The sequence below is a fragment of the Falco cherrug genome, chromosome Z (assembly GCF_023634085.1).
Source record: "Falco cherrug isolate bFalChe1 chromosome Z, bFalChe1.pri, whole genome shotgun sequence".
NCBI lineage: Eukaryota > Metazoa > Chordata > Aves > Falconiformes > Falconidae > Falco > Falco cherrug.
In genome coordinates, this window is record NC_073720.1 from 37,129,859 (window position 1) to 37,396,855 (window position 266,997).

Genomic DNA, 266,997 nt, shown 5'->3' on the forward strand with positions numbered 1-266,997 from the left:
AGTGACAGAAATAATTTCTAAGCATGTGAGTCAACTCCCCAGAGTCAGGATTGCAAAATTAAAATTGTGTAACAGAGATCTTGATAATGGAAATGAACACAAAACCAAGTGAAATCCCTTTGGCATTACTTAATTTTCATGGGGGATTAAAAGAAGTGATTGATTTCTACTGGATAGCCTGACCCTGAAAACTTTAACTGTTTCGTAAAACAGATGTGATTGAAGTCACTCATCTCTTATAAACTTACTAAAATATGTGGAGCTTCCTTTACTGTGACCTCGGTGGGAGACAGCATTGGAGTAACAAGATGATTTAATTGCTTCACTGGGCCTGACTCTGCAAGCATTGTATTCCTTCTTCTGCGGTGAACAAGGATAGCAGGATTGAGCCCCTGCTGCAAAGGCAGTGTGCAGCATTTTGTACAGTCCCACAGGGAAGCTCAAGAGTATGAGCAAACTCCCCCTGACTTACTCACAGCTTCACTAAGGCAAAACCAGATCCTGCTTTATTGTACATATATTTGACAGTATTTTACATTATACCTTAAACAGAGACATGAAATGGACTCTTTACTTTAAAATTAATGATCCCCTTATTTAGAAACCCCATACTAGTCTTCTGGGTTTTTTATGGCTTCTTGCATTAAGACAACTATGTGACATAAAATAAAAGTAAAAAAAAATAGTAAAGTGCAAGGTCTTTAAAAACGCATACAAATTTCATTGTTTGGATTGGTTTTGTGTTTGATGAGCGGTGAATTTACAATAAATCCACATGAATGTACAGTTCATTTACCAATCTAGAATTACATTATTTCTTACTCAGTCTTGTCCTGGGTCACTTATGGCTCATGTAAGAACGATGTAGCCAGTTGTGCGTCTGGTCTACCCATGCTCCGAGTGGTTACATGGCTTCTAGGCTGGGGTTGACCTGCATCTGGCTGGCTCTGAGCATGGGCTCATCACCATGCTAATGTGGATTACATGGCTTCTGGAGAAGACATGGCTTACGTCCAGCCAGGCAGGAGCATGGGTAGGGGAACACACAAACTAGCTGCACTCACCCAGGCAAACAAGTCCTGAGATACCATACACTGACAACTAGCAACACACAGCAGATCTACAGGATGACTTCTCTGGACTACGGGGCTGTGATCCACATATGATTTCTGTATCAGATGGGTGCACTGAACTGCATAACTTCAATCTGGAAATTACTCTCCCCAGTCCCAACGGAAATGATGGATATCTCAATACTGATACTCTTGTAACTGACGGCAACAGATCCAAGAAGGATCATTTTAACATTGACCAGGAGTGAAACCTGCATCTGTTGGAGGGCTGGAGCAGGACTCTTCTTTGTTGAGTGCAAACTATCGCATTTGCTAATCTCAAAATCACTTTCTGCAGATATATTTCCAGATGCAAGTTCTTGCATCAAACTTTCCAGGACAGCAGGAAAACAAGAATCACCTGCTCAAAGTAACTAACCATGCCTATCTCTCTGTTAGTTGTGTCATTGGTATTTACAAGAGGTAAAATGGTTTCCAAGATTACAAGTGAGTGCAATTTTTCTCCTTGTACATAGCTACCAGGAAATTATATTTGTTACACAAGTGCTTTCTGTGAAATATGAGATCCTAAGATAAAAATCTGTGTCTTGCCCAAGTTAATGGCAGAAGTCTTCTGGATTTCAGTGGGGTAGTTTTTGGAGAAGGGATTATTTCTTTGTTAGAAATTAAATAAAGCCATCTGATACAGACTCATATTTGACTCAGAACATAAGATATATGGACCACAAGAACCTATTTTAAGGAATTACTGCTGAAAGAAGAATAATTAAAAACCATTGTATATCCCCTTTTTCGCAAAATATGTAATGAAGTAAAAGACAACCAGAGAAATAATCCCTTAAAAACCATCTAAACATTAAGAATATTTCTAAGCATCTATTTTTTACAGTACTTGGATTAATGACATGTTCAAACTACTGCTTTGTGGACCTTAAATCCACACACAACAGTACCATGAGTGACAATGACGATAAACTACCTCAGAGTAGTATATGTGGAAATTACATGGTAAATTCGTTGCCATTACAAACATCAAATGACATCTAGATAAGCTTCTTTGTCACCCACTGTGCCTTATACTCCATGAAGGTTATGCAGCCATATCAATTGAATAAATAAGCAGAAACATACAGACACAGAGAGCCTGTCTGCACTACAAGAAAGCACTAGCTTTCAGTAAAATAGTTGAGAGTTTTGCTGAAAGATCTTTCCATGTCTACATGTAGCTCTTGAGGAGATCACCCTCATATCACAGTTTTTATCATGCTCTTACACCATTTACCCTACAGATTTGACCATGATGGCTTCTGAGAGAAGCCAGATTTTTTTTTTTCCTGCCCCAGACTGATAGGCCCTATTCCTTTCTTTAATTCCAATGAAGTTAGTGCAGAAAATTTGGAAAATTTGTAAAGCAGGTTATAATCTGACCCACAATCCTGCTCAAGTGCTACTGGAAATCCCTTCCAAAAATAATGTCCAACATTGCTTCTGTTCAGTTGGCTATTTAACCTGAAGTTGTATTCTTACCTTAGTGTGTTGCCAACCTGATGTTGTCCTGAAAGCACTAAGCTAGAACGGGATCTTGATTAAAAAAAAAATAAAAAATGTATTAATTATTAATTTATGTTTCATAAGGACTATCCAGAAAGCAGCATCAAATGAATAAATGAGCACAGGCATACTGGCAGGTAGAAGAGGCTTTAACAACAACCAGCTTGCTACAGAATTTGGGCAGTTTGTGGGACGAGAACCCTAGTGAAGTCACTCAGAACTTTGAACAAAACAGAACTTTATTTTGATTTCTAGGTGTACAATGTTGAGAAATGTTCATGGATCCCACAGTGAAACAATTATGAACAATGAGAAACACTTCATGCTGGGAAGTTTGCTGCCACTGTAAAACAGGAGTGTCGCAGCAAGTGGTGTGTGTTTTCAGCTGTGCTGAGCCTGGACCACGCATGGACATTCAGTCACTCGGTTGCAGCAGCTCCTGTTTGTTCTCTCAGCACTTCAGTTTAAGATTTTGAAACTCCTGCATGGGATAAGGGGCCACGCTTCCGCCTCCATCCCATTCCTCTCTTTTATATACCAGCAAAGCTGTTGCCTGTTAATCAAAGCGCACATCACGTGCAAGTATCCTGAAACAGGCTACTCCAGTAGTTATGTAGAAAGCTACCTTGGTAAGTATAACTAGCTTTCATAGTCAGCCTCTGCAGAAAGTGCCACTCAGCTGAAATCTCTCCTATTACCTCTGGAGGTGAGCTGCCACTGACAACACAGTTATTCATCCATTTGAATAATGATCTGCCCAGCACATGCAAGGCAGTGGGAGCTGTGAGGTTTCTCATTCCTGAGGGGAAAAAATTACTTTTAATACCTTCCAAGATAAATATGTTGACAGAGGCAAGCAGACATAGGAAAGTAATGAGTCAGATATATTTTAAGATCGCATACAGATGCCTTTACAGGATACTAGGTTTTAACTCTACACATAAAATTCCTCCTTCAAGCAATTGATGCCAGCTTTGCACTGAAGTATTTCCAGTGTGTAGGGCTTTTGATCAGTTACTCCCTTCCCCCTACCTGCCCTCACTGGGGCAGCAGTCTCTGCTGCTGCTGCCCTCACTTTACAGACTGTACCGGAACGCTCTTACAGCTCTCAAGATCAGGCAGGGCTTTTTCCTTTCCAGTGTGGGAGTTACACCATACTGGCCATGAAGTCATCAAAAAAAGAAAAATAAAAATGAGTAACATACTGAACAGAAATAAGACTCTTGCTTTTTGTTGGTTTCTTGATTTGAAATGTCAGACCAGTGAATATGGGCATCTTTGCGTATTTTAAGTGCCCATATACACAGACCTATCATGATCCCGCACAAGCTCCTTTAGATATCTGTGTCTTATTCTGCTAACTTGGGAAACGATTGCCTGTTTTGAGCACGGTCATCAGAAATAAAAGCATTTGGTGACTCCTCTGGGACACATTATACCGTGGAGTCAGCTCTGTATTTTGGGACACCTGTTCCATTTGAGCTCAGAATTTGGGTTATACATTTGCTTTTGCAGGATTGCTCTTCTTCTCAGTAGAGGGCATTGTAGGTATGTATATACCTATCCTTCCATTGTGTACACCCCGTAGAAACAAACGTTAAGAGGTGGGCAGCACTATCAGGTAGGTATTCTGGAACAATGAAGGATCTTAAACACACAGACAAATTTTTGCTCACAATGAGAGAAGCTCACACTAAAAAGCACTAAGAAGCAAGAGGTGTTGCAAATGTATGGTCAAGATAAAATATTCATTCTGAATGTAGCTAGGACTTAATACCTTAGGACAAGACATGAGTAGCAGACATTGTAATTCCTAGTTTTCATGCTTTTGTGCATTAGTAACTCACTCTTTTTCTTCATTATATGAATAATATTAACGTTTTAGTAATTTTTTAATATGTACTTTTAAATGTTTTCTCTGCCATTGTTTTCTGTCAAGTCCTTACTCTCTAATCAGATACTGTTACATACAAACACATATAACAGGAAAACAGTAAAGGACAAAGGGGATAAGTGAGAAGCAAACAGCATGGAACACAAGAAAACAGACAAGACAAGATGTGCTGAGCCTTCTGTTGCACAGCTGTGAGCATGACATTGCCATTGTGAGCATAATATAAATACAAAACAATGCTGAAACAGGTCACAGAAATGCGCTGAAATTTCATGAACTCTAACTGCACAAGAGACTCAAACAAACAAACCACAATTATCTGAAAAAATTTAACACCCATTCCAGTTCTTCCACTTATTTTTTTTAATCATCCAAACTACAGGAAAGAAGAACACTTCGTTGCTTTCTTTCTCCCTCCATATTTTTTTGAGGATTTCAGTAAAAGAACATAGTGTTTTCACTCTTTCCTGGGCTTCTTTAGACATTCACACTTCCAGCAATACTGAAAAATTTTCATGTAGGTTTCTTGCAGCTCCACTATATTTAAATTGTTAGTTTCTCCTACCTAGTTTCAAGATTTATAAGAGCAAATATGAACTGCCCCAGCTTTGTACGTCAGCTGGGGATGTCTTCCAGCAATAGCTATATGTAGTTGTGAAGGTCCTTACACTGCAAGTAATAGTGAAAGATAGCCTGTAAAACATATATCCACTTCAACAATTAGGCTGTCACTTTACAACTACTGTTTTTCTGTATGAAATACTATGCATGAGCAAATTAGCCTTTTTCTTCTGACATGAAAAGGCAAACTCATAATGATAACAACATCTGAAAGCCATTGGTACTGTTGTTAGTATTGCTGCATTAGAAAAAATGTTGTGTTCACATAGTAGTTGCGTGATCTCTCTGCATGCTGTGTTGCTATTTGAGAAGAAAAGAGTATCCCCATTCTGGTCTTTGCATGTGAATGCAATGAAAATCTGCACCAGTCACGAAATGGCCAGCCAGTGTGGCCCCTTCAGTGCCAGACCAGGGTTTCTGGAATCTGAAGAGTTTTGCAAGATGTAATAAACCACTATTAACATCCTGCCAATTGCCTTTACAGACCTGTGATGCAGAGGATCAGAAGACTGATGAAGTCCCTGGCTTTGCTGAAATCACATCATATAAAGATCACATCATATATGAAGAGATATGCAAGGTCTTCCCTGTCTGTGACTCATGCACTCAGTGTATGCTTTCCACTCAGGAGTTTCAGTAGATCATCAGAAAAATCCCATACCACGGTGTGTGTGGGGTGATGCCTCCACAAAGTCAGTATTAGCATTTCTCTTAAAAGATGAGAGCTTTAAAAAATAAGCATATTGTGTGTCTGTGTATACTATGACAGAGAAAGAGAGGTCTGGGTATGTACCATAGGCATAGGAGAAGCAGTAGCTTTCACTGTTGCCGTGCGTATGCAGCATCTCCAGTACTGAGCAGCGAGCATGTTCTGCAGCAGATAAAGAAAACCTCAGCACATCTGGACTCCACCTTCATGTGTGTCTGCACTGTCCAGCAGCAGTCATTCTTCACCTTGAGATCCACCCTTTGTATCCTTTTCTTACTTTCTTTTAAAATTGAGGGAGAGGAAATTCACAAATCCATGTTTTCATAGAAGTTTTCCATTGTGGTTTTTTGCTGTTTCATTTTGAGATAAGTTTATTTTTGAATAAATATATTGGGGATTTTTTTTTTTTTTCTCTCAAGAAACAGCACTTTTCTCTAGATGGAGACAGGACACTGGATCACTTTGTCCTCTAGGAGGACACTGACAATCAGGAACACAAAATAAAGTCCAAACATGAGAAAGCCCAGAATTTTATTCATTCTCCACTTGCAGAAAGCAATGGAGAGGATGACGAACAGCAGCATGATGAAGAGGAGGACAATTGCACAGAACAGACCATTGCTGCTGACTGGCACTGGGATAAAGCTGTTAATCACTGCATACAGGAGCCACGGAAGAGGAAGGCTGTTAAGAAACAGAAAAAAAAAAAAAAAGAATTGGGAACATTGCAGAAGTACAGAAAGGGGCACTACAAAGTTTCTGGAAGCACTTCAAAATACAACCAGAGGCTTCCAGCATAAAGTGAGGCAGGAAGAGTTTCCACTCTTCCAATATATACATCGATCTAATTTGTCAGCTTGCTTGGGGTTCTTGGGGATTTAGGCTCCTGACTCTTCCACCAGTTACATTTCCCTTGGCTGACAAATACCTGGTATCCTGTCTGTGAGCACTTTCATTTGTTTATGGATTTCAGACCATCACTGGAAGAACCTACTTCCATTCTCTTGCCAAGAGCTGGTATGACAGGGGAGTAGGTCACATAAAAACATGTCCTTGCCATAAAGAACTATCACTGTGCAAGGCACTGCCCCGCAAATTTGGTCCTTAAAAGACTTGATCCGTATTTACTGTATAAACCTGTGTTAAAATATGAACTTCAACTGAACTCCAGCTTAATTTCTATTTATGTATTTGTATTTCACAGAATGAGACAACAACCTCTGGAAGATGTCAAGGAAATAAGTATTTAAGCCATTGATCAGAGTTCAGCAGGCTTAGAAAGCATGAAGAGAGTTGTCAGAAGCTCAAAACGTTCAAACTTCGAATAAGCAGCTGAAGAAAGAATAATTTATTACAGCCTCAGTACTAACTGCACCAGCCTACAGCTCAACTGTGCCATTTCTGTTGTAAACATACCAGGTCTAGCAGACTGGTATAGGACAAAACATTTCCATTGGCAGGAAGACTGAACATGTTAAGAATAGCAAGAAAAGTAAGAAAGCATTGCAAAAAGGAGATGTTTTGTAATGCACCCTACGTGCTTTAAGTTGAAGCACATGGTAGCGAACAATGTTTTCATGTATTTTACAGGTCTGCTGCTTATAGATGTTATTTCAAACTCTTCATGCTTCTGGATTAATAGGAAAAAGTGGCCCAGTTTTTCTGCTGTGTCTAAAGTACTGCCATTGGCTAAGAGATGGAGTAAAAAAGCCATTTATTATCCACTCTAACGTCAGGATCCCTTTTTGTACCTATGCAGTTGCTGATATATTTTCAGCAGTAAAAAACAGGATCTGTTGTGGGCTGTTTGGGACTATGACTAGACCTGTTCTTCTGTGTATGTGATAGCAAGTAACACCAAAGATGGAGAAACGGAGAGTATGGACATGATTCTTACTGCCTTTGTCCTGTGTTGAAGATGGAAATGTAGGAATAAAGACAGAGCTTGGTGGTATATTTCCTGCACATTTTTGAAACACAGAGGCATAGACTACAATATTTCTGGACATGATCTACTTTGGTCTCAAAAGGTCAAAAAGGAATTTGAATTCCAACCACGTGCCATGCATCATTATCCTAGAGCTGCCATGAAGCAGTGAAGTGTAAATAGCACATCTCTACAGTCTTATTTCGCTTCACATTGTAAGAGCTATAAAAAGGATCCTTTGTGTTAACAGAGAATTGGTTTGTAATTTGGGAATTCCCAGGTATATAAAAAAGTCGCATGTCAACAACAGCCTAAATGAGCAATACAAGACAATGACATTCTGTTTTTATTACAGCAAACACATTGAATACTGAAGAGGCAATGGATTGTTCCCGATCATCTTTTATAAAGAATGCTATAGTATAAGCACAATGAGTGGTAACATAAGCAAACAACAGCAACCTGACAAAATCATAAAAACCTTCAGACATTCTGTCTTGGAACAATGTTCTTGCATACTTTTTAAGTGCAATTCATTCGCCTAGGCAGCTCTGCAATGTATCAAAGGAGAATTACGCATAAATTTTTAATAATTCTGTCATAGGAATGTCTGTAAACTTAGGAGCACTTGACGTAGTAATATCCATTGCCTATTGGCATCATTCTCCTTTTTAAGTATCAATGGCAGAAAATTGCTGTAGACAACACCAGCAAAAACGCAGCAACATGCTAAGAGCAAAAGACTTGTTAATAGACAATTTTCTTGCTGTAGGACTTACCCCACTGTGATGTCAAATATGTTGCTTCCAACAGAACTGGATACAGCCATGTCCCCCAGCCCTTTGCGTGCTACAATAACACTGGTAATAAGGTCAGGAATGGATGTGCCAGCAGCTAGAATAGTCAATCCCATGATTTCTTCACTAATACCAATGGTCTCTCCAACCTAAAAGGGTTTAAGTAGAAACAGAAAAGAAGTCCCGTGGTGAAGAAATGCTTCCTGCTGTAAACCTGGTTAACCAGGGATCTTATCCTGGAGCTTGCTGACTAGCTTGGAGAACAAAGTCAAGACGGGAGAATTATTTGTTTTCATGATTTCCATGTTTCAGGAGAAAGGTAAGATTGTCAAATAGAACCAACAGGCATTGAAAAATGGTTGCTGATGGCTCTGATGTTACCAGAATGATCAAGTCCTGTGGTCAGGACAATGACAGTCTCTGAACTACTTTCTGTTTAGTGAGTAGTGATTTACTTCATCCATTGTTGCAGCTCCTAAAATAAAGCACCATTCAGCATGACACAGAAGATGGACTCCAATTCTAAATGATCTGTCACAGTGCAAACCAAAAATGTAGGGCTTGTATATTTTACCAGTATGACCTCCTTACCTGATGTGCCCACCAGACCATTAAGTAAGAAAAAAATGCAATCCAGCTGATTGAGCCAAAAAATGTGATAGGAAAAAATTTTCTTGAGCTCTGAAACAGAAACAAAGAGAAACAGTGAACACCTAAATTGAAGGCTGATAAACTGTACTCTCATTTGCTTCTCATTTTTTCTGATTACCTCTTCTGACCAACCATTTAGATGATTATCAGATGATCAACATAAATGTCAGGAACGGTAAGGAACTGACTCCTTAACACGTTCTTAACATAAGAACATAAGGAACTCCTATGCCTCATTCTTCCAACTGCTTCAGTTGTAAAATAACACCTCCTAACAACCTGCATGACAAACAGCAAATTTTGTCATTTGTATCATATTCTATTATGCTGCAGTTTGCACATGTGTTTAGCTGAATGGTGGCTTGACTTCTAAACTTATTAATAACTTCATGCCTGTTCAGAAAGAATGTTTTCAAATTGCTAAAACATATACCCATAGCTTTCATTCATACATCAGTAACTTTGTGTAATACTTTTCACAGTCAGTATAACAAAGGCTGACATACGACAGAGCTAGAAAACTACACATCTAAAATTTGTTAGGGCATTTACTTTTCTTGGGAAAACAACTTTGTTTCTCAATTAGAACAGAAGATACAATAAACACATTTGCCATGCTTTGTTTTTTAGGCTAGTTTATTATAAAACCATGTAAAACACACTTTGAGGCCCTTCAATTAATTAAAAACCTGTATAACACCAAAGTAACTTCATTTTCACATCTCTCTTACTAATGTCAAACTCCGAATAGACAGCATTCTTGCAGCCAATGAATGGGTTATATTCAGATTAATGACTTATTTTGGTTTCTGTTCTTTCCAGTCTTTTGCATCATCCATATTTCCTATTGGCCAGCGAGACCTACGTAACCAAAAGACATCAAGTTAACTACTCAAGGAAGGAAACATGACTGTAGTATTGTACCAGGCAATCACTGTTTAAATCAAATTAGTGTTTAAAACGAAATTTGCACTGTGAATGAATGCTACCAGTCTTGAATGAAACCACAGCCTTTATGAGCATCAACCTTCCGAACACAGATTCTCACTCCAGATGACTTCTGATGTGCCACTAGCACGCTCCTACAAATTTTCATGAATAAAGAGTAGGACTGCTTGTGGAAGTAATCATATCTCTTCGAATACTTGTTCCAGCTGCTGCTCAATCCTGCAGTACATTTTTCTGTTAAGCCCTCACTAAATCCACTTTCACACTTTGCTCTGCAAGGGTGTCCAGAATTTTTGGGCAGCACACCTTGCCTGTACCCCTCTCCACTGCAGGACAGGCCCCTGCTGCACCAGGAGACTCATTGGCCTGTGGGTCATTCCTAGGTGTTTTGGGAGCAGACCAGACTGCAGAGCTTTCCCTGAACATGTCATAGAGAAAATACAATTTGGATTCTGCCAATTCAGCTCAAGCCTCGATAAAGCCCTCTTTTTTAGGGAGCTTACAGGGCTGCACAGCCAGCTTTTCTTGTATAACAGGCACAAGAGGCATTTATATGGGACAGCCTTATGTTTAGGGATTGATCAGCATGGGTGGCTGTGGACTAAGAAGTGCTCATTAGGTGGACTAAGGGCTGGCCATCAGAGCTGGTCATGTGGAAATAAAACTCTTTTGTCAGCTGAACCAGAAAAGAGCGAGGCTGGTCTGCAGCTCATTGAAATCATGTAGCCTCTTTCTGCTGATGTAAATGGAATGAGATCTGATCATTACCGATGGGGAAAAAGGTAAAGTCAGCAATGGCAATTGTGCACACTCATCTAAAGGATGGGACAATTAGAAGGTCCATATTGGCTTTAGGAGCAGGTGCAGCTGTAGGCTGTGCTACAGAACACTTACACACTCCCTGTGAGCACTCTGCATAATGCTAAATGCCCTCCTGAAAACAGCTTGTAAATGTTGACTAACACGACCTATACAACTCTACAATTGAACATACATAGGAACAGGCATTAAAGACGGTACAGATTTAACAACACTCCCCAATCCCCTCTTTAAATATAGGCATGAATCGCCTCAATGACACCTGGAAACATCCCTTTCACATTAATACCATTACTGTTAACAAGCCCTGTTTCTAGAACTGCCCAGGGTACTTTAGGTGATCTGCTTCTTAAATCTTTACAGAGCAAACGGAGTTACTTTTTCAAAAGAGAGTTCTACTTTTTTATCAAATTAGAAAATCTGATAATAAGTTTCCAATGTTTAAACCTACTCAGATGGACTTTTTAATTTTAGAATCAAAACTTTACGTGCAATGGGGGACAGAAGACCTTAGGTTGAAAAGGAACACAATTTGAAAGGAACACAAAGATGGCTGTTAAAATAGTGCTCTGACACCAGTGGGATCAGAACTGAGCCCAGAAGGGCTAAATGAATCTAACCATCAACTTCCTTTAATTAAATTAAACAGATAGCACTTCTTCTTCAGTATTCTCAGTAGCCAGGTCTTTCAACTTTTAATATTTTTTGTCTTCCTTGTAAAAACTGGGATTTTCTGGCAACACATATGGTGAATGGGATGATGAAGCAATAAGCTTGTTGCAGCTGGTCACAAAAACTACACAGAGCACCTTGTAGCAATGCAATTTGAGTAATCACTATGCAACACTCAAGATGTAGGCATACATTTGCTTATGCAAAACTAATACAGCAAGAGCTGCACCAGATAGTAATAGCTCTCTGTCAGTGCAATTATATGTACAAAATGTTTCTTGCAAAATAACAAGACATTGCCTATTTGAGTCAGACGCCCCCAGAATTCAGATGGCTAAGAATTATGTCAGTAACTTTGCAACTTGTGTATTCCTTGTCTGTCTTAGCCAATCCTTTCCCAGTAAAATCAATTGATAAGCAGCAGTTCAAGAGTAAGACTACTTTTTTTCCCCCCCCCCAAAAGGAGAACATTTAAACTTAAAAAGGACAGAATTTAAAGCTTGTACATATTACAGGCAATGAAATCAAGAATGGACTCCATAGATGCTGCTATATAATTTGCACATAGATGACATTTTAAAAAAGCAGTAATGAGAGTGCTGATTCTTTTTCAGATGCTGGATTTTATTTCCAGATTATAATAATACTCATGCTTATTTTGTAACTAATTACAGCATTCTTTTGAGATTTATCTCATTGCAACTCCCTAGCTCTTGGAAATATAGAGAGCTGCCAGTTCCAAGCATCTTCCTAGAAGAATTAGTCAGAGACAGCAGACAGCAATACTTCTCTCCACCTTTTCTGGTAGCTGTTGTGACCGTTGCCTTGTAAAGACGGAGAGCTAAGTTTATTACCAATTGTTGTAATTGGTAATAATTGTTGTGGTCATGGTAACAGACAATTGAGAAAAGTCATGGCTCATACAGTTCACATGCTGTTTTCTTTCAACAAAAGAGGAAGAATTTTGTAATTTCACTGTAGATCGGTTGGGTTGGTACTGTTCCTGTCTATCAGCAATCTTAAGGACATTTTTCTTGGTACACTTCTGTATTGATTTCATGCCAGTGTCTGAAAAACAGGACTTTAAGTGGCAAGAATGACCCAGGTATGAAGGTTTTTATTGTCTAAGAGCCTGATGCTGATGGATAGTGAGTACTAAATAATTTGCAAAGTAACTAGCTTAATTTTAGCCTGTATCATTACCAACATATTTACTTTACACTTAACCTGAATGAATCATATGTTTATCTTGTATATAAATTTATCTGCATTGCAAGCTTTGATTTTCCTTTCATACTTGACAGTGCTTAAATCTGATTACTCAGAACCTGCTCCTGTAACTGGATCTGTGCAGGAACATCCTGTCCTTGTCCCCTTGGTAACAGTGCATCTCTGTATGGCAACAAGAGTTCATGTAAGTTGTACCTCTTAATTGGTAATGGGAATTTGCAGAGAAACAACGAACTGCCCCATATGGGTCCAGTGACAGCAGGACTGGAGCCCTGAGAGCCATTTTTCTGGCCTGTAACACAGAGGGATGGACAGTACAGTACGGCTATAACAAAAGATGGTGTTCAATATCTGCCACTGACCCGCTGGGCCACCTTGGTCACGTCATTTTCCTTTCAGTCAGTCAATATCCCTTACTGCAGGAGCTGGACAGTTACATTTGTGGCCTTTACGGACACACTGGGGAAATAAGCTATTGGTACAGGAACAATACCCATTACTGTTCAAAACATCTGAACAAAAAGTCAGGTACAAAATTCCCCAAGGGCACACATACCTCTGGTGTACTGCCAGCAACGTTATTGATGTTACAGTAAGGATTTTAATATATACTGGCTTAATGTAAGCATGTATTATTAAGGCACTAAACACACATTAGAACATGTCAGCTATTGAATCAGCTGAAAGTTAGTTGGAGTAATGCATAATCTACCCTAAGTATATAAAAATCTGCATGTATGTACATCAGAGCATAAGACAGCAAGGATTTTTCTAACTTTATAAGCAGAGACCTTGGATATGAAATTTTTTTTCTAGGGCTTCTGAGTTTCATGTGGCTAAATATAGCTTGGTATAGTACAAATAAATGCAGTCAAACTGTCTTCATTATGTGGAGATAAAATATATTTCAGAAAAGAGACTCTAGGAGGAAAGCTGAACTAATTTTTGAAAAGTGGACACACAGAGGATGTCAAAGGCTCCATATGGTCTCTCAAACCAATAGCTAGCACACAAGTATTCATTTTATATACCCACATTCTGATCTGAGCATCCTGATGAAGAATTTGGGTTGCTGGCTAAAATTACCATACTTGCAAATCAAGCCCCTCATGACAGGCTTACCTACAAAAACTATTTAAGTATTATTTTAAGTTTGTTTTAATTTTTGCCTCACAGATTTAATGGAAAACTGTTTTCTGATGGACATGCTGAGCTGTGATATTGGGGTTTGGTTTTGTTAGGAAGGGACTATCAGGGATGGCACACAGACAAAAGCGAGGCAGTATTAGAGACAAACACACTAATAAAGAGTCCTTGCAAAGTAGACAGTTTATGCAGTCATCTGGTTAATTCTTTGACAGCAATGTTCAAGGTAAGCAGCTTGTCATAGTGACACAGCCTGGTACCTACTTTGTTATTACTACATGCAATTACAAACTACATTTCTTTTACTGCTGTATAAAAGCTACTCCTTTCAGCCAATGACTTTTTAAAACTCTGTTGCCTGTTGACATATCTGGCATATACAACTGTGCTTATCTTTTGGGTTACCACAGGGTATTTTAACTGCACGTTGTCAGTATGTCAGTTCTGTTGTGAACAATACTAGTGTTAATAACCATGCACATCACACAGTTGCATGCAACTTCTTGAGACACTTGCTTTCCAAACCCATTATTTTAACAACCCTTCTCATTTGTATAGTACAGAATACTGGATAAGGCTAGATGTCTGTTGATGTTAACTTCAGATTTCCAAAATTCAAAATAACGTACATACTTATTTCTTAGCAGTACTTGCTCATTCTGGGTCAAAAAATCAAAAAAATGACAGGGATAACTTTGAATGATAAAAGGAGGGTATAAATACAGAAATAAACAATCTTGAAATTCATGTAGTATGCTCTCTGTGTTAACAAACAAGTGTTTATCAGAGTTATCTGAAAAGTTAAAGTTTAAAGACTGGAAGGGAAAACATCAGTTTATATCCTTTGAAAGACAATTATCTAAAAAGAAATCAAGAGGTCTTATTTTAGCTTGTTTCTTGCTCCGAATTGCAGTTTTCCAATGCGTGGGATGGGAAAGTTTTTCAGTGTGTGTGAGGAGGAAAAAAGAATTCAGGATGTTGATTTATAACATTATAAGCTGTACATCCCTCTCACAGCAGTTTTAAATCTATTTTTGATCCAGAACAGAAAAGAGATTCAAACACTACTAAAGGATCTTTTCAGCTCTTGACTTTTTTTCTTTTACTTTCCATGAGCCTCCCCAGTCAGGTCTATTTTTATATGTGAATATGAAAGTGGTAAGATTTGATAACTTGTCACAGTAAGTCATTTGTATTAATAGCCTTACATCAAGCTGTGTTTGGGATGAAACTAGCAAGTATTTCACACATGGAAGGACTTAGGGATCTTGTTCTAATATGAAAATCAAAAGATGACAACTAGAAGACAAAGGTCTAGTAGAACATGCATTTAAGAGAAATGTGTATCATTACTTTTGAAACACAGAGAAAATTTAGACAGTCTAAAATCTTTCCAGTTGTACTCTTTAGGGCACTACAGATGAACAGACTTCCTCAGCACTTATGTGATATTCAGTGGAGATCTAGACATGCAGATGTGAAGGCCCCAAAGAAGTTCTAAAATCTTCCACTTTATGTTGTAAAATATTAGTGAATACAAATGGCAATCTTAACAGAGCTATTACCAACCAGTTGCCCATAAGCACCCATTCGAAGATTTGAAGACTGGTGCTGTGACCTTTTCTTCAAGAAGAAACTATTAAAGAAAATCATTAGCTCCATTTTTACATAAATCCACTACAGTACCCTTTTTGGCATTTAACTACAGAGCCACCCTGTTGTGCAAAACAAACTGACTTACAACAACAGTTACTTACAGGTTTTCTGACATCCGGGAGGGAAGCCCACAGTGGAAAAACAATGGGTAACACAAGAAGGTAGGTGAGCTGCTTGCGTGGGGTGTCAGGCCAGGCCAGGCTGAGAGGCTGGTCCTCATCCTCTTCGTTCTGTAAGAAAAGCCGCAGTAAGGAGGATATTGAAGTGGATGAATGAGGTTAGGGATTCTTCAAAGAGAAGTCCTGAGGACTGTGCTGTATTTTACTGAGAACCCATGGCGGATGAAAACACTGCATTAACACCACACCTACCTAGCAACATCAGCTAGGACAGAGCAAAAAGATTCTGGCCAGACTGAAGAATCCCTGCAGCACAGGCTGCCTGAGGGCATCCATTTGAGGCTATGCTGTCAGTGATGCTGGTGCCCAGGGAGCACGGAGCAGTTTGGTGCCTTCTACCTGGAGGGGAATCTTGTGCCTCAGGTACATCTTGGGATGTGGGCTAGTCCAGTCAAGGATAAAAAGTGGTGTGGACTGCACCAGGCCTGGCCACATAGATAAAGACAGGGAGAGAGACAAAGATAGAGATCGGGGCAGGGGACAGAGAGATGGAGACAGAGAGAGGTGTGTGTGCGTGTGTGTGAACACACACACAAACATATATGTGCATATAAATAGAAATATCTGTATGTGCATATGTATACATATATCTAACTTTTTAAGCTTTTCTGAGTAACGTAACAAGTTACAATTTAAGATATATCTATATATACACATGTATATACACATGTGTATGTATATGTATATATATATGTACATGTACATGTATATGTATTTTCTTGTTCAGAGGACCATAGGGTAATTTAGGCTTGCAGGGTCCTGGGGAGCTCCACTGCCCAGCCAGAGGGAGTCAGACCAGGCTGCTCAGGGCTCTGACACTCAAACTGAGAAACCCCCAAGGATGGAGATGGCGCAGCCTTCCTGGGTGCCGGCTCCACCACTGGGCTGTCCCCGTGGAGAAAAGGCTTCCCCTTATCTCCAGCCTGAACTTCTTGTGTTTAGATCAGCCACAACGCAGCAGTCTTCTTAACAACTTGGTGCTAAAACTAAAGACATTCTTCTCCTGTTTGTGTAGCTGATTTTCATATCTATCTCTAGTCTCCTTTTTATGAGTATGCTGTGCGCCTGTCACCTCTACTTCAGAGTAGGGGTATGGGGACCTTCTCCAGCGACAGAAAACCTTTTGGCTGCCACAACACTTCTCTTCCGTTAGACTGCTCCTGCTAACGAAATGGAGCCCTCTCAGACTGCTACAGAAAGAAAGTGAGCATGATTCAGCCTTTTGGCTGTATGTATTAAAGTAACTTTTACACTTTTAATATAGGTAGGCAATGTCTCCAGAATTCCACATGGATCTAACTTGATATATCACAGAATAAGGCAATGGAAAAAATGGCCCGAATGGTTCTTTCACACAGATGGGTGTAATGCCTGTTAAGCTTGTGGAAAGTTTCCTAGGGAGTTCAGTGAAAGCTAAAGAAGTCCAAAAAAGAGTCCCTGGTGAAAACTCTGTTTGTTTGAGAGCATGAGTGGTATACAACTACTTCCTCACATAGTGTTCTTGTTTTCTTCTTTTGCAAAAAGATAGCAATTGAGAATTCAGTCCTCTCTGCAGTGTGCAAGTTACTCTTCTCATAAATTTACAATGCAGGTTTCTTGTCAGTTATTTCCCTGTCTTAAGATGGCTTACATAAACCTTATATCAATGCTGTAAGAAGCAGTCATTTGAACGGCCACGTCAGTTATTTTTTTCTAAGCATAAGAGTTATTGGTGAAATGTCACCATATGTTGGTATTGTTCATAACATTTGCTACTTACTGCTAATTTTGATTGAAGAGCCATTATGAACTCCTGAATTGTTCAACTACTCAGCTAGCTGAACTGATAGTACCTACAGAGGCAAGCTCAACTCTTAGCTCAGGCTCTTTCATCATGTCTGTATTACCTGACACTGGTGGACTGGAAGAAAATCACTATTTAACTCCTGACACATTGACAAGCTGCAGCTACTTTTACAGTTATGTGTTGATGTCAGCAGAAGACAGCATTTTGTTAACCCCTACCTACACTTTATGAAACTCCCACCTTGCATGATGGTAACTGTGCATTACTGTGAGATGGCAGTAAAGTGAACAGGTATAAAGTGAATAGGTATAATCATTAAAATATTTTTTAAAAATACATAGGCACAATTTGACACAGTCCACACAGTACTTAAGAAGCTGCTGAGCAGCTTAGAAGGCTAGTTTTTGCCTTTAGCTTTCAGCTCTTTACCAAAGCGGGCAGATGATCTGTACTTCACTGCTGCAGTCTACCGAAGCCTGACTTCTGGGTGACTGGTCTGGTGCTGGAGTGTGTGGGGCTACTTCCTAAACACCAAATCCATTCCTTTTCCATTCTGGTAGATAGTGTTGGGATGGGGAAATCAATCAGAGACGGATGCTCAGCTGTGAAATACGACGACTGAGGTAAAATTTGAGTGCAAAGGGACCAACTGAAGGGTTGCCTAGGTAACTCTTTCTGAGTGGCCTGTGTATAATACAAGCAGTGGACTCAGCTGGAATAAAGCTCCATAAATGACTGCTTCATAAACAGCACTGAAGGACAAAGTACTTCCTCAATTGCCGTCTTTAGAAATTAGCCATGATTAAAAACTGTACTTAATCACAACAAAGGCTTTATGTTAGTTTGAGCTTGCACGAGTCTGCAAAATGTACAGAAATCAATACCTAAGCTGGTTCATGCAGTACTATACTAGTACAGACGGTACATCAGCACTGGGCCTCATTCTGGTCTCATGTCTATGTCAAACAGCACTGGGCTAGCATGAGCCCACAAGCAACATAACTGGCTATAGCAAAGGACCACAAAGAATTACATATGGAGACTGCCAGATGTCTCCTGAGAAACCTTGATCTATCTGTTTGAGATATTTTCACCTTCAGGTTGTGCTGCTTTATCCATTTCCCCCAGGACAACTAACCCCGAAACATAAGGCCAGACTTGAGCTCACAGTGCTTTTTCTTGCTAGTGTAACTCCAGGATGCCTTACAGATGCTACAGTCTGGATCACCATTTCCTATTTCATAAATCAGAATCAGCATATGATTTTCAAATGCTGACCTTCTAAAAATCAGTGGAAATAAGGAAGTTCAATGTATTTGTAAATCTAGCTTCCATGAATTTCAAAGGAATTTTGAACTATACACTGAGGTTGAAGATAGGAAAGGGAAATAATTTTGGCAGCTATAAAACCACGCAAATGTGACTGTCATGCTCCAGACTAAGCATCAGTGATATAAAATAACTCAGCACAGATTTGTGGCAGAGATTGCACACACTGTCTATGGCCCCAGCCTATCTACAATGTACATACTGAATACACATTCTCACTCTTTGTAGAAACTAATACTAAAACAAGAGTTTTGTCTGTATAATGAAAACTCAGCACTTGCAATGTTCAGTATGGTTCTCTTCTGCAATGCTGAGAAAAAAACATAATGATAACATGATATATACATTGGAATTCAGTTGCCTAAACACACGTATGGTGGTGCCATTTTTGAAGCCTTCTGGTATCTCACTTGACCTCCACATGCCCCATAAGAAGTGGGAATATTCTGCTAGTTTATGACATACCTGCTATCATGATGTAAAAATCTCCATTTCTCTAGGCCAACTCAGGTGGTACCACCTACCCATCTATATGCAAATGAGTCCTACTTCAAAACTCACTCCCTGTTATGACTCTGTAGCTCATTAGCTTTAAAGATACTGGAGTGAACACATGGGAAAGCTGGATTAGTTGACATTATGAACTCCAATGATAATACAGTATCTACACAAAGTTTCATTAAATTCACACAAATTTAACTGCTGTCACAAAAGCACAGGTCATATTATAGTAAATACATAAATATAAAGTAAAACCTGAAGCTGTACAGACAATCACAGTTCTCCTACATTTCCAAATTAATTTTGGTGACTTGCCTGAAAGGATTGTCCAGAATACTAATGAACATAAAACTGAACAGTTTACTTATATTAATACAAATAGCGTTAATACCAAGTGTTCTACGTAGTCATTAAACACATCGGTACCATCCCTGGCAGAAATGACTGCCATCAGTATCGCTTTCTCTTAACTAGCATGAACATCTGAAGACCTTTTCCCAGGCTTCATTTAAAGGTTGATATCTGGTAGGCAATAAGTGTATTGGGGGAGGTAGAAGAAGATAAAGTAGTGTAAAATCTCTGCAGTTTTTTATAATATGCTAAGATTGACTGGACTAAAGAAGATAGAAACAGCCATATTAGAGAGTCAGACCAAAGGCCCATTTACACCATACCTTGCTCCTGGCAATGATCAGATAGGGGCACTCAGGGAATAAGCATTGGAATGGGGCATATTTTTTCATCATTCCACAAATAGAATTCATAGAAATTTTAGGTTGGAAAAGACTCTTACGATCATGAAGTCCAGTTGTAAACCTAACACTGCCAAGTCGCCCTAAACCATGTCCCTAAGTGCCACATCTGCATGCCTTTAAAGACCTTCAGGGATGGTCACTCAGCCACCTCCCTGGGCAGCCTGTTCCAATGCTTGACAGCCCTTTCAGTGGAGAATTTTTTCCTAACATCCATTCTAAACCTCCCGTGGCACAACTTGAGGCCGTTTCCTCTTGTCCAATCACTTGTTACTTGGGAGAAGAGATGGACACTCATTCTACAGGCCTACAACCTCCTTTCAGGTAGCTGCAGGGTGCGATAAGGTTTCCCCTCAGCCTCCTTTTCTCCAGGCTAAACAATCCCAGCTCCTTCAGCCACTCCTCATAAGACCTGCTCTCCAGACCCTTCACCAGCTTTGTTGCCCTTCTCTGGCCACGCTCCAGCACCTCCATGGCCCTCTTGCAGTGAGGGGCCCAAACCTGAACACAGCGTTCGAGGTGCGGCCTCACCAGTGCCCAGGACAGGGGGACCACCGCTGCCCTGGTCCTGCTGGCCACACTGTGTCTGGTACCAGCCAGGGTGCTGCTGGCCGCCTTGGCCACCTGGGCACACTGCTGGCTCACGCTCAGCCGGCTGTGGACCAGCACCCCCAGGCCCTTTCCCACCAGGCCCTTTCCAGCCGCTCTGCCCCAGCCTGTAGCGCCGTGTGGGGCTGCTGTGACCCAAGGGCAGGACCCGGCACTGAGCCCTGCTGAACCTCACAGGAATGGCCTCGGCCCATCGCTCCAGCCTGCCCAGGTCCCTCTGCACAGCCTGCCTGCCCTAAGGACAGCAACACTCCCCCCAGCCTGGTGTCACCTGCAAACTTACTGAGGGTGCACTCAGTCCCCTTGTCCAGACTGTTGATAAAGACATTAAACAGAACCGGCCCCAATACTAAGCCCTGAGGAACTCCACTTGTGACTGGCCACCAACAGCATTTAACTCCACTCACCACAACCCTTTCAGCCCAGCCATCCGGTCAGTTTTCCACTCGGTGAACAGCACAGCCATCCAAGCCATGAGAAGCCAGTTTCTCTATGACAATGTTGTGGGAAATGGTGTCAAAGGCTTTACTGAAGTCTCGGCAGACCACGTCCACAGCCCTTCCCTCATCCACTAAGCACGTCATCTTGTCATAGAAGGAGAGCAGGTTAGTCAAGCAGGACCATGCTGACTCAGCCAGACCACCTGGCTGTCCTGTATGCGCCACGTGACAGCACTCAGGATGATCTGCTCCATAACCTTCCCCGGCACCAGTGCCAGGCTGACAGGCCTGTAGCTCCCCAGATCCTCCTTGCAGCCCGTCTTGTAGATGGGCATCAGACTGGCTAACCTCCAGTCAACTGGGACCTCCCCAGTTAGCCAGGACTGCTGATAAGTGATTGCAAGTGGCTTGGTGAACACTTCTGCCAGCTCCCTCAGTACCCTTGAGTGGATCCTTGTGTGTGTCTGAGTGGTGTAGCCTGCAGGTTGTTAACCGTTTCCCCTTGGATTATGGGGCTTCGTTCAGCTCCCCATCCCGGTCTTCCAGGTCAGGGGGCTGGGTAGCCTGAGAACAACGGGTCTTACTGAGACAAAGAAGGCATTAAGTACACCAAACTTTTTTCCTCATCCTTTATCATTATGTTTCCCCCCACATCCAATAAAGGATGGAGATTCTCCTTAGCCCTCTTTTTGTTGTAAATGTATTTATAGTAAGGGGTTTTTTTTGTCTTTTGCTGCGGTGGCCACATTAAGTTCTAGTTGGCTTTGGGCCTTCAATGTCCTCCCTGTACAACCTCACAACATCCTTGTAGCTTTCCTGACTTGCCTGCCCCTTCTTCCAATGTTCATAAATTAGTTTTTTCCTGAGTTCCAGCCAAAACTCTCTGTTCATTTAGATCTGTCTTCTTCCCTGCTGGCCCACCTTTTAGCACATGGGGACAGCCCACTCCTGCATCTTTAAGACTTCCTTCTTGAAGAATGTCCATCCATCCTGGACATCTTGGCTATTCAGGACTGTCTCCCAAGGGACTACATCAACCAGGCTCCTAAACAGGCCAAAGTTGGCCCTCCAGAAGTCTGAGGTAACAGTTCTGTTGACCCCCTCCTTACTTCTCCAAGAATCGAAAACTTACCATTTCATGATCTCTGTGCCCAAAATGGCCTCCAACCACCACGCCACCCACAACTCCTTCTCTGTTTGCAAACAACAGATCCAGCAGGGCACCTTGCCTAGTTGGCTCCCTCACCAGCTGCGTCAGGAACTCCAGGAACCTCCTAGACTGTTTCCTCTTTGCTACATTGTATTTCCAGCTGACATCTGGTAAATCAAAGTCCCCCATGAGCACTCAATTTAGTGATTGCGAGACTTGTCCTAGCTGCTTATGGAATATTTAATCTGTCCCTTCATCCTGGTTGGATTGTCAATAGCAGACTCCCATCATGGTACCTGCCTTCATGGCCTTCCCCCTGATCCTTACCCATAAACACTCGACCCTTTTATCATTTTTGTCAACCTCCAGACAGTTAAAACACTCCTAACATATGGGGCTATCCACCACCTCTCCTTCCTTCTGAAGAGTTTGTAGGCATGGATTGCAGCACTCCGGTTGTGTGAGTTGTCCCACCATATTTCTGATATTACAACTATATCATAATTTTCCAGCTGCCCATTGGCTTCCAGCTCCTCCTTTGGCTGCCCATGCTGTGTGCATTGGTGTAGATGAACTTCAGTTGGGCTGTTGATCCTGCCACCTTTTTTTTGGGGATGCCCTAATTCCTATGTGACTGTTCTCAGGTGCTTCCGTGGTTTCCAACACATCAACAACCCTTATGTCTTTGCTGCTGTTTGGATCTCCATCCCCTACATACAATGAGATGGCTAAGGTGCTGTGTGCATTAGCACAGGGACATTTCAAATGTGCTCTAGTGTACTCGGAGCATCATGGGGCACACTGTTCCTCAAACATGGGTGTGCCACCTTCAGGCTTATCTCTAGCGAGCCTGGTTTTATCCCTTTCCCTCTTCAAAACTAGTTTAAAGCTCTTTCAATGAGCCCTGCTAACTTGCTGTGCAAAGATCCTCTTCCCTCTTTGAGACAGGTGTACCCCATCTCTCACCAGCAAGACTGCTGTTATGTAGATCAAACCCATGATCAATAAACCCCAAAGTCTGCCAGTGACACAGTCTCAGAGCTGGTTATTGATTTGCTGGGTCTTCCTGTTTCTTCCTTCGTCATTCGCTACAATTGGAAGGATAGAGGAGAACACTACTTGTGCTTCTAATCCCCTAACTAGTCATTAAAGGTTTAGACATAAGCTGCATTAGGTCTTCATATATAATAGTCATTAATGTGTTTCTATGAAACTCTCATTAGCTGTGATAATTATTTCTACTCTTTATTTATTGTATCCTTATTTTTCTTGCTTGTGTTTGGGACTGTCTTTTTTGTGACATATACATTTGCAGTGCTGAATATCATATGTATACTCATGCCTAGATGGGATGGATGTGGTACCCTAGTGCACATTAATCAATAATGATAACTGAATTAATTATCCAATAGGAAAATGCTCACTTTGCATATTCTACCAGGGTTAATGAGATACCTTTTTTTACACTACAAAAAATATAGTTATGATGCCCTATTTTCAAGCAATGAGATTAGAAGTATGGTTTTGCTCTGTGTTCTCTTTTACACATCTGTAACATTCTTTTCTTTTACACCACTCTATGTATACTCATAACCCTATTCTTTCCTATTTTTGCTACTTCAATTCTTCTATGTAACTCATTACAAATAATGAAAAAGGTACCAAATCTGTGGATGATTGATCTTTCACCAGTTCTTCATCCAAGAATGTCTATCTAATACTTGTCTGTAATTCCACAGAAGTCTCTTATTGGTTTGCTCTGGACTGGTCTGACAACTTTTCACAATTTCCCAAGAAAATTTTTGCAAGCAGAGGCAATGATGATATATATCATTATATAAACAATACAAACATATGGTGACACTTAATCAATAAGTATTTTGTTTATAAACAACAATTTATGGCAAACTCCATCTGCCAAAGTCACTGCTTCTAGCAAACATCAGAAAATCATTGTCTCCATGGATGCTTATGCTCACACTATCTTAGGAATAACAGTTGTTTTTCTGGCACAACATCAAACTGCATTTTTATACTTTTTTTCCTGACAGTAGAACAAAATGGAAAATAATTACAATGAACAAATTGAAACTTATCTAAAATACTGAATCTGTCACTATTTACCAACTAGTCTGTATTGTATAATAACTATAGCATATGAATTACAAATATTATACTCCGAGAGTTATTCTGTTAGCCCAACTAAGCTGAAAAGCTGAGCTATAAATTCTCATACTTGTACATCATGTGCATTTTGACTTGTGGTATCATTAATCAGTACAGAATTATCATTAGGACTCCACAAGAAAGGAAACTGCAGACAGGAGCTATTTGCAGTTCAACTTATGCTAAAGTATAGATATTGTACCACTTATAAAAAGGCAATTTCTTTCTTTGCCTGCTAGTGCTGCAAAAGTCTGCTGAGGTTTTTTTTTTTTTTTCTTGGAAATGAAGAGCTCTGTACAACCCAACTTCTCAAAATAAGTGATTCAAGAAAAAAATATGGTGTCTTAAAATGTTACCTGTCTCAGAGGCAAGTACTGATTTTCAGAATTGAAACTGATTTTCTCCTTCAGAATAGCAAATCTCACATTAATTTATTTCACCAGAAAGGAAGAGGACAATGTCAGTTGGAGCCCTACTGTGAACTGCCTCATGTCTCTCCTTTCTGTTTCTTGTCTGTAACTTGAATCACTCATTTATGTTCTCCTACCTCTCATTTAGAAAAATAATATCTGAAAGAAGGTGAGATGCTAAGTCAGTACAGTAGTATGCAATTTCTATGGGGTAACTAAGACAGAAAACAACATCTTTCCTCATGAATTCTTGAGTAAAATTCAAGCAGGGAGTAAAATTAAATCCCTGCACTTTCAGAATACAGTCTGTATACATGGATGCTCTTCTCAGGGCAGCTAATTTGTATGAATCCTCTCTGCACTGTGAACTCACTGAGAAGAGCTACCTTTTCAGTGGAGCCTATGGGGAGAAGCAAGGCTCAGGTAGGTATTCACTCCAGACTGCTACTGCTGCTTGCATTCTCTTAGGCTCTTGCACAAATGAAAGCACTGCTCCTGGAGCTTACATGCAGTTTTTTATGTCCATGTTACTGTCAGCACACTTTGGGGAATCTGAACACAAATACTCAGAATGTAATAGTGAAAACTGCAGTCAGACCACCAGGAGAAGTAACAGCTACAGTGCGATGGAGATAGATCTGAAGAATAAGCCATTGTCTTCACACTGCTTTTCACTGTCCTAGTTTTCAAGTCAGTCAGACTGGTATACAGCAGACAAAAGTGTGGAATAGGCAACTGACTAGTCTTGGGAAAATAAAGATCAATCCCTTTTGATGGCACCGCAATTCCATCAAGTTACGAAGAGCTACACCAGCAAATAAGATGCAGGCATTTACTTCAGACTGAGTGTAGCAACTGAAAAAAAACGTTTGGGCTTTGGAGAATCTATTTTTAATGATCAATGAAACAAATACCAGAGATGCTGGAATATATCATGGCCTTACAACAAAGGCAGCTCTCATGTTCTCTACACTCTCTCTAGGACACAGAAATGTTTAATATAGCCCAGAATCATTGGCTGAGACAGAGAACACAATGAAATTCTTACTGAAATTCATATATGCTAATTTGATGTAAATGGAGTGTGTACTCCAGGGCAGCTGAGATCTGTACCTACGAGGGGCTCTGTCCTGAAACACAGCCCACCATGCTGAGCTCTTTGGTGGGGAGGGCAAAACATGCTTTATCACAGTGCTGCTCAGGCAGGCGGGCTAGGTCCAATGAAAACAATAGAGTATTTGCAGCATCTTCCTATGACATGCAAGTTGCCTTGTGTTTTCATGGAAAAGTTATCTCTGACATGGTTGGCATGTAAACATTTTCCAGTGGAGTTTCCATGGAAACAGGTAAAAGTGTGCGCATGTGTATGTGTGCGTGCGTGTATATGCGTGTGTGTGTGTGTGTGTGTGTAGGCGGGAGGAAAAGGTGTTATCTTCAGATTGGAAACTATTTTTAGGAAAGCCACAGGTTAAAACGACTACGACTGAACACACTTAATCAAATGCTTGTTAAGAAGGTGGGGGGGGGAAGGGAGACAATTGGACTTCTCAGAAGGATCATGTCTCTGAAGGGCACCCTGTAAAACATTTAATGAGATAGTCAGTGTCCTTTTAGTCTTCTTTCATTTTCAGATACATGCTCAGTACCACTTTATGAAGCTTTATATAACAGTCTTCTCCTTTGTGGCAACCTGCTAAAGGTTGAGACAGAATGCTGTAAGCAGAGCAAAATCCCTGAGGAAGATGCAATATCCAGCAGGAGGGAAGGCAATTTCTGCCTGCAAATGAAGCAGGAACGTTGTACAGACCGTATGGTGGGAGGAGGTATTGTTCCCTGCTGTGCTGGTTAGGGGCTGGGAAGACCGCAGCCATCTGTCCTTCTCAGCTGAGGGTCCCTGTTTTATCAAAGTGTAGGACATCTGCTGCTGCTTACAGTGGCAGTGGGATTATGTGAGTCTTACTGTCTGGGACAAATAACTGGGTTGATGAGGACATTTTCTGGAAAGCCTTTTTGAATTTCAGCAGCATCAGGACATACTATCTTGTTGCTCAAGGGCTTGGGCTAGCAAAAGGACAGCAGAGTTCCCTCGAGGAGAGTGGACTGACAAGAATGGAGTTAAAGGCCTGTGAAAAAGGGAAAAACAAGACAAAGGAGTTTGGAAAAGACAAAGGAAGACAAAGGGGGGGGGGGGGGGGCGGGGGTGAGTGGGGGCTGTGGGGAAGGAAAGAAAAGTGAAATTCAGCCAGTTCATGAAACCTTGTGAAAGTTATTAACTGACAGTGTCTGTGACACTGTCTTGTGTAGTGTTTCAGCCCTGTGTAATTGAAAAAGGAACGGAGGAAAGAATAAGAGTCTGGAAAGCAAATAAAGATGACCAAAAAACCCCTAAAGAAACCAGAAGACGTATAAAGAAAACTAAAACACGGGCATTTGGAGTGTTATGCTTTCTTAAAAAGAACTTTAATTTACAAATATATGAAAATCAAAATACAACACAAAAGCCATCTTTTTCCCCCTTTCTTGCAGTCTTAGTCTGACGCCTGCCTTTCACAAGGGTCCTTTGCTCAACAGCATACTTTTAAAAGAACAGGGGTTTTATAAGTAAGATGGATTTATTTGCATATTCTCTTTGTTCTAGTGGAACATACAATTTTTAATGTACTTACTTTCAGACAATTTTAACTCCAGTACAGAACATCATATTACTGAAGTGCTTGCATCTAGGGATTTAGACCCAGACACCATTATCTGAACCAGTGAAAAGTAAGAAAAAACCGACAAATATGACTATGCTTGTTTTGCAAGAAGGAAAAGCATGAAGACCACAGTGGAACTTGGCAATGGAGAAGAAAGAATTAGAGCCTTATGCACATCTCCTGCATCCTCATTGCAAACACATTTTAGGAATACTTGATGATCTGCTATGTAATTACACCCATTTCTGAGCCCACAGTTTTCAGGACAACATTTGTTTCCCCAAAGGTGTATTTGAAGCTTGGTTCCTCAAGATGGACAGTGTCTCTAATTTTCTCAGTTCTAAATGATCATCATTGGGACATGGAGGCACTAAAGATAAGTTTTCTTAAAAGATTTTCTAAACAGCATTTATGGATCACAAAAACGTATCTCTGGACACAGACAAGTGGAAAATTGGAGAGAAGCAATTTTATACTCTATTTCCAAATTCCGACACTACAGCATTTCCTTTTGCATCAGAGTAAGGAAAAATCATCAAACATTCAAGCTTCCAGATTGAATTCTACCCAAGGAACAGAAGCAAATGATATCCTCAGTGTAAAATGGAGAATACTTGTTCACAAAAAGATCAAAATTCAAGAGTATTTGTAGGTCACGACTGAGCTGTAAAGGGTTTGTTCTTGTTGCTCAGCTTTAATGAGTTTTTGAAAGAGGAGAAACTGTTGATGAGGACTGGCTGCATACTATTCTGTGCCTTCAGTATTACTTCCCTGAACAGAGCTGCTTTTAGAACTGATACCGTTGTCTGTGAAGATACACTATTTTCTAAGGGTACGTAGCATCTGCATAAAGTTTGGAAGAGCTTGGGAGAACAATGACAGATTTCCCTTCCTCAGTTTCTAATCTTTGTCGAAGAAAAAGGTCATGTGAATGCATGTGTGACTTGTCACCCACACTTTATAAATCAGGAGTAATTCTATTAGTGTCAATATACAAAGCAGAAGGAAGCTGAATAGCCCAGTGTTAGTTTCAGAGTGATGCAACAGCTTGGAAGGGTGTATCAGGAAGCTGTGCACAAAAACCTAGGCAATACATTGAGGAAGGTTCCCTGTAGTACAGAGTAGGCACAGGACCTCATAGTGAAGTAGGGTCCCAAGTATCACAGAGACCTATTTATTTTTCATATGGATGAGTAGACTACTTTTATTACATCTTTTCAAAAATTCCAATATATACCTCTAAATTACAAAATAGGTTCCAGCATACCAATAACTGAAGGAGCCTGAGATAGCAGCAGATGTCAGGCTATCACTGGAAGAAGATAAAATTAGAAAGACCATTGGGGAGGATCCCAGCATGGGCAATCTCAAAATGTTATTAGGGGATTGCTATTTTTTATTGTGACAGCAGAAACCTGAAGTTCCTTCAGATTGATGGAAATAGTTCTGCAGAATCACTCCTCCACCAGTTACAAACCTCCCTGCTTGCTCTGTCTTGTCATTTGGATAAGGGTAAATAATGTATCCCACCTCTGGTACAGCACAATGGTTTTTCAGAGTGTGCTAATACTTGCTGAAATTAACATAGAAGTTCCACGCCCTCACTGAAAGTTTAAAATGTCTAAAGGGAGATGAGAGGAAGACATTGCTGAGTAATGTACTCTTGCAGTAATTTTCCCTTCTTACCCTGCAGTTGCTTGAAATTGAAACCATTGTCTTGAATGATGAGGCTGCTTGACCTTGTAGATTTGTGAACAAGCTCAGAAACTGCTTCATTACAATGCAAAATGATAGCATATGGACATTGCTGTGAGATGTGATTGCTTGAGATTGCTTTTCCTTCATTGTTTTCACTGAACATTCTCAGTGGAAAAAGTCTTACAATGCAGGAGCAGTTCCCCTCTTAAGCTACTGAACTCTAATGGAGTCTATTAGAGTTTTCATACATCCCACAGACTCATTTACATACATCTTAACAAGTTACACCAGGCTAAGTCATGCCTTAGTGACCTTTGAGAACAGAAGTCTAAAAGCCACTGTGCTTTGGATTTTGGTTGCTTTTCTGTTTTTAGGGTTTTTTTTTTAAGGTTAAAAAATAGTCTAAAGACATATTTTACTGCAGTGGTGAGATCGGACTCTCAGAACAGGATCCGAAAATTGATCTTTCCTTACCTTAAAATGTTAAGTGTTGAAGTGTGGTGCTGAGATTTTTTATTACATAAATTTTACTCATCTCCTTTATGTAAGAGTAATGCTTTGTTGGGCTGACAAGGATCTTTAAGTAGCATGTCAGTCTGAACAACTTAGATTAACAGAAAAGGTAATTTAATGTTCTACTATGCTCTCCTTTCCATGAGGACTCATTATCATTACTGGTCATTTAGGATATCAAAACCCACCCGTCTCTTTAAGATCCTTCATTCTGATTCTCAATTTCTATTCCTAGAGACCAAAATTATCTTCTAACAGTGAAGAATTAAAGCTATCTGACAATATTTGGTGCACCAGCACACCAACTGGCCACAATCATCTTGTCATTTTTCCACCTTCATCTGTGTAAAGCAAACAGAATCTTTTCCCAAATACTCACCCTACTATACATCTCAGTGGTTTTTTTCAGTTTTACAGAAAAAATTTATAACCTCTCCCTGTTATAAGTATGTTTCAGTATAAATTATGCTCTTTGTGAGGGATTATTGTGTTTAGGAAGCAGCCAACAGACATAAACACACTCGATAACTTGCACACCACTTCTGTGGCTTGCAGAACCTTTCAAGGAAAGAATTTCACCTACTGTGATATTGCTCATGTCATGAAGAAGGCATGATGATCTCTGACTTGGACTAACAATTTTGTTAAATGATAAATAAGCAAAAGCAAATAAAATATCAAAACCTAAACCTGGGACAACTCAAAACATGGCCATTGTCTTTTTCACATGCTTTTTCTGTATGTAAATGGAATGCAGCTCATCCCATTTTTAATGAAGGGAAGCTCATGTTATGGTATAGACCACTGCTCAGCCATCTTTTGCAGTACCTTTCTTGTCTCACTGTAGCCTAATGAGAAGACTAGTAAACTGCATAAACAAAGCCATCATAAAAGCTTCTGTGTCAAGGGTTATTTTTAAGAAGACTTTCTCTCTCCATGCAGGTTTTGCTGTTGCAGTCTAAACCAGCAGTGTCGAAGTTTAGCAAAATCTATTCACCAGCATTTTTCTACTTGTTTGCCTGCTTGGGATGCAGGTGGTAGTGATGAAATAAATTAAATATTAAAAGACAGTTAAAAAGGGCCTGGCAGGGCCAAAATTGGCAGTAAGCTATTCTTGAGAATTACAGCTTATTAAAAAAACCCAACAAACTAACTCAACTGTATAGCTATTTCAGTAGCCATTGTGCAAGTTAAGTTACACAGTTACTTATTATCTACAAAAGGTGTATGTTAAAGTAAATACATTAAAGTGTTTAATTACTTCTTTTTCAAATTTTAACCATATGCAATAAAAGTCATAGAAACACTAGTATACTACATCTCATTCAGCTTAATTTGTTATTTGTCTCAAGGTAATAGAAAGCAGGATGGAGAAAAAGTTTGCGCACTGCTCTTCTTTTATAAGTACTTTTTAATTATCCCATGAAGCAAAACATGACAGGTTACCCTCTTAAGAGGACAGCTTTTGTTCAGTGTGATGACAAGCAGACAAGCAATTTCCATTAGCTATATTTACGGCTGCGAACATCTTATCTGATTACACAATAATACATTCCCTAAAAGAATACATTCCAGACTCCTACCTTACCTTACACTGAAGGGCAGAGAGGCACAAGAGAAGAGCTTTTATATAAGGCAAATCATACACTGGGTTCAGTTGTAAATGAAGACTAAATATATCATAGACAGTTCACATTAACAGTTTCTTGCTATTAAGATGTGTACTTCCAGTTAAATGCACAATCAAGCATCCAATATATTTACTAGCATTAAAAGAAAAAGAAGAATAAAAAATAAATTAACCTCTTCTTCAACGTTATGGGCGATTCCATTCTGTACTGGTCCTGAATCACTCGGTGGTGTTACTGCAACTTCCACTTTTGCACTTTTTTCTGTGGCATCATCCATAAACAAGAGTGAGAAAATAACAGAATAGAACATTAAGTAACAAATCTATTAGTGAAACTGCTGTTATATATTGAGTCTGAGAAAACCATCAAATACTGAAAGTGGATGAACATCTGCCTTTAAAACAGAGAGACAAAAATTCTGCCTTCTATTTGGCCAGTACACATTTTGAATAACATTCTTCTAAGTGGTGAGCTTGCATCTGAAGAAACTGTTCTACTGGTGCTCATGACCTAGAAAAAATTACATTGTTTGCAGTATTCAGTGCTCTTTGTTTATGCTCAGCTCACTCAGCCTAACACTTCAGGTAAAAAATGACATACAGCATTGTCCTCAGACATTAAACATTGCAGTTTGTTGCATTTACAGGTGAGGGGATATATTCAACAAGATACAACTTTCATAACAGAGTAACCCCTGCAATTAGTAAAGTAACTTTCAAGCTGTAACCATGCTCTTTCTCATCCAAAAAAATGTGGGAAAAGAGTAGATGGGTGGTCTACTAAGATCCAATGATAGAGGATGATTTTTAAAACAGTATCCTGTAGTCCTTATGCTGAACTTTTACAGGAATTAAAAGGGATGAAACTGGGCCTTTGATTTCTGATGCCAAATTTACTCAAATTTATTCTTACTTTGACTACCTTGGAATTATCTAAACAGTAATTGCCACTTTAAGTATGTACTAGATAAAAATGTAAATGGCTAAACTTCCCTTGGACAATATAAAGTTAAGGGGAATAGTAACATGAAATGTCTAAGTCAAGTTCAACATGTCTTATGGTATGCTCTTGTGCACAGACGGAAATACAGCTGCCTAGTTACATTACCACTATCCTGAGATTCTTTTAAATTAAAAATCCGAGATCACAGCCACAGCAGAGGTGCCAGACTATCTGTAATTATTTCAGCGCCTGTGTGTTGTCTCTTAACCTTACAGCCAGCATTATGCTTTATTAACACTGTCCCATCCAACTGCTTGATTCTGGTAGCGAACAGAATCTAAACATAGCACAAGGTCAGAAAAAGTGTCAGATAATAAAATGATTCAGCTTTTATCAGCCACATCTGCATTTGGTTTTCTAATGCACAGAACATGCCAAGGTAAAGTAGAGAAAACAGGACATTGTACAGATTTTATTTTAGTATAGGAACTTTTGAACTGAAACACAAATTCTTACCCTTAATGGAAAAGAATAGTAAGCTAATTTTGCACAATTAGCACAGATGGGCCTAAATGACTCCCAGTGAGTAGCAGATAGACAAATCAAATTTTATATATGACAGTTGTTTCTCTTGGTGACAAGGGTGTTTCCACATAAAAGACACATTGTCCTACAGCAGCTCAATAAATTCATTTAATTTCCACATATAAACTGTGAGTAAATTCTGTCTTTCTATTTCTGGCATTTCAACACATACAAAAAATCAGCAACACTTTTTTTCTTTTCAACCCTGCTGGGAGGCTTTCTAGATGCCTTAACTGACTTTCTGCTTGCACTTAACTCCTGTCCTGTCCGTAAGTTTCATACTTTTTTGTATAGGGAGCAAAAATATTTTTACTGAGATAGCAGTAAAATTAAGTAGAAGGAGAAATTAATCTCTAAGCATTTTCAAGCAAAATTAAACAGCTAAAAAGACCCTCAGGAACAGGTGATAAATCTGTGCTGCTGCACTCACCATGATTAGCAGCTCCATTCTGCCTTTCACTGTCTTCCACCTGGCACTTCTTTTTGGCAATCTTATGCAGAATTGAGGCCCTTTCCTTGAACTTTCCTAAAAGAAAGCATTTTCATTATTAAAATGCAGACATTTTGAGACACAAAGTGTATTTGCCATAGCTTAGGCTCCATGAATCACTGCCGATAATCCATTTCCATCCATCCTCAAACAGCAAACATGTTAGTAAACGCTACCTGACATTCTCATACACACTTTTTATTCTTTAGTGGAAACAAAAATGTAATTTTTCTATTCTGAGAGCTTAGCAACAAATTGAACAAGAAACTGAAAACAAAAGCTATTATTTTTCTTCAGAAGCAGTCAGTAAAGTTCCACCTATAAGAGCGCTAGTGTAAGATTTCAGCCTAAAGAGAAGATGAACACATAAATAAAGCTATTATAAATAAACACAGTTTCAGATCTCAATTAGTAGTACAGTAAAACAGAATTTCAGATGAATCCATTTATTGAATCATGGTGACTGTGGTCACCTTTGTCACTTTGCACTCAGCTATGTGCCTGTGACTTCTGCAGATACTTCAGAAGGGGAAGAAGAAATGTCCTGAATATACAGTTCTTGTATCAGCTTCTCAAAGGTAAATTTTTTTCTCGTGCCCTGTGTTTTTTGCTTCCCATGATGTCAACCATGCAGTTCATTATCTAGACTGTCTCCAGGGCAACTCATCCTGTCTTAAGAGAGGTCCCAGGTCCTGTCACTCTTTATTGACCACTAAGTCCAAATGACACTTTCAAACTAGGTAATGTCAAAGATGGCAAATATTAAGTCAAATTCATTTAGTCCTTTCCCTACATTGGTTGATCTTTCTGTGTAAGGACTCTTTGGACAGCTCATGTCATGTAGAAAGATGACATATCTGCCTTTCTTTATTGTTATCTGCATTGTTATTGCTCTTTAGGTTTTCTTAAATCTTTTTAAAAATTATAACTGGTGGCTATAGCACAGTACACTTCTAATTAAGAACACTTTTACTATACAGGGCCCATAATTGTTTCAATACTTCATCTCCGGTTAAAAAAAACCAAAAAACAACAACAACAAAAACAAACATTGAAAACTTGTTGGTGTCCCTGTAGCAAAAACAGCGCAGGCTTTAAGACTAAAAGATATATAAATGGAATCACACAGCTGATTAACAGTGGAAAGTAAGAATGAGATGTCATGAATGAACTCAGTTGGATACAGTCACCGTTTCTAAGCTAAAATAAAAGACACATAAGAATAAATCATCAGTCAATAAAGAAATCCTCTCTTCCCTTCTCACAAATGGAAGATTCAAACCCCTGTACCAACACTTTTATATGTGAAGAAGCATATGCACAGTCCACAGGGAGTAGCAGCTATCATTTGCTGGGAAGAGGAATTTGTCAACAGCAAATCATATGGAAAGTAATAAAAATATCACAAAGATTTAATAAACTGTACTGACCTTTCAGCAATCCCTATCTTTTCACAAACACATTATGCTCCAAAAAAATAATTAGCCATTCACAATGGCAAAGATTATCTTTTTTGGTACATGGCACCTAGAATAAGATTGCCTGCAGAAGAGTATCTAAGCCTAGAAAACAGTCATAAATAGCAAGCCATCTCATTATTTCAATGCACAGGGTCAGTGGCAGAGGTTTTAGTTAGATGGGGAAGAAGAAACAGAGTTAAAGAAAAAGAAAAGCGAGAGAGAAAGGGAATTGCTTGGGATATCAGATTAGAGAAAGAAAAAACAAAGTAAAAAATGCAAAACATATTTCTAAATATTTTAAGCTGAAAGACTGAGTCAAGTCTGTTCCTAACTTTTGAAACACTAGAGGCATTTAAAAAGTGCTCATCCAGAAGCATGGCTAGATACAAAAAGATGCCTGCATAATTTTCATACAACAGGTACGTCAGTTTGCTAAGGGATCGCTTTAGGTTTCAGACTCCAACTCATGCTTCACGTTTCAGAATTTGGTTTGTGATATCCCAAATACTCGATCGCACTTTTTGCAAGTGATGCATATGATGTAACTGAGACATTTTCTGAGAATTATCTGTGGAACCATCCATGTCTTCACCTACTCCAGGATGGTGCAGGACTTTTTAATTTAAGGTTCCATTTTAAAAGTTTAATTGAAGTCATACAGAATTCTATAACAGTATTTTGTTTAAGACTGTTTTACATTGTTCAGGTTTCTTTTAATAGAGAAACTTGTGCCATTACTGAACTGAAAAGCCATGAGATTCACACTGCTTTAGATTAGCTTAACTGAGGTTATCTTAATTTTTTTTTTACATTTCCAAAAGCCTCCTGCCATCTTTAGAAGGGGCTTTACGTTGACTTTTAACATTGTAACTTACATTACTTCATTCAGGAGACTGCTTCAGAGTTATGAGTCACTATCATGGAAATTAACCTCAACATTTAAAACAGAAACTGTATTTTGTTTTCTTTTTATTTCTCAGTACATGCACGGTTCAGTTTACATTGTTTTACATCATTACTTTCCAGTTGGTTACACTCAGTTACAACTGGTGTGAGTAAACTACGAAAAGACATTAATACCAATTATCAATGCATGAAACTGAGGAAAGCAGTAGTACTAGTCTGCCTGAAGGCAGTGAGATGTAAAAAGGCAGCAGAACCTCCCTCCCCTTCCCTGAGATTTTCCTCCTCCAAACCAAACCAAAACTTGTTCCATGAAGGGGAAGCACAGAGCCACCAGGAAAAAGGATCAGCTCAGGATATTCCTGTCATCCAAATATACAGAAAGCCCAGAGTTTTCATCTTAGGCACAGATGTCCTCTCATGCTTTTTTTTCTCACCTTTAGGCGGCGTTACTAAAATAATTCATAGGAATTTTATGATGCTGATCTTATTTCTAGGAGAAGGTAGGAGCTTATGTTTCCTCTTTTAACAGTTCTATGTACTATGGATTTGACTACCTAAGAGTAATTTTCATGCCATCTGGTACCAACAGAGTTTAGGTGAATGAAAATGCTTGATTTCAAGGACCCAAAATAGGATAGTTTGTTTTAGAAAATTCTTAATTAATCTAGATTCACTGAAATCAGGCAGATTTTGCAGCTCATTTTAGTTTACAAAGGATGGGATACAGGAACAGGAGATCAAGACCAGGTGATTAGCAAAGAAGGTAGCTTAAAACTTATTTGATTTTATTTGGATATATGCAAACAAATTGGTATTGTATAACACAGATATGCCTTGATCTAACTCCATGAGTTAAAGACTTCAGCTGGCATCAGTTGGCAGAGATTATCCTGATCAAGGATATATTAAAAAAACAGTCCTTAAACTAAATCTAAACTGCAGAGTACAGATCCCCTGGGTCAGAAAAGCCTTTGATTTGATAGGAATAGAGTTTATCTTCAGGAATTCGCTCATTTAAAAAAATTCAAGACTCCGCCGTTTGTCTAGTTTTCAGTCTGTGATAAATGCAAACTACTACATTTATACAGCTACAGCCAAGCTTTCAAGAAGATACCAAATCTGTGACTGCTGAGCAGTCTGAACTATGCCTACCAGTCCTGCTCGTGGCCATTTGTGGAAGTCAGCTAGTGGGTCACAACTAAACAATTCCAGTAATCCACTTCACGTACTTTCTCCTTTAACTTTAAATTCCCACAGAAGTATCAAATAAAAATACATGCAGTTTTGTCATGTTGTAGGCTGTTGGTGGAGGTTACTTGACAGCACAAGATTACTGTGAAGGTCTCTTCCCATCTGGTAGGGTATATTTTCTCCCCTAGTTGGGCCTGATCAAGCTGCAGTTAGTTTAAAGTCACTTTTAGATCAAATAGGAGCAAACAAACAATAGAGATCAGTTTCTAAGACCTGGAGCACAATGGCTCTCTGGCCATGAGGCTATATCTGTTTGTGTATTGAGCCTAACCGTTACTTTCTGTTTCTTATTGTTCTGATGTAGCAGCAAGAACAGATGCGCTTGTGCTTCTCCAGTGGAAGACTGAAAGATTTGCTATCTCTGTCCACAGGTTTGAGGACCTGGAGATAAGGATGTATATTAGAAAAAATTCCATGGATTTGTAACTGGGTTTACACGTTCCTGTGACTAACTTTCTGTACAAAATGTATAAAAAGCTCAGTCAAAAAAGAGGAAAGAGGAAAATGGATAATGCAAATAAGTGTGATGCACAGTGATAGAGATTGCACTTTTGAAAATCCAAAAAGTAAGTTTGATGATGATGACCGTTGTATTTCAGAAGGTAAGCTGTATCATAGACTCTTGTCAGTGTTAATGCTCCTTAAGGACAAAGAGCTTCCCTTCTTATTTTTGCTACTGCAAGATTTTCGCTACTGCTACAGTGTGGTTCTGGATTATTTATTCATGAGGAGTGCTTTCTGGAATGACACTGAACATTAACCGCATTACTTCAGCACAGGCACAGTATTAATATATACACATATTCTATGTATCATACTGGCATGGGTGCTTTCCTACCACAAGTTACATTTAACCGTCAATAGAGTATTTATAAATATCAGAAGGCTACCAATGTAGTGAATACTTCAGCATAAAAAATAAAAACCTTCACACACGCAACTCGGAGGCTACAATGAGAAATTACCTTTGTGTCTTGATTGTAATGAATACTGTGATGAGCCACACCACAAAAGCTTTAGCTCTAATAACTGTACCTGAATGTCCTGGGTTAATAACTCATTTCAGGTGCTTGACAGATGTATTTAAATAACATAGACACCACTGTTTGCCTGGTAAAATCTCCTCTCAGATATCATTTCTTATATCAGTGCCACTCCTATGAATCAGATGGTGAATATGGGCAACAGAGTGGTGCAGAAGGCTGCCCTATGAGCTCATGCCTGCTACAGAAGAAAACAGCATCTTCCAACATCAGGCACAAGCTGGAAGGAATCACCTCCTGCAGCCAGCCCCAGAACAGCACAGTTATATTTGAGTACCAACAACAGGTACAGAAAATGGGAAATAATGTTATCACCTTTTTTTTCCCCCGCTGGAGAAATGATCATGAGTAAGTCATAAAATTAAGGTTTTCTTAAAACCTTTTTTACTTCAAGATTAACCTAAACTAGAAAGTAACTGTGTTTTTTAAAACAAACAAACAAACAGAGAATTAAGGTATTTGCCTTATATTCCCAACATTGAAAATAAAGTAAGAATAGGCAGCTAACTTTTCTAATGGCCTCAAGCTTATTCCCATCCTCAAACACGCCAATGATTATTAAACTGAACATTCAAAGACAATCTGTCTGGCACTATATTCAGAGAGCTGGACAACAGGCCTTGATCCCACAGACAATCAGTTCTCAGTTCAATGAAACTTCCAAGTTACAGAAATGCTGACCACACTAGGACCAAAAGCTTGTGCTAGAAATTTACTATACAGTTAACTGCTTTCCTGAATTAGTATAATGAACTGCAACACTTTTGCATCAGCAGAAAAATTTCCCAAGATTTCACTGAGCCCTGATTCAGCCCCTAATTGCTTCCTTCTTGTATTGCTAGAATCAGGATTTTAAATTGCGTAAGTCTTGCATTGCAATTAAGCATACAATTAATACTCCAGGAATAGTCATGCCTAGTTCTTAAAGTTTATTCATTATATTTAAATAGTGACGGAAGTCACTTAATAATTGTTCTCAAACTGAATGATTTCAACATCAATAAATTAATTCATCTTCTTGAATGCATTGTAAAACATGGCATAAAATAAGCATCTGCAATCTATGTTATACTGTGCTGTATAATCTCTGAGTGTTGTTTTGCAAGTATGTTCTTTAACAAAAGCATTCCATTGTATTTCCTTATCTGAAATAGCAAAACTGAAACGCTGAAAACAAAAACCTCAAAAAAGAGCCATAACTGATTGCGCCATCAATGAAGACATGCAAGAAGGAGTTATTAAAAAATGGAGAAACTGAAAATAGGACTAAAAAAAATGAAGGAAAAAGTAAACACATAAAAGGCGCTTAAGAGGCTTCAAAAAAAGCTGATACAAACAATTCTAAAATATTTCTTACCTTCTTCAGTCATTGTGTCATAATATTTTAGGTTTCCATATGATCCAAGCTCTACAACATCACAGTAAAAGACACAAAGATAAGGAAGCAGCAGACATTCAAGAAATGTACATGTTTTTGCATGTGCTTCATAAACTCGAATAGTGGCTATGCAAAATTTCTGCAGGACAGTGAGCCACGGACTACAGAAATGGCAGTGCCTTCCCCCCTGGAAATTTCACAAGTCACTGGCTTTAGGTAAGCAACTTGGTAAAGTGAGATGTAGGTGAAGCACTGAAATCTAAAATTCAGCTTTTTCAAGGTGATTGACAATTTGGTGCCTCTACATTTGGGAAAACATCATAAACTGTGACAGTACCTAATCAGCAGCACCTTTGGAAACTAAGCTCTTTTAACATTCCCCAGGTCAGACATTCATATACTTGGCATCCAGCTTAAACAAAATAACCCTCAAAACACATAATCCAAAGAACTGTTCATACCGCTGTCGCACAAACATTGTTTTGATACCTGTGCTGATGTTGACTTGCTTTAGAGGGGTTACTTAATTTAACCACTCTCTTGTCACTTGTGAAGTCAGAAAAAAAGTATTTACTCAATTCATCAGGTAGTATGATGCCTAACTTAGTTAAATCATTTAAATAGATCTGAATATATTGCATTACTATATTCTAACAGGGCAGAGAAAAGAACAGAATGTAGAGATCTAGATCTTTAGGGCTACTTTATTTTTCTATGTGACACAATCTTGCACGAAATCATTTTTTTCTCCAGCGGTTGCTTTACACTTAATTTCTTAAAGCACTTTTTTCTTAAAGTTTGGCATATATGTAAATATACATATATATAAAACCACAATAATTAATGTAGCTCTGCAAAACAGGACAGATTAAAATTACGCACAAGAAGGAATTTGTAAATGATTTGTCTGAGGAATTTGTGGATGATTTCACTCATTATTTTTATATAAATTTTTACAACTGAGCTTCTGAGCATCCAACCTTTGACAGAGTGTAATCATTAAAAAATGGGTACTTAACAGTTTGGTAGTGCTGTTTTCTTTGAAAATATTCTCTCTTCATGTTTATGAAACAGCTTAAGCAATTAAAAGTATAAATGCTGCCCAATTATTTTGGTTTTAGCTAATATACCTCATCATCTTTCAATATTTTTCCACATAGGTGGATTTCAATAGAGGTATGGCTATTAGTTTTTAACTGTAAAATACTGAGATGATATGTAAAACTGATACTTTGAAATATCCTTTAAAAAAACCCCTATTTGCAGGTACCTGAATCTGCCAAATGAACATTGCTTACATCATTTGCAGAGACAGAGAACACTTTATGCCATGGAACTAGAAAATACAGTATATTATCACTGTTTATTTTTTTAAATAATTATGAATGGATTGTAGTGATTTTTTTCATAGACATACTTTATCAAAACAAATCACAAGTACTAACATACTCTTGCTTGTACAATGCAGTGTCTTACTTGCACATAACTACGCCCAACAGAATATGACATTACTGTATTTCTTAAAGCAAAGAAAGGCATCATTTAAAGACAGAATTTATTATATTGTTTTATAATTATATAGAATGCATATACTGTTTTGTAAAAATGTACTTAGTGTTGCAACTTAATCTTTGTAGCTGCTTGCACATAAAAGAAGCTGCTGTCCTACCATCTTGATTTTAGTCCTAAAGATTTGAATTCCTTACCTGGGAAGAGGTCCCAATAACTTCAGTATAGACTTCCCTGCATACAGCATTTGGGACCATATATGCTGTTTAATTAGAGCTCATATCTGCTGACTCTATGGCCAGCAACTTTGATTAAATTTATTCTCACTGATCTCTTCCTTGATGCGTCTGGGGTCTGCTTTGCTGGAACCTGGGATGAGGCATCCTCTGGAGGATGAGGACAGGAATGGAAGACGGAAGCCAAAAGTTGTTCAAGAGTAATCATAGAAATGGAAGTACATGCAGGAGACAACACTGCCCAAGGGGCTGCGCAAACTCATGTAGAAAAAAGAGTGATGATGGGGGTGCAGAAGGACAAAGTTGAGAAGAAAAAGTTTGTACCATAGCAACAAACTTAAGAATTGACAGAACAATGGTATGAGGTCTCTGACTTAATGGATGAAGCAGAATTGTTTCCAGAGGAAGCCAACAACAATGGTTAATTATGCTGTATCTTCAGAAGAAATAAAAGTGGCAGCAGAAAGGTAAGGCACTTGACACACTGACAATCCGGCTTAGACCTGTTTGCTTCCCATCTGAAGTGAGAGGTACAAGACAAGTAAGAAAGAAAAAAGGACACTGATTATACAGAGACTTAAAAGAAACAAGGAGATGCCTACAGGCGCATGATGCTGATGATAATCATGTTCTGGGTGCTTCAGCAATTCAACACGCCAAGGATTAAACTAGGTTAATTCTTGCAGTTAGCAAAATTACTTCCAGGAAAACACTAATCTTGCTGGTGAGATTACGTTCCTGAATGCCTTTATAGTCCTATAACCAGAGCAGAATATTTTATACAATCACCAGCTCACTGATTGCAAGGTACAACAATGGTGGCAGAAAACATCAGCTGCATGTATTCACTGGATTATTTTATGGATTTTAAGATTAGTTGGGTCAGTTCTGCTCAGCAATAAAAAACGTCTGCCTCTATACAATTTGCCTCCAATATATCACACTAGCTTCTGCTGTGAAATTTGGACTAAATCTGCTCTTTGATATTTATTTTTTAATTTTCTTGTTATGATTCTGTTCAATAAGACTCCAAATAAACTCAACCTCAATTGAGGCACTTTTTGAAAAAATATTGTATTGAAGAAAGTTCTCAGCTTTAAAGTTATTCTGAATGGAAACAGAAATACAGTATAAAGGCGACTTGAAAAAATACCCCAAAATCTAACAATATTAAAATTTGATAATTCCAGTTTCACGAACATGCCATGTGGTTCCCACAGGGAGGGACAGACTGGCTGACAGCCAGTACCTGCATCCCTGCTGGTCGCATGAAACAAAGAGAATGCAGAGATGCAGCTTAACAGCTGATCCTCGACAGTGACAGCCATTGAATTAATTTGTTGCTTTCTGCGTATTTTTATACCAGAGAACAGAGGGTTCCTGGTAATCCTGGCTGACATTCCTGAAGGATTACAACATTTTCCTTATTACCTGTTGTTCTCTACTGTGTCTGTAGGTGCTACACCATATAAAAGTAAACAGAAAGAACAATGTTGTTAGTCAACAGCACTAAATTATTTGAAATTTCAAATTCAAGACAGCCAGCATGGCTTCAACATGGGCAAGTCTTGCCTGACCTAGTGGCTTTCTGTGATGGGGTGACTACATCAGCGAACAAGAGAAGAGCTATGGATGTCATCTATCTGGGCTTCTGTAAGGCCACTGACATAGTCCCCCACAACATCCTTCTCTTTAAATTGGAGACATATGGATGTGATGGACAGACTATTTGGTGGATGAGGAATCGATTGGATGGTTGCATCCAGAGGGTAGTGGTCAACAGCTCAACATCCAGTGGAGATCAGTGACAAGTGGTGTCCCTCAGGTATCCACACTGAGACCAGTACTGTTTAATATCTTCATCAATGAAATAGAAAGTGGGATCAAGTGTACCCTCAGGAATTTTGCAGATGGCACCAAGCTGAGTGGGGCAGTGGACACGCCTGAGGGACAGGACACCATGCAAAGGGACCTGGACAGCCTGAGAAGTGGGCCCATGGGAACCTTATGAGGTTCAACAAGGCCAAGGGCAAGGTCCTGCATCTGGGTCCGGACAAACCCCAGTATCAATACAGGCTGGGGGATGAAGGGATTGAGAGCAGTGCTGTGGATGAAAAGCTGGACATGAGCTGGCAATGTGTGCTTGCAGCCCAGAAAGCTAACCGTATCCTTGGCTACACAAAAGATGCATGGCCAGCAGGGCAAAGGAGGTAATTTTTCCCCTCTACTCTGCTCTGGTGAGACCCACCTGGAGTACTGCGTCCAGTTTTGGAGTCCTCAGCACAGGAATGACATGGACCTGTTGGAGTGGGTTCAGAGGAGGGCCACAAAAATGATCAGAGGGCTGGAACACTTCCATGAAGACAGGCTGAGAGAGTTGGGGTTGTTCAGCCTGGAGAAGAGAAGGCTCCGGGGAGACCTTATTGCAGCCTTTCAATACTTAAAGGAGGACTACAAGAAAGATGGGGACAAATTTTTTAGCAGGGCCTGTTGTAACAGGACAAGGGTTAATAGTTTTAAACTAAAAGAAGGTAGGTTTAGACAAGATATAAAGAAGAAATTTTTTATGATGAGGGTGGTGAGGTGCTGAAACAGGTTGCCCAGAGAGGTGGTAGATGCCCCATCCCTGGAAACATTCAAGGTCAGCTGGATGGTACTCTGAGCAACCTGATACAGTTGAAGATGTCCCCTCACATTGTGCGTGTGGGTTGGGCTAGATGACCTCTGAGTGTCCTTTCCAACCCAAACTATTCTATGATTCCATGAAATAATATACCTAATCACTCAGTTAATTTTCAATGTTCTCCCACCAAGTATTGTAGGTACAGTTTATGGTAAAACACCCATTTTCTGCCTCTTTAGTGTAGTGCCCCAGGCTGCCACAGAAGAAAAGCACAGCCACTGTTCCTCTTTGCTCTCCTGCTATGAAGATCTCAGATACAGAATGCAAATGTCCCTAGTTATGCCAGAAATGAGCCCAGCTCAGAGTTTCTCAAAAAGCTCGTAATACATACATATTCTAGAGATAGCAACCTGCATTGCTAAAGGTATGTACCACTTCATGAAAAATGTGACTCAGATTCTCAAACAAAAGTAATGTGTTTACAGGTTTCTTCGACAAGCATAGGACTTTTACCTCACATAAAAAACATATTTGTATGAAAGTTCATGTCACACTTCTCCAAGGTAATTAAGCAGTTTCAAAGTTGACATATATTTCATTCAAAACAGAACAAAGAGATATTGAAGGCAATCCCTGAATTTTTAGTGTAATTCCGCCATTGCATTCACTTGACCTTCCCTGTGTTTGACTTCCACAGTCATGAAGGCATAATCCTTTATCAGCATCAGTGGAAGCTAGACTTACAAGGGAATTGTGACGCATTCTGGAACAAGCATATGGAAAGCATATATTTTTCCTGAGTGTTCATACCCATAAATTCAACCTACCAAAAGGATGAATATGTAAGACATAAGGGAGAAATGAAACGAGAGAGTAAGGGCTCAAAACTTATAATAAAATTGAGAATGCATGCTATATTATAATAAAATTGAGCACGCAGCTCAGAACTGCAATGTAAAAGCAGGCAAATAAATACTAAAAAGATTGTAAACATGAAGCCTAACTGAGACTGGAGACAGAAGAGAATTTTTGTACAACAGGTTGGACACGTAATTCTGAAACTCAGCAAGTTCTTGACAGTCAGAGACATTACTTTGGTAATCCACTCTTCCCCTTCATGTCTTTCTGATACGACTCTGATTTGCACTTATTGTTGTCTTCATGCTTGACAGAATCTCCTTTTTTTTTCATTTGCATTTTTTAAAAAGAAGGCTGAGGAGTTAGGCCAGAAGATTTAGAGGACTCAGTATTATAACAGCAAGGAGAACTAGGTTGTCTTTCCTTGATCTTCACTGTCATTTCTTCTAGCTGTCATGGTCTTGGGAAATTCAACTAGATGATCAGAAGCTCATCAATAAAATAAAAAAAAGAAGGCCACTTCAAAAGTCTTGCTAGGTAAGCTCTGGTGCTGGCTATTTAACCTAAATTGGACTCAAAGCTTGATTTGGTTTCATCAGTGTTACTAGATTAGGAACAAAGAACTCTCAGTGCTAAAAACTTGTGAAATATCTAGTGGAGGTTAGTATTACAGGTGTAAAATGACAGTGCTAACCTCTAGCAGATCTTTAATAAAAGAGAATGCCTTTGTACATAGACTACTTGAGGCAAAACACAAAAAATCCCACCAACTGAAGGGTATCAGGCATTACAAATTTTAAAAAGGACAAATTCTTTCGAAATCTTTTTCTTTCTGTGAATCTCATCTCAATTTGACTCCCATCTTTTATGAACTCCATAAACCTCTTAACTTTCTTACAGAGCACTTATACTCCATCTGGGATAGACTGACTGCTGTGGGAGTTATGTATTATCACTGCAAAATGCAGAGGAGAGAAAACAAATGTTTCAAGAAGCAAAAGACTTCTACTACTACCTCCATATAATCCAAACTATGCAAGTTATAATTAAATGTTGTAGCCTACATTTTTACTTGTGGACATTCAAGCTGCCAGTTCTTGCAAAATGAAGTCTTTGCCACTGAGCTGGTGCAATGGAAAACACAGAGAACTCTTTTTGATCTGAGCAATACTGTAAATAATAACAGTTGCATGCATTTTAGAACTACATCTTTTTGGATTATGCTGCTACCAGTGCTGCTTTATTAACACTCCTAAGCAAATAAAGAAAAATCATATAAATCAAAAGTTTTGGGTACTTGACCAGCAGGCAGCACATTGGGATCAACTAAATTATGTAATACTTTGTGCATCTGAGCTCTAAAAACATGTGGTCACCTTTCATCTTGTCTTTAAACTGCAAGCCTTCTAATCCCGTTCTCTCTCCTCATGTGTCCTTACTCTGGTTTTTAGCGTAGGTGGTTTTGTCTTGATAATAATCTCATTAAAGCTGACTGCTTTTATTATAGTTTACTGTGATTTTATCAAATTGGAGTACAAATAGAAATACAATTTTAAATTTATACAATCATATCAAGAGAGTTCTTGTCAGCTCAGGATAATAACAACACCCAAAAGCAAGACCTGCCTATTACTTTGCTCTTAGCACAGCATTTAAAATGAAGATTGAAAAGCCACTGTTCTTGTAGCTCACACTGTCTAGCAAATCTGACTGTGGTGACCAAAGGGAATTTGTCAGAGTATTCACAGGTTTTTAACTGATATGGGTTAAAGACCAAATATTTATAAGGAGGTGATCAATGGCATGTTATTAACATATATATGCAACAAAGAAGAAAGTAATCTGAACTACTATTTTATGTCAGACACTGGTTTTGATATTTTTAGGTGTTTTTGGTTTTGTTTTTAATTTAAGAAAAGCATGAAGTTACTTGTTCCTAAGGTTTCCTTCTTTTTCCATCTTCTTTCCCTCATAAGTTACCTTCGTGCCATCTGCCACCAAACTCTCGAAGACAGGTGCCATACATTCTCTAGAACATAGTAATACCCAACAACAACTGATAAATATTAGAATTGACCTTGCCTGGATCAATCACAATTTCGACTTTGAAGGAGGTATTTGTCTCTGAAGAATTTTCAAATATTCATGAAAATGGGAATTCCAAGATGTAGAAGTGAAAACCCATCCTACTGATGATATTGGGAGATCTACCACTGATTTTGATGGGGTCAGGATTTCACTGAGTGTCTGTCTGGCCAGGCACTGTGGGTACTGGACACATAAAACTCCAACTGCAATAAATTCCAGCTGTTCTGGTTTTCAGCATGTCCAAGGAGAGCAATGCAAGGGGAGCACATGTTCCTCTCACTTTCCAGTCATAAAACCCAACCAACCTGTGGAGGCTGAAGTCATCAGCCAAGTGTAAACTGTACTAAAGGAAATCTTCTACTTTCAGCTTCAATAGAAAGTCCCTCCTAGCTACTATTATTCCCTGACCTGTACAGTTTTATATATTATTCATGTTTTCTGTTGCTTGTATTTTTAACATGGAAATTCAGAGTTAGGAAGAAACTTAAAAGAAGTTAAAGCCATTAAGCATGGAAATGCATAGTCAGGACAGCTGTACCCTGCTCTGGGATCACGCTTATATTTAAATACTCATGTCTTCCTTGCACAATCTGTAGGGAATCCCAAGAAGAATATGCTGTCTGAAAAACAGGGCATCTGGAAAATATCATGGAGATGAGAGAAGAATTTTGCCTGTAGCGAGCAGCTTGAGTAGATACTAATTGAAAGAATAAACCACAACATGCAGAAATAAATTGTTGTGAAAACTGATGCCTACCACAAAACAGACAAAAGGATTAAATTTCAGGTTTTTTTAAAAAAATTAAAGGCAACAGAAACCTTCCATTATTTAAAATTTGCTACCTACAAAGAGCAATACTGATTTTAAAGAGAGATCTGTTCTTCAATTCTGAAGTAGCTAGAAATTCTCTCAGTGAAACTAGCGAGGAGTGCTGCCTTATCTCTGCATTTTGAGACCATATGTAGTTAAGCAGACCTGACATTTACTGCTGCAGAGTCTGAGAGCATCACCACAAAGAGCTACATTTTGCCATTGAACTGCCCACTCTGAGAGAAACGTGTTAGGGTTTCTCTGCACCCCAAGTTATGTATAACAAAAACACACCAAAATTTTGATACATCACTAATTACAGACACGTTCTGTGGATAGGATAAAAGCTGCAAGCTCACCCTACATTCATGGAAGTGCAGCCATTGTCTTTAGAAAAAGCAAGACCAACATCCTCAAAATATGACAAGAATGAAGTGGTCCCTGCATGTATGCTAAACAAACCCACTCAGAAAATAATTTAGGCTTCAAAAGTGTGCAAGAAGAAGGATGCTGAGTTCCGCTGCAAGGCCACAGGTATGACTAAAGGACACTCAAGAATGCCAAAGGATCTAGAGCAGAGATAGTTAATAACATTTATAATTATTTTTATTAGTTTTGTCTAGATTTGCATATTTCCTCATGTTAGATAAAATTCTGTTGTGCTTATAAGCCACTGAAGGATTATTTCTTTCATCTCTGGCATGGTCCTGCGAAGTGCACTGAAGCATCCACACCCTGGGAATGAGTGAAGTGGAAGCACTCAGATTACTTCAGCAATGCAGGAGCTGAGCATTACCCATGAGTTGGTGTAAGCTGAGGTGCCTGGCCTTACTTCTCCGAGGACGTAACAAATAAACAGCTTCAGTCAAAAAAAGCTCACAATGGGAGTGAGCACAGACATGATGGTGCAGCTTACCTAGGCCAAGGGAAGAACAAGAGCATAAGGGTTTTGCAAAATGAGACCAAAGCTAGGACCCTGCCGGCTGACCAGGCAGGGAAAGGTTACCTAACCGTTGTCTTTGGGGTAAGCTGGCATTTTTTGTGACATCTCAGAAACAAACACGAGCAGCAAGAGCACATTAAGCAAAAGTTTGAGGTGAACAGAAAAGCTGTGAAATTGTTAAGATCAGTATCTAGGAGCAGAACAGGATATACTTATAAGTAATTCACTCCTATGTCAAAAACTTTTGAGGATCACATATTTCTTACATTTTCTTAGGAAGCATGAATGCAGGTTCCTGTTTTTTCTTTGTCAGAGCAGACAGTGACAGTACCGTATTTTTCTGTGTTCAGTGAAGGAAGTGACAGCATTGTGAACTCAGTTTTATGTAACAGAAGGTTACTTCTCTCACCAGTAACATGCACCATATTTATATTTTAAAAAAGTAAAGCATGTAAGACAAACTTCTGCAGAAGTATATCCTGTATTTTTCCACTTTGGAAACAGAACTAAAGATGGGAAGAGGAGAGAATTGCCAAAGATACCTACTTCTGACTGGAGACTGAGCCATGGCAGAGATTTATATCACACTCATTTTCATGCAGAGGATGCCATTAGTATATGAGTTATATCCTTGTCACATGGGAGCCAGGGAGTCAGCACCTAGCTAAATCCTCCCTTTCGGAAGATGTTTTGTTGGCCTGTGGCAGCTTATCAGCAGACAGAAAAGGGGTGGCATGATAAGGAAAAGATCTCATTCTTCCTGCACCATGCTAAAGCTGTGCAAGAAAAGCAAGGTACCCTCAAGTTGCACTGGTGCTCTGAATCCTCACTTCACCACTTTTATCTTCCCTTTACAACAGAGTACCAGTAGGAGCCTGCAGAGAGGAAAACCTCCCTCCACAATCCTGAAGGAATTACTCTTCAAAGCAGCCTGCAGCTTGCAGGGAGAAGGTAGGCTTATTATTCATGGCAAGATACTTGCCATTATTTTCCTTTCCCAGCTCCGACTGAAGAACAACAACTCTCTTCTACTAAAAAATGTAAAGGATCTTTGCAAATCCTACACTTTCATAACCCAGGAATGTTCATCTCAAAACAAGGACAATGTTGTTGGAGGTACAGGACTCAGAAGGAAAAAAAACCCGACAAATAATCAATGATTGCTAAGATTTACATTCAGGTTGCTTGCATTTTGGACTGGGGCCTGACCAACACAGTAGGTGTGCTAATGTCATCCTTATTCATATGGGTAATGCTGTTATAAACAGTCCAGATCACTACTCGGTGACTAAGGGATTGGCAGACCAGCACTTAAGCAGATGCAAATATGGCACAGGATTTCCTGGAGATTAATGACTGGCTGGGAGTTGATGACAGCCTGATGCACAGGCAGACATTAATCTTAATCCTCAGAAAATGATCTGTACCAAGGTCATTATTTCTGTAATAAGATAATAACAAACAAAAACCTAAGTAAGATATTTGTATTTTTAATGAACGATGGGGTTTCAACTGCAATGTAAATTTCATGTCCCATTAACGGATACCTCACACATTCAGCTGTTAAGAGTGGCTGAACTTTTTGATCTTCTTAGAAGCTTTAGGCTGAGACAAAGATTTTGAAGAGGAGAAGCCTCCCGTGTCTGAGACTGTTAAATCCACAGCATGGCCACACACCTGCCTGAATGCAAAGTGCCAAATGTCCAGCAATTCCCACTGACCTCAGATGTTACTCATCTGTCAGAGGTGGGCTGAACACTTTGCAAGCCCACTGATTTCAGAGTTTACAAGCTGGATTTCACAAGACAGGCACAGGCCATGGCAGAACCACTTTTGTTGGAAAGGGAAAAGGAAGGACAGGTTCACAAGTGTGTAATTGCATATCAGGATTGCTCTGTTTATCTACATTTTGTGGAAAGTAAAAACTTCTTCAGGTCATTTCTCTCTCATTTCATATTTTTCTACTTAGAATCAAGTGCATTTTTAAGAGGCTCTCAATTAAAGTAGAGGTTGGTTCTGACTTCACAAATGAATTATTCAAGAGTAAATATGATGAGCTGGATTTCTATAAATACACTGCATGTTAATGTAACAATAACACTGTATAGGTCAAGCTGACCTTTAATAGTCACACAGCCTGTTTATGCATTCTATACTGCTTATGCTATCATGGCTTAGGTGGAACTTCTTTTCTGTCAGCCTCTCAAAGCCCACACAAGTCCAAAGGACACAGTAGTGCGCATTTTCATACCCCCATTTTGCCCTGCAATTATTCAAGAGAATTTAACCATGAACTTTGTCATTGTAAAGTGAAAGAAAAGCTGCATCTTCCAGTAGCAGTGCAACGATTACAAATTTTACTTCAAATGGCAACATTTGGTCGGGAAGCTGTGAAGAGCCAAGCACAGAGCTCCCAGACCTTGTGAGCACCTTTCCAGAGACCGAAAACCCAGTTCACTAGGCTGTGCCAGCTGCAGAACTGCTGGGGTCTGCTTGGGAAGCACTTTGACTGATGGACCCAGCAGTCCAGAAGGACAGCAAGCACTGAGGGAGCCATCTTACATGAAGATGCTGAAAGAAAGAGGGCACAGATGAATGAGGTGCAGTACAAGGAAAGGCAAAGGAAGTAAATAGTAGCAAAATGGGGAAAGAGGAAATGTGAGGGGAATGTGAGAGTATGCCCAAGTGCGGGGGGGGCAGAGTACCTGTGCAGGTGTCAGCTTTAATACACGCCTTTTGAACTCTTTTCCTTTGTGAATGGCACTTTGTAATGTTCTCATACACTGCTCTTTTGCTGCAAATACAACAAATACAGCTAATGATGCCGTGTTTCTGACCTACTGATCTAAGTCATCAGCTGGCTGTAATATTGAGGGTATCTAAGCTGACTAAAACGGGACAGAAAAATGCTCAGAACCTCTTTCTGCTGTTTCTTTGAGTCTGATCTACACTTGCATTAAATGATTTGGAAGAAATCCTTGGCCTCACAGGTCATGCACCAGGTCCATAATCTTCCATTACATGAGTGCAAGGGAGCTAACTCCCTATGCTTACACAAAACTCAAAACTAACAAGAATGACTTGTTTATTTCTTTATTATGTCTGGGTTTTTTTTGTAGTAGGAAAGGGCATGTGGAGAAAGCCATGTGGGCCAGAGAAGGCACCAGGTAATCCTTTACATTTCTACATTCACACAAATGATGGGTTTATAGAGCAAAGGATTGCACTTCTCAGATGCTTCTGACAAACACTACCCCTTCTTTGAACGCTTAACAATGAAATGCTCTCAGCTTAAAAAATTACTTAGCTAGCATGGTACAGGTCTGTGAAAGTACACATGATGCACCAGTTGACGGATGTTCGTTATAAACAGGAAGATTAAAACAAAAGAATGTGGTAAAGGTTTGGTAGGCAAAATTCATACAGAGCCAAAAGCCAAATAGATAATCAATACTGTATACAGCAGGTATCCCTATCTGTTATCACACCTATTTCTGAATTGAATGTAAGATTCAAGTACAATGCCATCCAAATTTATTAACTAGTATTACCTACCTTGGCTAGCCACAGTGTTTACATCAAACTAAAACAGCTTTTCTTTTGTGGAGGTTTGCAGAATTATATGAATACAGGATAACGAATACATACATTTAAAACCTCAAAATCTCAGGAAACAATATCAGTGTTCAGTGGAGACACTTAATACTCCCTGTGTCTGCCTTCCAAACTGCCTGCAGCACAAAAGATCTTGCAAGCTACGTCTGCCTACAAATGAGGTGGTGCCTCAGAAAAGGTTAATGACCATAATGTGTGACAGAAAAGTGGGTGGATTTTTTTCACATTTCTCCTACACATCTGGACTTATTTCTAAAAATCTAAAACCAGAGTTCCACATGCAAATATATGTATTGAATTGCACTCCTATATTGACATTTTCATGCTCTCACTAATTAAAATCTGAATTTTATAAAGGCAGTGGAAATTTGAAATCTTGGCTCCTTTGATATTAACACCAACTTAGATGTCTGCATGTATATCCGCTATTTTCCAGTGTCTTTTTGGCCACTTTTCAAGAAAGTTGTGCATTAAAAAACAGTATTTACTGCAAATGTAGGTAGATTTTTTTTTTATTCTCCTTTGTAAATCTTAACTCAGTGCGTCAGTTTTAATGAAATGTACAGGTGGTTACTGCTTTGCACTTATTTAAAGGTCACAATAATTTTATATTCCATTTTTTGAAGAATATTAATTCCAGGACAAATATAAGAGTCTGGAGAGGAAAAAATCCCAAACAAACAGTAAAGTATTATGAGTCAGAAACCTTGAAGAAAATTTTACTGGAGTAATTTATGTAAGATTTATCCATTGCAACCATCTCTATCAATCCACATTGATCTCAAGTGTTTTACTGCATAATGAAGAACAGTACTGAGTTACCTGATAAACTTCATTATAATAGCTAATTTTCAAAAGTGCTAGGCTTCTGTGTCTCCCAAGATGGATTTCATATTTCAAAACTATTTTTTCCTGTGCTGTAATGAATGGGGAAGCCTATGGATCACACTGCATGGCACAAGCTTGCTACAGGGCAAAAGTAGTGAGGAAAGGTCTGAACACTGAACAAGCCGTATCTAGGAAAGAAGTGAAATAAGCTTCAGCAATGGAAAAATACCCGAGAGATGACTGTATTTCTGAATCTTTGTTAAGTCCAAATTGAACTCCAGTGAACATTTCTAGTTTTCCTGTGGTCTTCAATCTGTCATAAAAGTTCTGTCTCTGCTAATAAGCTCTTCCCAACCTGCTTCTGTTCTTTCTTGTTTTTAAAAAAACATTTGATGAAGTCTATTTACTCCTTCAAATGATTGTTATTTTTGTTTGTGTTAGCACTATTTGAGACAACACAGATGCACTCACAGCCCAGGAGCTTTGCTTTAAGGGACAATATTTGTGCAAAGAATTGTAACAAAAAAATCACAATTTTTCATTAAAAAGTGAAAAATTGAGACTGGAAATCTTTTCTTCTAGCAGAGTGAAAAGCTTGGCTGCTGGGCAGGTAAAGATGAGACTTACTGGGTGCAGTAGTTAGAAAGCCTGCATACCTGCCATAGTGATGCGAACTAAGGAAGCCAAACATATAACTGCAATAAATTTATTATGTCCTTTTTCAGCATTGAATGGGAATGGATTGGGCATGGTCTGTTGATGACTCCACTCTTAACACACAACAGACTTTGGCAGTGAATAGTGCAGCATTAACCGAAGAGAGAAGTGATGTGAATCATGATGAGAGTAGAAATAGCAGTTTGGAGATTCCAAGGGATAAAATTGCCTGTGGGTTGACAAAATGAGTATCAGCTTCAGCTTTTGAAGAGGGAAATGGAAAACCAGATTTGCCTTGTCCAAGAGATACAAAGCAATTTACAAAGCTGTACACAATGTAATGAGAAACATAAAGGAACTTAAATGCAAGGAAGTGCTACATATACTTTTTGACCACTGAAGTTTGGAAGGTCCCACTGTCAGTAATACTTTAGGTCTCTAGTTCCTTGCAATTCCTTCACAAGTGCTATTTTTCAAGACATTTATTACTACAGCAAGAAAAGTCCTACAGACATACATTCACCAAATAAACACCTGGCCTGGAATTTTTTTGGAAGTCTACCAGAAGCTGAGATTCAAATCACCCCACAACTGCAAAGCAACCAGGGTTTTCCTGCCAAATTCTCAGACCAAAGCAATCATGGTCTTCCTGCTAACCTCTCAAAGGAAAAAATAATTATACCACACTTGGATAAAACAAACTGTTATCATGCATGTAATACAGAGGGATGTTTGTTGCATTTTTTCTAATATCAGTGTTAAACCACCCAAAGTCATACCAGCAGTCTCATTCTTTTCCATATTCCATATGACAAATTATCCACCATTTTGGATTTTTCTTCTGATGTACTGAAAGCAAAACCAGGAAAGAAAACAAACAAAAAATGTTTACAAAAGTACAAAAGGGTAGAGTTTTTGTAACTTTTAAATTGTTGCTGAAGCCAGAGGCGAAGTGATGATATGCATCATCCAAGTGATCAGTTTTAGTTAGCACCGCAATGAACATATTTCCTAAGTTGCAAGCCTTGGTCTGAGTATGTATACCATGCTATAAAAGTGCAAAACTCTCTCAGAAAATTCAGACACATTCAGAAAAGACTGGTGAAAGCAATAGAAATGCAAAAAATAGGTTTCATGGGGAGAAAGGAAAAGGAAAATATTAATTTCCTTTTATAACAGAAAACCAAACAAATTAATTAGTAATACTACCTTCAGCAAGTGGGTCAAGTGTGTGAATCATGAGCTGGAAGATGCTGTTCCTCATTAAACTGTTGTGGAGAGATGCAGAGCTTCCTCCCCGCTGAAGCCGTGGTTTGGTCTAGGTGGAAAAATAAGGGAAAGAATTTAGTTCTTTTTTGTCATTTGTGTGGAGACAGGTCTGAAACACTATGAATTAATCTCACATCTCACTACACAGTGAAACATTTCCAACCATCACATATAGCAGATTATGTTAAACTATATGCTGTATTAAACACTGCCATATATTTAGACAATTTCTCTGGAGGGGATGGACCATCAGATTAGTCATTAGTCTCCCAGGGGTCATGAAAAGAGCACAGAAAAAAAGGAATCTTTCTCTGTGAAAACTCTTAAAATGTTACGAACAAAAAAACTTCATACTTGCATCAGGAGCAATTCATATTTTTTTTCTTTGGAGAACCTTGTGGTTGCATCCCTGAAGTAAGTTCTAATTTTTATTGCCCTGGTACATTGCAAACATGCATATTATAAAAATTACGGAGAAAAAAAAGCAGAGAGTACCCTGGTTTAATGGTAAGATTCTAAAGCTCAGTCAGAGTGAAACACACTCCTTGCTTTGGTTCAATCCATTAAGTATAGATTGCAAGAATAGACTGTGAGTGTGATAAGGCGCTGCAGACACCTACAGCAATGGCGCTTACATACAAACATCTTTCAATGTGCTTTTAAGAAATCTAAAGGAATTTAAAAGATACTATGAGGTTCTTTCCCCCATGCCATTGTCTAGTACAATCATCAATGCATTTAATATATCCCATAGAGTGAGACTGCTTTGTGGATGGCTCTCTGCTTGTTTCGATAAAAAGGATAATCAGAGCCAACAGACTGCTGACTAATAAGACCCTGAAATCCAATTACAGGGAAAAAACAACCCTGAAGAAAATAGTATTTTGAAATAATACATGGTACATGGATTAATCTCTGGTGTCATATAAATATTAAATGAAAAATTATAGAAACTGAACAAGAAAATTAATTCACCATTTTACCTTTGGAAATAAATTATTTAAATTCTATAGCAGCATAGGAGAGGAAAAGAAATCCCAGAATTTAGAAAAATGCTGATGTGTACCAAACCAAAGTAAGGCTTGTCTCACCACCCTCCTGAGAAATAAATGCTCAGACACATACTAATTGCTGCCTACCGTCAGTGTTTGGTCATCCTTGTCGCCAGCATTAGATGACTGCGTGAATGGGAAACAGAACAAAAAGAAGAGTCAGATGAAGCATGCATAGAATGGAAAGGCAGTAGAACATCACAGATGTCTGATCCTACATATGCTGTTGTGATAGCTTTTTGAACCACTTGAATTGAAGATCCTAGTGATCAAATAAATTAGGAGTAAATTCACACTGTGATGTTGCAAGAGTCTTTCATTCTTGTCAGTTTCTTGGACAGGAACTGTTGTCATTTCAGGGCCTAGAACACAGCAGCTGAGCTGCAGATCACAGTGTTCACTTCACACAAATTATGCTGGGAGGCAAACTCCCTGTGTCAACCAGTTTGAGAGAGTGAGGACTGAAAACCTAAAAGCAGTACGATCCTCAGGATTGACCAACTGTTCAATGAAAAGCCTAAAAAGGAGTAACATTACTTTTGTATTTTGCAGGAAGGGACTAGGCAAGGCAATGAAGAGGATGTGTTTCAGTTTAACCACTGAATGCATGCGAACGGCCATTTAGCCCAAACAGGCAGCTCTAGTTAAGGGCAGGTACCATGGCACATACTGCTCTGCCGTGAAGGAAAATGAGACTCCAAATTGATTTTAAAGGCAATTAACGATTTCAGGTAAGTGACATATCCTGGAGATGATCTGTGATTCCTGTGTCTTATCCCTAGTACAACAGCACCAGAACACATCACCACGAGACACTTTTGAGGCAGAACAGAATTTACACTGAAAACAAGCAAATGCAAAAATTTTATCCATTTTGTAGTCCTGAGTTTTACTTGTTTATTTAATAAGACTTAATGGGAACAAAAATGAACCCAGAACTTTTGGAATGGAATATGTTTCCATGACATCTTGAAAGTTGTGTGATGCAGTAGTGCTATTTTTCTAGTCATTCTGCTTATCCTGATGAAGGAAAATTAACACCACAATACACAAAATACGAAACTCCAGTCATCAGATATGAAGTAAAATAGGACACAGTGCAGACTCCAGCTGCCTCAGAGCCATTCTTATTTGATCACAAACCCTTCCCCACAAGCTGGCATATAAATACTTCCTCCATCTCAAAGCTCTTATTTGGTGCATTTCATAGAAAACTATGTCACAGCTGTTCTAAGGAACAACCTCCCCAGTGCAGTGAAACCCAGTTTTTGGACACATACCAATACCAACTCTCAGGACATGGCTTTTGAGTTAGTGAATTGACCTTGAAGGTTAAGTGGAAGGCAAGGAGTTATGAGCTAACACTGATTACAGAGCAGATCCTTTCTGTTCCATAGTAAGTGAAAGAACATCCAGAACTGAAGTCTTTGTCAAAAATGTACATGCACGTGCATGCACACACACATCCACACATCCAGCTGTGAATTCTAACCTGAAGATGAGACAGAGGCAAAGAAAAGATCTTTGTTCTGATAAAGGAATGATCTGTCACCTCTGAAATTAGACTGCTCTCATGTGAGAAGTGATTAGCAAAAAAAAGTTTTACGCCTTTATTGAAGACAACCATAATGGAAAGAACTTTTAATGCAGCAGAAAGAAAAGGAAAGAAAAAAAAATATACAAAATCTGTGTTCTAAATTTACATGAAAACAGTGGATGCATCTTATAAAATGTTTGCATAATGTGTATAATATAGATATATATAGTATACACATACACGACCTTTCAGATACAAATCCACACACACACACTTGCAAGTCCATGATTTATTCACGGATACTTTGAGGGACCTTCACAGGAGGGAAAATTTACCTTACAGCAAAATTTGCAACGAAGCAAAAAGCTCAAGCCAGGAAATGTTCTTGTCTCCAAGAAGTGATTTAGGACAGTCAAGTCCTAAAGATCAGTGGTTATAGTTACAGTAGTAAAGCTTGTGAGATGTGGATGAGTGTTCAGAATTGGAACTTTAATAAAAGTTTAAAAAATTATTATTTTGGGACTTTGAACTTTTGAAGATAGGATATTTGTTTCTTAATTTTAATACTGAAAGACATGAGAATATATAATTGATAAATCTGAGTAATTTGTCATTTCAACCTGGCAAAGGGCTAAAGGATGTCACTCTTCATAGGGCCAAGAGGAGCTGAGAGCATTCAGCATGCCTCAAAAAAACTGAGCAGGCTCTAGGCTTAATATGAGGGCATTCCTAACAAAAGAAGTAGTTCATACTTGAAATACTGTCATTTACTTGAAATGGAATGGGATGAAGCTGCATGAATATATAAAAACAACTAGATGTAATTTGTATCATATAATTTAATTTGTAGAAGATAATTATGTTATAAAGAGAAAGAATAATGAAATACATTTTGGATATACGTTAAGGAAATAAAAGTGAAAACTACATCTGAAATAATTTCATTCTTCATCAGTACAGAATGGGATGTAAGACCATGAAACAGATTTTTCTAATTGTTTTTTCCACACATGATTAGCAATGCAATTGTTTCTCAGCTTAACTTGCCAGTCCAGTTACATCCTAGAAGAAATGTTCAAGACTGGAATATGGATGGAGTTCTAATGCAGAAATCCCTCCACAGTTTTAAAAACGGGAATGCAAACAAAGGTTTGACATTTTGTTGATACTAAATACTTATAATGCCTGGATTATCTCCTGGATTAACAATAATATCACTTTAAAACAGTCTTTTAAACTATGGCAGTGAAAAATTCAGTTGTGGTGCTGCTGTTTACATTGTGTATTTGATGTCATTTTGTTCTCATTAGGATGGGAAATTAAACTATTTTCCTATTTTTTACAGTGAGTTTTGCATTAACACGTTCATTGCTATATAATTTGGGTATCACACACTGCATGGCAAAGTATTTGAAAGTATCACTTTCCCTTGTAGAAGCATTTAGTATTCAGACATTTTATACAACCTTTTAATTTAAAAGAACACTTGAAAACTGGTCCAAGGTTAAAATGGTTGTGTTTCTTTGCACCAGGAGTGAATATTGTATTTTTGGACATAGCCAACAGTGATTTCTTTAAAGAAAAGACACATTTTCTGTAAAGGTAAGTTTGCTTTTAAATCACGGAAACCATTGCATACTAGCTCCCTCAGGATCAGAAAGAGATGGAAGTTCTTATGTCATCTGTGCATTACGTATATTTCTGAAGGAATTAGTACCAAAAAATTAGCTTTTGAAATTACATGTTAAAATTTCTTTAAATCCATGAGTTTATTATAGTTCTGCAAAATGAAAATAATGCATTCTAGTATACTCTTTTATTCAAAAGTATCTGGGGCACAATCCCTTATTACATTTTTATCAGAGTTACAAAAAGATTAATCATGAGACATTTCACTAATTTTTATAGAAAATTCACCAAAATATTTGTAGGTTCCCCTGTATGCCATGGCAGTACACAAGAGTTTGTCCATCCTCCTGTCTCTGTTGGTGATCATGTATTCAAGATTGCTCCACCTGTGCTAAAAGTCGTAAAACAATTTTATTTCAGGAATAATTAAAAAAAAAGTCTACTTGCTATGAAGAAATGGTCTATGGTATGCTTTTCACACATCTCTTTTCCTTAGTGACATAAGTGCGTCAGCAATTAAGCCTGACATCTTCCTTGCCTTGTCTGGGAATGCGTGTTCTTGAGAAACAGGGTCCTGAAGCAACTCATGCAGGAGTTGATGCCTCACTAACTACATGGCAAATTTCCTCATGCCTTTTTTTAAAAATAAAGTGCATCATGACAGTCAAAGGAGGAGAAGAACCTGTAAAAAGCTCTAAGTATTTCATACAGAATATCCTTGTTAAATAAAAGATGGTTCGTAATTGAATTATCTATTAGATCGTGTATTCCAAAACCAGAATCAGAGAGCTGATGGCCTGCAGCTCTAGAAGTTGCTGCTCTAGTTGAAGTTTCCATGTTACAGGTTCAAGTGCCTGAAACAACTAGCAAACTGGACTGCCCACCCCCTTCTCCTAATGTGAGGAAAGCAGGCTGTCAAATAACAGCAGGGGAAAATGTAACTGGATTTCAACACCCTTTCTACAGTATGGGTTCACATCTCTTTCCTGCTTGCTAAATCTTTTTGAACTATAATAACAAAAAAGCTATTTTTTTAAAAATCAGCTTTTACTGGAATAAAGAAAGTTCATTATGTTTGCTGGCTGGCAGTGCGATGCTGAATGCAGTAATTGTAGAATATGAGCCCTGACAGGGTTTTGATAAATTGACTCAAGATGTTTTATTATAGTGAAGGACTTCAGCTACTCTCTCTTTTTTTCTGTTTTCAAAAGTGGCATCTGGACTCTGCAATTTTATACCTGTCAGTGAGTCACTACTTGTCAGTCCTGAGGCAAATTACAGGTGATAGTTTTCTTGGTGCACAGGGTTCTCTAATCTTTGCAAGACACGCTGAAGGTCTGTGTGTTTTTTGTTCGGATGAACTGCAGAAAAACAGTATGCATTTCAGAGGCAGCCACTGAAGTCAATCTAGTTAACTTAAAAGGGTCTAGATAATTTCTAAAAATCAGTATCCTCAGGAGTGCTAGTAATGTACTTGGAATAGAACTGAATAAACGAAATAAAAACTAAAAAATAATGATAAAACTAAAAAAATATATTAAACTAAATAAACTGAATTTATTTGAAATGGTAAATTAGGTTAACGCATAACTAAAATCCAAAGCAGCAAACTCAGCTAGACAGATTTCAGAAATAAACCTAATGAGCTCAGTTGAAGAAACAAAAAAATGAAGTAAAGTATTACTTTATCTGGTTCTCTTAATATGTACATCTTTGGATTTTACCAAATCATAATCCCTTAGACCTCCTTTCTGTGAACATCCTGAAACAATCCCATGTCATAACCTTTGCCTACTCGATGGTTAGGCTTTATATGGTTGGCAGGAATCTGAAAAGTGCAAGCTCCAGCGGTCTCAATATACTTAAACTAAAATTCTTCTAGATATCCATGGAAATAAAAGTTGACCATCACCACATAGTCCACAGAAGCTCTGTCAGATGGGGTCAGTACAGCTTACTAACTAAAGGTGATGCATGCCATCACGCCACTCTCTACATATTCATTATGTAGAAAGGCTGCAGGTAGCTGTAGGGGAGTATTTCTGTATTTAAGCTTACATATGGTAAAGGATTTTAACTTACATATTACTGCTTAGTAGAACATTACTGTGAGCTAACACTGAGTACAGAACCTTGGACCTTACTTAAAAAAGAGAAGGAAAATCTTTATAAGCACACTGTAGAAACACTAACTAAAAATCCCTTTCTCCTTGCCTGCCTTCTTCCTTCCTTTCATCTTTCTCTTTCCTAGAAGTAAAGTAAAACAGGGAGCTCTACCTAAAGAAGCAGATTTCTGTATTGTTGAACAAAATCAATATGATTCACAAGAACCATATCCAAAATTAAATCGAGGTTGTAATCTTGCTTTACTCATCGAAACAAAGAATTTACTAGATTAGAGCTTGAACTTTCAAAGACATAGAGCTGGACCATCAAATTGGACTATATGGCTGCATTTACAACTGCTTATTTACAGGCGCCTACCTAGTGTGAAATTTGTAGCCCTAGGCCAAAAGGAATGGCTTTGTTCATTCAGATCAGTTGTCTCTCTTATGTCACTCTGTTCATGCAATTAGCCAATGTGCATACACACAGTGAATTCTCATAAATGTTCAAAAGAGATGCATCTCAGCTGACTCCAGCAATGGCAAATGGATGTTTTAAGGTTATCAGCTGTTAAATTACATGCTAATGTTAGGTCAACTGATTTAATTCCAGATTTTTATGCATACTGTTATATGAAACAGGACCCCTCCAGTTAGCCTGTAGGCCCAATCATGATACTTAGTTATTCAACATGTGTAAGAAAGTCAGTCTGCCCCGCATCTTTACCTTCTCTGAACTTGCTTAAAGTCAGGTATCTTTGGCTTAGATGGCAATGTAATAGCTCAAGCTTAAAGACTTGATGAGTTTTTAATCACCTTAGTGTCAGAAATAATTATGGAGTTTTAAGTTGTCCTCTTATCCTTATTTCAAGACTTGCCAATGAAGTCATCTTTTGCTATTTTTTAAATTACAAAAATTAGCACCACAGCTCTGTACGTCTGTAACTTTCCAGGGGACAAAAGAACCTTTAAAAAACCACAAACTCAAAAACTAAAGCTAGGTACTTATTGAGGTCATTAGATACTTGTGCACACAAAGCATTAGTTCACAAGTGACAGTTTAAGTACTTCAGTATGGATTTCTGTGGCTAGCTTTAAAATACCTGGATTAAAGTGTTTAATGTCCTGCTACTTCATCAATAATATTACATGAGAATACATTAGTAAGTGTTGCAAGATTAAGTTATCAAAAATTTTTAAATGTCTGAATTAAAATCATCCATGAAACAAGCTCCAAAATCTGGGCAGGTGACTGGGAAGGTTTTCAGCTGAACTCCAACTGTACCATAGAGACTACTGGCAGAAGATGCCTTCTCTTAATTTCTTACAACTCAATCAGACATGGATGGCTTAGTAAGAAGACAGGAAAAAAAAAGATTTCCTAGGACTTCTGCTTACCTAAATACACAAAGGATCTGCTACAGATTATGGAGGTTTTAGAGTCTGCCTTAAAAGAAGACTGTAATTCCCAGAGAGGAAAGCGTTTGACAAATCTTATGTTTGCTGATGCTATGCTGACTTGCAACGAATAAATCTCATTGCAGTAAGTTGGCTGTACATTGCAGAGGATTCATCACAAGGGCAAAAAGGCTGCAGTTTCACTGACTTTCTGCCTCCAGCACCCTGGAGATCCTGAAGAACATGGGCAGCTCCAGCTGCAGAGAAAACCCAGCCTGCATAGCCTGTAGGGAGGAAATGCTGAATCAGTGCATCCTCAGCTGCCCCGTCACGTCCCCTTTCCACCAAGCTCTGCTCACTTCTCTGTCTTATTTCACTGCTGCCTTTCCCCTTCAGCTGACTTTTTGTCCCCAGGAGCAATGCTGACTTTTTTCAGCTGGCACAAACTCACACCCCATTTAGCTCTCAGGATAGCAGCCACAAGAAGAATGCAATCAAATGGGAGAGGGGCATATAAAATACTGAATGATATGGACAAAGCTAGCTGACCATTGCTAACAGTTGATGTTTCCCACATTGTCAGAAGGGGACAGAGAACAGAAGGCAGAACGTTGGCCCGTAAATAAGACAAAGGGAAAACCCTGGCATGCTGTATTTATCTTGTGGGACTACCTTTTCCATGAAACAGTAATAACATTTAAAGTGATTTACTTCACGGATTTTAAAAAAAGAGGGAGCAGGGAGAAGGGAAAGCATCACCAAAACAGGACGATGCTTAAGGTACAAATGTTTAAATAACTGTGCTTCAAAACATAAAATCCTCATTCACTGGGAGGACATTGCCAGCTCTAGGTGGCAGGACTCTGGGTGTCAGTTTTACAGCAGTCCAACAGGCAGAATCTAGCAACTGGCTTCCATTCCTCCATTTCCCTTTCTGTAAACTAGGAATAAAGACACTGTAAACCTTGTTCTGATGAAGAGGGCTGATTGCTTTAGGGGCAGGTTACTGGATACAACTGCGTTCTCTTCAGCAATTAACTGTGCTTTTCAGGTTTTGCATCTTCTACTGAGCACAACATGCATGTTCATTGCAATAAACTACAAAGCTGGACTTTTCTGAGAGCAGCACCTCCAACAGCTATAGGTAAAGGAACGAAGTGTACCTCTTGCAATGTTCTGTTAGGGAACAAACATCAAAGATTTTCTTTTTCTTGACTATTTATGTCTCTAACAGGTCTGAGACTACAGGATCGTAAGTTTATATGAGAATCAATGCAATGAAAGCACACGAAACACTCCTACTTTTTACATCCAGTAGGATATTAGACTGATTCTTCAGCACTATGAAAGGAAAACCAATGAAAATATGTTGCTTTTATTTTTTATTCACCCATTCACTGGATTATATTACACTTCCTCATTTTTATAATGGGAAACTAGACATTAAGTCTGAGGCAAAGAAAAATATTACTAAAAGCAAACACCTTAATTTTGCATATTTGACTCAACAGTATTTCAGGCTCATTGTCTTTAGAACTGACATTGAATACTATCTGCATCCATATTCATCCTTCAGATAACCATTTTTAGCTATTTTCACCACAGCCTCCTAGCTGTTTCTGATCACCTAAAACATGCAAATGCCATCTAAGGGTTTTTCTTGTACCTGGCAAGGGTGTAAGAAACGTTAGGGAGAAAAACTGTTAAGAAACAGAAAAGAAATTTTACATAACAACCTGCAGATAAGGCTCCAGCACTGTACTGCCAGTGAGCCTGACAGAGCTGTGGACAGAAAAGTCTGAAATTTCCAAACCTGTAACTATAAAGCAAAACACATTATTTTCTCCACATTAGTTGAACTAAAACAGGACCACATCAGATTCTGTCTTACTCTGATGCCTGCTGCCTTTTAACTATTTTTCTACAATGTTCTGCTTTGCATTAAGATGAAAGAGAAGATATGTGGCTCTGAAATCAAGAGTATGCTGGGATTCTGGAGACCACTAGGCACGTGATCTGTGCCAGGTTACTTTTAACTCCTTTGGAGGCAAGAAATGACACTGAGGCAGAAAGACCTCAACGGCAGGCACTGTTTCTAAATGCAGAGTTACAACATTAAGAACTTAAATCAGACCTACCTTATTTTGGCTCAGTGCTTGGACACATCTTTAAGAGAATTATGTCCTACACATTATATGCTCACCTTCCTGCATCAGTCTGCTGTTTCACACTACCTTTCATACTATTGATTTGCCTCTGCAGCTATGAACCAGGTAGCTGCAGGTAACCCATTGCCACATGTAAGGCAGAAGCAGTGGCTCTGTTCCTCTCCTTTGCAAAGCCCAGTCCTTCTAGAACAGCTTCCTAATACTAAGGTAAACCTACATCTCCAAGGAGAATTCCCACTGTGATCAAAAAGAATAAGGCACCAGGGAAACAGATGCTTTGGAGTTAGCGAGGACTAAATCATGAAAGGGCATAGTAGGAGATCATAGCTACAAGAAAGCATGGCAGAGCTCATGGTGAAGTAGTGAGGGTGGCAGCCTAACAAGCTAGCAGCCCTAGCTCAGGCTCATAGTTGCCTTCTACCTCTCTTTCCCATTTACAGCCTAGGACAAAAGCATGCCTATATCTCCAACCTGCCAGGTGAGCTTCACTGCAAATCATGAGATTTCTCAGAGACTTTTGCTGAGATACGTTATTTTGGACACCACCCAAATTAACAATATGCAAGGCCTCTCAATTAGAAACTCACAGTAACTCCATCCATCTTTTATACAATCCCAGTCTGCTACAAAAAAACCTTGAGTTGGGTTTCTGTAAGCATTTCAGGAATCAAAAGCAGGAGACCATGCCATTATCCCCAGCTATAAGCCTCCTTTTAGCCAACATTTGCTCTCTAAATGCTGTCTGCCTCTGCCTTTTTCTCTGATTATTTTTCTCCATGCTTCTTTCATGCCTTAGACTTCCCTGCTGCCTTTTCCCCCTCCTATTTCTTCAGCAGGCACATCACACAATGCCCATGGAAACCCAGTCCACCATGAACACCTCTGTTCCAGGGACTGGCACGCTTCTTTTTCTGAGATGGATGCTCCTACTGTTTCAGCTATCTGCTTTCATTAAGTGCAATCATAACTATCTGCATTTACCAAGGAGAGGGCTGTTACACCCCACTGGTTTCAATACTGTGTGCTCAACTAAGCGTTCTTCAGTGTAAAATGTACAAGAAATGGAAAGATAGCGGAAGACTTTTAACAAAAACCTATACCCTTGCAGTAAGTGAAGTCACTTTGACAGAGGGGATATGAATAGAAGGCTTCGACTTAAGCCCAGCCCTCATAATGAAATACACTGGGTGCTGAATTCCATTAAAGCAAACAAGAACAACTCCTGAGCCTCAGTATAAATACTTGCTGATTATTTAATAGCCAAACGCCAGTTCCTGTGGCTACATTCCAGGTTGGCATGTTTTGGCTTTAATGCCATCCCAGTAACAAATTCCTGTTTTCAGTTAGTGCACACACTGCCAGAACTACAAAAATCTGGTGTGTCAAAGAGGGAAAAACCTAGTTCCCTAGGATAAACCTTTAATACAACCAAATTAGTCATATAAAGAAAATTGTAAGGTAAGGTAAGGTAAGCCAGAAATCATTATGCACTTTGCAGTCTTAAGCTGCCTGGAATTAATCCATAAACTAGATTTTGGTTCTACAGAAAATTCCCATTGCTATGAATCTACACATTTCTGTTTCAGCATGACTCTGCAATCATTTTGCAAGCATGTAAAAACTTCAGTAAACAATTCACATATGATTCTTTTCAAAATATTCACTTGAACTTCAGGAAACTGCAGTCTCTATCAAGCTAAATTGACAAAAAACATGGTTCTCTCATGTAGGAGTTTATGAGGCTCGAGTCAGGACTTTATGAATTTAAGCCACTTTTTATCATATTGTGTTCTATGCATGGTCTTTTCTCTTAACTAGCTTTTGTGCTTACAATGCTGACCAAGAGAGTCAGGGAGAACCAATGTATTTGATTCTTGAAATGTCATCTTTACACTTGTAAAACACTGTGGGGCCAAAATAAGAAGAAACACAGATTAAAACTCCCTTAGTCTGTCTGCCTCATGTTTGCTTAACTGGAGATTTTACAACTGTAGATATCTCTGTGCATATACATTTTCAATATGCTTCATAAACAGTATTCCTGCAGTCTGTCTGTGGATGTCTACAGCAATACTTGAAGAGTGTTTTTTTCCCCCTCTTAATTCAAAACTGTGCTTATTGAATGGGAAAGAATCATTAGGACTGTTATTGTCCACTCCTCTTAACTGTGTCTCATTTCTAAACCGAACTCCCTTACATACAGAGAAATCTCCTCTCAAACCGTTCACGCTTTTCAACATTCCAGTTAAATTTCAATTATCAAAATATTTTCATTCTGGTTCATAGAGATTTAGCAACTACATGACAAAAATTAATGTCAGGTAAAATCATGATCCTAATAGAAAGAAATAACAAGTACAGGGGACACTGGTCTGGAAAACCTCCAACAGATCAAAGAAACAGAAAAAAAAAAAAAGGCCTAAAATCTGATTTCACACCACTGTGAATTAATTCCATGGGATTAGCATAAAACTACATAAATTGAGAGCAGGATCTGGTCGAGCATGCAGGAACAGAAGTGATACTTACTCCACAGCACATTGAAGCAAGGTGTCAGTATCATAATTTGTTGCATGTAAAGCAAAATACAGTGAAAATAAATGATTAATTTTGCAATATGAATGTTTTCTACCCTCAGAGGCTTACTGGCTAATACATCCTATGACATTTGCAGCTGTAAGAATCACGATCATATGCTACTGAATAAAAAGTCCCTCTCTCTGGATGTTACCACCTACTTATTAAGCTGTGGTTTGATGTGAGTTCATCGGCAGGTGCTCCTACTCACACCTTTGCCCAGACCTTGCCCAACAGGGGCTTTTCCAGTCACACAGCCAGGCTCTTCCTCCACCTTGCAGATGGTCAGGACTTTGCCAGCTCAGCCTGGAGACTTACCCAGCACACAGCCAGATGCAAACGTGTTGAGAACTTGGTGGAGTTTAAAGTCACATAATCCCTGCAACATACTGCAACACTGCAGTGACCAAAGCTGAGAAGGCTGGGGGCTCTAGTTCAGGTTGCTTACTCTGATGAGCAAGATCACACTGGGCCGGGGATCCACAGAGTTCAACTGCTCCAACAGTATCAATTGCCAGAATATTTTTGGAAAAAGTATTTAAGTAACTTCATGACCCACCTATGACAGTCAGCTCTCACAGCAGTAGCCTTTAAAAAAAACAAAACACCACCACAAAACCCCATGCTTAAAATTGTTTTCTTAATGCTATGGTAAAATATGGTGAGTTGTGCCACTGTTTCTTCCAGCTAAAAGACTGCCTGCCCACTCGCCTTAGCATCCATCACCCAGAGCAGCTTTATACAACACCAGAGCAGTCACGCTACGGCTCAGCCACCCTCCACAGCCCTCACTGCTTTCACTCCTGGCCTCCACTGCATTCAGTCACGGGCAAGCAAGGACAAGATTATAAGCTAGTCACCAAGCTCATTAAAGGATGGCAAAGCAGTAACAATAACAGGATGCAAACTTTTTCATGTCTCATTTCTAGCTGAAAGCTCATGCAGGTTGGGAATAAAGAGGAGCTGCTTCTGGATTAATAGTGCCGTCTGTGAAACAAGGACTGCAGAATCAACCTGGGGGACAGCAGATATTGGTGTACTAACAGGATCTATTGCAACATGGCCAATGCCGAGCAATCTTCTGAGCACAGCTGGACAAAAGCAAAGTAGAGATTTGCATGGGGACAAACTGGTCATTTCACCAAAGTCCTTGGACCTAAAAGCCAGCACAAGTTGGAGAAACTGCTCTTCAGACTCCTACCATCCTCTGGAAGAGCTACATATATACATTCCTCTGACGGAAGTAACTTAGTTAACATGACTGTACTAGCCTTATTTGCAATTGCATTAATACAGAAAAGGCTCATCCTTTGGTTTAGACCACAGAGAATGAAGAGGTATCTCGGATGAAAATCAGTCATGCGATACAAAACTAAAAAAAGAATGCTGCCAAAATACATAAAGAACACATTTTCGTGAGCTTGAAAAAAAGTTTTCTACCCAAAGAAGCAGGGGTGCTTTTCTCTTATCTATCCTTTTGTTAAATAAGGACATACACTGACAGCCTAAAAATTCTGTCTTACAAAGCCTTTCTCTTTTGCCCAAGAAGCAGCCACAGACGCAGGGGGCAGACTGAATTCTAACCATTGATTTCTGGGGCAGGGGGAGGTGCTGATTTTGTTGTTACTTAGCTCTCGGAAGCATGGGACAGAAACCTTCCAGAGAAATGCAGACTCCTGTGTAAATCTTTCCAACCATGACTTGACACGGAAAATTAATCCTGAGATACAAGACTACATCTTTCTGTATAGAAATCACAGTGACAACGAAACATTTGTGGAGCAAGTTAACTATGACTCCCTGGACCATGAAAGAATACCTAGCAAAGGGACTTTTATATGTCTCTGATGAAAGTACAATGAAAAAACTTGTAATAGAAAGACACAGCATCTCTTATACCTAAAGACAAATAAATCAAAACAACAAACTGTAAGTAGCAATGTTCCAAACAAACAAAACCCAATCATTGAATCACAATTTCTGCAAAAAGTCAGGTTGCACATTGAGTTGTGAAAGTCTGATGTGGCAATTTGGATTCAACTTCCGTAAAATTTATTTAGAAAGACAAATTTATTCACTGTCATCACTGCATTATGAATTTCCTATAATAATACTCTGCTTGCTACTGAACTGAAACAGAGTGATTTAAAGCTTTTGCAGCAAATCTTTCAATTCTCATGTAATTATTCCGACTGGGAATTAAAGCACTATTTTGTTTAATTATTTCAGGCCTTTCATCTCTTGTAATATGAACTCCTATATAGAAATGAGGATTAGAATCACCTCTGCACTTTTTTTTTGTCATTTAGGACCTCAGAGTTTATTGTGACGTGTGTATGCCTGACTTCTTTAGAAAAAATACATTAAATTTTTCCTAATTTATTTTCTCCATTCTTTCATTAGTTGAAGAGAAATCTGGCTCTGTGATCTAAATTCTATGAGTTGCTTTTTGCTGACAACAAAAACTGTTTCATCTGCTAGGTCACTTCCCTCCTCTAAATCTGCCTAATTTATCACTTATGCAAACTAATGTCTAGTGTCTAATACCTACAAATTTTTCTGATTTCAGGAGGAAACGAAACCATGAAGATGAATCTCAGTTTCATTTATAAAATTATATTTTTTGCTGCTTTATCCTTGTGAAGACAACCTTGTAAACATAAATTGGCATAAACCACTTACTGGGATTTAAACAAGTTAAAGCAAGCAAGTTTCATTTCTGCATTAAAAGGTTGAGAGTGGGGGTGTGGTCATATGCAAGAGCTAGTCTAGCACATGGTGAGAAGCAAACCTTCTTCTTATACATCATATACCATATTTTTGCATTTATATTCCCCAAGGTATCAGAAAAAAATTTCAGCAATGACTGCACCAAGATCAAGGGTTTCTTAAAAAAGCCACAGGTAGAAAGTATTGGCTTCTTAATAGCTGCTGTTTCTTACATTATTCTTAGAGAAACTTCAGCTGTGAGTAGTAGGTGACTCACTCTTGCAAATGAACAAAATTGAACATTTTCTATGACTTTTTAAAACCCTTTAAAGATAACAATTTTAGGATGTTAAACAGAAATCATCCCATTCCACACACTTAATGAAGAAGGTTTCAGAATCTTCTGCAAAAAAGGTTTAATTGAGGATTCTGTCTCGTTCTAGTCTGGTTTTCATACTGATATTCTTAGAATAAGGATTGTGGGGTTTTTTTCCTCAACACTTTCTGAATTAGTCTTGCTGTCTCTGGTTTTTTTCCTTCTTTTTTTCTTCCTTTTTTTTCTCTTTTTTTCCCCCTCCCCTGTTGCTAAGGTCTATACCACTAACATTTAGCATCTTGTCTTGCATTTTTCTTTCAAACTGCCAGTTTTTCTTTAAGGTCTATCAATGACCTCAAGACTAAAAGTTACATATGACCTTTGCTGTGGTCAGAAATATCTGGAAGAACCAGAGTGGAAAATGCCATGCAGTGCAAATCTCACTTCTTTGCAAGAGACTGACAGGACTATTGAAGAAAATGCTGACAGGGGTGAATTCATCTGCTGCAGATTAAATAGGCTCAGTTTTGAGTAAGTGTCATTGAGAGATGCAATTATCACTACTGCCTGTTCATTCCAAATGTACACATTTATGCTACTTGAGCCAGAAAATCTCAGTGGTAGTTCATCATTATCTCTTCCCTGAACTACACCACTGAAGGCAAGTAACATCTGGAGGAAAAGCCTGTTGAAATATCCAAATAACAGACAGTTGTCAGTGTTAAAAAAAACCAATGTGGCCCATCAACAAGAGAGCCCTGGACACTAGGAATCAGGCTGTGCATAGTTTTCGTAAGTAACTCTTCATTACACCTTTTCAAATAACTCCGCAGATGTTTTCAGGGCTACAACTGTATTAGTTCCAGACAGAAATGTAGTCATATGGCAAAACTCCCATCAACATCAATTTTGGACCATGGATGACAGCATGAAGACAAACTAAGTGTCAGCTTAATGGTCAAGGAGACTTGGTCTAATATGAAAAGATCAACGTCACATGACAAAACAAAAAGCAAGGCTAGAAAATCTTGCAATACCAAAAGGTCAGGCAGCCGGCAGGTTTAGGGGATAGAAGCAGTGTAACTTAATCCCTGAGAAAGCTATGGCAAACTAGGGGAGATTTATCTTTTGAGTAGATTCCTGCCTGCCTGTGAGGGGCTGGTTTTCTAAATTCAAAAGCAGCTGAATAGACTTTGTAGCCTGACACTCCAACAGCAGAAGTAACTCCTGCATGGTGCCTGCTTTAGGTGGGAACGCCTATTTATCATCAATACAGTTTTTGAATAAATATGGTTTCAAATAACATCTACCAAACAAAATCCATTTGGGTTTTGGTTAGCATGAATGCAAATGGGTTAAAAATCCTTGGGAAGGGATGAAGTGGAGTGGAACATGATAGCTTTACAAAGTAACTGGCTCCCCTTGGGAATTTCTTGCATTTACTTGGCCTCTACAGTATTTTTGCAAGCACAGGCTAGTGGTCATGCAGAACCTTAAAGATCAATGGCGCTAAATTAGGCAACTCACTGAGGGGCTCATGCAAGTAAGAGTTTTTGGGACTGAGCTCATAATTTCTAAGAACAAATACATTAGGATTTTGTAAGCTCAAAAAGACTTGTGAGAGTAATAATCCATAAAGCCTATTAAGCTATTAAGGTAACCAAATAAAGCATCAGCATTTTGATTTGTCTCCAAACTAAATGCTCAGCATGAAGCCTTCTTAGTGACATAAAGAAGGCTGAAGAAATCATTCTCCATAAGGCAATTTTCTGTTTCAGCTTTATTAAAACAATATAAATCACAGAAACTTCTTCTACTTCAGCAACACCTGGTACCGGTGTTATGCTATCAATATTTGAAAATGTCTTCTCTGTTCAAAGGAGTTTTCATTCCTGAAAATAAAGGATAAAATACATGGGTTCCTCTAGCCTGTTTTTATTTTCACAGGTTTGCACTGTTTCACCGGCTGCAAAATCCATCAGCCACACCACTCAGTGGCCATCTCTGCTCCACTTACTACTTGTTACTACTGCTGGACACTACTGGCTGGATGTTCTCCACAAGCACTTGTTACTCTGTCATTCTTTCCACTTTCATTCAGAACCTGCTCAAAGACAAATGTATGTGCTGATCATAGCAGGCAAGTTCATGACCTAACAAAACTAAATTAGATGGAAAGTTTTAGCTAATATTCTTTGGAGGTTGCCATTTTGCATGCCAGCTATTTTGCTTCTAACTCGGTGAAGTGGTAAGGTCCTTAGACTAGCTTACAACATATTTCTTAATTTTTTGTCTTGGGTGTCATGTGCTAACATTACAAGCAATAATCCTAGCCTTTCTGCCATAAGCAAATAGATGCATATTTGCTACCCTCAGCAGCAGTCTTGTTATTATACATTGTAAAACAGGCTTTCATCCTTCAGAATGAAAACGGTTTACAGTCTTGGTTTTATAATTGTGGAATTGTATTCTCAGGCATAAGATTTAATACACATATCCTGAAATATTCATAATCAAATGACAGGAAAAATGGTAATGCATTCATCACACTCTGCAACAGTGTTCACCAATTCATCCAGTATTAGTTGCAGAAATATGCTTGGCATTTCTAATCTCCAAAACTTTACAATTTCGCAGTAAATGAAGAAATCTACATTTCTTGAAATGCCACAGAAATGCCATTCTTTTGTCTTTTTAGTGAATGTGGTGGAATTGAAGCCATTCAATAAGATAATGTACTGCTGCTCACTTAATAGCAAAGTCTCCATATTGCCAAACTATATATTTACATTTTCATTAATTTTAACATTCCTTCTTTTTTAATCCCTGGAAAGTTTTGCTTCCAAGACTATGTGCAAGTATAATCCAAAAAATAAAGATTAGAAAGGCTTTACAGATAAGCCAACTGAACAATACTGATTATGATAGGGAATAAAAAGATGACTCTGTTTCCATGGTGAAATGTAACTACTATATTAGACACTGGCACTGCAGCAATAAACAGAACCTGCCGCAAAGACATCTTCTGCCTGAGTCCAACAACACGCCAGAGCTGATCTTCTTAAGTAATGCCGATTTTATTATTTTTCCCCTACTTTTTTCATGTCAGGTGGTATTTATTTACCACATACTATGACAAATGAAAATATGTGTGAGAAAGTCCTGGATGACAAAAACTGGTGGTTCATAAAATTTATTTGGAGGATGAACTGAGAGGACATAAATATTGCCTTCATCATGTTTATCATTTTTACTCTCACCAAAGAGTGTTCAGTCATTCAAGTAGTGAGCCCACAGAATGAGTGGGCATGGTGAGCTAGGATTTCCAGTGAAAGCACTTGTTAATGGTACATTAGATGATTTTTACATTTTTCCTCCACTACAGTCCGATACAGGTACCCCAACTTTAGTCTCAATGACACAAAATTAATAAAAATACTTGTACAGTGTAAGCTAAAATAAAGTATCCTTGTCCCGACACTGGGCCATTGCTTTGTTCAGTCAGATGGCTTGCAGAAGGAAAGACTGTAACATTGAAATTCCAGTAATTTCATTTATTCTAAGCCTCATGTACATAACTGTAATGACTGTATATTTATTTTAAAAAAGCATTTCTCAAAAAGTGGACTGAAAACCACTAGGCCTGTTCCTGAAGCATTAAAACTAAACTTCTGATTTTAATGCCTGGAAGTCCCTCTGTCCATCAAATCACTTTATTTACCACTGAAGTATCTCTGGCTGAAAAGCAGCTACAGTTCACTGTAAAATGTTAGAATAATTTGAGACTGGGAGAGGCCAAGAAATCACTTGAGAAAACTGGATTTGCTCTATATTGGATATTTATTGAACACTGTGATCTTTTTCATCATTTTTACTCAAATTGCCACACACTGCTGTAGCACCTGGCCACACGGCTCCTGTGTCCCACATGCATTTCACACATCTGTCAAGTGGCTTGTGAAGTACTCAGCATCTGTTTTACAGTATTCCTCATCCAGAATCTTTTTCTGGATAACATGTTACAGCAGCTGCTCCTTCTACTGTTTTATTATTAGAAGACATTATGTATAAATCACAGAAAGGCTAACAAATCTCAACAGAGATCCAACATTTCCATGCTGTGATTAAAGAGGTTTCTTTCCTCGCTGTGTACTGCTCCTCATAGCATCCCTTGTACAGTTCCACACGGCAGGAGTCCCATCATTCCTAGGGACTTCACATTGTTCTCTCCTGTCCCACATCTTAATATGATGAAAGCTTGTAGAAACCAGCAGATTAGACTAACATATCAGAAATTTTGCTTGGGTACTTGTACTGCAGTTGACTATAAACCACTGAAATGAGAACACAGGCAGTTGCCTGTGGATTACCCTGGGATTTGGGGCAAACACTGACCTGCCACTTCTCCCACACAGATAATAAGCACCAAAGTGGAATAGCAGGGTTAGTGGGGAAGACTGCAAGATGTCCCAACAGTCCCTTGAAGGATCCATAGAAACACTGATGAAAATCCACTTCCACCTGTATCTGGAGTTTGCCATGTCTGACAAGTTAGATAAGTAAGTTCAAAGTGTTTTTGCATAAATATATTTGCTTCAAATTGAGTAAAATTAGTAGCAGACTAAATTGCATTTAAATATAAGATCATTAGGCTATCCAAATCACTCCTGCCAGAGGTGCTTTACAGTCAGCTTACATCAGCTGTGCTGTCCCCTATGCAAACGGAAAGGCTAAGTAGGATCTGGCATTTGACCTGACAAATTTGTGACATCTCGTTCCTCTCTGTGAGCTGTTGGGACATAGCTGGGACATAACTTTCCCTGGCAGGAGAGAGAGAGAGAAAGACCTTGCTTGCATTTCTTCTATAGGAAAAACCACTTCATTCATTACTGGACACTTCCTGCTTGCACTGATGTGGCTCTCTGGGTACTCCAGCATTTTTCTCGTAAAAGGCTCAGAACTCTTCCACATACTTTTAAAAGATGTAAATCTATCCCCCCACTGTGTAAGAGTATCTATTTCTTACAGCCCTGTGGATCTAGATTCCTGCTCTGCTGGAAGTTAAAGGAGCCTAATCATAGCTCCACAAAAGAAAGGTCTCTTCCCCTCAATACATCCACATTTTTCTTTAAACAATATTAATTCCCAAGTTTACTCTAGATGTCAGAAAGGTGGGCACCAGAGGAATGCCACCTCGGTAAAACAGCTCCAGATTTCCCATGTCATAGTTACAGAACCTGGCTCAGTACACTACATTTTATTAATATTTTCTTTCATGAGGGGTTACTAACCTGCCAATCTATATATTTCAGTCAGAGCTGTTTCTGAGTGAAGGCTGAGTCCCAGATTTATCACCTAGGGGAATGCCCAGATAAAGCTCTAAAGAGGCTGCAAGAAGTAGCGCTTCACACCAGTGCTTTGTAAGATACAAATAGCTCTAGAGGATTTGACACAATCTTTGAAAGTTTTAGCATTTGCTGGTTTGGACAGGTAAGTGGTCTTGGTTATGCACAATAAGGCAGAGTTAGAAAGAAATGTGAGCCCTAATATGGAAGGAGTCAACTTCTTGAGCTAGATTTAGGCCCAGTTTTCCTGTTTCCAGACAGAAAATGGAACTGCATTTTTTATACTGCTGCTGAATTCTTGGTTTAAGTGCTGGTACAGACCTGCATGGCACCAACTACTGCTGCTGAATCCCATACATCCTGTTGCTTCTCAACCTCTACGACCAGAGGCAGGGACAGGACTTCTCTTACAGGGCTGAGGGCAGGGAATGGTCCTATCAAGCTACTTGAAAGCTCCCATGTTTCAGTTTGGAAGTACCTAAGCAGATACCTATGTAGAACTTGTATAAGTTTATTTAATTATATAAAATACAAAAGGAAAGATGCCAATGATGAGCATTATTAGGTGTAGCAATGTTTATATTCCTGTAAGGCAGAAACTGATGTAAACTCTTCCTTATTTGCCAACGAATGGCAGGTTTAAATATGCTTTCAAGCCACTGGTTCTAGTCCTGCAAGTAGACCTAAAGTAGGAGGACCTCAGCTTTATCTCCAGCTTTATTGTTTAGTAAGACAAGTAAGACTTGGATGACTGGCAGTCCTCGCAGAGGTGGAGGAGGAAAGAGTACTAAGACGCTTATAAGCACTTTGTGATATACCTAGCAAAAGATGGTAGAACATTAGGTTTGAGATACTACTGGAAATGTGCGTTGAAGCTAAATACTTCGTACTTGCGTACTCCTTCCCCTCTTTGCAGGCTCTGCAGCCATGCAGAATTCCTACATTTCCCCAGATGTCAAAAACTGCAGCGTCTATTCTGGAATAGAAAATCTGATTAAGTGTACCTTTGATCCCATTAAAATGTGTGCTCAAGAACCTTTGTGAAGCAGGTCCTTAGTTAATATTGTGGCTTTTTGATTAGTCACAGAAAATATGAAAACAGAGAGAGCAATCTGCCAAGACATAAATTTACCTTTTCTGTGATGATCTCCTTTCTAGAAGAAGTTGCACCATCACTATACATTTAGGACAAACTACAGAGTTTTGTATTCCTACAAATAAGCACTACTTACTCACACCAAACACTCAAAAGATTAAGACTTGGTTCCCCCTTTGATATATTGTATTGCTGTTTGTTTCCCCATCTGCAAAATCAAGGTAATACGGATTTTTGTGAAATGCTTTGCAAGTCACACATGGAAAATTCAATGATTGAGCTAAATATCTGGTTCAATCATCCACTACCTTCACTATTCCTTTGTCAATTGATACTTCTATTTCAATCTGCTTCTAGTTAAATCCCATGCATCTTGGGCAATGTTTTTTGTCAGTGATGAAAACAAACATTTGAAGAGACTCTTTCTGGCTGATGCTCAGTGCTTTTTGTTGTTGAAATCCATATATAAATTCAAATGAGATTCAAAGTACATCTCAGTCTAACCCTGAATCCTACATAACAGAAATATTTACTTCTGATTTTATGGAATTTACAAAAAAACCCATCCTTTCAACACTGTACTGGAAGTCTGCCTAGCAAAAAGCATGTACAAACATGTTAACCTGTTGTAAGCAGGGTCCAAACTGATGTAGGCAGAATGATCAGCACAGTGGTGAAATCCACAAGTAAAATTTTCCTTTCATATTTTCTAGGGTTCTGCTGCTACGGCCAATAAATTTTCCAGTTATTTCTCTAGGAGGCAGGAATCTTACGAGCAGAGCAAAAGGGAAGCCTGCTGAAGAGCTGGAGCTGAAAGCTCCTGAAAGCTGAAACCTCCCGAAAGCTGAAACCACCTGAAAGATCTTCTCTGGTGTACTTACTTCCACTGATCTAGATGGGTGCTTGTGTCACCAAGGCTCTGTCAGTCACCCAGGCCAGGCACTTTATGCTGTTTCCATGCGAGCCCTCAGCTCCTACACTTTCTTATTCCATCCTCAGCCAGAACACTGTTGTTTGGACAATGGCAAAATCTAACAAGAAATGAGCAAGCCCTTCCAGTCAAAATGAAGGCATGAACTTGTTTTCTCTGGAATCAAGGGTAAAATAGCTATGGATGGCAACACAGACACACCGCTAGAGCTGATACTGCTCTGCAACCTTTTGAGAATCCTGCAGAAGAGCCAGATCCTGTCCTTTGGGTGAGCACTTGCTGCTGCTGCTTCTGAAGTCTTGGAATGAGACAAAAACAAATTTCAAATTAAATCTTGCTGACGTAGCTACAAGGAGTTCTGACATTTAATAGCCTAAGAAGGCCAATGTAGCATTTTTGATGTTTTGTAAATCTCCGATTTAGTAGAAGTCACATATCAGTTCCTTTAGAAGTACCAGTCTCTGTAGCTTATGCAGTTAATGATAATCAAGGAAATGAAACCACAGTAAATATTCTGGTTTAACTCAGCTACCAGTTTTCACTGTGGCAATCATTTAAACTGCATGACATCATCAGTTCTAAAAAAGCACTGCTTTAAGGTGTCTCTAGTCATTACAACAGCATTATCAACACATAAGCGCTTCTGGTATGGACCTGTCCTTTCAAAGAGGTTCCAGGCATTATGAGATATGAGGGAGGGATGTTGACATTGCATTAACCTTGGCATGAATAGCTTACATTTTCTTAGCTGCTGTACACATGGGGCCGGACTGTCAGAATAGCAGGTTCTATCAATCTCAGTTTAATATCTGTTCTGTTCTTGCTTTAGCTAAATCTTCCTCCTAGATCTGATGTTGCTGTTTCAGCATTTTTAATGTTTACTGTTCAATGACTAGCTGCATGTGCATTGTCACAGCTGCTCCATGCTCTGCAGAAAATGGCTGTACTTATTGGTGCATATTGGTGTACTTATATAGCGCATCTTCCAGTTGATCAAGTGGTTCTTGGCTTTATTTTACTGATTTCAAGTCAAGGACGCTCAAAATGCAGTGCAAGGAAAAAGGAAGCCTTAATGTACACATTCTATGAATTTTCTTTTTGCTATAAAACCTACAGAGAAAGATCTGTTCAAAAGGGTTATAATCTTGTCATTTTTATATAGCCTTCCCATCCACTGTTTTTCTCCTTGATTCCAGTCCCTGTTGGTTGTATTATAATTGATGTAATGTTTTCTATGCATCAATTACAAGGAATGGATGGTCGTTAATTTTTGTTTTGGTTTGTTTTGATTGAGTACGTATTTTTGGCATTCACTAGAAACAGTGTAAGGCAGACTGATTTTCAGATTTTTTTCACCTGTTCTTGATCACCTTGTGATTTGTTGGACTTCATGAATAATGCTGAGGCTTAAATACCATGTCTGGCAATATCAATTACTTAACTGAAGAGTTCTTCGTACTAACAAGGCACTGGAAATCAGTCCATGTTCTTCTCTGCATGTGTCACAATATGGCTCTTCCTGTGCAGATAAGGCAGCCAGGCTGACAACACTGACTGCAGTCTGTTCTTCTTTGATGAAAACAGCACAGCTATTCCCCATCATACATGAAAAGGTCAAAGAAAGTGACTGAATTTTGCCTTAAAAGAAACATGCTCAGGCATTAGTATTTTTCACTTGGATTGTTTTGTGACTTAATGAAAAAAGGAGTGAGTGAGTTAACAGATTAGTTCAGCTTTTTTCTTTTTCTTTTTCTTTATTTTTTACCATTTGTAAAGCTTTCAAAGCATTTCATAGGACTGAATTTACAACCTTAGAATAAGTACCTGTTGATTGAGAAATAGACAGGAACAACAGGCTATGAGAAAAAAACAGAAAAGAAAAAAAGTCTACCATTCTGTGCACGCCATCTACCTTTAGACACCAGGGCAGAAAACTGCAAATCACAGTATATTATACCTATTCCACTTCCTAAGTGTTTTCACTCCCTTTAGTACTGGTGAAGCCAAACATGATGGCTAATCAAATCTATGAACTCAGTATTCTTGTTTTATTAAAACATTGTTCAAATTTAACAAAATGCCAATGGAATTCTTTAGTGTGATTTCTGATGAGTTTTTGGTCCATGGATGAACTTCATTGCTTTTGCCAGCTTGCTGTTAAAACAAGGATATCCATCTGCTTTCAGAAGTCACTTACTGTAATTGTACTGTGAAAATCATCAAAATTACATTGCTAAATAATAGCTTGTGTATTTTGGATAGGTCTCTACAATTACATCCATATAGAGAAAGGTGTTTTATAAAGACATTCCATTATCTCCATAACGTGGAACTGGTCAAAACCTAGAGAGTCACAGTTCAGTAAGTAATAACATAACTGTTCCATAGATTCTTCTATCAGCAAGGAGCTTATCAGTAAGAAATGATGGAAAAGGAGAAAGGTCATAATCTGTCACAGGGTGATGATGAGCCATGCACATGTTTTCACTGTGGAAAAGCTAAATGCTAGGATCTGTCAAGAAAAGTATTTCCAGTAAAGACTGGCAGCTCTTCAAAAAGGCACTGTCAAAAGCTCAGGTATAAGACAGGGACCAGCTCTAGTCATATGCCAAGAGAAAATATGGCTTCTGACTAGGGCAGGTGCTGCTTGGAAGGACACAGAGGTGAACAGAAGACATGAGGAGACCTCAGAGCTTCAATCTTCTATATAAGAAAAATCGCAGAATGGGAACACAAAGGCATTTTAAAAATTTATCAGTGGGACAAAGACAAAACCAAAGGATATAAACTGGCCATGGAAACAATTAGCCTAGAAATGAGATGGGTTTCCCTATGTGGGAATGGTGAAATTCTGAGCACCAGCATTTTTATCTGCCTTTGTGTTGGGGTTTTTACAAGTGTATACAAAGGACAGCATAACATAATTGCTTCTGATTGCAAGCAACAGGACACAAAAGTCCATCTCAGTGTTACGTTGTCAGGTTTTGTAGTGAGTACTTGCAGCATGTCCTGATGAAAATCTAAGAGGGAATTCTATTTCTACTAGGTTTTATCAAAAGAGCATTCGATCCAATTGGTGATTATGTGCACATAACCAAATTCTTCTTCATTACAAAACGGAAACTGCTGATATTCGTAGCAGCAAATTCAACACACACACGCACACCCCTCACCCCCAAAATACTCCACTTTAGAATGAAGCAGAATTTGTTTGTTTGTTTGTTTGTTTTATTTAGGCATTTGATTTTAATACGCAAAACCTCCTGTTTTTTCTGAATTGCCTTCTAGCCAACATGATTCACAGGTGATTCATCACTTCAACAATTGTTGACAGACTTCTGCATAGTCAGTGTAGGATGGGATCTCATCATCTTCCACATAGTAACTGGGGAACAGAAGACTGGCAAAGTGGAGTAAATGGTTTCCCAGGAAGGAACTCCGGGCAGAAAGGATACTTAAGAAAGCTTTACAGTCATCTATGAAAATAATGCTCAGCTACAGAAAATAAGCAAATTTTTGCACCTCTTTGATGTGTATGTGTCACTTCCAAAAATCTGCTTATTTTCAGGATGGAAAAGCAAGAAGGATCATATAATTGCTTTCTCTGTGTACACTAAATTAAAATTTCAGAACAAACATCTCTGCCCTGAAGCAGGTTTTGAGTATAGTCAGAACTACTACAAGTGAACCAGAACTGCATGTGGAATGACAGAGTTAATTCAAGCTTATATGTTATTTCATGGCTATATAAAATTTTTGTTCATTCTGCTAGTAACTAGATGTGATATTTTGTGCTTAAGCCACAGAAGATAGCAACTAACTTCAAGGATTCAGCAGGGCACTATATTTATATAACTGCCTTTTATATCCTCCTATCCTGGCAATTGTAAAAGGCCATCTTTATTGTGCTATAATAGCACTTAATATTAAGGGCAGTATATATATTGCTAGATGCAACAGCATTATTTCCCTTGGAAATCATGTAGTTAACTAAGTCTAGTATGTAAATGTAATAGTATATTTAATCTATCCTATTTATATTTATTTAACCTATGCCCATTAAAATACTTTGCCATATTAATAAAATATTACCAAATAACATGAAAAATTAAAGGAGAAATCTGACTTACTTGAAAAATTATACTTTGAAAACATAGTACTGAATTACTGTGTTCACATAATAAACCCGCTCAGCACACTTAGTGAAATAATTGCACATGGCAGAACTAAAAATTGTATGATGGAAAGCCTGAATAAATATTACTGTAATGCTTCTGTTTAAAGCTTGGCTATTTAATTTGGGTTTTATAAAGGAGTTTAGTTCCTGTAATACTTTATAAGAATGCAGCTATTAATTTGGATGTAATATGATATGAAATAATGACCTTAAAATACAAATAAAACCAAAATATGTTCCTCAAACAGAAGGAGAGGCCACTTCCTTGAATACCCATATTTGCACATGAGAATATTTAGGTAACTCTTCTAAAAGCTGAAAATTTTTCAACCTCTTACTCTTCCCTTGCCCTAACACATGCATATGCTCACACGCACATACACACGCTGCTTGTCCATGGTTTTGCAAAGAGATAGCAAAGCAAAAACAAACTCACAAACCATAAACCCCCATTTAGTTCTAATGACTTAATTTTTTCTAATGTTATTAATTCAAAACTTCAAAACCAGTAATGCTAAAGCATGCAAGGACCTCCTTATGCTTAACTAAATATAAGGTACTTAGATTAAGTCAGAGTGACATTGAGAAAATGTACCTTAAAACAGTACTAAAAGATAGAGACATCATCATTTCTGTAATTCCCCCTTCGTTAATAACCCCACTCCCCACCCCACCCCCAACCTAGATTTCCTATTTCAAAGTGAGTATTCAACACACCGTTCTGAGTCACATCACTGGGATCAGGCAAGCATGAAGCTGTGGAAACCAGATACCATTATAAACTTCAAACATAGCTTGGGTTCCTTAAAGAGTCTGGGTGGCTGAAGACACCTTAAACCCATTGTACCTTGGCATTATGCCTTGTGTAGCAGATATCTTAAACTCCTCCACAGCCATTTATGCAGCGTAATCCAAGGGTGCTCACGATTCAAGAGTAATCACAATGAAGGCCAGGAAACTGACTTAGAAACCTTCCTATCTCCCCAAAAAACCTCATTCCATTTCCCCTCAAACTTCTGGTAAGGCAGAAGTTTAAACTTTTGAAGTGGCATTTATGAAAGTTCAAGCAGATGTAGCTCTGGGAAGAACTGCACGTGTGACATGAAATTGCAGAAGAGAACACTCCTTCCTCCACTGGCCAAATGTTCTTCTCTCCTGTTTTCCACAGTCCACTTTTTCAGAGGCCTTGACTCTCAGACAAAAAAACCAAACAAACAAAAAAAAAAAAGGGCAAAAAAAAGCACACAGTTTTTATCAAGAAAAACTAAGACTAAAATATTCCTTTTTTTTTTTTTCTTTTCCTCCTCCCCACGTGCCAGAAGGGAGCAAAAGTTCAACCCCTGCAGCTCAGAGATTAGGTGTTGCAAGGCTTCACTGTGTAGCAGTGTCTACCCCTTTTCTTCCAATTCTTCTGGTTTGTTTTTTGAAGAAGGAGGTTAGTTGCTAGAAAAAAAGCTTTTTTTTGATGATGGAATCTAGTCATTTGTTCACAGCATTCCTATGGAGTTATTTCAATGTATAATTCATTTCTTTTTAATCTTTGACTGAAAATTGCTTTAAGCAAGAATAGCAGCTAAATCCCTGCTTAAAATTTACATTTATAGTTTTGGGAAAAAAGCATTGCCAATTTACTTCTTTCACTACTTCTGCCTTTAGATTCTTTTGCCAGCAATAGCACTGCAATGTGACAATGTGACACTGTGGCACGACAACTTAAATATCTGGCTAAGCCAGAGACATGATGTCCCTCCCTTTCACCTTTCAAAATGCCAAAAAAAAAATGTATCAAAGCTATTAGAGAGTTGGGAAAGAAGCTAGAACAGCTCGTAGCAGTGAACAAGTTCTGTCTCTAGAGCGAGGGGAAGGAAGGAATTAAATCCCCAAGGGAGAAATCATGGCCCATGAACATTTCTTTACACAAATAATGATTTAGAATTTCTGTCTATTGTTCTTTTTCAGGGACTGGAGAAAGAGATCCTGATTTCATATTTCATGACTTTCACAATGGGCTTCAGATACAACTATATTAGCCATTGTGCAACGGCTTTCTGATCGTGCCTGCTCTGCTTCCTTCCTATAGGACCTTCCATGGGATCAGGCAAAGAGACATTTTGGTGACTCAGTCCCATCTGTAGCAACCTACTAATATTGTTATTCCACCACTAGAATGTTGCATCACTGGTACAAATTGTTCATTAGTGTTATTTCACAAAAGGGATACAAAATGCACTAATGAAAACCACTGCATATTGATGCGTCTGAATACAAGAAAGCACAAATTGAGTTAAAATATGATCATTTCCAGCACTACCTGACACTGCACAGACCTAGCTTAGTCAGATAGGAAATCATTTCCACTCCTGTGGTTGTAACATGAAGGGCATCATATTCTTCCGCAAAGCCTAAGGCTTCAAGTAATCCTCAGCATGAATGCCTGGGTGCTAAAAAAGACATGCAAAGTGAGCAGAAAAGGGAGAGACCCTTTCATGTGGATACTCAAAAATTATTTCAGTTGTTGGCAAAAGTGGCATTTCACATTTTTACAAGAAAAAGTGAAACAGAGCATCAGCAGAGCTGTTAATGGGGAGCTCTGTAGTGAATAGGAGCTCACTATGCCCACCACAGAGAACGCAGGCACAAGGGGCTGCACTGCTAGGCAATCCTGTTCCTGTGGGATAGTACCACTTCATTTGCCCAGGGGGCCTCTGCAGCTGCAGAGAATTTTTTGTTTGATAGTACTGATATGTAAGTTAAAAGAACTGTCAGAGGACTAAACCACTTCAAAATGTACTTTGCTCATTTCACAATTGCAGCAGAATGTTAAATTACTCATAACATCGCACAATGCACTAACTGTATGCAACACATGTAAAAAGTACTGGTTTAGGAATTCTGGCTAGAGCAACCTGCTGTTAAGTCTTTCCTGAGAAGCAGGGAGACACAGCCAATTTTTTTGTGGATTAGCAATATGTGGATTATTGTGGGTATGCTGTGTTGTCATTTTTAAGTCATCAATTCAAATTCTTTTTAAACTAATCCCCTTGGTAAGGAGGTCCCAAAGAACATTTAATTTAAAAAGTCATAAATTAATCTTCAAAAATTAAATAGCTTACACAATTTGAGCAGCTGACTCATTTAGAATCAGTTTCTCATAATGGCATTAGAATATTTAATTAAGAATATTGTTTATAAAAGAAATTAAACCTTAATCAGCAGTATTGTTGCATCCTATTGTCTAATAGAACAGACTGTAATTTTATTAATAGAAGAATGTTTTATGGCAAGTGTTTCAATAGCAGGACCAAATTCATTACTTGCATAAATCTGCTAGAGACAGTGAACATAAATTGGAAGATCACACGAAGCATTCTGTGTCTTATTATGGCAAAATAATTTTACCTTGAATAAATCATTTTACTTAACACCTACAACATTCTATAGGTAAAAAGTGAGTATGCACACAGTAACATTAGATAACTGACAACTTTTCCCTTGCAATTTTGAGTTCACGAATTACAAGTGACAACTTAAAGATCAAGGAAATAAAATAAACATCATAGAATTAGATAAATCATAACAATAAATGCAATACAAACATAGCTTTTTCCCATCTTACAAATGAGTTCTACTTACAATTTGGACATACAGAAATTACTTATAAATACATATATACTGGTAATTGTTGTTGGAATTCAGAAAATACTCAGTTAAAAACATCAACACAAGTGAGCCAAGAACTCCTGGAGTTAAACATGTCATCCTGTTCCTTTCTTGGAACAGGAGAGTATTAATTTAAACGAACCTGCACAGAACTAATTTGCCAGCAGCTGTGTAGCAGAAAATGACCTTGTGAACTACTTGAGGCCTGATTTAACCATCCTATTTGAAATTAATGAGGAACCAAAAAAAATTCTGTTCATTTGGCTTCTCTTCTGCAGGCTTATCAGTCACCAAAAGTAATGTCACTCGCAGTAACCTCTGTTTCTACAGCTTCCCTTACCAACATGTCAACAGTTCTTGCTTAGCGGGACACTGATTGCATAGGAAAGGAGCTGCATTCCAATATACACGGAGCAAAAACACAGCAGGGGCTCTGTAGACTTGGGGACAGCTCCAAGAAAAGTGTTCAGGCCAGCGACCACATTTTAGGTACATGAACCTGGAACCAAATTCCCAAGTGAGGCCCACAGGCTTCCCATTCAGTGCATGAAACAAATGCCTCAAAATGGGGTCCCGCTCAGCCCAGGACCCTGAGCAGGGAACCTCCTGAGACAGAGAGCAGGACATGGTGAGGCTGGGGACACAGGCAGAGGAAGGTTTTGGAACCTCACCTCAGGTGGCAAGAAGGTGCACCTTTTTGCTTATGTGCTCCAGCTCATGGCTATCTCCTGAATGTCACAAATTGCTCTGAGAGCTGGGCAGGGATTGCTTCTGCCTGCTGAAAGGCCACTTCTATTGCTGCTGCCCATGTTTCAGTGCAGAAGTGCCCACACTGCGGTGAAGCCAGCCACATTAGAACTTAAAGGCACCACACAGCCACACTGCTGCTGCTGTAGAGGTCCCCAGGAAGAATATGTGTGCAGCCCCTGGACCTTGTGTTCACCTCACTCATTTTCCCCCTCCTCTGCCTCTGCCTCTCCCTTGCCCAGGAACAGAGCAATCCAGGTCCATGAATATGAAGAATTCAAAATTTGTTGAAATATTCTTCACAGATAAGCATTAAGACATCTGTCATGCTGGAGCCCTCCCTAGCAGGCGGGGGCTCCTGGCTACAAGCGTGTGTCACACTCCCCCATGCTTCATCCCTGGATTGGTAAATCGATGGCAGACCATCCCCCTGGGATGCATCTGCCTGGCCCCAAGTGTTTGAGCCCACAGCCCGCTTGTTAAAATCCTCTCCTTGGAGCCAAGAGAGACTGCGCTGATCTCCTGCAGGCCAAACTGAAGTTAGATCTCCCACTTACTTGTTATGAACGCTGAATTTCAACAGTGTTACAGAGCCACTTGGGCCGGAAGGAGCCTGGGGAGGTTTCTCGGTGAAGCCCATGCTCGAAGAAAGCACAACACTGAGTTCAGCCCCAGGTGCTCAGGCTGTGTCCAGTCAGATCTTAAAAACGTGTGAGAAGCCCAGCCCAGCCCTCTTGGGTGTGCATCAGCTGACCATTAGAAGTCTTCCATAAGGAGATGCCTCAGGCACTATGTCAGAGGATGGCTGAATTTCTGCACTGTGTCTACACTGATCTACAAGCTAGCTGCTCATCTATGGAACACTACCGACAGAGAAGAGTTACATAAGTTGTGCAGATCCACAGTTCATTAACACTGGTGTTAGGTCCTTCCAAGATTAGCAAACATTTTCAAAATCTTCAAAATGCTACACTTTTAGAACCTAATCCCCATGTGATGGGATGCAGCCATTTCTACCTGAACAACTCTCCTAACAACAGACACTTGAATTCAGAAATTCACTCTTGGCTAACATCACTTACCTAAGAATCACCAATGATATTAACGTTTTCAGAAAAATCAACTCACAAATACAAAGGAATCATAGTGCTGTTATTGGCTTATCTGATGGCTAAAATCAGCACAGTAACCACATGAGATGACAGATACTGTAATGCAGCAATGTAATAATTACAAATTTAATTGTTTCTGTTGAGAGGCTCGGTAGTTACTCAAGAGTTGTTACACTTTGTCAAAGATACACCCTTGCCAGTTAACACTGCTGTCAAATACAGACTTTATTCAAAAACCAAGTAACCACTCCTCATGGTGGCAACAATTCCATTCCAAGCTAAATATACACAATGCTGCCCATGTTCAGATACCAGGAACTCTGGCTGCAGGCTGTGTAACCGAGCTCCGCTAAACAGAACGGGGTATAACAGAGTTTATATTAACAGTGCTGCCAAATGCTAAGTCTGTGTAAGGCGAAGAGTGGTTCCTAAAGTAGGAAAACAGTAAAATGATACTACGTCAAGTATTTCTGCTTCCTGCTGGATGCCTGGAAGATACGGCGTTTCTACAGGAAGACATGGGCGTGTCTGTCACAAGACAGCTTTGCTTTTGATCACCAGGACCCACTGACCTGCTCAGAACTGAATGTTCTGTGAAATATGATTTTCTCTCCCTTCACAGTGCTGAACTGTTTTATTAAGCAGCAGGTACCTGACAGATATGTGGGTACCTGCTGGTTAACAAAACAGTTCAGCTCTGAATTTCTAGCTGTCATGTAGATACTCACTTGAAGTAATTACTAGGATTTCTAAGGTTTCAATATCACAGAGAAAACATTATCTTTGGTGGCTACCTTCCTTAAAATTATTTGGCCATTATTCACCATTGTTTCACATATTTTTGCAGAGAATAAGATGATGTAGGTTCTGAGGAGTGATTAAAACATCGGGGCTGGGCTGCGTCCTCAGACTTTGAGCAATGGCACTATGGAAGAACCACACACTACTCAGCAAAACTTGATCATAAAAGTACCTTTGACTCAGAAATAGGTTTACTCCGTTTCTTTCTTGCTCCATAATCTGTTAGGTTTGCTCCCACAGCAATTTGCAGACTGTTCACGTGAGGTCAGAGGTTTCAGCTCCCTTGTCTAACTTTGCTTCTCTAAACACACAGCCTTAGTGACCTGCTTTTCAGAAGAACTTCTGCAAACATTAACCATTCATGCTTCCACACACTAATCAGCATTCCAGGAAATCTTTTATTTTGTTAATATGTAAAGGAAGTCCTGCTTCATTTATCATCGTGTTTACTAGGGAATGTGACTCTGAGGAAGTGCATGGGCTCCATGCCCTGGCTGTTCATTCACTCTTGATTTGATGACTCAAATACCTTCTCCATAGAAAATTGTTTTCTTGTGCCAGGAGAGGAGGATTCCTTATGGACTTTTAAAATAAAAGTTGTCTTCACTGTTATATTTCTCTTCATGCTGTTCCCGAGCTACCACACACAAGTCTTAATAGCCTCCTGTAAGAACCTAAAAAGATTAAAGTCTAGGAGGGACTGTGATAGGGTCACAAATGGAAGATTTTGTACTATTGCTCTGAATGTCTTTGTTTTCTTATCACTTTTGCATATGTGGAGGATGCATATGTGGAGGATGGCAGATCACTCTCTGCCTGTGAGGACACAAAGGTTATCTTCTACCCAGAGAACCATCAAATAGCCAGCTGGATTTGTAAGAATCTTCTTCCCAGGTATTTTGAGTGCTTCCATGAAAGAAGAAATAAATACATGACTCAGCAAAACTTAGGCCTTGTCCAAGAACGGATTTTCCCCAGACATTTTCAGTCAGGTATCACATAGTCTTAGCTCACCATTACCATCATCCATTGCCTTTATCTTAGACACAAAGACAAAACGCCAAAGTATCCTCACATGCACACTGCTTTTGGGAGGGCTTCTACAGCAAGAAGCCTCTTTACAGCAAGTTGTAATGAGTGACTTTACACTGCTTATCAGCATGCATCAACCTCCCTTTGGCTGTACAAGCCACCAGAGTAGAAGGAACTGGTCTTACAAACAAGTATGCCTAGTTGTAAAGTGCTCCTGCTTCACAGCCCATATTATGACAGTGCATGGTAGAACAGATACGTTTCTGCTCCTGTTGTTGAATAACACCACCACACAGCCCTATTCAGTCCCACCATAATTTATGCAGAGTGCCTAGTTAATTGTGATTCAGTGAGGACTCCTACATACATCTCCTTGCAAGAAAAATTTAAATGTTACCACATCTGAACTTAGACAAGTACTTTAAAATTGCCCCTTGACTATTGAATGCAAAGAACACTGCAATGCCACAGCAGCTCCTGTAGATAACTGAAACCACTACAGTGCACTGAATATTTGTGTGACAGACATTACCAAACCACAGCTTTCACTGCCCTCTGCACCATGTCCTAGCGGTGAGGGAGTGTGCTGTGATTCCCATGGAAGTTTAAGCGTTGGTGTATCTTAAGAGGATTCATTATAAATACTTCTATGTTTAGCACATGAGCACAAAGCTATGAGTAGAAAAACCAGAAATAAGTACACTGTTGTGTGTGTCTATTTCAATCAAGCCCACAGCAGCCACTGCCAGTTCCTGCCTATTCCTATGCAACTCATTAAAATATGCGATTAACCCTTTTGCTTGACAGCTGCCATTCATCCTGTTTAACTCTTTGGTAAACTAGATCTATTTTTTTTAAGATTTAGGGCATTTTTCTAACATTGGAGCATGGTAGATAGAAAATGGCAATGCTACAATGCCTGCCAGCTGATTTTTCTACTCCCTCTCCCTATTCTTGATCATTTACAGTGCATTTGGCAGTCACTCATTAAAATTAAATTGGTTTAATCCTTCCTACTCCTCCTGATGTGGTAACGTGCTTTCTGCTGGGGAAGGAAGGGGGTGGTAATCGAAATCCTTGTGACTCTGTGCTTTGGATTCTGAAGGTATTCACCAGTTTCTTGCAATAACTGAAATTCAGCCTGATTTAAGGCTTCATGGCAATGCCCTCCTAATACCTGCTACGGATTAGGCAAGAAACCATGTCCTACCTACCCATCATTGTTGCCAGCTAAAGGCTCCCAGAGGTCAATCCCATATTAGTAACCTTGATCAGTCTTCTGAGGACTGTTCGTGCTGCTGTATGTAAGGAGTCTTGCTGGGATAGTGAACAAACCGGACCACAGAATGGTGGGTTGCAGGACCCCAGTGCACCTCACCTCATGTCTCACATACCTGCCCAGCTACTTGTCTCTTAAAAAAGATCTTCACATTTAGGGACTGTCAGACATGGTCCAGTAACTGGAAGGAAAGCAGCTGATGCTAGGGCTGTTTGTTTAGTTGATTATTTTGGTTTAGCCACCAAATCTAATGAAACAAAACAAAACAAAACAAGGTTTTCCTAGCAAATTTGCTGTGAAATTAGCCGTATATTGACTAAAACCCCATTCCTTACAGTGAGTAAAGAATTAAAAAAAAATATAAATTGTTCAGGTGCCTGAGATGGGGTGCATCTGTCTAAATATATCTGTCAGCCTCTCATTGAGTTCTATAGTTTCCCCCTCCACATAATAGAGAAAAAAAAAACATTTCCTTGGTGCAGTGCAGGAATTTTTGTCTTAGGACATCCACTGTAGATGCATCTACTTCTCTTTGTGAGCTACAGACCACAATGCTCATACTGGAGGAGTCTTATGCCAGACAAATCTCACCTTGCTTGATGTTCAAGCAAGCAGATCTGACCTTCTATGCATTTTTATTGCCCTCCAGACTGAAAATGCTGCTGTAACTGTAGGCAAATATAAGGGTGCCTTCTTTTCATCCTAAGAGAAAAAACGTCAAAAATCAGGCACACAGGATAAATGTGTTAAGGAAGAAACAGCTGGTAAAATCAAGGTGATAATAAACTTATTTTCATTTAACGAGAAAAAAAATACCAGTTGCTCAGAAACAGGCTCTATTAGTAGTTATTTAAGCAAAAAATGGGAGAGACAAATGAATTTGAATGCTGTTGAGAGTTTCTTGGAAGTCCAAGTTCTTGATGAGATGTATGGTAAATAGACTCATTCAGTTACTCCTAGTTAATACTTCAGAGATTGCTCACAGAGAAGGTGTGTGGCTTCCACAGTGACAAGTTAGTGTTGCCAGCTCATAATGGCAATCTAAAGCAATTAAACAACTCAGTTTTATCTTCTTTATGTTGTGCCTGAACAAAAGTTTGGCAGAGATTGGTATGTTTCTCAATATGACTTTAAAATTGTTTAAAGTAATTCCTAGAATGTAGTTAAAGAATTGTTTCAACTGTACCAAGGGGCAGGTACCAAGGTACAATTCTACAAGCCAAGTATTAAATTTGTTTTGGGTGTAAATATTCTTCAGATGGCTCATAGTTATCATTAAAACTCTATTTCCTTATGCCTCTTATGTGCTTTGATTTTTCACACAAGAGGATTCATAGGGATCAAGCAGCAATAAAATTGTATGCCAAAACTGCATGCAAAAAAGCAAGTTGTTACCAGAAAACGTGCCTGGGTATAGCTGCCTGTTTCTACTGGCAGATCACAAAGCTCCTACTGTGATGGACAATGCACCTACCCTGCTAAATATTGGCTACCAAAAGTTCTCAAAAACTTTCCCATTGTGTCAACAGTCTTTAAAAACTGAGTCTACAATTAAGAAAGCAAATTTCAGGTATGTTGATGCTAGGCTGCTTGGTTTTACATATAATCACACATAAAAAAAAAAGTAGGTTTTGTCCCCATTAACCTTTCTTCTTCGTGACCTCAAGAATACATGACCAGGCTCACGCACCAACAGAAATCAGAGAGATGACAGGATTTCTGTAATGTACACCAACCCTGCAGAACTTGGCATTAGAGGTGGTTTAGGACACCTTGCTTTCTGTTCTCCTGTACTGAATCTTTTCTGGCAGCTCTGCACTGCTCAGCGTTTTCTACAGCAAGAGGAAGCCATGGGGATGTCTCATGCAAGACAGCTAGACTGATTAAGGAATGGGTTCAAGCTATTAAAAACTGGCATATCTCAAGTGTTTTCAAAAACATCTTTTACTTTGTAGCACTGTAAGAAAAGTGGCCCCATTGCCCACTCATTCTTATTCCATCTACACCAGAAGGCCACATTACTCCTTTGACTTATGGCATGCTCTTCATGGACATCTGTCCTGGTTTCAGATGGGATAGAGTTAATTTTCTTCTCAGTAGCTGGTGCTGTGCTGTGTTTGGGATTTGGTGTGAGAACAATGTTCATGGCACATGGATGTTTTTAGTTGTTACTGGGTAATGTTTGTAGTAAGTCAACAACTTTTCAGTTTCTTAGGCCCTGCCAGCTGGAGGGCTGGAGGGGTATGGGACATTGGGAGGGGGCACAGCCAGGACAGCTGACCCCAAAGGGCCAAAGGGATATTCCATACCATATGACATCATGCTGAATATATAAACTGGGGGAAGAAGGAGGAAGGGGGGGACATTATGGCATTTGTCTTCCCGAGTAGCCGTTATGCGTGATTGAGCCCAGTTCCTCTGGATCTCCAGAGGCTGAGCACCTGCCTGACCACGTAGTGAATGAATTCCTTGCTTTGCTTTGCTTGCATGCACAGCTTTTGCCTTCCTTATTAAATTGGTCTTATCTCAACCCCTGAATTTTACATTCCTTTCTGATCCTCCTCCCCATCCCTCTGGGTAACAGGGGAGTGAGTGAGCCATTGCATGGTGCTTGGTTGCCAGCTAGGGTTAAACCACAACAACATCAGCTAATGAGTTCTTTTATCTCCTCTCCATATGCCCATTTTTTTTGTGTCTTCTCTAAAGTATCTTAAATAGGCAGCAGGGAGTCCAGAAAATCAATGTTAAAGCAACTCTCCCTATCACTCCCTCAAATCTAGTGCTGTGCAGAGCAAGGTTTCCCTTTCTGCACAGAATTTTGCCTGATGCCCAATTAGCTACCTTGATGCCAGGACTATGTATGTGACTCAGCTTAATTTAATTTCTTTCTGCCTTTTCATTTAATGTATGAAACAAATATGAGCGGGGTCTGTATAAAATTATTGGCTATCTGAGACAACCCACAGAAAATTAATAATCAGATACGAAAATAACAACCTAAAATATTGCCAGTTTTCAGTCTCAGGAAAGAAGCTGAATTCCTGAATTTGCCTATAGGAAAGAAAAATAGTTGCCTGTTTACCATTCCAGGTGTTCAGGGTAGTAAGCAGACCAAAGCATGTCCCAGGAGGACAGCCTGAGAGCCGGAGCTGGTCAGTCCAGAGGAGAACAGGCTCAGTGAGAGCTTATGCATGTGTGTAAATACCTGACAGGAGGGTGTAAAGGGGCCAGACACTTCTCAGTGGTCCAGAGAAAGGACAGAAAGCAATGGCATAGACAGAAATATGAAAAAAATTTTATTAAGCAGTGGAAGAAAATATTTCTTTACTGTGAGGGTTGTCAAACAGGTTTCCTGGGGGCAGCATGGAGTCTCCCTCCTTGGAGATATCCAAATTCGACCAGGTATGGCCCTGATTAACCTGTGGTAGCTGAGCCTGCCTGACAATCTCCAGAGGTCAGCCCTGATGTGATGCTAAATGCAGAACCTCATTAGCAATACTTTAATGAAAGCTGTTTATTTCAATGAGCTTGCTTACATTCTCTGTGCTCAGAGGAACAACATATACAATCAAGTTCCTTCAATAAAAAAGAAAGCTAAAAACTGAAATGATAATCGTCTTGTCATTCAAGCTCACAAAATACAACACAGGCGTCTGACTTCCGGAATTTAAGATCCTGAATTGCAAAATACATTTGTTGGTGTGTGCCTTGCAGTATTCCTTTTTACTACTGCCAGAAACTAAAATCATAGCATTTGTGAGTATAGTCTGACTGTTAAAGGTACTCATTTATTTGTATATTTATGTTTGCATCTGCAACTTCGGTGACTTACTGAAAATCATCCCACATACATCTGGGCCTTTATGTCAGCTTATTAGTTGTATGTGATGTACACGATGACTGATCTGTGCTGGGATTTATTACCTTCTGGCCTAAAGACTGGATAACTATCTACATCAGGGGTCCTCAATCTTTTTAACCAGGGGGCCGGCGCACGGATGCAGTGGCAGGCAGCCATCTGCGGCTGCTTGGTTTCCTCCCCCAACCCCCGGCAGCCGGGGGGGGGGGGGTGTCTGTAAATACCGGGGGCCGGATTGAGGAGCCTGGGGGGCCGTATCTGGCCCGTGTGCCATAGTTTGAGGACCCCTGATCTACATAGTCAGAAGGTTTTTTCTTATTACAAGTCACTATAATTACTAGGAAGGAAATGTGATACCATATTTTACTGTAACTACAGTGCACCTGAACTCATTTTCTGTTACTTAGGTCTCAAACAAAAACTATTGCATCTGCTTCCCCCCACCCTCCTAAAACCAAGGCGTAGAAAATGGGAATTTTATTTAGAAAATATTGTTTAAGATGATCTTTCATTATCTCAGCTGTTGTTGAGCCAGGCACATTATCAGGTTTCTTGTCTTCCCTGAGTAGGGCCAGGCGAGACACAAAGACAGATTTCCAAGCCATTCACCTGCAAAGCTAGGAGCCTGTATCTATATTTCACGGCTGCTCTTTTCAGCTGAGAAGTTGAACAGGATCTTAAACCCCATTAGCTAAGGATCAAGCAAGTGACTGTGTGCCATGGCGTGCAGCAGTGTGGAGAATCTGCTGCTCCCACAAGAGATCAAGCCCTATGACAAACGTCATGATGAAACAGCTCTAATCAACAACAGCAAGGCTGGCCTGTTACAAGAAGTGTCATTCCACTTGGTGCAGAAACAGTGGTTTAGTACTAATCTGATTTCATCATCAAACAGCCTGGGTATCACAGTTCTCAGCTGCATATGCCTATCAGGATATGTAAAAATTGTTCTGTTTTTTCCAGTATCAGTATCACCAGAGAAACAAACACCCTCCAGTGTTTTACACCCATGCTGAAACAGCACATCCTCAGCTATCTCCTGTGTGCTGACACAATATCCTCTCTTGGTAACTGTGAACTCTGAGGGAGTTTGAGACTAAAAAGTTAAGTTTAAAAGCTTTTTGTGTTCGTAAGTGAAATGCCTTACACTGAATCACACGTTCTCACTCCACAATCTGAAAGGAGGTCACCAGATGGCACTATTACACATTGTCTTTTTGATTTCAGTCTCAATACACACAAAAAGTTTTTAATTGTGGAGAACTGTAGTACTGTTACTGTTGCACTGTATTTATTTGGGGGCAAGTGTGATGAGCAGCATCTCTCTTTTAATCTCTGAAACCTTAACAAACGCTTCCAGAGGTGTCCTCTGAGAACCAGATGCTCTTTCACAGATTTAAATACTGGCATAAAAAAGGAAAGGGGCTGTTCTGTTATTTATGACTCTCTCTGCTCAAGGACTAGCATGTATCTCTGTAATGGGAACACTTCACAGCAGGAATGCACACACATTTGGCTATGCTGACTTCTCCTTTTTGGTAAGCAGAAACCCTCTGCTGCCATTATACAGAGACTAAATGCCCTAGGCATACTGTAAATACGTACTTTTGTCAGTTGTGCCAGCATAACCAAGCTGCATCTTGGACCCAATTAAAATGCATCTGCACACCTATTAGCAAAACACTGAATGTATGACAGTGAAAGCTGACATTTGAACCTCTCTCTTGATTGTCCTCAGCTCTTCTTTTAACAACATGAGCAGAAATACTAACCCTAAGACTCCTAACTGACATGACAGTTAAAAATGGCCTGAGAAACTCTTGATACGTGTATTTTATCATATCAAACCATTGCTCATTTCTATGGCTACTACGTTATGGTCCACTCATATGTGAGTCATGACTAACTCCACAGCATGTTAGAGGAGTAATTTAGTGAATTACTAATGTGATTCTAGTGAATTTAGAGAATCTAGTGAATACACTAGTAATTTAGTGAATTACTAATGTGAACCATTACTAGTGAATTTAGAGAACAGAGATTTAGACTTGGTAATGCTTAAAAGTTGCAGAGTTCTTTTAGCTTGGTTCAGATATAGTTTTGTCAAAACCTTATCTAAGCTCCATATCATTTTTTCCTGACTCATAGGACAAAGAAATAGACTCTCTAAGTTATTATTTTGCTTTCCACATATCCCCTTATACACATTTTTTTGGTGAACTATATCTCACACTCCAACAAACTCAGTAACTGGTGAAACAATGAAAAAATATCAGGCCATGAACTTTGAAGCATGTGATGGGAAATAGCCAACTGTCACAAAAACTCCTGAATCACACGTGGTTGACTGGATCTGCCTCTGACAAAACATAGTCACTCCTCCTATATCTTGACTGGGGTTTATGTGATAGCAGCATTAATAAAAGAAGTTTACATCATGACAAGTATATCATTGGTATACATGCTGCATTGGAGACACTAGCAACCTTCGTAAAGAAAAAGATTGGAAAACATCAGAAGCATGACTGTTTCTGCTGATAAGAAGCCTACTTCTTCAGAATTGCATCTGATCTTGCCTTCTAATCCCAGTTAAACTTCTCCTAAGTTACAGTTTGGAGGGTTCATGCTGGACATAAAATACCCAAGTGAAACTAACCAAAACTAACAGGCCCAGGGGAGCACTACACACAGTTCAATCATATAAAAAACATTTTTCCTCTATTTCTTTTTTAAGCTTTTACACATTTTATGAGGAATAAATTCACCCACTAGACATACAACTTTGTCTACAGTAGCACCATATTTTGGAAGTACATTGAACAAAGCAGCAGAACTTTTCACACGAAATGGTGCTGCATTTTACCAAAAGTAAAATTCATGGACACAGATCTTCTGTATATATTTCTGCTCTTAGAAATTAGCAGTTCTGCTTGACACTGAGCTTTATGTTCATCTCATGTAGCTTCATGAACTTAAGTAAGTTTCTTACAATTAGGAGCACAGCACATACTCTATGGTGATCTGTTTTTCTCAAGCCTGGAAGAACTAGATTTTCAACAAATTCTCCTTGCTAGAGGAGTTAATACTGGGCAGTGGCGCTTCCTTCCAATAAAAAAGGTCAGCTGGGTACAGGATGGCACCAAGAGTCAGAAAATCCTTCTCTTTTCCATAGCATTTGCTGCCAAGCAGCATCTTAATGGTCATCACTTTCTGCACGGAGTATCTGCAATTACATGAAGTTCTTCTAACACTCTGAATCTGTCCAAAACCCATTAAAACCAACCATGGTGATATCCATCTACTGCAAAAAGAAAGCCAGTTCCATGCGGCAGGTCAGCTCTCTGCAATGGACAATCCCTGGCTGACATTTGGAGCTGAAAGAACAGATTCTTCTGTTCTGGATGTCAGGAAGCACTTTGCTATGTGGTCTTTCACAGACTGCCAGAAAGCATTTCTTGGCCCGCTGGGAGACAGTGATGCAGCCGCCTCATCCCCTGACAGCACGTGGCAAACCTGACATGTCAGAACAAAAATGTCAATGTATTAGGAAAACAGGCAAGACATGGCTCCTTGTCCCAGACCTGCTGGTTTTCCTTACTCTCACACTAAAGAGGCTTAGTGAACAAATTGCAACCAGTGTTGGCCCTAGAAGAGGTCAGGGAGCACTGGCTGAGGCTTGGCATGGGCCAGTCCTCTGCCCCTCATCTCCTACACTAGGAAGAATATACTTGTGTCTGCAGGGTGTCCAGCAAAGGAAGGATTGTAAATTTCAGGTTTTCCATAGCAAATGGGCAGTGCTATGCATGGTACAAAACCTGTGGTTCATATGAAGTAACACATGCATGAGAATGAGGTATGACATCAAATCCTTAATGTAGCGGGAGGAATTTTTCCTTTTAAAACACATCTGTTCCTCATTACCGATTTCCTATCCTTATGCCTTACTCTTTTATCCTTACGCTTATACAAGATGACACTATAATCACTGCTTTGACGATTTACTGATGATATCAAACAAGGGGGGTGGTCAGAAGACACTGCAACAGGAATAAACAGACAGTGCTCTACATTTCATGAGTGAAATGCCACTGTCTTCTTGCTACACAGAGATGTTGTAGCGCAATTTTAATGGGGTGACGTTGAAAAACATCCAGGTTTTCTTTGATGAAATAATAAGGCAGGCACATGATTTTCCAAGTCTGAGGGAATCTGAGACATAGTGAAAGAAATTATTTGCCCAAAGTCAACAAGAAGTCTCAATGAGCCACGGCTGCAACCCAATTTTCTTTTGTTCAGGGACTGTGTGCACACATGCTTCCTCATGGCAGGCTCTTTTCCCTCACTATATTGTAAAATATTTGAAAACAACAATTAGCACATAATTGTGAAGAACAAACTTCCAAAGGCAGTGAAAAGCAGATGGAGCAAGAACAATGTAATGTGAATTTTCATAATTAACCACTCATTTTTCCTTTGGAACTGGAGTTGCAGAATCCTAACAACAGTTTCCTCATTATTTTAGGAGCTGTATATAATTTAATTTATTCATTGTAAATGCTCAGTCACCCACATTGAAGGGTAACGAAAATTAAATTAATTAAAGAATTAGTTAATTATTTAACCAGTATGTATTTTGCTGAAAGTTAAACTGTATCTCCTTTTACATAAAAAAAATAAAAATAAAAATCCAGAAAAATCTGCTATGAATCATGTATGTTAACAGTCTCTGTGGCTGTAGTGCCAGTGGCTTCTCTATAAATAACAGTAAGACTCACTTTATAGCTTATTTGCCTCTTTGGAAGCACATGTCCTGTCTACACACTGACCTGAATACCAAGGGAGAAAATGAAATGTTCACAGACGATTAATACCTAAGTAAGTATTTTATTTTTCTTAGTGGCAAAGAAAAACAGTAATGTTGAATCACCCCTATTTCAAAGCTGACCCTGTGCAAAATGACATCAGGTTGTCACCCTTACCACAACCCGATGCAATTTCAGGTGTTAGAAAAGGCACCACCATGATAACGTATTCAGGCTATTGCAATAAAAGCACAGCAGATGGCTCTTCAGATTTTACCAACCTACTGCTGTAGGTGACGGCCCAGATTAATTTTGCCCAATTTCAGGTCAGGAAAAGATTAATCCTTGTAATAAAGATCCAAGTCACACTATTGGTGGGGTATTAGTCGATAGCTGGCTGAGTATGAGCCAGCAGTATGACCAGGTGACCAAGAAGGCCAAGAGCATCCTTGCTTGAAATAGTGTGGCCAGCAGGACTGGGGAAGTGATTGTGCCCCTGTGTTTCTATAAATACATTACCAACAAAAAGCAGAAGGAAGGCTAAGGGCAATCTCTGTCCTTTATTGCATGCGAGCGGTAAAACAGTGACAAAGGATGAGGAAAGACTGAGGCCTTCTTGCCTCACTCTTTAATAGTAAGACCCGTTGTTCTCAGGCTACCCAGCCCCCTGACCTGGAAGACCGGGATGGGGAGCTGAACGAAGCCCCATAATCCAAGGGGAAACGGTTAACAACCTGCAGGCTACACCACTCAGACACACACAAGGATCCACTCAAGGGTACTGAGGGAGCTGGCAGAAGTGTTCACCAAGCCACTTGCAATCACTTATCAGCAGTCCTGGCTAACTGGGGAGGTCCCAGTTGACTGGAGGTTAGCCAGTCTGATGCCCATCTACAAGACGGGCTGCAAGGAGGATCTGGGGAGCTACAGGCCTGTCAGCCTGGCACTGGTGCCGGGGAAGGTTATGGAGCAGATCATCCTGAGTGCCGTCACATGGCGCATACAGGACAGCCAGGTGGTCTGGCTGAGTCAGCATGGTCCTGCTTGACTAACCTGCTCTCCTTCTATGACAAGATGACCTGCTTAGTGGATGAGGGAAGGGCTGTGGACGTGGTCTGCCGAGACTTCAGTAAAGCCTTTGACACCATTTCCCACAACATTGTCATAGAGAAACTGGCTTCTCATGGCTTGGATGGCTGTGCTGTTCACCGAGTGGAAAACTGACCGGATGGCTGGGCTGAAAGGGTTGTGGTGAGTGGAGTTAAATGCTGTTGGTGGCCAGTCACAAGTGGAGTTCCTCAGGGCTTAGTATTGGGGCTGGTTCTGTTTAATGTCTTTATCAACAGTCTGGACAAGGGGACTGAGTGCACCCTCAGTAAGTTTGCAGGTGACACCAGGCTGGGGGGAGTGTTGCTGTCCTTAGGGCAGGCAGGCTGTGCAGAGGGACCTGGGCAGGCTGGACCGACGGGCCGAGGCCATTCCTGTGAGGTTCAACAGGGCTCAGTGCCGGGTCCTGCCCTTGGGTCACAGCAGCCCCACACGGCTCTACAGGCTGGGGCAGAGCGGCTGGAAAGGGCCTGGTGGGAAAGGGCCTGGGGGTGCTGGTCCACAGCCGGCTGAGCGTGAGCCAGCAGTGTGCCCAGGTGGCCAAGGCGGCCAGCAGCACCCTGGCTGGTACCAGACACAGTGTGGCCAGCAGGACCAGGGCAGCGGTGGTCCCCCTGTCCTGGGCACTGGTGGGGCCGCACCTCGAACGCTGTGTTCAGGTTTGGGCCCCTCACTGCAAGAGGGCCATGGAGGTGCTGGAGCGTGGCCAGAGAAGGGCAACGGAGCTGTGCAAGGGTCTAGAGAACAAGTCTTATGAGGAGCAGCTGAGGGAACCGGGGCTGTTTAGCCTGGAGAAGAGGAGGCTCAGGGGAGACCTTATCACACCCTGCAGCTACCTGAAAGGAGGTTGTAGGCCTGTAGAATGAGTGTCCATCTCTTCTCCCAAGTAACAAGTGATTGGACAAGAGGAAACAGCCTCAAGCTGTGCCACGGGATGTTTAGAATGGATGTTAGGAAAAAATTCTCCATTGAAAGGGTTGTCAAGCATTGGAACAGGCTGCCCAGGGAGGTGGTTGAGTTACCATCCCTGGAGGTATTTGAAAGATACGTGGACATGGCACTTAGGGACTTGCTTTAGTGGTGAACTTGGCCGTGCTAGGTTAATGGTTGAACTTTATGACCTTAAAGGTATTTTCCAACCTAAATGATTATATGATTCTACAAAAATGCCTATTTCTTTCTACTGATCACAGAAGTAACCTGAAGTGCTATATTCAATAGGTCAGGGACCACTGCTAAACACATGATTCTCGGGCCAAGAGTTTGACTCTACAATTATCTGTCTTGAACTTCTCAATGGCAATTCTGAATGCAGATCAACAAATATGAAAATTAGTTAGTCTGCCTTTTTATTTTTGCATACTATTTTTCCAAAGGAAGACCAGTTTATTTACAGCCACTGTATCACTCACAAAAATGTGCCTGTATGTGTACCAATTAAATAACTGTAGTGCAGTAGCTTTTCCTGTGTTTCAGAAAGTAATTTACCAACTTTACTCATATCCAGTATTCCCTTTAAAGAGATGGACCCCTAAAAATGATGAAAGCAGCAGTGATTTCTAGGGATGAAGTGTCTCAGAAAAGACTATTATGGGCACACCATATAGTAATTGCTTTGAAATTTATTGATAATCCAAAACCTACCCATATGACAGGACAGATCAGGCTGTGAAACAACGACTGGCCTTTTCCAATTTAAGACCAAGGGCACAGAATGCTGATAAAGCCTGTTTTGCTTGCTCTGAGTCCAAAAGAAATTGCTTTGTTTGTTTGCTAGTGGTGATTTAATATGGAAGGAGAGCAGCTCAGAGGCTTGGAATTGTACAGAGGCACAGAGAAATCAGCAAGATCATAATTCTCAATGCCCTGACTTGTGAGCCTAATTTCACTTTCATCAAAATCAACAGCAAAACTTGCCATCAACTTCAAATACCTTATATTCAGTGTTCTCCTTTCCATCACAAAACCAAAAAAAAACCCCCAAAAAAGAAACAAAAAAAAATATTTTTGGAATCATAAATATCTACACCTTCAGGTTTGTTCAAGTCCAATTTCATTTTTCCCCCCTACTATTTCTCCTAATATTTTTAAGGACGGACAACAATGTTAATGATGGGAAGAATTCTTAAGCAGGAAATATACTAACATTTAAAACTTTGGCAAAAAATGGATGCTAATAAGATTATGCTTGTTAAATGCCTCAAAGTTAACATGCCACTAAATAAAAGTCTCTTATATGGTATCTGGTTTGCCAGTTTCCACCAAGCCTCACCACTGCTTTATCTACGACTTTTCTCTCAGATGCCACATGTCCTGCCTTGCCTCAAGACCCCTCTGCTGTTGCTATGCTGACAATTGTTTTTCTTGCACACAATAATCCAACCAAGCAAGCAGAAATAAACCTTCCTATAGCACAATGTACAACAATCTACAAGGCTTGAAAGCCATAGGTTTCTAAGAAGATTAAATGAAAGAGAAAAGCACGTCTTGACCCTTAAATCCAAAACCAAGGCACGACTTTACAGTTCAGTTCATGCCTGTTAGTCAGCCTAGTGCTCTTAAGACGACAGTCTGCATTTCTTTATGCATGTCCATGTGTGAGATTATGAATCAACATTTATTTCCCACAGCCCTTACTGTGAAAGAAGAGGTTGCACGCGTTTTGGATACTAAATATATAGGCTATATTTTACATTCTAAATACCCCTTCCACAATTACGCACAAGCAACAAAGGACAATGGAAGTTAACCAAATAATTAGTAATTTCAATACTAATGTATTTTAAATACTGATTTTCAATATTTATATTTGCACATATTTACTAATATATTTGCAAATGTATGTGCTAACATATTTGCAAATACTTACGGAATGTGTCTGGCCACTTTGCTTAAGATGACTTATGCTTTCTGGGTAGATACTTTAAGTGATGAAAGCAATAGTTGAAATTCACATCCCAACTTACTGCACAGTTTCTTGCTTACATAACAAATTTTTAGTTACTGTCATTCCAGCTGTTGGCCTTTGAATAAGAAATCGCCTTTCCGCTGCATGAAATGTCATGTAGTAAAGAATAGTGCCCTGGGCCATTCCCATGATAGAAACAAGTCCCAATTACCTCACTGGAAAGCAAGAAATCATGCCCCTCCAGTGATGCAGGCCTCCTGTTTCTATCCCTGTATAGGCACAGGATAGCAGGAATTACTAGTATGACACATTACGGTATAATAAAATATGTCAATATCTCAGTACGTCATGTCCTTGGCCTGAGGCAGGAGTGATTTGTTGCTTGGAAGGCATCCAAATTTAAGGAGAAAACAGACATATTTCTCTGAAAAGCTAATCTGGAGAAGAACTATGAGAAATGGGTTGCTCAGAATTTTTAAATATGTGAATAGATCTTATAGAAATGGGTTACAAGGCAGAGGACAGGTGAAATGATGTAGGAAGCATGCAAGTTACTATCCTATGCATCTGCACTGTATATCATTGACCTTTTATATGGACTACATGGCATCTTTCACTCATGATGAGTGCATGCATGCATGCGTATAAACAGGTATGTCTATACACACACAGAGAAATGGTAAATGGGTCCAGTACAGACTGAAAACAAGACAATTAAAAGTTTAGAAAATTACTTCATTATAATGTGTATAGTAGGATTCCGAGTGGCAGCAAGTAGTGATTTTATCTCAGAAACTCAGAAAAACCAATGCCAATATTCCTCCAAAATTTAGTCCATGGTCATTCTCTGACTATATTTTAGAGGAATGTTGCCACTGGTTTTGAGTGAGAGGAGACTCAGGTACTGCCTATGACTTCTGTGAAGAAATCAGCATTGCTGTGCCTGCTTGAAAGACACATAAGAGTCAAAAAATCACTCTGAACTGGAAAACTTGACTGTTTTTCATGGTTTTCAGTATAGAGGAAATAATGATCACTTCTTAATCCAAACTCTGCAGAGTATTTCATAATTATTTGTCACAGCAGCATTTAAAAATCCAGCCAAGATAAAGCCTTCAAATAGGATATGTCTCTGCCCAGAAACATTCTAAATAAAACCAAACTGTAGTAAGTAAACACAACAAATATTAAGAGTAAGGCAGAAAAATAGGAATATTTAAATAGCAATAAAATATAGAAACAAAAAATAGCTGCTAGACAACAATGAAGCTTTTAAATTACTTCAGATGACTGCTTTAGAAGTATGTAAATAACTTAACAATAAAAACTATTTTTAACTGCTCCTCGATAGAGCAATTTCTGGAGTTCCAAGACCTGGGGTTTTTTTCCCCACTAAAACAAATGATTGCCATAAATTTTAGCTGAACGATAATTTGGCAATTGTGTCTGTTAGCAATAAAAGGGATTTAATTAGCAATTTCATAAAAGCTTGCATCACAAATCAAACAACAGAATTAGTATCTGATTAATCCCCAAAGAGGTGCTCATCCTCTAGCGTTACAAACCCTGCAAACTTCAGCCTTGTCCCTTAGGCAAAAATCTATGTAACGCAAAAATCAAATGAAGCCCTGAAGGTCACCAGCCACAGTAACAGCAGACATGGCTTTTCCTTAGTGCTCTATATCTGCTAGAGCTGTTTTACAGAAATGTGAGAAGGTGAAAAGTTTACACTAGCTGGTTATGCAATAAATGTCACTGGTATTACCACTGACTTTAGACTAGACTCCTGGCAGTAAGCAGTTAAGAGGTGATAAAGCAGGATTAATTCCTGAGGAAAATTTATGATTAATTTGTTGGTGTAGTACACAGTACAAATTCCCTGCTATCTCTGTTCTTCCTCAAACAAGAAATTATTTTGCACCAATTTATTCATCCCTCAAGTGCAGCACTTCATAGTGGTGTTAATATCATTGCACACATACCTTTAAGCCTATTCTCACACACTCACCTTGAAAGAAGTCATCAAAGATCATTACTATTTAAGGCTGTTCATGTAAATGAATACAACTTCAATGATACAGAAGGCAGTGGAATAGCAACGTAATAGTGCAAAACACAGTAACTGAGCAGTAACTAGTCTTTCAACTGCCTTGATGAAATTGTATCTGACAGGGACAGTAAAATTACGCAAAGCGTGCCACTAAGGTAAAGCAGTAGTTATACCACCAGATAAAGCTGCTTTGGAGGCAACGTGAGCCCTGACCCCTCCAGCTGCAGAAACAGTACAAAATCAACACTTAGAACTCTCATTGCCCTCCCAAGCCATGAGACTCAATTCCTCTGCCAGCAAGGCAATGGCTGTTTCTCCAAGACTGCATTTTTTTCATTTCCTCTTTTCAGATAGGAACACACTTAAGCCAACAAACCACCAGTGACAGCAAATAGCAACTCTATTTCCTCAGTGTTAAAGGTACTGCCTGCAAAATAAAGAAATACATGGTAATGTACTACAGTATGTTTTCTGTCGGATGTAACAGCTTTGCTAAAAGTACGCCCTAAGGCTACTCTAACTTTGGATTTGCAGTTTGCCTGCAAGTGACCTGTGCTAAGAATACAATTGCAAGAATTTCACATGCATAAATTTACAACAAAACCAAACTAAACCCAAACAATCTGATCTTCCTGTTTTCCCAAAAAGCAAAATAGAGCACTAACACTACTCTTTTGACTTAGGTCCTGTTATACAAAAGATGCTGCCTTCTCCTAGATGCATCATTGACTAATACTCACAAATATCTATTGCTGGATCATATGAGAAATAAACTATTTATTTAAATTACCTCCTGGACATCTACTTGTAATAAATAATCAGCAGCTCAGTGACAGCTTGGATGATGAGGAAAAGACTGATGGTATGCTAACTATATAGAAGGGTAAGCATGTATCAATGTGCATAAAATTATATACATGATGAATCATACTCCTTTTACTAGGTACTTTGAACAGCATTTATCTTTTTCCACCACGAGCTACTGAGAAGAGGAACTGTGATTTCATACAACTATCTAAGCACCTAGTGTGACAAGAGACTGGATTATCATCTTGGTACTTTGGTATGAAAATTAATAATAGTTAACATTTGTGCCTGTGTTAGAACAATATGGACACAAGAGTGTTCTGTAAGAAGGAGTTCTTATTGACAGCCCAAATTTCCAGAATTTCGAAATGCACAGCTATGTATTACTAAGGCATTTGGATTGTGCTGATAAAGGAAGATAGTTATTTTCAAGAGAAGTACTTAAAGAGGGTTTATGGATTAAAATCACGAAACCAGTCACCTTTTTTTTTCTAAACCACCTGTATCTCACCTTAGATGCAGAACAAATGATCTGTGCCTAATAAACTCATCACAATTATCTGATTTCGTTCTATCTTGTCATTGTAGGTTCTAAAAAAGTTGCCAGTGCCAAGAAAGAATTTCAATCTCTGGTTTGTGCCAATAGAACTCTTACTGCTGCACAGATTAATGGAAGCAGCCATTAAGTTAAACAACAAAAAGTGATACTTAAATAAGAGCTGGCTGAAATACAATGGAATATGGCTAATACAGGTTAAGGTAAAGGAAGCACCATGCTTTATTCTACAGAATTAGTAACACAACACTAGTCATTTGCAGGTTAGGGAAAACATTGTAGACGACTGGAGAGAAATTAAGAAGCCTTATTCTGTAATAATAAAATAATAATAATAAAATAAACTTATATTAAAGTTTATTTTATAAATAGCAAAAAAGGTCATTAAATAGATAAGAGATGTCAAACAATTGTTCTAGGTATTACGGCTGTTAACTTATACTCATCTCTAATACATCTTCCCATCTGTCCTACACTTCATGTATAAAACACTTAATACTCATTCATCTTTAAAAAAGGTATTTTGAAGTATAAAACTTCCAGAGTTGCTTTGTCATCCTGACCATTACACTTTTCCACTTCTACCTCACTTTTTCTATAGGACTTTCTTCAGTATGGGCATACTATACATTATGCAGTAACAAAACCAAATTTATTATAATCTTGTTCTACAGTTACAAAAGCAAAATGCCCGAATTCTGAGAAACGATTTCAGAAAGAGAAAGGACCCAAAAGGGGCTGCTTTCTCACCTCTGCAGTTGGCAGTGGAAAACTTGACTCCTGCTAGTATAACCAACAAAACCCCAGACCATTAACAGGACAGAAACACTTCATCAAAACTAATTTTCTTGCTTGTGACCCTGGTGGTGTAGTGCTGGCCGCCTAGGGAGCGTCACCACTCAGAAAGGCCAAGGCCACCCTAAAGTCAGCAGTGCCCAAAACATTACTGCACTGTGGCACCTCAGCTCTGCAACAGGCACTACTGCCCTAGGGCTGTTTCTACCACCCACATCCCACACTTCAGAAAAGATAGGTACCTACACCTTACTTTAAAAATACAGTGTGGAAGGCTCACTATTGCCTTTTCAAACAATGTCAGAAAAAGTAGGGGAGTCAGTTGTGCCTTACCACCCAAAACTTTTACATGATGAGTAAAAGTCCACATAAAGTGAGCACTGAATGTGAGACAGCTGTATATAATTGTGTAAAAGTTGAGCACTCTCATCACCAGAATCTGAAGAGCTTGTAAAAGCCACTGGATTTTGTTAAATATTAGTCTGAGAGGTAAATCTTGAGAACTAGCTTGGGGAAAAAAGTAGAGGAACGTGGGTTAGATGGAAAGCAGTACCCTGCTGCTCCACCTGGGTCTGGTATTTCTGTGCAAGCCTGGAAGCAAAACTATGGCATCTGAAGATCTCTGTTTAAAAGTCAAGCTGCCTCAGAGTTTAAGTACCCTCAAGCAGGCAGATATTTTGAGTCTGGTATACTGATCTGGGGATTGAAATTCCACCTGCAGTCTCCTGTAGCTCCCACATTCTGTCGAGGGTCTGGACCAAAGTACTCAAGACTGAGAGGAAAGAATGAAAAACTTTTATGAAGTCCTCAGACCTTGGGATTGCATAATCCTCTCTTTGTACACCTTCTAGCACAACAAATTTATTCATGTCTGGAGTTCTTCTGAAATACAGCATGGTGAACATTTGCCAACACAGCTGGTTTTGTGCAGCCTCTAAAAAGTATAATCTGACTTCTTTTTCATTACATATGTTTTCTATTTTTAAACATATTGATGGATATGTTGTCCCTTTGCTGATAATTAAAGGTAGCACAGTTTTAGCCGCCTTCTTCCCAGCACAATTAGCAAGGGTTGCCTAATGAATCTTAGTGGATAGCCATGATTTAAGAGTATTTAATTTACACTGTATTTCCATGCCGTCACTTTTGGTTTATTACTGTGTACACACACGCAAAACCAAGAGACTCAGTGGTGAAAATCACCATAATCATTGCTTTGTAGTCAATAAATTACTGACAGGCACTGAAACAAATTAAGAATAGTATCCATTTCACTGCACTAAGAATTGCATATACAAAGTATCAGCCTTCGGGTATGTCAGCAATAGCCCTAAACTGAAACAACAATGCTTGATACTCAAGGTGAATTAACTAGAAGTTACCACTACTGGAGTAACATTAACACAGAAGCAACCTGAAAGTTTTTGAGATAATAAAAGCAGGTGAGTCGTAACACAAACCCAGGTTTTTATCAAAACAAAACATGGTACAAGGACAGTGATGATGCTCATGTTCCAAACTTACTTAAAACACAATCATCTTGAGTATGTTGATATGCAAGATCCAGATATGCACAGCTCTACATTCACTTCACACACACCACAGCTGTGAAAAGTCTGCAGAATAAGGCACCAATCTCCCTATGCACTATGAAACACTGCTTAAGTATCTTGTGTTGACAGTGAGAGAAAGGGTATTCTATAGATAAAGTTGCAGTTACTACATCTGTGAATTCAACATGAAGCAGCCCTGAAAAAGAATCATTCAGGTGTTCACACCAACTACAAACTCAGACCTTTTGCAGATTCATTTTTCCTGTATGCGTGCAGGTTGTGTTTTTCCTTAAACACACACATGTTAGATCACACAGTATAACAGCAACTGTGTGCGTGCGTGCAGTCTTAATACAGCCACCAAGAAGAGAAGTTCCTAAAAATACTGTTAACAGCCTTTCCACTAGAATGCAAATACTGCCATTAAATACAACATGGCAACACTTGGAATCAGTATAGAGCTTAAAATATCACACACAAGCTATTCAAGTTTCTTAACACAACAAAATTTGCAATAAAATAATGTCAAGCTATGTCTTGTTGGTAAAAATAGCTCATTTTCCAAATGCAGTTCTCTGTAAATGTAGAAAAACTGTAACTGTCTTGTATATACCATAAGCTATTTATCTAAAATGGTACTGTTACTGAAACAGATGTCATTGCACAATATCCCCTGTGCCACCCACATTCTGTTCTCCCAGTTGCCAAACAGAACTGTTTTGAGTTATTTACTGAGCGATCAGATTCTGCAATGATCTCCATGGTACGTTAAAGAAAAAAAAGTACTTAAAAATTTAAATGTAATTTCACAAGACGTTTCATCATGATGTAATACATTCAACATGCCTTCACCAGTACAGACTGTGAAGAAAAGACTAAAAACTTAGCAGAAGGTCAAGTCAGTCTTATTTCTAAGAACTTTGTACATAATTTTTTTTGCATTTTCCTCTTCCTGCCCATTATACTCAACTTCAAGCTTCTGCTTTTAAACATCTTCATTCAACCAAGGAAGATGTAGAATTAGTATCAAAGTTTCTTTCCCAGTCCTAAAAAAAATCTGTTCTTTGTAGGATAACTACATAAAACCTAACAATCATGCCACAGAATGTTAGGCTGGAAGGGACTTTCGGACGCATCTGGTGGTGGGATCACACTACCTACAGTAACGTCCATTCAAGACAGCCCATAGGGCTGGCTCAGTGTCACTTGTCAGTGACCCATCTTGGTCTGCATATGCCATATGCCACCATACATTGTAGAACTTAGCCATCTGTTTTTTATTCTGTCTTTTCATGATGTCTTGCTTTTTCATCTTTCCTCCCTTTTTCCATCATTGTCACAGTGATGTCTGGAATTTATCAGTATCAGATCACAGTCAGGCTTCCTTGATGGTGAGACAGGGCATGAGACTATCCACAGCTGAAACAGGACCTTGCCAACACACCCTGTGAACTCTAAAGGCAAAAAACTTGTAGTCTGTTCTCATTCGTGTCACAAAACTGTCACCAAAATTCAAGTTATCAGATTTGCTCAGCCTGTACCCTTTAAGAACCCAGACTGTATTTGTTTGAAAGCTTATGAAGGAAAATGGTGGGCACAATGAAATTTGTATCGAGAATTCTGTCTGCATTCACATTTGTACAAGTAACTGACACCCTAAAGAAAATAAGATCAGAAAATGTAGTTAAGTTTGAATATTCAGTTTTCTAGTCCAATGAAGTGCTTTCATTCTTAAAAACGGGTAAGAGAGGAAGATCCAAAAGACATCTAGAGATATGTATGCATTCTAGCAACCCAGTGTATACAACTAGAGCGAATGACAGCTAAGCAGAAAAATAATTTCTTATCGAATAACTTTTTCTCATGGGAAATACTGTTCCTCTTGAGAATGCAGAACTTCCTTCAACCTTTCAAGATGACTGCTAATAAAAGTAGTGAAATTAACATTAAAATACATTTTAGTATCTTAAGAGGTTTTTAATCTGATTAGATTTTTACTCTTTGATACTTGTTTGCTAATAAGCCACCTAACCCTTCAACTATCCAGCTTTATGATGCCTTATTTAGACCTCTCCACTTTGTTGAGCTGCTTTCAGATTACTCACGAAGTCTTAAAGATAAATACAGCAGGCATGTTTTTCTAGCAGAACACTTGCCAGTTTGGCAACAGCAGAATCAACAGATAGGCAGAAGGAGTATCAGTTAGAGGGAAGAAAATAATTTTCTACACACTTCTGAAAAAGGTCTTTCAAGACACTCTTATCACACCAGCTCCAGAGAGCTGCCTAGCAGTTCTCTGCCTTGGGGTGGGGGTGGGGGAGGAGCGGGAAGAGGGGAAAAATTTCCATTAGCAACAACTGAGATCACAAATTCTGCATTTGATATACTAATTCGATTATACACAATTTTATTTTGCATTGACATAGCACGATCTTGATGACTAGAAGCAATCTAGGCTGACAGCTAACATTGTAGAAATTAGGCACACTTTGGCACCAAAAGCCATTACTATCGCTTCTGCAATAGTTATAATCCCCACCGGTCAGGAAATAAGCACCCATGTGCACTGGATTCACTACTAGGCACCGGATCTCACACTACAAAAACATTTCATCCTTCACTTTAGGCAATAACTTTCAAGCTGAAAATCCTATTTCCATCAGGCTTGGGACTACATGTCATGGGGGGGGGAAGGGGCAGTTGGGTTTTTGTTTGTTTGTTTTAGGGTTTCTGTTTGATTGTTGGGTTTTTTGTTATTTAAGAAGCAACAAAAACAATTATTTAACACCAGTCAGTAAATTAACACAACTTCAGCGAGATTCTTTCCAAAGAACATAATCTGTGACATTCCTACTATCAGAAAATCAGTTAATTCATCCTGCTAAATGATTGTTCAACTGAACAGTAAAGTATTTATTATGAATTATAAGTTCAAAGTGTTACCTGATTATTCAAAAACAGTTTTTCACAGCATTGGCTTATCGAAGAAATACATGGTCTGATACCTTCAGAAGTTATTTTCTCCAGGAAGCAGAAAATACATATTAGCTAAACTGCAACAAAATTAGAGTATCTCTTTCATCCCCCTCTACCCCCCAATAATTTACAAATTCATTATTTTATAATTTTAATTAACTTCAAGTTAATTCAGGAAAAATATATTCATGCAACATATGATACACAGCTTGTGTTTTTAGGAAAAGTAGCCAGTTTTCTGATTTTTAAATCCCTGTCTGAATTCTGCACATCTATAGTATGAATAAACTTGAAGGAAAAGTAATTAATACATCAAACAATAAATGAGTGTTCCTAAAGGTGTCTTTTAAAACTCAAGTCAATTTAGAGAACTTTAAACATTTACTATGTTCAATATGACTCACAAATAATTTATTCTTCTATCCAGTTGAAAATAATTGAGCACTTACCCTGGTTGTGTGTGTGTATATATATATATATATATACATACTCTACTTTACCCTACAGCCTGGACAACCCAAGGCAGTTGCTTTTCACATTGACCATTGTTTAAGACCAGTTATAGATTCAGATCTTCAAATCCAGTTTATGAATAGATGAAGGTGCATTAAATGATTGTTTCATATACCATAGTCTCTTCCTATCACTACACACATTTAGCACAAACTGTCAATTACAATGCACTGTGAAATATTCCTTTATTTAGAGACCAACTAACGTAGTTAAAAAAGCCCTTAATTCACTAGTGCAACTAGTTTGTTAGCATTGACCTTCTCTTCATTCACTTGCCAAAATCCCAATTATGCATTTTGAGAAAGATGAAGATGAGCATGCAGATTTTGGACAAGGGATAGAACAAAAAGGAAAATACAAAAGAGTGAGTAAGCGCATAGGTGTTAAGCTTGGCCAGAAAAGTAAAAAAACCTGAGAATTTTCTGGTTTTATTTTTGGTGGACTTTTTTGTGATTTGTTCTAAAACTGAAAACACATGTCCACACTGTTAAAGTATCAATCTCTCTCTTCAGTTAGGCATCAGTTCTCTGTAAATCCCAGGCAAGTAGCCCCTCTCTATAGTTACATGTGCTGCGTCTCTCTATCCTCCTGTTTATATGCCTGCACACTTAGAACAGTGGATTGTGTCTCTTCTGAACTACTCCTACAGGGCTATTAAATGAAAGAAACAAAACAGTGAATACTTCCCTCGTACTCTGAATAATTACTGGATAATAAAAACTTTTCTGATGAATAACCCTATTGTCGTATAAAGCCAGAAATTTCAATTTCAGTATTAAACATCCAATTAATACACTGCTACATACACAAGTCTTTATGGGTTCAGCTTTGTAAGTCCCTTAAATATAGCCTGCTTTAGTAAGAGAGCCGTTTAAAAGTTGGTAGTAACTGCTGAAGACCCACCAAGCCCTATGTGCAGAAACTCGCCTTCTCTACTTATGGCCAGGTATTAGGCCAAAAGTTGGGTTGCTTAGTTGCAAATACTGTGAATGGGAAACCATCCTGCTTAAACAGAGGACCTCTGCTTTTTCCTATTGTGGTCATTGTTTCTCTACAGATTTCTCTTATGCAACTGCCACTAATTGCAACTGGAAGTTAATACTGTATATCAGCATCAGTAGATGAAAAACATGTATAAAAATACCTTCGTATACTGTTCTGAGTGGTTTGCTCTTTTGAGGAAGAAAGTGCACTAAAAGTCTTTAAAAAGCCAAATGTTGTTACAAGATCCTCCCCAGATATTGTTACTGCTTAATCCAAAAACTTATGGAAAAAACAGCAGCTATATCTCAGGCCTCATTAATGTGCCAAAATGCTGAGTAAAGGTTTCTATCTTTTTGCTGGCATTTTTCCTTGCTTCCTGTGTGATTAGGATCATTCTGGAGTTAAAAGCTATTGATTTACAAGAATGCTACCTCATGTTTTATATTTTCGATCCTACCAGACTGATTAAACAAAAAGACGTTTTAGCAAAACATGGAACTTTTTTTATATTGCTTACTGTACTACACTAGGATCCTTATGATATAGGAGGGCTCAGCACTTACAAGGAGATTATTACACATACACTAATTAAAAATTGACCAACCTTTCCTTCAGCGTCTGCTGTTGTTACCTTCTCAACCTTGTTTCTGTTCAAAAATTTCTTCACCCATTCTTCTACTTGAACATTGAACTTCATGAAAGTCACATAGCAAAAATACGCTGTCAGGAGTACTAAGCTTTCCCACCACATGATGAAGTTATCCAGAAAAAAGATGATTAGCAAGATCAAATCAACAATGTAAAAGGACACATCTCGAAAAAGTGGCCACCAAGTAAGGTTCAAAATCTCTCTAGAAAATAAAGCACACATTCCAATAACAAACAGGATATTGAACACGGCAGATCCCACTATTGTACCAATGCCAACATTGCTGTGGGATATAAACACTCCTATTAAAGATGTGAAGAGTTCTGGGGCTGACCCACCAGCAGCCATGAAGGTTGCCCCTGCCACATCATCAGATATGGCCAGTTTTTCAGTGATGACAGTCAAGGAAGGAACAAAGAACTCATCGCAGACTATGGCTAAGGCTATAAACATGTAAATCATTCCAATTATATGGAGGATCACGGCTCCCTTTCTTCTTTCCTCAAGAGAGAAAAGGTCCTCTGGGTACTCTCCCTTGACATGATCATCTGTTGCATTTTTGTGCTCAGCTTCGTATTTCATAGTATGTGGGTCTGGAGTGCCGTCTTCATTCTGTTCCGTGAAATCCAACAGAGTTCTTTGGTGCCCATGCACCAGCTTTTGGCTACCTAGGCTGCTGGCCAATGCCACGCTATGTGGTTCCATCTTGAAAAAGGCACTAACTGAAAGAGAGAAAGTACTAATGGCCACTACACTGACAAGAAGCCCTATAATTCGTATCAGTCTCATTTTTTTCCTAACATTCTGGTGCCGTCTGCAACCGAAGAGTGATTCCTCCAAACACCACTCTTCCAAGACACTAGCAACAGTTTTTTTCTGAAGAGCCATTTTGTGTTCTGTGTGAGATGCTGAGGGACTCAGATGGATTGTTCCTTCATACTTTTCTCCAGCTTTGAAGATAGAAGTGCTTTAAGAGTTTTCCCAGAATCAAGTACTTTTATTCTTCATAGTAAGTATTTTCTTCATTCATCTTAAAAGGACAAACAGGTATGATTAATATTAGTGAAACAGCCTGTGATTAGAACCTTCTAAATAGCATTTTACAGAACAAGTTAAATCTAGAATTTAAATCAGAATATTACCAACTCTAACACAAAACCCTGTCACATCCCATCAGCCACAGCAATGACATGTTTGTTTCAGCAGTAACCCTGCAGATAATAGTCTACCAATACTCAGATTATTTTACGCCTCTCACATGTCTCTGACCCACTGCTCTCCTCAGTTGCTGACATAAAGTCCCAGTGGAAGGTAAAAACTGTCCCCAAGTGTTGTGTGAAAATGAAGAAACTACTATTTCAATGGATACACCAAAGATCGTTACTATTACCTTCTGTAATTACTTTCCACCACGGTCATGTAATTTTCAAATCCCAAATGCAGGGGCAATAATATATGAAAAAGCAATCAAAGTGCTAACAAGAGTCTCATCAGACCTTTAGGCAGCTGAGGCAGTATTAATTGAAACATTACACACGCACAGAGCAACAGCCATTGATATGTACGTAAAACAATACACTGTTGGAACAGAATCGAAATGAAGATCTAACACATCCACAGTTTCTTTACCTCCTCTGCAAAATTGACTCAAGTTTACACAGAGAACTCAGTGTGCTTCTGATTAGACCTAGGACATCAGCTTGGACTAGCTAGGACAAAATTCTAATTTGCTTCAGGCTTTGTTTTGGTTTATGTCATGTATTCAGTTATAAATGTAGGAAGTTACTAAGAATACCTATGTGTTGCGTATCTTTTAAAAGTGCTCCTTTTACAGACCCTTAAGAAAACAGTTTAAATTTACACACAAGTTGGTTATGAAACAAATGAAACATTGGGAAATTAAGCTATGTGAGAAGAACTATGCATGTATGCCAGAGCTGAGCACATTAGATCAACAGCACTTCTAAAACAAGAAAAAAGCCCGCTATGTAATAACAGGTGCTTTGGTTACTGAATTTGAAGAATATAAGTGATATAGAAATTAGTTACATATGCACTGTGGATAATGTTTCATGTCATATGACACAAAATACAGGACACTTTTAAAGTAAAATTGATTATTAGTCCTTACTATTACAGTCAAAAAATACTTAGTTTGTAGTAATAGCTGAGTACCAAACAATCCATTTACCAGCAGAATACTGATTGTATACATAACTATATTCTTAAATAGAGAATTGCAACTATTACATGCAGTTATTTACATAAAAGTTATTGTCATGTGCAGTTTCTCCTGATTTTTGCCAACAGCTTCTGTACTAAGAAGCTGTCACAGAGACATACTCCCTCTGCAAGATGCAGCACCACAGTGGAGGTATTTTATTTTCTACCTTACAGTCACTGCTCACCGGACTGCCATAAACACATCAAGCAGGAAAGATACCGGAAAGGCACGGTGCGGAACTAGAGGCGGATGGGCCGGTCACCCCGAAACCGTTACAAATCACGGGAACGGCACGAGCGCCCGGGCCGCCCTCTGCCCCGAAACTCCCGCAGCAGCGCCGGGCCAGACCGCTGCCGCCCGCCGCGCCGCACGGCGCCGCGCCGCACGGCGCCGCACCGCCTCCCCTGCCCGCCCGCCGCGGACCCCGTCCCCCGGCGGAGCGGAGCGGGGCGGGGCGGGGCGCGGCGCAGCCCCGGCACCCCGTCCTCTCCACCCCCCCCGCGGAGGTGCGGCGGCGCCTCGCCTAACTCAGCCCAACGTCGCACCGCTCCGCTCCGCACCCCTCCGCACCGCACCAACTTTTTTCCTCTCTGCAGCGGGAGCGGGTCCAGCCCCTGAGGGTCCCCCATCCCCAACCGCGGACAGCCGCGGAGCGACCGCGGCCGGCTCGGCGCACGGGGCACCCCTTCGCAGCCGGGTGCCACGCACGGGGGCGGGCACTCGGGGAAGGGGGACTCCGCACCGCCGCCGCCTCCCAACCCCCGCCCGCGAAAACCGGCGACGCTCACCCGGAGGCGCGTTGCGCTGCGCGCCGGACCGCGAGCGCTCGGCACGGGCACGGGCGAGGGAATGGGGACGGGAGGGGCGGCCACCGCCACGGCCCCACGCCGCGCCGCCTGCCGTGGGCGGTGGCACCCGCCCCGTCCCGCCCCTCGCAGGCGGGGCAGGCAGCGGCGCGGCCCCGCGCAGGGCGCCGCGGGGTCACCGCGCTCCCGCCGGCCGCTCGGTGCGCGGCAGGGCGAGGGGCCGGGAGGGTGCTGGGGCTGTGTCCCCTCTCTCCGGGGTTAGCTGGTGCAGATCCATCGAGGTAAAATTCTGACAAAGGTGGTAAGTCTCGAGGAGGGGGGTAGCCTTAAGAAGGAGAGGTCTTCTGGTCAAAATTTCCTTTATTCCGAATGTTTACCGAAGGGGAACTGGGAAATGAAGGAAAAGGATGTCACATTTTGGTTTTGATTTTGAGGAAGTCAGCGTGTCCACTCTAAAGTTATTAACCACCATGAATTTACCCATGAAGAGAAATTTCTTCAAACCACCTTTCTAAGTTGCCACAGAAAACAGTAAGGATGTGCTGAACACCCCAGGAAACAGGAAGTTCTTAGCCAGAACTGCCCCTTTTTGCTTTGGTCTCCATCTTTCAACATAAATATTTTCCCAATAAATTGTGCTTCATTAAGAAATTGCTTCATGGTTCAAATGCAACTGTTACAATGCAGCTCTTCCATAGCTAATTCTTCGTGCTACGTTCTGTAGATCCATCAGGTCAGCACTAGCAGGTGCCGATCTTTTGAAATGCCACTTACACTCCTACTCTGTGCCATTCGTTGTTAGAAAAACTCACGTGCCAATCTGTGGATAGACTGAAGTAATCTACCGTAGGTGGGCCAGCACCCCAGGAAGGCCCTCACTGGGTCTGGGCAGCTGGGGAAGACCTCCAAGTGGAAATCCCTGAAAAATGCAGAGCTCAGGTGAGAGCAGGGAGATTCAGATGAAATGGATGGGACAGTGCTTGAGATCTGGGAAGAATCTGGTAAAAAACTCACTAGCACTATTTCTTCTTTCAGTGTGTCCTGGTTTCGGCATTCACATTCCAAAAAAGTTTACTGCAAATGGTGAACTCTCAGTTTCTTTGGGCTAAAGAATAACTTCGGTTTTTATACCTTCTACTTTGTTTTGAACTGTTAGTGCTTGATGAAGAACACAAAAATGCAAAGTTTTTTATTAAGTGATAAACATGGACCTTGTAAGTATCTTCAAAATTATAATCAGGATATGACATGAAAAATAAGGATAGCCTGGGTAGGCCTGGGTTGCATAGTCTATTTGCATCTTCACGCCAGCTGTTTGCAGCATCTGGGCCATTTGAGTTGCCTCAGTGTTGATTTGAAACCCCTAAGTTCTTCTAAAGAGTTATAAAATGGCAAAACCAGATACACCGAAACACAATAGGTATCTTAAGAGACTATGTGGACATGCAAGGGATGCAAAAGGTTCAGAAGCTGTTTCCAAAATTTCAGCAGTTTCCAGTGAGAGCCATGGTTGCGTCAGACACACAAAGTGCCCTTCAAAGCCAGAGTTTGCACAGGTGGTTTACATTTATTTCACATTATACATTGAGAGGTTCTCGTTAGTGTCTGGCAGCTGATAGAGGGTGCCTGTTGATTACCCAGATTTGTATTGTTTAGGCTCAGGATGATGCAAAGAGGTGTGGAGATTGTTTTAACAATCTTTCTAGAGCCGCCACTTAGAAAAGAATTAGTTAAAATGCAGATTTACTGTCTGTATCTGTGCATGCAAGACAGATGAAAGTGGCTACATCTCAAATATCCTACCTGTGCCTGCTGTGCAGTGATTAAAGGTAAGTGGGCTTATGTGATTTCTTGTGCCTTGCAGTCTGTGAGAAGTCGCCACTTGAGAAAGATACCTAAAAGATGCTTTCAGAGCTTCACAGTTGGCCAGAGGCAGGCAGGGAGGTGTGTGTAGTACCCCACCTTCTATCAATTTTTGAAAGACAAGTGTAAGCAGGTGATTTTTGCGAATGACCACAGGGAGAAAATGTAAAAAGTTCCCTATAATTATTTTATAATATCCCCCTATAATTACATTATCTAATAACCAAATGTCTATGTATCTCAATGATAATATCCGTTTCTCTGTACCTGAAATTATTTTTCTCCCAACTATAAGCATGTATTGCAAGTCGAGGACAATAAAACCTGTAACAAGAATGATGTGGCTCACAAATGGGTATCTCTACAATAACAAGCATTTTGAATCAGCCAACTTGTTCTCACGTACATGCTGCCTAAAATGATGACAGAAACAAAAAAACCTTGGTTAAATTTGTATAAGGAGGATAACTAGTGATAAAATAAATTTCATATTCTTCTCACAAAATTAAACGTCAGAGCATATCCTGGTTAAATACAGAATAATTAGATTATTTGAACAGCCTTCGGCTTAGATCTGGTTCTATGTTTCTGTTCTTAAGTGGGGAGAGAAGAGGGCCGCTAAGTACTTGGATATTTGTACATACAGCTAGGTTTTCATTTCTATATATGCTTAATGTGTACTTTTTAATAGCTTATATGTAGTTTACTGCACTGTGTGTTATGAGCCCTCTGAAATTATAAGCCACTCTTCTTGACCACCTCCTATTTTCAGGAAGCTCCATGAAGTAGAACTTTTTTTTTTTTTTTTTTTTTAACCAGTATTTACATTTGGCTCTTTTTCTGCTCTAAACCGACTTGGTAAAAACAAGCATAGAAGCGTCTTTTGTGAAGGAGAGGGAAAGAGAAGGGAGCCAAATGAAAAATCCTGCACAACATCTCTAAGCACCACAGCAGTACCTTATAAAGCTTGAAGATACAGTTGATGAGGAGGTTACCATGACTACAGAGGCGGCATATTTGAATGGAAATTGATGTTAAGCTTTTAAATGCTAATTGCAGCTGGGAAGAGGTGACATCTGAAGTATCAAAATTATTTCAACACTTTGCAGTGTATAACAAGTGAAAGACTGTGAAAGAGTCTTTCTATGACAACATAGAGTTAGATTAATACACGGTGGTTTTGGATGGGATGGAGTAAATTTTCTTCATAGTAGCTAGTATAGGAGTATATTGTGGATTTCTGCTAGAGACAGTGTTGGTAACGCAGAGATGTTTCAGCTATTGCTGAGCAGGGCTTACCCTGACCCCAGGCCCTTTCTGGTCCTCACCCCACCCCACTGATGAGCAGGCGGGGGGTGCACGAGAAATTGGGAGGGGACACAGCCAGGACAGCTGGCCCCAGCTGACCAGAGGGATATTCCAGACCATATTATCTCATACTCAGCATATAAAGCTGGGGGAAGAATAAGGAAGGGGGCAATTTTTAGAGTGATGGCATTTTGTCTTCTCAAGTAACCATTACGAGTGATGGAGCCCGGCTTCCCTGGGGATGGCTGAGCACCTGCCTGCCCATGGGAAGTGGTGAGTGAATTCCTTGCTTTGCTTTGCTTGTGTGCACAGCTTTTGCTTTACTTGTTAAACTGGCTTTATCTCACCCATCAGTTTTCTCACTTTTACTTACTCTTCCAATCCTCTCCCCCATCCCACTGCGGGAGAGTGATAGAGTGTCTGTGTGGTCCTTAGTTGCTGGCTAGGGTTAAATAATGACAGTCCTCTTTGGTGCCCAACGTGGAGCTTGAAGGGTTCGAGATAACAACAGGTTTGATTGAAATGTGCTAGACTGAATTTATAGTTGTTAGTGCTGTTTAGCTATTGATGGGCAGGCTCCTGTGCTTGCCATGGGGCTTGCTTGCCCCACTCTATATTAAGTGCTTGAGTGGCTTCTTTTACTTTTGCTGTTTGCTGTACTGCTGCATCACTTATCATCTCACTGTGCTGTGCCTGGGATCATTTTGATAACAGCAATGGCGATGCACCTGAGCTGGCAGATGGCCAGGGCATCACAGCTGCTTCTGTGCTGCTGTACTGGACAGGCTGGAACCCCATTGTGAACTCAAGTCAAAGGGATTGTGACCTGTAGATGAGTCCACATGGGAACAGGACACCCCAGAGTGTCTGTGTTAGTGGTTATGTCCATGCCGCAGCAGGTATACCTCTGAAGGAATTGTGGTCCCAGGAAGTTTGTTGAAGGTACACCTTAGAGCATCAGTGGCTGTAAGTAAGTCCATGCTGCAGCAGTACACCTTGAGGCGATCCATGGCAATGCATGAAGTTGTTCTGCAGCACCTCAAAGCGCGTGGCCATGAACAGGCCCATGAGAAAGCAGGTATACCCCTGAAGAGACTGCAGCCAGGGGTAAGGCCATGTTGGAGCAGGTTCACTCCTGGAGGGACTGTGGCTGTAGGTAAGGACCCTTTGCTTCTTCTTCCCCCAGCTTTATATGCTGATCATAACTTCATATGGTGTGAAGTATCCCTCTGGTCAGTTTGGGCCAGCTGTCCCGGCTGTGTTCCCTCTCACCTCCTTGTGTACCCCCAGCCTGCTCACTGGTGGGATGGGGTGAGGAGCAGAAAAAGCTTTTATTTGGGAAATAAAAGGTGAACATATACACAATGTTAGAGTCCTCACTAGAGTCAAAACTGTAAGTGAAAATGGAATATAGACCAGTATCACTGTGTAACTACTGCTATGCCACCAACATAAAATTAGACTTAGGGCTTTAGCTGCAAAAGATGCAAAAGGTGAGCTTTACCTTCAACTGTAAGCATTGGCTTACTATTTAGCCTCAGAGATCATCTGTTTTTTCCTGTTTCATTTGCAGTGGGTTAAATTCTACTTGCTGACACATGCCTTTTAAAGCAGTCTTGATACCATTACCATATGCCATGACCAGTTGAGGTGCAAATTTACATTTTTTAACATACGATTGATTTGAAAAGCTTTGTGAGTTTTTGAGGGGTTTTGTTTTTTAATATGTAAGATGAGAAATGTAGATGCTTGATCTGTGTTCTGTGTGGTTACAACGAGCACTGTAAACACCTTTATTAAGGAGGCTAAAGCTAACTGCTTTTCTGATTCCAGTTTCTACTAGTGAACACAGTGATAGGAAGCTATAAATTCAGTCTATTTGTAAAAGACAAAAGCTTTTTTAGCCATGTTTGTAGAGCACTAAATAACATGTTTTTCTAATGTAATGCCTAAAATACTAGTTAGACATATGGCACCTGTAAATGTTGTCACCAAAGCATACCAGTCTATTTAAAGGACAGCTTCCTTCAATGAAAGTACACCTCTTCTTTATCTAGGCTTGAGAGGTCCAAGTCAGAGTAAAGCCACCACAGCCTAACAGCTAGTGATAAAACAGAAGAAAATACTATATAGGATATCATTACTGAAATCCACTTAAAATTCTGGGTATATTATATCCAGCTGTTTATTTTTACTTACAGGGTAATAGCACTTTCCAAAAAACAGCAGGATGGAGCAACATGACTTTCTCTGTCCTATGCCTTTCTCTTTCAGACATGATAATTTCTTCCTCTGCACTCCTTGTACCTAAGTGCTGTCATGTAACTGCAGTGAGCTGCCCTGAAGTCAACGGGAGTGCTTATTTTGCTGTGATCTGTGGGCTTATTTGTAAGAACACTTGCAAGCTGGCAAGTCAGCAGCCTTAGGAACAATTGCTGGTTTGGTAGATGAGCTTCAACACCCTTGCCAATTTCCCAGCAGTTTCATATATCAAGTTGCTTGGAGCCTCAGCTTGAAACCCTCTGCTCCCTGTGACTGGCAACACTTAGGAGTGTGTCAGGGATGGAGGTCAAACTTGGTGTTAGCTGCAACTCAGATTTCTTACACATTGTCCAGGCAGAGCTGGAGCAAAATGTCTCCCACAGACCATACTCCTCTCACAAATTAAAGTGTCTTTATTACTATACCACCACACAGTAATTACCTTTTTCTTCATTTTTTTCTATCCTTATGTTCAGCCTTCTCATATTCCTTGCACCTGATGAATTGCAAGATACTTGTCTTTGTCTCTGCAGTAATCTAGTTTTCAAGTAATCCCCACCCTCGTTGAATCTTTCAGGGAGGTAATGTAAATTAAAAACTGTCCTCAGTGAGATGTGAAATGGTGAGAATTTCTGAAATAAGAGTTACAATCTGTTGATTAAGTAACTACGCACAGAGCTGGTGTGCAGACAAGGCAGAATGAAAGAAAGAAAGATGACAAAAACAGTTTAGGACTGAAGTAAATGCTAACCCGATGTCATTTCCAGTTAAAGGAAAGTCATGGAGTCATTTCCCTTTTACATTGCTAGGTCCTTCTGTGCATAGTACCAATTAGCATTGCTCAGTTAAAAAGTCCTGCACACGTGCACTGTAAGTGCTTATACTATAGATTAGACATGCCCAGGTCAACAGATCAGAGACCCCATGTGTCAGCAGTTTCAAAATTTTCAGTGGTTGCAATAGAAACAAAAATCTTCAAAGAATAGCTGACATATTGGACTTCGTATTTGGTAGTGGTCATGGCACTGAGTCATGCTATATTGAATTTTAGAGTAAGATCAAAAGAGTGGTTTAAAGCAGCACCACAAAATTACTCCAATCAACTGAAAAAAACCCAGACCTTTCAAACTAAGAGAATATGGAGCCAGAACATAAAAGGAAAGTTGGATCTGAAATAAATAGATGTTTTGAGAAGCTTTCAAAAGACAAGATACCCAGTTTTTTTCAAATGGAAGACACTCTATCACAAAATAAATAATTAAAGTATATGTAATCTTCCTGCATTCGTTAAGAGATTTTTACAGAAATTCATCCCAAAGCCTAGCCAAATTTCCCAAGCTTACAAATTGTCATTCTGTAGGATAAGCCTGATCACAGAAGAAGTGAAACAATCTTTTTGGTGTACAGCGGTAGCCCATTCTTAAGGATCGGACAAATGAAACAGACCAACATAGCAGTTCAAGAGAAGCTGCAAAGAATGATTTTATACCATTGGGATTTAAGAGAAAATACAATAATGGCATCTGAAATTAACTGTATCAGGTAGTTGGGTTTTTTTAAATCCAACTTGATTATGATGCAGTTTAATGCACAGGCAAAAATAAGAATAAACAAATGAGACATAATTTGGAAGGTGGCTTAAATATTCAAAAAGCTGAAATGCATCACCCATTAGACGTTCTAAAGGTCACTGTAACATGTTCATTACATTAAGAACAATTTAAGAAGACAGATTAAATTACTTGATCTGTTTGGGGTTTTTTTTTCCAGATATATGACCCGTAATGCTGAGAACCTCTGCTCTGTGTCAGATCTAAAAGATGTTGACTTTTGCAGCTGTCTCCAGCTTGGACCACCAGCATCAGTTCCTGCAGAATCTGAACATTTCCCTCCAAATACCAAATGGCCAGTGCCACCTTGAATACAATCACCACTGGTCAGTATTTGATGCTGATAGTGCTGGAAAGCTGCTGCTCAAACTTGCTTTTCCATTGCTTTCAGACAGATTTGGACTGTCTGATTGACTGTTACTGACTTGTGACAGCTGGCTTTATCTCTTTGTGTTTAAGAGGCATGAAATTACATATAAATAATATTGTAAACTTCTTAGTGTGTGACAAATTGTATTCCATTTAGCTCTATTTTAATGCCAAGAATGAGTAACACTCTTCACTGGTTTCTGCAATCACTGGAAAAGAGTAGATCTAACAGTAAGTGGTATGCACCATGCCCCAGGTCAGAGAAGATTTAATATGTACACACAGAGTTAAAATTAATACTATACTATAAAGATGGTATAAAATACAGGTTGGCTTCTATTTAAACTTAGTACTCAAGATTTGTATTTTTCAGCACCAGCAAGAGGAATAAAACTAAAGACACTCTTGTGGTTTATGAAGACTTTATCACATACGTCCATGATCACTTCTGCACATGGAAGTCCATTTCATAAGAAACAGGTATGACATCAGTCATTATCAGGTATTGACTATGCAGTATTTCTTTTGGTGAATGAATAGTTTTAAAGTTGATAGTGGACTATAACAACCTTAGGTCCATCATTTTAGCTAAACTTGAAAAAAGTCTGAGGAGATGAAGGTGGGACTGATCAGTGCTATCACGGGAACTAAGGTTCAAGCCAGGATTACACCGCAGTGGGAGAAAGGAGAGTGCCTTTACAGACCTTTTGGCAGTGGTGATGTTGCAGCTGATGCTTCTAGGTCAGGCTCTCAACAAAGTAAGAGAAAAGTGATTCACAAAACTAGCAGACAACATTTTGCACGCAAGCTCTGGTTCAGGTTTGAAATAGCAGCTTTTCTTAATATGGTCTGTATAAAGAGTTTGAGTCACAAATGCTCAGGGTTAAGAGCATCTGCTTGCTTGCATCAGGACATAGAAGTCTGCCTCTGCAGACTGCCTGTGGGGCAACAAGGCAGGCAAGAAAGGGAAGCGGTGCCTTCTGGTACTCTCCACCTGCCCGAGGGTCCCTCTAACATGTCCAGGTAACGAGGGTCCATGCAACTTGTTGCTCTCCCTGAACATGCAGAGCAAATGATTGCCAACCCTTTGCGGGTCTGCAGATGGTTCCAGTCATCTTGCTGTCATAGAGCAAGAGAAGAACCTAAAATTTGACAGAACTTCTTCAGATCTACCACGGCATGTTTTAAGATGAAAGCTGTATCTATTTCCTGAAGCTTTCTTGCACACAATTTTGGCATTTCTTTAGGAAAAAGGGGTTGGGAATCAGTGTGGTGATACACAGATATTTAAGAACAGTGTTACTGATTGTCATGCCTCTACTGGGCAGATGTCAAGCAGGCCAGCCTATGACAGTATGGTTTTTTTTCCAGCAATTAGTTTATTGTCAGATCTTGGAAGAACCGTGAATGAACAGAATACCACATTAAGTGGCAGTTTTGCATGATTTGGGGAAAAGAGTGGCTGCGTGCCAAGATTTCGTGTGCCTCAGCTCAAGTGAAAGACTGAAAATCCCTCTGGGCAGAAGAAAGGCAAATTGCAAATCTACTTTTTTTGGACAAATTCCTTCCTTTTGTCCTTTAAGGGGACATCCTCATTCATTCACGTGTGGCAAGAACCTGTAGGGTCAAGCAGTTCAACACTGGCATTCAGGCATAAAGCACTGGGTCTGTCATTACTTGTAGCTGCCCAGCATGTGGATAAGAGATATGTATGGCCTTTGCTAGCATGAGCATTGAGGCTTCATGGTTTGCATAAAAAATTACTTCTCCAAACCTTATCTTTTGCATACAGGCTGCTTGTTGTGTTCTACCAATGTGCAATGTACAGACGCACCAATGCAAAAAGGTTTGGTACTGGCAGAAGCATTGTTTAGCAAAGGCTGTACCTTACTACAGGAACATTTTGGGGAGGAATGCTAGGTGTGAGACCTAAGCTCGTGCTGGAGACATGCAGTGCTGAAAGTCACTTGGGTCACTGGTCACTGCAGGAGTTTATACAGTAAATAAAGAATTAAAGAGGTTTAGGTGCCTTCAGGATGAATCCGGCTCCATTTGTGTGGGCTTGCTGGCAAAACTTAAAAGCCAAATCTACTTTGGCAATTTTTTTACCTCTGTGAGTGATTTCTACCACCTCATAGAGGACTCAGGAGATATGTTCTGTTTTATTTCATCTGTGCCCTAGCTAGTCCAATAGTTCAAACTGGATGAATCGGTCATGGGATTTACCTAAATTGTCAAGGTTTTGTGGGGTGTCTGAAATCCTGCCAACCTAGTTGTAACTCATTTTTATCCCAGCTTGATGTTTTATTGTTAAACTGCTGATCAATACATTTTAAAACCCAAAGTTAAATATGTAGACATGTTACACTCTTTGTCATGGAGGCATGCTATACTTATCTTTAAAGTTCATTTCCCAAAACTTTATAACAGAAATCAATGTTTTATCTTAATAAATCAACACACTTCAGTGCCAAACAGTCTCTCTCTGCTCTCCAACAAAATTACATTTCACATAAATAAGCACAGCACATGTGCCATGAGTCTCAGAGGGGAGTAAAAGCAAGTAAAAGCAAGGAGAGAGATAACGACCAGGGTGCTTCCCCTTTCACAGCAGTGCCACATGCGTAGAATGAAATGGAGACTGAAGCAGGAAATGCCCCATAGAAACTGCAGCTGAGCTGCCAGGAGGTCTTGCACAGCTCATCTTGGGACAGCCTTGTCAGACAGAGCTTCTGGGGCAGTCATGAGGATCCACAGGAGGCCGAGCACCCCCAGCTTGGTGCAGCCCACAGGTGCATGCCCTGCAGCAGGGAGGCAGGAGGCAGAGAGGACCCCTGCTCCCCAGTTGCTCCTTGCCGGTGTGGAGGAGCTGCCTGGCCCATGGGTGTTGCATGGCATGTTGGAGGCCCCCTTATGTGGATGGACATGGCTCTCATGACCTGTCCTGCTGCTATGAAGTCCTGGAGGTGGGGCTGCATGTTTTCGAACACCAGTGATGACAGATTGTTCCAGGCCCCAAAGCTCTGGAAGAACACTTGCTTTTCTAAGCAATAGTTCAACCGTTACAGTGGACGTCCGTGGGATTTCCTAATTTCTTTAAAGCTTCAGCTCCCAACATCATACCTGTTTTTCCAAAGCATATTGCTACTAAAACATTTTATAGCATGCACTGTCAAATGCATATAGTCAGTTAACTAATTAAGCTTTCTAAACCTTTTCATTTGATCTCTAAGTATCTCATTCAGTTGCTGGCACTTTCAGGAGGTGAGCTACATTGATAGGGGTGTTGCTGAATTTGGGGTTTCCCATGGGCAATATCTTCATGTCTCTCCCATCTCTTCATGTCTCCTTTCCCTCTTCCTTCTGAAAGCAAGGGTATCAGCTATTCTATTGATCAGTCTGTGAAGCTCCTATGGTTTCCAACCACTAATTTCCATCATAAATATATAAACATGTGACAGCTCCTGTAACTCCAAATACAGGAGTTTTGTTTTTTCTTGGGTGCAGCTTTGTCCATTTTTCATAATGCTGTGAATTCCCACTTTCAAACTGCTGCCACCAAGTAACTCTGTAGTGGCAAACCATGATTTAGTGATGCTATCTTACCATTTGACAGTCCACACTATCTTCAAAGTCTGACATCAAATGCCATTTTAGGTGGCTGCTTTATTATTTTTTATTTCATTTTCCACTAACCTGTTGAATTATTTTCAGCGGGGTCTGACAATTACAAAATCTACCTTCTGTGGCAGTTACCTAAGCTGGTGACTATTATACAACATCCTGCTGTCAGGCATCATCAGTTGTATAGTATCTGGCAAGAAAGGCTTTGATAAACAATCATGTATAGTCTGTTATCTGTTTTCTAGCAAAGCAGTATTTGAGATGTTAAAATAATAGTGCAATTCCCAGTCAATAGAACACAAATTCTGTAAAGAGGCCAATTTTTTTCTGATCAATTTAAACATTTTTGGTGTTGGCTTAGCCTGTGCCTTTGACACAGAGGACAAATTTTAATGTTTTTGTTGAAAATGGCGTAGTTGGATGAGACCTTTCACTTTAGTAATAGTCGTGCGACATCAGCTGTGTTTCGAGTCTTGCTTTTACAGAATAGAGGTTTCTTTCTGTGAATATGAAAAGAAAAAAAGACTGTATTTGCTAACTTAAAAGAGCAGAAAGTTTATTTTTTCCTCCTAGCCAACAAAACTGCATTGCTTTACATAGCACACAGGAAGGAATCAAGAAAGGGAAATGACACCTAGGAAATAATTTCAGAGACAATGTTTAACACAGAATGCATCTTCAGCTCCTGATTATGAAGGTGATTACTGCTTTGGCCCTCTTAAAAATATTTCCCCTACATGTGTATGATGTTCCAGTGCTCATGTGCTTTTCTAGCTTCATGATTAAGAAAGCAAACTTTTGCCTATATGAGCATCACGGACAACAGGATGGTGAGTGGGTATTCCTACCATTCACATAGTCATATACATTTAAAGGGAAAAACCAGAAAGAATATTTGTCAAGAATTCCATGAGACTTGTGGCATGAATTGGATACTATGAAATTTTAGCCACAAAATTACCTTGACAAGTTACAGCTCCATTTTCAGCCATGAGGATAGATCAAGAACCAATCATTCTAAGCAACTTAGGCTGCAGAATGATGTATTATTACATTAAACTACCGTCAGGCAGAAAATGGAATATGTTAGCTATGTAGCCTGCAAATCATGTTTTACAAAATGAGCATAGCAGGTCACCAAGACATTGTAAGGTTTGCTACTCAGTAACTATACTTTCCATTATCACACTAATTGCAGTAGTTGTATGATGCAATCTAATGGAGTAAGTGAGTATTTCTGAGTGGTAGAAATTCTTTTATATAATGACATGGTGAATAAAGTAGCTTTGCACATTCTTATGACCTTTCAAAACCAGTGAAAAATAAATGTAAACATCTACATTGTTTACCATGCCAAAATTTCCAAGTAGTTACAAGTGACACAGGCAATCTTCAAGGAAAAGCTTTACATGCACTATAGCCAGAAAAAAATCAATTAACTGTTCTTTCTGATAGGGTGGGAATGCAAGGTAACTTCTCAGAGAGTGATGGGAAATTATTATAATGTGCTGATGAGTGCAATTATGTGGCTTTTTTATCTCACACAGTTGTATACTCTAAGGTTATCAATGACAAACTTGCTGATAAAATTGAAAATCTTAAATTTTATGGACTGATACTGATATCCTCACTGTCGTGGTTTAACCCTAGCTGGCAACCAAGCCCCACACAGCTACTGGTCCCCTCCCCTCACAGTGGGGTAGGGGAGAGAATCAGAAAGGTGAAAGTGAGAAAACTCTTGGGTTGAGGTAAGACAGTTTAATAGGGAAAGCAAAAGTTGCACATGTAAGCAAAGAAAAATAAGGAATTAATTCACCACTTCCCATGGGCAGGCAGGTGTTCAGCCATCTCCAGGAAAGCTGGGCTCCATCACGTGTAATGGTTACTTGGGAAGACAAATGCCATAATGCCAAATGTCCCCCCTTCCTCCTCCTTCCTCCATCTTTATATGCTGAGTATGACATAATACGATATGGAATATCCCCTTGCCCAGTTGGGGTCAGCTGTCCTGGCTGTGTCCCCTCCCAGTGTCCCATGCCCTTCCAGCCCTCTCACTGGAAACCGAAAAGTCCTTGACTTAGTACAAACATCACCCAGCAACAACTAAAAACATCCGTGTGCCATCAACATTGTTCTCACACCAAATCCCAAACACAGCACTGCACCAGCTATTAAGAAAATTGTCTCCATCCCAGCTGAAACCTGGACACTCACACATGCTTATTTGGTGAGATACCTCATACTTTCAACGGATGCATTGTCTCAAGTAAAAAGCATATAGGAGCTCATCCAATATGGTTTAGAAAATGTAATTGGACATATCAGTGGCAACTTTTTTTAAGAACTCAATCAACTCTTTAACATGCACTTTTGTCTTTTAAGAGGGTTTTCTTTCACTCCGATACCCAAACAGGACCAAGACAAGCCTTAACTGCTAGAGAAGGTAAGGCTCTAACCTTGGTTATTGAATGATTCTCAGACTGCTGTTAGGAAGTAACATCACCCAAAAGGTACCCCCCTGTATCAGTGGAGTGAAATGGCCAAGGATCATGACAAAGCTGAGAGGTCCTGAAATTTACTTGCAGCATAACAAGGTATCATTGCTAGCACGGGCAGTAATGCAACCCAGGAAAGATCCTAAGTTTTCTTCTCAGTTGTAGTTCTGCACTTCGGTAGAGTTATTCCAGGTTCATACTGAGCTGGTCAGATTGACTTTGTTAATTTTAGCCACAGCATGACCCCACCTAGAGCAGACTGAAACCCAGGACAGCAGCCAAGCAGCCTCTCTGTGCAAAAATAGCACTTTCAGAACTCTCTCCCTGTAAAGCTTTTCTCTGCATGCTATCAGTGATATTTTAAATCATCCTCATCATTGACAATTTACCATTTTTGCATTTCATAGAGTCTTGATAATGAGAACACAATGACCAAATAATTTTGTTCTTTCTACTTCCACTTTTAGGCTCACATCACAATCTTATACTTCAACATAAAAATACTATGTCAAGATTGAAAATACTACAGAAGAATGGCTTTACTGAAAATGCTAGAGAAAAAACCCACAGAAGAGTACTATTAGTTTAATGTGGTTTTTAGCAATCTTTGTGCTTGGCTTCATTACAAATCAATATTTGAGATATATCACTTGGGTCATGTAGACATTCTTGTTTCTGTGATATCTATAATGTAGACACGGAACCATGGTAAACTGAAAACATCTTAGTTCTGAGTAATTAGCAGTCACATGTGTTTAAAGAAGTGAAAACATTTTAAAAGAAGCCTTGGTAATAAAACAGGTGAAGTTTTAAACACTTCATAACATGTACATCTTGACAGCTTCCAGTTATTTAAGTTCACTTTAGTTTTATTGCTGTCATAACCTGAAAATACATAGAGATGAAAGAGAAAAACTCCACCCATTCTATATCTGTATTAATGTATTCCATATGTAGATTAACAACTTAGATCTGTCTTTGGGAAATAATATGCTCAGAGTTTGGTTTCAAAACTGTCACAGGGACATTAAAAAAAAAAAATTGGCAAAAGCCTTATGTATATAGACATATAGGACCCACGGCCACTGCAAGACACTGTTTCCACCTAGTGATTTTTGCAAAAGTACAGTAGAAGAGTTCATCTGCAGAGGTTATTCTCCAATCAGATGAGCTCTAATCCCATTTTAATCTCAGTGGGCTATATTAAACAAGAGCAGAAGGTCCTGATTTTAGGACAGATTAGCCTTGACCTCAGAGAGATCAGACTTACTAAGTAGCCAGGTGTACATAAATTGCCACCAGCCAGGGCTTGTAATGACGCATGGTGGGTAGCAATATAGGAACAAAGTAAAACTTCCTTGTTCTACAAAGCAAGAGAGAAGAGTACAACAATCACTGCAGTGCTAAATTGTACCAAAGTGTACACAGTTTACAGTAAGATCCCCTCTGTCTATGAAATATTTTACTGCTCCTTAAGGAAGAAAAAAGAAAGGTTGAGGAAAAAACTTTTGTTGTGAGCTAAAGAACTAAGTGTTTAAAGTTTGTGAAAACTTTACAATGCAATCAGTAAAGAACACAAACTACGTAAGAGATAATACTTTTTAGAAAGTCCCTAAACTGACCATGGTATTCAGCAGAAAGGCTCCCCAGCAGCCACTTATCATCTGGTTATCATTTATATCTTTACTGCTGCAAAACCTGCTACATATGACCACCGATAATGTCCAGGATTACATAGCCCAATACCCTGTGATATCACTAAATTTTGCATATAGGAGTATATTAAAGGCTTCAGAAAAAGTCTGCTCACAGGAGTTCTACGAGATTTTACTTGTTTGGAAAACTTTAGGTACTCTGTCACACAAAGACACCGTGTTTTCATTTCAATTAGTTTGTGCAACTGATCTTTGTTTTGTTCCATTTGCATCCAAGTTTTAAACTCTTCTGTTGTTCAAAATTTGCTATGAAAACTTATGTGATATTAAGGTTATATTAGGCAGTGGTCATGTTATGGTAAATCCAGTTTCAAAGGACCAGTTCAAAACCTCATGCATGTAAAGCAGAGAACTGAATTGGTCTTAAATTTCTCTGCCCGTTCAAAACTTTTCTAAGTTTGTTTTTTTTTTGAGGGAGCTCAACAGATTTTATTCTAGATCAAGTATTATCTGTCTTCCTGCAGACATTGTAAAGTTGACATAAACACAGTATCATGTATGCTGGCTATTCAATGGAAACATGAATCACACATCCCTCTGGTCCAGCTCAGCTTCCCTCTGCCAGATGATCTGCTACTGTGCGAATGTGGCCTTAATCATCATATGAACAGAGTGTAGTGGTTGGACCTCAATTTTCCTTTTTTTTTAAATACAGGTACTACTGATACTATTTTCTAGTTGCATGGTACCAACCTCAAAAAGCTTATTTTGTAAACAAATAATGCATACCTTCAAAAAGGTATTTAATTATTAAACACTCTGTATTTAGCCCTAATCTTGCTACTTGGTCTAGAATTTCCCTTCCCAAATCCTCATTTGTCTTCTCTGTTTCCATCTTCAACATCATAATTTTTGTTAAAAAATTAAGTAAAGACACTCATTTAATTTTTGAACATATATAAGTTCACCTTAATCTTTACTTCAGCCTTGCAAAGAGCTGTCTCATCTCTTTGTTGCTGTTATTTTATTTCTGTGTGTAGCACTAGTGACTTCAAACTTTAATTTCCTTTAAAACTTCAAACTTACATTGAATTTTGATGATAATTTTATTCCTAACTGCACAGGCATAACTTCCTTGGCTGGCAGATAGTTCCCTTCCCTTTTCCATTTTCCCTTTTGTGTTCTCTGTTACTCTTAAAGACTTTTCCGTGTGTTTATCTTTTCAGTAAGGTCCTGAACCCTTTCCTACAAGCTTAGGCATAAGAAAATGTAAAGTTTGCCCTGTGTTCAGGTCCTTCAGAGCTGCTGATTTCATAGTTTAGTCCCTTTCATTTGTTCTACTGAGGATATCTCTGCACGTGGACATGCAAATTAATTAGCCAGTGTTTACAGCGATTACAGCTTTGAGAGACGTATTACTACTGAAAAAGCAACACAGAGACAGACAAAGGTGACTAAACTGACTGGAAGAAAAATTAACTTTGATATCTGTGAACCAGAATACAGTTTCCCATTTTTCCTATCAGCCTAGTATGTTAAAAGAATTTTCTCAGCCTCCTGTTTCTGAAGACACTCACCCAAGACAGATAGCACTTTATTGTCTCATCTACCTGTCTGCTCACATGCTTGTCTGACCTCTTATTCAACAGACTGTCGCCATACTGCCTTGCGATTCTGTCGGTGGTCTAGTGTTTAACTGCTAGCACTGTCCCAGCCTCGGCGTGTGTGCTCTGGAGTGGTGGGCTACAAGCTGCAACTAATGATGATAACCCAAAGCTTCTGGTACTTCTCTGAGCCTTTCAGAAGCTCAGAGCTTGTAACGGGTTTCTTGTTACCCCAGATGCCCTCTTTAGAATGACATTTCATCATTGGTGTCTGTGTTTTCTCATGCTGAGGGGTGCCTTGGGTACTCAGCCTTGTCCTGCCTCCAGTCCCCCCCGTCCGGGCCGTGCAGCACAGCCCCTTGCCTTGCAGGCAGTGACTCCGTTGCAGTTGGGAACGGCTCTGCTGACTATGTCTGTCAGCGGTGCAATGGGCAGTGTGGGCTTTGCAGGCTGGCATCCTCTGGGTCAGCGAGTGCAGGGTAAAGATGAGGAGGAAAAGGAGCATCGCACAGAGAGACGTTTCTCTTCCCTCTGGAGTGTTTCAGAAATGCAAAAAACAACCAGTAAAGCTCCTACTAGTGGTTGGATTCTTACTACTGCCTGTGACGGTAGGCTCTCATTGTTTTTCTGATACTATTGTGACAATGATTGTCAAGTTAATAAGATAAATATTAAAAAGGAACAAGGAATTCAAGACAGAAACAGAAACCTGACCCAAATGTAGTTTTTTACTTTTTAAATGTTTTAATAGGACTCTGGTCCATACTAGGATATTTCTTTTACTGTTGTTGTTGGCTCTTTCCTTCTAAGCTCCAAACACAAAGGAAGAAAGCTGCATCTTCCCAGTTCCAAAACATGAATAGACTGCTTTACAATCTACATGTGCTACTGCTCCACTGCATTCTGATCAGTGGCTGGAGTCCGTCTGCAACCAGACATGAGCAGCAGAAATGTCTCTAGCGAACCTCTTATTTTTAAATAGCACTATAAATAAACACTGAAATCTGGTTTCTTGCCAGGTTGATTCAGAAGACAGTAGAAGAGTTACAGTAGGTTTAATCAGGAATTCAGCTATAGAAAGGGGTCAGAACAAAGATTCAGATTCAGAGAACAGCAATGGCAGTCACAGAGGTTTTGTGCAGGTTTTGTGTAGGAAACTTCTAACCAGTACCTGGGACATGTTTGGGTCATGTTTTCGCCTGTCACACATAGGCATCACATAAATTGTATATATATACACACACACACATATAAAAAGAAAGTACTATTTTACTGCAGATTATTTTCTGAAAACACGAAGTGTTTTTCTAAATCAGGCCACCACAAGTAGCTGGGTTACATTAATTGTCCATGCTGGTACTCTTCACCCATTGCAGAGGTGAGGGAGGTTTCTTCCACAGGGCTGGCATGCTTTGCTGTAGGTTTTCTGCTGATAAACAGCTTGTAGTTATTGCAGCTCAGTGTGTGAATAGGAATTTCTTTAGCTACTCTATTCAGAGATAAACCTGTTCCCACTGGCATCTCTGGGAATGGCATTTTCCCCATCTCCTCCCAATATCAAGCAGAATTCTCAGGAGAGGACTCCCAGTTCTTTGTCCATCTGTTCAAAGCTTCGTAAAGCAACTAGAAAAAACATGTCTGTCCCCACTACTAGCCATGAGGTATCAGCAACTGCTCTGTGAAGTGTGCACTGTGAAGTACTCACTGAAATGCTCCTTGCACTGGAGGTGCTTTTGCGTGCTTATCCTTCTGTCTGCAAAGCATCAGATTTTCGTTCATTTGTGAGTGCAGGAAGCTCTGTGGGCAGCAGTACAGAACTGGTTCTCCTGAAGAGCATTTAAATGTAGGAGCTGTGGCTCACCACTCCCGCACACTGGAGAGGGTTGTAAGCTGCCTGCCAGAGTGGAAATAGGAATGTAACTACGGGAATAGGGATCTGTAAGTACGTATGTCTGGTTTTTAGGCTTTCTTATTTGCAAAAGGGAAAAATGACTCCACAACCTGCAGGAGACTTGCAGCCACAATGCTTTTGAAGGCTTTCCTGTGCCTGCTGGCATCCTTTGCCTAAAGGCTGTTTTACTTAAGCTTGATGCAGGATCTAGGATTTGTACCTTCTGAGAAATTTTTGAGAATTGCAGAGAAAACTGTCACCTTATTTTCTGTGTCTTTTACAAAGGAGCCCGTCAGTGCTCTCCTGCATGGAACCTGTCCCTGGATGAACTGTGCGGAAGACAGACAAACACTTTCCCCTCTGTTGGGAAGAGGAGCCTTACATAACTCCTCCTCACTGCTTGCACAGATGCATTCAAAAAGCCCTGTATAATTCATTCATCCTCTCATATACATGGCTCAGCACTGACATGACACAGCATTTTTGCAAGTGATGTGGAAGTTACAGTGGATTAATTTTCTTGGTGGTCAGGCTGGATTTTGAGCTGTCAGCCACCTTTACCCGGTTTCAGATCAGCACAGTGAACAGTGGTGTGAAGTAGTTATGCTTTTTAAGGTCTACTCCACTGTTTCATTGCTCTTTTTACTGCTGTTAGCTGAATGTTAGTTACTTGGAAAGGTGTTCACTGCATGCCTTTGAGTTGCTTTTAAAACAGGCTAATTCTTGGTGTTTCAGTCTTTACCATTTACTGCCTAGTGGAGGTACCTGTCCCCATGGCCCACTGCTTCCTGCCATTCTCCTTGGAGCTACTTGGGCCCTTCAAGGAATCATAGAGCGGGCAGAGTGTGCAGGAGGGAGAGCAGAGCAAATGCCAGGCTGTAGTTGCTGTGGCATCTACACATCTGTGCCAGCTGTGCCACATGTGCTAGGGAATGGCTAACGCTGCGAGGCACAGGTTTTTGTCTTGTCTTCCCTTCTCTTCACCCAGTATGCCTTAAGATCACTAGATCACGAATACCGCTAGTGATAGGGTATGCAGAGATGGTTTTGCAGTTTGTGTAGCTGAACATTTACTAAATGTTTTGCTGATCACTAGCAGCAGGTTTATGGTACCACATATTTTAGCTCCTGGGTTCTCACTGAATGCATCTTGCACTGCTGTAGCTTTACTGCTTTCCAAGTGAGACAGGTACTTCTGTGAACAGCAGTCACGCCTTGGATCTGCACTGCGGACATACCTCTACTGTGAGAAGCACTAGAGTTATTAGCATTTCCATGCACTGCATGAATTAACATTACATTCTAGAAGAGCCTCTTAGGATAAAGAGAGCGAGCTTATAAAAAGGAAATTGACTTTCATGGCATTTGCCATCCTTATAATGATTCTTCCCATATTCAGAACTGGATCCTCATAAGATGAAAAACCTTTTATTTTTTAAATAACAACATATCTGTCTTCCACATACAAAAAAAGAGAGAGAAAATACTTCCTCCTTTTTCTAAAATATATCTTGTTCTTTTATACATGCAAGTCATTTTCATAACCGCTTTTTCTGTTGGTTAATGGCCTGGTACATACTATGTTCAATAATTTAAGACTGAGCTAAAAATTGGGTTGATCTACTTTCTTGGAATATCCTCTGGGAGTATGCAGAAGAGAACTGGAGAAGCAATTATTTCATGCCACAGCTGTATATTTAACTGCTTGCTTTCTCGCTCCAGTGGCATCTTGCTTTCTCACAGATGAGGTAATGGAGGAAATTGGGACTCTTAAGTGCATCAATGAGTCCTGGGAGGTGATTAGCACAGCATCCTGGAACTTACCTGCTTCACGCCAGGCAGTTCTTTGTGTGGACCATTTCTGAGGAAAGTGCTCAGCCTTCAACACACACCATCAGTTTACTCGGGTCTTGATTCAAAAGTTAACTAATTAATCAGTTGATGATGGCCCTGTCTATACATCCTCTTTTGACTCAGTGTGCATGAAGGTGAATCAGGCTCATTTTTATTCTGAGGGAAGAGGCTGCTGCAGTATTTGCCTCGTTTCTGCAGCACATCTGTGCAGGCTGGATAGCACAACATTGTCACAAGAGGCTGCTTCCAACTGAACAGTTCTCTCTTACACTCCATATCTCATCTACGGAACCAATAAATGACTCACATAATTTTTTGCCTCCTTAGCACCAGTTTTTAAATCCAGCCTGCTATGGTCTGGGTCGGTGGAAATGACGGAGGAAAGCACCCTTAGCAGCACAAACAAGGTGCATGATGCAGGATGCAAAAGACAAAGGAGATCAAAAAGACTCTTGGTCTAGCCTGATGTGTTCCCTGTTTATGGAAGAACATCCTGCTTCCTTGTCAAGGCCTGGGCTGGTACTTCAGCCACTCACCTCTGAACACCAGGACAAGAGAAAACTAAGCGCTGCTTTCTGACACAGCCACGCAAAGTTGCACGAGGATCTTTAATCAGTAGTTGAGTCAGTTACTGAAAGCAAAATTGTGGGGCAATTGTGGCCCATGACAGATGACACCGAGGTTCTGACTCCTGCAGGACCTATATATTAAGTGTAGAATGAACTCGTCAGTGCCATCTCAAGGATGGCAGCTCAGCTCTCTTGAAGCCTCTACAGCTAACAGTACATACATACACAACATTTTTATAAGGCAGGCAGCCTTGTGCTGTGCAGGAAATAGGTAGAACAGATGCACTGCCGGTGGATGACCTTTGGCAAGGTGACCACTGTACATGGTTTCAAGGTAGAAACCCAAAATACACAAAGGCCTTCCAAAACGCTAAGGTTAAAGAAATGCAGAAAAATGCAGAGACTTTTTTGTACGTTTTCTCCCCAAGTGACTCAGAAAGTCCTTGTAGAAATCCAGGTAGGTAAAATATTTGCAGGTGGAAGGTTGATGTTTACAGCCTGTGCCTTTTCAAAGTTTGCCGGTAGAGTACTGCCAGGAAAAACATTTTGCAGTGCTAAGCAGCTGAACTCAGAAGGCCTAGTTCTCTTCCACTAGTAGGTAAAGTGTTGCTTTAAATTTTGCCAATTACTTTTTTATGATCATTGTTAATAAGTAATACTGCAAAGACATGATTGCAGGTGGCACACACCGCATCTAAGCTTTTAAACTATTATGAATGCTACAGAGACTCCGTCTCCTGTATCTTGTTCAGCACCTTAGGTTTGCCAGATGAAGCATCCTTCTATTTTATCTCAGTCTTGTGCTCCTCTTTCAAGCTTCAGAAACCTTACAAAGTACTCTTGCATTTCACCAATGGCAATAAATGCAAAAAAAAGTTGTTCACAGAATACAGTGAGATTAATAATCACACAAATTTGCCAGAGAGGCAACTTAGAAGTCTCCAAAGATGGGCCAAAGTACATTTCTCCATGATACAGAAAACAACCACCACAGCATGAAAAATCAGTTTCATTGAGCCCAGCAGATGAAGGGGGCTGCTGAAGGAACGAATGGTCAGCTCACAGCAGCATTTTCGCAGTGTGGTCTCCCAGACTGCAACGTTTTCATGCTCAAAGACTTAACCAGAGGTGCTTTTTCCCTGCTTCCCATTTAAGGGCCTCACTGGGTTTTTCTTCCATGAACTTGTGCAGTCTCCCCTTAGCTGCATTAAAAAATGTCCCATGGCTGTGAGCTCCATAATGTTATCCATAAGGCAGGTGAAAAACCTGCTGAGTGAGGTTTCTGCCTCCTTTTCCATGGCTTCTTTTGACAGACAAGAAGTAGATACCTGCTTTCACATCACCCACAAGGATCCAGGCTCTGTCATAGTGTCCCCACTCATCTCTTTTTCAGGCTGAAGCACAGGATATGCTCTAGCCCTTCAACAGCCTAGCAGAAGGAAAGTTCCTTCTTGAAAATGCTAGACAAAGTTGTCCTCAGTATTTCCTCAGTCTTGTTTCAAAAGGACAACCTCCAGAAGGCAGTTTCTTTCCTCTAAAGCCTTAGCTAAAGTGTGCCAGATGGGATTGTACTTCCCGAGGTGTTAACAAGGACATGGCTTGTCCTCTCCAACAGCACAGGCCCTACTGCTTTCAGATGGCAATGATTCAGTCTGTGCTATTGATCTGGAAGTGTCAGTTACAACACGGGGACAAGCTGTTTTATCCCAGGGATATAAATAACAATCTGAGCATACAGGGAAGAGAGTGCCTTTAGTCTAGAACCAGCCTCTTCTTTGCAAGCTTAATCTTTAACATCTGGTCCAGCTTACAGGGACCTGCAGTGTGTCCTGAAAATTACATATTGCTCCTTTTCATGTTCTTCTTCAGTCTCCCAATACTTAGCTGTTGTAGGGTTCAGCTTTGACCTTGTACTCTCACTCGAGGTGATGATCAGCCTTGCACCAATGTAGCGGTTAGAAAACATGGACCTTGGTTAACCTACAGTACTAAGTTACCTTGAGTAAAAGCAGAACAAATCTGGCCTCTGGGCTGAACTGAACTCATAAATGTTGTCATTTTAAAGTGCTTCTTTGTCAAATAAATTAACAACTACAAGCAGGAAACAAACCAGGCTGCTAACAAAAACTGCCATCAGCATTCAGCTACCCTGCATCTTGGGAGAGGGAATAAACTGGGGCCTTGTGGAAGTCTACAGCTAAAACGGTAAAATTTCAGGCACAAAATCCATAGTATACCCAAACCCTTAAGTAAAAGTACTTTGTGTCTCATAAGCAAATAAAGCTGTAACATAAATACTGACCACACATTGGTGCTTTCTTGCTGGGTCTTCTTTCATGCTGCATGCTTCTATCATTATTTCTTTGGACAAATGGTAACTTTCAGAGAGAGAGGCAGTATTGCTGTTGGTCTGCTTCTTTTTGGCTTGGTGTATTTGCACAGGGATGTGTGTTTATTATACGCATGGTATTCATACTCTAGTACCTACTGAACAGCCCGTTTCTTGGCATAGTGCAAAAGCTTACATTCCCAGGGATATCTGAAGTATCCAGGATGATGAAAATTTGGGAAACAGGTGAGGAAGGAGACAGTAAAAGTATGGTTTACAAATCTTTAAAACTTAAGGTTTTGGTTGGTATTGCTGAGAAATTCCCATTGTGTCAAAAGTACATGTTAAATCATCTCTTTCCACGGTCTGAGCTGTATCTAGATGATTCTCCATCTAACATTCTCAAACCTGTTAATATGTCCATTTTCAGGCCTGAAAGCTCTAAAGAAGTAGACTAAAACTACATTTGAATAATTTATTATGTATCCCACTGTCCTGGTTTTGGCTGGAATAGAGTTAAATTTTCTCCTCTGTAGCTGGTACAACGCTGTGGTTTGGATTTAGTATGAGAATAATGTTGCTAACACCCTGATGTTTTCAGTTATTGCTCAGTAGTGCTTACTCTACATCAAGAACTTTTCAGTCTCCCATGCTCTGCCCGTGAGCAGGTGTACAAGAGACTGGGAGGGGACACAGCCAGGACAGCTGACCCCAACTAGCCAAAGGGATATTCTGTACAATAGAATGTCATGTTCAGTATATAAACTCGGGGTGGTGTGTGTGTGTTTGCCCAAGGCTGCTGATTGCTTCTGGGGGACTGGCTGGGCATTGGTCAGCGGGTGGCAAGCAGCTGTATTGCACATCACTTTCTTTTTTTCCCCTTTTAGATTTTATTCTTCTCTTCCTCTTTCTCCTTCTCATTACAATTGTTATTATTATCATTATTATTATATTTTATTTTAATGTCATTATAATTTTTTTTGTTCTGATCTCAGCCCACAAATTTTACCTTTTTCCCTGAATCCCCTCCTCATCCCTCAGGTGGGGTGGGGGCAGTGGGCGAGCAGCTGCGTGGTACTTCATTGCCAGCTGGGGTTAAACCATGACACCCACAATATACTTCAACTATTAAGAGACGGCAGCCAGTATAGCAGCACTTCAAACGCTGCAGCATTTCTGCACATGAACAGCCTGCCTGGGCACGTCCGTCTCCTTTGATGGCAGGGTGGCAGCACGTGTAGCCCTTGGCACCACCAAAGGGCTGTTTCCTGCCACGTGTACCCACCGCATGGCTGCTTTGAGGCAGAGCATGGGGATGAAGGCCGTGCCAAGCTGGAAATCCCTTCTGCACCCACAGTTTTCTAGCAACACTTTGTTGAAGAAGGCGGCACCAAGTCTGGGTGCGTCCAGAAAGTACCCGCCACGGGTGTTTCGCTGGGTACGGAGCGGACGGCAGTTGTAGGCACGAAGGTCCTTTCGTCGGCAGGGGATAAGCAGATGAAGGGTGCCACCGCCAGCCGGCCCGCCGCACCGGCCCGCCCGTGCTCTCCGCGGCCGCACGGGTTCCCCCCGACAGGCGCCCGCTCCCCGCGCCAGGGCGGCCGCGGCCGGATCCGCGGCGCGTTACCGCCATCCGGTGGCCGGCCCGGGGAGAGCGCCGACTCGGCGGCGTGGGGTGACCCTCCCCCTGGAGCCCGGGGCCCCTCCCGCCTACCCCCGGGGGCACGCCCACCCACCCGCGGGATCCCGCCCACCCACCCGCGGGGCCCCGCCCACCCACCCGCGGGGTCCCGCCGACCCCGCCGGCGGTACGCGCGGCTGGCGTTGGTGTTAACGGGGCCGACACGCTGCACTCAAGAGAAGGGGGTTCCTGTTAACAGTGAGTTTCCCCTTTGCCTTCCCCGTGTGCAGCAGCTGGTGATGCAAGTTTTGGTTGTTACGTTTTTTTAATGTACTTATTCCTAGAAAATAAAACCGGCCTTTGGAACTGCACGTTGTGAGTTGGGCTGGAGACAGATTTCTGAAATTTTCAGTGACTCAGCACTGAGTTCTACCACCACGTGTTCATTCTCTAGCTTCTTGGGCTAAGCTGTAGAAACGGGAAGCTACAACATCCCCACCTGGAAGCCATGTGTACTGAATGCAAACACAGCACTGTATTTTCTCAGTGGTTGCAATCCTTCTCTGGTGGTCAAGGCACTCACAACAGCTAGGTTGTTGCTCATTTGCCCTAGTAAACGGGGAAAATCAGTCGTGAGCTTGGGGCATCATGCGCACAGCTCCCACCATATTAAGTCTGCACAAAACTGCTGCCCCTTCACTTAAACGCCTCTGCTCTGAAAGCAAGAGGTGTATGACCTTGCAGTAGGCTGCACCAAAGGCATTGCACTGGTCTCTGTGTAAAGCCGGTAGCCACAGTAATAAAAATTATATATTAGCCAAATTTCTCCTGGCTTCTTAAGAAGAAGCTAACAGGCATCCAACTGGACAGATGTTCTAGTAACATATGGAGACCATAAGGAAATAAGAATGGTCATATCATATCAGATCAAAGGTCTGTCTGGTTTAGCAATTCTTCCCAAGTGTAATCACTAGCAGATGCCTCAGGAAGACTATAACAAAGCAAGCATGTGCTGCTACTTTTCCGGATTGCTCACTCGCACTCCACAGATTTGGGGCTTACTGATCTCTGAACTTGGTGGGGTGTGTTGGCATTTTGTAGCCCTCTACTTCAGCTTCTCTTCCCTGTCAGGAGTAAACTTTTAATGTCCATTGCCATCTGAGACAAGGAGTACTAGTTTGATTGTATCCTGTTTGCTTTGAAGTCTTTCGTTCCTGTTTAATGCTCCCTCTGCTGCATTATAAGAGACATTTAACAAGCTCCTTCTCCAGCCACAGAGGATGTTATAGATTTCTTTTATACTTTTCCTTCCCCTCGTGAATCACCTAAACAAAGAGTTTTCCACATACGGAAACCATCATACCTAAGGATCACTCTTGCTACGCTTTGTTTTACTTTTTCTAGCTCTCCTGTACCCTTCCTTGAGCTGGGGCTCAGAAATTTCATTAGGATTGTGGCTGAATGAATGAAATGCATGGAAAAAAACATGGAATCTATTCCTTTATGGAGGGATGTGCTGGGCTAAAAACAAAAAAAAAGCATCATGTGTGGGGCAAAATACAATGCTCCAGATACTAAACCACAGCCTAAGGAGAGTTAAAATGCGGGAGGTGCAGAAGTGGTTTAAAGCCTCCAGTTCACAAGCAAGTATAAGAGAAACACAGAATGCAGGTGGGCTTATTACAATGATTTCTATGCTGAAATATGAAGATAAAACACAGACAAAAACCATTTTCTGGGATTCTGTCTTTATGTCTCAAGCCTGCACTGTGGCACCACTTCAGGTTGTAGCAGGTTAGCACACCTACAGAGCTACTTCATACACACAGGTCCACCACATTTGACAGAAGATTGTTACACACAGTTGAACACACAGGAGCTACAGCTGACTCCAAATCTTCTTTCTTGTCATGTCATATTTTTGGCTTTAAATGGAACACCAGGGTTCTGAGATAAGTTTTTCTGTGCACAAATTGAAACCATTTCCCTGTAAGTGCTGGTTTCCAAAGATGTCTTTTTGTTTTCTTAGCAAGTACCAAGGAACCTAGCAATATCACACTTTGATGATTGAAATTACTGGGGTAGTTTCACTTACATTTATTTATTTGCTTCCTTTTATTTAATAAAGGAAAGGTCAGCTAAAACAGCAATACTCTGTTCTGACAAAGCAGGCCTCTGCCATCAAGGGAAAAAAGTAATTCTCTTGGACTGTAACTCGAGAGAGGCACCTTGTACATCTTAATTTTAGTTTCAGGAACCTGCATAATATTGCCAACACATAAGTGCTGTACTACATAATTAGGCCTTTTAGATGGCATGTGCCATCCATGCCCTATTGCCAGTCGTAAGGGACGGACCTCATTTTTACAGTCACATGTGCAAATTTGGGGACTTTAAGGAAGGCTGTTATAAAAACATCCAAATATCAAGACTCCCCCTCTTCTCCTCCTGCTTGAGAAACATTTGATACTAGAAAATACTAGCTTCCTTCCTTAAATCCTATTGAACTGCTCCCTGCAGGATTATGCAAAACATTCCACCAAGAGCTGCCACTCAGAAAGGAATTATTTGAGCTCAGAGAGTTAATAAGGGGATGTATTTGAAATAAGACATTAAAGGCTTGAAGGAATAGGTATGACTCCTAACTATGGGATTTAAGGCAATGTGGAACAAACCAGGCACTTAACATCACTGGAAAAACTGATAAAAACTAGGCAACAGATAAAAACATCAGACAAGAAACATGGCACCTTCCAGAAAAAAAACCCACCTATTTCATAGAAGTAGATTGGAGAGATGAGCTAGACAACAAAATGATCTTAATATCATGTGCAAGGTCAAAACTAGCTCACATCTAATATCCAGGGTCATAATTTCAACTACCAGAAATTTCACAATGAGGATAATAAATTCTTGGTATTACCATCTTCCAAAAGAGTAATTGTAATTTAAAACTAAAAAAATAGGGGTAGAGGAGTGGGAAGAAAGATGTTTTTCTCTGCCAAACAAATACAGTATCAAAAAGAACAGAGGTATGAATGGAAAAGTGGTATTCCTGGGTATCTTTGGCTCAGTCTTTTCACTACATTTCCCTGAATGAAATAAATTTTTTTGAAAGAGACCATGCTGCCAAAGAGCGGTGATCTGTAGTGCAGCCAAGGGAGCACAGGCAGAGAACAGAAGGCGCTCACTTAGGGGGGGAACCAGGAGATGATAACTCCTGGAGATGATTTGTAACATTTGTGATCAGCTGCTGGGCTGGGAATGAAAAGATTCATTTTGCAAGCTCTGCAGCTGCAGGGAAGTATTAAGGAGTTGAAACTGATCTCTTCTGAAATTATACATTAATCTCTTACATCCAGGATCAGACTTCCTAACTCCAAAATACATTTTTCTTAGTCACATGTAAACGCAGGAGAATTAGTAAAGTAAAAATGATGTGATGCTTACAGAACAATAAAAAGCACATAGGCAATTCAAGCCTGCAAGGTGTGAGAGGTCTGGCTCCCAGCCATTACCTATGCAAATTTATTCAATCCAATTGATAAGTTAAATGTATTTAAGGTAATATCACTTACATGCTTAAATCAGTAACTCTGTTAAACAGTGATTTTCAAGGAATGCAACATGTTATACTGAAACGGGACCACTCTGTGAAGGTACTCTCAGTACAGGCAAGGCATTTATTTCAGTTTTTTTGATTCATAATGAACGGTGTTTAGAGGCTTATTTCTCAAGCTCTGGATAAAAGGAATGTCAAAATGAGTCCAGGTATCAGTGCAATTGTGCTATGTGCCTTTCCTGCTCCATCCCTTATCTGGTGTTTAGAGAAGACTCGACACGTTTGAGGGGGCAGGAGGAAGGAGGAGGAAGAGCATTTATGTCGTCTGAGAGTCTACAGCCAAACAAATGTACACCCTGGCTGGTTTAAAAGGTAATTTAGTTTGGAGCTTTTCACTCAGCACCTGCCAAAACATAAACCAGAATAAGACATTAAAGAAAGTTCATTACGAGCACTTCAAAACTCTCCTCCTTCTCTGTGCTGTCTTCCTCTAGGACTTTTTGTATAATAAATGTCCTTATCTTTGTCTTTGAGGAGCTCCTGAAATGTTTTGCTTGTCTGAGACACAAACAAAATCTCCAGGGGTCTGTGAATGGCAGGCTGATCTTTCAGAATTGCTAGCTGGGGGAGGAGAAATGAACTCCACTGTAAACCAAGGACTCACTGTGACAGATTTGTTAATGCTGTTGCTTCTCTGAGACTGAAGCTAACAGACAGTACACATCTGTAGCGACTACTGGGGGGCAGGTGAACCCTGGTGCTCAGTACCACCAACTGGTCTGGAATTAGGTAGACTTTTACAGAGTTCCACTCCCAGTGCAAGACATTTATCAGCCTTGATGTTGATAGCAAGAGTCATATTCAAGACAAAAGGCACGTATTGAGTGTTATTCATGTTACTCAGTGCACCCTACCAGGAGGCACTGCAGCACCGAAGAGACACAAGAAGTGATACAGGAGTCCCACATTGCTGTTACTGGCTCTGCAAGACAGTTGCCACCCGAGCAGGCTATTCTGGATGAAAGGAGAAAGCAGGATAAGAATCTGAGCTGTTAATGCCAGCTCAGATGCCCCCACGCTGTGTTTGCTGCGTGAGAGCTGAGCAAGGCAGAGGTATCTGCCTCAGACACACCTGTCACCAGAATAGCTGGGTGCTGGGACCCGGAGCTGCCCTTAGCACAGCTGTGCCATCTCCTCTGTGAAGCCTGGGAGATGCAGGCACACTGATTACAGCGTGCTGGCTTCAGAAAGCCTCGTAAAGCAGGTCTGCGCTGCCCAGAGGTATGCAGACCAGGCTAGACTGAAGTGCAAAGGTTAACGGTTTTGCTGATTAGAGCAGCTGTAATCGAGTTAAAGGCCATACTTGTTATTCACTTAAGGCTGTGCTTGACTTAAATCGCCTGCTAGTCAGTGTGTGGCTCTCTCCCCTTATCTCCACCGGAAGAAGGGTAAAAAGCTCCTGTTACCTTACCAGCACTTCTGAGTATCTTCCTGTTGTGAGCCATCCAAGCGTCACAAGGCCACCAGACCCGTCTGTCAGAGCACCTTCAGATAAGTCTTTTCAGATGTCTGCAGGGAAAGTGTTAAGGATAACACAAACATGCACAAAATGGGCTTTCACAGAAGATGTGTGATCCAGCAGCAGGAGCAGTCAGGGTGGCTGGAGGAGGGGGCTGTTACAATCTCTAACGTGCAATGGCTTCTCCAAGGAAGAGGAAAAAGCTGCAGGCAGCCATGCAGTTCCCTGATGCAGTCACACCTATGAACCCAAAACTAAGAGTTTGTTTCTTATATGAAAGTTACAGAAGAGGGAGGTGGTAACACACTGCACCCATTGTGCTTGCTGCTGTCAGCTCCTGAATATCTCACTGTTTACACAACTAGGACCAAAACACCAGATTTTCTTTATTGCTGGTATAATTGGTAATAATGCTTTTAATTTTGAACTTTTTTAAAATGAAAAATCACTAAAGTTTCTTTAAAATGAAAAATCACTAAATTTTCTTAAAAATTGCCCATTTTGCTATCAGCTGGATTTTGGCAGTAGTTGAAAAAACCATATTTTTAAAGTAGCATTTTAAAAATGGGGATTTCACCACTTTCTCACATATCAGTTTTCATTCTGTGTGTGACTATATTTTATACATAAAGAGAGAGAATTAAGCTTTAACTATACTTAAGCACAGACATCCCTGAAGATACTGAAAGACAGGATCTTACTCTCTCCCATCGGTTTTAAAATGTTCTAAACCCAGAGATTTAAGGCAGGTTTTGGACTTAAATGAAAACGGACACAGACATTTATATACATACACACAGGTACAGAAATACATGTACACGTATCTCTGCCCACAAATACATAATACAGGTTAATAAGGTATTAAAATATGTATATTTCACATTGCTTGAAAACTATTGCCATGATAATAATAATTCAGCAGCTCCACTCGAAACTTCTCGCCTTCATCCTTCATGATTTGATATGACAGTTCAAACCTTTGCATGATTTCAGTGGTACAATTTTTTTTTTTGTTGTTCTGCTTTTATACACTTTTTAATCATTGTTCTCTTTCAAATTTTGCTTTGGCATCAAGGCACTCATGATCTAACCAGCTTTCTATTGTGCTAGCAAACAAATTCTTAAATGACATTTTTTCCCCTAATTTATGAATAGTCTATTCCTGGCTAATTTATCTCCATCCTTTTGCCAATTGTCTGGAACACCCAACATGTACTTCACTACGCCTGTCTATGTTGTCTTTTGTTCTCAGCAGTACTGATTTCCTGAATGAAAGCTGAAACGGACTGAGAGTTGCTCCTTCAAGATGCCAGGTGATGACAGCTCTGGAGGATGTACATGAATCCCTGGGAAAGGGAAGACGGAAGCCATCAGGTAACATTTTAACTTGTGGTTCTGAAAAGGTAGTGGCATGTGTAGGGCTCCATCTATTTCAAACGTTTTAGAAAACCTCCACAGCAGATCTTACCTTCCAAAGGACTTTTTTGGTGATCTGCGCATTACTACTGCCTACAATGGTTTTATGATACAGCTTATTTCTTCAAGAGCACTGTAGCAAGCAGCCTACACTGCCAGTAGTGTTATTATTTAAGTAGATCATCAGCAAAGTAGTGACTGTCTAATCAGTGAGTTCAAAGCCCTCCTTTATATGTATGCTGATCCCTTATGTTATCTTCTTGCAAAGCCCAGCAATGCAAAGGGAAACTAGCTCCAGGTTTTATGGTGGTCCTGGTCATTCTAAGAGTCATTTCCTTCTCTTTCAGGGACATGAAGAGGCATATATTATGTGGGCAGAAGATTCTGTGTTCTGGTCAATAACATAGGCCAAAGAGGTCAATGGCATTCAGGCAAGCCTGCCTGAAAGCCCCTATAAATTTTCAAAGGTGGGTGAGGAAGATTTAGAGACTGGATGTGTTCTGCCCATGCAGGAGGAAAGATAAAATGCCACTCTGTAAAGGGGAACATAAAAACCTTAAGAGGCTATACAGTCTCCTTAATGGGGGAAGAATTTTGCCCACCCAGGTTTTATTTTACTGCAGGGACACATCAAAAGGGCACTTGAAATTGATGCTTAGAGAAAACTGATCCACCAAGGCAACAGCTAAAGCTTTCTTTCCGCCTTCTCTTCTGCCCCCATTCCTCTTTTGTCACCACCTATTTTGATGCAACACCTTCAGAAGAGGCAGCTGGTCACTGACACAGTGATGAACACCCCCACCATCCTTCCTTTCCAGATGTTTCTTGCTTCCTGCTTCCAAGTCAAAGTTGGCACAGGCCCAAAGAAATACACATATTTTCACTCTGCTTAGGAATAAAAGTACTATTTTATAAGCTATGAATCCAGCTTATGTTATTCCCTATGTTTTATAAAAACTATTCTTGTCAGTAAACTCTCTGGGACTCTTCTACAGTTGTATAGTAAGGGTGGCCATGAAACATCTTATCTAACTCAGCTGGTTATACAAGGAATAAAATATCCCTCTCTTTTTTCCTACATATGGAATAACAGTGGGTATTTAAAATCAATTCAAATATATGTATGTAATTATATATATGCTGAAATAGTGCAATGAAAACAGAAATCTTTTGCATGCAAGGAAACTGAAAGCTCCTTTTTTACTTTACTGTGCTTTGGAGCATGCCCAATCCATTTTCACCCACATATCCTGAAGTATTAGCCACTGCAATAGTTTTGTTGCCATTTTTCACAGTGAAACTGTGAGTCTGAGAGAGAGAATTAGGAGATGTTGCAAAACTGAATCAAGCAAAACACAGAACAGGAAATCGCACTCAGGTTTTTGGGTTCCCAAACAGTTTAATCCCACTAGACTTTGTCCCATATTTTGATAATTTTGATTTTCCTGTGTTACCTGTGATCTCTTTAAAAAGTATTTATGTCGCTGCCAGCTCATAAGCCAGTCCTGCAATCTTGTGCAAAAGCCCCTTTATAATCAATTACAGTCAAAGAAGCATCCAACAAATCCTAGGAACTGCTCAGTATCTTTTCTAAGATCCAGCTTACAAGAAAATGCATGGCATTGATCTGTATTTTCTGTGGCTTTTTAGGGAGCTGATAAGTGTAAAATTTCCATCAGTAGCAGCAATAACAGGAACATGTTCCTACAAGGGAGCATCCAAGCCGTTTTATACTTGCTAAACCTATTGACTTGTCATTTTTTCTTTGCTTCTTTTATTTATTCCTCAACACATACAAGGACCAATGCTTGTTGCTTCCTGATCAGCCACAATATTTTGAAATGTTTGGCATTGCTCTCTGACAAGATAAGGCATGGGCTGCAGAGATGCAGCAAGAGTGAGGGAATGATGAATGAGACAGGGAAAACCACAGAATGACAGATGGAACATTTGGTGCACACTTTAAAAAATCCATAGTTTCCAGGACCTTGCTGGGAGACAGAGCTGAGGAGTTTCTGAGCAGAAGGGAAGGGCCTGTGCACATGGCACTCATCTACTGTAAGTTAAGACAGTTCTCACAGACTTTTTGTTGGGGAAAATGAGGACTATTTGGAGGTGGTCAGTGTTTATTTTTCCCATGGTTCTGTGGCTGTGCACAGGGTGAGACTATTTGGATACCACTGGCTCCCAGTACATCTTTGAGCCTACTTTTGGAGCATTGATGGACAGAAGCTATGTCACAACTGAAAGCATTTGCTATCTTATCAAACTTTGTCATTTTAAATGGAGAGAAAAGTAGCAATGCAGAAAAAAGAAGGCCTCTTTTTCTTGCCCTGGGGAATGATGGCTGCGGTACATGCTACGCATACATCTGGCCAAAGTAAACTACCCAGAGGGTCACTTTCTATTGGCAGACCATTATGTGTTTGGGATGTTAGCCGAGGGTTAAGCCAAGAGATAAAAAAAGGAGTAGAGAATCAAGATAAAACAAGGAGTAGAGAATCAGGGTCAGAGGGAAGAGTAGGGTAAGAAAGAGACATAGGATTTTCACATTTGTTTTATCTTGTAAATAAACTGTTTTAGGATGATAATGTCCTATACACAAATACATGTGTCATAGGTAAAATACAGACAGAGTGGCACAGGGTATCTTGGTTCAGTTTCCCCTGAGCTTTTGAATATTATTTACAGTTGTGAATTTGAGATAAATATTTAAGATGTAAACCCCCACACACATTTTGGAGAAAGGGAGACATACAGCTGGATGCCCTTTCTCCCAGCTGCTTTTCTTTGACTTAGGGAATCAGAATACCACCAGAGAAACATTTTGTTCAGTAGAGTATGCATTTGGCAGAAACAAGCAAGAGGGACAGTAAATTGCAAAGCAAGGTCAGAACAATTTTGCTTCCAATTTTTTTTTGTTTTGTAAAAAGAAAGAAGGAAACATTTTTCTTCAAAAAAATACAGACAGCAAGGCACAGCAGTATTTCTGTGGGGGTGAGCTGTCAGAAAACAAGAATGATCCATTCATATTGCTCTTTGAAGAGCTGAAATATTTGTATGCATTTAAATTAAAGGGATTATGCACTTGGAGGATTCTTAGTTCTCTGTCTTCAGGACACTCACACTTTTCTTCTGTTCCTTCCAATTGGTAGGTAATAGTAACCTAGCTTCCCTAGGTGGGATGAACTCAACCAAACATGCATGGCATACATCTCCACTTGAAACAGTTCAGGCTTCCTGGTTTGAAAAGACAGACAGAAAGACAGACTGAAAGAAACACTCTTGCAGGCAACATAGTATTTTATTATTTATTATTTTGCATTAACTATTCTGATAGGTTATAAATGGTGCCTTACTGGCATCTGTTTCTCTCAAGTCTATGAAGTCAGTATGGGGTGACATACCAGAAAGCAGGTATCCAAGGCTGGATAAGATGGATCTGAGCTCTCTGGAATGAAATTTGTTCTCTCCACTCTCGGATCCTTCCTTGTACAGTGCCAAGGTGGCCTGAAGAAATTTTAGAGAGGGTTGGCTACCATAGCATGACTGGATAATTTCTATTGTCCAAGCTTCATGAATGTTAAGTTCTACTGGGGTCCTATCACCTGTTTATAAATTTTCACATCTAATGGACTGTGCTTCTGTAAAGAGAGTAGGAGCTTAGGTTAGGAGAATCTGCCATGTTGGTGAGTCATTTTAGCTTGTAGAATCCCTCACACAGAATCTACTTGCTAATCTAAAATATATCTAAATTCGAAAATTAACCAAAATTCTAGAATGAATCTGAATTAATCCCATTAACAACTTCTGGTGATCCATCCAGCCTACTTGTAAAAAAAATGTTTTGTCACAACTCCTGAACTCAAAATTATTTCTGAACCTACTTCAAATAATCTGCACATTGAATAATTAAATGCAAAAAGGTCTTTTTACTTCAACACGCATCTTTCCAATTTTGCTGCATAACAAGCTGAAAAACACAGTTTTCCAGAACACAGCACAATTATGGCAAGATTTGAGGCTTGTTATTTGGGACATCTTTTCAGGAAATGTCTTCTGAGCACTAGAGAAATCATCAGAAGTGAACAGTTCACCCATGCTCTGGGAAACATGACAGTAAGGTGTGTAACCAGACAGAATTCAGTTCATTGATCTCCTGTAGCATACACAGATTAAAGTGTCCCACATTGCTTTTTTGTTTGTTTGTTTCTCTTTCACTATAACTCAGGATAACATTAATTTCAAATCAGCATTTCAAATTTGGGGACAGAAACAACTAAGTATAATTTCCTATGCAAGCCTGGAAGCAAGGTGAAAAGCAGTCAACAACGTCAAAGTCTGTCTGTATCCACCTGTGACTGTGTCCCAAGAGCTCTAAAGAGCATGGGCATTATTCCACAACTAGTGAATCCGTCACTGGTGGATTTTTTTCAGCCTGAACAATACTAACATCAGGATTCATGGCTACAAACATAAGGGACACCATAAAAATCCCACAGTTCTACACAGTCCTGAACTGACTTGAGCAATGCTTGCTCAGGCACCTCATGCTGCATCACACGATCTGAATGCTCCTGTCTTTGATAAATCATCTCCTGAAGCTGGTGGCTGAGATTGTTTTCATGTAACAATGCTGGCTCTGAATACTGCAAGCATGGTTATTAGAAATGATGTTAAGCAATGCCATAGCTTTGTTTTTTACAAAGTATTTTGCATTCTCTGCTAGGAAAAACCCATGAGGCTACATTTCTGAACACTTCAGTATGATGACTATATGTGCACCGTACAACCATTCACTTACATGTGACAGCTGAAAACCGCATAAAGTCTAACACAGGTGATTTTCTGCCAAAATACATCCAAGCAAATACTTGTCTCTTCTGGAATTTTTAACAGATGAGCAACTCCAGCCAGGGTGACGTAACAGTTGAGCAAATATAAACAAAATGTGGGGACCTGAGAAAACGATTCATGATTTTGAACAGAAAACAGCAAAAAGCAATACCTTACCCAGCTGTGCTCCAGGATGCACTAGCAGGGCTCAATTCCAGATCCCCACTTGCCCAGCTGATTTCAACAATGGTTTGGTTTGGTGTGGCACAGCAACAAAACAAAGCCCAATATAAGCCCTTCTCTATCAAGACAGTAGGTGTTAGAGATCTCAAAAATCCATGTACTCTGACTGTAAACAATGCAAGCACACATGCAAAACAAACTAGCAATGGCATACTGCACAGAGATAACTGTATCACTAATCTCAGTCCCATTCCCAGTGGAAAAATGTTTGTCACAAAAAAACCTCACTACAATTCTTACTAAATGGTGCCTTTGTTGCTTGTTTCTGGAGATTGAACAAACCCCACATGGACGTTGATACTTTCCCCAGACCAGCACTGAAGTGTAAAACCTTCCACTGAAGTGGAAACTGTTCTCCTGTACCTTGAATTTGGACTTTGCTTTTGTCCCACAACCCATTGTGGGTTGCGTTTTCTTTCAAAAATTAGCTACGCAAAGCTACTCTTTTCAGTGACCTCAGCACGTGATTATGTATATGCAGAATCAGAAATGCAGGAGACAAGGTTCCCACCGTTTCCAGGCTCTTCGTTGCGTCCTGTTGTGTAAAAAGCCAAGCAAATGTTGCCTCCTTTTCACCAGCAGAGGACGGTGCCTCCTCTACTTAAAGACTCACTGCCGTGGCAATCACTAAGGTTTCCCTTGCAAGCCAGAGATACGTGCGCTGCGTTCTAGAGGCTGAGGGAAAAGAAACAGCAAGATTATCTCGTATCGCTTCTGCTGCATTCAGTCATACACAATGTGGATGTCAGACAGCTGCTGGATTGCCCATCGCCTCAATCCCTGGAGCCCCCAAAACTCCCACAGCTGTGGGATGATGCGGTGACACAGGGATCTTGGCCCATAAAATCACTTACTTAATTGCTTTCTTTTTAGAGGATTTTATTTATTGGAGAGTTTTCCTTTGTGAATTTAGTGCGTGAAGGGATACTAGGCAGCATGGAGGCTAACATCTCTAAAGAGCAGTGACATGAAGTCTGTGCTGTAGGGTCCAGTTCTGAGGAAGCACTTGCATGGACTACCACGTGAGCTGCGACCTCAACAGCGGTAGGAGCAATCGTGTCCCATGAATAGTTATTGGGCAGTTTTTTATTTTGTACATATTATACATCACTTTGTCCAGCCATTTTGCACTCAGATGATCATTCTCAGATTGTCATAGCTATATGGCTCATCTTTATGTATTTGACATGCCTCTTGGCACACATGTGTGACCAACGTGCTGTTATTGTTGCCTGGGAGCTGACTCAGGCTGAACTAAAAGTAGGATTCACCTTACATTAGCTGTTAAAAAATTAGGGTTGTCATACTTCAGTGAAAGCAATGCCAGTATTTTCAGGTGTCAATTCATCCTAATGATAGGAAGCATTTGTTCTGTAGAAGTAATTCCCCTCTGAAGCTTCTTCTCACCCTCTTTGCATTGAAAACCAAGCCAAGAGAGCTCACTCAGACCAGACATTTCCCTTTGAAACACATAAAATATGCAGCATTAATCCTACCATAATTGCCTTGTCCAGCATCTCAGAGGAAGCTGATCATGCCACAGTCAGCCTGAGGTTTCTTGAGTCCCAGCCCAGAGGCATATCCACTGAGCTATCCCAAACATTGCCTTAGTAATTGCCTGATACATACAAGTTGCCTCAGACAATCAAGCCAAATGATATAGTATGGGAATATATTACAAATCATGTGCAAGGAAAGCTGCTGAGGTAGATGCATTTAAATAAAATTTACAAACTCGGAGCTCCTTGGTATTCTTTCTTTCCTCATTAGTGCTGTTGAAGGTACTAAGACTTGTTTCTGAATAAAGGATGTAGATTGTGCCTTTAGAATAGCATGACATAAAAATCACATTTCCTTCCCATTTCCACTGTACATACTTTCAGTGTGTTTGTAAAAGCTACTGAATTTATAGGCCCAGAGTTTCACTTTACCTATGCATCAAATAGAAACCAAAATGCTTCCACAGTTTTAGTTCACTTCATTGCTAGTCTGGGGAGAACATCAAAGTCCATTCAGGGTCTCCAGTTTCCTGAAACTAGCAACAAAGGTGCCAGTTAGTGAGACTTGTAGTGTTTTTTTTGTGACAAACATATTTTTCCACTGGGAATGAGACTGACACCAAACAGCTTGTGTGTGGGGAATTTTGGAGGCATCAAAACACAGCAACTTTTCCGAGTGGTTTTGAACATAGAAATAAGAAGATGGATGGCGCTATTGCCAATCTCCTTAGCTTGCAATTTCTTTCTAAAACACATGTCATCACAATACCCCATCACAATTTGTTGTGGGGTTTTTATTTTCATACTATAATTGCCAAAATACAGATCTGTCAAATGCTGACAACTAGCACTGCAATTGCTAAACATGGAAACTATTTTAATGAGCACAGTCTAAATAACATTAAGTTAGGCAGTGACCAATTTCTTCCCAAAACTGTGTTGTTGCAGATGGTTTGGTGGGTGAGTACAAGCAGAATCCTTTCTATGAGGTGTCTAACACCCTCACTGTAAAACCATAACAGGACATGCTGGAATCCCTCCTTTCTTTGTAATAAAACCAAATTAAACCAGCCATGGCTAGATTATAAGGGCGAGCAATCATAATGAAAACTCAGGAAAACCGAAGGATGGTGGCGAGAACAAGTAGAAGTCCAGACACTCACACCCACCCACCCATAGAACTACAGCACTTCACAGACAGCAATGTGAGAGATGTGGCACCTTGCCAGTCACTGTTGTTCAAAATTGGGATGGAGACACTTCGGTATTTCTCACACTGGAAGTTTTCAAATAAATTTGTAAATTAAAAAAAAAACTTTCCAGCCCTGACTCAGATGTCTGTGATTGGCGAGCTGTATTTGTGAAACACAGTTTTCCTACTTAAATTCATTAGCCTTGCTGAGGGAGGAACAGTGTAAACTGTGTTCAGCTTGACTAGTACAGACCAACTAAACCAGGGGTCCTCAAACTTTTTAACCAGGGGGCCGGCGCGTGGATGCAGTGGCAGGCAGCCATCTGCGGCTGCTTGGTTTCCCCCCCCAACCCCCGGCAGGGGGGGGGCAGGGGGGGTCTGTAAATACCGGGGGGCAGATTGAGGACCCTGGGGGCCGTATCCGGCCCGTGGGCTGTGGTTTGAGGACCCCTGAACTAGAGGGTCAAGAGGACATTTATAGCATTGATTAAAACCCCAAAGATACCACCTCGTCTTTAAAACTAATGGAAAGACTACCTTTGGGTAGTAGAAAATTAGGCCACCTAAGAAATTCTGCCACTTCAGGCTTCTTAGCAGTACAGGAAAGATTGAAATTCAAAAACAGAAAGCCTGGGGCATTCCTGCCATGGGAACAGGAAGGTAAGTGTAGGTGAAAGGAGGAGGAGAGACAGAAGAGCTTTGGAGGCTGGGATGAGTGTCCTGATGCTTGGGGAAGACTAATCCTGTGAGACAGGGACAGCTATGCATCAAACAGTTTCTTGCTATGGACAGCATCTATATTACTGTCCTGTCCTGAGGGATGAACATTACCTGAGGCAGATCTAGAAGTATACATCATACTTACAATCCCTATAAAATTTTGTTACAGCTCTGTTTCGATGAGTCTAGACCATCTGGCATTAACTGGGATGTCTGGCCACCTTGTGAAAAACACAACTCATGAACCTGTTTACACATCAGAAGTGCTTCCAAGCCTGGTGAGTAGCAGCAGGTTTTCCTGTTAACCTGGACAAACAGAGATGCCCTTTGGTGAGTTTATTTGTGTTTTCTTAAAATTCCAATGACATTTGTTAACTGGACCTTTTCTGTTCCAGGACTCTCTCGTCTCAGGTTCCCTCACCTACAGTTTCCTAACAGGACGAGTACAGCAGTCATGCAGATATTCAAAAGGCAACATGAAAAGGTAAGGGCTGGCTATGAAATACTCAGAAATAAATGAACATTGAGCTTTGCTAGCCTGATTCAGCAAGGCATTTATATTCATATTCTGTGCAGGGAAGTTGCATACTTGTAAGGACACCTATCCTTGTACAATATTATTAAGTGCTTTCTAATTTCCTTAATAATTTCCTTCCTTACCAAAAGAAAAAAAACTTTGTCCAAAGTTGTATTTGGTTTTGAATACATTGCATAATTTCCTCTTTGCCAACAAAAATTCTTGTTGAAAATTAAATTTCTGAGGAAGGTTGGCATCAGCAAACAGATGATAACTTAGATTAAAAAAAAAAAAAGAAAAAAAAAAGGATGTAACAATTCAAATTGTTTTCAGAATTTTCAAGGAGTGAGGATGAAGTTGTCTCTTCTCAATTGGAAGGAGTCAGTAGGGACAACATGCTAAATTGATGAAAAGTCATTTGAGAAATACAAATTAGCACAACCTGAAACAAAACTTGTAAAATAGCAAGGATATATGTCTATAATTTGTCTGTAGGGGAAGTTTTTCACTCAATGAGACATTCAACTCTGAATTTTCCCAGATAATCAGACACTAGAAATGTTAATCTACAGAAGCCAAAATTCTAAGGTTCTTTGTGCTTTTACCAAGATTATCTTTCTGACAAAATCTAGCAAGGAGCACTGGTCAGCATATTGACCCAACAGTAATGTCACCAGAAAGGATGCTGAGAGTGGAACAAGAGTCTCAAAATTATATAGACTATCCCTTAATGCACAATCTCATAATAATTTTATTTTGCTACAGGCCAGCACTTTCCTGATATCCAGGTGCACAAGTAAAGCATTTGTCTGTGGGGTGCTTGCCAGCCAGCTGGCTTACCTGATGTGATCTGGCCTGCCCTCCACACCTGGGAAGTGCTGGTGGGATACACATTGACGGAGCTGGGGAGGAAGCAAGCTGTCTCCGACTGAGCTTTCTAAACAGACCAGTTCCTATACTCAGAGATGGCCCTCTTTTCCCCCAGGCCATTTCTTCTCCACTCCATGTTCTGCAACATGATTGTACTCAGCCTGACACAAAAAGCCTGTGAGTTGCTTTGCTGTTTACCTAATAATCTGTGTGGAGAACACTTTTCTTTCAAACCCTGCAGGCACATTGCTTGATGCCAACAGTTTAAGAAAATTGGTCTGATTATTCCGGCTGGTAATTGTACTTGAGGATAGATGAGTTTGCTTTGTCTAATTTTGAAAAGCTTATTACAAATCAGGATTTGAAAGATGGACTTAGGTTCAAAAATTTTGAGTTTGTATGCTTGGGATTAATTGCACTAAAATGGGATAGAGAGAGGGAAGAAAAGTTAACGTGCAACGGAACAGGCAGGGTGAAAAATACAGAAAGGTACTGTGAAAGCTGGAAGAAAGATGAAGAGAGGGTCAGATTTTAATGTTGAACATGGATGCCAGGGAGGGATTTTCATTCAATAGTAAGTGGATGAAACCCAGATCTAAGCAGCACTGTTGTTACTACTACCACCAATATGCTTCCCTGCCCTGAGTCAAACATTAGGTCTGTTGATACAAAGTTCAGTGGAAGAGAATGGGAGGGAAAAGGGGGGGGGGGGGGGGGGGGGCGGGGCAGAGAAGGGGAATGCAAAGTCTCTGTTGTAGGGCATGCTTTACAAACTTACTTGTATCTAAGCTGACCACTGTAGTCCTAAGCGAAGACAAACCATACTGACAATTTGCAGCCCCTGAGCCCGCACCTGTCAAGCTAAGTCTGCTCCTGAAGTACTCCATAAAAGAGCTTATACCAGCTACTGGCAACCCCTGCTCCCACCAAACGAACCTCTCCTCCCGCTCCTGCGCTCAGAGGCTCGGTCTGTACTCTGAGCCTCCACGCTGCATTGCTTCATCGCACACCAACAGCCCCTCAGTCCTCTGGCATTCACCCCTTACTTCTACAACAAAATACCTTGCTCTTTGTTACCTTTTTTGTGTTGCAGCGTATGTTGTTCATGAAACATAGTTTACAGTGGTAAGTATCAATGAAACCATGTTTAGAATTTTGTACACAATCTGGGTCTGCTGAGGGGAACTCGCACTGGAAAAGGTTCAGAGGGCTCTAACAGAGCTAGACAAGAATATCAGAGCAAGGCTGGGAGGGATGTAGATAGCCTATACATAATCTGAGGGAGAGCAGAAGAGTTATTTCTAGTGAATAACTCCAGCTCAGGGAAAAAAGATGATATGAGCTAGTCATTTCCCACGTGTCATCTAGGTATTAGAATAGTCCTAATAATCAGAGTAACAAGCCTCTGGGAACAGCCTACCCATTAGAGCTGTGGAGACCAAAACCTAACAAATCTACATCTGAAGCTTGATAAATTTATGCAAAAGAGAGAAATAAGAAACAACAGTTACAGAGAAATTGCTTCATCATAGCAAACTTTATGTTGGTGTGATCTTCAAAATTTAAAAGTGATGCTTTTTGCATTTTCTTCCACAAGACTTACAAATGACAAAACATTTGCAAATAATTTTCAAAATTTATCAGTAGATTTCTTAAATATCTATATAATAGACTACATTTTTTCAGCATAGTTCTTTTATTTTCATGAATCTCATGTAGGATGACATGATCTTGTGTATGCATTAAAGCAAGCTTATTTTTGCAACCAACAATGCACTCTTATGCAAACTTTCCAGTTTGCCAGATGAGACTTTCCATAAAATCACTTTATTGCCCTCAGTAATTGCACAAGATGTAAATTAATTGCTAATACAGTCCTGTCTGAGGTTTTTCATAATTTTATGCAAGACTCTTAGACACATTTTACATACTGGTGAAACACTGGCTTTTTTTCCACCGTACTCTCTGAAACTTCCCTAATGACTGAAAATGCATTGCATCATCAGTGGATTAGACAGCTCCTCAGCAACATTGCTTCGAACCTCACGGGAGTAAACCAGTTAACTCCTGCACACATAAAGAAGTTGCTGTTGAATATCCTCTTGGATTAGTGCTGGAAATGGAAAGATTTTATTGTCACTTGAAGAAGCAAGTAAATAATCCAGCTGGATTCCAAATGCAGAACCCAGAATTCCACATGGATTGAAACCTGAGTGTCTCAGCCGACCCATCCTGTGAGTCTGCCATTACACTCATAGCTATGACAAACAATAGACCAGAAAATCCTGATATTCTTAAATGAATACCCAACACATCCCAGGCGTTAGGGTTTGCCAGAAGTTCAGGAAGAGATATTGAACCCAGTGTATTTCCACTACTCCCTGTGCTTGCAGGCATATTTCTTCTTGACATCACAACTGTTGGGAAGTGCTTTAAAATAAATCAGTAATTAGAAAGGAAAGGAGAGGTGTATTCACCATTAAAGGGCTATTTGTTTACTGATGGGAGTGGAGTTCTGTTAGTGTCCTCCTTTTACACTATCCTGAAACCTATACATGCCACTTTCTGTCTTTGATGAGGTTCACCGGACAGCAGCTCCCGGAAAAGTTTTCCTTTTTCTAATTTAATTACTTTTCCCTGTTTCCCTTTTTGTCTTTGTAGTTGATTTAGTGCCATGCAGTGTCCCAGATGGTCAGTCTGGGAAGCAGACATGGACATTTTCAAAGAGACTATGTTGATTCCCTTTGGACCCAGAACGACCTCCTCCTCCCACCACCCCCATCACCACTCATTCACAGATTTTAATCCCCAGTAAACATGGTATGTAAATATGGGAAGAAAAGTGGGCCACAACTTGAAACCAACTAAGGGGACAGGGAACCATGGCTGGCATTGGCAGAGTATCATTTAGCAGAGGCTGGTGCCATTGTTTGCAGCATGGATAAAACCAGCTGGCCATGTTATGCTTGACTGAGAACTAGACAATGGAAGGGAGGATCACATGTGAATAGGAAGTGATATGAGAGGAGATGAAGAAAGAAAGCTGACATGCTCAAGACAAGGTCTGAGAAAGAGAAAAGTGATGAAAACCTTCCTGGATATTTTAATCCGTGCCAATAACAGCAAAATTCACTACCTTTTTCTGCCCTTGCACAAAATACAGACACAAAAGAAGTGTTTTGGTATAAACTTCCTGCAGAGGAAATACAGGTGCTGTATACTGTGAAGTATTAACCTGCTTGACTGTGCACAACTCTGTCTTATGGATGTTTTTTTAAAAAACAGATATACACCAGTGGGAAGTTTACCTGCATGATTTTGTCACTCTTCTGCCTTCATAACTTCAGTATGACATCAATTAGTAGGTATCTGCATTTAATTTACACTCCTGAAGCTGAGAAAAATGAAAGGTAGGGAGAATTGAGCTCAAAACCAGTTATTTTGCAGCAATATCAAAACTGAAGTGTTGTTAGTTCTGGAAGTGTAATTAATTTTCCATAACTTCTAGTCGCTTCTTCCCACCACTGAACAAAAGCAAAATAGTGTACTAAGTGAAATTCTTTGATCGCTTATGTAAGACAATTACTAAATCACTGCACCTGAGGGCTGGAATTACAGGAATAGGAAATGCTGCTACACAAGTAGAGATAGGATTGTTTTTTCTAGTATCATATTGAAAAGTTTTATGCTGTGCTTTTAGTTATAAGTAGGAGATTTTCACTGTATAGGTAGTGCCAAACAATAATTTCTTCTCATTAGCTACCTGTCAGTATTTAGTTTCTCTACTCTTTGCATGTGTGTGTGTAATCACAAAAGAAAATAGTGAAAACCAAAAAGAGCAACATGTATTCCTTTGTTTCAGGAATGCAGCATTTTTACAGCACCCTGTTCCAAACTAAAACAGGCAACACAATGGTAAGTGTTTAGGAAAAACGGAATGCACCAAAAATATTTGATGAGAAAGTAGGGTTTAGTACCAAGAAATCTCCTAAAAGTTTGATCTACAAATCAATGTTTTGTTGCTGTGAAGTATGGTTTTTCAACCAGATTTCCTTAGAAAACGTGGTTACGTACAGTTGTTTTCTCCTTCTTATAAGTCCATTTGCAAATGTGATAGAGGGGTACTGGGCTCAAGAGTAGGAAGTATGTACAAATACCATGAAGATCAGCAGCTGGTAAAATGAGAAAGAATCTATTAAATGGCTCTGCTGAAGGGGGAAAGACTGCAGTGTTGTTGCACTGGCCCAGCCTGCCATTGCACTTACGCAGCATTGAACACAGAGGATGCGGCCGAAGGAACCGGACGTAGTGGGAGAAGCAGGACCTGTAAGGTCAAAGGAAACCTTCAGAAGAACTAGACTTACTGTGGTGAGGGTGGTGTAGGGTGGTAGGATATAAATCTGTTGAAAATCAGGGTTCATTAATCCCAGCATTTACAGAACAATTCTTTGATTAGCACAGTTTTGCCCGGACAATCTCTACTGAGAATTCAGTTATACTAGAAAAATGATGATTTACTGTGCAACCGTCAGCCTTTTTTCTTTTTCAGATACACTGTATCAGTCTAGGCTCTTTCCTATTGATAACAGGATATTTCTACATGGAGGATGACAGTCAAATAGTGTTGCTGTACATGCAGAAAACCCTTAAGGAATTTCCTGCAGTCAGTGAGATATATATTGCTCTAATACATACCACAATACTTTACTATGCCTCAATGCGATTTAGTATTGTCCTTAGAAAAGGCATATGGCAAATTTTCTGGTCTGGTAAACCCCCTTGAAATTCAAGCACATGTGCTTTTTCTTTAGTGTGTCACCCTGTTTGAATATTCGGGACTACAATGGCTCCACCAGCTTCTGCGCACAGCAGATGTTAGGCACATACCATGCATATGTGTCAACTGTATGGAGATACCAGTCAACCCTATTTCAGCTTCTTCCTCCTCAGATATCAAATGTGCCTCTTCCAAATTCAGTGATCTCATCTGAAAAGTTCTAAAAAAAATTGCAGACCTTTAAGGTGCATAGTGGAAACAAACACTCAAGCAACATAACTGTCTTCTACAAACCCTGGGTAAGTAGGACCAGAGAAAAGGCCTCTGCCTGGGTGCAGCAGAAGCAGAGGCAACCACTAGTAAAGCGCTTCTGTTTTCTGGTGGAGGGTCCAGTCTGCACAAACTTGAAAATGTTGCTGCAGCAATTGCAGAGGAGTCAGTTAGAAGCACAAAAACCCTAGTACCCTTCTTTAGTAGGCTCCATGGTGGAGCTGGGGATCCTCTTTTTCTCTCCATAACTCTTGGCCTTCTGGTGCTCTTGCTGCTTTTTCCACAATCCAATGACAGTTTGTTTTCATTTGAATTTCAAGTTCCCCTTCAGTTCTTGTTCAATGCCCTGCAGCAATTGGTAATGGGCTTTTAATTGCTCATTTGGTGAATGAGGAGTAAGGGAGTGACTGAAGAAGGCTTTGATGATACTTAAAAGGCCTTGAGTTTTCTCTAAGATGAGCCCAAGCTGAATTCCTAGAGTGATTCTTCAGCTCCTGAACTCTGGCAAGGTTTCAAAACTTTGACCATCTTTCCTAATCCTCATTTTCAGAAAGCTCTGATTGTCATTGCAGGCAAAAATTACAACCCCACCTTCCCTGCACTCCAAACTCCAGATCATACTAGGCATGGAGCTGGTGTGGGCCACATTTTACTCAAGACTGGTAGCTGGGATGGAGAAAAGAGTGGTATAAAGAAGGATGTAATGGTAGTATCTACCATGAACCTTCCTGAGAACAGCTTTTTGCAGGACTCAGGATAATCTTTTTAATGCCAGTAAGATTCTGTGGTAAAATATGGGGGAAAAGGGAATGAAATAACCATCTTGTTGTGTGATTCTCAGGCCAAATGTATTTGGATTTTACTGAGACATCCAAAGACATTTAAATAGACACTTGGCAGAGCAACTCAAGGCATTTAGTTACCCAGAAGTTCATTCAAAGATGAAATTTGAGTATCTTAATAAAGTCTGACATTTTCTGTATTTTAAAGGAAAAGGAGGTAAGACACTGCTTGGACTAGATCATGAAACACAGCAGAAACTTTTTTTTCCTATCAGGACTTTGCAGCTGTGGCTGTATTTAAACAAAATCATCACCGGAATATTTGAAGGTAAGAGACCATTTCCTCTGCTACTAGGACTTAAGCATTTTTGCCAGAGTTGTCTGAATTCAGCCATTGGTGGTACTTCATCTTAATGTCCAGAAATCTCTCCTGAGGTTAGGTGCTTAAGCAGAGTCACAGCAAACTCCACACCAGCCTGTATTGTGCAAGGGAACTGGAGAGGCTGCAGCTCAGATACAAGGAATTTGGTCTGTGAGTCCCACTGAAATCCAAAGCTGGGCTCTAATGACACTTTCTGCATGTAAGTAAGGTTTTGACCAAGCAGACAGCAGGTGTAGAGCTCTCACCAAATTCCTGGTTACTTGACCATCCTTCTCTGGAACTCAGAGCATACAGTTAGCTGGGACATCACCTCTGTTCACCACTTCCAGGTCACAGCTACTGACAGCCTTGCACCTGAGGAAAGCCATGAAACAGTTAATGTCAGTAAAGTGGCCAGGACCAGAAACAGTTCTCCAATGAGTCAAGTTGCCTTGGTTTTCTGGTCTAAGTTTGAACCTCTGCAACCCTAATTTCCCATTGAAACAATGTTTAGCAAAGGCTTACATTTCCATGCAACTGTGAAATACACATCTGGTTTCCAAAGCAGCAGATAATCATTAGGGGAAGCTGATCTGAATGCAAAATTAAGTGATGTTTTCTAATTGCCCGCAGACCTCTTCCTAACTTTCAAAGGCACTGAAGAGATAGACATTAAGCTTACACGGAGTGGCAGTTTCTGTTTCCCTTGAACTTACTGGAAAAATCCCACCAGCCTCAATGGGTGCAGGCTAACACATGGCATTTTTACACTCCATCTCTGTCCAGCTTTTGGGTCAATGTTGACAGCACATGATACCTTACCTAGCTGCGGCTTTTTGGGGACAATATTCCACTGATCTGCTTAGCTGGTAGCCCCAAACTGGCGTGGATTAGGTTATTTTTAAACTACCTAACCATGGACCATCTTTCTTGGTGTCTTGAAAATTACACAGCAAAATATATCATGCAAGACCAGTTGTTATAAGTCAGATTATACAGACTATTTTATAAACACAGGATTAAAAACATTTGTGCTTCATTTAAAATATAATTTATACCCATTTCCTCATTTCCACTCTTAATTTTCAGGCAGAAGGAACGCCCCCCCCAAGCCCCTCAAATCTTTTTTGCAGTTACTTTGCAACTGTGAATTCATATTTCATGTTCTTGATATTTGCTAATGGCAAGCTGAAAACATTTGCTTTTAAATAGTGATTGACTACCATTTTTGTTTAACAGTAATGGCACTGCTCTTCTGTGACCTCAGAAATTACATTTGTAACACTCAGCCAGCCACGTAATCTACCACCAGCAACAGAGAGATTCAATTAACTTGCAACAGGGAGTCCAGTGTGGTTAGAAGTGGTCCTTCACAACAGCTGAAGGTAAAAAGATAAATAACAATAAAAAAAGAAATAAGGGCAAAAATGCCCCATCCCTTATCCCAAATAAAGCCACCCTCACCATCTTTAGTTGTTCAGCCACCCTTACATACATATCACTGATCACTACAGATCCAGAGATTTTAGGAAACACTCTAGCATGGGGATATTGGTAACCTAAAAACGAGCCCATATCAGTTTGCAATTTTCGTGTGAAATGCCATGATGGAGCTTTGATCTGTTGAGTGGCTGTCTGTGGTCTTCTTAGGGATGATTTCTTAATCTATTAAAAACTCAGGCAAGAGAATTGGTTGGTACTTACATTCTTAGGCTATTGGTGTATATTTTGAGGGCAGCCCAGAGAATTATGTTAGCTCTGGGAGCTGCATAGTAAAGATTTAATATATAGGAACTAACCCACAGTGTCTAACACTTTATAATAAATACTGAAGAGAAGAAAACTCACGGTAAACAATGTATTTTATTTTACTGGCAGCAAGCTTCAAAAGGCTAAATCTACTGGTAGTTGTATATGAGAGGGATGTGGCCTAAATAGGTTTGTATGTCTGGGCAATTCCTCCTAACAGGAAGGTTCTTAGCTGTCATTGCATCCAACGTGTAATGTTAAACGAGCAGTAATATTGACTGACCCATTTATGCTCCACAAAAGCTTTCAAACTAAGGAAGAGTGAACATGAATTCCTGCAGAAGCTTCACCCTGGCTGGTGGAGCTCACTTACAAGATGGTTTCCTGAGACTTTTCCAAATAGGAGCAAAACTTTGTCCTACCTTGGCAAGCAGAGGATCTATCAGTATGCAGCTGTCCCTAACAGACCTCTTTGTCAATCCAGTTACACTGGCAGACATCTCCATGGTACAAGCCTGATGTTCCAAGACTGGTGCCAGGATATCTTTATGTCCCGTACTTGACAAGAGGAAATAAAAATCTCTAAGCATGTTTCTGGCATGCTTGTCTTCTCTTGTTTATGCCATCTGAGTCAAAGGGGTTTCTCCTTCAAAGGTTTAATCCTGAAGACATTAATCATGTATAGCTCCACAGATTGAGTAAAGCTCACAGGAGTCAGAGATAAGGCACTCCCAGCTAGAGCCTCTCAACTCCAGAATGATAAATAGCAGTGAATAAAACTGAGCCAAAGCAGACCATGTACAGGGAATATGGCTGTTTCCACATTTTTGCAGAACTATACTTCTATCTAAAGGCTGTGATTTAAAAGGAAGAAAGAGGAGGGAGACAATCTGAGCTGCCGTCAGCTAGTTTCAGAAGCAATGAAAATGAGTGAGAAGTCTGTCTGAGTACAGCCTTCTGTCTGGCCCTCAGGTATTGCAATGTGTCGTGGTTCAACCCTGGCCAGCAGCCAAGCACCACGGGCCCCTTGCTCACTCCCCCTCACCCAGAGGGATGGGGAGGAGAATCAGAAAGGAATGTAAAAGTCAAGGGTTGAGATAAGAACAATTTAATAGGGAAAGCAAAAGCTGTGCATGCAAGTTTAGCAAAGCAAAGCAAAGCAAAGCAAGGTATTCATTCACCACTCCCCATGGGCAGGCAGGTGCTCAGCCATCCCCAGGAGAGCCGGGCTCCATCACACATAACAGTTACTCGGGAAGACAAACGCCATAATGTCGAATGTCCCCCCCTTCCTCCTTCTTCCCCTAGTTTATATACTCAGCATGATGTCATATGGTATGGAATACCTCTTTGGCCAGTTGGGGTCATCTGTCCTGGCTGTGCCCCCTCCCTATGTCCCGTACCCCTCCAGCCCTCTGGCTGGCAGGGCCCAAGAAACCTAAAAGTCCTCAACTTGGCATAAACATTACCAAGCCAAAACACAGCACTGTACTAGCTACTAAGAAGAAAACTAATTCTATCCCAGCTGAAACCAGGACACAATGGCAGAGGTGGCCCAGCAGTACAATTACGCGGGGTCATGAAGGGAAAGAATTGGTGCTGGAAAGGAATCTTCTTCATAACTTTGACCTGAGGCTTAGTGTTTAAGTCAGGAACAACCCAGCTCTCAAGTTTACCCTTGCTTGGATTGTCATACATCCTGTTGTCCTCTACCTCCATGCTTGAATTCATTATAAGCTATTCTTGTCATGATGACACCTGCACAATCCTCACCTCTTTTCCATTTTACATTCCTTCTTCAGTCTCCTCTGCCTCAGTTTCTTCTTTAGCTCTATCAGTCTGTGGAAGTGTATGTCACTTACCCTCACATGGCTTGCAAAGCAATCTCCTGTAATTGTATCATCTCTCTAGAGACTTGGGTTGATAGGGCTGTGATTCTATATCAGTTGTCATATTCTGCTTTGTGATTTTCTGTAAGGAGCTTATCTGAGTCAACTGCAAACTAAATCTCTTTAATTTAGCTCACAATTAGTGTAGTTGTAGTGCTAAACAATAAAGCATTCACAGCACATTTTTTCTGGATGTGTTTTATTAGGACCACATTTATTTCTTATTTCTCATTTTAAACATAATACAGAGGACTACAGAACCTGTTCACTTGCCTAGATACTATTTTTGATTGCAGGTGGCAGTGGCTATCTTGGAGGCAGACAAATCATTTTGGAGCATAACCTGTTCACAGGTAACATTTTCTCCTAAAATTTGTCCAGTGAAAGAAGAGGGATTTCTCTCTCTCAACACTATATACGTGCATGCATTTCCTATCTTCTGAAACTAGAGACTTTCTCATTGGCGACTGAAACCTCTAACCTTTCTGGGATCTACTGAATTGCCCACTCTTAGTGATATCTTGCTGCAGTAACACAAGCTAATCATATCTTATCACTGGGGGTGGAAAAAAGCCCTTTTTTATCAGCACAGACATTGCACAGATACCTGCCCCTTTCACAAGCACAGAAAAAGAAACAGAAGACATTTTACACTCTGGTTTGTTTCTGATACTGTCTTGTACACATACAAGCATAACAGGAATACTGTAACAGTCTAATAACACCCAGAAACTTTTATACAGATGCAGTCAGTTCATTGACTATGGTGAAAATGTATTTGCTTTTAATTAAAATCAGTGGCAATTTGTCACCATTGAACAAGAGCACTGAATGTTTTTTCTTGAGACAGAATGTCCCACAAAGATGAGTTATTTTGTGTCTGTAAACCCTGGAGAAAGACTTCCAGATAAAGCTTAAATCAACTGCTTGTTTTAAGCAGGCCCTATGGGGAGATGTAATAAAATGTGCTTGCCCCATCATCCATGCAATGTAAAAGTGATGGAAATTTGTGGGGTTTGAATCAGTCATCAGGCAGTGCCTGCTTCATTCTCTAAATGGAACAATAAGGTTTACATTGACATAGAAAAATAAACATTGCTGCAGTGTTGATGCTATCTGTCAGAGACAAACTCCATTCTCCAGTACAATCCTGCCCTTTCTGATGAAACAAGCTAGAGCTGCATCTATTGTACATTTATTTTCACCCCTTGCCTGCTATGACTTGTCCAAAAGCTCTGGAAAACAATGGGAAGATTTTCCATCAATTTTCATCTGGCTAGCGATCAGACCGGCAGTGTTCAACATGTGCCACACCGAAGCACACACTGGAGTGGCTCTGTCCAAAGTGAACAGAGCTGTACCAGGAATCCACATGTTTAGTCTACTTATGACACAGGGGATATGGTAACTTTCACTGACAAGAGATGCACCACATCATCTCTCTTTGCTTCAGTTTTCTTTGTTCAGTGGTGATTGCTGTCTTTTGTGGTGACATACTTTGTCATATATGGGTAGAAAAATCTGTTTGGACAGGAACTATAACCAACATTAGCATAATGAATTCATGCAGAGAGTTTGCTGCAGTTAAGGAATTGCTCATATGCTATCACATTCAGTGCCTGTGCTGGGTGAAGTGGGAATGGCCTGCCATTAACAGAGAGGGCATGTGCTGAGGAACCCTATCAAATATAGGCCTAGGGAATATCCATCTGTGAACTGGTTCTATGGGAACCAGCTGCATCACTGGAGGCAACACTGCATGGGAATATCAGAGCTGGCCTGTGCCTCCACCAGTGTGGATTTGGGGACAGAAGAGCCCTAAAGTTATCTGTGCTCCCAACTCTGCCTCACCCTGCTTTTGGATAATCTGCTTAATGAAAGACTAGGTAAGGACAAGTCTTCACAAAACGTTGTGGAAAGATGGGATGTAGAAGGCCAGCCCTAGATTATCACAGCTGTAAAGCTGCACTGAAGTCCAGAGGCTTTGATTACCTTGTTATGAGGGAAGTGTTTGTACATTATTATATACTTATTGTAGTTGCCTTAACGAGTTTCGAAGAAGCATGAGCAAGACTATCAAGAGGAAGAGCAGGGCCAGTGTAGCTAGAACCAAGGTTCATAGCTATAAATGGAATCATAGGAAGGTGAGAAGATCAGGACACTAGTGGGTACAAAAATATAACCTAGACCAATGCCTTGACATACTCTTCATACATCTCCTACTCTTTTTTTGGTACCTAAGGCCTTTGTACCTCCCCTTGCTTCCATGCCCTCATGCATCTCCTCACCAACAGCCATTTTTGCATCACCTTTGACTGCAGCTGCCCTGAAGTGCTCCCCTTAGGCAAGGCAGTGATCACGGAGATGGCAAAAGGAGTACAATCTGCCAGAGGATGATTTTTGCAGCACTAGGAGATTTCTGGAGCAAAAAGGCAGAGTAACAGCAGTTGTCTGGCCCTAGACTGCTAGAGCTGTCCATGAACAAGCAATCCTGTGGTCAAAAACTGGGGGAGCTGCCTTGGGAGGTCTGTCATGATCTGTGCTTTGTACTGCTTAGGCACAGGTCCAGATCTGGTCTAGTAGCCTCCTAAGAGGTCAATACAAACTATTTCTTTTAGGACTGACATACTTAATTTGTCAATATATTTTTAAAAACACTCAGTTTCATTTTCTACTTGAAAAGCTGGTTTCCCTGTTACCTTAATTTCTGCCAATGACAACTTAACAGAAACTCTAGGCTGAGAAATAACTGCAAAGTATATGCTGGAGACTCTTGGCAAGGTCTTCCTCTGACTGAAGTCAGTGGTGAACAGCTCCAGTACAGTCACTGCTCTGGTGATGGGAACAGATGTTCTATGTTGTAGTGGGTTTGCATGGCAAGGTTTTGGTGGCAGAGGGGCTACAGGGGTGGCTTCAATGAGAAGCTGCTAGAAGCTTCACACACATCTGATGGAGCCAGTGCCAGCCAGCTCCAGGATGCTGCTGGCTAAGGCCAAGACCATCAACAATGATGACAGCGCCTCTGTGATAACATATTTAAGAAGGAGGGGCGGGGGAAATATCTGTGCAACAGCAGCTGAGTGAGGTTATGTGAGGCAACAACTCTGCAGACACCCAGGTCAGTGCAGAAGGAGGGGCAGGAGGTACTCTGGGCACTGGAGCAGAGATTCCTCTGCAGCCTGTGGTGAAGCCCACGGTGAGGCAGGCTGTGCCCCTGCAGTCCATGGAGGTCCATGGTGGAGCAAATATCCACTTGCAGCCCATGGAAGATCCTGCACTGGAGCAAGTGGATGCCCAAAGGAGGCTGTGACATGTGGGAAGCCTGTGCTGGAGCAGGTTTGCTGGCAGGATTTTTGACCCCTTGGATGCTGGAGCAGCCTGTTCCTGAAGGACTGCACCACATGAAAGGGACCCACACTGGAGTGGTTCATGAAGAACCATCTCATGTGAGAGGGAGCCCACGCTGGGGCAGGGAAAGAGTGTCAGGAGGAAGGAGCAGCAGACACAATGTGTGATGAACTGACTGTAACCCCCATTCCCCACCCCCCTGTACCACTTGGTGGGAGGAGGCAGAGAAATCAGGAGACATGTTTAGCCTGGGAAGACGGGCTGGGTGAGGGGAAGGTGTTTTTTTAAGTTTTGATTTCAGTTCTTATTATCATCCTCTGATTTGAATGGTAAGAAATTAAACTCATTTCCCCAAGTCAAATGTGTTTTAACTATGGTGGTAATTGCTGGATTATCTTCCTGTCCTAATCTTGACCCATAAGCCCTTTGTTATATTTTTTCTCCCCATGTCTGGTTGAAGAGGGGAGTGATAGAGTGTCTCTGGTGGGCACCTGGCATGCAGCCAAGGTCAAACCACCACATATGCTCCCTCTTGATTGCATCAAAACAAGGACTGAGTTCAATGCTTGTCTGAGCTATCATAGGTGCAAGTAAGAAGGTTCTTTACAGAAAACACTAAGAGAAAACAGTATTGTAGGAGATATTACAACAGCAACCACCATAAAAATTGGATGAGAGCAGCTTCTCACAGCAGAGAAAACCCTCTTAAGCAGGGGGAATACCCACCAGACGGAGCAAAGTCAATTGACTGCCATTTATACATGATGCAGGCCCAAATGCCACAGTGTAGCTGATTCTCAAACTGTGAGAAGGAAGACACACTAATGTAAGGCAGAGATCAAGGGCTTAGAAATCAATCCATTTGGTAACTTTGGTGGTGCCACAGGAAAAAAAAGTCCAATACAGCATCACTGGATAGCACAGACAAAAGCATTAAGCATAACTATGTCTGTTTTTAGTTTTCCCCCCTTGTCCCTTTCTTGGAGTTCTATTACCTCTCTAGAGGATGTCTCTATGGGAACAGAAGGGGTTAAATGAAGATAGGGTGGGCTGGTCGTAAGTAATAATAATCACAAAGGATAAAAATTAGCAGCCTTTTTTATTTCAGTCTTTGTGAAAGGTTACTCTTCAGACATTGTGTCTGTCACTTAGGAAAGGACAGAACTAGGCTATTCTTGTTCACTTCATTTAAAATCATTAGAAGGATTATATAGAGTACAGACTTCCAAAACCAGAAACACCAAGACAAAACATTTGGTAGAATCTGGAAATAATATAACTACAAACAATGCTAAACCACAAAGCACCACAGATGATTGTACACAGATAAAAAAAGAGACAGATATATTTTACGGTTAGATTCAAATGAGGCATAGAGATTACATCAATAGACAACTTGCATGACAAATTGAAAAATACTTGAAGGTAATATAATTCAAGTGACAGGATTACCATGGGTTATTTAGTATTGCACCTCTGCTTGGTTTTATGTTTTTTATTAATTTTTAAAATCGCTTTTCTGTTTCTATTTGCATTGATTTATCATAATGATTAAGGTAAATGCTGGAGAAATGATTCATTTCTTGAATTACTATTGTCCCTCAGTAATAATGACCAAAGGATTCATTGTGTTGTCCACCCATTGGATGAGTTAGTTTTACAGAGAAAGAAACTGAGGCTAAGGTAAACCAAATTACTTGCCCATAACTCTGCTGGGCAAAAAAATCAGGAAATTTGTTCTACAGAGGGCTGCAACCCCTGGCAACGATGCCAAAGTTGAACCTATACATTCTGAGGGAGCCATTGGGGATGACAATTATTTCAGGGGGTTTTATTTACCTCCCTAAACTGCTATTATCATCTCTTCTGTTTATCAGAAAAGCAGATACATGTCGCACTTGTACTTCATACAAAGCTGAATGGAGGACAAAGGCTACATACATTTGTCTAAGTCACTGAGGACAGCAGGAGAGAAGCAGAAAGCACAGAAGCAGAAACTGAAAAAGCGAAGTTAGAATGTCAGGGATAGTGTATGAACACACCAGTGAACGCTCTCTGTTTTCTTTATGATGTAAGTTTGCCTCATGTTTCCCACCATTAGCATAGATGTTCTACGCAAGAACAAACAGCAGCAAACGGGCAGGCCGCTTTAGTTCCAGCAAATAGCATTGCTAACATAGCACAATGTTACCCTGTTGGTGCTTGCAATCCAGTTATTGATTAAGGGTCTCAATGGTACTTGCTGTAACAGGCACTGGGTGTTTCCTTGCAACCTTGGCAAACCTCACTGTGCAATTAGCACTGCTTGCTTTTACTGCCAGTTTTTAAACATTCCCATCTGAAATACATCTCAGACTGCTCCAACACACGAAGTAGACACTTTTTTTGCAGCAGTTCAGGCCATGTGCCAATAGGATTCACTTCTAATGACTTGGGAATACGGACCCTGTTAACAGTAAGAGTTGAAATACCACACCTTGTATTTCACCCTTCACTAATGAATTCAGGCATCTGCAGAAAAGCCTCATATTTAGCTCTTGATTTTAACTACCTGCAGGAGGAGAACAACCAAGTCTGAACTATTCTACACTCTTAAAAAGCTGGAGTAGTAGGGAGAGTCTCTAAAGACACTGCCATCCTACAACATGCTGGTCACCCAGGCGCCTTTATTGGATGATGTCATTAAAAAGGTGTTTGTTAAAATACATCACCACATTCAAATTTCATCATTGTCCTGGACAGCCTAGGGACAGACTTTAGAGCAACTCATGGAGCAGAGAGTATTGATCAGTGATATTTTTGCACCCATGTAAATCAGCAATACTCATACTGATTTTACTAAGTTACTCAGCTGCCACTATCACAGTTACACAGAGCAAGCTGTGATCCAGTCTGTCTTTTCTACAATGGCTAAATTGGACAGTGATGCAAATTTCTTTCCATGGTATTTATTTTATTTATCAAAAGCATTTCAATGCAGGGATTCACAGAGTACAATACTTTCCTGTTCAAGATTTCCACTAAAACACTGGTCTAAGTCATGGTGAGCTGTTCACAGAAGTATAATACGTGGTTTTCAATGAAAAACGTGTATTGGAAACCAGAAAAACACAGGTCTGGCAGCAGCCCAGTGGTTTAAAACACTTTGAAACAGCTGTTCTAGAGACACAAAGTCTATGGTCTCAAGTCTGAACAAAGCTGTTAGCATATTGTGTTTCACTCTCAGGAAAAGATAGCACTGCCATTACCAAAGATATGTGGAAATAGACAAGAATCTGTATGAAAAACTTGTCGCTATTTCCATTGCAGCTATTTCTTCATTGTCTGATGATAGAAATCAAGTTGTCAGTCTTCTTTTAAGAGCACAGTTTTCTATGCTCTCAGGCCCTCAGCAGCGCACCTGGTGGGCTACAGCTGAGGAGTGGCTGTCAAGTTTTCTGATATTACTGAACCCAAGCACCCTGCAAGAAAGAAAACTGGTGTTGCAGGCTCTAGCTCTCTGATTACCTCTGTAGGCTGCTGGGGACCCCAGGAAAATTGGAACAGCAAATCATCAAGGAATATTGCTCTTCTGAAGGGGAAAGAATTTTCTTCAAGAACATCCTCTAGATGGGAAAGATTCACATATCTGGATTTTCACCCAACAAACTCAGAATACAATGTAAAAGAAGGAATAAACAAGGTGAGGAAAATGAAGAATATCCTCATTCCTTGGAAGGTTGCCTCCATGGCCTGATTTTCTGTCACAACTTTTTGGTAGAATCAGAGCAGTAATTTTCAATCCCTTGTTGGCTTTGCACATCTAACAATTTTCTGGGGAACTTTGTGGACTCTGCAAACTTGATTTTACTTCATATTCTTTAGTTTCCTTTTTTACCCTTTGTGTATCTTGCAACAGGGGAAAAAAAAGGAAAAGAGGGGAGGGTGCTAAGCAATTCTGAAAATCTGTCAATTTTTGTTTTGGCATGTCTGAGTCTTTGTAGCAGTTCTGCATATGACATTATCATTGGGAACATTAATTTATAGAATCTTCTAGTTGATAGAATTTTGCTGTAGTCTTTGGAGAAGAGAAGCTGGTGAAGGATCTAGATAACAAGTCTTAAGAGGAGCAGTTGAGAGAACTGGGGTTGTTTAGCTTGAAGGAAAGGAGGCTCAGGGGAGACCTTATCACACCCTGCAACTACCTGAAAGGAAGTTGTAGGGAGGTGGGTGTTGGTCTCATCTCCCAAGTAACAAGTGATGGTACGAGAGGAAACAGCCTCAAGTTGTGCCAGGGGAGGTTTAGATTGAGTGCTAGAAACATTTCTCCACTGGAAGGGTTGTCAGGCATTGGAACAGGCTGCCCAGGGAAGTGGTTGAGTGACCATCCCTGGAGGTATTTAGAAGACATATAGATTGTGGCACTTAGGAACATGGTTTAGTGGTGGACTTGGCAGTGTTAGGTTAACAGGTGGACTTGATGATCTTAAGGGTCTTTTCCAACCTAAATAATCCTATATTTCTATGTTAAGAAGCATCTCTACCTGCAAAGCACATACTTCATTAAACACAGTTTTACCGCATTCTACTCTGTACTTCAATTGGGAAGTTCTAGCCACTGTGCCACCTGTGTGCCATTTTCTGTAACATGGCACACTGCATGGCAGCACACAACTGGTCATTGCCTCGTATGGTAAGAGGAGGTTGCTGACTGGCTGTGCTACCACAACTTGCTCCTGCACTGGGGCCAAGTACAAGTAGTGGGACTAGGATAAAATCTCTCCAGGTGATGACTGGCTCTTTTCCAGACACTTTGCTCTGCTTGACTGGCAGAACACAATAGAAAACTTGGCTTTGCATAAAACAAGGTAAATAGAAACAGAAAAAATTTTGAGAACAATGTGGTTGAAGTAAAAATCTGTGAATAAATGTAGCCTTTGGACTGCATTAACTGCTGGACACTGGGCAGAAGTTTGAGGACATGGATTGTTTTTCATTTCTGATTGTGGGAGGAAGCTTGCCCTTATTGTCTCACCTCTTACACAGCAAGAGTAGAAAGAAACATACACCTTTTTTGACTGCAGTGAATTAGCATCTCTGAAGTGAAACCTGATTTGTGTATTGAACAAAGCAAATGAACGTGTAAGCAATCCTTCATTCTTTCCTCCAGGATCAGTAGGAAATAAACTGAACAGTTTCAGTTTCAGGGGGAAAAAATCTATGTCTTAAACAAACAATTTAAACCACTGAAATCTAGAAGAATCGTGTGTGAGAGAAGATAAAGCAAACTAGTATTTTTTATCTTCCTGTTTTTAGCACCTATAGAAGTGCTAAAACTAGTGAATGTTGATAGAAGTGTTTGTTTAATGAAAAACTGAGAGTAAAATAACTGTTTAGTTTTATAGAGTTCCCTTTGCAATTTCTCAGCCCATGTTATTTCAAGTTATCAGTCCAAGCATTAGCTGGATTAGCTGGAAAAAAACCCCAAACCCCTGAACCAAAAATGAAGAGTGGAAAAATGGGTAATGCTTAAAGGAAGACTGAAAGGTAAATGGTCTGCTGGTTAGGTGAGACTGGAGGAAGAATAAGATGAGCCCACTTCCCCCCACATTGCTCACATGGTTCCAAAAGGTGGGAATTGGCCTTCCTGCACTTGGCCATGGGACTGCAGCTCACCCAAACTGAAGCCAAGGTTGACCTCCTCACAGTTGTTTTGCAGGTAGGCACAGGCTCAGCTGCTTCTGAGATACACAATGTACAAACACCATGAGTGAAGGCAGGAAAGCAAACTTAAATGGTGGTTTTGAATGATTAAATTGCTTTTTGATTGATTGTTTTTCCTGGAAAAAATATTTTTTCCTTTTTTTCTTTTAATCTCCTCACATTCAGAATCCTTTAATGGGCTGATGTTTTTATAGAAAATGTTGGATGGGACTAGTCAAAATATGCTTACATGCACCTCTGCAAGAAGTTCTCCTATACTTTGCATGCTACAAAATGAAACAAAAATTGTTCGGCTAAAACCCAAAAAGACAGTTCTTCCTGCACTCATCTTGTCTGTGGCTAGACACCAGAAAACCAGTCCTTTCTGCACTTGCTGTCCTTTTCCTGCCTAGTTCTCAAGTGATAAAGAGATTAGTACTATTTTTAAAGGGCAATTGATCACACCTCTGGAGAATATCCTGGATCAAGGTGTAAGTATGAGTTGTGCATTAAAACATCCCTTTGAGATTGCTAAGAGTTTTTTTCCCCCTCCTACATGGGAAAAGAGATATAAAGGGTTGGAGAAGAAGGGTGAAGAGTTAGAGAAGAGAGCACTAGCTCTGCTTTCCTATGTACCTGTAAAAAACAGGTATTAGTGCTGAAGTAACTGAAGTTAAACCACTCTGTAAAATAATTGCACCTGACATCTGTACTCAGTTTTCAGCAGTTTCTGAGGATGTACAGGCTGTGCAGTACAAACCTCAACAAATACACTTGGAGATCAATTTGGTGTGCACAGACGTGGGCATTTTCCATCCAGTGCAGATTGTCTGAGAATAACACAGCAATCAAACTGAAAACCAACATTAACAGTTGTACATGGCCTTCTCCCAAGCTCTTTGAGCCCATTTCTGTGTATTTCAGACATCAGGTTCAGGTATCGAAAAATAAAAGCTGTTGCTTACATTCACCATTATTATGGAAAGCTGGATTTTAAAAAAAGGAACAATAGAGTTCAAAAGAGTGAATAAGTGTTCATCCCCACCTCTTCCTTTTACCATCATCACTTAGGCATGTATCAAACATGCAGTACATATATGGAGACAGTTTTGAAGGTGGTCAGTAAATTTTCAACTTCTGTTTAAAGCTGTAAGGTAGCCTGCAAACCTTCCACATTTTCCTCCAACCTGAAATGTTAGCAATCAATTACTGTCCTAGAAGCCATAGAGCAGACCCACAGGAGCCAGATGATGGTATACAATCCATCACATATCCGTATAGCCAAAGTAGAAGGAAAAGAGACAAAAAGAACTGGACTACAGTTTTAAAACCTATCAATGTTTCATTTTTTTCTTTTGACTTAAAAACCAGCCATGATAGTACATCATTTCTTTCCTGCAATGGTGTTCTACCAACTTCTATTAAAATGTTGAAACTTAAGAATACCTCTTAGTTGTTTCAACAATATGTCTGGCCTAGTGCAGGAAAGCAAGTAACATAGAAAAAGCTTGAGGAGCTGCATTTCCTTTTTTCTATAAATCTAATTAAATGCATGAAATTGGGAGATGTGAAGTGCTCTTCTCAGTACTTTTTATATTTAGCAATAACTATACCTAATTACAGTGTGCCAAGGCTGGAACAGTACTGTGGCAGATGTTACAGAAACCAAGAGAAAAAAGACTTGATTTTACAGTCATTGTAGCTTTTCTGACTTCAGCACTGTTATTCCTGGCATCCTCCAAAGACAGCAAGAGAATAATCACATGCAGAGTGTTTCAGCTTTTTTACCAGTAAAATAACAAGAGGCTAGAAGAGTGTTTTTTCTGACTAGCAGCAAAAACCCCAGATCTTTTCAAAATATGTAAGATACTTCAATTTTCTTAGCTATGCATGTCTTCTCAATATCAATATTAAATACTTGCTTGTGCCCCTGGGTTCACCTCAAATATGGGGAAATGCCACACATGGAAGAACTAGTGCGTACTATTGAATGCACTGAGAGAAATCTTAACTACAAGCTCTTCTCAGACACAGAAAATACATTCCTGTGGTCTTGAAAGAGCAGCCTCTGAAGCTGATATGAGCTTGCAGAGAAGATGTATGTCTAGCACAGTACTGTGTCAGCATGAGTACTTGGGCAGCTGGTATCCTGCGTGCTATAGCAGGGTGGTTTTGTGTTGTTCCAACAAATGTGCTCTTTTCAGGTTTTGAACACATATGCAGGGTGTCCCAACGCGTGTGGTATGAATATGCCCAGAATTTGTTGTGCATGTGTGATGGTATGAACTTGCATGTATGTAAATGTGCATTCATTCACATAGACTTCACTAGGATACTTCTTGTCTGTAATATAAAGTGTATCCGTTTGTTTTTTTCCTAAAATTTCCTAAAATGGACTGTGAACCTCCCAGGAAAAAGATTATGGAAAACTTTCGCAGGTAAGAGTTTGCACTCTTAAAGTACCAAGAGCTTCACATATAGAAGCACTGCTGAAGGAAAAAAAATAAAATCTGCTATAACTGGCTGTATGACAAGTTGTAGTGCCACACTCAGTTTGGACAGCTTTGCTTTCTGCTCTGTTCCATTTTTTCCGTATGACTGCATACAGAAGACTAGAAAACCAATGCAAATGCAATTAAATCCCTGAATAATATGTCTCAGTGATTTACTTTTCCATCAGAGTGAGTCTCAGTACCTATCTCACATATGTCATATTTTGAGGCCCTGAGTTCATCCAGCTTCAAGTCTCCTAGGGGACGCTTCCCTAAGAAGGTTCTCCCTGCAAAGAGAGCATTACATAAAATATTCCCATACTGCAAAACAATTGAGGACATCAGGTACGCCTGTCCAAAGGAATGATGGAACCATCTCACCAGGCCTGTGCAGCTCAGCCTCTAAGTAAAAGCCACAGTGAGCTCTTATCACTGTGAGATCACACTGCATTGCACCTCAAAGGTACAAGGACAACCATGACCAAAAATAAGGGCACCAAACCATAAATTTATGCAAAATTCTGCTTGTGTGCAGCACTCTGCTCTCACCTGATCTGTGTGATATTTATGAAACATTGGAGCACCTCCTCAGTACCTGTTAGAGGCAGAGACAACGAGTGGAAGGTAAGGAGCAGGGACTAGCCTGCATGCTGTGACATCCAGCCCCTTCCTCCCTCACGTCACTGAAACAGGACATGGGTGTGACAGCTCATCTTGGCTATCTGCTGTAACTGTCTTGGTTGATAAATATGCATAGGGCAGAAATCCTTCTGCAAATTAACACTTTACACCCAGGAGACTAGGAGAAGAAGGAAAAATGACACCTTAGCACAGGCAGTCCTGACGATGACTGCTTTGCTTTTTGAGACTCTCATTCATGGTGCTAGCAGGTGAGCAGGTAAGGCAAGCTGCAGTGTCTCTCAGGCTGCTGTTCCCAGCTGGGTGGAACTGCAGATGAAGGTTAGAGAAGAAGAAAATGGGCCATGTATCCTTGAAGAAAAGGGAAATAAAAAAACCTGTGTACAGTGAGAAATAAAGTATTAATCACAGTTGGAAATAATGTGTTGTCCTGAGGGAAAAAAAGAAGAAAAGAAAAAACAAGGGGGGGGGATATGTTTTGAACTTCACCCAACCAAATATTAAAGAAACAAGATAATTTAAGATTAAATGATTTATAGGCTTCTAGCAGTTCCCATTGCTATTTCCCTTGAATCTCTCAGCTCTGGGGTTTTCTTGGAGTTGCAGGTGCTGACAGCTCTAAGAAAGGCTACCTGCTTTCCAGTGTGTCTATGTAAGAAAGGCTTTTTCTATAGAGTGAATGAGGAGTTTTGTAAGACAAGAAAGAAGGAGTACATAAAAGGAGAAAAAGAGCAAATCAAGATGTTTGCTTGAAGTGCATGCATATTTCTTCTGATGTATTCAACTGCTAAACAGCTGACAGACTTGCTGTGACACTTGACCTTCCAACTATTCTTCACTCTACAATCCTATTCTTCAGAAAAGCACGGTTTGAAGGAATTCCGTCAACCTATGTACATTTTCCTTTCTTCTCAGAGAAAGAGGTATTGTTGGTGCCCGTTGTGATATTTCAAAAACATTAGCTCTTAGCTTTTGAACAAATATTTTTGAGAGTGCCAGAGGTTCTAACTCCACAAAGGGAGATTAAATGAAATTTAGAAAAGGTTTTGTGCTCTGTCAAGAACACACACACACATCTTACAGAAATACATACCACAGGACAAAAAAAAAGCTGAAGATAAAAAGGAATGTTGTATTCAAATCAGAAATAAACCTTAACTATAGAACAAGAAACCCTGTTGAATTTATTCCAACCAGGCTGAGTCTAGTATAACAATACAACCTAAGTTTCAGGGAAGTACATCTCTGGTTAGTATAAGATGTCAGAATGCAGGATATCAGCCTACAGCTGAGTGATACAGGATGCAACAGAGGAGAAACATAAATCTTAGAGGTGTAGTAGCTGAAAGGACACAACCATTTTTCTACATACCTCAGACCTGGACTTGACCCCAAGAAAGAGTATCCCACCAAACCAATAATTAACAAAGAGGAGCAGCGCTGAGAACAAAGACCGTACTTTCTTCCAAACATCATAATAGTAATTAACTACAGATAGCATAGGGAGACTTGCAGAAATTATTTACAAATGCCATCCCCATATTGAAGACCCAGGCTCACACCACATGGGTGGCTTACATTTCTGAAGTCAATAGGAGTGCTCACATGGTGCATCATAACATAAGGGAGGCAAGGTTTGCAGGGAGAGATACCGTTTTTCTTTAGCTAGCCGATGAATATGATGTTCCAAGTTTTGCCTGCACATGCCCTTGCAAATAGGCATTTGCAAGACAAGATTCTAACAACACATCAGGTAACTTCAAAAGTATTAAAAGATATTGGTAATAATGGGACTAAGAATTCAAAATGTCTATCTGTGAGTTTAAGAATGACATTAGTTAGGGAACATATGAACTGAAGAAAAACAAGATAAAGAGAGACAAGTCTGTAATGTAACTGCAAAGGCATATTAAGATGCAGTGGCAAGTGGCAAGATCCAGATGGCAAGTACATAGAAAGAACACTAGAAGGGAGAAGATTGCTATCTGAATGGGACAACTGGCGATGACATTCCCCAAGAGGCAGACTTTCAGGCCACTGAAACGTTAGTGTTTCACTCTGGTTTACCTGTGTGAATACTGCTAAACTGAAGGATTTCTAAGTTAAGCTAGTTCCACAGAGCAGCTCTATGGTAGGTGTGGACAGAGTTTTCCCTTCTAAATCACTTTGGAAATTTAAGAACCATAGATCCCTTCTATGCCAGCAGCTGTAGACATCTGAATTCTTTCTTTGATGAGCAGGTTTCTTGGAGAAATAGAGTAGAACGTTTTTGGATCCAAACACAGTATATGAGAACAAAAGGATGAATAGGATGCAAATTTGGTTCTTTCTCTTGAGTAATATGAGGTTACACTGATTCAATTTTGAGCTGCCTTATCTTGGTTCATCTGAGTATACTATGAAGAAAGGGATCATATTTACATGCCAGAAATAGTAGAATGATTTTTCTTCTTTTCTTTTGGCAACCAGTCCCTAACTCAGTGATCTCACAAAATAAGTTTTGAGTGTTTTTGAAAATGATCTAATTGAATTAACTTTGGCCTAGCATCCCATGTAACATACTGGAAGAGACCAATATGATTGCAAAAAAACTCCAGATGGATAGAACAGTGAAAAAGGAGCTACAAATTTTAGTGGGGAAAGAGAACATTTATGTGTGGGACCCATTTAATACAAACCTTTCAGTTTATTCACCACAGTGAGAATTAAATGTTTTCATGACAAGCAACGTGGAAATATTCAGCACAGTAGCAATGCACAGATAAAACAGATTTGACAGACAAAGACATGACTAAATCTGACTACTTATTTTGGAGATCAGCTGACTACAACAATTCAGTCTGTACATGCATGCTGATGCTGTACTAATACCTAACTTTATTCTTAATAATGTTCTAGAAAAACACTCACACTGTGCCTTTAAAGGGTGCCTTCTCTGCTCCACAGAAATAACCTCTCCAGAAGGCTCTGAACCCAGAGGCTTTTCACCACCCTCACAGAAGTTTTATTTTATATAATTGAAAAAACATTCCTGTCAAATAATATGCATATATTTTTATCTGTATCCATAGGCAGACTGACATGATGTCCAACTCATACACCTTTCTTGCTTTTTTCCAGGGGAACTGGCGTCAGCTGCTTAAAAACTACAATATAAAACTAATAGTTAATTGGGAATGCTAACTTAGACAAAGAATTAAGGAGACAGGCAGATAAGAAATCACAGAACTTCCATAAAACATCACAGAAACACACAGAGGCATACAATGTAATTATCATATTGTACGATCTTTGATGTGGAGACTTTATGTTTTACCCTACTCCTTCAACGGAAAAAAAATGTGCATCTTGTTACTACTTTTATAAAAAATACTTCTTCTGGTGCCAGATAATAACAGCACTTCAGGCGACCACGCCTGACCAGAAATTGGTTTACAACCTCCTGTGCTTGATTTTTGTGACCTTTGACTTGCCAGCTTTTCTTTTGTTTAAGCTGACCTCTGCAATGGAAGGTACCTTCCACCCTGAAAGGACAAGCTAAAGGGGCGTGCAGCCATCTAGGCTCTATCCCAGTCATTTTGTCCTGAAAGAATCCATGCCACTGAAGGGTTGCTGCTCCCTCAACAGTCAGCTGCATTATGTTTCCAGTGAGTCATGATTTAAGCTGCACATGCAACAGTCCTGGCCAGGGTAGGTGGGATATTCCAGTTCAGTATTTTCTCAAAGAATGTCCCAAATGCTATTGAATGCAGAGCAGTACTGCATTATTAACAAGTCGTCTTCTTAACAGCAGGTGAGTGTTGCAGCTACTGCAGCTGCTCAGTACAGCACACAAAACCACAACGGTTGTGGCAATTAACACTGACTACTCAGTCCCTATGGTTTAATCAGTAATGAGAATAAACCTCAGTGATAGCCATGCTGTAGCCTTAGTGATCTAAAGAAACATGGAAAACAAGTTTTTTAGGTAAGTATTTTGTTACATTAACTAGTGTCACTGAAAAAAAGTCCTCCAGCTTGTGGACCTCAAAATCATCCTTCAGATGGTGGGTTTAAAACTGCTTACATTTTTGTCTAATAACCATGGATGTTATTCATTCTAATAAAACACATCCCCACCACCCAAAAAGTTTGTCTTGTAAAAAGGTTTTTTGCATTATTCTGGCTCATGAAGCTCCCTTGATTTGTCCAAGCACTCTCAACACCACAAAGATCACTGGAATCCCTTTGGACTTTCTGCTAAAATAACATACTCTGTCATAGTGAGGCGTGGCTTACAGACAAAAAGTAGCATCTTTTATTGGACTGACCGATGCAGCTGAGGAAGAATACCAACTACAGAGAAGTTATTTGGCATGTTCTACATCAGATACAACATGATCCTTCTACTTAGGAAAAGGATTCTGAATGCCATTATAATCAACCATAAGCAGTGTCACTTTTATTCATCTATCAACATCCCTCAGTAGTGCTTGGACTGACTACATCAACATGTCATTGTTGCTTTGGTACTTACTCTCAAAGGGAATTTTGTATGGATTCCTCATTTCCATACTATTGCACTGGCACATAATGTGTGTTTTATTTATATTCACCCTCAAACTTTTTTTCTGAACATTTCACAAGCATTTACCTTACTGCACTCCAAAGAATCACGAAAGTAGCTTTAGTGTTCCCCTAATCACAGAAGTAAAGAGAGAGGGATTCAGTAATACGCCTCAAGTCACAACCTAAACCCATGACAGAGCTGAAAACAAAACCTATATTCTCCTGGCTGGCTCTCCAAGTCCCTACAGACATGTCATTAAGGCTGCTTTGCAACCAAAGGTAAGATTGCAGCAGAAACAGAAACACACAAATTCGCTTTAGTATGGTTAAGTTAACCAGTTAAGTCTGGTTTAAGTCTGGTTTAAGTTTAGTCTGCTTAAATCTAGGAACTCCATCATGAACTTTAGCAAAGGCAGTGCATGTCAGCTATAGACTATGAGTGGTTATTTATATTGCTAGCTTGCACTGATGTCTCTGGTGCAGTACAATCCATGCTGCTTACAGAAAAACAAGCAGAAACTGTCTTTCTGGCTGCGGCTATACACAGCTGCAGTCCACTCCTACGTTTGATGTGCACCTTACAAATAGAGCTTGAGCTAATCTGTCTACCCCAAGATTAATACTTATTTTCCATCCACCTCTCATAGAGAATGAATCTATAAAGCAGATTTTTCAAACGTTTGGTTTTTCAAGCACACTGTTCCTGTCACATCTTAAGCAGCATTACAGCAACTACCTAGTTAATGATGGGTGAGCTGTGAATGGCTGTTGTTCAGTATCAGAGGGACTCTGTGGCAAATCCACAGTTAACAACTATCTGTCACATGGGCTGAGAATGAATGAATTGCTTTGCAATTTCTCTTGGTACCATTGCATGTAAAAGCAGTTGTAAAAGACACAACTGCCTGGAAGGACCATCAGCCAGGGAAGTCCTTTATGGGGAAAGCCCTGGACAAGAAAGAAAGTCACACTCAGTAGTCGTAACAAGAAAAGAACCAGACTGACCAGAACTGAATGTACTGGGCTTGCTCACCGCTTTGCCAGTGTTCATTTGCATTTTCTCAACAAGTTTTCTCTGGAGCTGCAACTGAGTGCTGGATCCAGGAATACATCCCAGGCAAGACACTGCAGGCTTCTTTCTGTCAGCCTTGAAAGCACCACTGACAAGATAATTCAGGCTTCAGCACATATTCTTCTGTTGCCTTGCACTTCACTCCTCATCAGGAAGCATAATCCAGAAAAGGGGATGGGTGTTGGTGATATTTTCCTTTTGCATATTCATCCATCTACAACACTGGATGATTTTGCCTTTGAACTTACTCCTGGCATGCCAAAAAATTTGTTAGACGTTCAGGTGATTTAGTCTTTCCTCTGGAGACCCTGAGTGCAGCTCCTAATTGGAATAGAAATATTTGACATCTGTCACTTCTCAAGTGCTCCCGGTACATAGAGATGGGGAAGCAAAGAAGAAAGAAAGGAAGAAGATTGTGGTGGTGGCAGGAGGAAGCTGGGATCAACAGTCAAATTCCTTTTCATTTTATCCCCCAGGTCATCTTGTACATTTTTATCTGGTCTGGCAGTGTAAAGGGTGGGAGTCACCGTTAGTGTGTAGAGTCTAAAGGAAAATTTGAAGTCAGATGAGGCTTGCTAATATTAGTGAAACTTTGGCTAAGCAATTTGAGCACGGGGGAAAATGTCCTAAAAAGCAGTTTCTTCCTGATTTCATGACTTTCAACCAATGGGACCATTAACACTGTACCCACCACTTCCTTCATGTAGTACCCTTAGCAACAAACTAGGCAGGCCCAGAAACATGGTATGTCTGTTTGGAATGGTGGCTAATGACTCACAAGCAAAAGAGGACTCTATAGAGGGAGTAAGCCAGAGGCTGCCACCAAATAGTTACTCCAATTTACTCACACTTAAGAATTTCAGTTGGGAGACATAAAGCATAAATCAGACCCTTCTGGAAATGACAGCAGAAGGAACAGGGTGAAAACTTAGTTTCTTACCAGCAGACTTTGCTCTAGTCTGCATTTGATATTATTCCTTCTTTAGTGTAGGATTATAGATGCACTAACAGCAAAATTGTGATTCAGTCAAGTCTCCCAATATCTAGGATTCATTTTAAGTGTAATTTGGGAATATGTTGATGGCTTTATGATAGCATGGTATCCATTCAAATTATTATTAAACTCATACCTGCAGAGACTTGTGAAGAAAGAAGAGTAATTTTCTGCAAAAGATGTTGCTTGTGATTGTTCCTTTACCAATTTTTCATTTAGAAGCATCTTGCTGTGCACTAAGGTATCAAATAAATCAGAGCTCACTAATGTGTACTCTATTGAGAACTGAACATTGAGTAGTTCAGTAGCTTACATTGTGTCCCCTTTGACTGAGAAGGATTTTAGTCACACATCGTAAGGGTGGTTGTATTCCTTAAGGATAGTGACAGTATTCGAATACTTGCTGTAATGCAGAAGTAATTTTCTTTGTTTCTCAGTTACCTGTTAACCCTGTTACAATGAATCTCCATTCTTTTTTTTCTTGATAATGAGCAAAAGCATCCAATCATCTTTCTGGCAGAAATGGTGGTACAATGGGAAGGAAAACCTCAGCTTTATTAAAATCTCAGGGTCATATAAAAGCAACTCCCATGGTGTATTTGCTCCCAAATTGCACCATGCTGGAGGACCTCAGGTTCAACCATAGCAATTCCCCATTGCACCACAGAGGATTTTTACAGTGTGTTTTTTTTCTGTTCACCAGTGTGGTGGTTTGACCCTGGCTGCATGCCAGGTGCCCACCAGAGACACTGTCACTCCCCTCTTCAACCAGATAGGGCAGGGAAAGGCTCGTGGGTCAAGATAAGGACAGGGAGATTGGTCAGCGTTTACCATCATGGGCAAAAAATGGACTTAGGGAAATCAGTTTAATTTCTTACCATTCAAATTGGAGTACAATAATAAGAATTAAAATCAAAACTTAAAAAAACACCTTCCCCTCACCCAGCCCATCTTCCCAGACTTAACATCATGCCTGATTTCTCTGCTTCCTCCCGAAGTAGTACAGGGGGATGGGGAATGGGGGTTACAGTCAGTTCATCACACATTGTGTCCGCTGCTCCTTCCTCCTGACACTCTTCCCCTGCCCCAGTGCGGGATCCCTCCCACAGGAGATGGTTCTTCATGAACTTCTCCAACATGTGTCTTTCCCATGGGCTGCAGTTCTTCACAGACTGCTCCAGCATGAGTCCCTTCCATAGGGTTCAGTCCTTCAGGAACAGGCTGTTCCAGCATGGGTCCCCTATGGGTCCACAAGTCCTGCCAGCAAACCTGCTCCAGCACAGGCTTCCCACATGTCACAGCCTCCTTTGGGCATCCACTTGCTCCAGTGTGGGTTCTTCCATGGGCTGCAAGTGGATATTTGCTCCACCATGGACCTCCGTGTGCAGCAGGGGGACAGCCTGCCTCACCACAGGCTGCAGGGGAATCTCTGCTCCAGAACCTGGAGCACCTCCTCCACTTCCTTCTGCACTGACCTGGGTGTCTGCAGAGTTGCTGCTCTCACATATTCTCACTCCTTTCTTACAATGCAATTTGTTGCGCAGTTCTTCCCCACCCCCCCGCACCCACCCCACCCCGCTTCTTAAATATGTTATCACAGAGGTGCTACGACCGTCACTGATGGCCTTGGCCAGCAGCAGGTCCATTTTGGATCTGGCTGGCACTGGTTCCATTGGACATGCAGGAAGCTTCTAGCAGCTTCTCACAGAAGCCACTCCTGTTCCACTCCTGCTACCAAAACCTTGCCATATAAACCCACTACAATAGCCAGTGGAAAGGATGTGAGATCAGGTTTCAGTGGTTGTTGTCATCTCCTAGACACTGCTAGCAGATGTGCTGGGGATGTGTGGTGAGCATTCATGAGGCTGGTGCTTACATCCAGATGCCTGAGATCTTTGAGCGAGAGCTTCATCCACATGGCTCCCTTTGGTTAAGGGGAAAATGTGCTATGTGTGTTGTTCTTTCAACAGAGGTTTTTTTTGAATCTCTGGAATCATGATCTTTTGGAGGAATGGGTAAGAAAAGCAATTTCTGCCTGGAAGCAGGTCTTTAGCCGTCAGCCCTTCTTTTCACCTGTACATCCCCAAGAGAGTGGAAGGGCAAGAGCATAGGAGCAGGCTGCATAAGCCTCAGAGCTGCATTCAGTAGGCTTGTGCCAGTCCCTGGCATGGAGCATCATGCCTAGCACTGCCTGCTTCTCCATCACCTTCTCATGCTACCACCTTTCTGCCTATCTCAATCCAGTCTTTAAGTCTGATATGCTCTTCCTGAGACAAAGCAGAAGGTCCTTCACCCTCATGCCCAAGATTTGGAACCAAAATCATCTGCCCACACAGCCTGGAAGTCAGCTGAACTGACAACATGTGTTGTGACTGCTTGTTACTGTTAGCATTCGTCTTCCTCACCTCTGTCTTCATATCCCTCCTTTGAATGCAGACCCCTTGGGGAACTTGCAGCTTGCCCATCCAGTGTGAAATGTTTTGCTCGCTACACAGCATCAAGAACAGAATGTGTAAGTAGGCTGAGGGAGAGCATGGACTTATCACGTTATCCTATTTTTCCATGTTTATTTTTATTTTGTTTGTATTTATTTATTATTTATCTTCACTGAATCCCAGACTGAGATCCAGCAAACATCCTTGGGCACCTTCCAGCTTCACTTCTTCAAGCAGGTCTCTTGTACTGAACATCAGGGATTTTTTGAACGTTTCTTCCCCTACATAGGCCACAGACAGACTAGGTGAGGCACATGGGGACCAAAACTCTCTCTTCCAATATTCCTGGTAACAGATCTGAGTTAATTCCGAACAGTAGCTCATCTTTGTGTTACTATTTTTAAGGTCCCTCCCTTCATATGGAACTGTGAATACAGTTGTAGCACTTTCCAGTGCAGGCTGCCTCACTGGCAAATGAGAATGGTCTTGCTACTTCTACATAAATGGATTTAATTACATTATTATAATCTGTTATTAGTAAAAGGCCTCAGCAGAAAAGCCTGACACTTCCTTAAGCTTCAGTCCAACAGCAAAGCTGCTTTTCTAAGCCTACATTGCAGAGGATAGGAATTTCACATGTCTAGACTGTGCTGTGCAAGAATTTCACAAGTGGAGAGTGCCATAATTCAAATACCCATCAACAGTGTAATAAAGTAGATTTGAAGTATGGTTTTGACCAAGTAACATTATACAGTATTTTTTTCCAACAATTGAGACGGGAAAGGCAATCACTTTCCCACTGAAACTGATCACAGAGAAAACACTTACATGTTAATAGCACAATTTTGTCAGGAATGCATCACTAATATTGTCACCCATGCTGTGTGTTCAACAAAATCACACCATGAAGGCTCTTGGTAGGAGCTATGCTGCAGGAAGTACCATCTTCACTAGCAAAAGTATATATACAATCTGAGTTCTATATATGATTTTAAACAATTGGGAAAGTTTGTGAAAACTCAGGTGCCTCAGCCATTCAACATTATATTTAGACATCAAAAAATGTGACCTGACTTCTAAAGGTGCTGAGCAAAGCACCTCCAACTGCAGTCAATTAGTGGCATATGTAATTTAAAAGTGTATCCTGACTACACAGAAACAAAAATGCAGTTGGTCATGTTATGAGCTAGCACATAAGCTTTATGCCAGTTGAGAGTCCACCCTGATATTTCAAGCGATTTTGCTGTAACTATGTCTGGTTTTAGGTGGATCTCAAGGCCCACTTGCATTTTTGCATGCCCTCTTTCAAGCACAGGATAAGCCCATCATCCAAAGGAGCTTCTTGTCCATTTTACAGCCATGGTTTCGTTTTTAGGCAGTTTAAATGTTTCAGGCCTATAGCACCCCTGAATATGAACCGGTAGTACAGTTTTCACGCCCGTAGTGTAAGCATCGTCATTCAGTAAGCTGAAAATATTAAGAAGAAAAAGAAAGGATTTTTGTGTGATCTAAAAGCACCATGGCATGCACTGAACCTGCACTGGGTATTCCAGAAACACAGGCAAACAGGACCCTTAAAAGAAATGACTTCACCAGTCATCAGAAAAACAGGAACATCACAGATATCTTCCTAAAACAAATCTCTGTGTGTGTGCGCTTTTGCTGTTTATCTGCAGAACAGAGACATGGATAAACCTCAGAAATGTTATTTCAGTAGCAACCTTTGGAAAACAGTTTCTAAAAATAAAACTAAACATAAAATTCTGAAAATACTTTCAAATGTGGATAGTCAAGGTGGAAAAAAATCTACTTCTTTTTTTCCCCCACAAGAAAAAACCCTTTACTAACAAGTTAAGTTTTGCAGCTCACAGCTTCTCCTGTATTTCAGTCCTTTTCAGCTGAGTGAACAAGTTAGAAGAGAAAGGAGCTATTTCACTTACACTGCTCCTGTATCCTCATGTAGACATCCACCTATACCACTTCAAGCAAAGACAATATAGAGAACGTCCATTTACGCTGCAGATTTTCTTAGCTGAAAGCTCCTAGCAGTTTTTCTCTTGTAGCATTCTAATAAAAAATAGGAAGGAAAGGGCATTATCTATCTCATAACACCATCTCTTCTTCAAATTCCAAACATAAACCATGTCTGGCTTCTATTACTTCTTGTTCCTTTGCATTCTTTATAGATGTTGCATCTCTAGAAATACTCCTTTCAAAATATTCACTCTGTTTTGATTTTTTTTCCAGAAATGAGTTTTTAATTTTAATCTCATTTTTCCTGGAGTTTAAAGGGAAGTATCAAAGATGACCTAGCATAATGACTGGGTGTTTTGTAAACATACACACAGAGAGGAGGAAGTGTTGGCAAATAACAATGCAGGCTGGAACACAAATAAAAGTAGTCTCAAAACTAGTATAAATATATAGTTACCAGCTTCAAAGAAAAGCAATCAGGTTTAAAATCAAATACTGTTTGATTTTTAAATCAAAATTTAAATCAAATACTGTTAAAATGTTATAAGTTTTTTTATAATACTGTCCTCAGACTGACATGCTCCATATGTACAGCAGAAGTGTATTTCCAAACATTTCCAGTCATATTAAACAACCTGAGTCCAAAAGTAAGGAGAAAGTTGAAGGAAATGAGATTACTGGAAATGGTCATGATGACGATCAGAAACTGGACTATGGTAAAAGACAAGGACTGTTTTAAGAAGAGTAGCTCCCATGCAGATAATCAAGACAGAATTAAGTGGGGAAAAAAATAACATATTAAGAATGGTTTAGATCAGGTATCCTCAAACTTTTTAACCAGGGGGCCGGCGCACGGATGCAGTGGCAGGCAGCCATCTGCGGCTGCTTGGTTTCCCCCCCCAACCCCCGTGTGTGTGTGTGTGTGTGTCTGTAAATACCGGGGGGCCGTATCTGGCCCGCGGGCCATAGCTTGAGGAGCCCTGGTTTAGAGGATGACAATTTTTTTTCTGTGTAAGTCACCAAGTTTCAAAAGCTATTTTTCTTAATTGACCCAAAAGTAAAATCTTTCAAATGCTTTTGTGAAATACAGCCATAAAGAAAGCTGCATTGTCAGTTATAAACCACCAGATGTTTGATTCAGGTCCCTCTGCCTTTTCACTCTCATAAGAAAGAACCAATAAGACCAGCACCTTGAAACTCCTACTGTTGAACATTTGACCGTAAATGATGGGTGTAGATGTTCATGCTTTAAAACAATTAGATTACTAGAAAAACAGTAATATGCTGTCAAGAATACAGTCTGCAACCCATTTACAGAAAGAAAGTGAAGAACAGAGAAGGCAAATGGCTGCTCAGTATCACAGAGAAAGTCTTTTGAACCCAAATCTCCAAACAATACAGTGATTCAATTATAATAACAAACATATTCCCATTGTCCCCAAAACTGATGAAGGTGCTGGAAGAGCACATCATTTTTCTTAAAAGCTGCTGACTAATGTAAGAATTATCACTTTCTGTTAAAGTGTTTCAGATCTGTCCCTAAGAAACATATTATTTATGCTCCGCAAGAGAATTTATTGTTAACCACAGGGTCAGCAGCAAAATGGCGCACCATCAAAATACCTCTGTGAGTGTGAAGAAAGATTTCACCACATATATTTCTGGAGGGTACAAGGACATAAAGGTAGAACTTGACCTCAGCAGTGGTAATATATGGGAAGCTTGAAAAACGAGTGCTTTCTCACCAGGCTGTCTAATGACAGATACCTTGCTGAGACAGTGTGATCTTACAGTATGCTGGCTTCTTAAGAAGAGAACTACAAAGCGTCCCAGATACAGATACCTTTAACTCATCACCTGCTTGACTCTTGAGGTAAAGTCTAGTAAGATTTTTTCTAAGAAGAGTAAGCAGGAACTTTTTCAGCCAGCTAACCAGGGATGATAAATGATTTTTTTCTGTCTCACATGAACATGGTGGACAGGGTGAGGGTGCAGAAGGCGAACCCTCAGGTAAGGGCTACATTTCAGTTCTGTGAGCACTGCACTGTGATATCCCTGCCTGTTGCCACCCAGGCAAGGGCAATGGGTTTGCAAAACAGCAGTATAGCTGAGCCTGCACTGAAAGAGGTGAAGCAGCCACCTGCGTCCCTTCTCCAAAAGGAACAGTTAGCTGTGGCAATCCCAGCATCTGAGGTCATACCCACAGCATGCTCCTGCTGTTGCCAGCTCACTGCATGGAGTCTGACCCAGTGACTCACAGAAACTCCCACTCAAACTGAGCACTTGTTAATTGACTGAATTTCCCAAACTGAACAGAAGTCTCAGACTTTCAGAGTTAGTCCCCTCCTCTCTGCTCCATGGCAATGGTCACTCTCCCTCACTTATTTCAAGCCATTCAGGTCTAGCCACCACCAGTTTTCAAGAGCAAAGATTTAGCAAACATTGCTAATCAAACTTCATTCCCAGAAGTTAGTTCGCTAAATGGCAAAGCCTCCTTCCTTGTCCCTAAGAGACCACTCTTGTTTCAAAGGGCAAACAAATTAAGAGATTCCCCATTTGTCTGCAGGAAACACTCTGAATCCTGTCAGCACAGATTGGAGACAATACTGTTGAAATATTGACAGCACATACTACTGGAAGCTTTGTTTTCCATCTTAACCACATATTTTGTCAACTCATTCAGAGGTAAGTCTAATTTTGACAGTTTTAGGCTTACTATATTACGTTAATTTTCATTGCCTACCGGATGTAAGAGATCTATGTCTACTCTTTCTGTGTCCTGTAACTCACCTTCATATTCTAGCCAGTGAGGATGTGTGAAAAGAATTATAATTCACTGTAACCATTCCATCCACAATGTTTTCCCTGAGCTGCCCTCCACGAGAGCAGTCCCCAACTACTCTTTCTAACTTATGGCAGTCCTCTTCCATCCCAAATCTTGCAATTCAAACTCAGTCATATCTCCCACTGAAATCACAGTTGTTTTTGATGAAGAAAGGTTATGCAGTCTGGCCCAGGTTTAAAAAATTAATCGTTAAAATCTGAATTAATTAGAGGGAGGAGAGGGTGTTTTAAATTGCCCCTTATGTAGGCAGATCCTCCAAAGTGTTCACTTTTTTGAAACACATGTGGCTTTTATGTTTCTGTTCAGGAGCTGGAACTGCTGCCATTTTGTGAAATTGGGTTAATGCAGTCATCTACAAAAAAGATACCAAACTGGTTCATGGGAACTTATTTTAGATTAAAGAAAAACAAAGCAATAGCCTTTAAAAGATCATTTGGGGGAAAAAAGCCAGCAGATTGCTTTTTGTATGCAAGAATTTCATGATGCTATTTTCTTTAATTTCCATGAACAACATATCATCTAACCTTTTTTATCTCCTGTCAGCTCTGCAGAATACCAGACCTAGGAAAGAAATCCAGGCCAGCAGGCAGAACATAATGTTGATCATGCAAACCTGATTAAAAGCAGAAAAATTAGAAGACTCTTAAAGCAGAAAGAATGGCAAAAATCAAAGCAAAAGAGAAAAACGTTTTGTCAGGTCTTGGCAATGAATAAAGTTGAGATACTTAGTTCAGGATTAGCAGACAGTCAGGGTTTAAAAAGTGGGAAAACCAATAGAATCTGATTTCAGTTGGAGACGAGGACAAAACATAGGGAAAGACAAGGAACCATGTTTAAACTGGGCTGACGGGACTTATCTTATGAGAAAGTGGCACAAAGAAACAGAAGTGCTGGGAGACCAGATTAGATTTTGGCCTGGAATAACAGAACGGCTGTTCTCATCTTTACTTGTTTGGGAATCTGAAAACTCAGATGGGCATTGAGCAAGCAGGGCTCAGACAGGGATATTGAAGCTGGGATTCTGTCAATCTCAGCTCAAGATTTCAAGGGCATCAGAGGCTCTGGTTACAAGACAGTGTCAGCCCTGGCAAATCAGGGGCAGTTGGAGATTTCATTTTTAAACTTTGCTTTTTCTTCCCTGTCCCAGCAGCACTCACTGATTATCACTAGTTCACATGGGCTTACGTTTATGCCTCTGAAATAGTGTGTCACAAACTTCCCTAGATCAGAACAAAATGACTGAGTTGAATCAGTAGAGGTGACAGCTGAAAGCCATCTTTCTGCACTGATTTCCTTCCATAGCAATTCGAGGTTGTCACTGTCAGCTCTCAAATTGCTTTGCAAAACTCGTAGTCTTTCATTGCTATAGCAAAAATCACATTGCTAGTAGCATTGTTATAAATTTCAGCCATGAAACAACAGTCACTGTAAGGCACAGATTCTTCCTCATCCCACTTGAAGCCCAGAGAAACACTGAGCAAAAAGCAAAGCTGTATGTGCTGAAGGAATTAGCTCAAAACAGCAGTCACATGAATTGTCTGAAATTCTTGATGGAAATTGGTCTGACTTTGCAAGCCAGTTTGTCAAAAATGCAAAGGAAGCACTGGGTCTGCAATTAACAGAGAAGAGTTGTGTGTTTGTGTGTGTATGTATCTGATGTGCACTTGTGTGTGTACAGTGTAAGATGCCTAGCTTGGTACCAACATAAGCTGTTTAGCTTCGCAGGGGCTCACACTGGGAAACAGGCAGCAGAAAAGGAAACAACGGCTTTCTAAAGAGCAAAATGTGTTGGTCAAGATGAACGGATGCATACAACAAATTTCACTAACACTGATCATAATGCTGAGTTATCAGCTGTGCTACAGAAGTTTTTCTCCCTTGGCCTTTACCCAGAAGAAAAGACCAGGTATTTCTCAACGCACATCCATTTAAACAATTGCTTGCAAATTCAAAGAAGTTCATACAACTAAGCTGCTGATGCAAAAGCATTGCCTTCAACTAAGGTTCCCAGTGCTTATGGTATCAAAATCATTCCAACCCTTTAAACACAGCAGATATTGAAATTAATGCAAGCCTGGAGCGTGTCAGTTTGCTTCTGTCTAGTGACCGGCAGCTCTGCAGACCACCAATACTGGTGTTTGAAGAGACTGGAGTAAGGCGAGAGATGACCTAACAGCTCTGACACATATGCCTGCTGACAGTAGGTTCACCTTCTTTGATGTCAACTAAGGTGTGATAGACCTCAACTTAGCTGATCAGGCAAATGGTTACCATCTGTATACAGGATTAAAATATGCATTTGACAGGGGGAGGGAGTCTGCTCTCTTGTAAAATTCTGAGTAAGTTTTCCTGAAAAAGGAAATTTACATTTTTCCCTCAAGTAAATGTTAGTTTGTTTTTCCTTTGTAATACAATATTAATATTTCATTATGTTATTCTTCATGTATCAGATGAAATGAGTCCTAACATAAGGTTTTCTGCAGAGAAGTTTCATTTTTCATACTTACCGAAATGTACCTTACAAGTGTTAAACTTCCCCCTGCTGCCACCCCACCCCCCAAAAACTTGCATTGCACTTTCTCACAAGTAGTGAAGTGGGTTTTTTCCCACGCAAATTGCATGCAGTGAAAGAGAGGCAACTGTGCCCTCACAAGAAACTGTAAACACACTGTTAATACAAGCACCTACTCCTCCGAACCACCTGCTTCTTGGTGGACAACTTTGCTATTTTTGCTGAGCATTATGTCAATACAAAGAATCTGGACTATTTCCAAGAGGTGGTCTAGAAGAGGCATTAATGCACAAGAATGAGTACTAAGATATTTTTCCCACATTTGACACAACCAAGAGAGTCCCCGTAACTCCATACCTGGAGTGGATGGCAATCAACATACTGTGTCTAAGGAACCAGTTCTATGTTTTGAAGCCAATTGTCATTTACTTAGACATTATTTCTTCAGCCATGTGAGTTTGTTTTTTAAGGTTGAAGGGGTCATTACTGCCTCCAGCATGAGCCTGTAACAGCCACATACAATGCAAAACCCACGAAACACAGGCAATACTCTGTAATGAGGTGCCCATCTCTAGGAGGGTTCCCAAGCCACCAATTTTTTATGATGGTTAGGCAGCCCTGTCTGATGCTGTTACAACTAAACCAAGCAGAGTTTGTTGTGGCTGACATGCAGTTATCACGACATTTTGCTAATGTCCTGACTGTTTTAACGTTTGGTGTTGCCAGTCACTAAAGTAACAAATGTTCATTCAGCAACCTGAAATTAATAAAAAAATTATTATTGCTTGCCAGTATGTTGAAAAGGAGCTGGCTACAATAGCTGGGCAAAGAAAGAAACTGAGAGGTGATACTTTGTAAAAGTGATTTTTAGCTAGTGAAGTAATGTTTGTGAAATTTAATGACACTATTAAAACTGTCTGGACTCAAGGGTGCCATGAAGTATTCATACCAGTTCAATCTTGGGGTGGGGGTGGGGTGGCGGGGGTGATAGCCAGAAAATGGTGAAGTGTAATCCAGTTATATGTATCATTTTAATTTTATTTCAGATTTGGTGTTACTTACATTTTAATATTGTGATAGGTACATTACGTAAGGTGCTGCTTAGACTGTATCAAACAAAGGTGGGGTTTTCTACACCAAAACACACATCAAAATGGTGACCACCTCTCTTCAAATTATTTTCATTAAGGATTATTTACCATTTCACACCTGAACTTAAAAATTTACCTGATAATATAAAATAGCCTTTTCATACTAAGGGTTTTTTTGATACTTCGGTTGAAAAGGTTTATTATGTTGAATGAGTAACACACAATATTCCCTTGCATTTAAAGGATAAAATTGTCCTAGTTTCATTCAGTGGGTGAGAATCAACTTTAGCTGATCTAGGTTAATACCTAGCTCTGCCTTTTTTTATGAAATAGATTGGTTTTATCCAGGAAAGGCCAGTCATAATAGTATGGATAACCACCCTCATGATTATAGTCAGAACACTGGTTTTATGTATTCATGCCACACCAGCAAAATCAGACACAATGTTTTAGAATTGGTTTGTGTCCTACCAACCACATTGTTCTCCCATTCACAAATAGCTCTTCAGGACAGCTGCAGGTCAGATTTAATTTTTTTAAGCTGTCCTTTTAAATAAATTTGGATTTAATGGAGAAGAAAAAAGCAAAGGGAGAAAATAAATCTTCTCAGTGTTTCTGCCTACAAGATACAACATGTTTTTAGAAACTGGGATAAGGAAAGCATGCTGGATTGATTCCAGTTACTTCAGTCATAGAGGGAATATCCATCCCCAAAATAGCTTTCATGGCTGTTACTTGCCAATTGACACAAATTAAGAGCAGACTGTTTTTCATTCAATTTCTTCTTTTCTCAGGTGTCTAATTTCATATTCCTGTTATAACTTCCCTATGTTATTCTCCACCTCCCTCAGTTCCTTGCACACTGCTATAAAAAGGAGCATTTACTTCCTTCTTCAGTGCTCAGAAGCTTGATTCAGAAGTTAACTACAACTAATGGAAAATAATGTTTACAAATTTAATTGAGTGAAGAAGGGTTTGGAAAGGATTTTTGGCATGCATGTTAACATTTGGTCTGGTGTGGCTTTGTGTGATTGTTAGGAAATATTTAGCTAATTATATATAAAATAAAAAATGTCTTTCTTTACCTTCCTGTTTACTAAGGAAATAAAAAGGAATTTAATCTCATTCAAAATATTCACCTTCCACAACTAACAGCATGTATCTAAAAAAAAGGAAAATACTTGGTAGATTTACAAAACCCAAGGTTTTAAGATAGAGCTAGGTGAAATTAACATACCTCTGAGTAAAAGGATTTGTTTTTAAATCAGACACCAGGTTTGGAAATAAAACTGGTTTTGTTCCGTCTTCCATGCTACATAAAATTAAAAAAAAACCCAACCAAACATGACCTCATCACTTTGATGGCTACTTGATCTCACATGCCAGGAGGCCTTCCTCTTCACTGTTCTCATCCTGCAATCAAAGAGGTATGTGGACTGTAAGAGGGCATAGATTTACAGTGGAAGGGAGAAATGATGGGAAGTTCAGGACAGTGGATGTGAGAGGATGAAGAGGCCATTGTAATCACTCACATGTTACTTAATATTTTTTAACAGCAACTGCTCTGCTCTGTATTCAAGCACCTTTCATTGTGTTAACCCAGTTTTCAACACAGGGCTAGAACAAAGAGCACACATACTAGAACGTGTAGTACAGGATCTCTAGAAGCCTCACATGCACTGCTGAACAGCAGCTTGTAAAGGACAATCCAAATTATTTATTTTTCTATCACTTGACAGTTCAAACAAAACATATAAGTAAGATTGTTAATGTTTAGTGGTAGCTAACAGCCCAAGCTTGCTCCAGGACAAAGGAACACTGTAGGCCTATTTCTGTTGATGGGTAACATAAAAAGGTATTCTGAAATCACATGTGTATAATAAAATAAACGTATCAAGGTAATAACCAGTTATTTTCTAAAGTGCTGTTAAAAGTGGAGGATGAGAGGGGGAACATTGTGGGTTTGGATTAAACAAGAGTAGAAAGAAATTCAAACTGAATTTCAGTAGATTAGCAAACCATTGAGGAATGGCTCAGAATGTTTTGGAACCATTTAGGAATGAATACCACGGATTTTTGCAAATCATTAAGTTAGCATAAGCTGTAATGTCAAGAAACTGCTGTAAAGAAGTCTGCAGCAGTTTCATAACCATGACCAGACATGGTTTTTATTTAATAGGCAGTTAGTTACAACTTAGTGTGACAAGTATATTTTTGTCTCTGGATCAAGCTGCCAACTTCTTTCATTTTATTTTCCTTATTACAATTGCTGAAGAAATTAGAGAAGAATTAAAATGCAAAGGGACAAGCTAGGTACAATTGCCATGTCTGTGCTATGATGGGCTGAAATCCCTCAGTGGACTCTCTTGCATCATATAAGGTATTTGCATGCCCCTGGAGTGTCATTTACTCCTTATTCCTTTATGTAAATTCATGCAGTTGTTTGGTTTGTGAGCAGTATGCTGGTAGTTTTTACATTTGCTTGAAAGGTGAAAGAGTGTTATGTCTAGAAATATATTATCACAACAGGGGTATTCTCTGGAGCTATGTCCACAGCTAAAATGTGTCCACAGCTATGTCCACTTTATGGCAACATGTAGGACAGGGTCAATTTTGTTCCAGAAAAAAACTAGTTATGACTATTTATATTAGTATTCATCCTTTGTTGAACACCTCCCTTACAAAATTGGCCTATCTCTGCATATTAATAAAGTATTTTGTTTCTCTGGATACCTTGTTAAAAGAGAAGCAACTGATCGTGCCCAAGAGCTGCATTTCTGCTGTTCAGCAACCATCTCCCCTATGAAGTATTCCCAGGCCACTAGGTCTGTGGTTAAGTAACATTACCATAAAAATTTCCAGAGGAAAGACTACAGCACAAACAGATTGCTGGGGAGAAAGAACAGTGGGACAGCTAATGCCTAGGCTTACAGACCGTCCTGCAACTTCTTCCATATTCAGGGAACTCCATCAGCTGCTGAAAAGCTGTTTGCACAAGGGGCAGTCTTGAGATCAGAGAGGAATCTGTAAAGCAAGTGTCATGGCACCTTTTGGCAGATGTAGTGCTAGAGGAAGAAGAGGCAATGTAAAAGTAATACAAACCATAGATTTTGAAGTGCTGAACAGCACTGGTGAAAAACCTTACAACTGTTTTCTCAGATATTTGTGCAACCCGCTGATATAACTGCAAGCTAAAATGTCTCATAAAATGCAGGTTTAACAGCTCAGTCTATTTAGTCTGCCTCTGGTACAATAACCCAATTTTACTCCAGAGTGTCTCCTTTCTCAGACAAAAAATGAGAAATCTTTACTTGTGCCTATGTCTGCCTTCCCCAATGATTTTCCATGTATTACTGATACATGGTGTTGAACAGACACTGTCCAGACCCAGAAACAGAAAACATACCAACTTATCAAGGTGCTGCTTCACCTGAGCTAACCAGTGGTAGGCCTATTGAGCCCAGGCAAAACCCCACATTAATTCAATTTTCGTGCTGTTGGGACCCAGGCAATTTCATCTGCAGCACATGGCTGCTCCAGCTGTCTTCAAGCCCTGCTGTGCTCTGCTCCACTGTGGGATGGATACCTAGATACATAGAATGTGGACATTCTCCATCTTACTTATGTGCTATAAGCTGTGGGAGTGGTGGAGGGGTAGAACAGGCTTCTCCTTTTGTGTCCCTGTGGAACTGAGTTTAGAACCCTTAAAGTCCTTGATGGGTTGTGTCTCACAGGATGACAGTAAATAACTGCATAATGGCATAAGAGAACATATTTATGTCACAGAGGCACTTCTTTCTAGTTGTACAAAGCATTTGGAAAGCAAACTATGAAAATGAAAGGGTGCATTTGTACTAAAAATCTAATTTGCAAGTTACAGATACCTAGTCTACCAAGTAATAGATAAAAATACACAATTAATGTGACCAATAAAAAATAAAGTCCTTTCCCCCTCCCCCTCATTCAAGAGTAATAACTCTTCAAATAATTTCAAAAAATACTGAGGCTTGCTTGTGGGAGGGAAGGAGAGACCAAGGGGAATAGCAGTTATTTCCTTTCTCCAAACACTTTGTCATGCAAAAAATTGAGCTCTGAAATTTCCAGATGGGTTTCCTCTGTGACGGAGAGTCTGTGTGTGACTGATGGTCCTCCTGAGGCAGCCCTCCTGGTAAGCCAGTCCTCACAACAATGCACAGGAGCGGCTGCTTCTGCTACAGCAGAGGCTGGGGCAGTGAATGGACTCATGTAAAATTTCAGTCATATTCAAGCTTTGCTCTGCTTCTTCTGGGTTGTCACTGCTCAAGTTGGTTGCTGACCTTGGATTGACCAGAATAGGTGCTGCTCACACATAATAAGTCCCCAAAGGACCCCCAGCCCAGGTAAATACAGGCTGATGGACAAAGAGTAGCTGTTGTTTTATGAAGGGGAAGGGGAGGGCTGAGGTCTGGGGTAGAGCTGGAAGGTGAAGACAGGCCTCCAGGCATGGATCCCTGATCCCAGTCACCACCTTTGCCTCCCCAGCATAGCCACTAGCCTCCAAATCAAACAAAAGCTGTGGGTGTACTGCATGCTGCCAGCTTTTTGGAAACCAAAGAACTTGACTGCTATGAGCACACAAACTCCACCACCTTTTTTGGGTGTTCTGTGACCTCTCTGAGTTAGGTATTTCCTCTCATAAGCATGAAAACACACAAATGTAGTTCGAGAGCATTCACCCCCTCTCCCTAATGCCACTGTAAAGTGGGAGGTGTTGAGACAAAAGAGACACAAAATGACTGCTTTGAAGAACTGTGAGCTGGGAGTGAAGCTGGCTACTCCAGACCAGTTAAGATGTATGATGTTCACAAGCACTTCAGTGGTGAGGGCCAGACATGCAACAGACAACAAAACATATCAAAAGTGTAAAAAAAATGACAGGTTTAGGTTTGTGGAGAGCCTTTGACTTTCTTGAGGCAACATACAGTTTTGCAGCTTAACTATACTACCTGTAGAAATGTGTCTTTTTGTAAAACCATCTACTTATCACAAGTAAAGCTTAAGACTCCGTACATTTCAGCTTAATGCATCAAACACACAGTTTTCATACATTCATAAGCAACTAAACAGTCTGCCGAGAGTAGCAAAACAGGTAAGCTCACATGGTAATGTTCCTGATGTGAACAGTAGAATGGAAGTAACTGAGAAATTGCCCATATTAAACACAGGCAAATTCTGTTTATCTGTGCTTGTCCTCCATCATATTAACAACCCCATACCAGAAACATTTTACATGCAAAAAATTTAAAAAAGAAATGTCAAAGCAACCACACTGGAAGAATGCCGATACACAAAGTTATAGACATGCAAAATCAGTTTATTCACAGTTTCTTTCCTTTCTACATGGAGGCCCCATGGCACTGCTGGGAACCCTATTCAGTAGCATACTTTGTAATTCACTGACTGGGATTTTCTGTGTCTATGTTATTAATGGTAAGTGGTTGGTAAACGTGTAAATCATTGCACATTGAGATAATACAGAACAGTGCCCACTGTGGTATTATAAATCTCTAAAATTGATTCTTAAACTAGCTGAGATGTAGTCTAGGGTTGCTTGTTCAGGCTTAATTTGACTTATCAGCTATGATACCATCTGTATTTGAAGAGAAACAGCTGCGTTTTCAGCTACTAAAGCTGACTTGAGCACTTTATAAAAGAGACCAGTTGAATCAACACAGATACAATCTCTTTCATATTCATTAACTGTCCCAGCTGAAAAAGTGTTCCAAAGCAAATAAATGAAGCAAAACCAAGCAATAATACAAGTGTAGTGTTTCAGTGAATGGAAAATTTTCTGTTTCTGAAACCAGTGGGACCCTTCCTCACCCCAGTGACAGAAAACTTTTTATCCAGGCATACAAGTGACAAATGGGCTCCTAGAGGTCTTCTAAAGAAAAATGTTATTCCCTGTGTCTGTGCACTGCTCCCTGCTGCCCAGTCCTCCCAGGGCACAGGCAGGCAGTCCACCAAAGCACGCTGGCTCCCTGTGCTCTCTCCCCTCAGAACAGACTGGGACATGCAAAGGGCAAGCGATGCCACAACATGTACTGCCATGCCTGCCAGGGCCCATCGTGCTGTTAGGGAGCGACAGCTTCCCACTTGGCTGATTTTCCATGTGAGCAGGAGCAGGTAGTGCCTGGGTGGTTTGCCTTCCCACAGCAGGCTCAGGACTGCCAGTCCAGGGACTCAGCTCTCACTATTGAATATCACGAATGCAACGTGGTTTATTTCAGACTGTTTGTTGTTTTTGGGTTTTTTTTAGGAAAAAGCTGTTAGCTTGAGATTTCCAAAAAGAACTAGTCTTTCAGTTGGTTGCATTTGACTGAAAGTTACATACCATACGCTTCAGGGAAGGCATAAAAATCCAGGCCCAGACGAGGCAATTTTACCTGCTGCTGTTTCTGTCTTTTGCCCACTGGAGACTGGGAGTCCCCAAGGTGGAGTCTCATAAATGCCTGAGGCTAGCTCCACTCCTGGGCGCCATGCTGTGTGCCTCAGAGGATGCTTGTAGGGTTTCGTGCAGAACTGCAGCCAAGGGAGACAGGAAGGGACTGGGCTTGCATTTAAAAGCCCTCTGATGTTCAGGAGGCTGGAAGTGCTACCACCCTAGGGACTCCAACGTGCTTTTCCTCCAAGCAAGAGACCTCTCACAAACCTAACTTAAGAAATATTAAATCAATTATTTTTATTGTTGTCTCCAGTCTAGTGTACATTGGCCAAAACTAATCATAGTGTCAAAAAGAGAAGCAAGTTTAAAATGATACCTGAACACAGGCTTGGAAATCACAGCCAGTCCCACACCATTATCCACCAAGCAAAATGCAGGCACTCAGTAAGCATTGAGGAAAGAAATCTCTTTATTACTGTACTCCAGTTTCATTATTACTACTTTTTCCTGTGCTGAAGGGAGATGAGGAAGATGATTAAGTCACTCTGAATAGCTGAGATCCCTGGGCAAAGCCCTCCAGGTACCTAGCCAGCAGCTTCTCAAAGCTTTGTGTGTGCTGAGTTATGGCACAGGTGACCTACATCCATCTTTTCGTAAAACATGCTGGAATAACACAGACTTTCCATGGGCTTTTCCAAACCTGGACAATACTTCAGTACAGCCATCTGCAACAGTCCACCTCACCACAGGACAGAACCCAGAGGGTATGAGGGGCATTTATGTTTGTCTTCTAAAGACACCTTTCCTCCAACACTGAACACCACAGACTTGGTGCCAAAGCTCCTTCCTCAAAACAGCTTCATAGAGCAAACACATTCAGCTCCCCAGGGAATTAAAACTTTCAGTAACATTTTTATGTCTTTTGTTATGCAGAACAGAAATCCTAAACAACGAAGTGTCAAAACAAGACAAAATAATCTGTTGGAGTAAGGATGGGCAGAACAGAGCCTCCTGCACAGTCAATGTCACGAAACTAAGTGTGACAGCACAGCCTGAAATCTGGTTCCTCTGCACATCTTTACTCTCACACTGTTTACTTAGCCTACTTAAAAACCTTCCTAAGTTTCAATTTTGATGGTTTTTTTTTGTTCTCCTTTTAAAATACAATAGGCAGGATTCTCTCTCCAGGGATACATGTAGATAATATAACAGGATAATGCCACAAATGGCAGTGTGTGTTTGCAGGTTGGAGACCTTAGTAAGTGTGGTTTCCACTTACAGTCACAGGGCCCAACAGGAATTACATGAAGCATACTAACAAAGCCAGGCAATATTTTTAGTGAGCATTTTAATTCAGTATCCTCATTTTAATGAGGCACAGCAGAGGATCCTTATTTTGCAAATGGGACATATTATTCAGCTTACTATAAGAGACAGACAGCCTTTAAACTCAGCTAAGCAGTAGAGACTGATTGGGTAACAGCATGCAAATATGCTGCTCAGCTGGAAATCCCAAATTTTTAATAAAGAAAAATAAATAGTGTTTCTACCTATATTACGTCTTTTTCATATAATAATAGCAAAGCATTATAAAGGAAATGAGAATAATAAATTTTAGCTCTGTTTATACAAGAAATAAAAGATAGAAATTTACTTTCCATGCAGATAGTCCAATTGGAGAGTCTTGTGAGCTGTTACGAAGTCCAAGAGAAATTGATTTCTAGTAACATCTGTGGCAGCTACCACACAGAAATTAAAAAGAGGTGAATTTATGTGCACAGGCAATTAGAAAATATGCACATGATTACAAGAAATGGATTTGAATTGAAAAAGGATGCTTCTTGGCTTTTAACTAAAGCATTTTTGAATGTGTGTTACTACAGAGGAAGCATAATGAAGCCTGATGAAGAGAAATTGCAATGGATCGTTGCACAACTACTTCTCTTTCCTGCTACCTTCTGGAAAAATAGAAGTGAGATCTCCCTCTACTCCTGACAGACCTGAGATGACATCAGTCATTATCTCAGCAGGGAACTCCTCATGGGCAGTTGAGATCTCCAGCTACCTAGAAAGCCAATGTCGGAAGACGGCCCCTTAAATGATGAGACAAACTACCATCTGCTCTGGGTAAACGGTTGTGGGACAGGAAGAAAATATGAGTGGCTGCAAAGGAAAGATTGTGAGGAAATGGTTTTGTGCATGTTGTAGCTGTGGCACTTACAGTCACCACACCAAGAAATGTGTTCTCAGGTAAAATCCCATACCCAGACACTGATGTCCCTAGCAGGAGCCAGCACACCCGGCATAATGGCAATGGTAACCAATGTGTTGTTGAGGTGGAAGGGCATGTGTCAGGCAAAGGACCTCCCTTGATGACTCCTTGATCACCTGTCAGGGAGTTATAATCAATGCACTCCAGAGACTTCCTGAATTGCTTGTGCCCTTTTGGGTTGTCCCTCCAGCAGGTAACCAGGGTGGCTGAAGCCCTGTGAAGACAGACCTGCAAATGTGGAGCTTCCTGCACGTGTCTGGGAAAGCCTCATCTACTTACACTTCCTGGTCAGGGGATCTGCAGCAGACTCCCACTACAACATAGCTCCTATGTTGGTATCCTCACTAATCCTGACCCACAAGCTTTCAGCTGTCTCACCACCCATCCCAAGGCAGAACTCCATCCATTCTCACCTCTCTCTCACAGAAAGAGCTCACATACAACCACTTCTCCCCCTCACCTTTCTGGCTTGTCCCTCTAAAAAGCCTATATTCCCCCACAATAGTGCTTCTGTCATGTCCCACCGCATCTTCATGATCCCAGTGAGACCATAAACCTGCAGATGCAGACAGACCTCTCATTCTACGTACGTGTCCTCCAGGCTGTGAGGGGTCAGGTATTCTGACAGGCACCCAGTCATGCTGGTTTCCCAGAAAGGATATCGTAGCTTTCCTCACAATGCTATTTAGACTGAAAGCCCTAACATGTAAGGGATTTGCTGATACAGCACAGGCTGTACATATTCATTCAAATCAGACTACTAACATTTTCCATTTTACTAATGGAATATTACTACGGACCTTTCTAGAAAACACCCATATATATGCACACACCTATAAAACAAAACAAAAAGAAAACCAAAACAAAACAAAAACCCAAAACCCAAACAAACAAAAAAAAATCACCTTAGCCAGAAATACCAATTTATAATAATGACAGACAACACACTAACAAAAAGCTAAGTTAGCTGCCTGTAGTAAGATTCAGTATGTCTGCCTGAACATTAAATTATGGTTGCTTTAGTGGGTGTTTGTGAGAAATGCAATGCCATTTATTCCCCATATGTACTAATTTTCAGTATTTGTTAACAGTTTCATGTTATGAGAATGGTTGTTCTGAAATACCCAATTGACGTGTCTTACAAATCCCTAATGAAACTAATGGTGCATAAAAGAAATGAATCGTTGTGTTTGTACAAGGAATAATTTCATTTGGTTTGTTGGTTTTTTGCTTTCCTGGAGATGGCCAAATACCTGCCTGCTGATGGGAAGTAGAGAATTAATTCCTTATTTTGCTTTGCTTGTGCGTGCAGCTTTTGCTTTACCTATTAAACTATCTTTATCTCAACCGAAGAGTTTTCTCATCTTTCCCCTTCTGATTCTATACCCAGTGCCACAGGATGGGGAGTGAGTGAACAGATGTGTGGGGCTCAGCTGCCAGCCAGGGTTAAACCATGACAGAACCATACTCTGGAAAGGGTATTCCATCCACTGACCCAGCAAGGTCTGACACATCTGGACACAGTTAAGATAACACGGTGAAATGTACCTTCAAATCAGGTACATAGACGTCTGGGGCCTGGTGTTGTAATTGCACTGCACCTGCACTTATTTGCTTTGGCAGCTTTCTGGCACACCATAATAATCCAGTTTCTAAAATATGTTTGTGAAAGAAACACAAAACAACTAGAGAATAGTCACAAAAAACTGTTTCTGTTGGACATGTCTGTTCTTCAGAACATGAAGGACATTCTTTTCATTCACCAGCCAAGTACACAAAATTCAAAAAGTAGGAAACAGGAAAAATCCAGACTTCTGTAATTTGCAGTTATGCTCAGGAATGGTATTTATTACAAACGCTAGAACACAGCAGGTTTAAATGACCGTGGATTAAAACAACAATGTCCACTTCTGTTCTGTCTAGCCTAACACATTTTACAAATACATCCCATCATTTGCTAGGGCTACATAATTCTTAGTGATTGTTAGAAACTTCATCAAAGATGACAACTACATACAGATTTTGACAAATAAGAAATCTGGAGAACAAGAAATTATCTAAAGGGATAGAAAAATGTTTCTCTTACATTTTCTGGGTTCTACTTTCAGAACAGAGAAAACTTTCCACTTCTAAAGAATGTCATCAAGCTTTCTCATATGGAAAATGAAACGTTGATGAGGCTGAAGACATGGATGCACATTTCAGGAAACACTTCAGTAACCTCTTTATTGTTATAGTCAGTAAACAGTTTGATGAAAACACCACAAAGTTGGTGAAAAGAAAGGAGAAATACCAAAGCACTATTAATTTGTATTTTGCAAAAAAAAAAAGAAATCCCCCCAATTTCTGCTGCTAGCTGAGGACATGTTAAAAGTAGGTGCACTAGCTGCATTAAAAACACCTTTTGACAGTTTATGTCATGAAAACAAAAAAGATTGCTGTAGTTGTCCAAAAAACAACAAAAAAATAACAAAAGAACAAAGTATGCTATCATGTTCAGTCTTCATTAGCCTCCTATTAGTTTCATTATCTGAATGTTCTTTCATATTTCTGATGTATTTCAGGGACAGCACCAAGTGAGACTAGCTAATACAAGAGCTGTTTGGTCCTGAAATAACACAGTAGGGAATTTTTAGACTAAAAAATCTCTATTTGCAAGATGAAATACAAAAGATAAAAATTCTGGAAAGTAAGAGATCAGTTCTAAGTTACTAGTAAGTTAAAAGACTCTTTCCCCACATTGCTGACACCAGCTGTAAGGTGTCTGTAAGACAGTGAAAGGCAGTACATCTGGCACAGTCCAAATCATAAAGTATGTCCAGTTATTTAGCATTCCTATGTAAGATATTTAAGATTACAGCGTAACAACTTTCTAGAAACTGACTGGAGAGATGAAGTTCTTACTGTTTTTTTCCTCTTCTATAATAGTGTTTGGTTCTCATATATATACAAAGAAGTAAAAGAGCTCAACAGATGAACTATTCAATCAAAAACATGGAGCACAGAATAAGGATACCCCAAATCCTATATTCTTTGTTTCAGATTAATTTCTTTTCATTGCAGATTTAACCAAAGATTTCTCCCTCACCATTTCATTGCCTTTCCCTCCCTGTCTACTAACCTCATCCTTCATTTACCACCCTTGACTTATGTGAGTAGAAATGTTTGAGGAAGCTCAGTATGAACTGATCTTGCTGCCTCCACACAAAGACCCTAGGCAGGTAGCAGCAGTAAAATTTTGGTGCTTACGGAAGTCCAAGAACAGGCACCTAAAAAGCATCCTGCCTTGAAGAAAAATTGTTCTTTGGGAAAGTAAATTCTTCTGTTTGAGACCTAAAAGCAATTGGAAAAAAAGCTATAGGTAAGTGTTATGACTCTGCTTGAGAAAGCTGAGACTAGATGAACATCCTCATTCTATTTACACAGATAAAGGAGCCAGAGAATTTAGCCCGAATGCTAACTGAATAGAGGTTCTGGGGCAACTCAAAGCACCCTGCAGAAAATTTACTTTGAATTTGAGGTTCTGCCCAGTGACCGTTGACATATTAAATCCCCACAAAGAGTTCCCCAACACATGCTCCCTGCTGGACTTACATGTGGTAGACCCAGTATGCAAGAGGTAAGGTGTGAGATGACACTCTTCTCTTTACAGGAATTTCACTCATAGGATAAAATTGACTTATCTGACAATCCGGAAATCTTTGTCTCTGTATAATCTTCCACCTCACAGAAAGGCAAATAGTTTTTTTCCTGATTATTTTTAATATAGGGAAGAATCCTTCTGCCTCTCTCTCTAGCACAGTATTTGGAATAGGACTACAGAGTAAAACTTCAGGCTAGAGTTGTAATTTTTAAAGAAGTAACTCAACTTTTTCAACTCCTGTCATCACCAGTTGTTTTCATGGGTTTGTGTACACTTCTCCAATCTCTTAGCTGTGTCCTGTGATCCCTGAGTACCAAAGCTCTTTCTGTTTTCCTGCATAGTCTCTCAATTGCATTGAAACTTCTGCAGACTTATGCTTCTTATTCTCTTCTGCCCTGTCTGAATGTTTCATTTAGACTCTGGAATAGTCAAAACTATTGTACATCCAGCTGAAATTTTTCACTTCACTGAAAACTTGAAAATATGTCAAATACTTTACAGTAGTCCACATATGTGTTCATACCATTGAAAAGACTTCTTATTGCAAACACCCAGGTAAAAATTTCAGCAAATTATTGAGGACATCTTGGTAACCAGTGAACACAGAGGTGAGACATGAACTTATTTACTCTGGAGAAACTTCTCTGCTTAGCTTAACTAATAATCATTTGTACAACATAAATTCTCCACTTTCTTTGTCTGTGTCCGGTGTTCTTGGGATCTGGTGATTTAGTGAATCAGGGCAAGGCTTCACCTTACTTTGAACAGCATGCTTATCTGTGTGGTTGGGAGAGGTCACAGTTAACCACATATTCTCTTTCCAGTGAGCTCATCACAAGGCTTCCAGCATCACTTGTAACTTGTTTGATTCCCAGTACCTAGACAGAGTTTAAAGACATAAACAATCATAAGTTGTAACCTCCATGCAACTTTTTAGTACTTAGTCTCACAGGTTTGCCAGCGCAAACTTATCTGTGTGGCTTGCCCTGGGCAGGACTGTCTTTCTTTCTGAGGGTTAGTTAAATAGCACACAGTCCTGTGAAAGTATTGTGATATTAAAGGAAGACCTCTCATTACCACTAGAGCAATAAACCATCTCTTTAACTGTACATGAACAACAGTTGATTTGTTAAATGATACTTGAAGGTAAAATCAGAAAGTGTTCCAAGAACATAGAACCATAAAATCACTTAGGTTGGAAAAGACTTTTAAAATCATTGAGTCCAACTGTTCCAGTCCCTGTTCCAGACTCTTTAAAAGCAGAGGAGTAGCTCTCAAGGCCCTTCCTATCCCTATTCCTATTTATAGAGCTAAAGTGAAGGCTAAAAGCACTCTCAGGACTGCTGCTGCTGAAAAATGGCTATGCTTATCTTACTGAGGCAACTAACTATTCTTCTCTTTTGGGAATTATGTGACAAACAGCCTGTCACTGAGTCTGGATTTAATCCTGTTGTCTGGATTGTTGCAGTGAAAAACAGCAGCTTGTTAGCAGCAGGTGTCCAAATTTAGGCATCATTTGCAGTGAGCCAGGCTGTGGAAATATGGGTAATCCACCATGTCAGAAAATACACTGCTGTCTTCAGACCTGCTACAGAGACCATGAACACCTTCATTAAGACTGCTTTGTGTGTCTGCTTTACCAAGAGAAAAAAAAAAAAAAAGCATAAGTTGTTATCTGTTCAAATGTGTGCAGCTACTCAGTGATCTCCTAGATGATGATAAAAATAAATAACCAGATCCTAATGAGGATCTGACCTCTATATGAGGTAAAAAAAGGAAGGTTTCCTGGTGATAACGATGATGTAACTGTGCTTATACACAGCAGAGATCTGCTTAGAGCAGAGATGTCCCATTGCAAGCTATTTGTAAAACTAGTCAGAATTCAGATGAACATATACTTGGCCTGGTGACACTGTTGGCCCTGCAGCCTTCCTACTCCCTTATACATTTTACCTTTTCCACCTGAATATTGCAGAATATGAAGCAAACCTCTGAGTGCTCAGAAAAATTCATACTGCATGGACAGAGAAGTAGAGAAAATTTGAGATCTATTCTTTCATTAAAAGCAGCGAACAGAGGTGTTTGCCATCACATTTTTTAAGAGGAAACACAGAATCACCACTGGAAGCTGTAGTAATTTTGATACATCTACCTACATGCAGAATTTTGAGAAGCCTAGCACTGAGGCGATATTGTGACATACAGCTTCATATGGATTTCCTGGACAAAAATTCAAATGCATAATCATTAGAAGAAAATTCAGCCACATTTTTCAAGTCATCAGTAATTACACTGTGGGGTCAGTTTTAAAAGGCAAGTACCTCCATCTGGCATATCAGGCTCATTTATTTTGCCTTTATCTGAAATTTCTGACCTTTAGTTACCTAAATAGATGAGAAGGAGGACAGAGAGAAAGTAGGAAAGAAAATGTATTAATAACAAAATTATGCCTATTGATCAACCTTTAAAGATTCAAGAATATTTGAGAGGTATGATGAGACAGGAAAACCTGAGCATTTCATCTTTAAAATTCTTAAACTAGAAGATTTTGCAATGCATAGCCTATTTATTCTGAACTTTGAGGTTAATTTCTTTTTCAAAATACATTGTTATTTGGCACTTGCTTATGCTTTTCAATACAATCTTTGTACTCTCAGACCCTGGTTATTCTGTGAAGGCCAAAACTCCCATACCAACAATGAAGATGTTGTCTATAGTAATGGAGTAAATCAACAGTTTCAGGCTTCTGCATCTTGGCAACAAGGCTAATCAGTCATAGCAATCTAGGGGGGGGGGGGGGGGGGGGCGAAATCCTAGGGCAAAAACATTTCAAAAGATAAAAATACAAAAGTCAATGCCCTCCCATGAGAACTTCAGAACTTTTCACTAGTGTTGGTTTATGGGGAAGCCTTAAAAAGCAATGTTAGATCCATCTCTACCATGAAATTAATTTGACATTATGAATCTTATGGATTGTTTGAGCTATCCACTTTGAAAGGTCTCATCAAAAGGAGAGCTTTTTAGGCTTTACATTTAGCATAGTATGGTACTTCCTCTGGATAGCTAACAATAAGCTTGACCAGAGTCCTAAAGAGTTTGAATACTACATAGTCTCCTTAGCACCCAAAGATAAAACCTCTTTTATCTTCCCAAGTAAAGCTGCTACAGAATTCAGCTTTTGATACAACTGACATAGCCCTAAAAACTCCTTCAGTTTTCAATTCAAGTCCTGTGCTCAGTTTCCCCCTAAATTTGTGCCCCAAGAAGAACTGATTGACCAAGAAAAGCTTTCTGTAAAATACTATCAAGATGAGCAGTCCTACCCCGTGGAGTCTCTGTGGGTCTGGAGAGGGATAAGATCAGAAGAGCTATGGCTTAGAATTAGTGGTAGTTGCAAAAGAAGAACTATTAAACTATTTGGGAAGAATTACAGCTTAATTACAGGCCCTGCTGTGCTGCAGTGATACAGGTTAATTCATTACACAGCCACATAACTTTCCGTGAGATCTTCTGATGGCTCACAGCTGTGCTAAACCACAGTATATCCAGCACCAAGTCTCATGCAGGGAATGAAATTAACTTATGTGTTGCTAGTCATCACTGTGGGCACATCACCTTACACTTATTTAACTCCAATTTTTTTGAGTATGATTACTCCATTTTAAGCTAAAAAAGGAGATCAGAATCAGATCCCACCTTTCTCAGAATCAGTCCCACTCACACACATGATAACACGCAGGAGAAGCAAGACTAGGAGGAACTTTTAGAGCAACCTGTCTTGAATCATAGCGTGGCCGCCACAGTGCAGAAGAGTAGACATGTAGTCTAGAAAGACTTATGGGAAATCCATTCCTTTCTCCTTTGGTGCATGACACTGGCCAACAACTTTCATCATCCTGATGATAACATTCAGAGGTCACACACAGAGAAACAGAAAGACCTTCTCTCACCACATGGTGGTCATAACAAGTTTACCTCACCCTTGTTTTTATAACTTGGTTATACAGCACTTGGTTACAGCACTTAAATATGTACCCAGATTGAACTTGAGTTCCTTGCAAGTTCTACAGCTGTTATGACTAGATCATACAGAGAGAGAAGGGTTGAAATATATTTTTATTGCTCTGACAAAAAGTCTTCCAGCACTGTATGTACTTGATGTTGCTGGCCCAGAGGGGCAATATAGACTGAAGTGTCCAAATGCAGTGTGCTACCACCCTCTGTTTCCCTAATGTGCCAAGCATCTCCGCTGAAGGAAGAAATGCAATTAACTGGTAGCACACAACCACCAGTAAGGATGAAGAAAAAACTGAATTGATGTTTCCTGGTAAACAGAATAATAAATAAAACCAAATAAATATGGCAGTAAATAATATCCAGGCAGGAACGTAAAGACATTTTCAGAAAGAAAAAGCTAATTGCTTTCATGTGATGTAGGTATTTTGTATGAAATTACACTCCATTACATTGCCTATTAGACTCTGTTTGTTCTTCCGTGAACCAAAAATACATTTCAAGGAAGACTATAGCACGATCTAGTGCACAAGTCGGCCCTAAAGCTATTGACTTGGCTCATAAACTCACATGACAGAAAACAATATTTATAGAACTTCTGTGTCAAGATATTGTCTATATCAAGACAGCACTGAAGCATGACACACCTAGTGGAAAGAGTTGTACTTCAGTCTTCTCAACAAATCAGCATCATTAAAATTGTTTTCACATTTCAATGAATAGTTCCCTTTCTTCCTAAAGCATTCTTAAAATTCAAAAGCCTGGTGCTTGAAACTAGACTATGCCATATCAGTACCTGGTAATATGCAGTTACACAAATGTATTTCTAGCTCCTGTTTGAAGAATGCTTTCTTCTTGATAGGGATGGCATTGAGGGGTGTTTCCAATATAGTTGATTAACATTGTATTTTTTCTGTCAGGCTAAGATGACACATAACCAAATTTCCCAGAGATCCCAGCAGAAAATTCACTGAGAAAGAAATGTTGTTGTTCACATCTGAATCTTCTGTTCATTCTTAGAAGATAAGGCAAAGTCTACATCCTTTCCCATCTCGGGGGAAAAGAATTATCTGGGTTTCACATTTCCGCTCTCACCTCAGATCACAACTTGCTCACAGCTGTCTCAGTTTGTGATAAGGCACACATCTGCAGATGGTCTTTGAATCTTATACGTTCCTCCTAGAAAACACAGCTCCTGTGCTGTACATTTCCAATACCAAAACCCTAAAATCATAGCTGGAAATCTATAGAAAGCAGGTTCTTTGTGGCAATGCTATGAGCAGAAAGGGATAGGAGGGGTAGAATGACATTTCAACTGAGGCACTGTAGGGAAGTATGAAGACTTGGACAAAAGCATTTCCCATAATTTTTGATAAACATATTAGCATGTCTGTTTCTTTGTATGTTTTAAATACAAATCTCTGTGATAAGCACAAAATTCTCGTCATTTTCACCTGAGAAAGACTTAAGCTGAGCACTTGGCCCTAGATTTCATAGAAAAACTAAAATTTCCTCTCTGACAGATCTACAAGAGGCTTTTGGCAAAGCTGTGAGAGCAAATGGTAAGTGTCATTAGTTGCAGTATCACTGCACACTTTCCTACGGTGTACCATCTACATAATAGTAAAATCATGGAACTTGCATTTGTATATAAAAAGCAGATCATACTCACTGATTACGTATGTTTGTATTAGTATGGTTTTCTGACACTGAAAACATATACAGGGACCTTATTTAGATTTAATTTAGCCAGGCAGAATTTATACAGAACAGCAAGAACATACACATATACTGAACAACTTCAAAGGTAATTGTTCTTACATGGCTGAAAAAAATCGCAGTAGAGTGTTTTAATATGGCACAGAAAGCATAGTTAACATGTTGCTTATTAGCATGAGTAACAGCTGTGACCTTGGCCCTGCCTCCAGTATGTCTAGAAAATCCTAGAAATCTAAGATGAAACAGGAAAATTTTCTACAGAAATTCCTATAATTTAGACACTCCTAAGGTCAGTTCTGTTCTGCTGAATTCAGCTGGAACATTATACCACATCTATTTGTCATCTGACTAGAATCTTACAAAATTTAAGAACAGATGCATAATTTATAAATAGTTCACAGGTAATGGTGCTCTTGGCATTGAATTTTTCTTTTTATCAGGCACCTACTTTTCTTCTTGTAGTTGTAATATTAGAAAATGGGCCAGATTAAGAGAAATTGATTCCAGAATTGAATTTTTGGCCTTTGGGCCAAATTCTGCCTTTGGCTGCATTCATGAATTCCCTTCACCCTCCAACATCAATGTGTCGGATCTGTTTCTGGAAGGCAGTGAAATAGTCCCATAGATGATAGAAAGCCCTTCAACTATATCCACTGAAGTCTTTTGATGTCCAAATGTAGGGCTGTCAGCAAAAATGCAACCCAGAAGCTCTGAGATGATATGCACCCACATTTCAGTTTCATTCTTTGTAAGTAAGGATAGCTATTTGAGATTTTGGGATTGTGGGTGTACCTATTCCTGTTCCTGTTTTTTTCAGCAGTATAGCAGGTGGTCCACAACACACAGGACAAATGATAGAGATCTTCTTCCGTGAGCAAAACTTGATGTGACCATTTTCAGCCATTCTGCTTTCACCCTTTCAAACAAATGCCATCTTCACAAATTGAAGGCCATTTTCTTCGCTTAAATTGAAGTATTTTTGAGATTAAGGAGCCACAAAGTTACCAGGTGATCTCTCTTCACTTTTTGCTGTTGTTTATCTCACTTATTTTAAGTGCTAATTCTTCATTTATCTGAAATATGAGAAATCTAGACCTTTGAAAAAACAAGAACAAGGAAACAGGGTTGCATTGACAGATAAATACTAACTAATGTAATAATATTCGAGAACTTACCTCCAGAGTTTTCTGAAGGCTGAACTTCTCTGGAAGGTGGCAGCACATTTCCCAAAACAGATGGAGAGACAAAACCAGGAGTGTTTTTAATTCCTAAGCTTCTTCCACAGCTCTCTTTGTGCCTTTTTGATCCACTTCTATATTTTCAAGTGTCAATTTCTACTCCTCCACTTTGCAGCAGCCTCAGATGTGAGTTTGTCAACTGCTTCTGCAGGGAGCATTTTTCCAGAACTGTCCACATCTCCACAACTCTGTTCCTCAAATCCTGCCACTAGATCCATTTTCATGTACTATTAAAACTAAACACATAGCAGGGAGCTGTCATGAATTGGGCTTTCCAGCTGCATGTTAGCAAGAAACAACACACAAGCAGCTTTCAAATTTTTCAGTATGGCTTCTCACTTTCCCTCTTCTGTTCCTTTCCCTTGTCTCCCAGCAAGCTTTGATTCAGCAAAGCACTGAAGCTTGCTGTTGACTTTAAACTGTAGTTTTAACCCTCAGTCTAGTGGCCTCCTCCCCACCACGGACTCACGTGTGTGAGTGCACAGCAGAACATGTGTTTTGCTGAATTAGGGCCTTGCACTGTAAGTTTTCTGAGGAGATACCACTCTTGCCATGCACTTGCAAAGTACTTAGCACCAAGACTTAAGCCTGTGTGGACACTAATGTGCTACTCAGTGAACAGCAATCAAAGCAACATCAGCTGCCAGCTTTCATAGTTTGGCAGCCACATGGAACTAAGTGGAAATCCAATTAAGTCTGTATACATTGAAGACTTCACTGGTGAGTCATAAAGACTAATATGATATATTTGAATATAGATATGTTATACAGTAGGTAGCAAGAAGGCCCCCTGAAGCCTACCATGTTCCCAGCACCAGAGGTACTATGGCTCCAGGTTATTCCAAGCATCTGCATCTTCCTGTCTGGGGAGTAAGAGACTGAAAATTGAAGTATATTGTTGGATTTGAAAAATTGCCTCCAAAGGAAAGCAAGTATCACACTTCCAAGTAGCAGCAGTGGCATGAAAATATCTAGATGCACTACCAAGACCCCTCAGCCTTGTTTAGGGGATAGATGAGTCCGGTAGAGATGGCAAGCTTACCTTGCTAGTTGAGACACTCTTCATCACTGTGGCTATGTGTAAGGATCACACAAGTATCTAAAGCTGAGATGGGCATAACTAATTGTCAATAAAATTTGCCTAAGGAGCCAATAGTTTCTAAATTATCTATGTCAATGTTCCCTTCTATATGTAGTTCCCACTAAGTTACTGGATTTGCATGTGCTTGCCCATGTGAACAAAAGCTGAGGTTCGTTTTTAAGGCATCATTACATATTTTTGAGGCAGCGTGCTCCACATGTTTCCCATCCTAGGTACAAATACACAGATAGTACCAGATGTTGTCCATTGGACAGAAAGAAGCTAAGCTCCAAGTTGACAGCTGGAGCTGATGAGGTCATCAGTAGAGTTTAGAAATGGAAAGAGTCCACTGGAAAAAATCATGTCACTTTTTCTTTTTCTCTTGTTTGAAGTCACTGAGCTTCAGAGTTCAGGCAATTGTTGCTTTGACTTTATTCTTCTGTAGGCGGGTGGCTGCCTGCCAGTGGCAGCTGCATATGGGATCATTTGCATTGCATGCGGAGTCTCTTGTTTAAAGGGAAGCTCTTCCTTCCCTTAGATCATCTGCTTCTTTAGAGTCAGGGCCACTGTTTCACACAGATTGTATTCTTCTTTTAATCTTTTCTCCCTGCTTACTCTGTACTCTTTAACAAGTATTCCAAAGCCATGTCTAGCAGATTTATCTGGGATAGCTGAAAAAGGCAGTCCATGGACAAAGAAGGAATTATTTGGTATTTCTGTGGTTACATACTTCTATGAGAGGATTTTTGCAGTGCACATATACTGTCTTACATCACCACACTACAAGCAGGAGTTTAAAAACCTGTCATTTGCTGCACACAAGGCACAAAATGGGTATTAAACCTGTCTTGGGAACAGTGCTCTGTATTTGCACCTCATACAGACAGTGGGGTAGCCCTCCCAGGGCCCCACATCAAACAACTGAATGGCTTTCATCTCCAGGAGCAATGCAACTCCTTTCTTTTTCACCTGACAAATCACAGACAATCAACTATTTTAATGGGGGTTTTGGAGGGAGGGAGAGAGAAAAAAAGTTCCCCAGAAATGACCTTATAAAAGCTGAGACTAACATATTAGCAATTTGGCTTCATACCCTGCACACAAGAGTGACTAAAAGTAATATAGGATGAAGTGACTATGATATAGCTCAGGTGTTCAAGTCCAAACTTGCTGGATAGTTACCTCTTTCAGAACTAAGGCACACACTGTCAACTCACTCTTTTCCATATTTAGGACATAAATTGTCTTTCTATCCCCTTTTGTTTCCTCCAACTCCTCTTACTTCCCTGCAGGAACTTTCAGTATGCAAAAGTAGGTGCTTTCCTGTTGTCTGACATAGGTTTAAAACTTGCTTTGTGTGGCCTTTCTAGTTAAAGACAACCAGCAAGACCCACACACAAATAATGGCTGCCTCTGAATCCTGGTCTGACGTAATACTGCTTTCCAAAGGAAAGACTCTTATAAATGATAAAAAAAGCTCACAAGTGGACAGACCTTATTAAAGTGCAATGACATTTTATGTATCTTATAAAGCAAAGCAAACATGGTTTTAATAACATCTTTCCTATTGTAATCTGCTGAGCTGATATGCAAAAGAGGGGGGGAAATAGACTTTTTAAAAGTCTTGTTAAATTCCCCTCTGTTTTGAAACGCCATTGCAACCTCCCAAATGGAAAAAAAAGAAACAAGGTGAACATACACGAGAACATGCTAGACAGTTTGTGGGTTCACTGTGTCTTTGCTAGATATACACACATCAGTGACTGACTAGAAAGGGGAAAGGAAAAAAATCAAAAAACAAAAACAGCAAGAGGAAGCATGCCCAGGCATCTAATCTTTGGGAAACTAGCCAGATTTCATTTATAGCCAGCCAATTCAGATTTGCCAGCTGAGACGTTCTCCGTCTCTGTGTCTGTAAGCTGGTCCAGACATGGTGAGTCAGGGAGTCCCAGTGAATTGCTGTGGAATACCAGGAAGAACAAAATGCACTTAGCAGTGGTTGCAACACAAATGTGTACCAAATAGCTAGTTTTTGGTCATGATTTGTTATAAAAGCAATTCCTATGTATCACAGAAAGAAGAGAAGGTCTGATTACTGCTTGTTTTGTAGGTGGTTTCCTTTGTTAACACAGGCTCTGTTAAACCCCTGGTGTATAGTAACTGTAGATTCTACTTGGTTCATTCCCTTTGAAGTCAGTTTGCTTTTGTTCTTTACCTAACTTGATGCCATTTTCTACAAACTAATTTGTATGCAACCCTGGTCAGAATCTGCCACCCAGAATTCTGTATTGGAGTTTGCTGGCAGGGATAATGAATTTACTGTAGGGATAGATGGATTTTGTGAGCTTGTGTGGTTGGAAAGTTGGGGGTAGAAGGGATACAGAAAAGCACACAAGAAAAGAAAGAAAGAGAGCAAGAAAGAGAAAGAAAGAAAGAGAAAGAAAGAAAGAACAAACGAACAAAAGAAGGAAGGAAGGAAGGAAAAATAAAAGAAAAAAGAAAAAAACAACCAAAACCCCACAATTTGTCAGCCTTGCCAGGTTAGTGCAGACACAAATAACAAATATGGGAGAGCTGAATGTGTTTGGGGAAAGCCTGCCAATAGCATACCACTAACACAGTGGCAGAGCAAAGGGAGGGGGGAAGCCACAAAGACAAAGAACTAAAAATCATGCTTTCCTTAAATGTTCTGTATTTTTAAAAATATTCTGTACTTTTCACACTATGGTGTCCACTAACAGGAAACTGAAATGCCCTGCAGAACCCTGAAACACTCAGAGACTCAGAAAAGCAAAACAACAAAAGAAGTAAGCTATCACTTGAGAGTAGAAACAAAATGTGACCTAGAGGTCTGTCTGCATTACTGAGACTTGTGTTCCCTCTGTTTTTGCTGTTACATTGTTGTATTATCTGCCATCTGTAACTTGGATTCAAAACTAATTTGTTGGGGACAGTAGAAGGCTTTTCACAAATACTAGCTATAGCTCCTTTGTCGAGGCCACCTATGGAATTTTGCCAAAAAGTTATAAAAAATTAAAAAGAAATTGCTTCTGGGATGATCTGTGAACGTGGTTTTGAAACCACCTAGAAGAATGTAATTTTGCCTTAAACAGAAGAGTGTACTTTTATAAAGAAGTACTAACAACAGCCAGAGTTATATCAGCGGAAAATATTTTGGAAGGGATATTAAAACTCATACTTTGGTGCTCAAGCCAATATTTATATGGACTAAAATGAGACCTAACACAGTTGCAGGGAAGGAACAGGGCAGCTTAGTCCACATCTGCTTGCTGTTATTTTCCACCACTGTCTTTGAAGGGTCTCATCAATGTGAGAGAGAGGAGTCTGGAATAGATGGACATGAAGTCTGATCTGTTCAGACAATGCCTGTGTTTTATTAGGTTTATTTTGTTTAGCAGCAGCACTGTTTCTGGCATTGTACCATTCCCAAATACAGAGAGCCCTGACTAAGCTGAATCATCGTGAGTTTGAACTGACGCTGATAGGAAAGCACAAGACTCTGCAGAGCTCATCATTTCTCACACAACACTGCCATGAAAGCTTCTGCCCTCATCTGGCCCAGTGCTCAGGATTCACATGGCCTTCTCACAGCTTCTCTGAGCGAGAAGCACCTTTCCCAAGGCTGCTTTTGAGAACACACCACCCCTTCTTGTGGGATGTAGTGGTTCATCCCTGGAAACAGAGATGCTAGGCAATTTCAGTGTTGGTTGCTGCATTTCCCCATAAGTAGGTAGGAAATTCCTTCAAGGGTTTAAATGATGGCAAGGTTTCTGCTCTGCATTATGGCTACCCCCACAGCTCTTGCCTTCCCCCCACCAGCTGAACTTCGCACCCAGAGACTTGCATGGAAACAGTCACATTGTCCTGGTTTCAGCTGGGAACTAGCTAAAGGGGTATTCTGTACCATGGGGCATCATGGTATATAAACTCGCAGTGGGGTGAGGGGTGGGGGGCTGGTGTTGCCCAGGGCTGCTGATTGCTGATAGCTGCATAGCTGTAACTTTGTATGTATGACTGGCTGGGCATTGGTCAGTGGGTGGTGAGCGGTTTTGTGCATCACCTGTCTTCTTTCCTCCCGTCCCTTTGGATTTTGTTCCTCCCCCATTCCCCTCCTGTTCATTATGAATTTTATTGTTGTTGTTATTATTATTATTATTGTTATTTAATTTAAAAAATCTATTTCAACTATTAAATTGTTCTTATCTCAGCTCTTGAGTCTTACATTCCTTTCCAATTCTCCTCCTCACCCCCCTTGTGAGGGGGCAGTAAGCAAGTTGCTGGCTGGGGTTAAGCCACGACACCCGTTTACCTGCAGGCCCTCCTCAGCCTGCACCACCCGTCACACCTGCACTGCATATGCAGCCACAGCTCCTGTCCAGCCTTACTGAACTTTCCATGCATGTCTTCATATCAGCCTGTTGCACCCTGTTCCTCAAGTCTGGACAACATGGCTGAGAAGGAAAGCCCAAACTGTGGAGCAGCTTCATTGCTCCCAAGCCCTGGAAAGCCATTTCCCAGCCAAAACCAGAGCCTGACTGTGGCAGCAGTCCTTTCCAAGAGCATGACCTCCCAGTAGACACCTCTCCCCAGAAAATCCATCAGGGAGGAGCATACCTGCCACTGTGCTGGGGGCTCAGTGGTGGTGCACAGGATGGCTACAGAGAGAGCAGTGCCAGCTGCTTGCTGGCCTGGCCCTTGGCGCTGCCAGGGCTGGTGGGCAGGCACCTTGGCCTTGCCCACTGGTGGGACAGGGTCACATAGCCTTTGTGCAGGATGCAGCAGTCAATGGCAGGTGCCACTCTGTGCCTGTGGAGACTTTCTTGGAGCTAAGCTGCTGGGCTTCAGGCTGATGTGTAGTGGCTGACAGAGCCAGCTTCCCCTGGTTGGAGAGGGTAGCCATGCCTTTGCTCACAGACTCAAGCTAGAGATGGTGGTGGTGCTCCTTCTGTTTTGCCTTAGCTGCCACCGTTAAAGATCTGGCTTCAGGCCTACTTTTGGCTCAATTCTCTGCGCTTTAAAGAAAGGCAACAGTGTCAGAGAGACTTCCTGCAAGTCACATTGTGAAAAAGGCAGATGAAGATAGTGTTCACAATGGTAATGGTTATATATATCTTTTCTTAATACAGATGATAAGGGTTCTCTATATCTGTCCAGCTGCCCAGAGGCCAGAATACTACTCCTTCCTCCCTTCACTTTTCTCATAGAGTGATTTCACTAAACCATGACTCGAGAACTCTTAAAAAGCACCACAGGTACAATGCTTTGCTGGAAATGTGGTGCTTTCTTCTAGCTTCACAGAGTCAGTTTTAATGCTATTGATGTCTAGCTATGCATTCAGTCTCCGTGATCTCATTGTTGTCAACATGAAATGATTCTCTTCTCCTAGTGATGCTAGGTTAGCCGCATAGCTGTAACTTTGTATGAATGACTGTGCCCTTGAAGGAGAACTATAAACCTCATAAAGGGAACATCCTACCCCAGGAGGTGCCAACAACCAGTTAACTGCAATGAAGACAAGAAGTCAGCAGAAGGCGGCTCTAACTAGGGCTGTAAAGGCAGCAGGGGCAGGTCATGACCACTGACTCAATTCAGCACTAAAAGACCACCCCCCTGCCTCCCTCAGACATGCATAGTAAATTTAAAATACACTAACTTTAAATCAATGCGAGACAATTACAGACCATCAGGAAGCTACTGTGCACAACTAATTACCAATAGTATCTTTTAGGTACAGTTTGGAAAATACATATGTATAACTAGACTGTATAAATATTATTCTTGTTCTTCTGAGTTTTGGGCTTGCTTTGTGGAACACCACCTAGCCCCCAGCTTTGCGCAAACCTGTAATAAAAGAAATACCTCGACTCTGTGTGTTGACTGGCTCTTGCATATTGGGTGAAAGATTCCACTTTTATGGACAACACTATTACTGGAGGGAACAGCCTATTTATTACTTATGAAAGAGAATGTTTGCTCAGTTAGAATTTTCACATGCTTCTCAGCAAATCATCTGACTGACTTGCTACTGTTACTCAGGCCAGCATATAAACTTCAGCCTCTTTTGTTAAAATGAAGTATGAGAACCAATGTGTAATCAGTCTCTTAAACTTAGACTAGACAACAATAGGCATAAGCTCCGTTTTTCTGCATTAAAGGTAATGATTCCTTATTTCACACTTTGTATTGGGTCTGGCTGAGATGGAGCTAGTTTTCCCCATACTCTCTCTACAGATGTCATAGTGCTGTACTTTGTATTGGTGGCTAGAAAGGTGTTGATAACACACCAGTGTTTTGTTACAGCACCAACTTTTCCCCTTCACCAGTAGGCTGAGGATGGGCAAGAACTTGGGAGGGGACATAGCCAAGACAGCTGACCCAAACTGACCAAAGGAATATTCCATACCATATGACATCTGCTCAGCAACAAAAGCTAAAAGAAAGTAAGAAGAAGTGCAAGCATTCAATATTTACGTTTGTCTTCTGCAGCAACCACTAGGTGTACTGACGCCCTGCTTCCCAGAAAGTGGCTGAATATTGCCTGCTGATGGGAAGTAGAGAATACCCTTTAGTATCATTTTATAAAACTGTCTTTATGTTATTTTCTCCACCACTGTCCTGCTCAGGAGGGGAAGGGAGAGATAGAGTAGCTTGGTGGGCACCTGGCATCCAACCAAGGTCAAATCACCACACACTTATATCTAAACCTAGTGGCTTTCTTTACAGGCCACACTTTGCAAACTCAAATAAAAGATATAGCTTTTAATTTGTTTCAGCTGTGAAGGAACAGTCCATAAATTGTCACAAGTGTTGTTCAAGCCCTTGATCGTGTTTCAGAACTTCTCATTCAGCAGTTGTGACAAGTATTTCTGCTCATGAAAAAATCTGTTTCACCTAGCTCTAAATTTTTTTTTAAACTATTTTTTTCTTATTCTAGCATCATTAAAATCATTAAGGGCTCAAGTGAGAACAAATTTTTTTTCTGCAGCTGGCTTTATTTATTTCAATTCTAGGAATCACAAGACACAATAAAATTTCTTGTAGAACCCTTTTATTCATCAGATATTAAAACACTGAAAACAGCTAGCACTAATGAGCTCCCAATGTTGATTGAGCTTTTCAGACCTGATTGAGAGGAAGAACTCTTTTAAAACAGTATTTGTTTCCCAGGTCGGTAGGCATTATGGGGCATGTTGCATGTGCAAAATCTATACATTATATCTTCCATATATCTAGTAGCATCTCTAAAGCTAGCATCCTTATGCAGGATTCATAGGCCTCCACTATCTATTCAAGGGTATTTTTTAAAAGAGACATCTTTGGCAATGTTCAGAACATTGTCTCCCAAAGATGCTGCCAAATAAGAATGTTTCAGATTCAGCCTCTACAGGGATCTCAGAGCAGGGGCCAAGCTAGCGTGAGAACACAACATTCTGTAAGATTAGTGCTTTGTATTTAGGTCAGGTTTTCCCCTGTGCTAGTTTTGACTGGGATAGAGTTAATTTTCTTCTTAGTAACTAGTATGGGGCTATGTTCTGGATTTGTGCTGGAGACAGCATTGATAACACCGAGATATTTTAGCTATTGCTGAGCAGGGCTTACCCAGACCCAAGGCAAAAAGCTGCTCCTCACCCCACCCCACCCCACCAGCAAGGAGGCTGGGGGTGCACAAGAATTTGGGAGGGGACACAGAGGGACAGCTGGCCCAACTGATCAGAGGGATATTCTGTACCATATGACATCATTTAGAGCAGCAAAAGCTGAGGGGATGAAGAAGGAAGTGGGGGGACATTGGAGTTGTGGCATTTTGTCTTCCCAAACACCCATTACACATGATGGAGCCCTGCTTTCCTATAGATGGGTAAAAACCTGCCTGCTGATGGGAACTACTGAATGAATTCCAGGTTTTATTTTGCTTATGTGCATGACTTTTGCTTTACTTATTAAACTGTCTTATCTCAACATATGAGTTTTCTCACTTTTATCCTTCTGATTCTGTCTCCCATCCCACTGAGGGAGAGTAAGTGAGTGGCTGTGTGGTCCTTTAGCTGCCACCTGGGGTCAAACCATGACACCCCCCCAAACAGCAAGCAGAATGCTGTGCAGTGACTCAGTGCAGCAGGAGAGGGCAGGGAAGCGTTTGTTTGCAGAGCACTTTAGGTGGTCTCTGTCTACTGTTATGTAAGGCTCCAAAAAGGTCACTGATATGCTAACACATGACGCTGCCACACAGGGTACATGGAATTATCTCTGTAAGTCATCCTCATTTTCTTCAATTAAAGCCATGAAGAATGTTTGTAAATCTGTAAATCATGATACAATGACCTTTGCTGCCCACAGTACTAATTAGAAGTATGTTGCATGGCTTACATAAAGGCCATGCGCTGTCCCATATTTTTGGAAATGAGTTGAAGTTAAGTTTCATACTGGCAGCATCAAAGCTAAAGTGTTATTTTGAGAGTTATTTCAAAATACTGCTCTGTGTATGCTGTGCCACAGCCTTTTCTATTTCTAGACACTATACATATTCACAATAAACCAGTGACCAATGCATAACAACATTCATTCAGTTTCTGCCTGTTTTGAACTGTTATCTATAATACAATGGTTTCTACACAGTAGTTGTTATGTGAAGTTGTTTCAATAAGTTACATGTACTTACACAGAGTTTTGAATTGCAGCCTACTTGCAAGTGGTTTGTTTCATATATTTAAAGATATTTCTTGATATTGGACTTGCAGGCCGTACAACACACATTCCAGTCTGAAAAAACCAGCTCTTGATACCAGAGAGTATACTAACACAAAGTGTGTTACACCGCTGAATTCAGCAGAATGGGCTGTGTTGGTGGCAAGTCCAGCCACTTGCCTCATGCACCAGACCAGAAAGAGTGGTCCTGCAGCAGCATGTGCCCAGCTGAGATGGCTTCATGTGGAAGACTGAAGGGATATTCCTGAACTCATTTGCAGTTTCTTGATCTGGTTCATCAGCAGAGATGTAGCTCAACTGATTCACACATTGACTCCTACTGTTTGCAAGCTCATGCTGAACAGTGCAGCTTGGGATACACCACAGGCCCATGACAACAGCATGAGCTTTGCAGCAGTGATGCAGTGGTGCGCATTGTTGCTGCACTCCCTTGCACTTTCTCCTGCCCTAGAAGCATCCTCATGGTTATGCATTTGCAGATAATTCCCGTCTCAGTATTGTGACCTAGATCACGGAAGGGATGGCTTGAAAAAAAACTTTAACCAAAGGAATTCTTAATTTCAAATCCAGGGCAGGTGCCCCATTTCACTGATAGAGCTGAAGGGGCAGTTGCTAGTAGGGAGGAGTATATCTTTATCTTAATATCACCCCTCTTTCTACTATCAAACTACAGCCTCAGTCACTTTCAGTGTTGTGCGGAACTCGCTGGTCATGTGATGGGCATGTTTTTGTTAGCAAATCTTTTTACAGCTGCCTAGTTGCCAGCAAAATACAGCCAGTCTCCAGCTTCTCATTGCAAGTAACAGCATTTGATAGTGATGTTCTTCACATTCAAGCTTTCAAACAATTGTGCGCTTGCACTGGGAAGCATTCAGGTTTCCTGTAATGAGGAAGGCACCGGTGTCTGGGCAGGTCTTGAGCACGTCTATAGTGACTGCAGGAGCTTCACTGTTTGCAGATGTCTGGGCAGAAAACCAAATTCAAAAGGTCAAAGCTGGAAGAAATTCTGTCTTGGAATCAATTCAGCTGGTTTATAAAGATCTGCCAAATGCATACCTGACCTATGTTTGCTCTTTGAAAGACCACTGTTACTATCAAGCATCTGATGAAGATGAAGCAGTGAAAGACTGTGAAGGACATTTGTTTAGTCTCCTTCAGATTTTATTCCTCTACAGTAAGGCTATACTAGAGGTAGCTCACAGCAAAAGCTGATGGATTATCTGACAAATTGTTCAAGAGATCTGGAAGCTGTCTGTTAGTCCAAAGCCAGTGTACACTAGAACTAGAGAAATGTTCCCATATGCCTCTTCCCTTCTAGAAGCAAATTATTTTGTTATGGAGGTGAGCCGAGAAGTACCCTGAACAATGCCAAATATTTTCCAGAGTAAGAAACTGCTGAGAAGAGTTTCTTCTGCTGCTGAATATCTGAGGCCAAATGGGAACATGGGTAAATTTAACTGTAATAAAAGACAAATCCAGCAGATGTGGAGAGACATTTATGCCACAGTTGCTTGATGGGTACATAATGCCATATAGAACTGGAGTACCTGGTTCTTTAGGCAAAGTATCGTTAAGAACCTGCAAAAAAAAAAAAAAAAAAAAAAAAAAGAAATAGATTGCAACTCCTGATTTTCATCTCATTAGCCAGCACTCAGAGAGAGGGGTGAGGAAGAAAGGGTTGCTGGGAAGTTAAAGTAGCTCCAGATTTCAGTTGGCACAAGTAGGACAAACACTATCCATCTGCTAGATTCCAACACACATAAGCACTGTTTATCTGAAACTGAGAGGGGATCACACAATAAATCATTCACAGCACTAATTGGCTTCTCCATTGGTAGTCTCTTTGCCAGTCAAGGTCTTAGCAGAATTCCTTTTGTGTCCTCCCCAAAGACAGCCTACTTGTTTCACCACCACTAGGGTTCCCAAGCACACCTCACAAACAGTTTTGGTTACCTCAGCCTGCCCTCTCCTGAAGATGGTATTCATTACTGCAGCCCACTATGCCATGACGTTTGGCACCTGTGAACCTGGGATCCTGTCAGACCAGATGCTTGGAAACACCATTTCCCCCTCTATCCAGAGATGAGGAAGCCATGTTTCCTGTATCCTTCACCTCAGCAACCATCTGTTCTTGGGTGTTCCTCTTTCCAGTTGGCAATAGCATTACAGCCCCAGTGTGCCAGCTTCATGCATGCCCCCCTAAGATGCATGGTCACCTGGTTACCCAGCCCGATGCTCAAGGTGTGGTCTGTCACACAATGCCTGCATAAGGCTGCTCAGTAAAATGCTCTGTCTTTTATTAAAATTATCTGGATTAGAAGTTGCATTATAAATTTAACAGCTCATTCATTCTTTTAGAAAGGGAAATGCTTTGTACACATTTTTTATGGTCCATCTGATGACACAAAGCCTGTTATTGTAAGGACATCCAGCGCTGCATTGGACACTCTGTAAATAAAGAAGTGAAGTTACAGGTGATTATGGGTGTTTCAGTCCCAGGTCTTCCCACTAGGTTAGTCACAGCTCTTTGTAGTGAATACTGGCATTTGTCCTCTTGATAACTAATAAACAATAATTCATGGCAGCAGAAAGATAATTACAAGTGAAGGTAATCATATTGTGTAGGTAAAATATATCTAAAGCAAATAAAAGCACTGTCATCAATGCAAGAGCAGTAAGTACAATTCAGCCATAAATGAATTTCTGATTGTATCCTTTAGGGGTGACTAGTCACAGGACAAAATAACAGCTGTCTGTGTAAGGCAGTCACAGACCTGAGTCAGAATCAGTTAATGGGGACCAGACTTTTAAGCACACAGGCATGACCTTGCAAGACTTCTGGAAACATCCAGGCACATACATGAAGATGGTATTTTCTTGGGCAATAGAGAAATATGTACTTAGATACCCTAGTCTAGCACGTAATAGCTCTATAAATCATATACTAGTGTGCTATTCTGATCTGCCCAGACACCTTCTGGTGAAGGTCACTGTTCCATGTAATGTAATGAGCTAAATCCAGTCTTACTTGTGCCTTGACCTCGGAAGTCCTTAAATAAGAGATCAATTGTAAAATACCTTGATACAGGATGAACACATGGGAACAGGGCAGGTCTGGTACTCAGCAAGCTCTTGTGGTACTGTTGATGCTCTGCCTGGCAGGAGGCCTTAGAACATTTTCACTTGTCTGTGCCTACTGTTCTCTAGTGGTAGCTGCAGACCAAAAGCACTGCACAAAACCAGAAAGGTACTATTTCTGACAATTTTTTTTGTAGCAGGGTTTCCAAATGCTGCACTGCTTTGTTAGCTTAGAAGAATAAAGCAACTTTTTTGAATAGAAAAGGTTGACAGCTAACACCATCTGCAACAAATAACAATGCCAGAAGTTTCTTTTCTTCAAAGAAAAAACAGAAGCAATAAAAATTTAGCACGAAAGTGGAAACTTCCAGCAAAGAGGCAAAAAGAGAAGAGAAAGCATGGTTTTTCTCCTCACACAGGACATGAAAAGAAAAAAAAAAAGAAAGAAAAAAATAAAAAAGCAGATCTAACTCATAGTGATGAATGCTTTTGCCTAAGGTGGCTATTATTGACATTTCTCACTGCCCATGCAGAATGGGAGCAGTCAGTCTCATGTGAAGGAGACTCAGGGTTTGTGACACATGTTAGGAAGACACAAGCCTTGCTTTTACACAGTGCAAGTAAAGGTATTGCCCCTGAAGAGTCCTTGTAGTTGCTCATTCAGTCAGCTCTGCTGGGATGTGTAAACTATGTCCTGAAGTGTTCTGGACAACCTACAGTCTGGATCTTTGGGTCTGATTGCCTACAGAAATCTGGACTGAGCTTTCTCCCCAAACAATTTATTTTGTCTATAGATATGGTAAAATACCGTTTTTAAAAAAACTCTCAAAACAAAAATCCTTAAGCAGGGACACTGGAAGCAAAATTTTTTCAAGGCACAACAGGATAGTCTCACATGTGGTTTTTTTATTCATATTGCCTCACCTTACCTCCATCTTCTGAAGAGCCAACAGAGATGCCACAACCCAGGCAACCTGTCTTCCATCCCCTGTCCCTCATTCTCCTGTCTGGGAGCCTCTCCTCTCATTGGTCCTTTCAGTGATGGCTCAAGGGGGCACAGGATAAAAAGGACTTGAAAAAAGTCAACAGATAGCCCTGGAGAGCAGTGGGGATGGAGGGAAAACTCTGACACCCAGTAAGGCAGTCCTAGCAAGATTAGGGAGTGAGAAAACACAGCAAGCCAAAGAAAAAGCAGCTGCAGCAAGGGGAAGACCAAATATGGACTCAGCAGTCTTCTGTTTCCTGCCACATGGAAAGGCTGGGCAGCTATTTCCCCCACTTCCCCTGTCTCTTCCACTGCCCCTTTCATTTATTTCATGTTGTTCCAGCTAATGTTTCATCTCCTGCTTCAGTCTTTCTAAACTGCCTGACAAGAGCATTTGGGATGCTGCCATTAGAATTGGGATGTTTTCAGGTCTTTCTGATGGTTAAGGGCTAGTAGTTTGGAAAAATACAACAAAACAGAAGAAACCAAGCAAGGTTGTTTTATATGGAAAAATATTAGGCCACAGAAATGGAAATCTTTTGTGGACATGCCCAGTTTTTAAAAACTTTCCTGTTGAAGACTTCCAAGACAGATTTTTGAGTAGAACTTGTGAAACAGCTTTAAGAGGAGAGTCTGACTATAAAGCCCTGTCTGTGGTTAGCACATTGAACAAACATCTATATATTGCAAGCATATCCTTACCTTTTTAGCCTTCTCTCCTTCATTTCTTACAGAAAAGTTTCAGTATGAATCAGGTTGACATTTTTGAAGAAGGGGAACTGCAGTTCTCTCACTAGCGTTTAATCTGTTTCAGTGTCAAGGACACTGGACTTACAAATTCTCATGCTTACACATGAGAGTTGCCCAGCAGATAGGCATGTCATTGTTCATAGAATCACAGAACCATAGGATGGTTTGGGTTGGAAGAGGGACCTTAAAGATCCTCTTGTTCCAACCCCGCTGCCACGGGCACGGACACATTCCACTAGACCAGGTTGCTCAAAGCCCCATCCAGCCTGGCATTGAACACTGCCAGGGATGGGGCAGCCACAGCTTCTCTGGGCAGCCTGTTCCAGTGTCTCACTGCCCTCATGGTAAAGAATTTCTTCCCAATATCTAACGTATATCTAACTCTTTTTAGTTTAAAATGATTACCCCTTGTCCTGTTACTACAGACCCTACTGAAATGTATGTCTCCATCTTTCTTACAAGCCCCCTTTAGGTACTGGAAGGCCGCTATAAGGTCTGCCTGGAGCCTTCTCTTCTCCAGGCTGAAGAACCCCAACTGTCTCAGCCTGCCTTCATAGGAGAAGTACTGCAGCCCTCTGATCACCTTCATGGCCCTCTTTGGACTCACTCCGACAGGTCCACATCCTTCTTAAGTTGGGGGCTCCAGAGCTGAACACAATACTCCAGGTAGGGTCTCAGAAGAGCAGAGTAGAGGGGGAGAATCACCTCCCTCAACCTGCTGGCCATGCTTCTTTTGATGCAGCCCAGTATACAGTCAGCTTTCTGTGCTGCAGGTGTACGTTATTGGGCCATGTTGAGCTTTTTGTCCACCATCACCTTCAAGTCCTTCTCCTGAGGGCTGTTCTCAATCCATTCTCCACCCAGCCTGTATCGATACTGTGGGTTGCCCCAACTCAGGTGCAGGACCTTGCACTCAGCCTTGTTGAATTTCATGAGGTTTACATGGGCCCACCTCTTAATCCTATCAAGGCCCCCCTCCAGATGGTATCCCTTCCCTCCAGTGTGTTGACCACACCGTGCAGCTTACTGCTGTCAGCAGACTTGCTGAGGGTGCACTCAAGGCCACATACAGGGAATACTGGTCTGATCAGAAGAAAGTGCAGGCATTACAAGTCCACTAGCTTAGCCTAAAGATAACTGAGACAAAACCATGCCTCATTCCTCAATCTCCTGTCCATTCTCTCTTGTTGCTCTACAAGGAGACTGAAGTTGTCATGTTGACTCCAGACTAGATTGTGGATTGCCTCCTTTCATTTGCCGGACTACCTGCAGCCCCATATGCTTGCTTAGCTGAAGTTACACTTTATGTGGTGGTCTCTGCATCTGGCCTTGATCTGAAGTCTTGAAGACAGGGGAAGTAAGGCAAGTGTAAGTGGCCAGCAGTGTTTGGCATGAACAGACACCAATGGCAGGAATGGAGGTTTTGCAAGAAGGGCTGCATCCAGTCACCGTAAGCGACATTTGCGAGAGTCAATGGTCTCTGGCTGTAATTAGATGTCGTAAGTTCCTGTACAGTTCTAAACACACATGCTGTACAGCCTGTTTTGGAGATATTCCATGCTACATCTTTTCATATTCACAGCACTGAAGCTTAGAATGTTGCTGTAGGAAACACCTTGTATCATTGTGCCTAGAGGTAAATGCTGCAGTCAGCTCTCTCTGCTGTCGATCCTCAGAAGCAGATCTGCTGAGGCAACACAAAGGAATGTAACCGTATTTTGAGATGACAGGCTCTGTAAATATCAAATAATATGTGAGCACAACGATGTGAGCGGCAACGCCATTACTTACAGACTTGGAGTGTTGTATTCTCTACCTCCCCGGACCACGGGCTAACCCTTGCCCATCAAACACACCTTTTTCCAAAAGGAGCCACTGTCTTTGTGTAACAGCTAAACAGAGTCTGGCTGAGCTGCCTATCAAAGGGGCTGTAAAAAACAAAACTGATGACGATACTGTTAAGAAGGATCAGAGAGAGTGACTAAGACTCACAGATGCCCTCAGTGTGGATGAAGGTGAGACAACACTCAAGGACTGTACATAAACATCAACGTTAAGGGAACCCACCTTCTGTATGTGTTGACCCTCTCACAATTACACCCACCTAAGCCATGCGGCTTTATGAGAAGACAAGGCAGGCCTTGCACTAGTTAACAACTTTAAGAGAAAGAAGGGTGAGGGGAAGGGAGGAGATCACCAGTCCTGGGTCCAGTGTTGGACCTGCCAGCAGGGGTGTTCAGTGGAGAAAGCGAGTGCTCAAGAGGCTTGTATGTGTCTCTATTTATTGGCCCCAGATCCTGGACTTCTGGAACCTTCTCTTGGCCCAGTTCCAGGAGTGGCTGAGACACCAGTCAGCCAGGGGCAGTGACACCAGGCCTCTCCTCATGACTGCCTTTTCCTACTTCTGGAACCTTCTGGGCCTCATCCCTTACAGACACTAGAGGATTCCACTTTGGGACACCAGGCTAAATGCCAGCTGCATGTGAGTGTACACCATGCCTGGCAGTATGTGTTACTAGGTGGCCCTTGCAAATGCACCAATTTTATAACCAGAAATTTATTTACAAGGAATCAAAACCCAGGCCTGCAAATCCTTTTGGAGATAGATGTGTTAAGGAATGCTATGCTCAACTACAAAATTTAATTTGAAGGTGGTTTTTGGGTGCCCTGTGCTCATATCTCTTCTGGCAGATTTAGAAGCCTCCTTAAAGCCAGACACACTGCTCCTCAGCTACAGCTCACGCTGACAGGTTCGGTAGGACTGTGACATTTTGGAAAGCATGTGCTTTGTAAGAACATCTGTCTGCAGGAAATACCGCATCTCTGCTTCCTCACACAAACTGATGTCCACACGACCTGCATGCATATTCTTTTTAAATGGCAATAGCCTTTAATTCTTCCTTATTTTGATGACTAAGCATGTCACAACACCCAGATCCAATTAAATATGCATGAAATGACTACAGGCTGCAGCAGATTGGTTTGAAAGTTTGCAGTGAAGGTAACGAGGGGAGCCCTTTAAAGATCCAACTACAGTTAGTCACACAATGACCCCACTTACAGCCAAAAAGCCACAGGTGTATGGCGCAGCAGCAGGTGGATAAATGTGAGCAAATGGGGAAAAAGAAAAGGTATGAGTGGCAAGCTGGGTGTCCATAATACATTTACCCAAATACGTTTTCATACTTATCAGACACGTTCAGCTAATGAATTTGCATAAGCTGTATTTTGAGATATTTAATTAGGAGAGTGTTTATTACTAAATCGTAATATGAAGGGCTGCGAGCAGAAAGAAACCCAAAGAGCTAATGTGAAGCAGCTTTGAGAAGCTTCTTGTATGTGCAAAGACAGCAACTCAATAAAAGGCCACTGCAGTGAAATATACCTTTGTCTTTCAAATGGCTCAGCTTGGCATTGCCCCTTAGCTTGATGAAGTTTTTTGGTCCCAGTAAGCAAATGCACTAAACCCAAAGATTTTCCACAGCGGCAGGTTCAGATTTAGGTTGCAAAGTTCCACTTTATGCATAAAATCTTATTTACAGTGAAGTAAAAATCATAAAAACCTATGGTCATAGGAAGCACCTTAGGTATGCACCTACAGTTAGTAGCCGTAGTTTTCCTTTCATGCAGAAAGCCTGCCTGCTCTCCTCTTCCCCTCTTGCTATCTTTCAGGCACTGCGTACAAAATACAGCCACTCTCAAAAAGCCCAAGGTTTTGCTGCACCAAATGGGTGTTCCTCATCTATTACAGAAGACTTACCAGATTGTCATAAACAATGTGGCTGTGCCAGCCAGGTGAAAGCCTAGTCTCAGAGCGTGTTTTTAGATCCCCTAGAATACTTTTGATCAGCCTCACCCCAGTTTCTTCCCCTCCCAGAAACCTTTTCCTTTTGGGCCATATGTTAGGATATTTCTCAAGTTTAATCTTTCCTCCACAATGTCAAGTGCTGACAAGTAAACAGCCACCCCAAGTACTGTGTTGTATCAAGGGAGCCATCCCAAAGCTGCACTCCAAAGGGCTACAGACGAAGCATTTTGGTGCTAATTAAAACCAGTATTTAGGAAAAGGAAAAGTAAACATTTCCTAACATCTCTCTCCATCATCTGCCAAAACATTCATTGCCAGCTTTATTAGGCCCTCACTCTGGAGCTATTACTATCGTGTGGTCTGGTAATTGTTACAACAGATATGCAAGTCACTTTGCTAAGCAGACTGGGTGTTATTTTACCTTTTTCTTTTTTTTTTTTTTTTTTTTGTAGTTTCACATGACACAAATCACTGGTTTTTTGGTCACTTTTTAAACACCTGCTAACTCTTTCTTAATCTTACAAGTTGAAATCTTAATTATAATAGTATCCCTTCCAATTTCCCAGTGTACACACACTCTCAACATTACTTCCTCCAAAGTATTTACATTCTTTGGAATTAAAAAAAAAAATTGAGTAACAGTCTCTTAACTAGAATAAATCAACCTAACTTCTCTTCAATGTATTGACATCAGCTCCACCAGCAACAATCCAGCCCTCAAATGGTAAAAAATGTCACTTTCCTTTCCCCACTATATTCCAAAAGAGAACAAATAAACCATTCTGCAACTATAAGGGTTTCATCACAAAGGCACTTACAAGACTCATGCTGCACACAAAACCTTTCCTTTCATTCTGCGAGAAACTCACAATCTAGTCTTCTTCTTTCTTTTTTTTTTTTTTTTAGAAATAAGGAAGTCAGGTTATGCAAAAGTTCATAAAAAATGTGACCAAAACAAAAATGCAAAAGCAGCAGCACTGGGATGATAGAAATAAGCGGATTTGGACTTTCATTACAGCCTGGAGGAAAGTTTTGTATTGAATTTCATTCTTCAAAAAAAGTAGAAGAAAAAAAGAAAAGAAAAAAAGGAGGGAGAAGAAGAATAAAGGAAAACTGAACAAACGAGAGTTTTGTTGGTTTTGGTGGTTTAATGACTTCCCTTTTTGGTGCTCTTTGACTGCTTTCCAGGCACTCCCCTCCTGAGCCAATTTCTGTGGGCCACTGGGTTTGGCTGGGTGCCAGTGTGACAATCGGTGCCTGAGCAGCCTCTTCAGCCAGAGATTATTCCTTGGGTTCCTCTGTTTTATTAGTGGGGAGGTGGGGGGGGCCACAGGGGTGATTTCTAAACTGAAACAGGATGTCTCGCTGGTGTCCCAAGCTGTGAAAGACAGTTTCATTGGCTGTGCTGGTGACACAAGATTGTTTAAACTAATCCAGTGAGACTAGGCTGCAGATTTCTTGTTTAGCTTTATTCCTTTAAGATTCAAAAACCTCAGAGGGATGCCACCTCAACGGGAGGCTCTAGGGAGGTGGTTCCTCAGCATATTAAGCCGACTAGAAAATATCATGTTAAAACATGTATCTGAATATATCTATTATCCATAGACGGAACTTTCCAAACTAATTGTGATTCAGTCCCCCAAACAATTACATAAAATGTTCCATGCAAGTAAGTGATTGTGCGGGTATGCAAAATCACACACAAACAGATTTTAGTCAAATAGTTCTCAAATTAAGGTTTTTAATATGTCTAATGCCTTGTGCAGCAAATGACATGTCGGTAGATTAAAAATCACATATTTAGTTTATCAGAATTTGGTTCAGCTTTTTTTGAACTATTATTTTTGAACAGTATCACCTCAAAAAAAGGGTGTGGTTGTTATGCATGAACAGCAGCTACTGAGTACATTTGTATTGTCCATGGTTTTTACTAGAGAGATCAGAGCACTGCATTAGAAAATAATATATAGATTATACAACATTGTCAAGCTATTACACATCTTTACAGAAATCCTTTTCAAATAAACAATATTTTTTCTGCATATCCTGCTGATATAAAAAATCTGATATAGGTAACAGCTATCTTAGGCCATCTTAGGTAAATTAAGGCATCTCTCCCAATGAACAAAGTTTCTTTACTGTTGCCATCCTTCACAGTGTCCCAGCCATTCTCTAATCCCTCACCAAGAGAAAGAGCACCACACCGAACAGAGATTCAACCACTTGCACAAAACTGGTCACACTGAGTCTGCAGCCAAGCTGATGCTGAGCATCAGTCTTCCTCAGACCCAAACCAGCAGCCAGTGTCCTGCCCTGAACTATTCTGGTTATGCACTCAGACAGTGATGGCATGCCAAAGGAAGCACACCACAGTAACACACAGGTTTTCTGTGTCTCCTCTACAGCCCACAGTAATCCCTCAGAAGTTTTGGGGTAATAATCATCATACAGCCAGTCAGTTATTTTTATGTGAAACTTCAAGTCCAACATCTGAGACAGAAACTTCAAAAGTAAACTGGCACTTTTGCTGAAGACTTCACCAAAATCAATAAGCGCTGTCTTGTTTCCTACGTTGTTCAATGGATTTCAAGCTGGTTACTACAGGGGCGAGAAAAATGAATGCACAATGTATGTCCATTCAGGTAGCTGCAGCAGTGACACATTACAGCCAACACAGCCTGCATGCCGCTGCTGATTTTTCATGGTTTTGTGGCAGGCTTTAAAGGCAACGCTCTGTGTGTGTGTGTGTGATGGAACAGAGAACAAAACTGAAGAGGAAATGGGAGGTGTTATCACCTCCTTTCTGTCTTTCAGGATCAGAAAGATCAGGTAAGCCAACATTCAGCTTGCACCAACATTAGTGCAATGAACTGCATTGAATAAACCACTCTCACATGACAGGCAGGAAGGAAACCAGTGTGCTGTTCAGTGTGGGTTTCCACAGATCGGAACAATCACCTCTACATTCTCACCTACAACAGAAAACAGCGTTACACACATCCAGTTTGCCTGCCAGATAGCAGGGAGTCCACAATGTCTGAACCATCTCCAAGCCAGCTATGCCAGCATTTGCCAGTGCCTCTTCTGGGCTCCCTAGAATCAAAGTTAACTGCATACTGAGGGTGACAAGACCTACATATTTGGAGTTGTTTTCTTGGGCTATTTTCTTCTTATTCATACTCGGACCCCATAGCATTTCCCAGTGATGAAGCAGAACTGCTGGCTACCTGTTCTGTCAGCAGCCACAGCATGTCTTCCTTCAGCATCCATTGCACATGGAAACACAAATGCTACTTTGAATACTCAGTACTGCTGAAGAGCAAATGCAGTGTATTACTCTGCTAAAGGTAGAGAGAAGTCATGATCAATTTACCTTTATTTTCTAGACAAAACACAGTGAAAAATATGCTTTCACTCAAATATTCAACAGCTCACAGTGATGGCAAGGACCCCTTTCTTCTTCTATGAACACTTCTTTTTCTTTCATTAAGATTTCTGCTCCCTTTTTTAGTTGGCAACATCCCAATCATCTACAATTGAAATGTTGACGTTGCCATTTTCCCCCCTGGTTTTTTGGCATTATTTTCTAGGACTCTTGTCGTGGTTTAACCACGGCTGGCAGCCAAGCACCACACAGCCACTCGCTCACTCCCCCTCACCCAGAGGGACGGGGAGGAGAATCAGAAAGGAATGTAAAACTCAGGGGTTGAGATTAGAACAATTTAATAGGGAAAGCAAAAGCTGTGCATGCAAGCAAAGCAAAGCAAAGCAAAACAAGGAATTCATTCACCACTCCCCATGGGCAGGCAGGTGCTCAGCCACCTCCAGGAGAGCCGGGCTCCATCACACATAGAGGTTACTTGGGAAGACAAATGCCATAATGCTGAATGTCCCCCCCTTCCTCCTTCTTCTCCCCAGTTTATATGCTCAGCATGATGTCATATGGTATGAAAATACCTCTTTCGCTAGTTGGGGGTCACCTGTCCTGGCTGTGTCCCCTCCCAATGTCCTGTGCCCCGCCCCAGTCCTCTCGCTGGCAGGGCCCAAGAAACTAAAAATTCCTTGATTTAGTATAAACATCACCCAGCAACAATCAAAAACATCTCTGTGTTATCAACATTGTTCTCACACCAAATTCAAAACACGGCACTGCACCAGCTACTAAGAAGAAAATTAACTCTGTCCCAGCTGAAACCAGGACAGCTCTGTTTTCCCACAGCACTGTCCCTAAAATTACACACATGTTATATTGGTGATTTGTAGACCTCTCACTTCCCCCCAGGCTCTGTAAAGAGAAACACCAAACTAATAATATCTTCTCAGCTGTGTCATTGCAAAAGCCATGTATCTTGAATTCTATTCAGTTGTCTCCAACTAAGTCCATTGGCTTAACAGAGCTGTGTGACTCATTAAAATCTTTAATAGATACATAGAGACCACTGTTATCACACTGGTTACAAAGGGTTTTGTGAACTTTGTTACCTAAGATGTGGCTTTGATTTTCCGGTAACATTATTTCATACACTGCAGTTTCACAAAGCTTAGAAAATGCCTTTTTAAATCACTACTCTCACATGCTTCACAATGTGTTTCCATTATATTCATTAATGCACAGGTGGCATTTACCTACTTCCATATTTCATGTGGTCAGCCACTACCTTCAAATCTGAACATATGAATGATACGACAATGCCTCATTAGTCAGCCTGAACATTCACAAAGCTTTTCCTTTCAACTGCCCTAGTGGCCTATTCTGAAGGATCTTGATAACATTTTGTTTCCCTTTCCTGCTGCTGTGCAAGACTTCAGTTGCTGAGTCTAATGTGGAATCAGGTGCGATGGATAGGGATCTTGTCTTCTCCACCTGGGAAAAAATCAGCAATAAACAAACAAGAAGATAGGACACTTCTCCTAGTTAGAGAGAAGCACATTCCTGTAGAACTCTTGCAACTGTTCTCCACAGCCCACGCCTTTTCTTCCCCTCAGCCCTACCTTAAAATTGCTATAGCAATTAGAATACAGCAATCAGATTGCATACAACCCACAAGAGACACACAGCTATCACATTTATTGCTACAAAAGTGTGTGTGAGACTGGCGCAACGCAGACTCCCTGCCTTTGCCATGTGTAACTGCAGTAGTCCACTGTGAGGTAGAACCCAAGTGACTGCAGATGAACGGAAAGGATCTCATATATTGTTAAAACCTCAAAATTATCATCTTTCAAGCATTCAGTGGCCTCATACCGAATTGGCACCTCATGACAATGCTTAGTAATACATAAAAAGACAGAGATAGAGCGAGGGATGATTGCAAGGATGATGACTTTCTCTGTTTAAGGCAGTGAAAAAGAAGAAAGGAATAAAAAGCCTCTATAAGTATTTTAAAGGCAAAAAACCCTTGAGATCAGTGTTTCCAGAGATTGATTTTTGATCTTTTATTTTAATTAATATCGTGACTTTCATTCATTTCTTTGTTTTAGGAAGCAGTAAAGATGACAATGAAAAGGGCTTGGACATGAAACCTGCTTTCTGGTTTGTTTTCTGCCACTGACCTTTCACTTGACCTGGACCTAAGAATTCTAAATTCACCTTTTTCTGTACTCAATATAGATGGCTGCAAGTCCACTCTTACAGGAAATAACTAACTTTAAGATAGGAGTTTTCCAAAGATGTCTATTCTTGAAGGTATTCCTCTGTATTGAAGTAAGGACCAATATTATGAAGGTGAATTCATACTTAACCAATCTGACAGCCTTCCACAAGGTGACTGGCTCAGTGGATGAGGGACATCAGTACATCTTGTTTACTGTTGACTTTAGTAATGCTTCAGACATGGTCTGCTGTAACAATCATGTAGACAAGCTATTGAAATTCAGGTCAGATAAATGGACAGTGAGGTGTACTGAAAACTGGCTGAACTGTCAGGCTTAAAGAGTTGTGGTCAGCAGCACAAAGTCCAGCTGCAGGCCAGATACCAGCAATGTGCCCCAGGAGTGGATATGAGGTCAATACTATTTAATAGCTTCATGAATATCCTGAATGATGGGCCAGAGAGCATCTTTCAGCAAGTTCACAGATGACACAAAACTGACAGGAGTGGTTGCTAGACCAGCTGGGTGGTTTAGCCATCCAGAGGGACCTGGGCAGGTTGGAGAAATGGGCTGACTGAAATGCCATGAAATCTGACACAAGAAAATGCCAAGCCCTGCACCTGGAGAGAAGTTAGCCCATGCACCAGCACATGCTGGGTGCTGACTGGCTGGGAAGAAACTCTGCAGAGTAGGTCCTGGAGGGCCCTTGTGGGCAACATCTAACCATTAGTCAGCAGTGTACCCTTGCAGAAAAGAAGGCCAACAGCCTCCTGTGCTGCATCAGGAAGGTGCCACCAGGTAGAGGGAGGTGATCTTTCCATCTGCTCAGCACTGCTGAGACACATCTGTGTGCTGGGTCCAGTTCTGGGCTCCTTACAATGGAGACATGGACATAACGGAGCAAGTCCAGTGAAGACCATGAAGATGATTAAGTGACCAGATCATCTCTCAAAAGAGGAGAGGCTGAGAGAGTTGTGACTGTAAAGCCTGGTGGAGAGAAAGCTGAGGGGGTCTTATTCGTGTGTATAAATACCTGATGAAAGTGTGTAAAGAAGACAGCCAGATTGTCCTCAGTAATGCCCAGTGAAAGGGCAAGGGGCAATGACCACAAACGGATTTTCAGGAAATTCCACCTAAACAGCAGTAAACACTTTGCTGTGTTGAGGTTGGTCATGCACTAGACCCAGCTGACCAGTAAGTTTGCAAAGTCCTCATCCTTGGAGATTCCCAACACCTGACCAGACAATGACTTGAGCCATCTGCTGCAGTTAAACCCGCTCTGAGCAGGGCAGGGTGGTCTAGATGATCTTAAGAGATCCCTTTCAACCTCAGCTATTTTGTGATTCTGTACATGTTGGGATTAGCCTCATATAGCAGTGGCAGTGATGTCCTCCAGTGGCTAGTCAGCGGTAAGTTTTCTCAAAATTTGTAACAGAAAACTTACAGAGGAAAAAAAATAATTGTTGTTATTGGAATAGATTACTCTGGTCTGCAGTTTGGTCTGTGTTTGGGTTTTTTTTTCCCAGATGATTAAGAACACACAAAAAAGCTTTTTTTGTCATAATGAAACAGAAAGAAAATTGCTAAATCTCTGATAGCTAGTACAATTACATTATTTCTTTCATGGGTACGCACATATCATGCACAGGCTTCTGTGTTCACTTGCTGTTGCTTGGTGAGCCTGACTTATCTACATAACTGGCATTGCCACCTCCAGCCACCAGGGACTCTGAATGATTCTGCCCTTTGGTCCTTAAAAGCACCCATGTGTTTTCCTTACTACATAGAACTTGCATGATATAGCTCTACTTTTGAGACAAAGACAAAAGACTATGCTGAGAAGATTGTTTCTGTGGGTTTCTGTTTCTGTTCAGGTACACTACCACTAAAATAGGTCTGTAATCCCTTCCAGTATATTTTTCAACATGACTTCAAAAAACAATAGCCAGTTTAATGCCTCCTCAAAACAAATCTCTCTCAGCATGCCTATTCTTGTCAGGATGTGACTGAAGAGAATTATCCCACATGGATTAAAAACAGTAATCTTCCTTTTCCAGTTGGGAAAATACCTAAAAATCAAGATACTACAGGAACGGGATTTCCAGCTGTGGCTCACTTCTTAAGCTAGACTACGTCAGTAGGATCTCATGGAAAAGATGAAAGAATTGAGGTGTGTTGAGATAGCCCACTTTCTTTGTGTTCTCTTGCTTAGTTAGTCAAAATTTAGATATACAAATTGGGCATGTCAGTCATGCCTGTGAGAGAAGCTCTAAATTCACCCTGAGAGAGGAAACCCAGTACCTACATGTAGAGTACCCAGTTTCTACGTGGATTTTTAAATTTATTGTTACTACGTAGTTGGTATTGACTCTGGCATAACAACAAAAATAAAACATTCCACATTGCTATTGCCATATTTCCAAAGAACATCTGTCCATTTGTCCCTACCTTCTGCAGTGAAGAAAAAGGTAGTATAATGCATTCTCTTTCAGCCACTGATACAGCAGAAACCTGGGTTACGACAACCAACTTAGGCTTTCCAGCCCTGTTGCATTGCAGCTTGGGGCAGCTCCACACAGAAATAAAAGGCAGAGATAATCTTTTTCTTGTAACTTTTTACAATGACACAGTATAAAACTAATTTCTGACATGCAACATTTAAGCATTTAAACTGGTATCAACACTTTGATGAGCCCACTTTTAAGATAAGCACATTAAATGGGATTTCAGCTCTGTAACATCCAAAGCATAGCCATCTGCTGCTGAGACACACAGCTGTTTCAGTTACTTAAGTAGAACTTCTTGTCAGTTACTTTGAATAGAGGGCTTGGAACATAGTTTATGTTTGACTTTATTCTGATCATAGCAAAAGTTTTGCCCCAAAGACACCTTGATTTGTAAAATGGTCTGCACAAATGTGTATGTGCTTCAGCACTAGTCCAGAGGACAGGACAAGCAACAGCAGCTTGCCATTCCATGAAAAGAATTATGACCTAGGTTCTCAAAGCTGTCATAACCTTTTCTACTAAGGTTTACCAGGACTTTTCCATAGATTAAGGAGATAGAGCACAATATCAAGGTCAAGACATCTCCCCCCAGCTAGGGCTGCATAAACACTGGCAACAAAACAGAAGAAAATTCTTCAGCTATATTAACAGATGTGATCTATAAAATTCTTTACAGTTAGTAGATTACAGTGTGAAGATGAGCAAGTTATCAGGGATCACTTTTCCAAAAATGAAACTGCTGGTTAACACTATCAAAATGTTCTGACTTTAAATAAGGACTCTGGGCATTTGCCTGCCCCCTCTGCATGAATATTCTACCATGAGGGATGCAGTTGTTTCAGATTTCCTACTTACACCAAGTGGAATTGATGTCAGACAACAGGTTTGCTTGTACAGCTGAACTGAGTTTACAACCCTTCTCACTTTTATGGACTCAAAGAGCTCATGGACTTGCATGCTTTATCCACTTGAAATACAACCGGGGCACAGTGTGGAGAGAAAAACTGTTGCTAAAGTCAGAAATTATTAGATTTTCATCAGTTCATTTCAGTAAAGCAAATAGTGTTCCCAGACTGTTTTCAGTGGACTGCTGTCAGCTATTTAAAAACATTTATTCAGCTCATCATGCTTATTATGCCGTAGGTCATGAGCGATATCAAGTGTAATGCTGATGGCTGGGTAGCTAAAAGTAGTGCAATGTCATTTTACAAAGTGCTGAATTTCTGCATCTCCTGTTATCACAGAAGTTACAGGAAGTACATCATGGCAAAATGACATAATTTTTAAAAATTTAACTACTTTTTAGGAAAGACATATTATAGGAAAAAGCTCATCAAACAAAAATGAACAGTCAGGCCTTTCACGACAGTCAGGCCAGCATGAGTTGAGGAATGTTCCAGAGATCACAACATTGAAGTCTGAGCTCTTAATTTTTTAATGTTACTTTAAGAAGTAATAATAATCATCACCAGTTTTTCATAAGGTAACATAAAATTAAGTTCATACCTTCTTTTTTTTTTTAATATATGCTCTGAACTGTAATGTCTTTAGTTTTAACAGACTACCTCTAGATTAAAATTTAAAAATTGAAAAGTCTCAGCTTAAACCAGCAATAATATTCAAAAGTTGTTATTAAATTTTTTTACTTATTAAATCCCAATTTGGAACACATGAGGCCAACACAGTATTTTTTTAATCTAATATTTTCTTCACAGCAGTTCCATTGAAATCCCAGAAGTCATCCTGTGGAAGCAGGAAAATCAGAACTGGCATATCCAGCATGAGAACAAAGATATCCCAAACCAGAACTCTGTATGTAGCTGACAGACAGAGTGGTAGCAAGCAGCCTTACAAGGTCTGATGCAGCTCATGACAAACCCACGCTAATCCTGCCATGTCTTGCTCTAACTCTTACGCTGTTGCCAGTTAGTAGGTAATTTATTCAGTCTGGTCTAGTAGTTTCAAAATGCCTTACCAATTCCTCCCCTTTCCCAAGGCACAGGAGACATCTGAGTAAATGCCAGTAAGAATTGCGTTCACCTGCCATTGTTTGGGTACCAGCCGCATTAGTGTGGTTTGGCTGAGGAGATTTGAGTCATTTCATCCAGCATTTGAACATGACCAGTTCTGGGATACAGGATTTCAGCAGCTGAACAGTGCACAGCATCACAAAAGAGCATAGCATATCATTTCCCCTTGAAGTATGATGGGAAATTGTATAGGCAGAACATAGATTATCTGAGACTGATACTTGACAGAAAGATCCAAACGGAGCCTTCAGTTTTGACAGACGTCCAAGACTAGGTTTCCCTGTGCATCTCAGCAACTGGAAAAATACGTTTACACAGACTGTATGTGGTGAGAAACCAAGAAGTAAATACAGCAGCAATTGCTTTTGGCCTGTAGTTAAACTATAGTTATTTAGCATAGGCCATTCTAAGGGTTATCACTGTGCTAATTATACTTTCCACATGCAAAAGAGGATGTCCAGTTTATTACTGGATTGTACGGCCTAGAGTATTAGAGGTAAAGATTTTGACTTGCATGATGCATGTGGGCTGGGTAAGCAGCAGAAAATGTCTGAGGAAAGCCTTGCAAGGCTTCCTGCCAGGAAGAAAGGCTATCCAGCATCAGTCAGGGTCAAAAACATTGCAGAGTGGAGATGGTGCATGCTGGACTTAAGTACGGACTTTTCCAGTATGTCTAAAGGGACCCATTCTGAGTTGCCATCTGGAAAAGCATAAGTTTGGAGACTATTTTTGTAGAAAAGATGTTCAGAGATAACTAAAGGTATGGTGTCTTATCATGCCTGGCCATTTCCACTTGTCATTGGATGGTGTCTGATGCATTCTTTCAATGGCAGCAGCACTAGATACTACCAATCTTATTAAACATATACAAACAGAAATTCATGTGGTACAATGTACTTTGCAGGTTACTGCTGTCATGTAGCTGTGCCACAGAAAGCACTGCACTCACATTAAAGAAAATAACATGCAGTGCACTCATTTATAGAAACACCTTCAGGTAACAGAGTCTGTACCTAAGCAGGAAGCAAACAGAAATGACATAATTTCTCAAGTCACCTTTAAAAGAGATAAGGTTTTAGAAAAAAAATCCAAGAGCTAAATTAACAAGGATTTAAAAATTATCAAAGGCCTTTCTGAAAATCCCCAGGGCTAGCACTTCTAGCACTTACAGTTGTTTCATCAGTAAGATTGTGCTTATTTTTAAAACAGACTTTATTTATATGAAGTAGAAAAGTATTCATAAGGTCATATCATTTCATCATGCTTACCTGTATTTTGTAGGGCACATTGCATGTTGTTGTTTTTCATTTTCACCTTCTAAAACATATCAACACAAATCAAGAAGTTGAAAGAGAGTTCTGTGCTTTGCCAGCAGATGCAGTATTGTGTCCTCTGTTAGATTCAGTTCAGGATTAACGGGGTAAAATTTTCATTCCCTGTTCAGCAGGGGATCAGACTTGGTGATTTAATAACTCCTTCTGGTTCTATAAATGGACCGACAAACCATTCATCCAGCATCTAAGCCCTCTACCAAGGAGAGGGCATTAACTGAAACACTGAGAGTAATTTCTAGACACTACGTGGTGTTGCCATGTTGAAGAAACATGCATCACTTTAAAGCTGTGAAATGTGCCTATCCATCTGTACTACAGCCACAAACAATTATCTGGAAAGTCATATGGAAAGTAGCTTAAGACATATAGAACATACGAAAACTAGAAATCTGTAATAATGACAAAAAAGACTCTGTCAAAGTTCTTAATTGATACACTTGAATAAAAGAAAATAATTTGTTACACAGACCTTAGATCTTTTAAGTCCAGGGCATCATTATTATCTTTGCATTGCAGATTGAAGACTGAAGAAGTGTGGCTTAAGATGTGTTTTATAAACCAGAGCTTGTGGTACAAGCTGTCTGCAAGATACTTAGCATAAGGACACAGTAGAAACAGTGTTCATTTCTATTTATTCCTTTAGAAAAGCAATCAAACATGAAAGAATGGGTTTTATGAATACAGAAAAAAAAATGTTGGAAGTCTACTGTTTCTTACTTCCAAATTTTGATCTACATTTTGATTACTGTTTGGTTATAACATCCACTTGGCCTGCTGAATCCATACTTCATGCTTACCATAAGGTAGTAGCTCAGGTAGTAGCTCAATGAATAATAACCCCAAAGATGTCTTAACTGACAAGGTAAACACTCTTTTGAAACAGTCTTTAAAGCATTTACAGTAGCAGGCTACTGCCTACTAACCTTGATTTACTGTTTCCTTGCATGAAATTGTAAACCATTCAGACTGTTTCCATATTTTGGTAAATATTTATGGGATTCTTTATCTGTAAATAGAAAAAGTCTATCAGGGAATGGATTTATCAGAAGGCAGTGAGTTCATGAGCCAAGTATTGAGAGAATTGCCTATAGCAGACACTCTTTACACTCCGATCTGGTGGAGAAACTCCACAGGGTATAAGTCCCTGGCTTTGTTCCTTGTCACTGCTGCCTGTCTACTTGGTCTTCAGTCTGCTATTTTTACAGATACATTGGCTATGCAAAGCTTGATTTTCACATTTGCTGAAAATTTACTACAGCAACCAAAGTCAAATGTTCTCTAAGTTCATGAACAATACTGGAAGATCTAGCTCTAACACAATATAACACATTACAGAGTTGCTTGCACCTGTTTAAAACTGAGGTAATTAAATCTATCTCTTGAGCAGAACAGTACTTTGTACTCTATCCAAAAGTGATGGAAAGCCATGAAAATGCTATAACTGGTTACACTGAGCCTATGACCAAATGCTTTGAGGCCAACAGTTATAGTAGAACCACCAAAACTATGCACAGGGATTTTATTAATCATACAATTCCATGCTGCTTTGGTGATCATTTTCTGTGGTGTTTCTAGGTGGGTTTTTCACAGGCTTTTGAATTTTTGCGGTGGGCTAGGGGTGATTGATTGCCAAGCAATTGTCTAACTGTACCACATGCTCCACAGTGCGCAATGATTTCACAGGGCATAATAGACTCCATGATAGTCTCAGCTAAATGGTGTTACATGGATGAATTTGTTAGTCTTAGGTTATATATGTATAAATGCAAAACCACCCACCTAACATGGTTAGCTCTTCGTAGAATCCTAGAATGGTTTGGGCTGGAAGGGACCTTAAACATCATCTAGTTCCACCCCCCCTGCCATGGGCAGGGACCCCTTCCAGGTTGCTCAAAGCCCCATCAACCTGGATTGAACAGTGGCAGAGAAGGGGCATCTGCAACCCGCCCCACTGATCCCTGGGGATTCTGCGGCCACTGCTTGTTTCTACATGCAGTGCTGTCATGACATAATATGACAAACCACAGAAGTCAGGTACCACTAACCATTTTCCTCCTGGGTTTTTTCATTCCTGGTGTCCGAAAGATGCATTACTTCCCTGTGGCCTTAATCGAGTATCGCAGCCTTTCTGGCAGTACAGGAACATAAAACATCCCACACCAGATTACAGTAGCCTTCTGCTTATAGCAAAAATGACATGAAATAACTTTCCTTTCTTTTTTTTTTTTTTATGTTCCTTCCAGAATTCTTGGTGATACTATTAAAACTGTATAAGTTCCAGTAAAATAAACTACATTAAATAATATTTTTTAAGAGTATTACTTAGAACTTGAGCAAGTTTCACCAGAATGTCTGCAGCAGAGAAGTCAATTGACATGAAATGTGTTATTTGATGAAACAGCAAACTAAAGAGTAGCTAAGAAACCTATGGACTCTCAGGGTTTGATGCAAGTCTACTTTGTGCCTTTTTACCAGCCCTAAGGAGAAAGGGCTCAAATGATCACACCATCTTTTGTAAATACTCTGTCTCACACCCTGCACAAGGAACATTTGAGAGCTTGCTGCAGGAAGGGGAATCATCTGTGAAAAGGGGCCATGCCCAGGAAAGCAGAGATCTGCGGAAGGATGACACCTCTCTGCCTGTAGCCATGGGGAGGCTGTGAGGGCTGGTTGAGTGTGGGGAACTACTGAGGAATGAGGGAAATGCCCCAGGAAAGACTTTGACTGCAACTCATAACTCACTTCAGACACAAGAGAGGCTTTCTGCAGGACAAATCTACTATTGTATCAGCTGCTACAGTCTCCAGCTAAGCTCTTGTTTGGATGATTGACCAGTGCTCTTCTGCTTTGTCAGTTACAGGTGGCCAGATCCATAAATGCTCCAAATATTAATTTTCCCACTGACAAAAAGAAAGTTGATTTCCACTTGAAACATCTTTCTTTGTGCCTTGCAACCTCCATATCCACAGCTAACTTTCATGATTCCTAAGCCACTCATGAAGCATGTCTTTAGATCTTAGCCACTAACACTATTAGGCAGTTATGAGATTTAAAATTCAAGACACACAAATTCCATATCTTTGTTGTCAACTGCTCCTTGACTGCTTAAAAAAAACTCAACCAAAAAACCAAGAACAAAAATATTTAGAAGTCACACTTTGGTTAACATTTTATCTTCATCATCCCCAACTCCTCCCATCCTCCTAAACTAGACATGTAAAATATTCATAAATCAAAAAAAGGTGAATACACCCCTCAAGGAGTTTTACTACCAAAAAAAAAAAAAAAGTGGAGTTTTGAAACAGCAAATCAACTCTACGTTTATTTCAGAAAAAAAACCTGTCCAGATGTCACCAATCTCCTCCACTTCCATTAAATATGAGGTAGCTGGGAACAGGTCAAGGGGGATTTAAAATCTAAGCAATGTCATTCACTGTGCAGATGTCTATTTTATCCAATTACTTGCATTATGGTCCATAGCAAAAGATATTCCTTTGCCTTCAAAAAGAGAAAAAACAATGTATGTGAATCTAGATGTTGAACACAACTAAAACCCAATGCAGGTGCATTTAATGGGGACCATTGCCAAGAACGTGAGAACTTTGACATTTGCTTTTACAGGAGTGAGGACCTGTGCAAAGCGATCTGCCAGTCCTTCAGCAGAGATGGGGGCCCACTGGCTCCTGAACACTAGAGTTGTCCATGACAACCTCTTTTCATTAGTGTGTTTTGTGTATTTCATTGCTCTTCTCAGAGCTCTTTCAATAAAGGAAAGCAGAAACCAAGCAGGTGGAAAGTTTTCCCCGTTCATTTTGCTCACTCCATCTTGTTCACTAACTACAACAAGAAAGTAAAGACAGACTCACTTTCTTTTCTGTTCCTCCTTTTAGTCTTATTCCCTGCTCCCCAAGTTAGTCAACAAGCCATTTCTGTGCATTGTTAATGGTTAAGGAGAACAGCCACCTTGGCTAGAGAGTAAAAAAAAGACTATGCCCTGAAGCCAGCAGACTTCCTGTAAAAACTAGTTAATGCTTACTTGTCAGCTGCGCAGTTTCCTTTACCTTCCTCTCAGGGATTTTCAGAGGCTCCTGTGAGAAACAAGGTATTGGACTATAAACAGCTCTGCCTGACAAGGATTTCGGTATCATAAGCAGTTAAAATGAGTGGTGTAATAATTATATTATCCCCATGGTCTCACATATTAAACCCCCTAGTTCCTTCTAAGCAAAAAATGGGAAGCTCCTTCACCTTCACATTCTTTTTAAGAGCTTTTGGTAAAAATTATGTAACCAAGTAAAATATAATGGATGTTTACACATACATATACACAAAACCCCCACAGCACTATCTTGCATTTAAGACTGCTGAGGGGACAGCAGCAACTGGCAACATTCAAGTGGTTTTTTTGCTTATTTTAGCATTTTTGTGCCAGAGTCTCAGTGTGGGGCTGAATCTAATTGGCATAAATGCAGCTACATGGACATCAAAACCCACAAAGATGTTTCAAAGATTGCAAAAGCTGAAAGAAAAGGTTTAATTGAATGCAACCACATTATTCTATTAGTTTGAAAAGAAACATAAACAAACTGCAGGCTTCTAGGTATCTAATTCCATTTGAAGAAACATAAGACCGTGAACTCTCAGTTGCTCTAAAGGGAATAACACAGGAATGTAAGACACTTGCTGGCATAGAATTACTCACACTATTCAAACTGCCTGTAAGTAGATTAATGTGTTCTGTGCCATTAACTTCAAACATCCTGATTCTCCATATCTCACAGTGTTGATATGTGAAATCCACAGCAAGATTGCCCAGTAAAACAAAGCTACAGGACAATTAAAAAAATGTCATCAGCTAAGGTAACTTTCTTCTATGCTTTGCATGTTTATGCATCGTTTGTTTTTGAAATAAAATTTCACTCAACTGACCACCTGCCTAGTTTCCTACTGCAATTGTATGTTACTGTTCTTTGAAAAAGTGGGTCATAATTATTAGCCACTAGTAAATTTCTACACCCTTACCAAAGTCAGGCAGTTTAGGAGAAACCTTTCTTCCCCTACCAAACCATTGCATCTCATCTAATTTAAAACCTGGTATCTATATCTTCTTCCATTCTTTACCCAGGCTTTGATTTTGGCCCAGCGTTAGATGTATGGGCTGGTGCGGAGGAAACACAGAGCTTGAGGGGCTGGGAGAGGTGAGGGTTGTGGGGTGCGGGGTAAGAAGGACAGAGTGAGAGCACTCCTCAGGTTACAGAACGGGTTACAATTTCAGACACTGCAAAGCAAGCTCTTTGCTGTTTGGACCCGCAGACCTGAGGACACCACTGCACAGGACTGGAAGGTGACACTAGTTCTCCCGACAGTTCTTTGGACACCTGCTCCCATGGGTCGGTTATACTTGGCTGGGGATTCTCTGGCCCAGGTGAAGCACTAATACTGAGGCGAGAGCAGGCTGGAGGTCACAGCTATCCAAGGACAAATAGTCTTCAAAGTCTGAACAATCTTCAAGTCTGCACTCAAGTACCATTAGCAGTGCCAAGAGATTGTTGTGGCATTTGTTTTGCATGAACTCATTATCTGGGACACTACAACAGTATTTTCAGTCTCTTGTAGGCAAGTACTTAGCTTAAACAGTGATTTTAAAAAGCAGTATGCTGAAAATGAAAGTCTTACTGTTCATTTTATGTCCACAGCTCACTGTTGCTGAAGGAGCACTGCAAATACCAAGCTGACCTAGAAAGCCATACATCCTGGTCCACCTCACTATTACTCTGCTCTTTGACAGCTTCCATCCTGGTCTTTGAACCAAGAACAAGACATAACAGTCAAGACAAAAATCAAAGGAAGAGGAAAGAGAAAGGAATCAAGACTGAAAAAAATAAAGCATGCTAGAAGAAAGAACTTAAGCCAGTACATGATTAAAATTTCAAAGAAATTTTAATGAAAGACAAAAGTCTTGAAACTACTTAATATTCCAAATCAGTAACAGACTCATGTTTGCACATGCATCTGTATAAACTGTATACACATTTACTCATGAGCTCTCACAAAGACATTTAAATATGATTTAATTGTTCCTTTTTTCTTCTTTCTTTTTTTTTTTTTTTAAATTTTTTTAACTACCAAAGCCATCTCCTCTAATTGTGTGCCAAGGCCTGAGAGAGTTTAGTGGCACTTGAAAACATTGCCCAAGTAAGTGAACCAATTACATTAATTGGCACCAGAGGTACTGTGTGCTTTTGGATAGTACACAGAAGGGAAAAAAAACCCCCTCAACGTTTAGTAGTTTTAAAGCTGTGTTTGTAAAGCTTTGTTTTCTTTAAGGCTTGTGTCTATGTATCATGTCGATACTGATTTTCACAGGAGTGGGCTATACACATCCTTTCACAATGTGTGTCCACAAAACATCTTCCAGACCTAGAAATATAGACTCTGAAAAATATTTATCATTTCCCATTTTCAGTCACAAAACAACTCAGAAAACATACCGGGCATGCTTCTGAAGAAGAGAGGGTAGAGGAGAAGCACACAAAACAACCCCTCAAATAATCAGCAGATGATTTATATTCATATTCAACAGTGCCATAAACAAATAAATGATTAGGCTTACACACAGGTTCCAGGTTCCAATTTCTAAAGTTCTCTACTTTTTCTGTCTTTTCTTCTGTAGTCCTCACCTTGCAATGCCCTAGGGAATTTCAGTAGGAATTTTCTTTTGGGGTTGGCAACATACAATCTTTAAAGGTATTCAACATTTTACAGCACCATATCCTTTCTACATTCCTATGTTGCTAATTGGGAGTTCAGACTATCTGCCTCTTAGGTGACAGCCCACTGGGCAGCTGCAAGTGCTCAGAAGACTTCCACGGTTGCAGTAAGTGGCTGGGCATCATGGCAAGAAATAGCGAGCCCAACAGCTGTTGCGGAGTTGATGGCATACTTGAGAAGTTATATAGCTCTTCTGAGCACACCTAATACCTCTGAGCTCACACTATTTAACTGAGAAGCAATGAAAGAAAGAAGTGACTGACTGTAAATTAACAATAAAACCAGCTTCAGAAGTCCCCTGTGAGGTAAAGGAATATTCCCACTTTACCATACTAAAACCAGCAGTGAAAAACCAAGAGTCTGATGACAGCCAGAGTGAAGCAGCACTATGTTCCAACAATCCTTCCCACCCAGTGCCGCTGTGCATAAAATTGTATCCTTTCACCAAACTTGCCGTGATCTGGGAACACATAATCAGCTTTGCAGGACTGGTAACTTGGCAAGCAGTTAGCAAGGGTAGAGTAGCTGTAGTCCTAAGGTTTAGAAATCCTTAAAACAATGTAACCTAAGTTGGCTGCATAAATGATCCATGACTTTGGTCCCATACAGCACCATAAGGGGAAGGGGGGAAAAAATCCCCAAACCTTCCCATGATAGCAATTTGTTTGCTATAACACAGGTTTGTAGCATCCAGTTTGTAGTTACCAGATGATGAGATCACTGTTCATGGACCCTATACACTTCAAAACGCAGGCAGATCTCCTACTTTGATGAGGACTTGCTATGAGACATGAGAACAGACTATGGCCCGCATACAAAAGAAAGGGGATTACTCTGATCACATGTGAGATAATCCTTCCCAGATGGGTGGCAAGAGAAGATGTCAGGAGAAACAAACTGAATTTCTTCATAAGATCACTAACTATCCTAAATTTTCAGTCTCAGATGTGAAAACATTTACCTCACAGACCTTTTCAATGAATGCACTTTTGCATTCATGCTTCCAGGCCAAGGTCTGTGATGGTATGACACTGTCTGAAACCAGACCTGGGCTGTCTAGCCAACAAACAATGAGCTAATGGAGACTCATTGAAAGAGAATAGTATTCAATTCTGTTTCAAGCATTTAATCTATTTGTTTCCAAAAGTACAGCACACAGATTGAATAAATTGGCTGTTGCTAACTTTCCCTGGTACAATAGCGCTTTTGAAACTGGCACATTGCCTACAACAGATTTAATGCAATTACTCCTGGGCTTCTCAAATATTTTTGTTTGTTTATTTATTTGTTTTTTACTAGCTGAATTACATCTTACTTAGATGGTAAACTTCTCCATGATGTTCAGACACCTCTGGGGTGCTGTGCCTACTCACAGTGCTGTGTTAGCGATATTTATCTCTCAAGTGTTATAAAAGTGATTTACAGTGAGTGACAATAAGTGACTTAATAACTGTTTCAGTTAAGGCTATAGGGTATATGGATAACATCTTGCCTGCAAAACCTATTTCAGCTACTGTGGCTCTCTGCAGATGTGTAAAAACTTGTGTGTTTAGTTACTTAAATTTAGAGATGAAACAAATTCTGAAAGTTTCAGATGCTGTAAAGAGACCACACTCTTACCCATTAATTTAACTATTCATAACCATTGAGTTTTCACTAAAAGATTAATTTCTATGCAATCAACGGTTAATGCTTTCAGCAACAGTAAGAAAATACTACCCCAAAACCTCAAGTGTTCACTAAGAAAGGATAGTGGTTGGGCTTTGTGTGATGAGAAAAGTTAATAAAAAAGCCAAACACCCTAAGCCTTCAGGCAAAAGCAGCAGACAAAACGCTTAAATATTTTCAGGTGCATTACATTTCAGACTAGTATTGCAAATCCAGCATGCAGGCTGTACAGAAAGTGTAGCAAATTTAATGAGTTCTCTGTATACTTTCACTGTGATACATAAAGAATAAACATTGACATACCCTGGCTGAATTTTTTACACCTCAGTTTCAACATTTATCAAACCTCTCTGGGGACTGTTGTGAAGATCATATATCAAATGTAGGCAGCTACTGCTGCATCTTTGTTGCTTAAGCTCAGAGCTCATGAACTGATACTGTTATGTAATCAGGTAACTTAGATTCTATAGGCCCCATCCTATGGTACACGATTTGGGCAATACAGGAGGATACCCACTCCAATGACAAGTACATAATGTATGTGAGGCACAAAACAAGAGTAAAAGCCTCAGTGACTGTGGGACCCTTTTGAAAAGCAATGTTAATGTACTCACATAGTGTGGAAAATTTCACCATGTTGTTTTGGAAAAAAATCTTCAAATGGTTGTTATTCCTGTGCACTTCCCGAGATGACAGAGCAGTGAGGTATAAAACCCCTGGTGCTTTTCTTTCATCTTAGAAAAACAGAGTGCAAGCTCTGACATTGCTGCTTTTAAAACTAATATTCAATACAGAACATGTTAGACTGGTTAAAAAGAAATTACTTCTTTCTCACATTTCAGCAACTGGGGTTGAAATACAAGGCAGAATGGTCTGAGTGCTATTTTTTGTTTCTGTTGGTTTGATAAGGAAGAGAAAAAAATGGAGAAAAAAACCCCCACCACAGATAAACCTGAGGATTACAAATAGACATTAAGTAGGATACAATGGATCAGCTCTGCTGAGAGTTTAACAAAGACACCATTATTCTGCCACACAACAGGGGCGAAAGGTTAATCAGACGTAAGATCATACTAAAATTTAGGGACAGGAAAAGATATTAAACCTTCTGAAATATATCAAAATCTCACTTTTGAACTTTTTCACCCTGCTGCTTTGACATCTTCATTTCCCCTGGAACAAATCAAGATATCCTGCTCTCATTAGATGACTGCTTAACTTGTTTTTCTAGAAATGTATTCCATACAGCCATCATTCACCAAGTGAAGAAATACTTTCAGTTTCCTATCCTGACTCAGTTTCCTAATGCACAGGCAGCATTGGTGTTTCAGTGTTCGAACACCAGGAAAAGTTGTGGAAGTTTCCCATTTAAAGCCCCTGTACTGGGATTTTGAAAGTGTCCACAAAACTATGCCTGATATTTTTCAACTTAAAAATACTCACTGAAGATTAACCCCACAAAGCCCCATTTTCTTAATTCACTTCCTCTTTCTCCTTCCCACTGGTAAATTAACATACCATCATCCACACCAGCTCTTTGATTTTTTCTTCTAATGAAAGTAAATTCTAATACTAATGTTAATTTCTTATCCTCCCTCATCTCAGTTGCACGTCTGTCAACACCCTGCATTCCTGCCTCTCTCTGTAGCCCAGTCTCCACACCTCATGATTTCATCAGCTATTCAGGTTTAAAACAATTAGCAGTACCAAAGCTCATTCCCTCCTTCCTATTAGCAGACAGACAGTACCTTTTCTCTCAGCCTGCTTGCCTGCAGGCAGGACAGTTGGGAAGACAGTGTTCCCTGTTCTTGTCACAGCTCCTTGGTGAGGGCACACCATGTGCCCCCCTTCCCTCCAGGAGACAAAGCCATTAACTTTGGGTTAATGTTAATGTTAATGTTAATGTTAATGTTAATGTTAATGTTAATGTTAATGTTAATGTTAATGTTAATGTTAATGTTAATGTTAATGTTAATGTTAATGTTAATGTTAATAAAAAAAAAAAGATGGCATTATTAATCAGTTTTCAGCTTCAGTGTTGCAACCATTCATGTCTTCAACTAAAGCATCTTCCCTTTCTTCTTCATGTATGTACCTGTACTCTTCACACTGTGCCAACACTGCAAATGGGTATCTTATCCATTTATTCTGCTCTCTTGGATCAGCCTCATATTTGAATGGCATGTGTTAAACGTTTCACCAATTTTCTTACAGTCTCATTTCTATCGTCTTCTCCTCTCAATTTAGAGGAAATTAGACATTTATAACTCCTTAATTTAGAACACATTTCAGTTGAGTTCTCAGTGCTTGAGGGCAAGATGGCTTATACTGGTTAATCTTAAAATACAGTACCTACTGACTGCTCTCTAAATAGTTTATATTTTTTCTAGTTTCCGTTTAAGCTGAGAGGTCAAATTTGGACGTATCTTCAGACCTTTAGAACCATTCTGGACCATGCTAATCTCCTCCCTCTGGCAACCAGCAATAGGACACATGGAAATGGAATGAAGCTGCGTCAGGGGAAGTTCTGATTGGACATTAGGAAAAGGTTCTTCACTGAGAGGGTGGAACAGGGTCCCCAGGGAAGTGGTCATGGCACCAAGCCTGTCATCTGGATGACGCTTTCGTGGTTTAGTTTTAGGCAGTCCGGCAAGGAGCAGGGAGTTGGACTTGATGGCACTTATGGGTCCCTTCCAACTTAAGATATTCTATGATTCCTGACAAACTACTTCAGTAAGATGAACAAATGTCATACTAGAAAAAAGGAGGAGAAAGCATATCCATACTGTGTACTTTATGCATCTAGATTAAGCACAGAACAGACAGCTAAATTAGAAACTTAAGTTGCAGCTAATGGAAAAAGAAAACCATGCCCTGCAGGTAGTGAAGAAGAAGTGAGGTCCAATTCAGAGGATAAAAGTTATGTACTAAAATAACAAGTATATAGTTTAAATACCCCAAACTGGACACTTAAAATGAAGGGAAAGTTAGTGATTCTAGGGACAGGGAACCAAGGACAGTGTTCTGTCATGTAGCATTCTCAAATTAACACCAAATGTCATTCACGCATGAGGCTGTAGTTCAGCTACACACAGGGACAACTTCAAGGAGAAATTCAGCATTATGTTACGGAGATGGTCAAAGTAAACCATCACTAATGCCCTGTTGGACATGAAAACTCATTCACCAGACCTCCTGGAGCCACATATTTTCTTTGATTTTTAAGCTTTCTACTTATCATATCATTAGCCTGGATTTCTTCAAGTCTTTCTATAGCTTGATTCCAGTTTTACATTTCCCCTTTTATGGTAATAGCAGTCACTAAAGCAAAGATTGTCTCTGTTGAGAGAACTTCTAGCATAAGAAAACTACTGCCTGAAAGTTTTTCCGCACCACCTCTCATACCTCCTTGATATTTCTGGGAAAGTGCATAGAAGGCTGTAGTCCTCCCTGACCCTTTATGTTACACAGCATTCATTGCTAAGCAAACTTAACATTTGACTTATTTATTTGATTAATTAGTTTAAGTTTATATATCGCTGTGTTCCTTGTCATTGTTTATGAAAAAGAAAAGATTATGTCTGGTGCAGGTTTTGGCATCTGCCTTGAGAGAGAGTGGGAGCAAAACCACCAACATGAAAACTGTACAAAGAATTGCTCTGTTTATTTATCTTCAGATAAATGGTTGAATCCTTAGCATTCTTCCAGACCCTTTGTGCAGCTCTGACAGTAGGAGGAGCCAGAAAATCCTTGTAACTGGTTACCTGGCATCTCCATTCAAGAGAAGAAATCCACCAGATTGGATGAAGGATGTTTTCCCTGCTCTATACTGCACCACAGCCCCAGCTCAGACTACATATGATCAAGCTTTATGGTCTGTTAACTGTCCCACTCTTACTTGCTCAGATTCTATTTAGTGACCATGGACGCAGATAAGGCTGTGGGATCCTCAGTGCTGCCTTCACCTTGGTCTTTGCTGAAAGGGTCTCCCAGGCCTCTGTAAAACTCTTCCAGGCACGTGAAGGTGATGGTGGTGGCAGGTAACAGAAGCATGTAGTTACCAAGAGTAAAAGAGAGAGCAGTGGATGTCATTAACTTTAGCAAAGGTTTCAACCTATTCTCCCATGGTATTTGCATAGTCAGGTTCAGACATTACAGTCTGGGTGGGGAGACAGCTACAAGAGTAATGTGGTCAGGTTTAAAGGCTGGTCATTAATGCTTTGTGCTCCACCTGGAAGCCAGTTACGGGTAGCCTTCCTCAAGTCTTTGTTGAGATCTTTCCTGTTTTACACCTTTATCAGTGACTTGAAGGAGGACACGAACTGCACCTGCCTCAGCTTTGCATATAACTCAAATTTGAGGGGCCTGTAGTCAAACACTTGAGGGTAGGGCTGCATGGCCTATACAAGTGGGGGGAAGGGGATGACCGTGACCCTGTGAAATTTCACAAGGATGAATGCTAAGATCAGCCCTGGGAAAGCAGAGCTCTGCAATGATGTAGGCTGGGTCTGGGGAACAGCTCTGGGGAAACAGCCAGGCAGCAAGCTAAGCAGGTGCCAGCTGTACCCTGGCAGCAACAAGGGCCAGCAGCATCCTGGGTGGCATGAAAAATATGCGGCCCTGAGAGTCAGAGGAGGGATCATCCCCTCTTCTCTGCATCCAGACCATGTAAGGAATACTGCCTCAAATGCAGGAAAACCATTGACAGATTGGTGGAGGTTGAGGTGATGCCACCAAGATGATGGGGTTGGAGCCCTTGCCCTACAAGGAGAGCCTGTGGGACCAGGACTGATTCAGCTGGGAGGAGGGATGGCTTTGAGGGTACCCAACAGCATGCCAGGCACTGACAGGAAGGATGGAGGAGATGCAGTTGCACCTTTCACAGCAGCACATGGTGGGAGGGCAAGAAGCAGCAGCACAAACAGAAACACAGGAGTATTGGGCTGGAGATGAGAAGCCTCTCCCTATGAGAACAGTCCAGCAGAGAATCCATGGCCCAGGGAGGCTGGGTTGTCTCCATCCTTGGAGTTTTTCACACTCTTAGTAAAGCCCTGAGCAGCCCGGTCTGGGTCCTCCAGCTGAGTCTGCTCTGGGCAGGGCCTGGGATGGGCCTCCCCAGGTCCCTTCCTGTTTAAAATATTGCATTATTTTATTTTTCTGCTAACATGCTATCTTTTTTTCTCCACTTAGACAAATTACAGTCTTGGCTTAGAAAGACAACAAAATCATCACACCTTAGTGAAACAAAAAGCATTCAGGAGCTTTCCAGGAAAGTTAACAAGTCTTACATCACCACTTCAATCCTATTAACCAAAATGGTTTCTTAATAAAGTCCATTCCTCCTATTTCCTAAATTTCCATTTTAGAAATCACAGATTCATTCTTTATCAAAAGCAACCATAACACAAAAGTCAAAACCATTACTTTCTCGAGCTTTCACAATTATTGTGGTAGGACAATCAGGTTTTATATTTGTTCTCCTTTAAGAAGTAATGATTGGAAGTTTACCATGGTGTTGGAGAGATTCACTGTCCAGTCAGCCATGGTGATTTTGCAGCATTACACCTTAAGTTTCTTCTACTCTACATACACTAGAAGTTTGATAGGAATCCTGAGGGCTGCCCCATAATCCCACCATTAAGACCCTGATCCTGCAAACAAGCACGCCCCTGACATCCGTGTAAGTCTCATAAATCAGACTGGAAACCACAGGTATCTGTTTTCACAAGCTTGGGAGATTACATAGCAACATCAACTGTTTCAACAGATATTTTTAAATCAATCACCATACAATAATGACAGACACACATGAACCCAGTGAAGCATGCTGCTGAGCTGGGACTGTTCAGTCTGGGTGAGAGAACATTCAAGGGTGATCTCACGTGTACAAATAAGTGAAGGGAAGGTGTAAAAATGACAGAGTCAGGCTCATTCCAGTGGTGCCCAGTGACACGCAGTGACAAGAGGCAGTGAGCAGAAATGGAAACACAGGAGGGTCCCCCTGAACATCAGGAAACACTTTTTTCCTGTGAGGGTGACTGAGTACTGGTACAGGTTGCCAGGGATGTTGTGAAGTTTTCATCCTTGAGATATTCACAAGCCATGTGGACATGGTCCGGGGCAACTGGTTCTGGGTGTCCCTGCTTGAGTATTGGAAGTTGGTGTCAGATGACTGTCAGAGGTCCTTTCCAACCTCAACCATTCTGATCCTGTGACCTCCATTCTGCTAGATACCATTGATCTATAAGGTGATACCTTGCAGACACGTAAGCCTTCTCGTCACTGAAAATTGTGCTAGTGCTTTACGTACAGCAAAAGAACTGAAGCAGCAAAGTGGGGTAGTGCCTTGTTGAAGGGCACACAAGATATATGTAGTGAAACTAACCAGTTATTTGCTTTAGAGTAATGAAGCTCCTCAAGACAGGTGGTCCATTCAGAGGGCACAAGCATACATATATGAGAGCAGATTTCTCAAAATAATGGGTCTGCTTGCTTCTTAGATACTTTCTGACACTATGTAGCACAGCAGTGAAAGGTGCAAGGCAGCCATACTCTTTGCCAGAAAAAATCTTTAAAAAATGCAAGCTTCTGAGTAATAGCACAGGTAGATTATTGAAGATACGTGACTACACAATGACATGACTGTTAGGATGAAATAAGTAGCCAACCTGAGATAATTGCTGGAGCAGCATGTTATCTCTGCCAGGAAACACAACAAGGAATTCAGGCATACACCTGAAAAGGCTGGATTCTGTCCAGGCTGAAAAAGGTGGCAAACAGCCAGTGATGCCCCACAGTCTCACTACATCTGCAGTGGAACGGTGTTCTGCAAAGGAAGTCACTACCACCAACCAGTGTAAAAAGGGAAGGCACCCATCAGATATAAGTTTGGGTGAGATCTAAGGACAACTGATTCTCACCAAAAAAAAAGTCATGTTTGTAGGAGATTCCCTCAACACTGGTCTTTTCAGCCTTCTAGGTGATGAATATCAGAAGGGTGTTTTTCACCAAATGACAGCAAAGACTCTAGTCTCTTAGGGGATGTCACTGGTCTAGCCACTAATAATGTCAGAGAGGCACTTGGTAGCTGGCAAGACACCTCAGTGAATTCCTTTTAGAAACTTTACAGCTAGTACGAGCAGATTATACCAGCCATAAATTAATCAAATAAGTCTTTTTTTTTTTCTTTTTTTTTTCCCCCAAAGCACTACAATAAAACTGACCTGCAGTTCCACAGCCTGTAGGGAGAGGTTTCCTAGTGGAAACTGAAGCCAAGAAAGCTGAAAAGGATTGCTGACCCATTGCAGTAAAACAAGCTCTTCCAGCCTTCCTGCAGGTTCATCAGAACTCCCATCTCTGTTTTGGCATGCTAGCTAGTCTTTTCTTTGCATCCACCAGCAAAGATGTTCCTTTCCCGGACATTTGGTCCAGGTATGTCCTGGTTTCAGCTGGGATGGAGTTAATTTTCTTCTCAGTAGCTGGTGCAGTGCTGTGATTTGGATTTGGTGTGAGAACCATGTTGATGGCACACGGATGTTTTTAGTTGTTACTGGGTGATGTTTGTACCAAGTCAAGGACTTGTTTCTTGGGCCCTGCCAGCCAGAGGGCTGGAGTGGCACAGGAAATGGGGAGGGGACGCAGCCAGGACAGCTGACCCAAACAGGCCAAAGGGATATTCCAGACCATATGACGTCATGCTCAGCACATAAAGCTGGGGGAAGAAGGAGGAAGTAGGGGGGGACATTCAGCGTTACACTGTTTGTCTTCCCAAGTAACTGTTACATGTGATGGAGCCCGGCTCTCCTGGAGGTGGCTGAGCACCTGCCTGCCCATGGGAAGTAGTGAATGAATTCCTTGCTTTGCTTTGCTTGCGTGCATGGCTTTTACTTTCCCTATTAAACTGTATTTATCTCAAACCACAATTTTTCTCACTTCTACTCTTTCGAACCTCTCTCCCATGCCACGGTGGGGGGAATGAGCAAGCAGTTGTGCGGGGCTTAGCTGCTGGCCAGGGTTAAACCAAGACAAGGTAGAAGGGAGAAAGATTATTCTCATCAGACTCATGATGGTTTTAATGACCCAAGTCAGAGTCATCTATCCCATACCAAGATGAGATTATTTGCCATATATAGTGTCTTTTCCAAAGCGCAGAAGAAACCAACAAGAAGACTAGGTCATGGAGTGAAGAAAATCTTTCATTTATTTTCTCCAGAAACAGAAGTAGTTTGCTGCTGCTTTCTGCTATAACACTGCAAATGGACTGAATGCAAGAAACCGCTGCCAGAAAAAACACTGTAGTTTGCTTAAGACCAAGATAACTCTCTGTGAAGCTGTTCTCCAAGCTGAGGAAAATTCTGACACCCAGTGAAGGTGGCTGACAAAACAGCACAAGCAAGATTTTCACAAGTTCAAAAGAGATCCAGTACTGAAATGGGACAAAGTATTGTATTGAATTTTTGAAGTCAGAGGATGATCTAGTGGGGGAAGAGGATGGAGTTTTGAGCCACAGAGAAGAGCCAGGAACTGATGATATATTAAGAGCCAACAAACAAACAATGCCTTGAAGGAGTCAGGGCATGTTCCTCTAAAAAGTTGACATGGTCAGTTGCCCAACTTAAGTGTCTCTATACCAATGCATGCAGTATGGGTAACAAACTGGAAGAGTTGGAAGCTACTGCACAGCTAGAAAGCTGCCATCTTATCATTATCACTGAAACATGGTGGGAGGAATCACAAGAGGAGCACTGCAATTGATGGCTATAAACTATTCAGAAGGAACAAGCCAAGAAAAACAGAGGTGAGGTAATTGCGTTTTATGTAAAAAAAATGACTGCACAGACCTGTCTTTGAAAAACAGCGATGAACAGGTTGAGAACTTATGGGTAAAATTTAGGGGCCAAGTCATCAAAGGAAACTTTGTGGCTGGTGTCAAGGGAACCCTGTTGACAAAGCATTTTTACTTCAGAAAGCATCATGCTTGCAGGCTCTGATCCTGCTGAGGGACTTCAATCATGCTAAAGTCTGCTGCAAAAGCAGCACAGCAGCTGCAAGCAGTCCAGGAGACTCTTGGGAGTGCATCGAGGATAATCTCTTAATCCGGGTGACAGACAGCCCAGCTAGAGAAGTATTACTAGACTTGCTGCCTACCTACATGAATGAAGTAATCAAAGATGTCAAGACTGGTGACAGCCTGGTCTCCAGTGATCCAGTGATCATGCCCTGGTGGAACTGCCCTGAGGTCTATTGGCAGATGAAGAACAGATCTCAAGACCCTGAACTGTAGAAGAAACTTTCAGTTGATTAAGGAATTAGTGGATGAGACCTTCTGGGAAACCGCCCTCATGGATAAAAGAGCTGGACAGAACTGGCAACTCTTTAAGGATATTTCCCCTAGAGTGCAAAACCTCTTGATTCTCATGTATAAGAAATCAGGAAAGGCAGTCAGCAGACCAGCATGGCTGAGTAAGGACGTCCTAGTCAAACTACAGTGTGAAAAGAAAATGCATATTCAATGGAACCAGGGACATATATCCTGGGGAGAGTATAAGGATGCTGCGTGGATATGTATGGATGGGATCAGGAAAGGTAAGGTACAGTTGGAGCTGAATTTGGTAAGGAATGTAAAGACTAATAAGGGCTTCTGCAGGTATATGGGCCAGAAAAGGAAGATGGAAGAAAAGGTGTCTCCCCACTCCTCATAGATAATACTGAACTAATGACATCTGGAAAGGCTGAGGTATTCAACAATTTTTTGCCTCAGTTTTCACTGGTAATCTTTCTCCCACATCTCTCTAAAGCCTCTGAACCTCAGGACAGGGACTGGGAGAATGAAGTCCCTCCCATCATAAGTGTAGATCAGGTTCTAGACCAGTTGAGGAACCTGAACATACATAAGACCATGGAACCCAACAACAGGTATCCCAGGTTCTTGAGGGAATTGACTGACATAGTTGCCAAGCCACAGCAACTCTCCACCGTATTTGAAAAGTCACGGCAGTCAGGCAAAATCCCCAGTGATTGGAAAAAGGGAAATATCACACCCATTTTTACAAAGGGTAAAAAGGCAGATCATGGGAACCAATGACTAATTAGCCTCACTTCTGTGCCTCTTAAGATCATGGAAGATATCCTCCTGGAAGATATGTCAATGCATATGGAAGGCTGGGAGGTGATAAGAAACAGCCAACATGGCTTCACCAAGGCCAAATCATGCCTGACTAAGCTAATGGCCTTCTACAATGGAGTGACTGCATCAGTGGAGAAGGGAAGAGCTATGGATGTCATTTACCCAGACTTCTGTGGCTCTTTTGATACAGGCCCCCACAACATTCTTGCCACTAAATTGGAAGAAAATGGGTTTGATGGATGGACTGTTAGATGGACAAAGAATTGGCTGGAGGGCCATATCTAAAGAGCTACAGTCAGTAGCTTAATGTCCAAGTGGAAACCAGTAATGAATGGTGTACCTCAAGGGTCCATACTGGGACAAATACTATTTAATATCTGCATGACATACAGACAGTGAGATTGAGTGCACCCTCAGCAAGTCTGCAGAAGACACCAAGCTGAGTGATGCAGTAAATTCACTTGAGGGAAGGGATGCCATCCAGAGGGACCTTGACAGGCTTGAAAGGTGGGTCCATGTGAACCTCATGAAGTACAACAAGGACAAGTGCAAGGTCCTGAACCTGGGTCAGGGCAGTCCACAATATCCATACAGACAAAGGGATTGAGAGCTTCTCTGTGGAGCAAGACTTGAGGATACCGGCAGACAAAAAACTGGACATGAGCCACAATGTGTGCTTGCAGCCCAGAAAGGCGTTTATATCCTGGGCTACTTAAAAAGTGGTGTGGCCAGCAGGTCGAAGGAGGTGATTCTTCCCCTCTACTCCACTCTTGTGAGTCCCCACCTGGAGTACTGGATCCAGCTCTGGAGTCCCCAGTACAAGGCAGACATGGACCTGTTAGAGCAGGTACAGAGGAGGGCTTTGAAAATGTTCAGAGGGCTGGAACACCTCTCCTATGAAGAAACACGGAGAGAGCTGGGGTTGTTTAGCCCGGAGAAGACAAGGCTCCAAGGGAGACCTTATTGTGGCCTTTCAATAGATAAAAAGACCTTATATGAAAGATGGCAAAGGACATTTTACCAGGGTCTGTAGCAA

The 266,997-nt window shown here is 40.4% G+C and overlaps 1 protein-coding gene and 2 long non-coding RNA genes across 9 annotated transcripts; 2 read left to right on the plus strand and 1 right to left on the minus strand.

Annotated features, from left to right (window-relative positions):
• Positions 1–6,201: 6,201 nt before the first annotated feature.
• Positions 6,202–117,412, minus strand: SLC24A2 (solute carrier family 24 member 2). 5 transcript variants are annotated; one of them, XM_055699463.1, is made up of 11 exons: positions 117,289–117,412; positions 114,232–115,306; positions 56,186–56,224; positions 54,987–55,095; positions 39,589–39,639; positions 33,512–33,607; positions 31,727–31,815; positions 15,796–15,924; positions 9,164–9,253; positions 8,555–8,721; positions 6,202–6,532 (listed from the first exon to the last, which is right to left on the minus strand). In XM_055699463.1, the coding sequence occupies exons 2-11, from the start codon at positions 115,162–115,164 to the stop codon at positions 6,283–6,285; spliced, it is 1,953 nt and encodes a 650-aa protein (XP_055555438.1). In that variant the 5' UTR covers positions 115,165–115,306; positions 117,289–117,412; the 3' UTR covers positions 6,202–6,282. The 5 variants fall into 5 exon arrangements, with proteins under 5 accessions (XP_055555438.1, XP_055555437.1, XP_055555439.1 ...); XM_055699462.1 differs by lacking the exon at positions 117,289–117,412 and adding an exon at positions 117,076–117,149; XM_055699464.1 differs by lacking the exons at positions 56,186–56,224; positions 117,289–117,412 and adding an exon at positions 117,076–117,149.
• Positions 117,413–117,539: 127 nt separating this feature from the next.
• Positions 117,540–127,911, plus strand: LOC114016334 (uncharacterized). The gene is made up of 4 exons (XR_003560738.2): positions 117,540–117,607; positions 124,510–124,675; positions 125,092–125,198; positions 127,330–127,911. It is a non-coding gene; the product is annotated as an uncharacterized LOC114016334 (long non-coding RNA).
• A 14,619-nt stretch (positions 127,912–142,530) lies between these two features.
• Positions 142,531–157,619, plus strand: LOC114016342 (uncharacterized). 3 transcript variants are annotated; one of them, XR_003560753.2, is made up of 3 exons: positions 142,531–142,618; positions 148,697–148,815; positions 157,517–157,619. It is a non-coding gene; the product is annotated as an uncharacterized LOC114016342 (long non-coding RNA). The 3 variants fall into 3 exon arrangements; XR_003560752.2 differs by lacking the exon at positions 157,517–157,619 and adding an exon at positions 149,205–149,776 and having other exon boundaries at positions 148,694–148,815; XR_008730318.1 differs by lacking the exon at positions 157,517–157,619 and adding an exon at positions 149,205–149,776.
• Positions 157,620–266,997: the final 109,378 nt, after the last annotated feature.

Coding starts and splice junctions, on each gene's coding strand:
- SLC24A2 (XM_055699463.1), bottom strand. CDS start 115,164: ATGGCTCTTCAGAAAAAAACTGTTGCTAGTGTCTTGGAAGAGTGGTGT. Junction 33,608..39,588: donor TGACACAATGACTGAAGAAG/GTAAGAAATATT, acceptor GCTTTCTTTTAG/GAAAGTTCAAGGAAAGGGCC. Junction 31,816..33,511: donor GAATGGAGCTGCTAATCATG/GTGAGTGCAGCA, acceptor ATGATGCCACAG/AAAAAAGTGCAAAAGTGGAA.